This window comes from Perognathus longimembris, chromosome 24, assembly GCF_023159225.1.
Source record: "Perognathus longimembris pacificus isolate PPM17 chromosome 24, ASM2315922v1, whole genome shotgun sequence".
NCBI classification, from domain to species: Eukaryota; Metazoa; Chordata; class Mammalia; order Rodentia; family Heteromyidae; genus Perognathus; species Perognathus longimembris.
Window position 1 is genome coordinate 8,819,768 of NC_063184.1, and position 288,358 is coordinate 9,108,125.

The window sequence follows — 288,358 nt, forward strand, 5'->3', positions numbered from 1 at the left end:
AGACTCTCATTTCCAATTAACAAGCCAAAAACCAGAAGTGGAGGTGTGATTTACAAGAGCCTAATAGCTATACCCCTATGAATGCATAGGATGATGCTAAGTGAAATGAACTCCATGTTATGGAAATGAGTGTTATAGTACTGTTGTAATTACTTTCAAGATACCATGCGAAACCATAGCTTCTTTTGTTGGTGATCCTCTTGTATTCCTTTCCTGTGGTTGCACCCATGCTATCACTGTATCTCATTTGAATACACTGGATACTGTATATACTGGCATTAGAACTAGGCAAGTGAAAGGGAATATCAAAATCTAGAGACAAAGGATAAAAAGACAAACGATTCCAAAAGCAATACTTGCAAAACCATTTGGTGTAAACCAATTGAACAACTCATGGGGGGGAGAGGAAAAACGGGTGGGGGAGGGGAGAATGAGGGAGGAGGTAACAAACAGTACAATGTACCTGAGGCCTAATATATGAAACTGTAACCTCTCTGTGCATCACTTTGACAATAAATAAGTATTAAAAAAGAAAAAAGAAAAATAAAAGAAGAGGAATCCTAGGTAGGAAGAAGAAATCTGAACTGCCCAAGTTCATATTGCTAGTTAGGAGTTGGCAAAGCAATTCTTTGCTCCAAGATAGTGCTGTCTAGAGACCATGAAGGCAATGTCCACTCTCCAGATAACTAAGCACACCTCCTGACCTTCAGTACTGAGTTTGTTGTTGTTGTTTTGTTGGTTGAGTTTTTGATTCAATAGTGGGGCTTGCATTCATGGTCTGGGCATGCTGCCTCTTAGCTGTATCACTCAAGGCTGGTGCTCTCCCATTTGGGTGTTTGTTTTCTATGGAATGTTTACTCTCCTCCCTAATTAGTATTTTAAATGCTTGCTCATGAATATGGAATTGCAAGATCCTGCAGACCTTTAGTAAGAGGACTCCTACTGGAAGCTTTAGGGCATTCCAAGGCCTACCCCTGATGTGTTTGTCTAATCCCAGCCTTCTCTTTTGGTTGTTGTTGGTACTGTGAGCAGATGCCACCAATACACTCCCAGCCACAGCCATTTGGTGCAGCATGTAGAGGAGCTATGCAATTAGTCTACCAGAGCCTCTGAATCCATATGCCACAACAGATGAGGGTGTGAGGAGACCAATCATTGTTATCCATGCATCCTTTACATTTTTATTCTGTATTTACAGCAATAAATTAATAGATTCATATATTAAGGCAGCTCAATATTAGATCATTTACCAGCTCAAGATGTCTCACTTAAGTTCAATAAGTGGAATTCAAGGGGACATTAAAGCAGTACTTGCATGCAGGTATTATACATTTATATATTTTTAAATAACTGATAGTTTATTTACATTGGTATTCTTTGCAGTCACGAGAACATGAATACTCAGAGATGCTTGTGTAATCCTCAGAGCCTCCTAATGTAAATTTCTAGTATGGTTTAGAAGTCATTTCTTCCATCCAAGATGGAGATGTTTTTGCTTGCATTTGAAAGACTTGATAAAGATGTGATTAGTGTGAATAGAGCCCATTAATTAGGTATATACTTCTTGACATTCTTTCTTTAGTATTTGAAGAGATTATGGGCATGGAAGGAGTCAAGAAGCGCAAAGTTTTGATTCATAAAAAATTAATTTTAATGCAGAATTGAGAGTTCAGACTTGTGATGATTTTTTCCCCAGCTGACAATCTGCTTATCCTCAAGGGGTTTGAATAGATCTTTAATTAATTCAATCTGAAAGTGCAGTGACCTCTAATTAAATTTTCTTTCTCCTGGCAGCAAAACAATGAACTTATTTAAATAAGTTTCAGAGCTATGCAAAATTAAAAGCAATTAGGAGCTAGTAATGAAGTGTGTCAATAGCCACATAAACCACAAAAAGTGGGAATTCTAATTTATTTTCGAAAATTATGAGGGTTAAATACTTGAGTATTATAACTGAAGTAATGTGTAAACATGTGTAGAAAATATCAATAACCAGTACATCTTCAATGGTGCATCAGGCAATCACAAAGGGCTCACAATTTCTTAGAGGGCATTCTCTCAGTATTGAGAATTTGCTACTGCTTGAAACTCATTTAGAAGTTCGAAATTTGAATAGCACCATGCTCAATACGAGTCACATTTAAACATGACAGCACTAACATGCTGATTGCATACTCTCTATTACAGAATGAAGCAAATGCACAACATGCAAATAAAACATTATGTTCTATAATTAATCTATTATTCACTACAATTGAATGTGACTTTCAAGAAAAGAATGTATCTAAAAACATCAAAAGAATATGTAAGCTCCCCTTTGATCTGGACTATCAACTTTATACATGCATTTGAATCCATTGCCATACTCACCATATACACAACCATAGGATTCCATATGCTATGCATACATATCATGTGCCTATTCATACATATAGAATTGCACCTTTTCACATATGTCTTATAGATACAGATATACTTCAAACTTTTAATTGCATTACCATATATGTATACAAATGCATGTGGACCATATATGTCTACATATACACATAAGTGTGTGTATATATATATGAATACATATATATGGACATATATATACACTACACACAAAATCGGTATGTATATTCGTGTATATATATTTTCATGTACACACACACACACACACACAAACACATACAAGCAAAATCCATAGCTATTTCCATTCCTTTTTCTTTGTTCCCATTCCTACTTTAACATGCAAATATATTTCAATGCTTTTAACACATTTTTATGTACATAATTTTTTCTGTACATAAACTCCAAAATTATTTCGGTGTGGCAAATTTCACAAAAATAAGAATTTGACTCTTTCCAAGATAAAATGTACATATTAATCTCTTAAATAGATAATGTATTCAAGATGACTGGAGAGTGTTTTATTTCACAAACAAATACACAGAACTGTTCATTTTTCACCCTGTTGACCATGACCACGAGAGTCTGTGAACAAGTAATATCTTGGAAGTTTTTAAAAGCTAATTGTGCAGCAGTGATGATATATCTGTATGTATGCATGCATGTCTGTTGCCATTTTTGGAATTGTCCATACAGTTTTTTTTGTCTGTTTACAGATTATATTACTTGTTTTGATTTTCCAAATTGAATTTATCACACTTCCTTGATTTTAACTACTTGTCAGATGAAGAGCTATTTATCTGCACACATGACAATCCTTGTTATAAAAAATTCTCTATATGATAAAATCCCAATCTTTGGTATATATATATATATATATATATATATATATATATATATAATATATATGGGGTGACTATGTAATAACACATATATATGTAGTATATTATACATAATATGTATCAAGGAATGTCAAATATATCAAGGAATCAAATTTTAATTTTATATGACTTACAATGTATTAAATGTTGTAGGACATTTTATATCATATGGTCGAGATTGTTTTTATGATAGGTGAAATGTGAACATACAATATGGCAACTAAAATGAGTAGCTCTTCAAAAACCTAGCTTATTTTTCAAATAGACATCAGTTGGATGAGGGAAACACTAAAATGAATATCATCCTTAAAGAAAGTAAAGAGCAGAGAGAAAGCAATCGCTTTTCAGCAAAGTGATCACAAAGAAAATGCTGCAGTGAAGAACATGATTTGCCATTGCAATGATTAATTTCTAGTTTATAATGGGTTTTATTTTTACAGTTTGCAGTAATACATTCATTTCATGCCCAATTTATGCCAGAGTCAGGCAGGGAATCTCTTCTACAGATTAGGCAGAGTTATATTTCACCCTATCTTTTGTGCTAAATCAGCATGGCTTTCTCTATAACTGGAAGATATTAATACATTTTTACCAATAAGATGTGAAAATCTCTGTTTAAAGTCACCAATGGGAAAGCCCATTATTGCTGTAAGTGAATGCTGTAAGTGAATGACAACGTCACCTAATAGAGACTCTGGATCATTTTCATCAATTCCCAAGAACTGATATGGCATTAATCTTTGCTTTTTATCATGTATCACTGAAATACTCATAATTGAGAACACAAGGGAGAATCTTTTAAACAGAAAATGCAGCAAATGAGTTCCATTCTTCTTGGTATACATTGTCTGAAGCCAGTTGTTAAATGAACTGTGTGTTTCTTTTTTATTTTTAATTCTATCTATCTATCTATCTATCTATCTATCTATCTATCTATCTATCTATCTATCTATCTTATCTATTTGGTTTTGTGCCCATTCATAGGCATGAACTCAGGACCTGGGCACAGTCCCTGAGATCTTTGCTTAAGGATAGCACTATCATTTGAGCCACAGCTCTACTTTTGGTTTTTGGGTGGTTAATTGGAGATAAGTATGTCACAGACTTTCCTGCCCTGGCTGGATTTTGAACCATGATCCTCAGATCTCAGCCTCCTGAGTAGCTAGGATGACAGCCACAAGCTAATGACTTCCAGTCTGTAGGAGTAGTTTTAAACAATACATTTAAATTTAATTTGGTGGCACATTATAGTAGTTATAGTATGGAAAGGAATTTGATTCTGGGCTTTAGAGTGATAATTGTGTGAAATGTGGTTTAATATTAATTTTTTAATTAATAGAAATGTATAGTCTCCTCAGAATGCAGGCTGAAAAAAATTACATAGCCTAAGTCCTCTGGAATATTTTTTAATATTCTTTAACAGTTTAGAATTCCTCATCTATAGGGCTGTACTACTTATTTAAGCCCCCTCCCTTTTGGCAATAGAGAAACTGCTTTTAAGTTAACTTGTTGGTTACAATATATTGTGTGTGTATGAAGACACCATGACTTTTCTTTTATTTCTGTATCTCTAAAATTTTCTAACTCAGTCATGTGAATTCAAAGCAAATATTTCTTGGGTGAATGAATAAAGAGGTATATACAAACTGATAAACAATAACTTGTAAATCATAATGTATTTTCATTTGTCCACTTAAATGCATGCCAACATTTTCCACTTGATGGTATATATTAGTTGCACAAAGATGGTTCATTATAATATTTCCTCACATGCATGCATGATTACATTCATTCTCTCTATTACTCTTTCTTGTCCTTGGTCCATTTTTTAATCATTTTTAAGAGTTTTAATTGTTTTATTTTCATATATTTCTGTGAAATGCTTCGGTTATGTTCACTTTTTCCTGCTGACCTTGCTTTGCTCTCCAAGGACGGTCCTTTGTTTTCACACATTCTTGGTCGAGTATATGTGTGTGTATGTACATCTAGATGACATATAGGAATGGAATATGTGCTATTTGTCTTTCTCAGTTGGCTTGACATAATATGATGATTTTAGTGTCATCCAGGTTTCTTGAAGTGACATAATTTCATTCTTCTGAGTGGCCTAATAATGCTTCATTGTGTACAAATACATTTTCTTTATCCATTCATGAGTGGTCAGACACTCTGGCTGAACTGTCCATTACAAATCTGCCTGTGACAGGAGTTGTAATACAACAAAGATACTTGGCCAGCTTTTCCCTTCCCCTCCCTTCCATTCCCTCCCCTCCCTCCTCCACCCTCCCTTTGCCTTCCCTTCTTCTTTTTCTTTTGCTTTTTTAAAATTTCCTTTATTTTTACTTTTGATGGTGCTTGGAGATTGAACTCAGGTCCTTTGCACATGCTAGACTGACATACTATGGACAGTGCTGAGTCACACTTCCAAACTCAGATTTTACTGGGGAATTTTAGGATATGATGTCAGTTTTGACCCAGGCACATTCCCAACTTGAGCGCTTTCCATCATCTTTGGGATCACAAGTACAAGGTCATTGAATGCAGTTCAGTTGTTCTTCATGAGAATGGAGTCTAGATTGACCTGGAAGAGTGATCCTCCCAATAATAGCTGTTACATAACTTAAGATAACACGCTATCATTTGAGCAGGTGGTCTCATGAACTTTTGTCCTCAGGTTTGTTTCAAATGACAGTCCCCTGGATTTCTGCCTCCCAAGTAATTGGGGTTACAGGCATGAGCCCTTGGGGCCCAGCTACATACATCGAATCACTACATACCTGGTCTGGAATGACAAACATAACATAGCCTATTAACGACTGGACAGTGTCAAATTCACTGTCTTTCTCCATACCCAATCTAAAGAACACACACGTGCCTCTGAGAACATGGTATTCTACTTCTGCATCATGTCTCTTCTGTACCATGCAATCATTACATCCATTTTCATCTACCTTTACAACATAGTATTTTTGTGCAGTGAAAATTGCCTTTGTAATTTGTGATTGCAATTCTTCTTCCTCCTCTTCTACTTCCTCTTCTTCTCCTTTCCCCTTCCTCTCTCCTTCTTTTCTTTATTCTTTTCACTCTAGCTCTCATGGTTGTTTTCCTACTGCTCTTCTATATTTACATATTCCACATTTATCTTTTTTCTAAACTATACCTTAGTTGGGTTTTTGTTGTCATTGTTGTTCCTCACAATTACTCATCCATTCCACTCTTGTTTGTTTTCTGAATTTCAAGCTATGGTTATGTATTTCATTGCTCCATCACTACCATAAACCATCTGTACAAATCCATCACTATCTAACTTTAGATCTATGTGTGTGTGTGTGTGTGTGTGTGCATTTGTGTGTATAATAGAGTTACACACACACGTATATATGTATACACATATCTTTATTTTCATTTCAGGTTTGCTTGTGAGGCTGGGAATCAAACCTAGGGCCTTACACTTTCTAGACAAGAATACTGCTGAGCTACATTCCCAGTCCCCCAAACTTTGGAGCTCTTGGAGAACGTTATTTTGGGGTTAATTCCAAGTACACTCTCTTTGCTGATTTGAAGCTGCTGAATGCTGCACTGTAAAGTGACCATTTGTACATATTGCTACCATAAAACTCAAGTGTTCACCTTACCTTTGCCCTCAATATTTCAGGGCAACCTTCCATTTTCTTTCTCTGATCTCTTTTTCATTGTTCACAGCAGCTATTTTGATACTTTCCAATCGCTTTAAACTTTTGACCCTACAAACACTTCTCAAACATCAATATACAACTGTACTTTCCACTTACTTTGAAAATAGTCACCAATTTCCTGCCATTAAATAATCTGATGTATTCATAATGACACTTAAATCTAATTACTGTTATTGATCATTCACTGATGTGATAGACTGTTTCCTCCTACTCATTTAGAGAATTTTGATTTCTAACAGTCCTACTTGTTCATTCTGCTTTCCAATAACAACTGTTGTTATGTACTCATGAGTTTGAGTTCAAATTGCTCTCACATCTACAATCCGACTTGAAACAGTGCATGGTTTCAATTACAATCCAAATTAAAAAAATAGTGTAAAAACATTGCGAAAATCAAAAATTTTATAGAGGACCTATGTCTAATTAAGTAACATTTTATCAACAAGTGAATCAGTGGTTTAGACTGACATCAATTATATAGAAAAATACTTCTTGATTAAAATAAGCATAAATATTTGTAGTTGGTAAAATGCCAAGAATAGATGAATCTATATTCTATAGAAATAAAAAAGTCCTATTTCTGCACCAATAATACTCTACATTATTTTTCATCACACACAAAAGTAATTTGCTTGTGTACATTTGATCCGTTACTAGTTTCTTATTTTGTATGTCATTGTAACATAATTTTCACCCAAGAGTGTTCACTGGAGTTTTCAATTCATTTCCTCATCAATACCATTTATTTGAATTTTTTTTCCATCTGTAAGTTGACTGGAAGTACAACATATAGTGGGATTGCTGTTTTCCAGTGTAACTATAAGGATAGTATACTACTTAAATATTTCCCCTGTAAGATATTGTTGAAGAAATCAATATTGTTTATAGCTTTCAGACATAAAGAACCAAAAGGATATGTGTGTGTATGTGTGTACGTGTGCGTGTGCATGCACAAAAAGAAACAGAGACAGCATTTTCTTATAGAATTGTAGACAGATTGGCCAAGAATGAAACATGGAAACTCAGAGTAAAAGTAAATATGTCGTTTCCCTCTCCAAAGTCAATGTTGAGGCAAAATTCTTTATTACTGGGAAGAAGTCACTATCTTTTTTAAGGATTTTTATTCGATTTTCACTTGATTGTAAAGGTAATGTACAGATTGGTTACAGTTCATAAGTCAGATAATGAGTAGGAAGGAAAGGGATGACACCATTCAAAAACCATTCAAAATCGTTCTATAATTTTCTCTGAAGTCCACCAATCTTCGGGTGAGGATAAAGCCCACACATGAAGAAGGGTGATCTTCACTCCCAGGCTCCTGATTTCCTTCATATTACTCACATAAATAAGTCATGCCTTCACAGCACTTTTGAAACAAATGTATCACCAAACACCTGGATATCATACCCTCACCACGTGGACAAATGGACAAATTAACCAGCCTCAGCAGGAAGTGTCTCAAAGAACAGAATGACTGCCTAGAAGGTTCAACCCCTTCAGTTTCATCACCAGAACTTCAAAAAGTAATGCAAAAATCATAAATGTACAATTTTCTGTCATATGGTCTGTGAAAATTATTTTTATATAGGTAAATAGATATGAGTTGAAAGAAGCAATTTTATTGTATATTTATGCTTTGCGGGGCTAGATCTCCAGCAGGAGGTAAGTGTGAACGACGCGCACAGGAACACACGCTGGGAGGACAAGCTTGAAGCAGTTCTCATTTATTGTGGCACAGATCAGGAATTATATAGCCCCCAGCAGCCCCCACCTCCTGAGTCCTCCCCAGCCAATCACCTAGCAGGGAGTTGATGTAAGGCACTAGTGGCTGGCACTTATTGGTCCCCCGGGGGAGTGTGGGGAGCGTGGACAAATCATGGCCGGCATGCCGGGCAGACGTGCCTGTGGGCTATGTCTCCAAGAGCAGAAAGTGTTCTTCTACTGCTACTCCAGCTGACTCAGCCAGACCTGACCAGCTCTACCCACAAATTCCCCCTTTTCTTTTAAAAGGACCATCATTATGGTGACCCATTTTTGGAGGCGTTTGCCAGGAGTGCAGGCACTTTATAATCCCCAGAAGAATAAGCCCTAATAGCACAAGGCCTCCCCAGATAACCAGAGAGGATGGCAAATACCATTAGTGTAGCTTTTTAAGCACATCTTTTAAAAAAGAGGCAGCTGGAATAAGCTGTATAGTGGTCTGATTTAGGCGGGTAATATCATGCAGCAAGCATTGGGTAAAGTTTAAGTACTTAAGGGACCAAGGTCCTTGGATGTATTCACTAAGTTCAGTGACATTGGGCACTGGAGTGGAAAGCTGACAGACAGAAGTAGTCATAGCACTGCACAGTCCTCCTTGTCGCAGCCGAAGAAACATAATCTCTTCTTGGAACAAGTCTATTTGTTGTTGGAGCAAAAGAAGGCCTCCTTTAAGATGATTGGCAACCTGCAGATGCTGCAGCTCTATGGATGACAGCTGAGGGATGAGCTGGTTTATCTGATGCATGGTGGACAGGCTATGGGAGAACGATATAGCGGCGGTGGTAGTGGAAGCCACTGAAGCAATGATTGCTGACATGATTGCAATGATCAGACCTATTGCTCTCCTGGGGCACGGATGAATCAGTTGAACCTGGGAAAACTGACAGTCGTTAGTAGCCAAAACAATAAATGGGGGAACACGTACCAAGCCTGCAAAGGGATATGTGTCATTTGGTTGCCAGTGATTACTGAGGGTGCAGGTGTAAGAAGAGTTGTCTCCTAGACAAAAAAAAGAACGGGGCTCTAACTACCACCATCCCTGATGTTTGGTCACATGCAGAGCGGTTGCAGCAACGAGTGTTGGCCAATAGAAAAGGAGACAGGTCCAGGCAGGAATGTGATGAGCAAATAATTGGCATGGGGAGGTCCTAGGTCCCCCAACCGCCCTCCTGAAGAGTTGTAAAACTCCTTTAGATTTTGAGGTTTGGGATTCTCCTCAGACCTGTTGTATATAGCCGGTCATAGGGACGAAGTGAGGCTTCCAAATACCCTGCCTTGCCAGGAGCTGGCACAAAAACTAATCACTAATTCCTCAAGAGGAGTGGAAACATTTCTAAAACTATTAAACTTTCTACGGGGACATAACTGACTATGGAAAGGTATGTCAGTAGCCTGAGTGCAGTTTTTTCCAGTGGGGCAGTTAAGGTCAATGCTAATGGTTTCAAGCATTTGTTGAGCATACGGGGAATGCAATCCATCCTCCCTGACAGTGGCCCGATACTTATCAAGCACCTTTGGGTCATGGGGGTACCATAAATTAGGCCGGGCAGCAGTTCAGTGAACTTTCACGGGGAATGCGAACTGTGGCTCATCTATGGGCTTGGCTGCCATTGCCACAGTAGCTGGGGGGCCCATAAACAACTGTTGTATTACAGGAGGAACAATAGGTCCTTTCTCCTGGGTAAGATTGGATATGTCTGCCCAAGGATATAAAGTCCCCTGAGGGTGGTTCTCAGGCTGGCCTAAACGGCCAAAAGAAGTGGTTGGGTGGACTTGCTGGGACTGATCGTGGGGGGGAGGCGGCTTGGCAAGCACAGCCGGCCGGCACTCTGAGTCACAAGATGGCGGGAGTTGTCGATCCTCTGCCATCTTGGTGGCATTGTCTGCTGTGCCACAAGAAGACAGAAGTGCCTGAGCAGCTCCGCCATCTTCTGCTTGTTCTGCCTCCTCTCGCAGTGAGGCATTGAATGCCTGCAAAGTTTCTCCCTCCTCTCTCCCCGATAGACAGGCTTGAATTGCTACTACAATAGGATAAAAAGTCAAGGGCAGCTCAGTGCCTTTGCAGACTTCTTTTTTACAAGCTGCTTAAAGGACACGGGTCCAGCTGTCTGGATCCCAAATGGCCTTGGAGTCAATCCATGGACACAATGCACTATTTCCCATATTAAACAAGCTTCTTTTTCTGATTCTTTTATCCGCTTACTCCTAAGCAAGGCAACAAGTGCTCAAGATTGAGGCTCTTGCGCTGCGGGGGGAAGGTTGCCCATGGAGGCGCTTACCTTGCACTAGACTGTCCATCTGCCAAAAACACTCAAGCCCCACATTGGGTGCCACTTGCAGGGCTAGATCTCCGGCAGGAGGTAAGCCTGAATGAGGCGCACAGGAACACACGCTGGGAGGACAAGCTTGAAGCAGTTCTTGTTTATTGTTGCGCATCACAGATCAGGAATTCTATAGCCCCCAGCAACCCCCACCTCCTGAGTCCTCCCCAGCCAATCACCTAGCAGGGAGTTGATGTAAAGGCACTAGTGGCGGGCACCTATTGGTTGCCCGGGGGAGTGTGGGGAGCGTGGACAAATCATGGCTGGCATGCCAGGTAGACTTGCCTGTGGGCTATGTCTCCAAGAGCAGGAAGTGTTCTTCTACTGCTACTCCAGCTGACTCAGCCAGACCTGACCACTTCTACCCACAATGCTTTAATATACAAAATTGGTTTAGAAGCAAGCTTCTCTCAATCATTTATTCTTTCTTCCAGCCTTATTTGGAGGTATTGATGAATTCAAGAGGATGACTAGTCTTAATGCAACATAAAATTGAACTTGTATAAGTGTAGTAATGGCCCATATAGAAAATTTTATTTTAGGCCTGCGGATGAAGTGAAGCTCATAGCTGTAGCGCGAGCCAGCTAAAACTGATGGAATATTCAATTTACGTTGTTAGTCTAATCAATAAAAGCTCCAGAGAAACACTTCCAATTAGGCTGTTCAAGTAAGTATTTAGTTTGCATGTAAACAGTTAATCTTAGTTAAATTAAATGTCAATTGATTCCTTAGGATAAATTATTGATATTTCTTTTTACTTAGCCCAGAAGAATGTTAGAAGAATTTTTAGTGAAATTTGGTGAGGTGTTAAGATTTATTCAATATAAATAATATTTTTGTTTCATGTACTAAAGAGTGAATCAAACATCAACTCTTTTTGAATTTTAATAAAAAAATTAATTCTACTTTAATATAATTGTGCAAGTGAATAGCAAATGGTATAGAATTTGGAATGAAAGCTACAGTGTAAACGCTGAGAGTAATGTTTACTGTGCTAATTTTCATGTTTACTAAATTCTGTCAAGAATAGTATTATTATTTATTTACTTTGTGGTATTTTCATTTAACAAACATTGTAACTAATAAAATTTTACAACTCTTTTTTGGTACAAAGAAGATGTTGCTATAGAGTCCACACTGGCGGCTCAGAATTCTTCTGCCACTTTCTCTCAAACTCCAGGAATACAGGCAGGCAACATCATGTGTGGCTTTTTTAAAAGTTTTCATTTCATAGGGACAGAAGGTCTATGAGATGTCTAGACAGAAATCTTAAGTTTAAAAAGCAATAAAGATACTGTAAAGCATCTCATTTTTAACATTGTTCAGTCCTCTTAATGATTTTCTTATGTATGTTGGTGTGAGAAATTTCAATAATAGTAATTAATGTTTAAATCAACTTATATTAGGCCAGCCTTAAGAAAAACAAAATGCAACCCAGGTAATAACCTAAAACCCTGAGTTCAAGCCTCAGTTCTGGCACCAAGAAAAAAAAGAAGAAAAAAAAGAAGGACAGAGAGAGAGAGAGAGAGAGACGAAAAAGTAGGAGGAGGAGGAGGAGGAGGAGGAGGAGGAGGAGGAGGAGGAGGAGGAGGAGGAGGAGGAGGGAAAGAGGAAGAAACTGAAGGGGAGAGCAAGGGAGGGAGGGAGGGAGGAAGAGGAGGAGATGAAGAAGAGGAGTAGAGGAGGAGGAAGAGAAAGAGGAGAGGAGTAGGAAGAGGAGAAGGACAGGAGGGAAATAGAAAGAACCAAAGGAGAGAGGGAGGGAGGGTGGGAGAAACAGAAATCTGCCATTGGTAAAACCCCACAGCTGGACTCATTGTTTCATTTGTGCCATGAATGCAAGTGTACTTCCTTTTCTTAGTTTTCCCCACCATTACACTAATAATCTGATGCTAAAAATTAAATAACCAATATATAGTGTATTTCTGGTCCTGCTCCATAAAATGTATGCAAAGTGTCTATCAGTTTATAAGTAGTGAATAGTGGTGAAACAAAAGAAATAAACTACAATGTTTTTACTTAAAATGCAAATAAATAAATTAAATAAATACAATTTTTAAAATGTAAAAATATCAACTTATATTAGAATTTGTGATTTTCTGAGAGTAAGATGTCAAGTTCAATGGCCTAGTATGAGTGAAAAAATCTTATTATTTATGAACTTCAGTTATACTGATATTTATGTCTGTCATATAAATCTCCCTTTAAGTGGAATTACATAACTAGAGGTAATTGGAATTTTATTAATATAGTTCAAATGGAGGACTAAAATAATTTCTTCCTGCAAATAGGTATTTCTGAATATCACATTCAAGCCAACAATTATTTCTTTATACAGTCATGAATTAAATGACTTAAAAATGCATTAAACATAAACTACAAGGAAAGTAGACTGTATCACCTGTTAGTGAAACTGAACTATGTAAATGTTAATGGAATCAAAAGAAACACAGTAAGAATCTATGAAATACTCCTACACTGCTTGATTTTTGCCCTGAACTTCAGTTTGTATCTACAAATTTATGTGAGTATTCATGCAGATATATATGCATATGTGTATATATTTATGTGAATATTCATGTAGGTATTGATAAGATCAAAGGAACTGACCCAATGCTAAAGTATAACAAAGTTTATTTCGAGTCAAGCACACAGTTCACTAGCTGACCGGCCAGGGGGCTCTTTGGAGAGCAACACTTCCCTGATCTCACAGGCTACTTTTAAAGCAAGGTAACTACAAACTGCAATGCCAACAGCTTCCCTTTAACACCATTGGCTCACACTAGGCAATTCCAGTGTGGGTTTTCATGACTGGCCATCTACCCTTTCAGTTACCTATTTTGGCTTTGATATCGAGAAACTGGCCTTGGTATTAGGAACTGACAGCCAATGGTCACATAGCACTGATGCAGGGGGTTAATGCAAGGGGTAGAGCAAGTCACAAATGGGTTGGTTAAGCAAGACATTTACAGAAGCCAAATTTTGTGGTCAGGCTTACCTAGTACCAACTTTACTCTAACAAATGCCACCGTGTTTCCCCATTACCACTAAGCAAGTTTCAGTGGCCTAAAACAATCCAGTACTCAATCATAAGTAACCCAACCCAACAGTTACCATGAAATTTCTACTAATATTATGGTTATTTCTATAGTCTATGATCTTTTTTTTTTAACTGTTTGTTACTATGGTTGCTACCTAGGTACAGAGGAGATCAAGGGCTCCCTATATTTTTAAATGTCAAACTACAAGAAACTAATCTCATGGGTGGGGGTGCAGCTAACATGGAGTCATCACCAGGGCTTAGAAGTTATTATAATTGTAACACTAAAACTTACTATATTTAGTCACTCAGGTCCTCAGGTTAGTCCTTACAGACATATATGCATATCTGTATTAGGAAACGTCCTTTGTTGAAAGACTCTGGAGGGCCGAGAAGTTCACAAATGCAATATTCCAGCATTTGTAGGTGCTAAGAACCTGCAATTTCTAGATCATCAGGAAACTGAATTTGGAGAATCACTTGATTTTAGAAATTCAACTCCCTTCCCCTGGGTGCAGATTGGTTTTCCTCAGGGAAAAAAAAATGTTGCAGTTTGTTATACTAATTTAGCAGTAGCTAAAAAATCCATACCAGCACTAAACGTGGAGGGATAAAAGCAGTTGCTACTACATTTTATAATGTACATATATATATATGAAGCTTAGGATTCATACTATTTTTATTATTTATTTAATAATTTTGATATAAATGTAATAAAATTAATATAAATGTTTTTATAAATTATGCTGCAAGATATAGAAGATGCTTAGAAAATTGTAAAGGAAGGAAGGAAGGAAGGAAGGAAGGAAGGAAGGAAGGAAGGAAGGAAGGAAGGAAGGAAGGAAGGAAGGAAGGAAAGGAAGGAAGGAAGGAAGACAAAAATGGAGCTGTGGCTCTAAGTGGATCAAGACCATTAGCGTTTAGCCCCAAAATACTCATGGACTGCGTGCAGGCCCGAGTTTAAGCTCCAGTACCAACATGCACAGAACACACACAAAAAAAAAACATTCGTTCAAATCACTTTGCGTAATTGAAAATTTTTCATCAAACTTGCAAGGGACTTATGACAACTGTTTCAATTTAAAATACCTCAAGCTAGGTGTGTGTTCACCTTTCCACATGAGTCCTAAAAATAGTCACAAAACTGGCAGTCCTTAGGTGTTGAGTAGGCCAGTCTGGACCCTGGAACAATGCTCTGTAGGGAGGTCAGTATAATCTCAGGCTCTAAAGGACAACATGCATGTGTATCACACATTATTAAGAATATAAAGAAAGCTAATTTGCATGACATGCGTTAAGTAAATTACTGTATCTAACTGTGGGATGTTTTCAGGATAAGTAGATTTAAGGTTAATTTTATGCAGTATTTGAACTCATGAAACACATTTGCCAGAAATTCCACACTTTTTCTGCTCCAAACTTTGATCTTCAAAGCTCAGCATCCCAAGTAGCTGGGATTATAGGTTTCAGCCACCAGTTTCTGGCTAATAGGACATTTTGCATGCTAAACAAACATTGTATATTCCTTGCCAAAAACCAACCAAACAACAAACAAACGAAAAAATCTATTAAAGATTCTATAAATACATTACATCAATATATGCTGGCAATACAGACCACATTTTTCCCATGTGAAAGTGTCTAGGTTAGAAAAAAAAGTGTCTAGGTTAGAAATTACAGACAAAAACATATAACACCTCCCAAGAATACATAAACATCATTTGATAAAAGAGGGGACTTACTGGGACTAACAATCAAATAATTCTGTCATTTTGAAAGGATACTATCCCTTTTTTATATTACTCAGGTCTGTTAGAAAGGTGCAAGCAATGGAGTGTATTTGTTCACAATCAAACAGTGAACTATTAAAAGTGTAATGGAGGAGCATCCCAATTGTATTTACTCCTTCAACCCTCTCAAAGACTATTCCAAAGGTATCTCTGTCCCTACTCTGAAAACTGGTTCCCAGAATTCTTCATCACTCTAAAACTTTTCTTCCTAACCCTGTATTTTCTTAAACCCCTTAACACTCTTCTTCAGTGAACTATTCCCTAATTGTGTTTTCCCATATACATATATATGTAAACATATATACATATAACTGTAACTATAACTATATACACGCACAGTTCAGCCAAACTGCTTCCTAGAGTTTGAGGTATATTTTATATCATTGTATAAAATACGATGTGGCTTCATATCTACATTCTTTCATCAGCATTATCATCTATTAATGTCCCTCATGACCTGTGTTTCTGGTTATGGTAGAGAACAGCAAAGTCTGTGAGTGCTTTCCTAGAAGATTCTGTGATTGGGATACAAAGCATCTATTTATAAATGATGCTTCTTTTATGACCATATCTGGCTCTTTTTCAATGTCATCTTAGGGAGTTTTTGTGTACAATAAGCAAGGCTGAGTCATATCACCCAAACTTACTAAGGACAGCCAACCTGCAATGGAAACATGAAGGCATTCTGATATTCCTTTCTTCGGTATAATTGGCATTATTCCATTCATTGTAACAGAAGCCTAGTGAGGACATCAAAGACTAGAATTAAAGTCAATTATATAGTGTTAGAATTAACATCACCTTCAAGAGTCTTTTGAAGAAGAAGATACTTGCTACATTTGAAATCATATGTTAGAAAAACCTCTGAGGTAAAATCCACTGTTTCACTTATTCTCCCACATTAAATGAATAAATACTGATATTTGTATAAAATATACATATGAGTCGGTACACACAAATCTAAGGTTACAATGAATTTCTACATTATTTTGTGATAGAGTGAGAAAATTTGAAAAAAAAAGTAGCGTTTTTTGGAAAAGAAAAACCTGACCCAGCTATAAAGCTTAACAAAAAGCTATGTTCTTTGCCCTGCAGATGCTCCATATTTTCATGCAGTCCTATTTGTCTATCCTTTCTTTGATTTGTCGCATTTTTGGGTCTTTGTTAAGGAAGTTCCATCCTGTGCCAAGGAGCCCAAGTGTTTCTCCTACTCCTTCCTTTAGTGTTTTCAAGGTATCTGTTTTAATTTCGAGGTCTTTGATCCATTTGGAATTGATTTTGGTGCAGGGTGATATATAAGGATCTAGTTTTAGTTTGTTGCATGTGTTGAGCCAGTTTTGCCAGCATCATTTGTTAAAGAGGCTGTCTTTCTTCCAGACTATTGTTTTAGCTCCTTTATCAAAGATTAAGTAGGCACAGTTCTGTGGATTCATTTCTTGGTCTTCAATTCTGTTCCATTGGTCTTCAGGCCTGTTCCGGTGCCAATACCAAGCTGTTTTTGTTACTATAGCTTTATAATACAGCTTAAAGTTGGTTATTGTCATTCCTCCAGGACTGTTCTTTCTGCTTAGGATTGTTTTTGCTAGTCTAGGTCTTTTATTGTTCCATATAAATTTCTGGATTGCTTCCTCTATTTCATTAACAAATTGTGTTGGGATATTAATGGGTATTTCATTGAATTTGTAGATAGCCCTTGGCAATATTTCCATTTCGATTATATTAATCCACCCAGTCCAGGACGTTGGAAGGTTTATCCATTTCCCTAGTTCTGCCTTAATTTCATTTTTCATGTTTTCTTAAGTATCTACAGTAGGAAAGAAAAAATGTTTTAGCAAAAATGATCAAAGGGTTAAAAAATATCTTTTCTTCACTATGCAGCCACAAGGAGGTAAGTATCCTAGTATTTAGGGTTAGGTTCAAAGTTAATGCAACAATTATGTAGGAAATTGTCTTATTGATAGAAAGCAATGCAGCCAAATGCAGCAGTCTTAAACAGCTCAGGTTACAAGTTAATGATCTCATAATAAGAATGGTAAGCTATTAAATGTTCATAATACTTGATCCCAATAAATATTTTTCAATGAAATGACTAAAATTGACCAAAATCAGAGAGAATAAATTTAGAAAATTAAAACCACATAATATGTTTTATTTAATTATTTTAAATCTTATTAGGATATAGGACATAGAATATATTATTAATTGTGATTATGAAATAAAATCAAAGAGGTTATTCTTTTAGGCTATAAAGACAATATCTGTAGTTTAATCATGAAATAAAGTAGCATCCGAAATATGTTAATTTGACTTTAGTAGGGACAAATAATCAATTTTAAAAAATGAGCTTTGTTACGATAATGCCTTCTAAATATTCTATTTATAGCACTCTTAAAGCAAGCTAGACATTGCATTTATGGAATCAATACAGCAATACAGAAATTGTAAAGCCAGTCCTGTATGGTTCAAATTCTTTGTGTGATGGATAGTTCTTAAATATTTATTCCTTGATGATTTATTTTTTGATTAGTTTGCAGAACTTATTCTACTTTAAAAAAAACAAGCAATCTGGAGTTATTGATTTCCTTTGCATTAGATTGGATATTCATTTTCCAATGCTTAGCAAGTGGAGAGAGAGAGAGAGAGAGAGACAAATAGACAGACAGACAGACAGACAGACAAATACAGAGAGATAAAGAAACAGAGACACAGTCACTGAGAAACAAAAGTACAGAGAGAGACAGAGAGAGAAGAGACCTTATAGAAAAAAGTATGAAGAGAAGTTGAATGCTCAGTTTATACTACATCATAAATTCTGAACTGACATAGATACAGGGTCACACATGAATCACGCTAGTTGACAGTGTTTAAAATGCTGTTTGTTTCATGTATTGGTTAGCATTTCCATCCCCTGTTCTTTGGTCTGATTATCTTTGTGTTTATAATATTTCATTCTGTCATTCCTTAGTGTACTTTTAATTTTGCCATTGTGTTCCACAGAAAAACACACAATGTTTGTTTTCTTTAAAATAGTTAGATATGTGGTGAGATATCTGAGAAAGACAATTTACATTTGTTATAATAAATGTTGAACCTGCCTAAGTCACTGAAATAATAATAGCTGATTATCCTGGACTGTGAAGTAGATAAAAATCATGCAGTGAAGCTCAGCTCTCATGGCTCATGCCTATAATCCTAGCTAGTCTGGAGGCTGAGATCTGAGGATTTTGATTTGAAGTTTTCCCAGGGCAGGTAAATCCTTGAAATTCCTATCTTCATTTAGTCACCAGGAAGCTGGAAGTAGCCCTGTGTCTCAAATGGTAGAGTGCTAGCCTTGAGCAAAAAAGCTGAGGGACAGCACCCAGGGGCAGCACTCCAGAGTTCTGAAGATACAGGACACACACACACACACACACACACACACACACACACACACACACACACACACACACACAGAGTCAGGAGTTGAGGCTCTGGAAGGCACCAGCAGGGAATCCACACTTACTCCCAAGTAAAGAAAGAGAGCACTGAGTCCATTTTTATCATCACTGAATTCCCTCTTGCCCTCAACTCCTGAGGAATTATAGAGGAAGGATAAGGTTTGTAAGAAATACTTTGAATCCTCAGTTTGCAAAAGCATCGATGTGATATGGAAAGGAGAAAAATCATCTTACTTTCCTATCCATGGTAAGCTACTCACTACTCACTACTTCAGGTACCTCAAAAAGCAATCTTTGAAAGACAGAAATACTAATCCCAAGATTCTATTCAAATACTTTTTGTTCCTTGTTTTTACTCAGAAACTATTTTTCCATGAGAAAATGTAAGATGTTTTATTCTATTTTTGAAAAGTTTTCAAATTTCAATGCTGTAACCTTAGGGTTATGAGTATTTTGAACCTGCAGTGCCTGGACAGCCATTGAGCTTGTACCCTGAACCCACAACTGGAAAGATGTGATTCCCCACAGAGCTGTCCTCAATTTTAGAATCTGCAAGTAATCTGAACTTGTAAAAGGCTGTGTAATAAACCCAGACGTTCCCAGGATCCTCTGTTGTTTGCTACTCTATCAGAAAGATATACAGAAAGAAGTACTGACCAATCCTTTGGCTTAAGTGACTCAGGGGAGTGGGCAAGGAAATGGAGATCCCTGGGGCATAAACTGGACCTTTGAAATGGAGAACTTTGGTACCCTCTGCTCAAGGAATTCTCTTGAATCTGACACCACCAGGAACCATGCACCTTTATTTTGGGGTGAGCAGACCAATTACTTACAGTGGGAAAATATTTGTGAGGTAGCTCTTCTCCATGTCATGGGATCCCCACTTCAGACTTCTATTTGCACATAAGTCAGACTAAGTACTCTGTACAATCAATGTATATGAGGTCCTATTTGCTATCACATTTAGTGAAACAAGTGTTTGTTTCTTTCTCAGGTAAAATCAAACCAACACCTCAAGGGTGTATTATGTAATTAAAGGCATATAGAAACCCACATAAATGGAGCTTTGTATTTGTGAACCTGTGTTTTACAATTTACCTCTGAATAGTCACATTCGTATGAAAAATGGGTTTAAGAGTAGAATTAAAAACTAAGTAAACACATTAGATGATAAAAGACAAAATATAAACTTGACATGATAAATTAAACAGGACTCTAGACAATCACACAGACCAAAGGAGGATATTCTTAGGAGAGGATCACAATGGCTTAATAGCTCTGTGCCTATGATTATGTAAAATGATATTTATCAAAATGAACTCCAAGAAATGGAAGCAAGATGTCTTTGTCACTGTTTTTTATTTCTGTAACTTTTGTGTGTAAGTTTATCTGTTTGGGAGAGAGTAAGAGGAAGCTCAGAAATGATGGGGCAAAGGGTGAACACTATGTTGAAAATCAACTAAAAACTTTTAGGCTAGGACAGTTGGGAGGGAAAAGGAAGGAAGAGGTGACACTTTCAACCAGTATCTGACTATAATCCTTTTGTACATCAACTTTACAATAACAATAAAAGAGTAAGAGCATATTTTGATGTGCTGTTCATTTTTAATTCAATCATGGAAAGGGGGGGAGCAGTAATGCAACCCCTGCTCAACAGAGCAAGGAAGTGGGTTTAGTGAACAGTAAACAAGTTCCTGTACATTTGTTATCTGAGCATATGGAACAAAATAATCTCAAATTTACTTGAAAAATATGAACATTTACTGTCTCATACTTTATCAGGGCAGGAATTCAGGACTATGCTAAAGCATCTCAAAGCTACAGTTAAGGTATCAACCAGAACTTGAAACCTTACAAATTACTGAAGGAGAAAGATTCATTTATGAGCTCAAGAATGAAACACAAAAGAATTCTCAAAATAAACCAGGTACTGGTGGCTCATATTTGCAATCCTAGCTACTCAGGAGGCTGAGATCTGAGGAGCATAGTTCAAAACCAGACAGGCCACACAGAAAAGTCCCAGAGACTCATATCTCCAATTAATCATAGAAAAAGCCAGCAGTAGCATTATAGCTAAAATAGTAGAGTTCTAGCCTTGATCAAAAGGAGATTAGGGACAGTGCCTAGGCCCAGAGTTCAAGATCCAGGACTGCCAAAAAAAAAAAAAAAGAAATATCATAATATTAATCCATAGAGAATAATGGTGAGGCCATACATACTCTGATAAGTAACTGAATGATACTAATGAAAAGCACAGGTATAATCATAAAAAAAAAATCAAGATGTCACCTACTGGTGGTTCTCACCTGATTCAATTCCATAAATGGGGCTCTGTATTCAGCTATCTGCATTATGAATCACATCTTATTGATAATCACGTTATGAAAAACTTTGTAATGTTTTCATAAATGGTTATCTTTCTAGTAAACAAAAAAAATTACTCAGGTTGCCATATACTTGTGCAATATTGAATTTGTAAGTATATTCTTAGCAAGAATTCATGCACTTTACCTGATCCTGAAATCAAGAACAGCAGATGTGAGTTAAATTAAGTATCAATATCATCTCAGAATAACTTTCTAGCTAAGCATCTATGTCAAAAGAAGAACAATGAGAATTGAGAAATTTGTGAATATCTGATTTTCTTTATATCTAACTGTAAAACCTGGGAGAAAACAACGCCACACAGTATCTTCCAATTTTGTCAGTGTCCAGCATACCTGCCTAGTGAGCTCAAGGAACCATGAGATGAAAGGTGTAGAAGCTGAATAATTTTTGCATCCTATTTTATCTCTTTGAACCACTTTCTCTGTCCATTGGTAATCACATATTTCATCACTGAAATGGGACTTTGAAACTTTCTAGGCGATAAATTTCATTTTCTCAAGTGTCGTATTCATTAATTCATTCAAGTATATATACTTGACATTGATTTTTCACAACAATGGCTAGACAGCATTCAGTAGAAAGGGACACTGAGCTACTATTTTCACCTACTAATGACTCACATTGTATGAAGAAGCATAGTATAGAATAATTAATAAGGTTAGCTTTAAGTAACACCCTCCCAAATCCACTCACACTGAATATAAATCATCATATTAGCCTGAAACAGTGAAAAGATTTTATTGTAAAATATTCAATGCTTAATAGTATAATGACAATTAGTGATTCATTTAGAGGTTCAAAAGCAAGTCACACTATTTTCTTTTAGGACACGCACTATTATGCAATACAGCACTGAAGGTAGCAAGCTGAAGTTGTTGTATATGCTTTCTATATTTTTCCAGAAATATTTAGGTTCTCTTTATCTAATTTGCCTTTAAAAGTAGATTATAGATCATGATATTGAAAAGGAATCATACAAAAAACACATTTAAAGAAATGACATGACACCATACTTTGGTGGGAACTAGGTTTATTCCATATTATAGCTTACTTTTTAAAGCTTAATCTTGAAGCATAAATAAGTAGATTGCAGTAGTTAACTACTATAATAGACCTGAGGATATTAATTTAATTATTGCAAAGTCTCAAATGTTTTCTATAAATATAAAAAAGGAGCCAAGCGCCAACTGGCTCATATCATATAATCCTAACTACTAAAAATCCTCTGATTTGAGGATTAGAGTTTAAAGGACAAAAAAAATGGACCAAGATATTAGTGCTAAGATTTCATTTCGGTCCTTTTATCTTCAATACGACACTTATCTTAAAGAGACCATTCTAAACTCTCTTATTAGATTGTAATGGGGAATAGCTGGACCTATCTGAATATTGGCTGTATAAAATCAGGCTTGCTTGTCTACCTTGGAATTTATTGGGTTGCCTGAATCTGAGAATTTAGGAACATGATTGAGTCTAATACGGGAAATCAGCCTATCCTGCAACTTAAAGCTCTATCGATCATATCTTCAATTGATTACTATAGAAGACAATTTCAATAGATTTATTCTTAGTCTCTGTCTTATGGGCTGACAAAGCAGTACATTCACTTGAAAATTTAGTATATATCTAGGAAATGCATCATTCAGAGGAGAAGACAAAAGGGAAGAGGTGAGAAGAGGAGAGGAGAAAAGGGAAGGGAATGGAAGGGAGGGGAGGGGAGGGGAGAAATAGAAAAGTATTGGTACTATGAAGCAAATTTTAACATCCCATCAGGCCTCTTATAATAAATTACTGAAGATTGTGTATATGCAAACAGTGATGAGACATACACATTCACTGACAAAGTGGGAGAGACAAACAGAGATAGAGAACCTCAATGTGTCCAGTTTGGTATGATGCGCTACTTTTGCACGGACATTTTGCATAATTTTTCTATTATTGTTTAAGTAACAATTTAAGTAATTAAACAATTTAAATAATTAAACAAGTACATCTTGTTTAAATAGTAATAGTAATTCTAAACAAATTTACTTAGAAAAATATAAGCAATAGGCAATCTTTATTTCAACATCTGGTAGTAATTTTTCACAATTTATATGAACAATATATATGAACACATTTTAATTAGAAACTTATCACTATTCTTTGGATCAGAGTTAACTATTTTGAATTGGAGATACTAATTCCTATATGACTTTCCTTGTTGAAAATTATTACTAAGTAATAATCATATATTTATTTCATGAAACATTCATGTAAGTAATAATTAAATAATGATTTTACAGTATACCAGTTAACATTTTTTAAAGAATGTGATCCACAAATTAATGCTGCTAAGCTGCAAATATTGGAAGTTATATTACTTTTAGATAGGTTTCCTTTAGATGAAGGAATTAAGATGCTAACAGGGAGATCTAGATACAAGTCAAGTGACAGTTCCCACATATGGCTGGTAAATATAAAATCCCTGAATAAAGGTAGGAATGGATGAAGAAGAAACATTTATTTTAGTTAGTGATTTGCTTTGAACTAGTGACTTGATCAGTGACATAATTTGAATTTCAAGAAGATAGCTTGAAGTTTAGATCTTGCAATTATCAATCCTCTAGTAAGCTTGTTTGTATATCAGACCATTGATATTGTGGACTTTTATGGTTGTTAGTTGTTTTTTCGTGTGTGTGTGTGTGTGTGTGTGTGTGTGTGTGTGTGTGTGTGTGTGTGTATGTTGTTCCTGGAGCATAAATTCAGAGCCTGGGCTCTGTCCTTTCTTGCTCATGGATAGTGCTCTATCATTTGATTTGAGTCATATCTCCATTTCTGGTTTTGGTAATTAATTGTACATTTGAATCTCACAGACTTTCCACACTGGGCTGGTTTTAAACCAGGATTCTCAGCCTCCTGGTGAGCTAGGATTTTGGGTGTGAGCCACCAGCATCTTACAGGTCCTTACAGTTGTTCATATCTTTTCTAGTTGTTTACCTATCCTAAGCAAACTGTCAGAAATATTAATGAACATGGTTGCATTTTTCCACAACATCAGAATATATGGCATAGCAACAAATTACCTGTCGATTTTATAGATGCTAATTATCAAGTATTATTGAATTTAACAGTCTAGGCCGTTGGCCACATGAATTCTTTTATTCTAACTTTAATTAACAATATTAACACTCTCATCACATGATACACAATAATATATTGGTTACAGTTTGGCTTGGAAAGGGTCAAAGTGAGTGGATGTTGGCTTCAAAGTGATCTTGCCAAAGAGTCATTGCTGATGGCAAACAAATTGGAGAAATCTTATCTCCAATTAATCAGCCACATTGACAGTTTGCTAATCTTTTGGATTCTTTCTAAAAAAATAAATGTTTCTAAAACTGTAGGGATGAACTAGCAGTTTATTTATTTCAAAGATATAGATAGATAGATAGATAGATAGATAGATAACATTACCTAAAATGGATTATTATGTACTCACTTTTTGTAGCAAAGCTTTGAAAATCAATTAGTGCAGCTGAAAGATTAATTTATTATGGAAAACCTTAGAAGCTTGGCATTAATGAAATATTTGACATATGTACTTAAATTTAAATGGTTCATACTAGTAACAGGGAAGAAATCTATTAATACAGTAGTAGTTAATAATTGTATCATGTACTTAATAATGCTGAAAAACATTAATATTACCTGATTAAATTGTTCGTTAATGTTACACAATCTATCACAAAATAAAATGTAAGATATTTGTGAAAGATAGATTCAGATTTAAGATACAGTCATGTGAAGAGAACTAGTATACTAAAACTATTCTCTAAAATTAGATCAAGTATCCATTAGCATCAAATACTTCATGCTGTTGGCTAGAAGTTTCATTTATTTTGTATATTAGCAATCTGGTCTGTGATTTGAATATATTTTCTACATTCTGTAGGTTGTGATTTTAAAAAGTGTAGTGTTTATTTCCTTTTCTCTGCAGAGGCTTTTTAGTTTTGAGGTAATCCTACTCCTGGTGTGTATTGACTGGTTTTGGTACTATACTTAACAAATCATAGTCAAGATTAATACTGACTAATAGCTACTATATTTTGTTCTGGTTTTTATTTCTGAGTTTCACAGGGTCTGTTTCTCTCTTTCTTGTACATACGTACAAGTGGTTTTGTGGATGTAAGATTTCATTCCTTTCTTTTAAAAGTGGATATACAATTTTGACAATGCCATTTGGTGAACAATTATTCCTTTCCCATTTTGTATTCTTGAAAACCTTACTATAGATCAGTTGTCTTATGTGTAGGTGCTTGTTTTCAATTTCTCAATTCTGTTTCAGTTGGCCATATGCCTGTCCTCAAATAAAGACAGTACCATTTTAATTAGCAATGTACTCTAATTTGAAATCAGGAAGTATGATGCTTCCACACTGATTATTTCTCAAGATTGCTTGGGCTTGAGGGTCTTTTTTTTTTTTTTTTTTTTTGGCCAGTCCTGGGCCTTGGACTCAGGGCCTGAGCACTGTCCCTGGCTTCTTCCCGCTCAAGGCTAGCACTCTGCCACTTGAGCCACAGCGCCGCTTCTGGCCGTTTTTTCTGTATATGTGGTGCTGGGGAATCGAACCTAGTACCTCGTGTATCCGAGGCAGGCACTCTTGCCACTAGGCTATATCCCCAGCCCATTGAGGGTCTTTTTTGAACTCAATTAAGTGCAACATTTCTCCTATGTCTGTAACACAAGTCATTAAGATTTCGGTGAGTGCTAGCATTTTTAGTAAATTACTTTTTTTTAAAAGGAGCATTTTTGCACTATCATGACCACTGAATGTCTTTATATTTAGTTATGTCACCTTTATTTCTTTCACCATTACTTTGTAGTTTTTAGTGGGCATTGTTTTTAAATCTTTGGATAAAAAGTACTCTCAATTTTCTTATGTTTTTGCTGGCATTAAAGTAAGATTTTTCAAAAAATTGCCTGTGAAAACTTACTACTCTATATAAACATAATTCTTTTTGTGCCATTAATGTGGGCTGAACTTTAAACCAGGGTACACTCTATATTTCATTAAGGCTGGTACTCTAAACACTTGAGTCATGCCTCCACTTCCAGCTTTTGGGAGACAAAGTGTTTCAGTATCTTTCCTGCCTGGGCTGCCTTGAATTGCAATCCTCAGATTCCAGCTGCCTGCGTATCCAGTGTTTCAGCCACCAATGCCAGGCTACTGTATACAAATTGAATTAAGATCTAGGCATAGTCATAAAGGCATATGAGACTAACTACTCAGATGGTAGACGCAGGAGTTCATGAGTTTGAGGTCATGCAATTAAAGATAGAGACTCTATTTCTCAAACAAAATGAAACAAAAATTTAGGGTTGTTTCCAGGTGATACAATACTTTTCTAACTTATGAGAAGCCTTGGGTCCAATTCTTAATGCTGTAATATAAAATAAAAATAAAGTCAAAGTAAAGTTTAACATTGTTTGGTCATAACTTTATACCTACCCATATTTATTACATTATACCTACCCATATTTATTGACTTAGCCATTGGCTACTTAAAATTTGAGTTACATATCATTTATAGCTCTAACATTAATCACTCCCTAGAGCTAAATTGTGTGATTGAAGAATTGTACCCTTGGAGAATATAAATAATTCTCTAGAAAAATATTTTAATAAGCAGATGAGTATTAATATAATGTAATTTTGAACATAAGATTATAGAAATACTTCTTTCAAATCAGGTACATGTATTAATTGAAGTACAGTGGCTTTCTATGAGGACAAAATTCATTTCTCATGATTGTCAATGATTTTTTTAAGTGGATGCCATCACTTCTCTTAGGAAAAATAAGCAGGTATAAACTTTACTCATGGAGTGTAATATCATTCTACTGGTTAAATTTCTTGGGATTTTTCTATCATTTTAAATTACTTTTCAGAAGTAAAAGGGATAGTTAATTGTAATGTGATATTTTAGCCTACTCTAAGTAACAATGTGAAATTTCCCAAAAGCTGAAACTTGCATAAAATTTTTGCAAAAAGGACCAGAATAGGGTACGCACCATCATTTATTCTCTTAATGATTTCAGAAGGTAATATAAATAGTTGCATAGCTTAATTAGCCCAACATAGATATTGTTAATTGAAATTAGTACCTTAATCTAATGCAATTATAAATGAGGCCAATACATTGCTTATTGAAACAACTGAAACATATCTAAAATAACATTTTGTGTGTACAGTAATAAAATTTTTCCTCTATATTTGAAAGGTTGGTTGACTTTAGTTTGAAATAAGTTGTCCTTTACTTAAAAAATGAAAATATTACTGTGGAAATACCTTCCTAGTGCTTCCTTTCGATTCTGGGGAAATGTGATGAACACATGGCTTAGTAATAGAGAACCTGTGTGACAAGTTCCAAATCCTGATTTCTAACCCCAGTGTTACCTACCCAAATGAATAAGCAAATAAATTCAATTTAATTTTTTTGCACATATCCTTGCGGTGAGGTTCATAAATCTTAGTTACACTACTTGATGAGTTAGAGCAAATTGAGCATAACTTTATAACCATTGGAGAAATGAAGAGATGCATTCTCCCACCAGAGCCTGGGTGATGAACATCTTTATTTTGCCCCATGCATTCTCCCTTATTTATCCTATAGTCTCTGCCCCAATGCCCATTCCTGTGTGGCCATTCACACATTTGTGTCCCCATGTGTGGGTGTTTTATTGTTTTTGTTTTGCATGATGATGATACTTTTAAACAGCTTACTCCAAAATTGTATTGTTCATAATCAATCAAAACTCTATATCCACTAACAATACTGTCATTGCATTCAGTATGTATATACATGGTATATTTTGGTCAGGAATCACGGGACTTTCTAATCCATTGTCATATTTGATATCTATCATTTACCTTCTAAGGAAAAACAAAAGTGAGTAATAATAAAGGCACATTCTAAGTGGATTGTTTCAATCACAGCTTGCCTGCTCAGATTCTCAACACTAACCTAAATTTATTAACAGGCAGGAAAGTATGATTCCCTTTTGATAATAAGAAAACATAGACTGGATAAATATTGGAAAATACATACTCATGATCACATGACTGAGCAAATTAACTATAGAAGAAATATACTTCAACGTAGCAAAGAGCATTTTTTAATGTAATTAGAATCACACACACACATGTACACACACACACGAAACAATTTAGTCACTTACTACATGGTATTGAAGTTCTAGTCAGGCTAATCAGAAAACATTAGAAATGAAGTGATTAAGAATAAATATTATCAAAAGATAACGAATACTGTAAAACGTGTGGGAAAAATAGATTGGAATACACCTGCTAAATAGAGAAATTCTTCAAAGATTTAAAAATAATGCTGGCATATATATAGAATTACCACTATTAGCATATATCAAAAGGGGCATCTGAAAGAATTAAAGAATTTTCAGGAATCATTCTTCTTCTTTCCATCTTTCCCTTTCTTCCTTTTAGTTTTTCCTTCCTTCCTTCTTTCCTTCCTTCCTTCCTTCCCTCCCTCCCGCCTTTCTTCCTTCCTTCCTCCTTCCTTCCTTGCTTCCTTTCTTCCCTCCCTCTTTCCCTTCCTTCCTTCCTTCCTTCCTTCCTTCCTTCCTTCCTTCCTTCCTTCCTTCCTTCCTTCCTTCCTTCCTTCCTTCCTTCCCCATTCTCTCTATGTGTCTATTTTATGATTTGAAACTCCTCCAACTCAACAATGAAAATATCTCATTATCCGTGTTATGGTTGTATATCATTGTTGTATGCCTGGCTTACTACACTCTAAATTCTACCTTTGCCATTTCTGCACTTTACCATTATTTCCTGCTAAGGTGAAATTTGATGGGAAGGAGACATGTCAAGCATTTTGTTCTTGTCACTTTCAATGATATTCTATCAATGGAAGGTTAGTGTAAACAGGAAAAAGAAATCCCTTTGCACAATTTTGTTCTGTCTGTTCAAACCTCTAACTTCTTTCATAGTGCTTCATTAGTTTCTTTCCTTTGTCGAATGTTTGAAAGATTTTATGATATGATCTTTAATAGCTATGTCTCATAAGCAACTATTTTCCATCTTTTAATCTTTTAGATTATTTCTGTTGCAGGCCACTATTTACAAACACACACATACACACACACACACACACACACGTACATATGCCATGTAAGTTTAGCAGTTGTAGAAAATTCTTAAGGTTATTTTCTATAAATAATATTTAGCTGAGGCTGTTATGCTTTTAAATTATATGATTTAAACAAAAGAGGTTTATTTTTTGTTTTTTGTAATTCTGGATACTTGGAAAACTTAGTTCAAGCAGCAGAACATGCAATACTGTTGACTGTTTCTTCCTGTTCTCACTTGAATTTTAGGCAGGAGGTGGGGAGGACATGAGAGAGAGACAGAAAGAGACAGAGACAGAGAGACAGACAGGGAGAGAGATAGAGAGAGAAGGAAAAGAGATGAAGAGAGATAAAAGGAAAGCGAGAGAGAGAGGGAGGAGGGGAGAAGACTGGAAGAGAGAGAAAAGGAGAGAGACAGAAAGAGAGAGAGGAAGAGAGTGTAGCGTCAGTCCCTGGAGTGTCTCTTATTATAGAACCTTAATTCCATAAAAAATTAACATTACTATTAAATTTCTTTCCAAAAGCCAAGAAAGATGCGCTGAAGAGCATCATGAATAAGAAACCAAAAAATCTTTTTCTCTCTACCTTTCTTTTCTTATTATTTCCAATTAATGGAAATCAAAACTAAGAAAGAAAGTGTTTATTCTTTATCTTTATTCCATAGAAGACTATGGATTAAAGATGGAGTTAACAATGTTTAACCCAGTTCAAGATCTTTTAAAGATATTTCAATGAAGTCAGGATTCCAATAAGGAAAAAGCAAACAAAAATAAAACAAAAAATAGTCACCAAGTCATTTAATTAGTGTTTCTAGACAATTTCCCATATGTTTTTCTTTGACAACTTTCATTGTCCTGATGTCTTTGAACTGTAGTCCTGAAAAGAGAGTACCCTCAAAGTCTCTAAAAGAAGACATCTTCACCATATCTAGAGAATAATGAATGGTTCCTTTGTTAAAGTTTGCTTGTATGATGGTATTGGTTTGCTCATTCTGGCATTTCTTAAAATATTGCTTCTAAAACAATAACTAGTCAAGTTCCAATATAACCTACATATCCTAAACAAGATAAGAAAGAAAAGCATGTTTTGCCAAAAAGTTGTAGAATCCACTCCACATTCTGACAATAACAAGTAAGACATGCTGGAAAGCAGATTTTGCAGGTATACATGAGTGAGTACAAGTAAGGTTAACTTAATCGTCAGAAATTTTCAATTCATGTTTTTATTCACCATCCACAATTTTAGCATATTTTGTCTATTCAAAGAAGGATTTTTTTTTGTAGAGGAGGGTAGAGGGAAAATAGAACATTATTCCCCCAAACGGTGGGCCTGCTGCTAATTCCAAGGCACATGTGGCAGGCTAAATGTGGATTTTTAAAAGTTGGAAGTCATGATGCCCTGTAATAAAAATGGTCAGAAAATAACTGGATGCAACATGTTCACATTGGATGCAAGGCAGAGAGGACTGCTGAGATGATCAACAAAGCCCAAGCTGATATACCATTGTAGTCTTGGAAGTGAGAAAGACTTGTAAAGTATCAAGAATGCGTGAGCCATCAGTAAATACCTGCTGCTGCTCTGGAAAATCATGATATCCAACTGATCATTCTGATATGAGAAAATTATCAGAATAAGGCTTAATTGCTTGGAGCAAACAGGTATGTTTGAAGTAAGTTCCCTGAAAGACTACAAAGGATATATCTGCTAGTTATTCCACACACACAAAAAACAAAAACCTAGAGTATTGAACATGAGGTTAGTGAATTACCATGGAACTTTCATGAATATCTGAAGGAGCCAATAGCAAATCAACATATCCCAGTTTGAATGTGCAGTTTGTGCATTCAGGTGAGCTGTTTACTACTGCCCTGGGTCTATTTCATAGTGGGTCAACTATTCTTCAAGTTCACCTTGAGGTTAGAACTCAAATCTCTATGTTAGTAATTTGAAAGCATTTACTTAACAGATGGAATATTACCAACATTACTTTCCTTTTATATGGTACAATTGGAAATACATTAGGGGAGATCAAGCAGAATCTTTTGAAATGTCTTTGGTGTCTGAACATAGTGATAAAAGATGTAAAGGACCAAGGATACTCATTTGCCTCTACTGATATAAAGACAAGGGCATTGTAAGAGACAATTAGATAGTTAAAATTGCAGCTGCTTTCCAACTATCTTCTTATCTCACTATGCATTGCTGGTTGACCTTCATCTTGAGATCCTCCTAACTCAGTTTCTGTAGCACTGGGTGATCAGTGTGTATCAGAATGCCTGGCCCTCCCTCCCAATGCCATTGATACATTCATGAAGTTACCACCTTCAAGACATACATAGCCACATACTGATGGCTCCACATCTTAATCTTGTTAGACTGGCATTTAACTTTCAGTAAGTGTTGAAAGGCCCCAAATATATAAACCATACAGTCTTTATAGAGCTATACCTCTGTCAAAATCCAGTGACAAGACAGCTTGCACTAGTGGCACCAAAACACATAGTGGTTATTGCCAGATGAAAGAATCCAATCTGGAAAGGTTATGTATGGTGCACCTGAGAAAGGTGAGTTATACAGACAACAGAGAAAGAAGTGGCTGCCAATGTTTTAGAAGCTGGAGGAGAAGATGGATTGCAGCAGATTTTCAGAGAAGTGACACAGAATGTATTGTGTGTGATATACATTCAGGCATAATAATACACGATACACCAATGGTAGCTGTATAGTATTGTGCAAGGATTAAAATGTACATGATATCATTATTTAGAAATACTAAGAAAAAGACCAACACAATGAGTAGTAAGAAATTGGAGCTTGTGAGGGAGGAGGCCAATAGTAAAGCGATAGAAGAATGAACCAATGAACCAGGGAAATGAGTAAAATGCAGGTAAAAATGCACTGGATATATGCCACAGAGCTGAGAAAAATAAGGCGAGAGGTGGATGGAAGAGAGGCAAACATGTTGAAGGGGTGGCACACATCAAGATGCACTGTATTTACAAATTGCAAAAAGAAATGTCAAATAATTCAATCCATAACTTACACATTAAGAAAAGTGAGGGAAGGGGTGGCATATGAGGGGCGGGCAAGAATGTTGAACAGAGTGACAAGGAGCATTGTAATCATAAACCAGTCTGTCAAATAGTAACTCCTTTGAACTACCGAAAGAAAATGAAAATATATTAAAAAGGCCCTATAGATATTTGCAATAGGGCAAGCATGCCACAATGTGCTGTATGTGTGTTACCTATAATATGTGGATATTTGTTCAATTACTACATATTACTCATTTCAGTTCAAGACATCTGCCTCAGAGAAAGCAAAAGGATGGAGAGAGGGAGGTTACAAGAACCGTTCCATATTTTCTAGGAAGCAAAACATACTCAAACAATGAGTCCCTTAGCTTTCTTTTTTTTTTTTTTTTTCAAATTTTCATTATCAAAGTGATGTACAGAGAGGTTACAATTTCATACGTTAGGTATTGGATACATTTCTTGTACTGTTTGTTACCTTGTCCCTCATACCCCCCTCCCCCCTACCCCTTACCCTTTCCCCCAATGAGGTGTTCAGTTCACTTATACCAAACAGATTTGCAAGTATTGCTTTTGTAGTAGCTTGTCTTTTTTTACCCTGTGTCTCTCAATTTTGGTATTCCCTTTCAATTTCCTAGTTCTAATACCAGTTTACACGGTTTCCAATATACTGAGATAAGATTACAGAGATAGTGTAGGTACAACCACAGGAAGGTGATACAAGAACCTCATCAATACTAGAAGCTACAGATACACATGGGACATTGAAAGTAGTTACAACTGTGATATAACAATTGTCTCCATAACATGGAGTTCATTTCACTTAGCATCATCTTAGGTGTTCATAAGGGTATAGCTATTGGGCCTTGTGATGCTCTCCTTTGACTTGCCTATACCTGTACTAATTATTCCCAATAAGGCAGACCATAGAGTCCATGTTTCTTTGGGTCTGGCTCATTTCACTTAGTATAATTTTTTCCAAGTCCTTCCATTTCCTTACAAATGGGGCAATCTCATTCTTTCTGATAGAGGCATAAAATTCCATTGTGTATATGTACCACATTTTCCTGATCCATTCCTCTACTGAGGGGCATTTCGGTTGGTTCCAGACTCTCGGTATGACAAATTGTGCTGCGATGAACATTGTTGTGCTGGTGGCATTACTGTGATTTTGTTTGCGGTCTTTTGGATAAATACCCAAAAGTGGAGCTGCTGGGTCATAGGGGAGTTCTATATTTAGGCTTCTGAGGAATCTCCATACTGCTTCCAGAGTGACTGAACCAGTTTACATTCCCACCAACAATGAAGTAGGGTTCCCTTTTGGCCACATCCCCTCCAACAATTGTTATTGTTAGTTTTCTTGATATATGACATTCTTACTGGGGTGAGATGGAATCACAATGTTGTTTTGATTAACATTTCTTTTATGGCCAGTGATGTAGAGCATTTTTTCATATTTCTCCTGACCATTCTCATTTCCTCATCAGAGAAGTGTCTTTGTAAGTCTTTAGCCCACTTGATGAGAGGGCTATTGGTTCTTTGCGGTTTTGTTTTGGAAGAGGGTAATTTTTTTAGTTCTGCATATATTTTAGATATGAGGCCTTTGTCCATTGGATGACAGGTAAAGATCTTCTCCCAGTCTGTGGGCTTTCTGTTTATCTTGCCAGCTATGTCCTTTGCCATGCAGAAGCTCTGCAGTTTGATGCAGTGCCATTTGTCCAACCTTTCTTTGATTTGTAGCCTTTCAGGGTCTTTGTTAAGGAAGTTCCGTCCTGCGCCAAGGAGCCCAAGTGTTTCTCCTACTCCTTCCTTTAGTGGTTTCAGGGTGTCTGTTTTGATTTAGAGGTCTTTAATCCATTTGGAATTGATTTTGGTGCAGGGTGATATATAAGGATCTAGTTTCAGTTCGTTGCATGTGTTGAGCCAGTTTTACCAGCACCATTTGTAAAAGAGGCTATCTTTCTTCCATACTATTGTTTTGGCTCCTTTATCAAAGATTAAGTAGGCCTAGTTCTGTGGGTTCATTTATGGGTCTCCATTTCTGTTCCATTGGTCTTCAGGCCTGATCCGGTGCAAATACCAAGCTGTTTTTATTACTATAGCTTTCTTTGATTTTACTACAGCTTGAAGTTGGTTATTGTAATTCCTCCAGCACTGTTCTTTCTTCTTAGGATTGTTTTTGCTATTCTAGGTCTTTTATTGTTTCATATAAATTTCTGGATTGCTTCTTCTATTTCATTAAAAAATGGTGTTGGGATATTGATGGGTATTGCATTGAATTTGTGGATAGCCTTAGGCAATATTGCCATACTGATTACATTAATCCTCCCAATCCAGGAGCATGGGAGGTTTTTAAATTTCCTTTTTTCTGATTTAATTTCGTTTTTCAAGCTTTTAAAGTGTTCATCAAAGAGGTCTTTCACTTCTTTGGTTAAGGTTATTCCTAGGTATTTTATGTTTTGGGGGGGCTATTGCAAAGGGAGTAGCTTTCCTGATTTCAGCCTCGGTCTTCGAGTCGTTAGCATAAAGAAAGGCCATTGATTTTTGAGGGTTTATTTTTATATCCTGAAACTTTGCCAAAGTTTTGGATCAGCTCTAGTAGCTTGGGGGTAGAGCCTATGGGATTCTTAGGTCATGTCATCTGTGAAGAGAGAAAGTTTAACTTCATCTTTTCCTATTTTGATCCCCTTTATATTTTCTTCTTTCCTGATTTCTCTGGCTAGGAATTCTAGTACTATGTTGAAGAGCAGGGGAGAGAGTGGACATCCCTGCCTTGTTCCTGATTTTAAAGGAAATGGCTTTAGTTTTTCCCCATTTAGAGTTATGCTTGCTGTTGGTTTGTCATAAACTGCCTTGATTATATTCAGGAATGTTCCCTGGAATCCCAGTTTTTCCAGGGATTTAAGCATAAATGGGTGCTAGATTTTATCAATCACTTTTTCCGCATCCAGAGATAAAACCATGTGGTTCTTTACCTTGCTCCAGTTGATGTGGTGGTTTACATTAATTGACTTACGTATATTAAACCAATGTTGCATCCCTGGAATGAATCCACTTTGATCGTGGTGTATGATTTTTTTGATAACCTGTTGAAGTCGATTGGCCAGAATTTTGTTGAGAATTTTTGAATCTATGTTCAACAGGGAGATCGGTCTATAGTCCTCTTTCCGTGATGAGTCCCTGCCTGGTTTTGGGATGAGGGTTATACTGGCTTCATAGAATGAGTCTGGAAGTGAACGTTCTCTTTCAATTTCATTGAAGAGTTTGAGAAATATTGGTGTGAGTTCTGTTTTGAAGGCCTTGTAAAATTCTGCAGTGAATCCGTCTGGACCTGGGCTTTTCTTGGATGGGAGATCATATATTGCTGTTTCTATTTCAATACTGGATATGGGTCTGTTTAGAAGGTTTAAATCTTCATGTTTGATATTGGGGATATGAATTTTTTCTAGGAAATCATCCATTTCTTCCAAGTTCTCGAAATTGTTGGCATAAAGTTTTGTAAAATAGTCCCTTATTATTTTCTGAATTTAGGTTATTTCTGTGGTGATGTTACCTGTTTCATCTCTTATCTTGTTTATTTGAGTCTGCTGCCTTCATTTCTTGGTCAGGTTTGCCAGGGGTCTGTCTATCTTGTTGACTTTTTCAAAGAAGCAACTCTTTGTTTTGTCGATTTTTTTGATTTTTTTTTGTCTAATTGATTTAATTCTGATTTGACTTTAATTATTTGCTTCTGTCTATTGACGTGGGGTTTGGCTTGTTGTTCTCTCTCAAGGAAATTAAGATGGTTCTTTAAATTATTGAATTGCTGTTTGTCCAGTTTGTTGAAGTATGCACTCAGAGATATAAATTTTCCTCTGAGTACTGCCTTTGCTGTGTCCCAAAGGAGCTGGTACTTTGTGTCCTCAACTTGGTTGAATTCCTTAAACATTTGAATTTCCGTTTTAATTTCTTCAATGACCCTCTGATGGTTCAGCAGTATGTTGTTTAGTCTCCATGGATTGTAGTATTTTCTGTGGTGGCTGATTGAGTTGAGCTCTAATTTTATTCCATTGTGGTCTGAGAGAATGCAAGGAATGGTTTTGATACTTTTGAATTTGTAGAGATTTTCTTTGTGCCCTATAATGTGATCTATTTTGGAGAATGTTCCATGTGCTGCGGAGAAGAATGTGTATTCTGTTGTTGCTGAGTGGAATATTCTGTAGATGTCGGTTAAGTCTAGTTGGTCTATGCAATTATTAAGATCTGTGGTTTCTTTGTTTAGTTTTTGGCGTGTTGATCTGTCCAGAGGTGATAGTGAGGCGTTAAAGTCCCCAACTATCAATGTGTTTGGGTCTATGAGTGTTTATAGAGTGAGCAGTGTTTGTTTGATGAAGTTGGGTATTCCTGCATTTGGAGTGTAGATATTTAGAATGGTTATATATTCCTGTAGGAGAGATCCCTTTACTAGTTTGTAGTAATTTCTTTGTCTCTTCTTACCTTTTTTAATTTGAAGTCAATTTTGTCTGATACTAGGATTGCAACTCCAGCCTGCTTATGGGGGCCATTTGCTTGATAGATTTGATTCCAGCCTTTCACTTTGAGATGTTTGCTTTTGCTGGATAGATGTGTCTCTTGGAGGCAGCAGAAAGATTGATCTTGATTTTTGATCCAACTTATGAGCCTATGTCGTTTGATTGGAGAATTAAGTCCATTAATGTTGAGAGTTAGGATTGAAAGATGATCATTTATTCCTTTCGTTATCACTGTCTTGCTTAAAGATGTGTCTTCCCATTTCTTGATCTGATGTTTACTATTTAGGGTTCATTTCTATATCTTTATTGGGATCTTGATTATTTTCCCTGTATAGTACATCTTTGAGGATTTTCTGTAAGGCTGGTTTGGTGGAGATATATTGTTTCAGTTTTTCCTTACTGTGGAAGAATTTTATTTGAACTTCGGCTATGAATGAGAGTTTGGCTGGGTACAGAATTCTTGGTTGGTAGTTATTTTTATTTAGTGTTTTGTATACTTCATTCCAGGCGCTCCTTGCTTTCATGGTCTCTGCTGAGAAGTCTGGGGTGATTCTGATTGCTTTTCCTTTAGATGTGATTGTTTTTTTCTCCCTAACAGCTTTAAGGATTCTTTCCTTGTACTCTACTGATCCTGTTTTGATCACAATGTGTCATGGGATGTCCTATTCTGGTTGGTCGGTTTGGGGTTCTAAATGCTTCTTGTATCTGTATAGGCCTTTCCTTCTGGATGTTTGGGAAGTTCTCAGCTAATATTCTGTTAAATTGGTTGCCTATCCCATTAACCTCTTTCTCCAAGTTTTCCTCAATACCTATTATTCTTAAATTGGGCTACCTGATCATGTCTTGAATCTCCTGTAGCGATCTGATTTGTTGATTGGACTGGATTTGTATTGATTTTTGATCTTTCTCCATAGAATCTAAGGAATCTTCAGCTCCTGAGATTCGATCCTTTGCTTCAGTTAGTCGGGACTGTAGGATAGCTACTTGATTTCGAACCTCTTTTCCTTCTGACTGGTCTTTCCTGGTGATTTCCATGTCATCTTTTAGGTCTTGTATTGACTACTTTACTTCATTAACTTCATTACTTTGCTTTTGAGTCTTTTCTCTTAAATCTTTAAGCTGGTTAGCTATCTTTTCATTTGACTCTTGAAGTTCATTTAACTTTCTATTTGTGGATGCCATGAAATTCTCCATTAATTGTTGCTTTGCATCCTCACGTTCTAGAATAATTGACTGAAGAGATTCAAACTTTTCATTTATCATGTTTATCAGTAGACTTTGTAGAGCATTTTGCGCGTTCTCTTCTATTTCTTTGATTGACTGCTCTGCTTCCTGCTTGTTTTGAGTGGGGGATAAGACTTCATTGTTTGCCATCTTCCTTGTGTTCCTTCTGCCCATTTGGACTGGGAATGCCAATCTACAAGCACCTATGAGCACCGTTCAAGACCCAAAGCAGCCCTTACCAAGCACTGTTGTGTAAATTTTACAAGTTCACAGTTATATACAGATACCATGCATACATGTCTATAAAGTTAGATTTGGTGTTCCTAAAGAATACTATTTCAATATAGCAACTGATCCTTGGCCCTGTAATCAGTAGTTACTTATTTTCTGTTACAACCCTATAAGCAATTCTTGTTTTTATATTAAGTTCTTTTAGGCCTGGCTTTCTCTACGAACCCCTTTGATTCACTCAGATTAAGCTGGGATACCCTCTATCCAATAACCAGGAGTCAATGGAAACTGGAGGTCTAGGCAGTAAGTCAGGAGGGTAAGTTGGAGGTCATAAAGAGAATAAAGTAAAATGTATTGGGGAGTGGAGGTGGTGGTTTTGGTTTAGTTTCAGTAACGTGGAAATGTGGAGAAGAGTAGAATCAGTAGAAAGAACAAGGTTAAAATGATTTACAATGCAGAGTTAGGAGAAAAGAGTGGAGGTGTTATTCATAGGAATGTAATTTTTAGAGAATAAGAATGCAAAGAGAGAAATAATGTAAAAATAGTGGAGGACAGATGCACAAAACAGAGAAAAATTATTTTAAAAAGAAAAAAATATAAAAAGGAAAAAAAAACCAGAAAAGGAATAACCCAAACAAACAGCAAAGAAAAAAATCTTGATAAAACAAACAGGTAAAAATGGAAAACAAAACAAACAATCAGACAAAGAAAAGATGACGTTTCAGAAGTGAAAAAAAAAGCAATGGAGTCCTCCTTGTTTGGGTGGTCTTTCCCCAGTCTCTGGTTTCCTCGCGATGGTCTGCAGTCTATTTTGCTGCTTAGCTGTGATTGACTTCATTTCACTTTGCAGGGGGTAGTTCTGTTCTGATCCTTCACCTCTGTTGTTGCAATCCTGGGTCTCTGTGGTTTGCACAGCTTGCTGGCAGTCCTTGGCGTCCTCGGTAGATGGGGACTTGAGGAGTCTCAGGAACCGTAGCTCCTCTGTCTGCTGTGGGGCCGCTGCCTTTAACGCCTGGCTATGAATAGGCTGTGGACTCAGCAGGGCAGGGCGCCTCTGGCCTGATTTATCCATCTAAGAGTTGCTTGCCTGGGGGAGGCTACTCACTCCTGGGCGGGGTGGCCTCCTTGGTGGAGTGCAACTCCGGTTCAGGCTCAAATTTGGCTTCCTCTGTGACGGGACTGTTTAACTTTCTCAGGAACTGTTTGTTCCCCTGTCTGCTGTTTCAGTGCCACCAGGAGCTGCTCTCTGCATTTGCTTTAAATTTAGAAATTCTGGTGGGCAGGACGGGGCACCTCTGGCTGAGCGTGGCCCAGGACACGCCTCCCACCTGGGCAGGGGGCGTTCTCCTGGGTGGACCTGGCTCTCACAGGTCGGTCCCTCTTGCCCTTTTCAAAGATGGCTACTTTGACCTCACTTTCCCCAGGCCCGCTTTAGTCTGGTCTGACCCAATGCCAGTGGCAAAGATGGTGCTTTGCTCTGGTGGTGGGGGAAGAGCTGCCTTCCAGAAGCTGCTCTGTGGGCGTGAGTGGGAATGTCTTTCGTGGGGTACTCACACTTTCTCTGCGATTTCAGGTCGTCTGTGCTCAGCCGTCATCTGGAGTATTTCTCCCTGGTCTACGCTGTGTGCTTTAGCTGTGCAGTTTGCGGGTTGCTGTGCTGGGCGCTGTGCCGGTGCCGGTACTGGCGAGGCAGTGGGACGCTGCCCGGAGCTCAAATCTGTGTTTTCAGACAAGCAAAGTCGATTTTTCCTTCCTGGCCAGAATCCCTGTACTGTTAGAACTTACTCTAGCTGTCTTTCTAGGCGTAAAAGTTTCTATGGGGTGATAAAACTACGGTGTCAGAGGGAGCACAGCTAGTGCTCTGCAGCTCCTCCGCTGTCTTCCTCCAACCAGTCTCTATTAACTTTCTTAAAGTGTGTGAAGAATTTTAGTCAAAAAATGACTTTGTTTCTCCTTGAGTCAAAACCAAGCATTTCAATTTCTTTTTCTTTTATGCTGAACCACATTTTCTTATTTCCTTAACTGATTTTGTCAGAATGTTTGGAGCATCATTTATTTCAAACACTGCAGGGGAAAATAATGAACTCTGTGAAGAAATGCTGTTTGTTATTTTATTTTTAAATATAGTGAAAGCAAATCGCATGTTGGCTTGTGCCCTTGGCAAATGACTGCAATGAGCAGAAGGTTATTCCTTATCTATTGCACAAAAACATGTGGCTGGTGACAGTGAATTTGATATGGATGCCCGCTCATCTGTGAGAGTAATTTCTGAGCTGGTTGGCCAGAGAACATCCTAAATCTTGCCCTGCATCTGTGCCAACATCTGTCCATACCAGCATGCTAATATCTACATGTTTTGCTGTGAAGATGCATTCAGGCTTCTATTTTCCCCAGGGCAAAACCATAAGATTGCAATTTGGAATGTTAAAAATCATTGTGAGAGTTACTCTCTTTTTTACATAAAATGTTAACTCTTGTTTTGCTTTGTTAGCACATGTTTGTAATAATTACCTTGGAATAGGTAATTTCTTCTGAGACACTTTCCAAATTGTTTCCATCCAAAGGCCAGCATTTTTATTTATCTGAACAATGAGTCTTACCCCAAAAAACAAAAAAACCCAAACATCCTCAGTGTATATATAGTACAGTTTCTCACTGTACATAGAAAAAACATGCATCTACAAATCCTCATTGTTATTAATAGATTTTCCCCCCACTTTAGTAGTATTGGACTTTGAACTAAGGGCCTCACATTTGTGAGGAAGTTGCTCTGTGATTTCAGTCATTCCCCCAGATTTCTGCTTTAATGATTATTTTTTCTTTTAGGTAGGTCTCATGTTTTCGCCCAGATCTGCCTAGACCTATCCTATACCATGATTCTCTTCCCTCTCCCAATAAATGCTTTATTTTGATAAATGCTAAGTTGTACAAGTTTTACAACTCAGTAAACTAATTTAACTTAAATAATACATTAAATGTGAGATTTGTTATACAACAGTAGACTCCCTAGTTGATTATTAGCATGTATTCATTCAATTTGTTCTTGTTTTCTTTTTCATTTATGTATTTACATTCCTGGAGGAATAGCTATCAAAGTATTAGGCAGATGACTATAATAAAGTAATTGAAATACTGCAACAACATTCTTGGTGACAGTTACAAGAATTATTTGCCTAAGCCACTGTTCCTTTTTGAATGTAGGCTTCGTTTTATTTCTTTGCCTTTTTTTTGCAATGATTTTTAGTTTTTGCTGGTTTTCAAGACTTCCCTGTTGGCTGCCTAAGTTATGTGTCCTGCAAAGTCTATTTTCCATGTGCATTTTCACAGCCTCACACTGAATGTAAAAAGACTTATGCTCAAGTATGTAGATAATTTCAATTGCATTTGGCATGTGAGTGTCGTTGGTAGTTAGATTAAACAGAAGTAATCTTTTACTTTTTTTCTTTTTGTCCTTGTACTAGGGCTTGAATTTGGGACCTTGTGTCCTTACTTAGCTTTTTGCTCAAGGCTGGTGCTCTGCAATTTGAGCCACCCCATTCACTTTTGATTTCTTGTTGGTTAATTGGAGATATGGGTCTCAACAATATTTCTGGGCTCCTGAGGAAGACGGCGGAGGAGCGGCTGAGCCCTTGCAGAGCTCCCTCCGATATCGTAGTTTTCTCACCCCATAGAAACTGTTTCTCCGAGAAAGACAGCCAAAGTAAGTTCTAACAGTACAGGGATTCTGAACAGGAAGGAAAAATCGACTTTGCTGGTCTGAAAACACAGATTTGAGCTCCGGGCGGCGTCCCGCCACCGCGCCAGAGCCGGCTCCGGCACAGTGCCGGGCACAGCCCCCCTGCACTCCGCACAGCTAAAGCGTTAAATACTCCAGAAGGCAGCTGAGCACGGAGGACCTGACATCGCAGAGACAGCGTGAGTACCCCACAAAAAAATTATTCTCGCTTGTGCCCACAGTCCAGCTTCTGGAAGGCATCCCTGTCCCCACCGCCAGAGCAAAGCGCCATCTTTGCCACTGGCATAGGGTCAGACCAGACTGGAACTGAAGCGGGCCTGGGGAAAACGAGGTCAAAAAAGCCATCTTTGAAAAGGGCAGGAGGGGCAGAATCAGTGAGAACCAGCTCCGCCCAGAAGAACGCCCCCTGCCCTGGCTGGAGGTGAGTCCGGGGCTTAGCCAGAGGTGCCCCGCCCTGCCCGCCGGAATTTCTAAACTTAAAGCAAAAGTTGCGAGCAGCTACCAGGGGCATGGAAACAACAGACGGAGGAACAAACAGTTCCGGGGACAGCTAAACGGTCCCGTCACAGAGGAAGCTAATTCCCAGCCCAAAACGGAGCTGCATTCCATAGCCACCTATGCCAAGGAGGCTGCCTCCCTCAGGCAAGCAACTCTCAGCGGAGCAAAACAGGCCAGAGGCGCCCCGCCCTGCTGAGTCCACAGCCTAGTCAAGACCAGGCATCAAAGGCAGCGGCCCCACAGCAGACAGAGGAGCCACAGTTCCTGAGACTGCTCATGTCCCCATCGACAGAGGACACCCAAGGCCTGCCTGCAAGCTGTGCGAACCTCAGAGACCACAATTGCACCAACAGGGGAGAAGGTCAGAACAGAACCACCCCTTGCCAACTGAAATCAAGTCAAACCAGCCAATCAGGAAAATAGACTGCAGTCCATTGCAGGGAAACCAGAGGCTGGTTTCTTTTTCTTTTCAAACATTTTTTTTAATTTTTTTTAATTTTCTTTTTAATTTTTTCACACCTGAAACATCATTGGTTGTTTTTTTTTTTTTTTTTTTTTGGTTTGTTTGTTTTTGGTTTGTTTGTTTTCCATTTTTACTGGTTTGTTTTATCAAGTTTTTTTGTGTTTGTTTATTTGTTTGGGTTGTTCCGTTTCTGTTATTTTCCTTTTTATTTACTAATGCTTCCATTTTAAATAATTTTTCTCTGTTTTGTGTATCTGTCTTCCAGTATTTTTACTTCATTTCTCTCTTTGCGTCCTCTTCCTTTAAAATTACTTTCCTATAAATAACACCTCCACCCTTTTCTGCTAACTCTCCAGTTTCTGTTATTTTAACATTGTTCTTTCTACTGATTCTACTCTTCTCCACATTTCCACGTCACTGAAACTAAACCAAAATCACCACCCCCCCCAATACATTTTACTCTATTCTCTTAACTACCTCCAACTTACCCTCCTGACTTACTGCCTGGACCTCCAGGTTCCATTGACTCCTGGTTATTGCATAGAGGGTATCCCAGCTTAATACGAGTTAATCAAAGGGGTTCATAGAGAAAGCCAGTCCTAAAAGAACTTAATATAAAAACAAGAATTGCATATAGAGTTGTAACAGTAAATAAGTAACTACTGAATACAGGGCCCAGGATCGGTTGTTATATTGAAATTGTATTCTTTAGGAACACCAAATCTAACTTTATAGACAGGTATACAAGTTATCTATATATAATTGGGAAATTGTAAGATTTACTCAACAGTGCTTGGTAAGGGCTGCTTTGGGTCTGAAACGGTGCTCACAGTTGCTGGTAGGCTGGCATTCCCAATTCAAATGGGCAGAAGAAACACAAGAAAGATGGCAAACAATCAAGTCTTATCCCCCACTCAAAACAAGCAGGAAGCAGAGCAGTCAATCAAAAACATAGAAGAAACCCCCCAAAATGCTCTACAAAGTCTACTGATAAACATGATAAATGAAAAGTTTGAATCTCTTCAGTCAATTATGTTAGAGCGTGAGGAGGCAAAGCAAAAATTAATGGAGAATTTCATGGCATCCACATATAGAAAGATAAATGAGCTTCAAGAGTTAAATGAAAAGATAGCTACCCAGCTTAAAGATTTGAGAGATAACACTCAAAACCAAAGTAATGAAGTTAATGAAGCAAAGAAGTCCATACAGGACCTAAGAAATGACATGGAAACCATCAGGAAAGACCAGTCAGAAGGAAAAGAGATTCGAAATCAAGTAGCTAGCCTAAAGTCCCGACTAACTGAAGCAGAGGATCGAATCTCAGGAGCTGAAGATTCCTTAGATTCTATGGAGAAAGATCAAAAATCAATACAAATCCAGTCCAAGCAACAAAACAGATCGCTACAGGAGATTCAAGACACGATCAGGAAGCCCAATTTAAGGATAATAGGTATTGAGGAAAACTTGGAGAAAGAGGTTAATGGTTTAGGCAACCTATTTAACAGAATATTAGCTGAGAACTTCCCAAACATCCAGAAGGAAAGGCCTATACAGATACAAGAAGCCTTTAGAACCCCAAATCGACCAGACCAGAATAGGACTTCCCACTGACACATTGTGATCAAAACAGCTTCAGCAGAGTGCAAGGAAAAAATACTCAAAGCTGTTAGGGAAAAGAAAAAAATCACATACAAAGGAAAAGCAATCAGAATCACCCCAGACTTCTCAGCAGAGACCATGAAAGCAAGGAGAGCCTGGAATGAAGTATACCAAACTCTAGATAAAAATAACTACCAACCAAGAATTCTGTACCCAGCCAAACTCTCCTTCATAGCCGAAGGTCAAATAAAAGTCTTCCACGATAAGGAAAAACTGAAACAATATATCTCCACCAAACCAGCTTTACACAAAATCCTTAAAGATGTACTATACAGGGAAAATAACCAAGATCCCAACACAGACAGGGAAATGAACCCTAATTAGTAAACACTAGATCAAGAAATGGGAAGATACAGCTTTAAACAAGATAGTGATAATGAAAGGAACAAACAATCTCCTCTCAATCCTAACTCTCAACATTAATGGACTTAATTCTCCAATCAAACGACATAGGCTCATAAGTTGGATCAAAAATCAAAATCCATCTTCCTGCTGCCTCCAAGAGACACATCTATCCAGCAAAAGTAAACATCTTCTAAAAGTGAAAGGCTGGAAACAAATCTATCAAGCAAATGGCCCCCATAAGCAGGCTGGAGTTGCAATCCTAGTATCAGACAAAATTGACTTCAAATTAAAAAAGGTAAGAAGAGACAAAGAAGGTTACTTCATACTAGTAAAAGGATCTCTCCAACAGGAAGAAATAACCATCCTAAATATCTACACACCAAATGCAGGAGCACCCAACTTCATCAAACAAACACTACTGGCTCTAAAAACATTCATAGACCCAAACACAATGATAGTGGGGGACTTTAACACTCCACTATCACCTCTGGACAGATCAACACGCCAAAAACTAAACAAAGAAACCACAGAACTTAACAATTGCATAGACCAACTAGACTTAATCGACATCTACAGAATATTCCACCCAGCAAGGAGAGAATACACATTCTTTTCGGCAGCACATGGAACATTCTCCAAAATAGATCACATCTTAGGGCACAAAGAAAATCTGTACAAATTCAGAAGTATCAAAATCATTCCCTGCATTCTTTCAGACCACAATGCAATAAAATTAGAGCTCAACTCATTCAGCCACCACAGAAAATCCCACAATTCATGGAGACTAAAGAACACACTGCTGAACCATCAGTGGATCATTGAAGAAATTAAAACAGAAATTCAAATGTTTATGGACTTCAACCAAGTTGAGGACACAAAGTACCAGCTCCTTTGGGACACAGCAAAGGCAGTACTCAGAGGAAAATTTATATCTCTGAGTACATACATCAACAAACTGGAAAAACAGCAACTCAGTAATTTAAGGAAGCATCTTAATTTTCTGGAGAGAGAACAGCAAGCCAAACCCCAAGTCAATAGACGGAAGCAAATAATTAAAATCAAATCTGAATTAAATCAATTAGAGACGAAAAAAACCATCGAAAGAATCAACAAAACAAAGAGTTGGTTCTTTGAAAAAATCAACAAGATAGACAGACCCCTGGCAAACCTGACCAAAAAACGAAGGCAGCACACTCAAATAAACAAGATAAGTGATGAAACAGGTAGCATCACCACAGAAATAACCGAAATTCAGAAAATAATAAGGGACTATTTTGCAAACCTTTATGCCAACAAATTCGAGAACTTGGAAGAAATGGATGATTTCCTAGAAAAAATTGATACCCCCAAACTCAACTATGAAGACTTAAACCTTCTAAACAGACCCATATCCAGTATTGAAATAGAAACAGCAATAAATGATCTCCCATCCAAGAAAAGCCCAGGTCCAGACGGATTCACCGCAGAATTCTACAAGGCCATCAAAACAGAACTCACTCCAATATTTCTCAAACTCTTCAATGAAATTGAAAGAGAACGTTCACTACCAGACTCATTTTATGAAGCCAGTATAACCCTCATCCCAAAACCAGGCAGAGACTCATGACGGAAAGAGGACTACAGAACAATCTCCCTGATGAACATAGATGCAAAAATTCTCAACAAAATTCTGGCCAATCGACTTCAACAGGTCATCAAAAAAATCATACACCACGATCAAACTGGATTCATCCCAGGGATGAATATACGCAAGTCAATTAATGTAATCCACCACATCAACCGGAACAAGGTAAAGTACCACATGGTTTTATCGCTGGATGCGGAAAAAAGCGTTTGATAAAATCCAGCACCCATTTATGCTAAAAGCCCTGGAAAAACTGGGATTCCAGGGAACATTCCTGAATATAATCAAGGCAGTTTATGACAAACCAACAGCAAGCATAACTCTAAATGGGGAAAAACTAAAGCCATTTCCTTTAAAATCAGGAACAAGGCAGGGATGTCCACTCTCTCCCCTGCTCTTCAACATAGTACTAGAATTCCTAGCCAGAGCAATTAGGCAAGAAGAGAATATAAAGGGGATCCAAATAGGAAAAGATGAAGTTAAACTTTCTCTCTTCGCAGATGACATGATCCTGTACCTAAAGAATCCCATAGACTCTACCCCCAAGGTACTAGAGCTGATCCAAAACTTTGGCAAAGTTGCAGGATATAAAATAAAACTTCAAAAATCAATAGCCTTTCTCTATGCTAACAACCCTAAGACCGAGGCTGAAATCAGGAAAGCAACTCCTTTTGCAATAGCCCCCCAAAACATAAAATACCTAGGAATAACCTTAAGCAATGAAGTGAAAGATCTCTTTGAACAGAACTTTAAAAGCTTGAAAAATGAAATTAAGTCAGAACTAAGAAAATGGAAAAACCTCCCATGCTCCTTTATTGGGAGGATTAATATAATCAAAATGGCAATATTGCCAAAGGCTATCTACAAATTCAATGCAATACCCATTAATATCCCAACACCATTCTTTAATGAAATAGAGGAAGCAATCCAGAAATTCATATGGAACAATAAAAGACCTAGAATAGCAAAAACACTCCTAAGCAGAAAGAACAGTGCTGGAGGAATTACAATACCCAACTTCAAGCTGTATTATAAAGCTATAGTAATAAAAACATCTTGGTATTGGCACCGGAACAGGCCTGAAGACCAATGGAACAGAATTGAAGACCCAGAATTGAACCCACAGATCTACGCCTACTTAATCTTTGATAAAGGAGCTAAAACAATAGTATGGAAGAAAGATAGTCTCTTTAACAAGTGGTGCTGGCAAAACTGGCTCAACACATGCAACAAACTAAAACTAGATCCTTATATATCACCCTGCACCGAAATAAATTCCAAATGGATTAAAGACCTTGAAATCAAAACAGGCACCCTGAAAACACTAAAGGAAGGAGTAGGAGAAACACTTGGGCTCCTTGGCATAGGACAGAACTTATTTAACAAAGACCTTGAAAGGCTACAAATCAAAGAAAGGTTGGTCAAATGGGACTGCATCAAAATGCAGAGCTTCTGCACGGCAAAGGACATAGCTCTCAAGATAAAACGAAAGCCCACAGACTGGGAGAAGATCTTTACCGGACATTCAACAGACAAAGGCCTCATCTCTAAAATATATGCAGAACTAAAAAAATTACCTTCTTCCAAAACAAAACCGCAAAGAACCAATAGCCCCCTCATCAAGTGGGCTAAAGACTTACAAAGAAACTTCTCTGATGAGGAAATGAGAATGGCCAATAGACATATGAAAAAATGCTCTACATCACTGGCCATAAAGGAAATGCAAATCAAAACAACATTGAGATTCCATCTCACCCCAGCAAGAATGTCATATATCAAGAAAACTAATAATAACAATTGTTGGAGGGGATGTGGCCAAAAGGGAACCTTACTTCATTGTTGGTGGGAATGTAAACTGGTTCAGCCACTGTGGCAAGCAGTATGGAGATTCCTCAGAAGGCTCAATATAGAACTCCCCTATGACCCAGCAGCCCCACTGTTGGGTATCTATCCAAAAGACCACAAACAAAATCACAGTAATGCCACCAGCACAACAATGTTCATCACAGCACAATTTGTCATAGCAAGAATCTGGAACCAACCCAGATGCCCCTCCATAGATGAATGGATCAGGAAAATGTGGTACATATACACAATGGAATTTTATGCCTCTATCAGAAAGAATGACATTGTTCCATTTGTACGGAAATGGAAGGACTTGGAAAAAGTTATACTAAGTGAAGTGAGCCAGACCCAAAGAAACATGGACTCTATGGCCTCCCTTATTGGGAATAATTAGGACAGGTTTAGGCAAGCCATAGCAGAGCATCACAAGGCCCAATAGCTATACCCTTATGAACACAGAAGATGATGCTAAGTGAAATGAACTCCATGTTGTGGAAACAATTGATATATCACAGTTGTAACTACTTTGAACGCCCTATGTGTATGTGTAGTTTCTATTATTGATGATGTTCTTGTATCACCTTCCTATGGTTGTACCTATACTATCTCTGTAATCTTATCTCAGTATATTGGAAACCGTGTTTACTGGTATTGGAAGTAGGAAATTCAAAGGGAATACCAAATTTGAGAGACACAGGGCAAAAAAAGAGAAATAACTACAAAAGCAATACTTGCAAAACTGGTGTAAGTGAACTGAACACCTGGGGGGGAGGGAAAGGGGGGGAGGGCGGGGGGCATGAGGGACAAGGTAACAAACAGTACAAGAAATGTATCCAATGCCCAACGTATGAAACTGTAACCTCTCTGTACATCAGTTTGATAATAAAAATTTGAGAAAAAAAAAAAAGAAAATTTCTGTCCTTCCTGGCTTTAAACAACAATCCTCAGATGTCAGTGTCCTGATTAGGTACGATTTTTACCACCAGTATCTGGCTAAATATAGAAATAAATATAGAAATAGTTATATATGTGTATATATATATATATGTTCTCACCCAAGTTTTTAAAATTATTTTTGTAATTACCTACATTTTGATAGCCTATGCTTTTTGCACATACACATGTTCATATCCAATTACTATGATTACTCAAACAAAAAGAGAGCCAGGTAAATAATGTTTTAACTAGCTTTTGATCAGAGAATAGTCAAGAACTGTTACATCACTCAGTTATCATATAATTCCACAAACAAACTTGTTTCCATGGAAATTAAATCTCCACACATGCCTAGCTGATGACTTTGGAAACACCAGCTTCTAGTTTTACACACACATGTCTGGGACGGGTTGACTACTTGCATGACTCAGCCTTCCTAAAAGCATGAACATGGTGTTTCTACAACTATGCTGTCACAATTCCTGGTGGAGGAGTTAGGCGTGCTTGATCTGAAGCCTGGAGGAGAAATCTGTACACTGCACTGGTTTCTGCAGACTTAAACCCTGCACACATTTTTTTTTGCCAGCTTGGCTTTCCATTGTTATACATCCCAGTAACAGGCATAACCATGTACAGAATCCTATGCATCTACTTTGTTTTACCAATTATCAAGTTGAGATTGTGTCTTGAGGACCAAAAGCACAATTGTCTGATATGTACTAGTTAAATGATGTGACTCATCAATAAATTTGAAAAAAAATAATATAGGCAATCATTATAGTGTATGTCTCTTTTTTCCTGGAATCTTATGAATGTGAGGAGAATAGCAAATATTCAAATATTCATCTATAGATTTTTGCCATAATTCAATCAGTACCATAGTTAGGCACAATGATCGTTGGCTTTAAATTAATAGTAAATTTTATTTGTTAAATTAAACAAAATAATTTTATTTAAAGAACAATATACTTCTCAATAAAATACAAATACAAAGTGGCTAAAGGCTTAGTAATGCAGTTGTTTAGCGTAGCCAAGATTCTGAGTTCAATCCTTAGCTCTGAAAATAAAATTTGGTATATAGCTGATGAATTATAAACATAATTCAGCAAATATTATTGAAATCATAGAAAAATAAGAGGATAATTCCAATATGGTTTCTATCTTTGAGAGGAAAAGAGAATATTACAGAAGATTTGCTAGAAAGGAATATCTGTACCTTATAAAATTTTATTTACCAAATTATTAGACTAGAATATTATTTTTGTATTTTGTAATAAAACTTGTTATATTGTCAAAGTACATTTACTATTATTTTATGTAAAATAAAATGCTTTATTTACTATAAAACTTGTGTATAATCTATCAAAGTAGTTTGGAAGCAATGAATATAATAATTCTTAAACTGGGTCCCTTAAAATGTTGTAAATGGTAGGGAAAGTGTCTATCTGAAGTTATAAACATTTAATTTCTCATTAATACTGATCTGTGCCATTCTAAAGGATAGGAGATCAGAAATCTCTAGCCATTGGAAATAACTGACTGTAAATACCAATTGCAATGCAAATTGCAATGTAAACGTGGAAAATACTGACACATTGAGGTACAGTTCAATTAAAAGAAGAGTCCAAAGAAGGCTAAACATAAAAATTTAGAGATGCTAATCTATTTTTCATTATTCCTGCAAAATATAAATGCGTATTTCAAAGTATACTCCTGTTTTTCAACATTTTGTAAGGATAAGCCTGAGAAAAATACCTTGACCATTAGGATTTCTGTAACAGAGAATAGACCAAATTCTTCCTCATGAACTTAAATCTTCTATACTCAGGTTGCTACAGTATCTGAAAAGGGAGTGTGGAGTTACACCTCAACAAATCTGGCAAACTTTGTCACGAACATTGCACAGAGATCTTTATGGGTAATGATCACATCTCTCCCTGAACACTGTCGACCATCTATACCACTCATAGCATCTGGCAAGATATTGTTGGCCAGATGTGCTTTAACTTCAAACTACATCCCATAGAAACTTTAAGTCTATGAGCAGTGGTTAATTTTCACACTTGTCTCACAAATGACCTGTTTAAAGTAAAGCGGTTGGTCCTCATAACTCTCTGATTAAGTTTAGCAGGCATAATGTATTTCAACTATTAGCACTTAGGAAAACATGAACACAGAAGGTCTTACCTTACCCAGATTCCACATATTTCTGATGATATAAGGCGGACTTTGCTACAGCTAGCAATCCAATTGGGGAGTAAATAAAAAATAAATTACTGAATAAACAACTAAGGAATAAGGTCAGGTGTGGCAAAGGAAAATATTAATTCAATCCCAATTATGTTCTTTATTAAAGGCTGGACATCAATGAAGTGATAGATACCCTCTTGTATTTCATAATCGTCATGGAGAACTCAAGATAATTGGCACATAGAAAACTCACAAACTGCTCCAGGTAAAGCCATTGCAAGCTAGCTAAAGTGGAAACTCAATGAATAGCTTTGGATAGCAGAAGCTTTATGGAGACAAGAGAATTAGTGCAGAATTCAAATTTCTAAGTGAAACATCAATGTTCAGATAGAAAAGAATGAAAAGAGAAAAGAGTGGGAAATTAATTTATATCATATTCATAATGATCCTTACAAGGGAATAAGCATTTAAGCAAGTATTGAAAATGGACCTGAGAATTTGCAAAATAAGTTTAAAAAACTCTTTTTCATTTACTGATATTCGGAAGATTATTTGCATTAGAGGTATAGCTTAAGAACTCACATGGAGCCTATGTTTCTTCGGATCTGGGTTACTTCTCTCAATATATATTTTTCTAAGTCTTTCCATTTCCTTACAAAGAGGGCACTTCCAGTCTTTCTGATGGAAGCATAGAATTCCAAAGTGTATATGTACAACTTTCCTTCATTTGCAATGCTTAGAATGTACCTATAAATCTACAAGTAAATCCAATTATTAGTAAAAGACAAATAATTATATTTGGATATGATTAACTAAACATTCACACAGAGAACAAAGAAGGATATTCTTAGGAGAAGACCACAAGGCTCTATCGCTTTCTGCATATTATATAAAATGATGCTTAGTGATATGAGCTTTAAGAAATGGAAACTAAAGATTTTTTATTGTATTGTTCATGGTTATTTGTTTCCTTGGGTTTATTCCTTTTTGTCACTTTTTCTGATTTCCATAGCCTTTGTTTTGTGTATAAGTTTATTTGATTTGGGGAGGGGAAGGGGAAGCACAGAAATGGTGGGACAAAGGGTGGACCAATTCAACAGTGATACTCACTGAACACTATGTACAAAATGAAGTGTACAACTTGGGGGCTCAGGAGGTTGTGAGGGGGAAATCTGGTAGAGAATGAGGGTGGGGTGACATGGTTCAAAAAGAAATGTACTCATTACCTGATTCATGTAATGGTAACTCCTCTGTAGATCACCTTAACATAAAATTTAAATTTAAAAGAAAAGAATATTAAAAAGTAAAAAAAAAAAAAGAACTTACATGGAATAGTGTTTTTAGTGTGGATTAGTGAAGAGAGACAGAAAACAGGAAATTACCATACTGTAATTTCTATATTTGACCAGGGCACCATGTTCAATGATATTTGGGAGTAAGGAGAGCTGAGAAACATATCATGAAATAGACAAAAAAAGGACCAACACAATGAGGATGAACTGAAGAAAGACACAAATGCCAAGATAATCTTGTGTTGTGAAGTAATAAAAAGAGGGAAATGCTGTTTATAAAGATCCCCCTCTGCCCCCAAGAGTCATTTTCACTGTCAGATAATGAATGAACTCAGGTTTTGCCTGTCAGTGTTGCCATGATAATAAAGCAGATCTCCATCAAGAGTTGGGAAAACCACGGAAGTCAGGTGGACACAGTCAGACAAATTATTTTAACTTAGCATATGTAATGTTATCCCCAACCTAGTCTGTCATTACTTCCTGAGTGTTTTATATACTCTTTGTTAAATGTCTACCTACCTGTCATAATATATTACAGCCATCTACCAGCAGAAGAGAGATAATATTTTCCCCAAGAAAGAGTTGATCCCCATAGATATCCCAGGAAACCTTCCTCCCTCCACCTTACCTATGTTTTCAGTGCCCATAGAAATGGTAGGACAGTGTGTTTAAGACAAGGGATAGTCTTAGATGGGAAGTGAGACAAGTTTTTTTTTTTAAAAAGACAAGAACAAAGTTAAGCGAGGATATGTTCCCAGCCAATATCCAAGGACCCTCTGAACACATATTGATCTCCAGAATTTCTCCTGGAAGGGACAGGCAATTCTCTTTTACCCCATATCTGTTATTGGTTCAGGCCATGCTCTCTCTTTAGACTGAGGAACATATAGACTGCAGTGCTTAGCAGCAATCATCCATTCTCTCAACAAAGGTGGAGGGGAATGACACAAAATAAAAATTCTCAGAACAGGTCCACTCTCATTAAATGGATTTTACTAGATGTCAAAGAGCACTTGCTGCATCACTTGGAAACTGGGTTTTCTAAGAAGAAAAATGATCCAACAGAAATGTTTACTAGTCTCTTCGCCTTCTGTGCAAACTCTATCTTTCAAGGCATGCCTGCCTGGGTCACAAATGGAGAATATTTTATTCTTTAATTTGAAACTTCCATTCTAAAATCATAATGCTCAGTCTTTACAAAGATTTAAGGTAACTGTTTAGACCTGCTTTAAAGTGTTCACAAAGCAGAGAACGTTCTTTGTTTGGTATCATTAAACACCACAGGTGGTGTGTTGTGTGTCTGATTCTTATCTGTGATATGGGTAGTGACTACCACATGGCAGTGTTCATAACGAATTTACACTTTACCTGTCCTTTCTTCCTAGTATATAGCAATTAATTAGCAATAGACTCAAGGACTTTTCTTCCCTGACGCAGTGATCCTGACATCTGACCCTCCTGAGGATTTATACAGGTAAACCATGAGCAAATATTTATAATCTCATATTCTGTGAAGTGATTTCATATTATCTAAATTAGTCAAAGTCTTTACAGTATTTAGAAATACCACAAATTTCTACATCTTAAATTTAATCTTGGAAAATCAAATATATATATAATCATTTTTATTATTTTTTTGTTATTCTCCAAATAGATGAGGTGTTGTTGTTTTTTAAAGTATTTATTATCAAACTGAATTACAGGGAGGTTACAGTTTCATACATTAGGCATTGTACTGTTTGTTACCTCGTCCCTCATTTTCCCTCCCCCCTCCCCTTTCCCTTCCCCCCCATGAGTTGTTCAGTTGATTTACACCAAACAGTTTAGCAAGTATTGCTTTTGTACTCGTTTATCTTTTTTAGCCTGTGACTCTCGACTTTGGTATTCCCTTTCAGTTTCCTAGTTCTAATACCAGTATACACGATTTCCAATATACTCAGATAAGATACAGAGATAGTGTAGGTACAAACACAGGAGGGTTATACAAGAAGGTCATCAATAATAGAAGCTACAGTTACACATGGCACGCTGAAAGTAGTTACAACTGTGATATAACAATCGTTTGTATAACATGGAGTTCATTTCACTTAGCATCACCTTATGTGTTAATAAGGGTATAGCTATTGGGCTCTTGTGATCCTTTGCCTAAACCTGTGCTAATTAATCCCTATAAGGGATACCATAGAGTCCAAGTTTCTTTGTGTCTGGGTCTCTTCACTTACTATAACATTTTCCAAGTCCTTCCATTTCCTTACAAATGGGGCAATGTTATTCTTTCTGATAGAGAAACAAAATACCATTGTGTATATGTGCCACATTTTCCTGATCCATTCGTCTACTGAGGGGCATCTGGGTTGGTTCCAGATTCTCACTATGACAACTTGTGCTGTAATGAACATTGTTGTGCTGGTGGCTTTAGTGTGATTTTGTTTGTGGTCTTTTGGATAGGTACCCAAAAGTGGGGTTGCTGGGTCATAGGGGAGTTCTATGTTTAGCCTTCTGAGGAATCTCCATATCATTTGTAAGAGTGGCTGAACCAGTTTACATTACCACCAGCAATGAAGTAGGGTTCCTTTTTGGCCACAACAACTCCAACAATTGTTACGGTTAGATTTCTTGATATATGACATTCTTACTGGGGTAAGATGGAATCTCAATGTTGTTTAGATTTGAATTTTTTTATGGCCAGTGATGTAGAGCACTTTTTCGTATTTCTCTTGGCCATTCTCATTTCCACATCAGAGCAGTCTCTTTTTAAGTATTTAGCCCACTTGATGAGGGAGTTATTGGTTCTTTGCGGTTTTGTTTTGGAGGAAGGTAATTTTTTTTAGTTCTGCATATATTTTCGATATGAGGCCTTTGTCCACTGAATGGCTGGTAAAGATTTCGCCCAATCTGTGGGCTTTCTGTCTATCTTGTGAGCTATGTCCTTTACCCTGCAGAAGCTCAGCAGCTTGATGCAGTCCCATTTTTCCAACCTTTTTTTTATTTGGAGCCTTTCTGGGTCTTTGTTAAGGAAGTTCCTTCCTGTGCCAAGGAGCCCAAGTGTTTCTCCTGCTCCGTCCTTTAGTGTTTGCACGGTGTCTGTTTTGATTTGTAGGACTTTGATCCATTTCGAATTGATTTTGGTGCAGGGTGATACATAAGGATCTACTTTTAGTTTGTTGCATGTGTTGAACAAGTTTTGCCAGCACCATTTGTTAAAGAGGCTATCTTTCTTCCAAACTCTTGTTTTACCACTTTTATCAAAGATTAAGTAGGCATAGTATTGTGGGTTCATTTCTGGGTCTTCAATTCTGTTCCATTAGTCTTCAGGCCTGTTCCGGTGCCAATACCAAGCTGTTTTTATTGCTATAGCTTTAGAATACAGCGTGAAGTTGGGTATTGTAATTCGTCCAGCACTGTTCTTTCTGCTTAGGATTGTTTTTGCCATTCTGAGTTTCTTATTGTTCCATATGAACTTCTGGATTGATTCTTCTATTTCATTAAAAAATGGTGTTGGGATATTAATGGGTATTGCATCGAATACGTAGATAGCATTTGGCAATATTGCCATTTTGATTATATTAATCCTCCCAATCCAGGAGCATGTGAGGTTTTTCCATTTCCTTAGTTCTGCCTTCATTTCATTTTTCATGTTTATAAAATTCTCATCACAGAAATCTTTCACTTCTTTGGTTAAGGTTATTCCTTGGTATTTTATGCTATTTGAGGGTATTACAAAGGGAATTGCTTTCCTGATTTCAGCCTCGGTCTTTGGGTCATTACCATAGAGAAAGGCCATTGATTTTTGAGGGTTTATTTTATATCCTGCTACTTTGCCAAATTTTTGGATCAGCTCTATTAGCTTGGGGGTAGTATCTATGGGGTTCTTATGTATAGGATAATGTCATCTGCGCAGTGAGAAAGTTTAACTTCATCTTTTCCTATTTGGATCCCCTTTGTATTTCCTTCTTGCCTAATTGCTCTGGCTAGGAATTCCAGTACTATGCTGAAGAGAATGCTAGAGAGGGGACATCCTTGTCTTGTTCCTGATTTTACAGGGACTGGCTTTAGTTTTTCCCCATTTAGAGTTATGCTTGCTGTTGGTTTGTCATAAACTGCCTTGATTATATTCAGAAATGTTCCCTGGAATCCCAGTTTTTCGAGGGTTTTTAGCATAAATGGATGCTGGATTTTATCGAATGCTTTTTCTGCATCAAGTGATATAACCACGTGGTTCTTTACCTTGCTCCAGTTGATGTCGTGGATTACATTAATTGACTTGGGTATATTGAACTAACTTTCCATCCCTGGGATTAATCCAGTTTAATCGCTGTGTATGATTTCTGATGACCTGTTGAAGTCGATTGGCCAGAAATGTGTTTAGTATTATTGCGTCTATATTCATCCGGGAAATTGGTCTATAGTCCTCTTTCTGTGTTGATTACCTGCCTGGTTTTGGGATGAGGGTTATACTGGCTTCAAAGAATGTGTCCGGTAGTGATTGTTCTCTTTCAATTTCAATGACGAGTTTGGGAAATAATGCTGTGAGTTCTGTTTTGAAGGACTTGTAGAATTCTTCTATGAATCCGTCTGGACCTGGGCTTTTCTTGGATGGGAGAGGACTAATTCCCATTTCTATTTCAATACTGGATATGGGTCTGTTTAGAAGGTTTAAATCTTCATGGTTGAGTTTGGGAATTTGAATTTTTTCTAGGAAATCATCCATTTCTTCCAAGTTCTCAAATTTATTGGCATAAAGTTTTGCACAATAGTCCCTTATTATGTTCTGAATTTTGGTTGTTTCTGTCGTGATATTACCTGTTTCATCTCTTATCTTGTTTTTTTTTAGTGTGATGCCTTTGTTTTTTGGTCAGGTTTGCTAGGGGTCTGTCTATCTTGTTGATTTTTTCAGAGAACCAACTCTTTGTTTTCTTGATTCTATCGATGGTGTTTTCCATTTCTAATTGATTTAATTCTGATTTGATTTTAATGATTTGTTTTCATCTATTGGCTTGGGTTTTAGCTTGTTGTGCTCTTTCAAGGAAATTGAGGTGCTTCCTTAAATTATTGAGTGTTGTTTCTACAGTGTGTTGGTGTATGAACAAAGAGATATAGATTTTCCTCTGAGTACTGCCTTTGCTGTGTCCCAAAGGAGCTGGTACTTTGTGTCCTCAACTTGGTTGAATTCGATAAACATTTGAATTTACATTTTAATTTCTTCAATGACCCTCTGATGGTTCAGCAGTATGTTGTTTAGTCTCCATGAATTGTAGGATTTTCTGTGGTGGCTGTTTGAGTTGAGCTCTAATTTTATTCCACTGTGGTCTGAGAGAATGCAGGGAATGGCTTTGATATTTCTGAATTTGTACAGATTTTCTTTGCGCCCTAAGATGTGATCTAATTTGGAGAATGTTCCATGTGCTGCTGAGAAGAATGTGTATTCTATTGTTTCTGGGTGGAATATTCTGTAGATGTCGATTATGTCTAGTTGGTCTATACAATTACCTAGTTCTGTGGTTTCTTTGTTCAGTTTTTGGAGTGTTGATCTGTCCACAGTTGGTAGTGGAGTGTTAAAGTCCCCAACTATCAATGTATTTGTGTCTATGAGTGTTTTTAGATTCAGTAGTGTTTGATTGATGAAGTTGAGTGCTCCTGTATTTGGTATGTAGATATTTAGGATGGTTATATCTTCCTGTAGGAGAGATCCCTTTACTAGTATGTAGTAATTTCTTTGTTTCTTCTTACCTTTTTCAATTTAAGTCAATTTTGTCTAATACTATGATTGCAATTCCGGCCTGCTTATGGGGGCCATTTGCTAGATAGATTTTATTCCAGCCTTTCACTTTGAGAAGATGTTTACTTTTGCTGGATAGATGTGTCTCTTGGAGGCAGCAGAAAGATGGATCTTGATTTTTGATCCAACTTATGAGGTTATGTCATTTGATTGGCGAATTAAGTCTATTAATGTTGAGAGTTAGGATTGATAGCTGATCATTTGTTCCTTTCCTAATCCATATTTGTTAAAGGCTGTGTCTTTGTGTATATGTACCACATTTTCCTGATCCATTTGTCTACTGAGGGACATCTGTATGGTTCCAGATTCTAGCTATGACAAATTGTGCTGCAATGAACATTGTTGTGCCGGTGGCATTACTGTGATTTTGTTTATGGTCTTTTGGAAAGATACCCAAAAGCGGGGCTGCTGGATCACATTGGAGTTCTATATTTAGGCTTCTGAGGAATCTCCATACTGCTTGCCAGAGTGGCTGAACCAGTTTACACTCCCACCAACAATGAAGTAGGGTTCCCTTTTGGCCACATCCCCTCCAACAATTGTTATTGTTAGTTTTCTTGATATATGACATTCTTACTGGTGTGAGATGGAATCTCAATGTTGTTTTGATTTGCATTTCTTTTATGGCCAGTGTGGTAGAGTACTTTTTCATATGTCTCTTGGCCATTCTCATTTCCTCATCAGAGAAGTTTCTTTGTAAGTCTTTAGCCCACTTGATGAGGGGGCTATTGGTGCTTTGCGGTTTTGTTTTGGAAGAAGCTAATTTTTTTTAGTTCTGCATATATTTTAGATATGAGGCCTTTGTCTATTGAATGGCCGGTAAAGATCTTCGCCCAGTCTCTGGGCTTTCTGTTTATCTTGCAAGCTATGTCCTTTGTCATGCAGAAGCTCTGCAGTTTGATGCAGTCCCATGTGTCCAACCTTTCTTTGATTTGGAGCCTTTCTTGGTCTTTGTTTAGGAAGTTCCATCCTGCGCCAAAGAGCCCAAGTGTTTCTCCTACTCCTTCCTTTAGTGTTTTCAGGGTGTCTGTTTTGATTTCGAGGTCTTTAATCAATTTGGAATTGATTTTGGTGCAGGGTGATATATAAGGATCTAGTTTTAGTTTGTTGCATGTGTTGAGCCAGTTTTGCCAGCATCATTTGTTAAAGAGGCTGTCTTTCTTCCAGACTATTGTTTTAGCTCCTTTATTAAAGATTAAGTAGGCATAGTTCTGTGAGTTCATTTACGGGTCTTCAATTCTTTTCCATTGGTCTTCAGCCTGTTCCGGTGCCAATACCAAGCTGTTTTTATTACTATAGTTTTATAATACAGCTTGACGTTGGGAATTGTAATTCCTCCAGCACTGTTCTTTCTGCTTAGGATTGTTTTTGCTATTCTAGGTCTTTTTTTGTTCTATATGAATTTCTGCATTGCTTCCTCTTTCAGAAAGAATGACATTGCCCCCTTTGTAAGGAAATGGAAGGACTTGGAAAAAATTATACTAAGTGAAGTGAGGCAGACCCAAAGATACATGGACTCTATGGTCTCCCTTATTAGGAATAATTAGTACAAGTTTAGGCAAGTCATAGCAGACCATCACAAGAGCCCAAAAGCTATACCCTTATGAACACATAAGATGATGCTAAGTGAAATGAACTCTATGTTATGGAAACAATTGTTATATCACAGTTGTAACTACTTTCAATGTCCCATCTGTATCTGTAGCTTCTATTATTGATGAGGTTCTTGTATCCCCTTCCAGTGGTTGTACCTACACTATCTTTGTAATCTTATCTGAGTATATTGGAAACTGTGTATACTGGTATTAGAACTAGGAAATTGAAAGGGAATACCAAAATTGAGAGACACAGGACAAAAAAAGACAAACAACTACAAAAGCAATACTTGTAAAACTGGTGAAAATGAACTGAACACCTCATGGGGGGAGAGGGATGGGGGAGGGGGTATGAGGGACAAGGTAACAAATAGTACAAGGTAACAAATAGTACAAGAAATGTATCCAATGCCTAACTTATGAAACTGTAACCTCTCTGTACATCAGTTTGATAATAGAAATTTGGAAAAAAAAAGAATAATATTAATGTAATGTAGGAGAAATTATGTATCAGAATTGTTACTGATATGGGTTTAGAGATGAATAAATTGATATGGCTACTTCTACTACCAATTAAAAAAAATAAAGGCTGTGTCTTCCCATTTGTTGTTCTGATATTCTGGTTTACTATTTATGGTTCATTTCTCTGTCTTCTTTGGATCTTGATTATTTTCCCTGTACAGTACATCTTTGATCATTTTCTGTAAAGCTGGTTTGGTGGAGATATATAGTTAAAGTTTTTCCTTACTGTGGAAGACTTTCATTTGACCTTCAGGTATGAATGAGATTTTAGCTGGGCACAGTATTCTTGGTTCATAGTTATTTTTATTTAGAGTTTGGCATACCTCATTCCAGTCTCTCCTTGCTTTCATGGTCTCTGCTGAGAAGTCTGGGGTAATTCTGATTGCTTTTCCTTTATATGTGATAGTTTTCTTCTCCTTAACATCTTTAAGGATTCTTTCCTTGTACTCTACTGATCCTGTTTTTTTCACAATATGTCGATGGGATAACCTATTCTGGTCTGGTCGGTTTGGGGTTCTAAATGCTTCTTGTATCTGTATAAGCCTATCCTTCTGGATATTTGGGAAGTTCTCAGCTAATATTCTGTTAAATAGATTGCCTATTCCATTAACTGCCTTCTCCAGATTTTCCTCAGTACCTATTATCCTCAAATTGGGCTTCCTTATTGCGTCTTGAATCTCTTGAAGCAATCAGTTGGATTGGCTTTGTTTTGCTTTTTGATCTTTCTCCATAGATTCTAGGGAATCTTCAGCTCCTGAGATTTGATCTTCTGTTTCAATTAGTCAGGACTGTAGGCTAGCTACTTGATTTCGAATCTCTTTTCCTTCTGACTGGACTTTCCTGATGATCTCCATGTCCTTGCTATACTTATCTGTTAGGTCCTTCATGGACTTCTTTACTTCATTGATTTGGTTTTGAGTGCCGTCTCTCAAATCTTTTAGCTAGGTAACTATCTTTTAGTTTGGCTCTTGAAGTTCAATTATCTTTCTGTTTGTGGAGGCCCTGAAATTCTCCATTAGTTTTTTTCTTTGCCTCGTCACGCTCTAGAATAGTTGACTGAAGGGATTAAAACTTTTTGTTTAACATTCTTATCAGTAGAGTTTGTAGAACATTTTGAGGGTTCTCTTCTATGTCTTTGATTGACTGCTCTGCTTCCTGCTTGTTTTGAGTGGGAGATGAGCCTTCATTGTTTGCTATCTTTCTTATGTTTCTTCTGCCCATTTGGATTGGGAATGCCAATCTACACGCACTTGTGAGCACCGTTTAAGAACCAAAACCGACTTTACCAAGCACTGTTGTATAAATCTTAGAAGTTCACAATTATATACAGATACCTTGTATACCTGTATATAAAGTTAGATTTGGTGTTCCTAAAGAATAGAATGCTAATATAACAATCACTCCTGAGCCCTGTATTCAGTAGTTATTTATTTACTGTTACACCCCTATGAGCAATTTTTGTTCTTATATTAAGTTCTTTTGGGATGGTATGGCTTTGTCTTTGAACCCCTTTTGTTCACTCTGTTTGAGCAGAGATACCCTCTATCCAATAACCAGGGGTCAATGGAATCTGTAGGTTCTGGAAGTAAGTCAGGAGGGTTAGAGATAGTAAAGAGAATAAAGTGTATGGGGGCATGATGATTTGGTTAAGTTTCAGTGATGTGGAAATGTGGAGAAGAGTAGAATTGGTAGAAAGAACAAGGTTAAAATGATAGTCAATGGAGTGTGAGCAGAGAAGCAGCTAGCAGGTAGGCCTTGGGCATCCACTGTAGATGAGGCACGTGAGCATACTTGAGAACTCTGGCTCCTCCCATCAGCTGTGGGGCTGCTGCCTTTAATGCCTGGCTTTGAATAGGCTGTGGACTCAGATGGGCAGGGCGCCTCTGGCTTTGTTTACCTGGCTGAGAAACACTTGCCTGGGGGAGGTTCCTTCCTCTTGGGCGGGCAGTCTCCTGGGCGGAGCTGGCTATGGAATTTAGCTCTGTTTCGGGCTGGGATTTGGGCTTCTGGTGTGACAGGACCATTTATCAGTCACAGAAACTGTTTGTTCTCCCGTCTGGTTGCTCTTTGCTGCCGGTAGCTGCTCACCACTTTCAGTTTTAATTTAGAAATTCCAGTGGGGAGGGCTGGCACCTCTGGCTGAGTTCACCTAAGTGTGTGAGCCGCAGCCCAGAATAAGCCTCCCGCCAGGGCAGGGGACTTTCTCCTGTGCAGTACTGGCTCTCACTGATTGGTCTCTCTTGTCCTTTTCACAGATGGTCGCTTTTTCCTCGCTCTCCCCAGGCCCTCCTTAGTTTCAGTCTGGTCTGGCCTTATGCCCATGTTAAAGCTGGCACATTGCTCTGGCAGTGGGGGAAGGGCTACCTTCACAGAGCTGCTCTGTGGGCACAAGTGAGTATGTCTTTCGTGGGGTACTCACGTTTTTTCTGCGATTTCGGTCCATCCATGCTTAGCCTGCGATCTGCGTGTGTCTGCTGCCATCTGGAGGATTTCTCCCTGCTCGCCGCTGGTGTGGGATAGGTATGCGGAGTGCGAGGCGCCGTGCCGGAGCCAGCACTGGCATGGCGGCGGGTCGCTGCCCAGAGCTCAAATATGTGTTTTCAGGAAAGCAAAGTCGATTTTTCCTTCCTGGCCAGAATCCCTATACTGTTATAACTTACTTGGGCTGTCTTTCTAGGAGTAAAAGTTGCTCTGGGATGGGAAAACTGCTATGTTGGAGGGAGCTCAGCTAGGGCTCTGCTGTTCCTCCACCATCTTCCCGCAAGTCTGAGGTGAGTTTTTAAATATGTAAGGCTGAGACAAGGCATCTTGATTGTTGATTTTTCAGAAATCAATCTCATCTCCATGAGAACTCTGTCCTCTTCAAGAAGAGAATTGGGTGGCAAGGGAACACAGAATCTAACACTCAAGGATCAGTTCTTTCAGAGAGGACTGGGTAGCAAGGTAGCAGATGTGTAATCTGTGTTTAAAGTCATATCTGTGCCTGAAGTGAAGCTCTGCCCTTGGATTTCCTAACAGAGGCAGCGAGCTTACAGTTGAAGTTAGAATGTTATTCCAAGGATATGTTCTCATCTTTAATTGCTCAAGGAAAGACAGGAGCAGCATCTCTCAAGCTTCTAGTTTAGCCAACAAGAAGCAAATATTTTACTCAATAGTTGAACATTTGGATCTGCCCTTCACAGCCACCTTGACTTATCTCCCGTAGATTGGGGCAGGAAGAGTCTGGAAGGATTTTCATAAATATAACACTTTCATGCATGTCAGCAAACCGAGCAGTTGAAGGTTTGTTGCTGAAATTTCTGTACTTTTTATTCCTTTCACTGTGAACTGTTCAATTTGGTTCCTTTTCCTTTTGAACGGTTTGCAAAAATTCTTTCAAGACCATCTGTAGCCCATCTGTGTGGCGAGAAGTTTCCTGACAAATTGCAGTCACTCCCCAGCGCACCTCTGTACTCACCTGCATTCTTTCACTTCTTATTCAGCCTTTCAAATAATCAAACATCTTTTGAAACTGAGCTCTCGTACTCTGTATCTACCAATTTCAGACAAATGGCTGATTTTTTTCCCTGTGATCTATTGCAATTCCACAGCAGAATGGACTGTAATCAAGATGCTGTTGATAAGATATCATTTATTATAAAAGGTATAACTCAGGAACAAACTTTTGGAAGGGGAAAAATGGGCAAGTATGTGGGCATATGCATAGTGCTTTTAGGACCTTCAATTCTCTGTGGCCATGCCAACCTCCTAGTTACCCACACAACTTCCCCAAGCCAGAAGCTTCTGTCTTAAATACCTAACTATATTATTCATATAAGCAAATCTGGACAATGACAGACAACAATAGCAACTCTCTAGTGGGCACCCATGAATCTGTGTTTACCTAAAACATGACCAGATAAAATGACAAGTTTGCTATACAACATAAAAACGGTGTTGGTTTACCATGGCAGTGGTACCACCTGTAGAAATAAGAAACTTGGTGTTTGAAAAAAAATGTGTGTAAAATGTATTTTGTGTGTGTTTGCTCAGAGTAGGGCTTGAACTCACGGCCTGGGCACTGTCCCTGAGCTTTAATTGGTCAAAACTTGCACTCTACAACTTGAGACAAAGCTCTATTTCTGAAGTTTTGTTTTTGGTGGTCGATTGGATAAGAGATGCACAGACTTTCTTGTCTGGGTTGACTTTGAGTGTCCATCCTAGATCTCAGCCTCCTGAGTAGCTAGTATTACAAGTGTGAGCCACTTGCACCTAGACATTGCAAAAGTATTTTAAGTTCATGTACCCAAAATCTATAAACAGATACAAAACATTGATTTTAGCACAGAACAACATTTTTATGAACTCTGATTACTTAATAGACTACTTAGCTGTAAATTCATAGAAACATTAGACCTTTCTGTTTTATGCATATAAACATAATGTTTTTTGAAATTTTGAAGTACTTTTTTATTTAAATTATACATCTTTGAAGCTTTATGCATTTTCAACCATTCTGAAATGAACATCAATGAAATTCAGAATAGTGAATTTCTGTATGTGTAGAAACATGCCAATAATCTTTCAGGTGAAATAGTTTAAAAAGTTCTTCATTTTTTGTTATTATATTAATGTGCTTTAAGTCTAATGTTACATAGAAAATTCTTAATTATGAGGATGAAGATCAGATGGAGAAATACTTACATTCAGTTACAAAGGTTAGCAAAGTATGTAGAAGTGACTTGCTTTTATAAACAATCAGGAAGTCGAGATCTGGGGATCAAAGTTCAAAATCACATCAGTAAACAAATCTGAGACATTCTTTCTTCCACTAACCATCAAAACACTGGAACTGTGGCTATGGTTCAAGTTGTAGAGTACCAGCCATGAAGGTTTTCTTCATGGCTTGACATAAGACCAATATACCTGAGAGTAATTGAGAAGGTGTTATTCAGGTGAAATTTTACATTATTTATTAGCACCTCAATATGATTATTTTGTTCATATCGTATTGCTTTGATTTTTCATTCATTTGATACAGTTTAATAATGCTGTATTTAAATATTCCATTGTAATTTTGTTTTTTCCTGTAATCCTAAAGATAATAATCTTTCAATAATTTTGAATTACATTCTGTCAATTCATTTTATATTTCTTTAAACTTTTCCCTTTGAATCCTCCTCCTCTCCATTAACTCTTTCTTTCTCTTTCAGTTTCTCTCTTTCTTTCTTTTACCATTCCCTTGCTTCTTTCTTAATTTTTCCTCCCCTCCCCTTCCTTCCTTTCCCCTCATTTCTTCTCCTTTCTTCTTTCTTTCCCTACCTCCTTCCTTACTTTCTCCTTCACTCTTGTTCTTTCTTTCATCATTTAATATACCTTCATTCACCATACAGATAATAACTGCTTATTATGGGTAAGGCACTACATGGTGGATAGACTACACTGAAAAGACAGGAAAGAAAAAGCCTGAAGTCAAATTTGCATTCCAAAAAGAGCTACAAGAAAATGTACCAGTGGCAATGAGGAACAAAACAAAGCATTTTTCAAACTACAGTGAGTGCTGGAGGAAATATAAATAGTGGGAGATATGAAGTACATGAAAGTTTAGGTTTGAGAGATATTTTATTTTAAAAATTGTTTGAATTACTGGAGAAAATATGAGCCATTAAACTTTGCATCACCCAAGTTATTTTTCCTAGTGATGAATCAGGCTGAACATTCAATAATCACAAAAGCAAAGTACTAAAAGTGGCTCCCACATGCACTTTTTATAAGTGTTATGCTTCATACCTATCAAATATTTCCTTTCTATTGTGTATTTTGTTTTAAATTAATTCATACTTTCATTGTTCAAATATGTGTTGACATAAAAATTAAATCAAATTTTCTAAAGAATTATTTTTTTCAAATTTTTATTATCAAACTGATGTACAGAGAGGTTACAGTTTCATACGTTAGGCATTGGATACATTTCTTGTACTGTTTGTTACCTTGTCCCTCATACCCCCCTCCCCCACCCTCCTCCCCCTATCCCTCTCCCCCCATGAGGTGTTCAGTTCATTTTCACCAAACAGTTTTGCAAGTATTGCTTTTGTAGTTGTTTGTCTTTTTTTATCCTGTGTCTCTCAATTTTGGTATTCCCTTTCAATTTCTTAGTTCTAATACCAGTATACACGGTTTCCAATATACTCAGATAAGATTACAGAGATAGTGTAGGTACAACCACAGGAAGGTGATACAAGAACCTCATCAATAATAGAAGCTACAGATACAGATGGGACGTTGAAAGTAGTTACAAGTGTGATATAACAATCATTTCCATAACATGGAGTTCATTTCACTTAGCATCATCTTATGTGTTCATAAGGGTATAGCTATTGGGCTCTTGTGATGGTCTGCTATGACTTGCCTAAACCTGTACTAATTATTTCCAGTAAGGGAGACCATAAAGTCCATGTATCTTTGGGTCTGGCTCACTGCACTTAGTATAATTTTTTCCAAGTCCTTCTATTTCCTTATAAATGGGGCAATCTCATTCTTTCTGACAGAGGCATAAAATTCCATTGTGTATATATACCACATTTTCCTGATCCATTCGTCTACTGAGGGGCATCTGGGTTGGTTCCAGATTCTCCCTATGACAAATTGTGCTGCGATGAACATTGTTGTGCTGGTGGCATTGCTGTGATTTTGTTTGTAGTCTTTTGGATATATACCCAAAAGTGGGGCTGCTAGGTCATAGGGGTGTTCTATATTTAGCCTTCTGAGGACTCTTCATACTGCTTGCCAGAGTGGCTGAACCAGTTTACATTCCCACCAACAATGAAGTAGGATTCCCTTTTGGCCACATCCCCTCCAACAATTGTTATTGTTGGTTTTTTTTTTTTTTTTGGCCAGTCCTGGGCCTTGGACTCAGGGCCTGAGCACTGTCCCTGGCTTCTTCCCGCTCAAGGCTAGCACTCTGCCACTTGAGTCACAGCGCCGCTTCTGGCCGTTTTTCTGTATATGTGGTGCTGGGGAATCGAACCTAGGGCCTCGTGTATCTGAGGCAGGCACTCTTGCCACTAGGCCATATCCCCAGCCCTGGTTTTCTTGATATATGACATTCTTACTGGGGTGAGATGGAATGGCAATGTTGTTTTGATTTGCATTTCTTTTATGGCCAGTGATGTATAGCACTTTTTCATATGTCTCTTGGCCATTCTCATTTTCTCATCAGAGAAGTCTCTTTGTAAGTCTTTAGCCCACTTGATGAGGGGGCTAATGTTTCTTTGCAGTTTTTTTTTTTTTTGGAAGAAGGTAATTCTTTTAGTTCTGCATATATTTTAGAGATGAGCCCTTTGTCCGTTGAATGGCCGGTAAAGATCTTCGCCCAGTCTGTGGGCTTTCTGTTTATCTTGCGAGCCATGTCCTTTGCCTTGCAGAAGCTCTGCAGTTTGATGCATTCCCATGTGTCCAACCTTTTTGATTTGTAGCCTTTCTGGGTCATTGTTAAGGAAGTTCTGTCCTGCGAAGAAAATATAAAGGGGATCAAAATAGGAAAAGATGAAGTTAAACTTTCTCTCTCCTCAGATGTCATGATCCCATACCTAAAGAATCCCATAGACTCTACCCCCAAGCTACTAGAGCTGATCCAAAACTTTGGCAAATTTGCAGGATATAAAAATAAACCCTCAAAAATCAATGGCCTTTCTCTATGCTAACGACCCAAAGACCGAGGCTGAAATCAGGAAAGCAACTCCTTTTGCAATAGCCCCCCAAAACATAAAATACGTAGGAATACCCTTAACTAAAGAAGTGAAAAACCTCTTTGAGGAGAACTTTAAAAGCTTGAAAAATGAAATTATGTCAGAACTAAGGAAATGGAAAAACCTCCCATGCTCCTGGATTGGGAGGATTAATATAATCAAAATGGCAATATTGCCAAATGCTATCTACAAATTCAATGCAATACCCATTAATATCCCAACACCATTTTTTAATGAAATAGAAGAAGCAATCCAGAAATTTTTATGGAACAATAAAAGACCTAGAATAGCAAAAACAATCCTAAGCAGAAAGAACAGTGCTGGAGGAATTACAATACCCAACGTCAAGCCGTATTATAAAGCTATAGTAATAAAAACAGCTTGGTATTGGCACCGGAACAGGCCTGAAGAACAATGGAACAGAATTGAAGACCCAGAAATGATCCCACAGAACTATACCTACTTAATCTTTGATAAAGGAGCTAAAACAATAGTTTGGAAGAAAGATAGCCTCTTTAACAAATGGTGCTGGCAAAGCTGTTTCAACATATGCAACAAACTAAAACTAGATACTTATATATCACCCTGCACCAAAATCAATTCCAAATGGATTAAAGACCTCGAAGTCAAAACTGACACCCTGAAAACACTTCTAAAGAATTCTGTAAAAAATAATCACCAAAATGTGGCTTTGCGGAAAATTTCCAAAATACTAGGTAGACTAAATGATATAGGAACCCATGTTTGAGAGAAAATAGCTGCAATTTTTTCCACCTTTTAGTGGTTGTTATTTTATATTCTCATTGTACTCAGGCACTTTTTGCTAGCTATTAACTCTTGACGTGTCGTTAGGAGCAAACAACTTAGTACTCTTTCTAATAATGTATGGTGTGAATCTAGCAAATGCTTATTTATATACAAAAGGATTTTGAGCCAAGTTACTAATATGACAAGTCTTTGTTCTGTCACAGCAAAGTGTGGTTTTTAGAAAATATTACTTTACACCTTTTTTTATTATTACCCCTGTTTTGTGGATTCTTTTTCTAAGGGTTTAAGAGAACTTAAATGGAAACACTGTGTCTACTACAAAATAAATATATTTCCTATCTGGATAATGGAGAGTGCACAAAAATACAGGAAACAAAGGCATGTCTATGATACCTCTGAACAGAAATAAATAATTTTCTCTTGCTTTCTTCTAGTTTTCTTTCCTTACAATTTTGTAGAAAAAATTCTTACAATATTTGCTTCATATATACTTCAGTTTTAATGAACAAAAATCAGAGTTAAAGACATGTATTTTTTCTTTCTTGTTTTTCCCTAAGATACTTAAGAAAGAATAGATATTTACATGATCCAAACCAAGGATAAGAAGAACATAACTAGAATTCTAGATACCTTCTTTTCTGTCTCTTCTTCCAGACATTAATATCCTAAAACAGTATTACCAATTTTTTACAGCATAGATAAAATACTCCACCTTCTGACATTTATATACATTGAGTCTCATTTTTCCCTGTTGAATGTTTTTTTTTATTTTTTGTTTTGCTTTATCCTACATTGTTTTCAAAATCTGTTCAAGTTAATGCAGTTATGAAGGGGAGATACATCCATTCATTGCAATTTATTGACTTGATTGTTGATATGTTAATTTCTTCTAATTGGGTCTATATCTAATGACCTAATACCACCATTGGTCAGTTATTTGAGCCATTCTGTCTGATAAATATCTGGGCGTAGATCAGCAGTTTAAAATTTACATTGAAATCCGCGTCCTTGACATAGTTTAATACCTGGGAGAAAGTGCCTCACGGTTATAATCCTAGCTATGAAGACAGCTAAGGTATAAGGATTGTACTTTGAAGCCCGGACAGGCAGGAAAGTCTGTGAGACTCTTATTTCCAGTTATCTAGCAAAATGTCAGAGCCATGGCTTACGTGGTAGAGTACCATAGTTGAGAGAAAAAACTAAAGTATAGCACCTAGGTGATGAATTTAAGCTCCAGTACCAGAACACACACACACACACACACACACACACACACTTAATTAATTACTTAATTATGAAAAATAATGGTTTACTGAACAAAATAAAACAAAAATTAAAAGTAATGAGTAGCATAGCAAATAAGCTGGTTGATAAATACAAACACAGATAGCTTGTGACATTAGCTGCTTATGAAGGAAGAAATGATTTTAGTAGTCAGTATAGACTGAATGCAAGGGGTAGGAAAGCAAGACCTTTTCATATAGCCTTGAAAAACATCTGATGCACTACCTTTTCCACATGAATCACTAAATAGTCATGATATGGTAAATGTGCAATAGTTATGAATCACTTGATATTCATGTCAACCGTTTTACTAATGCCACCTGCTATCTCACAATTCTCCTCTGTTATTCAAATACCTGAAGTCCTTATCTGGCTCATTGGTGAGCATCAGAGGTAACTACATATATTTCTCTCAGGGTTTGTAAAAGAGAAAGATTGTCTTGCCTCAAGGTAATTTCTCTCTGCTCATCTCTCTTTGTTTAAACCTTAACTCCAAAACTTTTGTCCTTGTATGCCTATCATTTGTCTAGAGGGGATGCATGTACTTTGTCTGGGTAGAAATGATAACACAAATGCAAGTACTGAGACAAAGTTGATATCTGAATATGAATGGAAAATGATTTAAAATTAAGCAGAAGCAGAGCTCCTATGGTTTATGACTATAGTCATTTCTAGCTACTCAAGAGGCTGAGATCTGAGGATCCTGCTTCAAAGTCAGTCTAGGCAGGAAAGTTGGGGAGACTCTTATCTCCAATTCACCAAAAAAATGCTGGAACTGTAGGTGTGGCTGAAGTGGTAGAGTGCCAGTCTTGAGTGAGAACACGAAGAGACAGTGCCCAGAACCCAAATTCAGGTCACAGGACTTGCACCAAAGAAAAACAACAAGCACAGTGTTATACAGGAATTCTATCATGAGATGTAGAAAAGTAACATTCTGAGAGGTTGAATGGAGAGTCTTTATTAGAAAGCAGGTGACTGTGAGCAGGAACATGTCCTCCCCAAATCTGCAGCTTGCAATGCACTTAATTCTGCTAGGAAAATGAGCCACCGGCGTAGTAAAGACAGAAAGAAGGAAACAATCTCAGAAAAGCAGATGATGAGTTGCAGAGCGAGGCCAGGGTGACCTGAGGAGAGTCAGGGGATGCAAGGCATGGTGCAAGGGCGACCCGGATGGTGGGGATGAAATACGGTCATGGGCAGGGGGCAGGGTCACAGGAACCTCAACAATTCAGACTCTCTCCAGTTCATGGGACAGGTCTGGCAGGTGCAGTAACCTATTTTCCAAGCCCTCGCCCTGTATGATTCTAGGAATTCGGACTCCTGTCATCTGGGGACTTGGCTAGGGAAGTGAATTTAATCTCTTAGAGTTTCCAGAAAGTCCCCATTATCCACCAAGCAGCCATGAAAGCCCCAGATAAACCCAGAGTCCATATGTCAACACACACACACACACAAAAACTAAAACTAAACCACACATCTAATTCATCTATCCTGTCTATGTGAGATAGTATGATTGCATTCCATTTATGGTATGGTTAAATTCCAAAACAAATGTAAGGAAGTGTATATAGACCTGGTAAAGATTTTAAGACTAACATATCCAAATTTTAAAATTATAAAGAAATGAAGGAGATACATCATACATGACCTCTTCAACAGTGCATGGTGATAAAAAGAAAAGTAAACTTTCAGAGTCAAATACTCACCTTAGTGAGTATTGCTCTTTTAGAAAAGAAGTAAGATATTTGACAGAGTCTACTCACTATTTATGCCAAACATTATCTCTATAATTACAATAAAGAAAAAAATTGATCTGGGCATCCATGGCTCACATCTGCCTATTCTTGCTACTCAGGAGGCTGAGGATCACAGTGAAAGCCAGCCAGGCAGAAAATTCTGCCCTTTGAGACTATTATCTCCAATTAACCACTCAAAAGCTGGAAGTGGCACTGTGGCTCACAGTGATGGAGCGCTAGCCTCGAGAAAAAGAAAACTCAAGGACAGTGCCCAGATCCCGAGTTCGAGCACCACAACTGACAAATAATAATAACTCATTCTAAAATACGAACAAGTTTATTGTTGAAGATGGTGAAAGTGAAGGACTGTTGCAAGAGCCCCATCTGCTGGATAACAACCATCAGTCCAGCTCAGGGGATCTATTCACAGATGCATAATTGCCATGGCCTTTATCCAATCTCAATAACAGGCCACTAAAAATGTGTCTAAATGTTTAATGGCCCCTGAGGAAGCAATCATAACATGAATGTTAATCGCATGATAAAATGTATAATAAAAGCCACTATTTAGTTAGCTTGACTTTCATGCTAAATATAAAGTTGCACTTGCATTTTTTTGAAGTGTCCCTTTCACATAAAATAAATATTCATAGGAAGAACATTGATGATAATATCTGATGGGAATGCAGTTTCAAAGATTTGTTCGATAATTACTATGAACTTTGATAACAACATTTAATTTTGATTGCTTAAACAGAATATATTTTCAGTGATATACTTGCACAAATGTACAGCCACAAAACACTTCCTTATAAAATGTAGGCAGAAAGGAATTTCTTCACTACATTTTTCTTTTACTTTTGTCTAACAGCATATTACAAATGTTGATTTTATGTCCTTATGTACCTCCAACCTGATCCATAGCTTTAGTGATATCGATATGCGTATTTTTATCTTCTGTATATTCTGAACTGGACGTCGTCATTTTATTTCTAATAGTATTAGTTTATTTGTTCTATTACTAGGACTTTAACTTGGCTTTTCATGAGATGTTGGCACTCATTCACTTGAGTCACAGCTCCTGCCTTTCAGTGAGTCTCATGGATTTCTCTGCCCTAGCTTATCACAGTTTTGGACCTCTGATCTCTGCCTCCCAAGTGCCCAGATTACAGGCGTGAACCCCTGGCACCCAAGAGGCATTTAGTTTAGATATTCCCCTACTGCTTATATTTTAAATCATGGTTTTAATCATGGCTATTTCCACTCTCTAAAACATCCACTATACTAAGTATTTGATCACATTGTTCCAATCCCTGAGGGAAATGAATTATTTACTAAAATTCCTCCTTAATGAATTATCATTCATATAACATTGAATTAAGTGATAATTTTGGAAGGGAATACACTTTTTATTGGGAATTGTTTATAGGCAAATGTAAATTTGCTGATCAACATGACTAATATTGAAATATGAATTGTCAAGAGAAAGAGGATCAGAGTCTGGCTTATTTTTTCTTAAGGTGCCACTGAATCTTCTCTGAATCTCTTCAAATTTCCCTTTGTAGAGCATTTGTTGTGTAATGTTTTGATGAAAATTCTAAATTAGTCAGTAACTATTTTATATGATAACATTTCTTGAAGAGCTCAATTATTTCCTATTTCTGCACCCAGGTTGTTGTAAGACATTAAATTAAATAAACAAAGAAAATGAAAGTTCTAACAAGCTTCATTTCATGTACTAGAGAATGAACAATATTTGTGCACGAAGTGAGAATCTTCAGGCACATTCCTAGCCAAGCTCAAATAATCTAGTTTTTATTTAATTCATTTTTCTACATACAAACTTTCCTGAGTCAATAAATTTGCTTTACTTTTCTAAAATAAAAATAGCACCAATGTTTCACAAAAATAAATAAAAACCAAAGTGTCTGTTCATCCAGTTTATACTTATTTATTAAATATTATTAACTTTCAGATATTCAATAGGTTCGTAGCTATGATAAAAATGCACTACCCTTCCCCACTGATAAAATTCAGTTAATCATCCATTTATATAGTATGGGACATTGTCATTTGACTAGACATTGAAGTAGCTATTGAATGTAGTATAATGAGCAACTAAACCCCACAGGTTCTAATTTAATTTGAAGATAGTTATCCAGGTAATAAAGATCAAAAAATATATCTATGATGGCGGCTCATATCTGTAATCCCAGCTCTTCAGGAGGCTGAGATCTGAGGATCACAGTTCGAAGCCAACCTAGACAGAGAAGTCCAGGAGACTCTTGCCTCCAGTTAACCACCAAAATAGCTGAAAGTGGAAATTTACCTCTGGTTGTAGTGCACAAGCTTTAAGAAAGCAAAACAAAACAAAACAAAAGCTTATAGAAAGTTCTCAGGCCTTGTGCTCAAAGCCCAAACAAAAAAGAAAAGAAAATTATGAATATGGATTAGAATATGTATATTTTATAGTACAATCAATAACGGGAAGGAAAATGGCTCGATTATATAGGGTAGCAGGACATAGAGACAAAGAATGAACCTCCTCAGGGAAGAGAAACTGAAGTGTTAACAGAAGAATAATGTGGTAGATTATTTTCCAAAACAGCTGTAATAATTCTTCCTATGTCTTTCTGGATGAAATCTTTGCGTTGTAAACTGGTGACAACTTCATTTGAAAACAAGAGTTAATTTCCATATTGGTTGCCATATGGATCTCCTAAGCCAAGCAAAGGTTACCAGGAATTTACAAGCAGTGTTCACCGGGACTTGTGTTATATTAGCTTGCAGTTGGGGACTTCTCCACTCCATGCAGAAAGACTGCAGCCCTGGAAGGATGTTAGAGATGCAGGAGTTGCCTTGATCAAAGGCCAGCAAATGTGAACCCAAGCCCAATAGTGCTAATTGAGATCCAGCCTAGATAATACACACCAAAGTATCTCTTAGCAAATCCAGACTCATGAGAAATAATAAATATGTCTAGCTTTTACCACTATAGCTCAGTCTATTTATGAAAGGATAACCAGTAGCAAGTATATTTGTGTAGAAGCAAGCAAATGAGCTATAATATTTTGGGCTAAAGAGCCAATATAACCAGCATTCATAGCTTATATTTGTAACTTGTAGCTACTCAGGAGGCTGAGATCTTAGAATCAAAGTTCAAAGTCAGCCAAGGGAGAAAAATCTGTAAGATTCTTATTTTACTTCTTCTTCTTCTTCTTCTTTTTTTTTTTTTTTTTTGCCAGTCCTGGGCCTTGGACTCAGGGCCTGAGCACTGTCCTGGCTTCTTTTTGCTCAAGGCTAGTACTCTCTGCCACTTGAGCCACAGCGCCACTTCTGGCCGTTTTCTGTATATGTGGTACTGGGGAATTGAATCGAGGGCTTCCTGTATGTGAGGCAAGCACTCTTGCCACAAGGCCATATTCCCAGCACTGTAAGATTCAGCAAGTCAGCCAGAAAGGTATGCTTCAAGCAGTAGAACACTGTCCTTTAGAGAAAGCTTGAAGCAAGAGTGTGAGGCACTGAATTCAAGCTCAGGTACACACACACACACACACACACACACACACACACACACACACACAGTACCACAAAAAATCTGAGGTATACAATTGGAGCTATTCAACAGTATGACAAATGCTTGATATGGCTTAATACCTAGGAGCAATAAGGTTTGAGAAATTGGCAGAATCTAAGGTAATATCCATCTCAAAGTGATTCTTGGCAGCTAAAGCTTTAAGGAAATTTGAATCAAAATTTTGCATTTGGAAGCTGTACTTCAGTACAATCTGCCAATGCTACAGAGTTCACCAGAATGAAGAGGTAAAAATAGGAGGAGGAACAGAGGAAATAGGTGTATCGACAGCTTGATATGAAATGATATGAAAACAGGCACACTTTGTGCTTTTTTTCCACTGTAAAAGGTCTCAACAATTTTCAATAATCTTCAAGATTGAAGAATATGACTAATCTGTTGTCACTTAAATACGACGGTATTTTCTACTAAATTAATGGTGTTAGCTTTCTAGAATGATAATATTCAGCCACAGTTAAGAAGTTACAGAGTTGTTTATAAATAAACAGGCAGTCGTAAATTATTTTGTTTAATGTACCTATTTGTCAATGCTTTCTTCTGTAATAGGTCAGAATCCCTCAGTACAATCCCTCAGTGTGAAATAGAATAGTAACCACAGAAAAATAACAAATGTTGGAAGCTACATAGCAAAGCAATATTTCCTGAAGCATAATGTACTAAGTGTTTTTATTAGTATGCATGAAGAAAGAGAATGTAAAAACTCAACCTTACCTGGTGTGTACTTCAAATGACAAATATGGGATTGTCCTTTATGTATTTCTGTTCTTAAAAAGCAAAAAGTTGATAAATATATGCTGTTAGATTGCTCTGCATAGGAGTGTTTGATTAATTATTCGCCAAAACTCAATGTGAAACTATGTATATATTGATGTCTTAAGATATATTTCCACAGAAAATGAACACAAATCCATTCAAAATAACTAGACATAAAAGTAACATCTATCTCTATCTACTTATCTATCTGTGTATCTGTCTGTCTGTCTATTGATATACACACATACATGTATATGTTATATATATGATCTTTCTCTCCTCTCTCTCTCTCTCTCTCTCTCTCTCTCTCTCTCTCTCTCTCATCTGTCTATCTACCTAAAACAGATTTGGTGAAGGTGACTCAACACTGTAATTTTAGTTGCTCTGGAGGCAGAAAATCTGAGGATTGCAATTGGAAGTCAGATTAGTAAAGAAAGTACATGAGATTCTTATCGCTAATTAACCACCAAAAATCCTGAAGTGGTGCTGTGGAGCAAATGGTAGAGTGCTAGTTTTGAGTGAAAAAGCTTAAAGTCAGTGTCTTGGCCCTGAGTTCAAGCACTTCAAGTACCAGCAAAGACATGTAAAGACTGACAAACAGAACACACACACACACACACACACACACACACACACACACACACACACACACACACACGAAAATAAATGACTATGAATAGAAGAAAAAAAACCTAAAAATGCAACAAGTTTGTCAGCTCTTAGAAACTGGAAATGTTTATTGGAAAATAAACTAAATTTTCTCTATTGATTTCAAAGGGACAATATCTCTCCTGTGCCTAAGAAAATTAAAAAAATGTATACAACATAAACTTTATTTCTGGAATTTAGCAATTACAAGCATATGAAAGAAATCAGTTAAAGGATATTAAAGCCTTAGGCTACAAAACTACATCACTTGTCTTAGGTGTCTAAATATAGTACTGTAATAGTAAATATAGTACTGTATCCATTATACCTAGATATTAAAAGAATTTTTGAGGTCTACAATATAAAAAACCACAGTGACCTACTAATTAATGTACCTTACCTAATGTCACAGGTGCGCTTTGGGAGATGATTTAGCTAATTTTACGTCCATTCAGTATTATCTGTCATAATGGTCCTTACTCCGTGAAGGCGCAAGAATGAATTAAATGATGATATGACAGTGATTATACGTCACTGAGTTTACTATTAGCCTGGAAATGTTTTCTAGGTTTACACATGGTTATATTTTTATAACCATAATGGTCATTTTTTTCTGCAAGTTAGAACCAAAATATAGATTTTTGACAGCTGTTATATTTCAGTATTTCAGCTCTCAACCACTGCCTTTTGTCTCCTTTGTAAAAGGAAACAAAAAGATTCATGATGATAACTCATAACTGGGAAGGTGTGTGAATTCCTTACAATCTTTCTAGGAGAGAAAACTTTTTTGTTTGAAAAACTATTGTTCACAAGAAGAATAAAAACAAAAGAATGGCAAAAAATCCTTCCTTAGATTTTTGAGTCAATCCCTAATTGTACTTGTCTAAAAATAAAGTGAAAAGACAGTCTAGTAGTTATATAATGAGCAATTGTGAGCTAAGTACACTTTATGCATCCATTTAATCTCCCACTAGTTTGAATGGATATTTGTCTTTAAAAAATACAGGAGAGGCCAGGCTCTGGTGGCACACACCTGTAACCCTAACTATTCAGGAGGCTGAGATCTGAGGATCTAGGTTCAAAGACAGCCCAATCAGGAAATTCTGTAAGACTCTTATACTTATTAACTAGCTAAAAGCTGGGAATGGAGCTGTGATTCAACAAGTAGTGTGCTAGCCTTGAGTGAAAAGCTCAGAGACTGCACCCAGGAATCAAAGTGAGCCACAGAACTGACACCAAAATAAATAAATAATACTATTAATTTAATTAAAGGGAAGCACATGCTAATTACACTAAAAAAGGAGTTTTTTTTTCCAGATTGAATGCATGCTTTAGATAGTTTGGGTGAAAAATGTTTTAATCTAGTACTTGAGATATTTTCCTGTTGGCAAATAAGAAAACAAAACAAAACAAAAAAACCTTGAAAAGCAGGGTGATAGATTGCTAAGTGAACAAGAGAAGAAAAAAAACAAGCGAAGAAAAAAAATACAACAGGTATTGTTCAAGTTAATAACTGTATCCATGTCAATAGAAAAGACAGAATCACTCGAAATCTATTAAAATTTATAAATACATTGTTAGACTTTTATGATTGTTGAAGTTAAGATATCTCACCTTAATAAGAGTTTTCTAAATTTAGAGATGTAAGCTAAGAACTGTTACTCCCAGAGTCAGATCCTGTAGCTTCTGAATGACTAAATCTGTAATCTCGAACTAATTAATTTATCATCATTTATATGAATTGACATTGTTATTGATGTGAGTTTAAAATTATTTTTTACTGTTGGCTAATCTCATTATGGAATATGGAAAAGAATGTTTTACCTAAAGTATTTTACAAAAGTTGTTATGTAGTTAAAATATAAATATGTATGTACTAACACATATTTATATATTCGATCCAATGTTGAATGTTAAAAGAATATTCACTTAAAATATTTCACAAAATATTTATAGCACTTAAAACATAAATATATTATATGTACTTATGTGCATTTATATACTTGAGGCCTGAAATGTGTTTAGCTGAAAATAAAAGATGAACATATTTCAATAAAGAATACATTTTATTTAAAAAACAAAGTTTCAATTAATTACAATAAGCAAATTTTACTCTCCTAACAAAATACCTGTGTTTGTCTTGGAACTCATTAGACTACTATATCCAGTGGAATGCAATTTAAAGTTTAATTAAAAGATCATTATTAGAATTTAACATTTTAATGAGACAGCTGAAATGAACTAATTGCCAAAAAAGAAATATCTGTAATTTACTCTAGTGTATAAATAATTGGGTCATTAGGCCAATATTTCATGTAAACGAATATTCTGTTATTTAAAATTTAACCTGAAGTGACTATTTTACTATGTTACATAGTTACAATAAAATTGTTTTTATATTTCCTGAAATATTAATAGCGTGTTAAAAATTACAGCTAATAGTATAAGCACTTGAAACATAATATTCAGAATGTTCTAGAAGATGAAAGTGGAGCTCTGTTAAGAGTTAAGTATTAATATAGTTCTTAGTAATAACTTCTTATAGAGCACTTTCCTTTTCTAAATTAAACTAAATTAGTTTTGAACTTAAAAAAGTTGTAGAAGGAGGTGGCAATTTAACATGGCCACTTGTGTGTCCATGGCTTCCTGTTCTAAGTCACCCCCTCCATCATTCTCCCCAGTCCCCCAATTCCAATTCCCCATTTCCTTTGTCACATATCTACATGCTGCTTTGTTGCTATCTTTGTCTCTTGTTATCTTTTTTATTCATCTTACCTCCTCAAAGCACCTATGTCTCCCTCACAGTTTCAATTCAGCTTCTTGAATATTCATTTTGCTAAACTTCTGTTAATTGTTCCAGAAGGGGTATTCCATGGAGATTCATTACTATGTTCATTCCAATATTTTATTCTAAAAAAATTGTGTATAGATAAGAAATGTACTCATTGCCATACATATGAAACTGTAACTCCTCTGTACTTCAACAATAAAGAAGAAAAATAAATAAACTAAGCAGGAGAGGCTACATGAAAAAAATGTGTATAAAAAAGCATTTGCGGGACTGGGAATATGGCCTAGTGGCAAGAGTTCTTGCCTCCTACACATGAAGCCGTGGGTTCAATTCCTCATCACCACATATACAGAAAATGGCCAGAAGTGGCGCTGTGGCTCAGGTAGCAGAGTGCTAGCCTTGAGCAAAAAGAAGCCAGGGACAGTGCTCAGGCCCTGAGTTCAAGGCCCATGACTGGCAAAAAAAAAAGCATTTGCTTATAGATGTGCTTATATGGGAAGTTTTATTCCAAGTCTAAGATCCACATTAAGAGAAAACATGTGCCTTTTGTCTTTGAGAAATCAGTATGAAAATTCTACACCAAAAAAATTCTAAACTTAGGTTTTTCTAGGATCCAGGGACATGAAATTTTGATTTTGTTTATAAATGTAAACTTATTTACCTTAAGATGTGATAGGATTCAAAGGATTCATTAGCCCATGAGACTGTTACTTCTAATAAACTACTCAGAAAAAGCCAGAATTGGCACTGTGGCTCTAGTGGTAGAGAGCTAGCTTTGAGCACAAAGATGCCCAGGGAGAGCACTCAGGCTCTGAGTTCAAGTCCCAGGACCAGTGACTAATTAATTAAAATAAATAACTTATTTTGTAATGTACTAAGTTATTTTTCTTTATTGTCAAAGTGTGATACAGTGGGTTACAGATAAAGTGTGTTACAGATTTGTAATGCATTTAATTTAAAATATTGTCTGTGAGATTTTCAGTTTAAGTTTAGTTTTTTTAAGTAACATACTTATAATAATACGTAGAAGTCAATAACACTTTACTAAATATATAACACAATGCAAGTACAAAATAGGGAATGGAATTGCATAAAATGTATTGAGGGGTTTGGCCTTGATATTCTTTGCTTCTTATATATTAATTTACACACATTAAGTTATATTGGATAGTATTAATTTATATTTTCTGCTTGTAAAGGGAAGTTGAAGAATACACCTAAAAGAAATAGTTGCACATTCTGTGTATTTCCTAATAGCTGTATTTTTAAATACAGACATAAACTACCTGATTCATTTTATAGCCATTTAGAATTTCTCCATTAATTCCTTTGAATAAACCCAAAACTTAGTTGAAGGAAATATAAAGTCACTTGAAAGAGACGTCTCATAGTTGTATTAGCAGACACCCACAATTCCCTCTGAAGGAGAAAATCTGATAATGGAATTTATCTAGATTATAAATACTTCATGAAAACAACCCGACACCAAAATTCTGCTTATTCCAGCAGATTTCTCCTTGGAAAATAATCTTCCTTAAGCAGACAGATCAACTCTTTGTCTTAAATGTCCACCAAATATTTCCTGACACGTGTCTTTTTCTCATTATTCATTGGCTAAAAATGTGACATAATACATGAAGATACATATATACAAATACACGTGGATTTAGTTTTGCACAGTATAAATAGAACTTGTTCATATATCTAATCATATGACCAAATTATCTTTTTCTATCTATGTTGTTGTGTTTTACTCAGATATACACGATAACTAAACTGACGATTTGAGTCTAAATTATTTTTGTTACTTTCACAGTGATAGCCTTTGGACTATCCTATTATTGCCTCTCATGTTATAAATATTGTACAAAATATAACCCAGAGTGCTCCCCGCCTTTGTCACAATACAGACATTTGTTCATTCAGGATAGAAGCTTATAATAATATTGTTCCTTGAGTGAGCTTGACAGTATTTTACAGTGTTCTAAACTGAAATGACTTTCCTTTGCCTGTTTAATTAGGCCACCTTTCAAATGCCTTGTTAAAGGCTTATTCATTTACAAAGTCAGTAGAACCAACCGAAATCACAATAGACACTGACAATTTATTGTTAAATTTATCCCTCAATGTAGTCTCTATTTTGAAATATCAAAACTAGCATTCGTATTTCCTAATTTTTAAACTAGACTTTAAAATATACAAAGTTTCTTTTTAAAATAGAAATATTATCAAATTATAATTCTGGTATTGTTGTATACTCTGGACATGGGGGATGCAGAGGCGAGTGGATCAAGGCACATTTTATTTCTGGAAGGCCAGGGCTTATATAGGGTTAGAAATCAATTCACAACTTCAAGAGTAAAATTAATACAGAATGATATCCATATTAATACAAAAATTGCAGATGTGGCTATGCGAGGCTACTACAAAGGGTAACTACTACAAAGGGCTTCGCTATTACAAAGATTGTTGATACTAAAACAAAAGATTAAACCAGTCAAAGCAGAACTCTATCACCTAGCTACTGTTTCCTTTAGACTAATTATCTTTGACCAGGACTTCTCTATTTACTGTGAAGAGACTTCCCTATTTACAGTGAAAAGCTTTCGCTAAAAAGTCTCCCCAGGGAGGCTGTATACAGGGAAAAGGAGAGTCTCATAACAAAAGTGGCTTCCTTTGGCCACCAAACACAGGAGAAGCTTAATGGAGATTTTTTCCCCATAGGACTATTAGTTTGCTAATAGGCATCAGAACTTCTGTGCAGAGGCTAAGTTTCCCACTGGTCAGAGAAGTTATTCTCCCACATGGTACTAAAATAATTGCTTAATAGGCCAAGCACTGGTGGTCCATTAACTGTAATCCTAGCTACTCAGGAGAGTGAGCTCTGACAGTTTAGTTCAAAGCCAGCCTATGTAGAAAAGGCAGATTAAAAAAAAAGACTCTTATCTCCAAATAAGCACCCAAACTCCAAAAGTAGAAATCAACTGAAAAATCAAGTGAAAAAGCTCATGGACAGCACGCATGTCCTGAGTTGAAGTCTCAGTAGTGGTCCAAAAATAAAATATAATATAAAATAAAATATTAAAATAATTGCTTCATAAAATGATCACTTGATACGTATGTTCTGGTGTTATTGTTCTATTTTTCATGAACTTTCTTTTCTAAATTAAGAATATGTATTTGTAGTACAAATAGAGAGGAGCTGGTAATAGAATTCCATCTTTTCCGGTGGTATGGAAGTGCTCTCATTAGAAGCCTATATTCATGTTATAAAATAGGATTAACATAAGCAGCCATTGGTTGGCTCTCAGAGCTGTGACACATACAGAGAACCTACAACCACTCACTAAGGTTCTGAAAAGTCTCAACAAGTTCATTCTTGATACCTGGCAAAAGAGTTTAATCCATGGCAAGCCAATATAATTAGAGATAATTTACAATCTATACATTGTAAATTAACTATGAAATATATTATTTACTTTCTTTTTGGATAATAAGAAATAATTATCTCAATTATATTACTTTGCCAACTTTTGAATTGTGCATTAATGATTTTCAATCACTCGGATTTTATAATATTAATAAATCAAACTTTGGAAGAACTTATTACCTATAATTACTTTACTTGATGATAATTAAAGATATCAGGAATGACTAAGGCCAACGAGTGACATAATTATGCAGTATGGACCATCAGAGGAAAATTATCACAGAATACTAACAAGATAATGAAGAAAATTACTTTTCATTAATTCAATTTTAATTTAAATTCAATTAATTTTAAATTCTGTGACTAACAGAATGCATGGGAACTAAAAAGGTAAAACATACATAAATGATATTTTAAATTGTCATGTAATTACAAATTCAAAATGAAATTCCCATACACATATCCAAGGATAGTACTTTACAATGGTGCCCAAGGATAGCCCTCTTTTATATTATTGTGGTTGGCTGAGTGCTCAGTAACAATGAGTGGGTGAGACTAGGTTATTTGTTTCACATTAGAATGGAGTGAGGCAGAGACTAGCAGGAAAAAGTCCACCCCTCTGCTTCAATTGAATTCAATCCCAGTCACAGTTTGGTAACCACTGGCTTCCTTTAGAACGGACATAATGTCTTACTGGCTAGAACTGGGAGCAAGGGTAGAAGAACATTAACTATTAAATAAATGAATAAAGGTTTGTTTTTTAAATCATTTTTCTCTTCCTAATGGATATATTACTTTGCCATTACTCTATACAAACCATATGATGACCAAGCTGGTGGCACAGGCCTGTCATTCAAGCTTCTCAAAAGCAGAAGTAGGATCAATGTTCAAGGCTACCTATAAGAAAAATTCACCAGACCTTATCTATAGGAAAAATAATAAATAAAAAAAAGTTCTGTAGGCAAAGGTCAAGGGGTATAGTATTTGTGTAGCAGGAGCTAGGCCTGAGTTTCAGGACCTGACACAAGTAAAATACATTCAGATTCACTTCATGCCGGACAGTATACATCTAAGAAACAAACAATAACAAATCATGGCAGGGGTATGGATGAAAGAAACGGTAAAACTGTTGATGATACTCTCATTAGTCCTGACACTTGAAATCAGTATGGAGCTTCCTCAAAAACTGAAAAGGGACCAACCTTAAGGCTCTGCTATTGCTGCATTGGGCATGCATGCAAAGGAATCAATTAGGCTACTTGAATACAGTCGGGTGCTTGTGCTCTTACATCCACAGTTGCTTCTAAGCCTGGACTGTGTGCACTGGTGTGTGTGTGTGTGTGTGTGTGTGTGTGTGTGTGTGTGTGTGTGTGTGTATGCGCCAGCCAGTTCTGGGGCTTGAACACAGGGTCTGTGCTCAGGGCTACTTCTCCACCACTTAAGCCACAGCTCAACTTCTAGACTTTTGCTGAAGTTGGAGATAAGAGTTTACAGATTTTCAACCTTGGTCCTCAGATTTCAGCCCTCTGAGTAGCTACATTCACAGACGTGAACCACTGCTTTTGGCCACTGGCTTCTGTTGACCACTATGATTTTTGAGAAAGGATACCATGTGATAGCTGGACTTTGATATCAAGATGTCTTGCCGCTGTTGCATTCTATGAGAAGTCATCAGTAATAGCAATAATTCTGACTCTGCTGGGGAGCAAGAGCATAGCGGAGAGAACTCACATACAGACTTAACTCAGCGGTTCTAACAGTCTGTTTAAGATGGTAGCCTGTGATTAGGGGATGAAATTTCCATAAAGCATGGAGCACAGTCTATACTTGTCCATCTCATTCAAGAAGAATTCTTAGAAGCTACACAATTTTCTTTGGACTGTTATGAGTAACTTCTTCTTTGTTAGATAACTCAAATAATGACATGATCCTATTTAGATTTACTTATATCAAAATTTTCAACCATTAAATCATTATCTAAGCAATCAACAATGAATGCACATCATTGACTTAAGAAATCAAGACTGGATTCAGAAATATATGAATTGGTAAATATGGTTGGTACATGTTCTTTTTAAATTTGTATTGTCAAGGTAAAATACAGAGCAGATACAGTGGTGAGTATATTTCTTGCCAAACTTGTTACCTCCTCCTTCATTTTTCTCCCACCCTCTTAAGAAATAGATGCACTTCTCAAGAACAAAGATTACAATGTAGTCACAAATCTAATATATCGCAATTAGTATTCTCTTGGAGTAAAAGAAGAATCATATAACCCAGGAATAAGTTACAGATTATAGTTACTGAATTTCCTTGAAAATTATATTCTTCTATAGAAAATTTCAAAAAAAATAATCTTTCTTAACATATGGTAACTGAAAATTCTATTATCATTTATATGACAATGAAAATTGCATATGGTTCTGAACATAGCCTACAAAAATAACACCAAACAACTTTATTCAAACTTTGGTAAGTTATGAAAAGAACATTGAAAGGAAAAATGAATGGGAGAGCACGTATTTTGAAACATGATAAAATGGAAAAACAAACTCTTATCTCCCAAGGAGACACAGGGTTTGCTTGGGAGATCTTGGTCTACAGAAATCTGCTTGTGATCTTCTGCTGATGGAATGTCCCACAGATTTTCTTAGACTCTCACTAGAATCTTCACGCATCTCACTAGTCCTAAGGCAGTTTCCACTTAATATATTTCTATATTATTTTTATTGTCACACTGATAATAGATTAACCTAGATTCTGCTAGAGAATAGGTTGAAGAACTGCCTTATGTGGTGAAGTCATTTACATGGCTTGTTAGCAAATATCTTTCAAGAAATAATTTAGTAAGGCTGTCTTTGAGACATAGCATTTCAGCTACAGTGTTGGGAAAATATTCATCTCCTTGAAGAGGTTATATATGGAAGAATCCTTATTTTAAGATTAAAAAGAGTTAATTTTAGAGACTAAACTTGCCAAGCTAGGATCTAGTTCTGCTCTCATTTAAATATCTCCCCTCATCCTTCCTTTCCCCAACTGACCACTGTCTTCTGTGACCACAGCAGCTCATCAAGTTCAGGTATTTTGCCATTTAGTGTGACAAGCACATCTGTCCCCAATTATTTTCTCCCTATTTTCTTTCCTGCTACCATCAGAATTTTATTTGCATAAAACAATATTATCCCTTCAATTAACATCTTTATTCACAGTGGTAACACACAATATTTTAAGTGCCTATCCTTAACTGAATCCAGGACTCTTTCTTTTGCTCCATAAATTTAAAATCCTAAATCATGTTAAGATAAGAAGAATATGCTTCATTACAACTGTCATTTTTTCAGAAAACATCATTGTGATGTTTTAATAAGCCTCAATCTGTTTTACTACACTGAAACACAAGAGCTCTGTTTTGAAAGGAAAATAAATAAGGTGTGTAAGGGATAGAAAATAAACACAAAACAATACTCCTTCAGAGGGGGATTTACAATTCTTGCAGTGATTGGGAGTATGCCTAACGCTGTTATGGGTTTGGACTTGCAAAATTCAGGGTAAGATTAGTATCTCATAAAAACCAGCCACTTTGAACAGAGAATTCTCCAAAAGAAATATATTTCCTTGTGTTGACCTCACATATCTTTTGCAGGTGATAGAATAGCTGAAAGTTCTCTACTTATTTTGCCCCTGGAAATATCTATGGTATTTGAAATATTTATAGTTTTCTGTTTTCTTGTGTGAAGGACTTCAAGCTCACACTCATCCACAAGTAATTTTTAACTTTTAAAGATTTTTCAGTTCAGACAGGTCCATGCTGGTAAATACATTGGCTGATAACACATAAACATGCAGCTACATACAGCTACCACCTGGTATCCCCACAAACAATTTACTCTACTTGACTTTTTAGATGTGGACATTAAATAAATGGTATAATATATGGAGACAGCTGCAAAAATCTTCTTGGCATTTACTATTATGAGAAAATTCTTCCTGGTCCTATTAGAAACTCAAAGATCATATTTTCATATTTATTCATAATTTAGGGAACAGTTTTGTGGTCAGAACGACTATATGTATATAATATTGTATGCAATTATATATTATTTATTATACATTTTAACTCATAATGTGTATTTCTTTATATATTATAATATATAATGATAAATCCATATAAAATCACTACACAGCATTGTTTTTCTTTCTTTTTGATAGTCATGGTGCTTGAGCAGGTTGTACTCTGGCTTGGGCACTGTTCCTATGCACTTTTTGCTGAGGCTAGTGGCTCTACCATTTCTGATTTTCTGGTAGTTAATTGGAGATAAGAGTTTCATGGGGGCTGGGAATATAACAGTGGTAAAGTGCTTGCCTCATATACATGAAGCCCTGGGTTCAATTCCTCAGCACCACATACACAGAAAAAGCCAGAAGTAGCGCTGTGGCTCAAGTGTTAAAAAAACAAAACAAAACAAAAAAAGAGTCTCATGGACTTTCCTGCAAGGGCTGCCTTTGAACTGCCATCCTCAGATGTCAGTTTCCTGAGCACTTTAGGATTACAGGCGTGAGCCATTAGCACCAGGCTAAAAGCAAATTTTAAACATTTTTTTCAGAAACATACAATACATAGCTAAAATTGTTAAATATTTCCAGAGGCATCTTCTAGGTAGTTCACATAAAAACCAGAACAGAATTTTCTACTGAAGGAAATAAATCTCTTTAAGTATGAAGCATTTGGCTTATTTAATTTCCATCTTATATTTGAATCTTCTAAATCTTAGGAAAACATTAGGCTCATTGCTCTTCAGATTTTCTAATTGTATTTTCTAGGAAAGTTATTAATTTCATCTTTGAGCCTCCAAACTTCTTTTTTTTTTTTTTTGGCCAGTCCTGGGCCTTGGACTCAGGGCCTGAGCACTGTCCCTGGCTTCCTTTTGCTCAAGGCTAGCACTCTGCCACTTGAGCCACAGCGCCACTTCTGGCCATTTTCTGTATATGTGGTGCTGGGGAATCGAACCCAGGGCCTCATGTATATGAGGCAAGCACTCTTGCCACTAGGCCATATCCCCAGCCCCTGCCTCCAAACTTCTGAGAGGAGGAAGTTTTTGTAACTCTCCAGTAACTAATCTGGAAAGCAATTCTGAAGGAATCATTTGAAACACTAAAATGATTTTGTTCTAAACAAAATATAAGAAACTATAAACAGTAGGTGCAGGATAATACTTATCATTAAAATTATGTTTACTCTCTTTTGTTTCCTTACTTTTTGGATTTCAGGGTACAATATTACAAAAATCAAATGATAGTTGTCCTTTTATTCACCTACATTAGCAACACACAGAACTGCTATTAGGAAAAATGCATGCACTTGCATGCGCATGTGTTTGAGTATATGTCTGTGTCTGCTTCTGTGTGTGCATGTGTGTGTGTGTGAATTTTTTTTTTTTTTTTTTTTTTTTTTTTTTTTTTTTTTTGCCAGGCCTGGGGCTTGGACTCAGGGCCTGAGCACTGTCCCTGGCTTCTTTTTGCTCAAGGCTAGCACTCTGCCACTTGAGCCACAGCGCCACTTCTGGCCATTTTCTGTATATGTGGTGCTTGGGAATCGAACCCAGGGCCTCATGTATATGAGGCAGGCACTCTTGCCACTAGGCCATATCCCCAGCCCTGAATTTTTTAATCTATGATATCTTAAAGGATTCTGAAAACTTGGGGAAAGCTATGGCTGGTGGCTCACACCTGTAATCCTAACTACCCAGGAGACTGTGATCTAGGACTATGATTCAAAGCCTTTCTGAGCCCATAAAACAGAGAGACTTATTTCCAATAAGCAAACCAAATAGCCTAAAGTGGAGACATGGCTCAAGAGGTTAAGAACCAGCCTTAAGTAAGGAAAGCCAAGGGACATAAGCAAAGACTAGAAATTTCTTATTTCAAGCCTTAGTGTGGGTATTAAACACACACACACACACACACACACACGTAGAATATAATTGATGCTTCTTACATGACTTTATTTAAAATTAATTTACTGTATAAATTTGAGTCTGAAAAATGCAATGAATATTTTAGAATCAACTATATCCACACATTGTGGTATAATATTTTACGGAAAATCAGATCATATACAACTTTATACTATTTTAGTCAAATGTTTGACCAAGAGTATTGATTTATGACATAGTTATGCTTACTATTGTAAAATTCATGCTGTTAGCTCACCATGGGAAATTTATGCTGCTGAATCCTGGTTATTCTTTCATACAATTTGTTCTCTGCATATTTTGCTGAAGGAAAGATATTGATATGTTGTAAATGTCTTTTTTATTGTCATTCAATAGCTGAGTAATCTCTACTCAATAACTTAACTACACAGAAAATAATTGCCTTTATTCACAGGATAAAAACTATGTTACATACTTTCACAAATCTTTGGAAAATTTACTGAGGGATAAAATCTTCTGAATATATATTGATACATAATAAACAGCAATCAAATATCATCTAGAAACATTTTTATCTACACAATTTATCACTATGATTAGTAATTGAAATCTGAATAATACGATAGTTGTAAACAACTACCTTCTTTATCATATGAGTAACTTATTTTTTATTATCTTTACGTAGTTGTGCAAAGGGTTTTCATTCAACATATCAGTTTATGAGTACACTCCATCTTGATCAATGTCACCCCTTCCAACATTCTGACATAGTGACTCTCACATGGTTTAGTTTCGTGGTATTCATTCTGTTAAACTGTGAGTTAATTGTTTAAAGGAATTTCTCAACTGTGATTTTCCTCAGTGTAAACTCATGTTTGTGTAGAAACAGACCTCTGTATTTTAGCATGGGTTTTAGTTTCAATCTCTACATTGAGTTTACATATATTTTATTTATTATAAAGAAAATTATCATAATTATTTTCTTCACCTATTGTCTGTAATACATCCTCAGCTGAGTTCGCCTTTAAAATGTTGTCATTGTTTTACAGAGCAACATGTTAGTTTTTTGTTGAGGTCATTGCTTCATAAAATTAGGAAGCATATTACTACATATTGTGACATTTTGGATATTTTGTACTTTTGGTTACAGGAAGATATACACTGTCTTCCTTCAGCGCTTTAGGGAGAGTGCATCCAGAAACCTAGAGGAATAATGGAATATGGTTATGTTCAAGTGTGTTAGTATAGTGTTGTAACTCACGCATTTATTCCCATAGACTTAAAACCATTGGTACATCCTACATTAAAAATAATAATAAAATCTATGCAAATATTACTTACAATGTATTTTAAGAAAAACGTCTTTACATTCACACTACACAACATTTTAGAATGATTTTTATCTGCTAGTTTGAATCAGTGTTTAAATTGTTCACTCAACTATGTTTAGTTATAAATGTAAAACAACAGTAAAGGGTGTGTGTATATATACATATACACATATATACATATATAGACAGGTATATATACATACACATATATGTATATACACACATATATTACGTATATATATATATATATGGCAAATGGAAAATGGTGATACATTGAAGGCATTATTCTTTTTTTGTCTATTTATTGTCAAAGAGATGTACAGAGAGGTTACAGTTTCATATGTTAGGCATTGGATACATTTCATGTAGTGTTTGTTACCTCCTCCCTCATTCTCCCCTTCCCCCTTCTCTTTTCCCTCTCCCCCCATGAGTTGTTCAGTTGGTTTACACCAAACAGTTTTGTAAGTATTGCTTTTGTAGTTGTTTGTCTTTTCATCCTGTGTCTGTCCATTTTGGTATTCCCTTTCACTTCCCTAGTTCTAATATCAGTATATACAATTTCCAATGTACTCAAATAAGATGCGGTGATAGTGCAGGTACAACCTCAGAAAGGGGATAGAATAGGATCATCAACAATAGAAGCTACAGTTTCACATGGCATGTTGAAAGTAATTACAACAATGATATATCACTCGTTTCTATAACATGGAGATCATTTCACTTAGCATTATCGTATACATTCATAGGGGCATAGCTATTAGGCTCTTGTGATACACTATACTGTGACTAGCCTAAAAATGTGCTAATTATTTCCTAGGAAGGAGACCATAGAGTCCATGTTTCTTTGTGTCTGGCTCACTTCACTTAGTATAATTTTTTCCAAGTCCTTCCATTTGCTTTCGAATGGGGCAATGTCATTCTTTCTGATAGAGAAATAAAGTTCCATTGTGTATATACCACATTTTCCTGATCCATTCATCTACTGAGGGGCATCTGAGTTGGTTTCATATTTTAGCTATGACAAATTGTGCTGCCATGAACATTGTTGTGCTGGTGGTGGCTTTAGTGTGTTTTTGTTTGCGGTCTTTTGGGTAGATACCCAAAAGTGGGGCTGCTGGGTCATAGGGGAGCTCTATGTTTAGCCTTCTGAGGAATCTCCATACCACTTTCCAGAGTGGCTGAACCAGCTTACATTCCCACCAACAATGAAGTAGGGTTCCCTTTGGCCACATCCCCTCCAACATTTATTATTGTTAGTTTTCTTGATAAAGGACATTCTTACTGGGGTGAGATGAAATCTCAATGTTGTTTTGATTTGCATTTCTTTTATGGCTAGTGATGTAGAGCACTTTTTCACATGTCTCTTGGCCATTCTCATTTCCTCATAGAGAAGTCTATTTTTCAGTCTTTTGCCCACTTGTTGAGGGGGCTGTTGCTTCTTTGTGGTTTTGTTTTGGAGAAATTTAATTTTTTCAGTTCTGCATATATTTTAGATATGAGGCCTTTGTCCATTGTATGGCCAGTAAAGATCTTTTCTCAATCTGTGGGCTTTCTGTTTATCTTCTGTTTATCTTGTGATCTTTGCAGAAGCTTTGCAGTTTGATGCAGTCCCATTTGTCCATCTTTTCCTTCATTTGTAGCATTTCTGGGTCTTTGTTAAGGAAGTTCCATCCAGTGGCAAGGAGCCCATGTGTTTATCTACTCTGAATGCATTATTCTTCTAGGCCTTTGCCTCATTTGTGTTTGTTTACTTTGCACTTACTTATGTATGTATTTATTGTTGGGTAAATACAGGTAAAACTTATGAATTCATATTCTGGATTTGAAACTCCATTCTCAGACCTCAACCTCCTAAGATATTCTAGGATAAAGAAGACGTTTTTATAAGACCACACATGCACAGTATTACTTAACCCTTATTCCTTTAATAATAATGTAATAAGAGTAGGCAATTAATTTATCATGGGTATTAGCCTCAATTTGGCAAGTGAGTGAATGAGAAGCAGGATTCTTATTTTATAAAATTACAATCGAAGTGAACTTGAAAATTTATGACTGTATATAATAAAATTCACTCTAGTGTAATTTTTATTTGATTTGAAATGTAGTATTTATACAGGACTATCTATGACAGGTTAGTAACTTTTACTTGTAAACTAAAATTGTTTTCAATAATGTAAAATTGTTAAAAATATGGTCTCAGTGGGCTGGGGATATGGCCTAGTGGCAAGAGTGCTTGCCTCGTATACATGAGGCCCTGGGTTCAATTCCCTAGCACCACCTATACAGAAAATGGCCAGAAGTGGCGCTGTGGCTCAAGTGGCAGAGTGCTAGCCTTGAGCAAGAAGAAGCCAGGGACAGTGCTCAGGCCCTGAGTCCAAGCCCCAGGACTGGCCAAAAACAAACAAACAAACAAACAAAAAATATATGGTCTCAATATGTTTAAGGATAGTAAATATCTACTTAAATGCAAAATCCAGACTAATTCACACTTACTTTGTTGAGTTTAAATTTTCATACTACAACTTTTTATACAATGATAGTTCACATAATATCTGATAATATTAAACATTTTAATTACTAAAACAATTTGAGCTTAATGTTTTAAGTCAATATGTTGTTTTCTATACACAAGAAGCATGTGTTATTTTTAGTAATTTAGATATGAAAGATTCTCTTTTATTGCTAATTTAAATAATTATATTATGCTTTCGATTATGCTTCCCTACATTGTTTCCTTAATTATGTATAGACATGTTTTGTGCAAGGAAATCTACCTATTTTAGGTTTGAGTAAACAAACCGGCTTTCAGCTGTCTGAATTACATCTAACAATCAAGAAGGGTCTGGCAACCATTTCTGCTTGTAAATCACCAAGATGCTTGCCAACTGTAGAAAAGTAAAGTACAACTCTGCAACAAAAGACTGTGATCCTATCCAGTGGGCAAAGTAATACTACAGGTACATCTAATTGGGTAAGGCACCAGGCACTTGTCATGATATTTTAGTTTCTTTCACAAATTCATAGACCTTAAAATTCTATTTCACCGCATATGGGAGCCACACATTTCAAAGGTTGAAATTCATTTTAAACTTTAAACTATATTTAGAGTACTGGAGTGAACTTAAAGTGAAACCATATATACTAGATTAAAAAAAAAAAAGATTCTTTGAGAGGATCTTGAACCAAGTGAGCTACAAGGCAACCCTTGACACCATGTGGATAATGGAAGGCTGAAAGGAGACACATGTTGTAATTATATGAGCTTAGTAATCTAATTTTACTCAAATATACATATCTAAGATAATGAGGATATTAAAAAGTGAAGTCTTAAGAGTTTATACCTTTAATTGTTTCTCTAGTAATAGGAACACAGACAGAAACCAATTTTATAGTGAGGCTTTTAATGATAAGGGGGTCATTGCAATTCAGATTCCCACTTCACAGGTGCATGTGAAAGGTTTGTCTTGGATCTACAGTGTAAGCCAGAAAGATGAGAATGCCTGCTGGCTAAATCTTTATTACTATCCCCAAATTATTCAGTTTTATCTGATAACATGCAGGGGAAAAGTGTAGAAATACACTGCTTAGGATTGTACCTTTTTTTTTGTAATTCTTTTTTTTACGAACAGTGAAAATTAAGCCTATTTCTGTGACTATTAGAAAATTAAATGAAAGTCACTCTTTCTTTTCTGTATCTCCACATTATAGCCCACTATAAGAAAGTTTGGAATAAAATGAAAGCCAAATTAAATGTATAAATTAATCCAATTAAAATATTCATAGAAAATTATATCTTGCTTGCACTATAGTGACATCTTGTGGCTCAAATGCTTTTTTATTCCATGTGTTAATCATTGCTTGTATTTTCTACTTCTAATGGGTTCCTAGATTTAAGGCAGGTTTTTCTTGTTTTCATTAAAAAATAAAAGTCATCCACACAAACTCTGATTAAATTTAGTAAACATTAACGAAAAATATGATAAGAACAATCGGACAATAAACATCTCTCATGGCCATGGCATATCTGATTGCTTTCTGATAAGTGTGTGCAACATGAAATATGTTTTAGTTATAAATATTTGAAGGACATGTAGAAAATACATTGTTACTTTAATTCTGAGAGCAAGCAGTTCAAGGATTTTGTTTTGTTTCAGTGTGATTAAAATGCAATCAGTAAGAATTTTAAAAAAATCTGTAGGTGATCATTTTATCTGAATTCTAAACTCTTAAAATTCTGTGACACATATACACAAATGCACACAGTGCAACTTTTAGATTGATGCTGTGGTACATTCAATTTATTTTTTTACATGTTAAAGTTGTAATTTTGACTCGTTTCAGCAATTATTTTTATATTCTTATTTTTACACACTTTGAAATGTGGATCCACAAACCTCACACACTATGTGTATTCAAACACCCATATACACACTTGAGAGAGCAAAAATACTAAAACATAGGACAGTATAAAATAAATTCCCAAATAGGGGAATACAGTTAGAAAGTGATGGCTTTATGTATATGGAAAAGTTTCATTGCTGGATAGAAAAAAATTGGGCCCAATGTAGTGCTAAAACTTGTAATCCAGCTACTCAGGAGACTGACAAAGGAAGAATGAGATTTAAGAATAAATTGCAAGAACCCATCTCAAATGCTATGTGGCCTTGGAACACAGCCCAAATACCACTACTTGCAAGGTGGAGGCTAGAGGCTCATGGTATGAGGCTACCTGGATCAGAGCCCAAGACACTATCTAAAAAGCAAACTAAAAGCAAAAGAGCTGAAGTCTTGGGTAAAGTGGCAAAGCACTAACAATTGCATGTTCTCAAATTCAAACCCAGCACCTCCTGTGCAAAAGCAGAAAAATGTTTGTCCATGTGGTAAAATAATTGCATTTTAAATTTTATGTCTAAATTCTTTACAGGATAATATATTTACAATTGACGACTTATTTCTATATCAATGACTTCAATCATAAACAAAATGAAATGTAAGTATTTTTAATGGAATAACAAATGAATTTGGGTGAAAAATAAAGACCTAAGGCCAGGCTTCATTCTGTATGCTTTTCTTCCCACAGAAGTAAAAAGGAAGATCTCCACTAGAGAGCAGGTGTGTCAAACTTTGCATGCAAATAACAAAGGAAGAATGAGCAGAGGAAATATATCTGCAAATTTATTTTACGGTCCAAACACAGTGATTCAGGGCCAAGATTTCTTTTTTTCTTGTAGCATCAGGGTATTTTAGGCAAAAGCTTTAAGTAGCAGCTTCAGAATTGGTATTACCTTGTTCAATGAATATTGATATAAAATAAAATTATTACATTTATTTTTATGAATCCACATAAATTGATTTAGGCCTAGATATTTCACTTTAAATTTAAATTGATTGACATGTGACAATCGTTTAAAATAAGTTGAGTTTGGTTATAAGTATATTCCCATGGAAGGTTACGTTCATCAGTTATATAAATGGATACACTACCAACAGATTTCTCTCACATTTTTATTGGTAGTAGTAAATAAGTAGTAAGTAGTAAATAGTAGTAAGTAGTAAATAAGTAAATGGGATCAATTCACTTAGCAATGTTTTTGTCATATACTGTAATGTTTTTAACTTTATGTACCATGCAGTAAAATAGAGGTCCAGAAATTATCTATGAAACTAAAAATGTATACCATCACTAGTAACTCCCCATTTCTCCCCTGAGCCCTCAGAAATCATGTATATACTGAGAATTTCAGATTCTTCTCATATGCATGAGATCAGGTTAATATTTTTCTGTGTTGGTTACATATCACTTAGTAGAAGGTTCTTTGGATTGATTCACATTATAGCATATATCAGAATTTTTTAAATGATGAATGATATTCTAGAATTTATATGTATCTCATTTTCTTTGTCCATCCATCCATCCATTGGCATTTATGTTCATTTCATACCTTGGCTACTATTAATAATTTTCTTATAAACATGCAAATGCAAGTTTTGTAATCCCAATTTCAATTTCTTGGGCATATACCTGTCAGTGGGACTTTTTAGTCATATGACAGTTATGTTTTTATTTTTTGCAGAACCTCCCAACTACTTCTCATAGGTGTGCACCATTCTGCATACACTCTAACAGTGTATTAATATTCCTAATCACATCTTCACCAGTTTTTGTTACCTTTTGTATTTTGTTCCTTACCACACCCAAAACACATTTTAATACTAAGATTCAGTTTTGGGCTGGGGATATGGCCTAGTGGCAAGAGAGCTTGCCTCCTATACATGAGGCCCTGGTTCGATTCCCCAGCACCACATATACAGAAAACGGCCAGAAGTGGCGCTGTGGCTCAAGTGGCAGAGTGCTAGCCTTGAGCAAAAGGAAGCCAGGGACAGTGCTCAGGCCCTGAGTCCAAGGCCCAGGACTGGCCAAAAAAAAAAAAGATTCAGTTCTGAAAACATTTACTCCTAGAAAACTAATAAGAAAATGCTTCCTGCCAATAATTTTAAGGAATTATTTTGTGACACAAAATGTTAAAAGAGATATGTATAACTAGATAAAACTAAAATCTTTAATACAAGGGAAGAACTCCAACCAATCAAAAGACAACCTAGGGAGCCTCTGGGAATAGTTGAAGTTGGAAAATGTTTGCCTAGAAAGTACGAGGCCCAGTTCAAATTATAGTACCACATAGAAAAAGAGACAAATTATGGAGTGAAAGAACATTAGTAAACTATGTATATCTTATGAGAATAAGACAAGAAAATACAAATGAGCCAAGATATCGTTGTTGGGGTTTCTGCCCCCAGCGCTCTCCTGACCTGTGGGAGAGACGGGGAAGCTTGCCCCAGCCAAGGCCTGCCAAGAAAGGAGAAGGGTCAACGGACCTCCTGCACCCAGCCCTCCCTCGCCAGAGGGCACTCAGATGGAGTCTGGGAGAGATGTCTGTGCACATCTTGCTTTATTAAAATAAGCTCCGCTTTTAAATAGGTCAGAGAGTGGCAGGAAAGGGAGAGGTGTATGCGTACCTATCTAGGGACTGTGAAGGGAGGCCTGAGCTGTCTGTCAAGGGTGGAGGGCTGAGGGACCCATCCTAAGAGGCAGCCTAATTCCACGTCATAGCACACTGGACGGCCTCCATGTTCACTACCAGGCGCCATCTTGGCCACACGTGGTCCCAAGGCTGGGAGGCAGGGCCAGCTAGAACCTCGTTTCCAGGTTCTGCTTAATAGCCCCACGTGACCCCAGGGCTGGGAAACAGGTGGGGACAGCTAATTGCCTCTTAATGATGCAAGGCATTAGGGCATGCCCCACATATGGTGACTCATGCTTGTAATCCTAGCTTTTCAGGAGACAGATCTGAGGATAGTGGTTCAGAGCCTGCCCAAGCAGAAAAGTCCTCATGAGACTCTTATCTCCAATTAAGCTCGCACAAACCAAAAGTTGAGTTGTGTCTTAAAGTTGAGGGGCACTACCATTGAGGAAAAAAAAGCTCAGGGGAAATGCCCTGGTGATGAATTCAAGCCCCACAACCTGCCTCCTCTCCCCCCACACCCCCCACACAAATAAAAGAACAATTCAACAGGCCCCAACCAAACATCCCAATTTGGTGCTGGGGATATGGCCTAGTGGCAAGAGTGCTTGTCTCATATACATGAGGCCCTGGGTTCAATCCCCCAGCACCACATATACAGAAAATGGCCAAAGTGGTGCTGTGGCTCAAGTGGCAGAGTGCTAGCCTTGAGCAAAAAGAAGCCAGGGACAGTGCTCAGGCCCTGAGTCCAAGCCCCAGGACTGGCCAAAAATAAAAAATTTAAAAAAAAAAATTAAATGGGCAAGGAAATGAAAAGACATTTTCCAAAGGATATGCAATGGTCAAATGTTCTATGAACAGGTGCTCAAAATTACTAAACATCAGGGAAATGCAAAGAAATATCATCATAAAATATGCCATCACATCATATACTGTAAAGTAATAATGCATCTGTAATAATTTCTATTTTAAGGGTTACTAAAAGCTATTAATTACATTCACTTTCCTATACTATATGTTGTAATAGGGTAAGGAATAGCATAAGTTAATGGATGCATGTTGTTACATAAATGGACTTTTCAGTGTCCTCTGTATATGATCATATGGGGTTATCTGAGAAAAAGTTAAAGAAATGGCTTATTTTGTATAGGTAAAAATAAAAGAAGGTAGGAGAAGAAAAAACAAAACATATTTTGATTTAGATCTCAACTTTCTTGAATCCAAATGCCAAATGAAGATATATTTTGTTAGAATATTGTGGGTGTTTTGGCAGTTGAGAGTATAAAAACAAATGGCTATTTTTAAAATTTCAAAATATTGCAAGTTCTAAGTAAAATATCTATGAGAACATGAGCATAACTAAATTGGAAATAAAGATACACACAATAAATTTACAGAACAAAATAGCTCCATGTTGGAAGTAAGTCTGACACAGACAAAATGGTAAATATTATCAGGATATAAGGTAGGTGCTGATGAAGTTTACTAGACACCGGATTTCTTTGGAAAGACAACATTAATCATTAATTAGCATTAATACATTTAGTTAATAAGTATTGATTTGACTAAAAATAAAACTACTGTGTTTGGTTACATAAAATGTCTTCAACCTCATCTTCAAATTTATAAAACATTAATAAAGGAATTCTCAGAATTTCTTCTAATGAAGATTATGTGATATTATATCAAGAGCAAGTTTATTATTATCATGTGAGATAAGGTTAAGGGGATAATTATACAGGGAAGTGCGTTGTAATATGAAAGTACTATAATGATTTCAATTAATTCTATAAAGTCTGACATTTAAAGATTAAAGTGTTAAGTGCTTTGCCTGCCAAATTAATTAGGACAAAGAATGTATTTTCTATAATGGTTGAACAATTTTTCTTTAAGAATACTCATTTGCAATATAGAAAATATTTTCTTTCATTTTTAAAGACATGCAAATTATAATGCTTTATAGTTTAAATGAAATGGAACCATATTTTGCTAGAAACTTGATTAAATTTTATAGGTTATATTACATACAAAAAATTATTACTTCTGTAATAGAATAAATGTCCACTACAATGAGGAGATACAATGTTAAAGTTTCTTTATCTGTTTCTTGAAAATCTTCTGTCCCCTAACCAAGAGAAATATGAAATATTATGTATGTTGAAGTTTTATTTCTCTAATATAATAAGATGAAAATGATTAAGTAATTGACATCTATTTTAATTCATTGAAACACCAATTTAAAATAAAATTAATAAGCATAAAATATTACTGCAGTCTCCTGAGTACTCTGATAATTATTAATGTAAACATTAGTTTAAATATTATTTTTCTTAAAATAATTCCCAAAGACTGTTAATAAAATTTCTAATACTTACTAATCATAACACATACATATGAGTGTGCATTCAATTATAGAGAGTAAAACATGTTACAAGGTACATTAATAAATTACAACCATTAATGCTTTCTCATTTTCCAAGTTCTTAGCTTTAGGACATTAGCAGCCTCTTGGTAGTTGAAAATAAAATTCATCTATCTTTAGGTTTTAGAAATGCTTCCAGCAAAGAGCAGTAGCATCCAGCTCATGTATTTATGTCACATTTGTTTTAACCACATATTCTCTTTAAGAATAGATAGAATTTTCAATTTTCCCTATCAATAGAATGACAGTGAAAAGATTATCTGAGTAATAGACCATGTTTAGTTTTATAAACCATATTTCTTACCCAGAGCCATTGCATTATTATTTTGTTTTTATAATCTGTGTGTGTGTGTGTGTGTGTGTGTGTGTGTGTGTGTGTGTGTGTGTGTTGGAATTGAAGCTAGAATGCAGACACTAAGTGCTTTTGTTGAAAGATGATGCTATACTACTTGAGTCACAGCCCCAATTCTGGCTTTTTGGTGGTTAATTGGAGAAAAGATTCTCAAGGACTTTCTTGCCAGGACTGGCTTCAAACTACAATTCTCCTTCAGATCTCAGCCTCCAGAGTTGTGATGATTACATGTGTGAACCACCTGCACATGGCCATGTACTAATTATTATGAGCAAACATTTATGAGACAAAATGTTTTTTTTTACTGGGTTAGTTCCTTACATGGTCCTATTAAATTCCTTTATTTCTTTTTGTAAGTTCTTTACACCACATATTTATACAGTTTTAATGAGCTCAATTATTGTATTTTCAAACACACAGATTATAAACTTTTTGACCATATTTACCTTGTTTACCCTCTTTCAACATTTCTTCTTCCCAGCAGTTACTGCTTTTCAAAACTGTCCCTTAACACTTATGCCATTCATTTATTTTTAGGTCTAGAATTGGCATATGAAAGAAAGAGCATGCAGTATTTGTCTTTATCAATTGGGCTAACTTCCTTTAATGTAACTTTCTTTAATACTTTTCTGCAAATAATATATTTTCTCTGTATGGATATAGACCCTTCTATTTTGAATATATACCATGTTAGATTCATTTATTCATCAGCTGGTGTATATGTAGGCTGCTTTCATTGTTTGGCTTTTGTGAATAGTGCTGGAGGTAGATAATTTACATTCCTTCAAATATGGTTCCAGGAGAAGTTTAGCAATGTTATAAGGTAATTTTATCTTTAGAACTGTGAGGGATCTCCATGTGACATTTTATTGTGTGAACTGAGTTCTCTTCATACCAAAAGAACCTAAGAACCCTACCTCACAGCCTCACCAGAGTTTGTTTTATTCCCCCTTCTTCTTGATAATTACTATTATTACTTAGGTGACAATGGAATCCACTTTTATAGCTAATGATGTTGAAAATTTCTTGATGAATTCAATGTCCATATGTAGTTCCCTTTTCAAAACTATTTTTGTACTAATTTGCCTATTGAGTAATTGGATTATTTGTTTTAGAGATTATGAATGATACTGTGTTCCTGTTTCTTTTTTAGTCTATTAAGGATTTGTAAAGCTATTGTTATACATGTGTCTCATAGCATGCCATTTCACTGAGAGTGTTTGCTCGATCTAAGAGGTCTTTTTGTTTTTCTGTTTGTTTGTTTTGAGGCTTTCCAGAGTAGGACCATATCATCTGCAATTAGGAATAGTTTGACTTCTTTCTTTCTTAATTGCATCTTTTCTATTTCTTTGTGTTTCAGTATAGATCTGAATAATAGTGAAACAGTCTAGACATATTTGTCCTGTTTATGAATTTAGATGAAGTTGTTATGTTTTCCAATTTATGTGATGGTAGCTATAACTTCTTTTTTTAAACCACACATGGCTCTAATTATTTTGAGGTATATTGTTGGTATTTCTCATTTGTTCAGAACTTTGATCAGGTTTCTGCCTTGTGTAAAAGGCTGCTTCCGAATCAATCTATTTAGATGATTATGTGATTTTTGGTCTTTATTCTGTTTAGGTTCTCTGATATGTTTACTGATTTGCCTATATTCAACCATAGAAACCCTGAAACAAAACCACCATATTCAAGGACTATGATCTTTTTAACTTATTTTGAATTGGTTTACTTGTGTTTTATTGAGAATCTCTTTGTCTATGTTTCTGAAGGAAATTAGTCTATAATTTTCTTTTTCATGTATATCTTTATATAGTTTTGGTATGGAATATATTTGGTAGTGCCCCCTCCCTTTCATTTTAGGGAAGAATTGTAGCAAATAGGTCTTTATAAATCTGGTAGCTTCAGCAGTATTTTTTTTTAAACTTCCAGATTGGTTATTGGGACTTCAATGTCTGTTTTGGTGAGATTAGCTAAGGATTTGTCAATCTTGTTTCAGTGAATCAACTCTTCCTTTTATTGTTTTTGCATTATTAGTTTAGTGTCTGTGTCATTGCTTTCTGTCTTTATCATTGTTTTCCTTTCCTTCCACTGCCTTTGGGTTTAACTCTTGTTGTTGCTAAGAGCTTACAACAAATAACTAATTTACGTTAGTTCTCTCTCTCTTTAATTTGTGAGCTCATAGCTGAAAACTTCCTACTAGATCTTAATCTGAATTTTCTGGCTGCAAAAGTTTCTAGTAAGTTTCATTTTCATATTTAAAAAACATTCCCCTCTCATTTGTTTCATAATCCACTGATAAGCAAAAAGTGAAATTTTCAACCTTCATGTGCTTATATACTGACAGCTTCCTGATGCTTTTATACTCTTCCTGTGAGTGCACCTAACCGTTGGGTGAGGAGGCAGAACTTTGAGGTTCAAAATGTTTTGGCTTCAGTTCTTAGTTGCTTGAGCAAGCCTTTACTATCTTCCTAGATGATTTTGAAGAGGTAGCATTTACATATAAAAAATGTCTTGGAGAGAGGCTTTTAAGAACATGTACAACTTTAGGGGGTAGTTAATTAATCTTATATTTTATATATTCATTTATTGAAGCAAATACTTTAAAGAGTACCGTGGTCAGGGTCCTAGAGTTAGAAGCCTGTGTGTGGATTAAACAAATGGGAATTGTGAGGCAAACTTCTGCACTGTCTTTGCTGACTTCTGTCACTCTGCCAGGGGTTTAGCTGTGTATACTTGGCCCTATATTCATTTCTCTGGCTTCATCTTGACCATTTGACCTAATGATTATGAAAACATGATGTCAAACACTGAAAACAGTGAACTCACACACATATATACACACACATTCACATATGGATATATAGAGAAATAATATTAACATAGTTAAGATATACATATCTTTTATATTTTTTCTATGCAAAATGATTTGTCTAAAAGTTATTATATATGTAAATCTTAAAATGTATTTCAGAACATCAGAGGCTAATATAAGTTAATGATTATTAATTTCATATTACTATTAAATGCAGATAATTATGTCCAGAAAGGAAAACTACACTTCAAATAATCTATGTGTGTGTGTGTATATATATATATATATATATATATATATATATATATATATATTTATAATATTCATGTCAAGCATGATGAAATGTATTTCTATAAACATCCCACAACTGACAGGGCATAATTTATAGCCTATTGCTGTGTTTTACAGAGTTGCAATCCCAAACATAATGAAAGTAAATATCTTTCACAAGGTTACCAAACATCTTTGAAGACATAGATTGTTTGAGTGACCTGATCTGCTAAGAAATGCATATTAAAGTCAGTGTTCGTTATAATTCAATTCAGTGCTAACATTGTATAAACATCTTGGATAAACTCAAACTACTGCAAAGGATCTCAGAAAATATGTCTCTTGTTAAGGAGAGAGAGAACTTCTCAGAAGCCATAAGTTGGCCCCTTCAACCTAACCATATGTACCACTGTTCACCTTGCCTGCCTTATACTCTAGTAACAGAACAAGACCAATGTCATTCTGTGATGTTTCCATATATAATACACGTGGTTTCATGTCTTCACTTCCAATGTTCTGTTCTACAATGTTCTACTGACTCAAATCCTTTTCAATCAGAATAATTGTTTTAATCAATAAAACACATTCTTAGGGCTAGGAATGTGACCTAGTGGTGAATGCTTGCCTCACATATGTGAAGCCCTGGGTTTGAATCCTCAGCACCATATATATAGAAAACATAAATTAATAAACATTCCTAAGATTGGGAAAGTTCACTTTTCCCAAGAAAGTTTACCTTTTACGTTCTTCTCTGAGACCCAGTTTGCAAGAGAGTGTATATTATGATTAAACCTCTATACCATGTCTTGAAGGAATGAATATAGCTAGAAAAAAATAAGTTAATTTTTAAAAAACATGAAATTGTTAGTCTTATAATGGAATGACCTTGAACATGTTAGGAGCCAAGTATTTGGTAAAAAGAGAACCTATAAACTATTAGTCATTTTTGTGTAACTAAAAGAGTTTGCCAAATAAAAATAGTAATATTTCAAATAGGCATCTGGCACTTCTGATCTTTTTTTAATTCTATATTTTAATGTGAGTGTGTGTGTGTGTGTGTGTGTGTGTGTGTGTGTGTGTGTGTGTGTGTGTGTGTATGCCTGTTCTAGGCTTGAATTCAGGGCCTGGGCATTTTCCTTGAACTCATTTTTTTCAAGGCTAGCACTGTAACAGTTGAGCCACAGTGCCACTTCCTACTTTTTGGCGGTTAATATGGAATAAGAGTTTCCTGCACTTTCCTCCCTGGGCTGGTATCAAAGCACAGTGTTCAGATCTCACCCTCCCAAAGAGGTAAAATGACAAGTGTGAGCAATTAGTGCCCAGTTTCACTTGAATTATTTTTGTTTTCGCTTTTTTCTTTTTTAAAATAAATATTTATTGTTTTGTTTTGGAGGAAAGTAAGTTTTTCAGATTTGCATATATTTTAGATATGAGGCCTTTGTCCATTGAATGGCCAGTAAAGATCTTTTCCCAATCTTTGTGTTTCGTATTCCTTCCTTTAGTGTTTTCATGGTGTCTGTTTTGATATCTTGGTCTTTGACCCATTTGGAATTATTTTTGGTGCAGTGTGATATATAAGGATCTAGTTTTAGTTTGTTGCATGTGTTGAACCACCTTTGCCGGCACCATTTGTTAAAGAGGCTATCTTTCTTCCATACTATTGTTTTAGCTCCTTTATCAAAGATTAAGTAGGCATAGTTCTGTGGATTCATTTCTGGGTCTTCAATTCTGTTCCACTGGTCTTCAGGCCTGTTCCAGTGCCAATACCAAGATGTTTTTATTACTATAGCTTTATAATACAGCTTGAAGTTGGGTATTGTAATTCCTCCAGCACTGTTTTTTCTGCTTAGGATTGTTTTTGCTATTTTAGGTTTTTTATTGTTCCATAAGAATTTCTGGATTGCTTCCTCTATTTCATTAAAAATGGTGTTGGGATATTAATGGGTATTGCATTGAATTTGTAGATAACCTATGGCAGTATTGCCATTTTGATTATATTAATCGTCCCAATCCAGGAGCATGGGAGGCTTTTCCATTTCCTTAGTTCTGCCTTAATTTCATTTTTCATGTTTTTAAAGGTCTCATCATAGAGATCTTTCACTTCTTTGGTTAAGGTTATTCCTAGGTACTTTATGTTTTTTGAGGTTATTGCAAAAGGCGTTGCTTTCCTGATTTCAGCCTATGTCTTTGGGTTGTTAGCACAGAGAAAGTCCACTAATTTTTGAGGATTTATTTTATATCCTGCAACTTTGCCAAAGTTTTGGATCAGCTCTAATAGCTTGGGGGAACAGTCTATGGGGTTCTTTAGGTATAGGATCATGTCATCTGCAAAGAGAGAAAGTTTAACTACATCTTTTCGTATTTGGATCCCCTTTACATTTTCTTCTTGCCTAATTGCTCTGGCTAGGAATTCTATTACTATAAGAATGCCCAAGAGACATATGAAAAACTTCTCTACATCACTGGCCATAAAAGAAATGCAAATCAAAACAACATTGAGATTCCATCTCAATCCAGTAAGAATGTCATACATCAAGAAAACTAACAATACCAATTGTTGGAGGGGATGTGGCCAAAAGGGAACCCTACTCCATTGTTGGTGGGAATGTAAACTGGTTCAGCCACTCTGGAAAGTGGTATGGAGTTTCCTCAGAAGGCTAAACATAGAACTCCCCTATGACCCAGCAGCCCCACTTTTGGGTAGCTATCCAAAAGACCACAAACATAATCACACTAAAGCCACCAGCACAACAATGTTCATTGCAGCACAATTTGTCATAGCTAGAATCTGGAAGCAACCCAGATGCCCCACAGTAGAAGAATGAAATAGGAAAATGTGGTACATATACACAATGGAATTTTTAGCCTCTATCAGAAAGAATGACATTGCTCCATTTGTAAGGAAATGGAAGGACCTGGAAAAAGTTATACTAAGTGAAGTGAGCCAGACCCAAAGAAACATGGACTCTATGGTCTATCTTAAAGGGAATAATTAGCACAGGTTTAGGCAAATCACAGCATAGGATCACAGGAGTCCAATAGCTATACCCTTACGAACACATAAGATAATACTAAGTGAAATGAACTACATATTATGGAAACCATTGTTGTAACTACTTTCAACGTGCCATATGTAATTGTAGCCTCTATTATTGATGATCTTCTTGTATCACCTTCCTGTGGTTGTACCTACACTTTCTTGTATCTTATCTGAGTATATTGGAAACCTGGTATACTGGTATTAGAACTAGGAAATTAGAAGGGAATACCAAAATCGAGAGACACAGGGAAAAAAAAGACAAACAACAACAAAAGCAATACTTGCAAAACTGTTTGGTGTAAATGAACTGAACAACTCATGGGGGGAAAGGAAAAGGGGGAGGGGTAAGGGGAGAATGTGGGAGGAGGTAACAAACAGTACAAGAAATGTATCCAATGCCTAATGTATGAAACTGTAACCTCTCTGTAATTCAGTTTGATAATAATATATATAATTAATTATTTACTTATTGTCAAAGTGATCTACAGAAAAGGTTACAGTTTCATATGTAGGCCCATGGGTACATTTCTTGTACTATTCAATTTTATACCTTTCATATAAGTGGTTTTCAAGTTACTCAATGTATCAAAATTGTCTGGGAAACATGTAAAAGTTACTTGTGTAAGGGAACCATCTATAAGGATTTAGGTTTAGTTTAAGTAAAGCACAACAGGAATTTTACCTTAATTCCTCCATTTATCCAATTATAACTCAGTTATTCATACTTCAGCTACATTGTTTCTTTTCAAACTGTCTAACTATTCTAACTATCCTTAAATTATGCTTCTGCATTATCTTGTCACTTCACTGATCACACTACCTATAAAGTTTTATTAAAAGACATATTTAGTACATATTATCTCTATCAGAAGTCCTTGAAAGTACAAAGAATTGCTCTTTTCATTTTGGGGTTAGTGTTTTTCCACCTGAGGCAAATAGTGTGGGACATTTCTTTTATTACTATAAAAGAAGGCTTAGTATTAATAGTTAACTGCATAAATTCTGATACAGTGAGTAACTTTGACATAACAGAATTTTTTTCAAAATTTGATTATCAAACTGATGTACAGAGAGGTTACAGTTTCATACGTTAGGCATTGGATACATTTATTGTACTGTTTGTTACCTTGTCCCTCATACCCTCCTCCCTCCACCCCCTTTCTCTTTCCCCCCATGAGGTGTTCAGTTCATATACACCAAACAGTTTTGCAAGCATTGCTTTTGTAGTTGTTTGTCTTTTTTTCCCTGTGTCTTTCAATTTTGGTATTCCATTTCAATTTCCTAGTTCTAATACCAGTATACATGGTTTCCAATATACTGAGATAAGATTACAGAGATAGTGTAGGTACAACCACAGGAAGGTGATACAAGAACATCATCAATAATAAAAGCTGCAGATGCACATGGGACGTTGAAAGTAGTTACAACTGTGATATAACAATCATTTCCATAACATGGAGTTTATTTCACTTAGCATCATCTTATGTGTTCATAAGGGTATAGCTATTGGGCTCTTGTGATCCTCTGCTATGACTTGCCTGAACCTGTACTAATTATTCCCAGTAAGGGAGACCATAGAGTCCATGTTTCTTTGGGTCTGGCTCACTTCACTTAGTATAATTTTTTCCAAGTCCTTCCATTTCCTTACAAATGGGGCAATGTCATTCTTTCTGATAGAGGCATAAAATTCCATTGTGTATATGTACCACATTTTCCTGTTCCATTCGTCTACTGAGGGGCATCTGGGTTGGTTCCAGATTCTAGCTATGACAAATTGTGCTGCGATGAACATTGTTGTGCTGGTGGCTTTACTGTGATTTTGTTTGTGGTCTATTGGATATATACCCAAAAGTGGGGCTGCTGGATCATAGGAGAGTTCTATATTTAGGCTTCTGAGGACTCTCTGTACTGCTTGCCAGAGTGGCTGAACCAGTTTACATTCCCACCAACAATGGAGTAGGGTTCCCTTTTGGCCACATCCCATCCAACAATTGTTATTGTTAATTTTCTTGATATATGACATTCTTACTGGGGTGAGATGGAATCTCAATGTTGTTTTGATTTGCATTTCTTTTATGGCAAGTGATGTAGAGCATTTATTCGTATGTCTCTTGCCCATTCTCATTTCCTCATCAGAGAAGTCTCTTTGTAAATCTTTAGCCCACTTAATGTGGGGGCTATTGGTTCTTTGCGGTTTTGTTTCTGAGGAAGGTAATTTTTTTAGTTCTGCATATATTTTAGATATGAGGCCTTTGTCCATTGAATGGCTGGTAAAGATCTTCTTCCAGTCTGTGGGCTTTCTGTTTATTTTGCGAGCTATGTCCTTTGCCCTACAGAAGCTCTTCAATTTAAGGCAATTCCATTTGTCCAACCTTTCTTTGATTGTAGCCTTTCTGGGTCTTTGTTAAGGAAGTTCTGTCCTGTGCCAAGGAGCCCAAGGGTTTCTCCTACTCTTTCCTTTAGTGTTTTCAGGGTGTCTGTTTTGATTTCGAGGTCTTTAATCCATTTGGAATTGATTTTGGTGCAGGGTGATATATAAAGATCTAGTTTTAGTTTGTTGCATGTGTTGAACCAGCTTTGCCAGCACCATTTGTTAAGGAGGCTATCTTTCTTCCAGACTATTGCTTTAGCTCCTTTATCAAAGATTAAGTAGGCATAGTTCCGTGTGTTCATTTCTGGGTCTTCAATTCTGTTCCATTGGTCTTCAGGCCTGTTCCAGTGCAAATACCAAGCTGTTTTTATTACTATAGCTTTATAATACAGCTTGAAGTTGGGTATTGTAATTCCGCCAGCAGTGTTCTTTCTGCTTAGGATTGTTTTTGCTATTTTAGGTCTTTTATTGTTCCATATGAATTTCTGGATTGCTTCCTCTATTTCATTAAAAATGGTGTTGGGATATTAATGGGTATTGCTTTGAATTTGTAGATAACCTTTGGCAATATTGCCATTTTGATTATTTTAATCCTCCCAATCCAGGAGCATGAAAGGTTTTTCCATTTCTTTAGTTCTGACTTAATTTCGTTTTGCAAGCTCTTAAAGTTCTCATCAAAGAGATCTTTCACTTCTTTGCTTAAGGTTATTCCTAGGTATTTTATGTTTTGTGGGGTATTGCAAAAGGAGTTGCTTTCCTGATTTCAGCCTCGGTCTTTGGGTTATTAGCATAGAGAAAGGCCGTTCATTTTTGAGGGTTTACTTTATATCCTGCAACTTTGCCAAAGTTTTGGATCAGCTCTAGTAGCTTGGGGGTAGAGTCTATGGGATTCGTTAGGTATAGGATCATGTCATCTGTGAAGAGAGAAATTTTCACTTCATCTTTTCCTATTTGGATCCCCTTTATATTTTCTTCTTGCCTAATTGCTCTGTTTAGGAATTCTAGTACTATGTTGAAGAGCAGGGGAGACAGTGGACATCCCTCCCTTGTTCCTGATTTTAAAGGGAATGGCTTTAGTTTTTCCCCATTTAGAGTTATGCTTGCTGTTAGTTTGTCATAAACTGCCTTGATTATATTCAGGAATGTTCCCTGGAATCGACATCACAGAATTGTTAGCATTAATTCTAACTGTCAATAATCTCGGTAGATGTGATACAAACATCACATTATAATAAACAAAGCAGGAAAATAAAATTCCTCAAGGTACTTCATAGGAAAGCCCAATGAAAGCCAGAGTCAGTTTGACACCAATACTTGTGTGTTTCATCACACCGAGTTGCAATAACATGAATTAAATATTCTCAAGTCATTACCACTACCAAAAATACATTAATTCATAATGGAAACTATAAGACTGCTGATCTTGGAAGTCCTGAATGAATACTTTACAACTCAATTATTTATCATTATCTGAGTTGTCATTTTTCAAAATTTCAACAAAAAGTAGTATAAGCCACCCTATGATCATGAATTGCAATTATTGTTTTTATATTATCTCTGATCTATCTATAGAAAAGGTGGCAGTTTGTAATTTATAAAGACATTTATTAAGGATATTCAATATGAGATATTCGTTTTAATGTGTACAAATTTCCATTTAGAATAGCATGGAGCTGTTTTTTAACTTTGTTTCTGAAGTATCAATATCAATATTTCATTGCTTGTGAGAAAAAGGTGTTGTAGGTAGATTTGAATGTTTAAAATACAACATAACCACATACATCTTGCCTACATTAATTCAATATTAAATTTCTAAAAAAAATATTTTTATGAATGCCAGTACTATAAAATTCAGATTAATTTAAAACATTGTTTAAAATATTTTTAGCTGAATTACAGGGTAGATTATGAATGCAAGTATAGTAATTCTCTTTAGAAATGTCATTCTAGTGGCTGGAAACAAGGCCTTGTGGCAAGAGTGCTTGCCTCATATACATGAAGTCCTGGGTTTGATTCCTCAGCACCACATATATAGACAAGGCCAGAAGTGGCTCTATGGCTCAAGTGGTAGAGTGCTAGCATTGAGCAAAAATAAGCCAGGTACAGTGCTCAGGCCCTGAGTCCAAGCCCCAGGACTGGCAAAAAAAAAAAATGTCATTCTAAGCAATTATTTGAAAAACTGAAAACATAGTATTTGTATTGCTCAAATTGAAGAATTCATTTAAACTCATTAAAATCTGAGCATTGGGTTCATCACTAGCTCTGGCCTGTAATGCTAGCTGAGGATCACAGTACCAAGTCAGCTGGGGCTTCTGGGGTTTCCTGCTGTACCTGGCCTGGAACAGTTTATCCACAATTAATTGTCAAAATATGATGAAGCATATCAAAATAAACTACAAGCATTGGAAACAAGAGGTTTTTGTTATGTACTATTTGCAGTCCTTCCTTCTTTCCTTCCTTCCTTCCTTCCTTCCTTCCTTCCTTCCTTCCTTCCTTCCTTCCTTCCTTCCTTCCTTTTTTCCTTCCTTCCTTTTTTCCTTCCTTCCTTCCTTCTGTCCTTCTTCCTTCCTTCCATCCTTCCTTCTGTCCTTCCTTCCTTTTTCTTTCCTTTTTCAGTTTTCTGTAGAATTTGTCTTGTATCTATGGAAAGGAATGCGAATCACAGAAACAGCTGGACAAAGGCTGATCTAAACCAACAATGATCACTAGACATTATGTTGGAAATGAACTTTACTACTTCGGGATGGGAGTAGGGAGGTCAATCGGGAGAAAATGTGGGAGAGATTAACAGAGTTTAAAAATAAATGTACTCCTAACCTTAATTAGGGAACTGTAGCCCCCCCTTTTTTATCACATTTAACATAAAAAATAAAAATAATTTTTAAAAAAATCCAGAAGTGGATTTGTGACTCTCATGGTAGAAAAGGAGCTTTGTGAAAAAGAGTTATGGCACAAACAAGCAAAACACAACATAACCTAGGGACTACAATTATTCAATATTATCATTTTTCTTCTGCAGTGAGTATTTACCCAGTAAAATTGTCTGGCTGTTTAGAAAAGTGCTCTCAACTTGTTTCTTAAAAATTCAGGTTTGGAAAGTTTCTAGCACATAATTATTATACATATTTTTAGTTTAAATCTGAGTGTAATTATTGAGGTATTGTTTTTTTCTTTCCTTTTGGAACATGCTGATTCAGTGCCAGTTATGTACAGGTCAATTTTATTAAAGAAGAGATTATTGAGAATAGTGGATTTACACAGTTTGCAAAAGATTGGGCCCAATGGAGACTGTGCCATTATACTGCCTGGTCTATATCTAAGCGTCAGTGGTTGTTGCCATTGCATCATAAAGGCATGTTGGAGATTTGGGCTGGTCAAGATTTTTGTTGTTGCTGTTTCGACATTCACATTATTTATATGAAGAAGAAAATAGAAATTATAACCTAGATATTCAATATTCAACCTTGTGAATGTTAGAAAAACTTTTATGAGAGTATTTGTTTTGTTTCTGGAGACAGAAAAAGGGGCATAAATGGTGATCTCAGGGACCTTTTATTCTACAGAGAATAAGAACAATGTACTCTGATTTAGGAAATCACTTCTAATTGTAATCTGCTGTTGATGGGAAACATGATTTTAGCAAGATTTCTTCTTTACTATCAAACATATTGACTTCTTGTTTCTGGAATTAAAAATGTAAATGTAGTGTAACTGACTCTTTTAGAACTACCTAGAAATTTATTGAACAAATAATTACTCCCAATATTTGAAATGAGGCATTGAATTTTATGTGATTATATTTGATTGGCTATGTATGACAACATAGTTCAGTATCTGTTCTGTTTGAATTAGAGGAACTTAGTTGGAACTTTTTGAGTATGCTTAAGTAATTGTGAAAAAACAAACATAATTAAGAATAAGAATGTGGAAACTGATCTAGGAACAGGTGACTCACACATGTAATCCTAGTTACTGATAAGGTGAGATCTGAGGATCACAGTTGGAAGCCAGCCCCAGCAGGAAAGTCTGTGAGAATCTTATATCATATATGAACATACATGTCAAATCTCTTATCTCATACACATATATCTTATGTATAAGAAATATATATCTTATTTCACATATACGTATATACATATATATGTATTTCGTGTGTGTGTGTGTGTGTGTGTGTGTGTGTGTGTGTGTGTAACTGTGGCTCAAATAGCAGAGCTCTAGCCTTGAGCACAAAGAGGCTCAGGGACAGCACCAAGGCCTGGAGTTCAAGCCTTGGGACAGCAAAATTTTTTAAAAAGGTAGAAACTGAGATTGCAAGTTTGCTTTTCAATAGCTAGGAAAACACTTCAATTCTTATTAGTTTTATAATTAAAAATTTCTACAGAACCAATTATCTATCCTCATTAAAATAGATATCATACAGCATATTAATTAGCATGTTTTCATACTTGGATTTGTTTTCCTACAAAAGTTGACAAACATTTAATATGCTGTTGAGTTTATTGTATCTCTTCTTATATATTTTCCTTTGACTAACTCAAAAGTAGTATTCTAGTCTATATCTCTTCTTTTCTCCTGTCTCAGACTCTGTCTTTCCCTCTGTCTCTCTTTTTCTGTTCTTCTCTGTCTCTCTCCTCTCTCCTCATATCTCTTCCCTCTCCCCTCTTCCCTCTCCCCTCTCCCCTCTCCCCTTCCTCTCCCCTCCCTCTTCTTCTTCTTCTTCTTCTTCTTCTTCTTCTTCTTCTTCTTCTTCTTCTTCTTCTTCTTCTTCTTCTTCTTCTTCCTCCTCTCCTCCTCCTCCTTCTTTTTCCTCTCTCTCTCTCTCTCTCTCTCTCTCTCTCTCTCTCTCTCTCCTGGATTGAACTTAGGGTCTCATGCTTGCTAGTGTGTACTCTACTGTTGAGGCACACTCTCAAATATGCTATTCTAGTTTAAATTAATAGGTTTCATCATAATTTATTAGAGGTATCACTCTTTAGCTTTACTGAGAAATGTATGTCAATAAATATTGCTTTGAGCTCCTCTAGTAGATCTTAAAGTAGGACTTATTGGAGCTATGTGTCAAATATGTATTTTTTCAATAAGCTGAAGCATGAAATTTGGAATTCTGTCTTAGATGAAAAAATTCTTTGAGTTTCTTTGTTATGTAGTTCTGTTATGAATTTCTAGATTCATCTCCATTTGATTTTCTTCTGCTTTATACTATCTAGAATGTATCCACAGGTTTTAATGATTTTTTAATGTTTATGCAAGTATGCTGGTTTACTTATTTAACCAAATCCAGGCTACTTGGTCTTTATTGATATTCTGAATGAAATAAGGTAAGTGATATCTAGAAAAGAGATCAGTATGAATTTCTTTCTTATGTTTTCTCAAATTCATTTATGTCACTGTCCCTTCCCTGTTATGATTGCCATGTCAATGGTTCATAGATTATATTTGCATTCTTCAATGTAACATTAATTCAGATATGACCATTGCTTTGAAATAGTCATTTCTACACTGTGCAATAGCAATTGCTTGCGAAATTGAAAATGTACTAGCATAATCTCTAAGACATTTTATGTAGCAATATAATCTGCACTATATGTCTATATCACCCAAGTTTGATGTCAATCATTATTGTAGGAAAGGAAATAGTTTGCAGTTTTCTCACATTTATTATTAAGAATTTTTGTTTTGCCTGGCACTGGTGACATTTGAAATTTTTCCGGCCAATTTGTTTTTAAATTATCACCTTTGAATTTTGTTCAAATGATCTTGAAATAGGAATTCCTAATTTCATATTTGGGAAAAATTATTATTATTTTTTGCCAGTCCTGGGGTTTGAACTCAAGGCCTGAGCCCTGTCCCTGGCTTATTTTTGCTCAAGGCTAGCACTCTGCCTCTTGAGCCACAGTGCCACTTCTGGCCTTTTCTGTATATGTGGTGCTGAGGAATCAAAGCCAGGGCTTCATGTATACAAGACGAGCACTTTACCACTAGGCCATATTCCCAGCCCGGGGAAAATTTTTTTTAAGTGAGTAATTTTAATAGCAAATTTTAAATTACTCATTTAAAAATATTAACCTTAAATTTGAAGTTCTGGAAATTTCTGTGATGTTCATCATCATCCATTACTATGGGAAAATCATTTGTAGAATGATCAAGAAATTTTATCATGAAAAAGTTCTGGTTACAATCTTAGTGAAGACATTTAATATCATTGACCATCAGAGAACTCCAAATCAAAATTACTATGAAATATTACGCCATGTCTTCTAAGATGGCTAGGAATCCAGCTCCAGTGTTAAGTACATTTGTTTCTCTCTGTTATTTATTTTATATTTCTTTCCCTCCCTCTGCCATCACAATTCTGCCTAACCCATCTACAATACTTTTGTTTGTCCACTTCTCAATATTTTATTCTTTAACTAGATGGGTTCTGATCTTTTTTAATGTTAAGATTCAATAGCTTCTGGATCCCATTTGTGTCTTACTTCAAGGTGATTTTGATGTGATGCCTTACTTTATTTATTTTAATACCTTGGCAAAATGCAAGCTGTGCTATTTAAATGAATTCGCCTGTGTTTATTTGATGATTTTTACTTTCACACCTTTGTTACTTCAACGTTCTTAATGTATGGCTTACTTTAAAAGCCTGTAGAGCATCCGATATTAATGTTTCAATGGTTGTTTCCTCTCTTATTCCTAACCTGAACTCAATTCTACTCAAAATTACTATCTTCAGCTAAGAGATAGCACCTCTTTGACAGTATTAGATAGATTCTTCCTTCGTTTTCAATTAAACTGTCCATGAAACCATATCTCAAGTTCAAACATTCAATACCATTGGAGTTTAAGAGTTAGAAGAACTTTTATAACAGCTCTAGAATTGAAGACATGTGCCAATTATTGTCACTTTTTGGCCAATGGGGCTTTCAGAGTATGCTAGGAAAAGGAAGTGGGCTTTTCTATAAAGATAGCTTCATTTTGGCCTCCTCTGTTTACCTAATGAATGACAAGTAAAAGCAATTGTAAAGGTGCTAAGGAGAAATAAATGTGGTATTTTATTTTCATTTTTACCTTGATTGGGTTAATTAATTCCATATTCCTGCACGTGTCTGTGATTAAATTTGGAGAGATAATTAGATCAAAAGTTTTCTGACCCAATGAATGGGTTAATTCTTTAATAGCTTCATAACATGTTTTCCTTATTTGAACTATTTACTCTGTGATATTTGGGTCACAGCTCTGCAAAAATATCTAACAGAAATGGAAATAAGAAAGAAAACAAAACAAACAAATAATAGCAGAAAAAAATAATGGCAATCATTATTTTGTGCTTTGTAGAAATCACCAGAAAAATCACCTTTGGAAATTTAAAATTACCAAATTTCAAATAGGCTAAGTAAGGATAGATATTCATCTCAGTGGCCTCCTAATAAAATCTGCTATAACCCCATGAAAAATAAGTTAGGAATAAGGCATCTATTTCAATTTTCCTGACTGTAGGTAGGAAATCGCTTATAAAAAGAAATCCTGTTTTACACATAAAAGAAGTTTCAAGGTATGCAACATCTGATGTCTAAAATACAGACTAATAAAGGATGTTGAGATCAAGAGCCTGAGACCATCTGGGCCATTGTTTGGGAGGGTGACATCCAAACCATTAGTTGGGTACAGTGGCCCATGTCTGACATGCAGATGGTAGAGGTCAGGAAGACTGCAGTGTCGCTCTATGCTAGATAACCTTAAAATATGTTTGAGAGACCCTATCTCACATAGTGCAAGCCTGTCATCCAAACCATGAAAATCTAAATAAGAACACCACAGGCCAGGCTAGCCCAAACAAACACCTTTCTCAAAAATTTAAAAATAAAAAAAAATCATAAAATGCTGGAGACCAATTTGGAGAGTTTATTCAGAGATTTTGCTGATTAATTTGAGATGAAATCAAATGGACATTTCGTCAGGGATGACTTTGAGCTATGATTCTCTGTATCTTAGCCACCTGAGGACCTAAGCTTGAAAGTATTAGCCACTCATTTAGCTCTACTACCTTTCTTCTCCTTCATCATCTATCTCCCTTTACGCTTTTAACATCCCTATTACTGTTATGTCTTCCCTCTCAACTTCAAATCAACACATGAGAAAGAACCTGAGAATGCTTGTCATTCTGCAACTGGATTATTTTGTTGAACGTAATGACCTCTACTTTGAGTCAATTTCCTGAAAAGAGACACTAATGACACTGGAGATAAAAACATCCAAATTTATTTTTGCATATTCTTTTGTCTTGGTAGATTTCAGAGGCTGAACAAGGATATATTTCTTGATAATCTTATAATATCATTTTATTTTAGTCATTTAGTATTTTCACAGTTGTAAAAATATGCTTATAGTTGTGAACATTGGTGCTGGATTTATTGTGTCATGTTTTCTTTGCTAATATACTTTTCCTAGTGTTGAATTAACTTACATGGACTAAAGACTTTCCACTGTACCTAGACACTAAAATCAGTTCTATTGATGATGGGGATTCAGCTTGGCCTTGAAGGGGGAAGGGCGATGAGAGTGCTCCCGAGATGCCGCCCTTCTCCCAGCTCTGGGACATTGTGGAAGTAAGCCACACCTATCTCCTTCTCGGTCCAGAATTAGAAGGGGTAGCTTTGAGACCATCCCTCCCTTTTTGCGGGCTTTGCCCAGAGGGCGGGGTACTATGGGAAATGACGTTAGCCCATGAGGGAGGTCCTCAGGAGCTGCTCTTAGAAGGACAAGCTCGCCAGCCTATCACCAGCTCATGCTCAATCCTCATCATCATCACTATATTACTGTGAGCCCCTCCTTAATAAACCAGATTGCTCTCTGAAGCGTCTCTGAGATTCGTGTGCGCCTGGCTTCCTTGGTGGGTAAGGAGGGAGGAAAAGGGGGATCTCGTTTGGCCATGTTCACTTTAGGCTTGCCCGTGTCCCTTCGCTCCACCTTGGCCTCCCACGGTTCAGGTGCCCAGGGGAGAGGGTGAAAAGGGGAGCACTGATAAGGGAGTAAGCTTAGCTTCCCCCTCACCAGGGGAGGTGAATCTAGCCCGGCAATTGGTGCCTGAAACATGGGGCCCACAGCTCGCGGGAGTGAGTCTGGCAGCTACTGGCAAGCCCTAAGGTAATTGGAGTAGAGTCCTCTGGGACACGTGGTTCTCCCATCAGGTCAGCAAAGCAGATGGGACAAAATCAGAGTAGGTGGAATAATTAGCCTCTTAAAATCCTGAGGTTCACCCTCCAAAACACGGGGATGAGTATTTCGGAACCCTGTGCTATACGAATTTGGGAGGAGTTGACCCATAGGGTCCTGTGGTTTGCTGGAGCCAATCCACTCTTGTGGGAAACTTGGGATCGATTAGGGCGAGAATTGGAAGGCAAGGAAGCAGAGTTAGGAGAGGAGCTCCCACTCGCGACCTTCCAAGCTATTAAGACCCTTAAAGCCTGCTTTTCCTCGGACCCAGGGGAGAGTCCCTGGACTCAGGAGAGGGCAGCTGGGGGGAATTTTGATCTGAAGAGGGTGATGCCCCGCTCTGAGGGGCCCAGGGATGAGCGTGAGCCCAATCTCCAGGACCCCAGACTAGGTGCTGCGGCCCCAAGATATGTGGCAGGAGAACAATATGCGCATCGGCCCCTGCCATCTTGCTACCCCTCCCCCACTGGACGCTCGGCTTGGCTCAATGCAGATCTAAGGAGCCCCGCTAAGCAGCAGCAGCAGCACAGTGGCTGCAGCAGTGCACATTCACTGAGTGCAGATGAATCTGTGAAACTCAACCTGGTCGCCATCTCAGCCTCCTGGTGGCCCCAGGAGATACAAGATTTCAGAGAATTCAGGAGAATAGTCCTCTAGGGAGGGGTACCGAACACCCCGCTGGGGGAAGAGCTATTCGAGGGCGTGGCCCACGGTTTTCTACCGCTCAGAAGTGGAGAAGCCTGGGCCTGTCACTGCTTGATAGAACAATGTATGAGGAGTGGTGCTCCCTTTTCAGATATGAGTGCTATGCTCAGGCGAAGAGAAATCAGGCCACTGATCCGCCAATCCCCATAACCTTTGGCATGCTGTTTGGATCCACCCGTCCCCAATGGGCTGCCTTCCCTGCCCCCTACTGGGAGCAGATACAGGCTGTGTGACTGGCTGCATGGCATGGCTTGGGAGAGGGGTCCCTAGAGACCCCAGCAGTAAAAGCTACACAAGGGACCAATGAGAGTCTTGCTGCCTTTGTTGGCCAAGTGAGGGACAATCTCCACCGACAGTTTCCTGGGTCCAGGTAAATCCATTTCTAAGGACCCTGGTGTGGGAAGGGATGACATCAGAATGCAGATTGGCTTGTACAAGAGTAAAGGAGAAATCTGTGGACAGCTGGATTTATGCTTGTCGGGGCATCAGTGTGGGAGCCCGCCAGGTATAGCCGCTGACCACTCTGCTTACTGAGGAGCTTGCCCCTGCCCCACCAGTGAGGTAAGCAGGGAGCGCTGTTACCAATATGGTGGCTGGGGCCACTTCAAGAGGGAGTGTTCTTCTAGTCTTGTAATATCTGGCACCTCGAGAGGACAGCCCTCAGGCTGGACAAAGGAGCTACCCACAAAACCTTGCCCCCGCTGCAAAAAGGAATTTCATTGGCGAAAGGATTGTAAGTCCAAATTTATGCTAAGGGGAGGCCTTTAAACTAGTAGTGGGGCGCCCTCCAGGCCCATCACCCAAAGGAGGCGATCAGTCCAGTGATCAGCCCAGTGACAGGTCTAATGACCAGCCTGAGGCCCTCTGGGCATTCCCAGTAGTCCCAGAAATGAGGCCAAAGATATAAATTATTATATCTTGAAAGTGGTTCCAATTCTTAATCGATACAGGAGCAGATCGAACTATATTATAAAAGGAGGGGGTGCCTCCGTGGTGGGACTTAATCCCCAGACCCCGATCTCGGGAGTGGGAGGCATAGCTGAGAGTGAGACAACCAGGGACTGGCTTCCGTGGGATGACATGAATGGTGGTAAGGGAATAGTGCATCCCCTAATAATGACAGGCTTACCAGTTAACATGCTAGGACAGGATATCTTGGGAAAAGTTGAGGCCTCGATCATCACAGGCCAGGGCCTGTCAGGTGGACCTACTGACTATCAGAGACTGCCTCCTTCCGAGGCCTCGGGGCAGAAGGCTCCTGTTTCTTCTACAGGGCCTCACCCCCAATTCTAAGGGCCACTGTTTCTACTGTCCCTGCCATTCAACGGCTTCCAGGTCCCCTGGTGTGGATGGAACAGTGGGCACTTCCCTCAAACAAGCTAGAAAGATGAAAGGAAGTAATATCAGAACTACTGTCCCTAGGGCATATTAGACCTTCGCTGAGCCCATGGAACAGCCCTGTATTTGTTGTACAAAAGGCCTCAGGTAAATGGATGATGGTACAGGACCTAAGAAAAATTAATGAGCAGCTAATCCCCGCCAGCACCCCTCCATGGAACCCCTCCATTCCTCGGGATCGGAATTTCATTATAATTGACATCAAGGACTGTTTCTTTTCCATTCCCCTTGACCCCCAGGACTGTGAAAAGTTTGCTTTCTCCAGGCTCTCGGTTAACTACCAGGGGCCAGACCAGAGGTATGAGTGGGTAGTCTTACCTCAGGGCATGGCTAATAGTCCTGCCTTCTGCCAACATTATGTGTCACAAGTTCTTCAACCTCTTAGGAGCCAGTCAGATATTATTTTATATGTCTATATGGATGACATCATTATTGGAGCAGCAGATGTCCAAGTGCTAGACTATGCCTATAGCAAGCTACAAACACTCCTACAAAGAGGAGGACTGCGTATAGCCTGTGACAAGATTCAGAAAGTATACCCCTTTAAGATCTTGGGGGCAGAATTTAAACTAGACTCTGTGTGCCCCCTTAAGCCTCAGTTATCCTTCCAGTCATCTTACACTCTGGTGGAGATGCAAAGACTGTTGGGTGAGATTAACTGGTTAAGACCCTGGCTTCACCTTTCTACAGAGGAGCGGCTTCTGCTCCATGACTTTTTGAAGGGCAAAGCGTCCACTGATGTTATTACAATAACTCCATCACTTCAAACAGCCTTCCAGAAAATCCAAATGTCCCTAAATATGGCACGGATGGCCTGCTACAAGCCTGAGCACCCACTTTGCCTTTGGATCCTCCCTGGGTCTGAGCTCTCCTCAGCCGCTATTACCCAGTCAGGCGAGCCTCTTCAATGGGTGCATGCATCAGTGGGAGGAGCTCCCAGGGTAGCTAGACCATCTAGCTGACTTGGTAATCAAGGGCAGCAATACTTCCCTGAGACATAATGGGTGAGATCCCGATGTGCTAACCGTTCCCTACTGGCTGTCAGATTTTGAATGGCTCAGAAGGAATAATGAACAGGTATCCAGTGCCCTGGAGGGTTTTATGGGAAAGGGAGATTGCCATTATGGCACCTCGAGGTGGTGACCTCATTTTCCAGGCTACAATGGACCCCTCCTGTACTTTTCTCTACCAGGCCTCTTGTAATGGCTGCCAATGTTTTTACAGATGGGGGAAGAGTGGGGTCTGCCGTGGTGGTACGCTCCGCCTCCCCTCCTGCAGATGGGAAAGGAAACACCCATTACTTTGAAGCAGTTACTGGATCTTCACAGTTTAAGGAACTGTACGCAGTTGCCCTGGCACTGACCCATGTCAAACAGCCAATGAACCTGTTTTCTGACAGTTTGTATGTGGTTAATTTGCTACCAAACCTGGTGTTCTCATATATTAAATTAGATGAAAACCCAATCACCCCTCTGATGATCCAAGTCAGGTCTCTGTTAAAAGAGTGGGCTGAGCCTATATTCTTACAGCACCTTCTCGGACACTAAGGACTCCCTGGGGACCTGACACAAGGTAATCATGGCTGACCAGCTGGCCACTAATGGGACTATTGTACCTATGGTTATTGTACAACCTCAAAACCTTCAAATGGCCCAAGAACTCCATGAGCGCACACATTTAAACTGGAGAGGGTTACATCAGAGATTTTCTTCAATTCCTATAAAAGACTTTAAAAAGATTATAAGGACTTGCAAGTCATGTATGCCCTTTCTGCAAGTCTCTCCTCTGCAAACTCCTGGGGTCAACCCCAGATGCCTAAAGCCTAATGTTATCTGGCAAACTGATGTAACCCACTACATTCCTTTTGGAAGGTTGAAATATATATTTATGTCCATAGATACTCATTCACATGCGGGCTGGGCCACTGCACATTCGGGTGAAAGGGTATGGCATGCTGAGAGCCACTTTCTACAATGTTTTGCTATCCTAGGGCTCCCCTTACAGGTAAAGACAGATAATGGACCTTGTTTCATCAGCAAGCCTTTACAGGCCTTTTTCCAAACACCTTACTTAATGTGGAAGTCCATTGGAAGGAGCATGGCAAGGCCCAGACCCACTTATCAGTGCGGGAAGGGGCTTTGCATGCATTTTCCCAACTGGGGAACTGAGTCCAATCTGGATACCAGCTAGACACTTAAAATATTGTTCATCTGAATGACCACCCAAGGGCACCTGCCCTTGAGGGATGTCTCTCCTTGTTTTCTCTTCAGGAAAACAAAGACCATGGTGGATTTTTCCATGGAGAAATGGGAAAGCCTGCCTGTACCAGCGATGGACCCAGTGTTGGCCCTGTTCCCTCCCTGGACCTTACCTGGTGCCTTTTGGCATAATGTTTGCTGTGGCAGCATGGCCCACTGCGTTGCACAAGAACTAAATGGATATTTTGCACACTGTTATTTCTTCTTTTGCCCTCCCCTTGCTGCTTATCTTAGGGGCTCCAGTTGGAGGTAAATAGGAGCTGAGGGTTTAGACACTTTATCTCAATCTTTCATGATAAATATGTTTTAAAAAGTAAGCACAAGGGTTTAGCACCTTCGCCTCAATGTTTATAAAAAAAGAATGTTTTACTAACTATATGTTAAGTTGTCACCTACAGTGGACTACCAGAGCCAGAGTTGCCAGAACTTAAACCTGCTTCTACCTCACCACCAAAATAGGAATGATGTCTGCACATCCTGAGTGGCACGGAAACAGTCTAAAGACTCCAACTTCTCTGGACTGAGCCAAATGAATGGCCTTTTACCTACCCCTTCCTTTTGTGGAAGAGGCCCCATATGAGTCTTGTCAACATTTGCCTTATGCCTACATATGCCATATGTTTACAGCATCCCCTGCTAATTTTAAAAAAAAGGGGGGGGCAGATGTTGGGGATTCAGCTTGGCCTTGAAGGTGGAAGGGCGATGAGAGTGCTCCAGAGATGCCGCCCTTCCCCCAGCTCTGGGGCAGTGTGGAAGTAAGCCACACCTATCTCCTTCTGGGTCTGGAGCTAGAAGGGGTAGCTTTGAGACCATCCCCCACCTTGTGCCAGCGAACACATGTGCTCCCTTTTTTGCAGGCTTTGCCCAGAGGGCGGTACTATGGGAAGTGACATTAGCCCATGAGGGAGGTCCTTGGGAGCTGCTCTTAGAAGGACAAGCTCGCCAGCCTATCACCAGCTCATGCTCAATCCTCATCATCATCACTATATTACTGTGAGCCCCTCCTTAATAAACCAGATTGCTCTCTGAAGCGTCTCTGAGATTCATGTGCGCCTGGCTTCCTTGGTGGGTAAGGAGGGAGGAAAAGGGGATCTCGTTTGGCCACGTTCACTTTAGGCTTGCCCGTGTCCCTTCGCTCCACCTTGGCCTCCCGCGGGTCGGGTGCCCAGGGGAGAGGGTGAAAAGGGGAGCACTGACAAGGGAGTAAGCTTAGTATCCCCACACCAGAGGAGGTGAATCTAGCCCAGCATATTGAAAAGGGTGAAACCTGGATTTCTGCTTCATTGCTTATGCTAGCTGGGTTTCTTGTACAATGCCCATGCATTTGGAGTTATTGGTATCTATGATTTTCTTCTATGGCTTTTTCATTTCTGTGACTTCCCTGCTTTTCTTTTCCTGCTTTTTTGCTTTCTGAAATTTACTTTTCAGTTTCTCCATGTCTCTGAAATTGTAGCTATTCAATTAAATTGTAGTTTTCAGACATAGCCATGATTGAGACATGTCCACTGGCAAAATTCATCACTTAGCGTTCGAAGAAGTCCTATTTTCCAAGGGCATTCTCCTTCATGTTCCTCTTTTCATTATAGAAACCTCAAGTTGAAAATTGTATATCTGACACCTGTTTCAGAAGAGCTGTTTCATTCAGTATTGCAGCTTTATTGCCAGAGAAAATTTTTTTTACATTTCTAAGAAACAAAAATAGAAAATATATTCCAGCAAACTAATTTGGGAAATAAAAAATCAATAAAATATAGCTCTGTTATTATAAACGCACAAGATTTTGCTGTTAAGTGCACATAAAATATATGTGTTGGAAGTCTCTATTAAGGTAACATACATAAAGCAGATTGAAAAAATATACTGAAATATAGCTAAATAAATCTTAAATGAAAAGTCAATGGTGGCAATTATAAGGTATTGAAACCAGGGCCTTGTGTATAGTAATTGTATATTCAAGAATGGAACTATATACTCGTTCTGAAAAGAGCATTTGGAGAAATTATAGTATTGTTGAAAAAAATAATTCAAGTAAAGCAAATTTAATTTTATACCATACTATCTGTTATAAAGTACTTTATTCTGTTTTATGGAAAAATCTTTTTAAAAATAAATATATTTTAAAATTATTATTATTTTTCCAGTTCTGGGGCTTGAACTCAGAGCCTGGGCACTTCTCTGTACTTCTTTTGCTCAAGGTTTGTGCTCTACCAATAGAGCCACAGCACCACATCCAGCTTTCTCTTTCTTATTGGACATAAGAGTTTCATGGAACTTTCTTGCCTGGGATGCCTTCAACCTCTGTGATCCTCAGATCTCAGCATCCTAAGTGACTAGAATTACAGAAGTGAGCCACTGAAGCCAGTTTTTTTTTTTTTTTTTTTTTTTTGGCCAGTCCTGGGCCTTGGACTCAGGGCCTGAGCACTGTCCCTGGCTTCTTCCCGCTCAAGGCTAGCACTCTGCCACTTGAGCCACAGCGCCGCTTCTGGCCGTTTTCTGTATATGTGGTGCTGGGGAATCGAACCTAGGGCCTCGTGTATCCGAGGCAGGCACTCTTGCCACTAGGCTATATCCCCAGCCTGAAGCCAGTTTTAAGTTGATATAATTTGTATCTTAATTATTTCGTGAAATTTGAGCACAATTTACTGGATTGAAAGTATTACTTGTGAAATATTTTGACTAATCACCATATATTTATACAGCCTTAAGACTTGAGAATTTGATTTGTCTTTAGTTTTCTGAATTTGTTATAGGTGTAGAGAAATTTTTCCAAAAACATTTCCTTTATTGTTCTAATAATTCCAATACCTCTGAAATATACTAAATATTCCATTAGAACATTCTTATCCACAGACTGTCTAATTTTTAATTTGATTTTAAACTGATTAAATAGTAAATTAATTGACATTAGAAATGCTTGATTCTGATTATTTCTGCTGGTGTTGAGATTGTTTCTCTAAGTGCATGAATTAATACAAATCATTAATTTCAGTATTATTTAATATGTTCTAAATTTCATAATCACTTAGGATTGTCACCTATAAAATTAGATTAGCTTGAGAGATTGTTTTTCTACTTCTCCATTTTTTTATCTTCAAGGGTAGAATGCAAGTTCCATGTCAAAAAATCATCTAGTTAGGTGAAGCTTTCTAATTCTTCATGTGTTATGTATCATGACAATGAATACCTTTTGAATTATGAAGTTTTGTAGACTTTGTTCATGGTTTCTGAAAGAAGAGTATGACCAAGAGGCTAAAACTGTCCATGTTTGAAATAAATCCTTTGAAGCCTAACTGTATGTGAATCTTTGACTTGGAACTGAAGTAGACCATTTTCTTTTAAAACATATTATTCACAAACTGTTATTAGGCTTTATGTTTACCAGAAAGATATGTGTTCTATTCTTCTTTTAAAAAATTACTGGGTTGGAAGCATGTCTTAAGTGGTAGAGTTCTAGCCAATGAGTGAAAGTGTTATATATGGAGTTTGAGTCCTGGTCTCAGACTAAAACAAAATAAACAAACCATCAAGAACAACAAAAACAAAACAAAAATGTACTGGATACAAATGGACAATCATATTAACCTAAAATTATTTCATAATCCTTAAGTTGTCCCTTGTGGAACATAGGGGAGGTGAAGTTAAGAGGATCATAGACCAAAAAAAAAAATCCCTTTTTAGAAATAATTAAAGCAAAAAAGGAAATGGGGTCATGACCAAATGGTAGAAAGCTTGCCAATTAAGTTCATGACCTCGAGTTCATACCCCACCCAGTACATGAGCACAAAGTGATTTTAGAAAGCATAACTTAAAGAAAAACTGTTATAATTAATCGCCCATATGTATATGGTAGCTCCCTCTTTAGGAGTACTTTTCCATAATACCAAGGAACATGTCAACTCCAAAACCATGGCCCAAAGAAGACTAAGGGAATCTTAAGACAAACTCAGGCTCAGGACATTTACAATCTCCTATCATTTGATATTTGTGTATGATTTACTATAGGAAATACATTTATCCTACTTTCTTGGAAATGCAGAGTGAAAAGTCTATCACATTCAAATATTTGTTAAATGTAATAAAATGTATAAAGCTGGGATTTGAAGTTGTTAATTTCCAATTTTTAAAAGGGCTTTCAGGATGTTTCTTTGCCTCAATTCACTAGAATATGCCCACATTTATATTGTTTCTCACCATAGGATTCACTGTAATTTAAATACAATTGTTGTCATAGCGAGAATCTGGAACCAACCCAGATGCCCCCCCGTAGACGAATGGATCAGGAAAATGTGGTACATATGCACAATGGAATTTTATGCCTCTATCAGAAAGAATGACATTGCCCCATTTGTAAGGAAATGGAAGGACTTGGAAAAAATTATACTAAGTGAAGTGAGCCAGACCCAAAGAAACATGGACTCTATGGTCTCCTTTATTGGGAATAATTAGCACAGGATTAGGCAGCCACAGCAGAGGATCACAAAAGCCCAATAGCAATACCCATATGATCACATAAGATGATGCTAAGTGAAATGAACTCCATGTTATGGAGACAATTGTTATATCACAGCTGTAACTACTTTCAACATCCCATGTGTATCTGTAGTTTATACCGTTGATGATGTTCTTGTATCACCTTCTTGGATTGTATCTACACTATCTCTGTAATCTTACCTGAGTATATTGGAAACCGTGTATACTGGTATTAGAATTAGGAAATTGAGAGGGAATACCAAAATTGAGAGACAAAGGGTAAATTAAGAGAAACAACAACAAAAGCAATACTTCCAAAACTGTATGGTATAAGTGAACTGAACACCTCAGGGGGGGAAAGGGGGAGGGGGGAGGGCGTTATGAGGGACAAGGTAACAAACAGTACAAGAAATGTATCCAATGCCTAACGTATGAAACTGTAACCTCTCTGTACATCAGTTTTATAATAAAAACTTAAAAAAAATAAATACAATTGTTTGTCTATTAAAGGATTCATATAAGGACACAATTTTGTTGTTATCTGAGTAAACAGAGAAAAATGTTTCCTTTTACCTTTTTTATTTCTATCATAACACCAATACATACACTATCCAGTGAATGCTGCATATTTAATTCTAATTGTAGCATAGTTTGACCTTTGATTTTGACATTCAGCCAGTTGTTATTGAAGAAATTTTGCTGGAAGATTGCTGTACCAAGAATGCACTTCAGAGATTTCCAGATCATTTTTAATGTGGTGTTAGTCTCTACTTAATCATTTCAAATTTATTGAAGTACCAGCATTGTTTCTTAGATTGTCATTAAAAGACTTTAAAATAGCTCTCATTATTGCAGTTTCTGCACATTGAACAACATGAGGAAACCATTACATTAAGTTTTTTCCATTAGATGAATGAGAATTCATTTCAAAGACATAATTTATCTGTTCAATGTAGCTCAGTTAAATCCTTGCTTTAACTTTTAAATTTGCTCCATCTTCTTTGTACCAATTCATGGACCAATTTTTGCTCATAGTGACATTTCTTACTTGATGACTAAAAATAAGAGGATATCCAGTTCATTTCCACCTTTTATGTGCCCTCCCTTGCCTTCTCAAATATGAACAAACACACAAGACAAAAGGAAAAGGATATGAGTAGAATCTGGAGGAAAAGACATCTGGAAAAAAGAATCTGGAAAGAATCTGGAGGAGAGAGCTAAGGAAAGGGAGAGATGATTCCAAAGAATTGTGCTGATTGTATCTGACTCATGTCACAGTAACCCCTCTGTATATCAAATATAATAGAAGTAAAGTAATTGAGTTACATTCATGGCAAAAAGGAGGAAATAGAAAAAGCATGGTCTTATCTTTTAAAAATTTTAAGGTGAGCATTGCTAAGAAATATGTATACATTTCTAGGAAACCTTTACTCTTCACCAAATTTGATCAAATATTCTTAAACACCAGATAAACTGTGGAATTATTTTAGTTCCAGTTAGAATGAAGACATTGTGTCTTCTAGATATGCAGAAACTGACCTTCTCCTCTCCCCGTATATATATATATATATATATATATATATATATATATATATATATATGTAATTTACATATATGCATGCATGTTTGTATGCATATGGATGTACCCCTACATGTATTTTTGCACATGTGTATACAAATATGTGTATATGCATATATGTGTGTATATATGCTATTCATGATAACGGTTAACTCTAGAGAGTTATCTTTACCATTAGTGATCTATGAACTCCTTTTCCTCAGAGAGTTTACTTATGAAACCATATTATTAAATTATGTTTGTGTGTGTGTGACAGAGAAGTCAATATCCTCCCAGCCTTATATTAGATTTGAAATCAGGGATAGTTTTCGTGAAGGACCTGACAGTCAACATTTTGAAATGTAGTCGGAGGAGACAGTGCCAACTCACACATCCAACATGGGACACAGGAACCTAGATTTAATACATGACAATTAGCAATACTATGATTATTATGGGCACAATCATTAATGAACTAATCATGTTGACGGGTTTCTTTCTGATTGTCTACAAGACCTTTCTACTAGTTCACTGCTGCATAAAATTCTCACTCCATATGCTTACAGCTCAGAAGGTTTCAGTCTGTCTTCCTCACTGCTCTGGCTTTGAATACACCTTCCCTTTATTGAACGATGTAATTTTTTTCTTTCATGGGAATTATATTTATTCCTGACAAAATAAAGTACATGAGCTAAAATTAATATCCACTTGGTATGGGAGCCCAGTAACAAACATAAAAACATCAATGAAGTAGTGGATACTTGTATTACATACTTGCTTTGTGAGAGATACTTTATAATTAATCACATTATTGAGTCACTAAAACCAAAATACACATGTATCAATATTACAATTAATATTGTTATTAATACACAAATTACAATTAATTATATAAATTACAATTAATATATTCAATAAAATTAATATATAAGACAAAGACACTGGCATATGGTTTGGGTATTTGGGTACTATGTATTATAACTACTATATCCTATGTCCATATCTGATAAACAAAATGAGAAATGTGGGATGAAAACAAGAGAGAGATCACAGTGGATGGGGGAGAATGATGAAACGAATGACTGCCAAGAAGTAGGGGGCATTAAGAAGACATGTCAAATTTAACCTTCAGAAAAAAAATAAAGACTTTCCCATATATTCTCTACATTTATCCAATTACATCATTGACATTTTTACGCAATTCACATGACACATGTTAATAAAACTCTATACGGATGTACATTTTTTTTTTTTTTTTTGGCCAGTCCTGGGCCTTGGACTCAGGGCCTGAGCACTGTCCCTGGCTTCTTCCCGCTCAAGGCTAGCACTCTGCCACTTGAGCCACAGCGCCGCTTCTGGCCGTTTTCTGTATATGTGGTGCTGGGGAATCGAACCTAGGGCCTCGTGTATCCGAGGCAGGCACTCTTGCCACTAGGCTATATCCCCAGCCCCTATACGGATGTACATTTTTGAATTTCAATCATGCAAACATGATAATTAGATGAAGCCTGCAGTATTCCTGCTCCATGATGAATGACTGATAAATAGGATGCTGAGATCCACCAGGTCTTTCTTATGTCAACCAAGGTAACTGGCTTCTGTCACTTAAATAAAACTTTATTGCTAAATCACAGAAGATGTAGCTCTTTGTGCTATTTGATCATTTTGTTTGTGAGTGTACAAAACTGGTTTTGTTCATAGTCATGCACTTGCTTTTAGACACGAGGGTTCACTATTAACTTACACTGCTTTAACTTGAACACCCCTTTTTTCTCAGTGCCAAAATAAAAGGTTACAGCCTTTTATATTGTGTAACATACTTCGTCATTATATTTTTTTAAAGTTACCTTTTCTTGAAGAAAAGAAATCTTAAATATTCTCTTCAGTAAGGTGAAAAGACCTAGATTTAGTTTTCTTTAATCAATGAAATCAATGAAGAGAAAAATTGATGGTTTCAAACATGATCATGTTTACAAAATGCAGTGTGAGAACATTTTCTGTTGAACAGATGGAGACATAATATTTAATACTTAAATCCCAAGGTAGTTTGTAGCATCTTATCTTTTTCTTTCCTTAAATAAGATTAACATGTAAATAATTGTTCAATATTTATGAAGTTACTAACTCATAAAATATTAAAGACATTGTACATTTAGGGTACTTAGTAACTCATGGATTCTTTTATTCATTATTCACATTAAATAATTTTTTTCAAGTATAACCATTATTATTTAAAATATACAGAAACATATTCATAACATCCACCTGGACTGGCTTTGTACTGCAATCCTCAGCCTCCTGAGGAGTTAGTTACAGGCATGATACACCAGCAGCCCAGATAGCAATTTTTTAATTAAATAACTTCTAATTGCAACATTAAATATTAAAAACGCGGCATTATTTATAAGAAAGAGCAAATATTAAAAACTGAGGTTAGATACAATATTTTTACTGACATTGTTCTTAATTTTATCCCCTTTTAATCAAGGTCATCGTGAATATTACTTCTTAATCCTTCCTAAGTCATCAATGAAGAAGAGAAATTATGATTATTTTTAATCTGGTTTCTGCAAATACAATTTAGGAACGTTTTAATCACTTTTATCAACCACGGACTTACTCATTGAGCTATTTTCCCCCTACCTATACATATAAATTCAATCCTATAAAACATTGAATTACTGGAATAAAATATTAGGCATCTGCTTTTGCAACAATGGCATCCAAAGTTCATGAATGAATGAAAGGGGGATGTATAAGAAATGAATGCATTTCTAGAAATTTCCATTTAATTATAAATGTAATATGCATAATTTTGGCAACTAGTAGGTGATTGTTGAGTGGCACTGAACTTCTTGTCATTTCCAAAGATCTTGCAAACCACAAGAAAAAAATTGCCATAGGAAACGGCTTTCTTTAACATCTGCTGCCAGGGAAGTTTGTTTGGAGCTCGTGATGATGGATGAATTTTTGACAGGTAATTGCAATTCAGATCAGATGCAGACAGATTTAGTACCTAAAAGCTTCTAGTTTATTAAAATCAGCACTGATTTATTTTGCACCTCTCCTTCCCTCCAAACTGTCTTGCATTTTAACACACTTTGGAAATTTATAATTTAGTTAGGAGACCTATAATTTATATAATTGTATGAAATATATTATCATTTCCTCAATTCTGCAAACCAAGCCTTAAATAAGGAGGTATTTTTCCAAAACTAAGCAAAATTCTGGTGGGATGAATATTACAAATTCTTAGGATATTTTACAGTTGTGTTTAGCAATAATTAGTCATTAACAGTTTGCAATTCAATGTTTCATTGGTCAATTGGTCATGTTTTTGTGAATACTTAATGCAAGACTGCTTTTCCTTCCTTCAGTGGTTTTTCAGGAAAACTTACTTGGAAATAACAAATTGCACGTAGGAATACAGTTGGGAGTATCTAGGGAATTAACACTTAAGGGAAAAGAAAGAAATAAAATGAAGCAGAGGAAAGAGGTGATTAGAATTCAGGTACAACCAAGTGTTCACCGAAGCAAGAGAGCAGTAATGGGGTTGAGAGGAAAGATATGCTTGCCAATATCTCTATATACTTCATATTATTTAATAAGTATTATGTTGTTCTCAAATATGAATGACATAATTATATGATTTGTAATATTACCATGTGCATTTAATGAGAGAATGGTTGAAAATCACTGTGCTTAGTACTTGGCAGAGAGCAAATGAACGCAATACAAATGACTCTGTTTGGAATAGCCATGTGAAATATGACTGGATAGCTCCATTTCCAGGAGTAAGTGTGACATTTGAGTTTGCATAATACATTGAATTTCTTTTTTTTTCTGTGCTATGGATGTCATGAGCTAAAACCAAAACCAATAAACTTATGAGGAAAGAGAGTCATTTTTAAAAAGAATCGTGTGTCACTATTCTTTCTCCTATAGGGAACATTTTGAGGTCATGCGTGGGGAAGATTATGACTTATGTGAGACAACTATGTGCAATGACCAGCTCTCAGCTGATAGCCATCCATCCCACACCCATCCTGCGCATGCCCAAAAGAGCAGGCGTTTAAAGAGATCTCTAAATCTAGGGACTGTAATAATGCAGACATGCTGGCAAGATCCTCAGTGGACATCTTGGGCCATAGGACATTCTATGTTTTTGCGTGTGTGTGTGTGTGTGTGTGTGCGTGTGTGCAAATTGAATGTATAAGGGGCACTTGAGGAATCCTCAGACTAAATGTATGGCTTTGATTTCCAAGTCTTCCTTATCCAGGGTTGAACTTCATGATTAATTTCTTCACTAAATATCATAAGTGAAACTCAAATTGTTAGTACTTGTATTGTTAGACCTTGTTTCCTTTTTATTGTAAATTGAAATGCCTATATTTAATATTTCCTTTGCCTTCACTGTAGCAATTTATACTGCAAAGTAATTGCTTATACTAACTTAAAATTCAGAGGAAAATGTATGTATCATATATAACATGCATGCACATATGGTAAATCTAGTAATTAACAAGAACATTACTTTACATATTTTTTTCTGGACATTAGTTATTAGGAGAAGAAGAGAGGAGGAGATAATGGATTTTGGGTACATGATTATTATTGTAAGGGAAGAAGAAGAAATTCATGAGATCAATTGCACAGTAAATTCATGACCACATATGTAATTCTAAAAAAAGGCATAGAAAAACTTGGTTTTCTCTCCATGCACTTAAACTATTTCCTATACATATTAATATTTCCTTCTCATTATTCACCTTCCTTTAATTCTGGTACCATTGATAGACCATTACATCAAAGTCATCTCAGTGATTTTTACTTGAAGTTTCCTTACTTAATGTCTTCATGCTAATTTTAGTGTATGCCTTAGGTCCAACACATCTTAAATATTTGAGTCCTGAAACATTTTCTGATATTCTAATGGAAATCTTTCAAATAACTACACTTATTACATTGGCCCTATGGAATTAAAATATTTTTCTTATTTCATACACCTTACATATTTTTCCCTCCTCATTCATTAAGAACATGGGCCTACATAGACCCTTAACAGTCCTTTCTACCTAGGGAGTGCCCTTGGTTTAGGCTTTCCACTGGGTCTGGACAGCGTCACATTCCCAGAGAAGCCTGATTTAGAATGGGAGACAGATGTCCCAGCACCACACGTGGAAGCCTCACAGCATATTTCTAATGAGTGACAACTTTTCTTCCTGCATTGCTGGGACTCTGACAGTTATGAGTTGGTGAAATATGGAAATTCCCAAAATGCATACAAATAACTAATGCTTATTTTTCTCACCTACAGTACTTCTTTCTTCTTTTATATAGTAAGAGTTTCATTGAAGCTTTAACTTCGTACATCCTCTGGTCTAATTGCTTTACATATCTTACTGCATTTCTATCATTTCTATTTGAATATGCATGATTCTACAAATGATATATTTTCTTAGTGATAGCAAGGTATTACATTTTGGTGTGTATGTACACATGGGTATTTTATACTATTCTATAGCTATCTTTCAGCCATATTGCTTTTCTGCTTCCTATAGCCATTTGGAATGAATCAAGGTTAGTATAGTAGAATTTCATTCATTCCAAATACTACAGAAATACTACTGCACAAATACATCAGTTTGTTTTTACTCTGTACAGCTAATTTTCATAAAAGCCTAATGAGTGATTTATAGGAAAGATGGGCAGGTTTACACATTTTTGGTACAGTTCATTTGATGGACAACTTTAAGCAAGTCATAAGTATTTTAAAACAGTTGTGAAAATTGTGTATAAAACACCACAGAGAGTTTTGTAATGAATAACAACTAACATGTAAAATGCTCTGAGGACACTAGATTTTAACACATATTTTGATATTATAAAATGCTAATATGTAGACGTGCCTATAAAAGTACATTTATAGAATTTCTTTTTGCATGTATATTGTAATCTTTTTGTAAATTCTTTTATGTAACTTCTGTGTTTTAGGATTTGCTGGGATTAGAATTCAAGATATCTTCCAAGCAATATATCATTCCATAACACCAAACCATCACAACCATTCTGATTTAGTTTATTTTTTCAAATATAGTTTGAGCTTCTCTTGGGCTAGTCTTAGACTTCAGTGCTCTTAATTCCACATATCAAGTATCTGGCCCTGGTCTTTCTTAGTGTAAATAAAGACTCTAAACAAATATTTACCATACTGGTGAAGGATACCTAATAATTGTCTTAGAAGTTATAGGCATTATTAACAATGACTTTGAAGATATATATATGTGTGTGTGTGCATGTGTGTATATATGTATATACATACACATATATTTATACATACTTGTACGCACACATATGGGCGATCTGTGAGTGGCTAAAGGAAGAATTATTTTCTTATACATTTATTTATTGGCATTTACACATTTACTTATTTTTTTAATATAGTTTTATTGCCAAGGTGGTATACAGCAGGGTTAAAATTACATATGTAAGGTAGTGAGTACATTTCTTCTCAAACTTTTACCTCCTCCCTCATTGGACATAGGACAAACCAATGCACAGCATACTTACAAGACAATAACATGTTGGAGAAAAATATGGGTGGATGGGCTGGGGATATAGCCTAGTGGCAAGAGTGCCTGCCTCGGATACACGAGGCCCTAGGTTCGATTCCCCAGCACCACATATACAGAAAACGGCCAGAAGCGGCGCTGTGGCTCAAGTGGCAGAGTGCTAGCCTTGAGCGGGAAGAAGCCAGGGACAGTGCTCAGGCCCTGAGTCCAAGGCCCAGAACTGGCAAAAAAAAAAAAAAAAAAAAAAAAAAAAAAAAAAAATATGGGTGGAAAACTTCTAAAGGCTGCTTCTGTGCTGGCTTTTTAACATCAATCCTATGGCCTACACTGCCATGATACACATTATTCCTATTTTTGTCAAGCTGATTAATTTGCACTTTGGTATCCACTATTAGTGTGACACTGATTTCTACACTGACTGTAGCACATACAGCTTCAGTGGTATTAAATAACTATGGATGATAGGTTGTGCATGTTGTTGGACCCACGTATGATTCTGGGTTCTGTGCTTTAGTGCAGTAAGTCAGTGTGAATAGCTGTACTACACCGACCAAGATGCTTCAGTAGATAGAGCTACCAATTCTGATTGTACCAAACTCATTTTGAATTTAATTCTTGTAAGTGAGTACTCATTCCTGGTGTGCACTGACATGACAAACAACAATCCCAAACCACACTTTTGGAAATATTTGATGTTATTATTAATTGTGCAAACGGATTTCAATTGAAGTTGTCATTTTATGTGTTCAATGCATCTTGATCAGTGTCACCCCTTCCATCATTCTCCCCCATCTCTCCCAACCCCACCCCATCTATAAAGTGACCCATTTTCTTTTTCCCTTTATGTATATTGAGCATTAAAACTGTACTTGTCAACTCTTGCTTTCTCTATTCAGCTTCCCTCCCTTCTTTTGACCTCCCTCCCTCCTGACAACATATATTCAAGCTTCCTGTGACACTGATTTTGGCCTCCACTCAAGGAAGAAAGAAGGAAAGCATAGTGCATATTGAGAATACTGTTTTCCTTTTATTACATGCAAATGGTACTTGATTCATTTAACCAAAATATGCTGAGCTTTTGAATGATACCTGAACTGTTTTTCCAAATGAGTAGATCCTTTCATAAAAAACTAAGTTAAAAGACATATGTATAAAAATATACTCTATAGATTACATTTATACTAACATTCAACATATGTACACTTATATACACATATAACATATGTATACTTATACGTATAACATATATACTATGTATACATATATGTTATATGTACATATAACATATAACATATATACTAATATATGAAAAACAAACTATATTATATAGAGATGTTATATTTAAAATATATTAGTATATATGTAATCATGTATATAACTATATATACAATGTGTTATATCTACCAAATACCTATTTTATATATAATTATATTATATACTATATATGCCATATATGACCTATAGTTTATATACTATACATATCATATAATATATACTAGTATACAGATACATATGCCAGTTATATATATACTAATATATAACCTGTATACCAAATATCATAAATATACTAGTTACATGTATACCATACATGTATACATGTATATCATACCTAAAATATAACATATATTATATATTATATGTACTAGTATATATAAAACACATAGTATATATAATGCATATATTACATGCATATATAGTACTACATAGAAAGATGCATATGTATATAATATTTATGTATATATAAATATAAATAAAATACCTTCTTTCCAAGCATGTACACTAAGAACACTCTATAGTGAAGTCCTCTCCATTTTCAGAAAATTATTATTATGTATAATAATAATGTATTGTTATATATATTGCACACACACACACAACACACACAAAAACATTTAGAGTCCTGCTGGTGACATAAGTGACCCATTGTCAGATGCTGAGTGTGGAATATGGGGTTCATGGACTCTCTGCCTTCAGAACCTTGGTTTGCTCCTGACTATAAGCTCTGCTGTGCTGAACTTTAGATCACTTCCAAGTTAAGACAGGGTGACTTTCCTGTTTCAGATTGTCCAAAATTGCTCATTTTCTTGGCCAAGAACCAAAACATAATTTCTTCATTTTCTCATAAAATCTCCAATGCCTTTTTTGGCCTGAGTGTCGTTGAGTATATTAACAATCATAGCTATCTCATTTGTAGCTTAGTTTCTACATTTACCATCCCTTTACAATCACTATTTGTAAGATGACTTCATTGTGAGTATAGAAAATAGATCCTTAAGGAACATAAACAAAAAAAGTTATTGGTGTCAAACAAGAGTGTTAGTGTGAATGTGATCACAGTAAGTTAAATCTATGCATAGAATTTTCATCATAAAAGTCATTTGTAAACTTGGAACATGCTAACAGAAATTGCCAGCCAAGGATACAGTCAATGTTCTGATTTTTAAGTATGGAATTTTTGCAGCTGCAAACCCTGTAGTGGTCCCCATGGACAGGGTCACATGAGGGACACTATCTTAAAGCAGATGACACAATCTGTCTTGGCAGAGGAAAGTGCTCTTTAGGGAAAAAAAATAGGTTCCATTTCAACACTCCACAAGTGATAAGTGAAGCAGTTCAAAAATAGAAGCTTCTAGATGTGTTGATGAGACAATATGTCATTGCTTCAGAAAAAAAAAAATCAACTTGAAAAGACTAAATTTCACCATATTCCCACATGTCAGTTACTGCAATTGTTCCAGCTGTGAAGAGCTAACATTCCTTATGGTTCAGGAAATGGAGGAAGAGATGTTCATTTTCATTCCAGTTCTGCTTAGCAAAAAGATTGAGTTCTTTCCCACAAAAATATGTTCAATTAAATTATTCTTTTAATAGAAGATTAAACTTCCCGAAAGGGCTTTTGTGTCCAAATTGATAAGAAAGTAAGCAATTCTGAAGTTGCCTGAGGTCAACACTTGGCTAGCCTGACTGAGGCCTTGCTGCCATCTTCAGAAGCACACATTTTAAAAAGGAAAAGAAGAAAGCAGCCTGTGGTACCGAGAAGATCAAAGCCGATGGTATTTGTTAATCTTCAATTTGATGAGATTATAAAACATTGCAAGCAGGGCCCCTGTGGTTCACACTTGTAATCAAAGCTACTTAGCAGGCTGAGATCTGCTGATCATGGCTTACAGCCAAGCTAGGCATGAAACCCTGCCTGCAACTAACCATTAACAAGCTGGATGTAGAGCCATGTCCCAAGAGATAGAGTGTCAGTCTTCAACATAAGAAGCTAAGGGGTAGTGCCTAGACCCTGAGTTCAAGCTCCAGTACCAGCCTATGTCCTGAGTTCAAGCCCCAGTACCACCACCACAAAACACATCCATATTGCCCACCCACATAAACACACCTACATACACACACATTGGCCTTGGAATCAAGCAACATGACTGGTAGTTGTTCTACTGTTTCATATTTTTTTTAAATCTGTTTGGATGCTTAATTATCTGCTTGTCACTTCTTTTTCCATTTAGGAAATATAGGACGTTATTATAAGTTGTCTTAAATAATTCTCTTCCAAAAATTATCTTCTAATTAATTGCTTGAATCTCTCTCTCTCTCTCTCTTTCTCTCTCTCTCTCTCTCTCTCTCTCTCTCTCTTTGATATGACCCATCACAACTTACTTTCTGTATAAGAAAATACACTAGTTACAGTTTCTTTATTCACATTGTTCTGGGCTTTATTTTATTCTTTTATGATCTTGATTTAATTAGTGTTTAATCCTCTTTCTAGAAAAATGAATGTCACCTTCCTACAGAATTAGTGGCTAGATAATAGTCATCTCTTACTAACAGTTGTTTTTATCTTGGCCTGTGTAACAACATGAGAAAAATAAGGCAGCTCCAAAGTTGAAGTGTTGAGGAAAGGACAGGACCTAGGACTGGTCCATGTCAGGTAAATGCTTCCGGACACAGGATTCTGGAGTGATGAGAAATCTTCTCTTCAGTTGCTCTTCCTTTGGTCTAGGGTCAGAGGTCAATCTGGACTGTCACTCAACTGATGTCTAAAAGGAAGGATTGGAATTCAGTAGCATTGTCATAACTTTTTTTATTCCTTTTCAGCTAGAAATGTTTGCCATCTTTCCATTTGTACATGTTTAATATTGATTCAATGAAACTTTGTTCACAATATCATTTATACTCTCTAGAATGTTGTATACCTGGGTGCTCATGGGAACATCCAAACTTATATATGGTATTTTATCATAACCTTGGTTACTCTAGAGAAAAAAAATTATCATGACTTCTCCACGCTTTCCAGATTTACTTGCCTATGTTTAATTTTGTGAAACTGACTTTATTTGTTCTCTCTTCAGCTCTCTGCTTTGTCTTTCTATTTTAATTTTAATGTCATGAAATTTCCTCTGCTCCTTTACCTGAAAGCTCACCTCAAATTGTCTTTTTGTACCATTAATTAGTTTCTAATTCCAAATAAATATATGACACTTCACTGAAATATTTAGACATGATAATTCTATATTCAATTATTACTCCCCCATACCAAGATGTAATCATCTGTATTTGATGCTGTTTCTTCGTTCTTTTAGTTATTTTGGTGGAACTGGTATTTGAACTCAGGACATAAATATTACTAGGCTAATGTTCTGACACTTCAGCCTCTATTCTACTTTCTGTTAGTCTGACCTCAAATCACCATCGTCAAGACCTTCAACTCTGTGCAGATAGGATTCCAAGTTTGGGCTCCCTGCAGCGAAATTTTGTTCTTTCTACATAAGATCACACGATGTAACATTCATCTTGAACAGAATTCCTCATTTGTACTTTAAAATCTCACATGTAAGAATTCAAACATGGCCTGTAAATGGCATACAAATCCTAAAGAGTGCCAGCTTTGAAATAAACATGTCTCGTTCTTTAGAAGAACAATGTTTCTTTCTTGATTTTAAAGATGGTGTAAAATCAATAGCTCTCTTATTTTTACTGTCATCTGAAGGTGACATTAATATTGCTGTCATTGTTTTTACTTGTCCAGATATCTCAATGCTAATGCAGAAAAACAACCCAAGTCTTGTCTAACACATTACATGTAATCACCATTGGGAATCAGTACACTGGTAGCAACAACGTCTTCATTTATCCTGCTGTGTAGCTATGCATAAACATGTGTTGCAGGTATAAAAGCCAATTAAATATATTTATATACATATAAAAATGAATAATCTTTAAAACATGTCTTATATGTGACAAGTTCCCAAATAAATGTATATCATATATTTTATTATATAATAAACACATATTATATACTATATAATTTTAACATATTATATAATATAATTACATACTATTATATAACATATAATACACAACATATTATATAACCTATTAACATCATAAAATCCTTTGTGATGTTAAATAATTTAATATGCTACCATATCAGTTCCTTCATCTGTCCCTTACTACATAAATAAACCTACATTCTAGGTTTTTTGTTTTGTTTTGTTTTTTGTGTTTTTTTTGCCAGTCCTGGGCCTTGGACTCAGAGCCTGAGCACTGTACCTGGCTTCTTTTTGCTCAAGGGTAGCACTCTGCCACTTGAGCCACAGCGCCACTTCTGGCAGTTTTCTGTATATGTGGTGCTGGCGAATCGAACCCAGGGCTTCATGTATTAGAGGCAAGCACTCTTGCCACTAGGCCATATCCCTAGCCCACATTCTCGGTTTTCATTCCCATAATAAGACACCAATTGTCATATGCTTTATCAAAGTTTAAAATCCAGTCATTCAGTATGACATCAAATAATTACAGAATTAAAGGAATTTTAAAGAATGCACACTAATTACAGTTATTAAATCAGTCTCCTTTTACATGTGCTTAATTGACTCTTTATGAACTGTTCAGCTATGTGGTTTTCATGTTTTACTTAAACATTGGGCTCAGATACAATTTACATGTGATTCTATATATTTGTTTAAAATGTGAGTGATAAGAGAACCTGTTATTATTAATTTGATTATTTATTTTATGGTGGTGCTTAGATTTAAACTCAGTTTTCAAGGTCTTGTTTTGCATGCTCTGTCTTGGCCAGAGCCGTAATCCTCCATTTTGGCTTTCTACTGGTTATTTTGTAGATGGAGGTCTCCTGGATTTTCTAGCAGTGATGTTCGAACTGCAATTCTCCAAGATCTCAGATTTCTGAGTAGCTAGGTTACTCCCCTTGTCTGTTTTAATTATTTAGATTTAGTACCAAATGGCAATATTTAAATTTGTCGGTAATAAGAAGAGTATAAAATGGAAATAGCTCATTAACCATAACATATTTTGTTTCCAATTAAAATGGAGAATTTTCAGTATAAAAGTACCACCTTGCAGACATATACTTGACATATTTCAGAGCTGATAATTGAAAATGTGGCTTTTTAAACTGTAAGTCAGTCAATGGATTATAGAAACCAGTGGAAAATACCTTGGCTTCTCCTGCCTCAATCAGACATTCTTTCAGTAAATTTATAGAAGGTCCTGTTTAGTGACCACGAATATTCATTCATCAAATTTTCTTTTCAATAATTACTTACCATTATCATCTTTAATCTATAACAATGTCTTCTTCATTTTAATTTATGCTTGGAAACTATCATTGTATATGTACATATAGCAAATGGTTGCTATATGATGAGTATTTATATAGATTATATATCTGTTTATGATGATTATACCTCTATTGAAGGAAATGAGGTTGAATTGATAAAATAAAGACATCATGTTACACAATTGTAGAACAATAATATGAATGAAATAGAGTGACTTATTCAATTTACTTGATGGGATGTTAAAGAGTTTGATAAGCCATATCCAACATTTTCTATCTTTTAACATCTGGTGGTACATACTCTAACAGGAATGAAATAACATTTTTATTGTGATTTTTGAATTGCATTACCTGATAAAAAGTAACACAGTCTTTTATTCCCCTGTTGTTACTTGTATGTCTGATTTGAAATAATATCTATTGAAGCCTTTTGCATTATTTTATTGAAACAGATTATTCAGCCCAAAGTTTTAGCAGATTATTGGGTTTTTAAGATTAAATTCTGTAAATTGATTATGTATTTCAGATATTACTACCTTAAGGCATATGTACTTTGCAAATATTATCTTTCATTCTTTATAATCAGGAGGTCACATTTCCAGGTCTGCATGAAATAAATGGAGGCCTCAGCTCAACAGAAACAACAACGCATGGTAGCATACACTATTCATCCAGCTCCACAGGAAATCTAAATAGGAGAAATCTACTTTGAGGCCTTGTGTCAAATACAAATGGATCCATTTGTCACTATCATAGTCAGTGCCTCATACCTTTAACTCCTACAAGCTCAGGAAGTTGAAACTTGGTGGATTTTATTTTACCAGAAGCAAGTAGAAAAGTCCACAAGACTTTACTTCCAGAATAACCAGAAGAAAAGTCTGGGCTGCAGGTATGTCTCGAGTGGTGGAACACAAACTGTTGGAGCAAACTTGGCAAGCATGAAGGCCAGAGTACTGGCAAAATAAATTATTAACAGGAACAAAAATGGTTGTGGTCATGGCTCAAGTGGAGGAGCAACTGATAGGAAAATATGAGGCCCTAAATTCAAGTTCCAACTTTGCAAAAGTAAAAGTAAAAACATAAAAGGTGTGTGTGTGTGTGTGTGTGTGTGTGTGTGTTATAAAAGGGTTATTTTTTTCCTGTGAAATTTGAGGATCTAGATGCAAATGCAGTCTAAAAGCATCTAGTAGTCTGACATAAACCATTAAGCTTACAGCTAAGTATCCCCCATGTTAGCTTGGCAGAACCCCATAAACCACATTCCAGTCTTCAAGTAAGCCCATTATGAAGCCATGCTGCCAGCATGACACATTTTCCTATGTACAACAAAAGTCAGATTAATTCTGCTTTCAGAAGAAAACCTAAAGAGTCCTTAGTTGATGTTGTTTACTATTTTCCCTTATTTATCATGAAATGAATATACATAATATAAAATTAACAATTTTTAAATGCTGTGGTATACAGTCAATGTATGTTTTTGTCAGTTGTGGGGCTTGAACTCAGAGTCTGGGCGTCATCCTGGACTCTTTTGTTGAAAGCTCTCTTTCTACCACAACTCTACTTCTAGTTTCCTGTTGGTTAATTTGTGATAACAGTCACATAGACTTTCCTGCTTGGGCTGGTTTTGAAATATGATCCACAGATCTCATTCTTCTGAGTAACCAGCCTAAGTCAATATATCTTATGTTATATAAAATGATAAGGGAAGAAAGAAATCTGTGGCATATGCATACACAGAGATCATACACACACAGAGACATATATACAAACACATCTAGATATACACACAAACACACAGATATATATGCCTTAACAAAATAAGAAAAAAAATCTGAAAACATTATAGAACTATTTTTTTTAATTGACCACATGGTCATGGCTAATGTTTATACCTTAAACACATTTTGTGTTCTTTTTTCCTTAAGCAAATATTTCAGTGGATTTCTATTCCTTATCTGGTGAGATGAAACATACTTTAATTCATGAAGGGTAAGAACCATTAGTAGTCCTGACTGAATTTGGTTCTAGTTCATTTATTTCAAGCACAAGGCTTGGAGAAGGAAATTCCTCAAGGACCACCTGTATCCTATCTCCATTAGAGATTAACAGGCCGAATTCCATCTTGTAGTCGTGATTGAAGACCATAGTCAGCACAGTAATTCCATTTTTAGCCCATCAATTCAGAGGCCAAAATGTATGAATGATCTCTAAACCCCAATTCAACAGAAAAAAAAACTTTGTGTCTCCTGCTGAAAGTTTCTCTTTAGAAGTAATCTCTCTCAAGTATCAGATAATAAGATTGTGGAGAAGGGAAGGAGGAAAATAATAGAAGTGAGCAGTGTCACTTCTACTGTTCCTTTTGGGGATTTATTCATCCCATTTATGAAGGAAATCAAGCTATATTAGATGCTAATTCACAGCATATAAAATGTCTCAGATAACCCATCTCAAAGTTGCAAGGCATTGCAACACAATGCAACAGGGACTTCCAAAATCTTCTCTACTAAGCAATGGTTTCAGCATGGTGGAAAACCCAATATAACCACCTAGTTGCATGATCATAGCCCATCAGCACAAATGCATTTATGCTGAAGTAATTTACTTCATTAGAAACTTTGCCATTAAAATAGCCCATGTATGTGTGAATATGACACTCTGTTTACAGATGGTAACTATATTAGAAGCATACAGAGACAACAAATAAGTAGCTTCTCACAGTGAGTTTCTACACTGGGAAGAACAAACAACTGCCCCTTCCACAATAGTGTATTTTATTAGTGTATCCAAAGGTTGGCACCACACAATATGGCACACCAGGGAAAGGTGGAACACTGTAAATGCAGTTTACTCTCAGTTGCTGGCAGAACGTACACACAGCAGCTGTCTAGCCAGGTCAGTTGTGGCTGAATAGAGTGTACCTCTTAATTCTATAACTGAGATCATGGACCAACCATGTGGGACCTCAATGGGAAATGATTGCCTTCTTCAGCCTAAGGCTAGCTGGTGTGCATAGACAATGGACATTGTCCACTGATGACTCACATTTTCTCTGATGAATTCTCCTGTTTTCCTTCAATGATGTCTACCCTAATGGCAACTCTCCAAATGTCTTTGTCACCAATTTTCCACATGAGCTCCTTTGTAGGCCTAATTCAGAAAAAAAGGATAGCTGGGCACTGCTGGCTCACACCTGTAATTGTCATAGCTACCCAGGAGGCTGAGATCTGAAGATTGTGCTTCAAAGCCAGCCTAGGCAGGAAAGTCCATGAAACTCTTATCTCCAATTATCCACCAGAAAACTGGAAGTAGCACTGAGGCTAAAAGCGGTAGAGAGCTACCCTTAAGCAAAATAGCTCAGAGATATTGCCCAGGACCAGAATTCAAACCCCACTGTTGCCAAAACAATAAAAAAGATATACAACTGCAGATGGAGCTGTATGGAACAACTTATACACTGCTTGAATGCAGAAAGAGGCCTTGATAGTTTAGCTAGATGCTTCTGGGTATGTTCTGTAACCATGTGAGACATATGAAAACCACACTAGGAGATTTTTTTGGAGGGTATGAAAATGGGCCTGGGGCTTGAACTCAGGGTCTGGACGCTATCCTTGAGCTTTTGTGCTCAAGGTAGTGCCCTACCACTAGAGCCACACAGCTCTACTTTAGGCTTTTGGGGGATTAATTGGAGATATGACTTTCATAGACTTTCTGTGTCAGGCTGGCATTGAACTGAGATCCTTGGGTCTCAGCCTCCTGAATACTTAGAATTACTGAGCAGTTTCATTTTGGTTTTATCTTTGAGCCCTCCAATGAAGCTTCAGTAACAGTCTAGAAGCCAGAATATAGTGAGACTGGACTAAGGATCCAGTTACAATTGGGAAATTTTATTTAAAGTATTTGTAACTTCAGGATTGATTTGGCCAAATATTTTATGCACGGCTTTTAATTGATGTTATTGTGTAGGGTGTTTTTGACTTAATGTTTTGATTATCTAGTTCCTGATGGACAGGTAAGAGTTCATGATAACTCTGTGTCCCATGCTTCATCATTCAGTGTGTGGTCATCATAGAGACAGGCCAAAAACTTATCTTCAAAAGGCCGTTATCAAAACCTGGGGCTAGTGGCTCATGCCTGTAATCTCAGCAATTCAGAGAGTTGAGATATGAGGATCATGGTTCAAAGCTATCTGGGACAGGAAAGTCCATGAGACTCTCTCCAATTAATCAACAAAAAGCCAGAAGTGGAGGTAGAATGAAGTAAAATGGTGAAGTGGTAGCACACCATCTTTGAGCAGAACGACGCTAAAGAAGAATACAGAGAGTGCAGCTTAAGCCCCCTTACGAGCATAAAAAGAGATAGGTAAGTAGGTAAACAGATAGGTAGGTAGGTAAGTAGATCGATTGATAGATGATAGATAAGCAGTCATTTACTAAGGCCAGCAGAACTTTACCCAAGGGACTGTTCTGGGACATTATAGAGGTTTGCTGACAGCTTTAAGTTATATCTCTGCTACTGACCCTTGAAACAGCACTGAATTTTCTGAATCCTGTGGCACAAATGACCAAGGAGTTCTCTGGCAGCGTGACCTACTGCAGAGCCTTCTCATGTTTTCAACCCCACTCTAAGCCAGAAGCTGTTCTGGAAGCTTCACAAATGGATTAGAAAAGTATAATTGTGCTATTTTTAAAATCCTCCCTAGTCCTTTAACATGCATCTCTAATTTCATTAAAGGAATGATCATATCAAACAATTTTTTCTTTCATTTTAGAAGGAATATCTCAGTAGGATCCAAACCATTGACCCTCTAGAAATATTACTGAGGTAGATGAGGAGGTAAAAATATTCTATGTAGCAATTATTTCTCAAATATATATATATAAATATATTACTTCCTTTTATTTTAACTACAAAGCAAGCCCAAGATTGAATTGCAACTGCATTTTGAGATTCAATTCACAGTTTATAACTTTTCTAGTATTCAGGAGACTTCTACAATAAATAAAAGGATGGGTTATGAATCTTACATTATGGCTGTAAATTCTCAAAACAGGCAACATTTTACTGTGTTATGTGCTGAATCCCAGAACGGTTTCTCTGTGATAAATTTATCAATGTCTAAACCTTCTGATAAAATATGGCTTCTTTTGCTCTTAAAAATGTTGATCAATCAATGTTATTGAAGACTTTTCATCACTGAATATTTTTATTAATATTTGAGACTTTCATAAAGTTTCAAATGATTTAGTCTTTGCAGATTATCATAGTCAGATTCCTAAATTTGAGAAAAAAGAATTTAGCAGCTATATGTGGATTTGGTATATTATTTTAGCCTTATTGCCTTCTGTATAAGACTTAGTAACAAAGAATCATTTCAGTAAATTCAAACAATAATTGTTAAGTAAACAGTACATGATAAATATTCCAAGTACGTTCGGGTATGTGCAATCAATGCTAAAATATAAATTACATGAGTAGGATGTGTAAAACAATTTACTGCCTAAAGAGTTTAATCTTATTCAGAAAACTAACATAAATGGATTAGAGAGGGTAAGAGACTATAGAGTCCGATGTTTTGTTAGTTCTCATTCGAATAAAACTACATATTGTGGAATTAGGAACCTTTTGAGGTTAAACATATTATGTCTACCTTCAAAAAAATGGAGGGGAATGAGTTTTGTGAATTCTATCCCCGAGAGTCATCTGAACAGACTTATTTGTTGATGTGCAATTCAAGTAGCAAAGATTAGGAATCAGCCTACATGCCTAAATATAGTTGCTTAAAACAAGAGATAGTACATATGATTTTAAGTATAATTGTTGTTAAAATTATTTTATATTGAATGAAAAATGTCTTGAAATCTTAATTTTTGCATATAGATGTTTTAAAATATTACAAGTAATCTCCTGAAGTTAAGACAATACAGGGAATGAGTATTTTTTTTTACAAGATCCATTATCTGTAGGCTTTGTAAAAGACAATTTCAAAGTAATATAAAGGTAAAAGAGCTCCAAACAAAAATAAACTTGTAATTTATGATTAGATCATTCCCATTTATACTGACAGAAAGAATTTTAGTAATATTACTATATATAAAATACATTATATTATATCTATCTATTTATATATCTATCTTTCATTTCTCTCTGTAGTACAGCTATCTCAATTTAAAGTAAGCTATAGCTATTTTTTACACAAAGGTTACAAAATTAATATATAAGAAATATATATCTATAAATGAAAGTATGGTAGTTGGGTTGATAGTTTTTGGACTGTCGTAACAAAGACACAAAGTTTTGTCCATCATTTCTGGTGGTAAATAAGTTCAATGTGTCTTAAGTTTTCTCTGTATTTTCCGTATGGGATGAAATTGTGGGGCAGGAAATATTGTGCTAGTATTATTTACATAAATAATAATAAAGATCTCTTCTAGTTTAAAATTTTCATGTGAGCACTCACAAAACCGTGAATAACTTTAGGTCTCAAAAGTTAGTATAGTAAACATTGAATGCAGTTATTAGTAGACTTGAAACTAAGTTGGAATCACTCAACAAATAGTTAGGAATTTGCACACCCCTGGAACACATACTGGCAGCTTGAGGCAATGAATATGAAACCACGTGGAAAGACAGAGAATTTTTAAAGTAGACAAGCCCAAAGTGTCCCAAATCAAATTAAAATGTTTTTTTCATGATTCTGTTCAAATCTGGGGAGAGATGCAAGCCATAACAATACATTGATCATTATTTTGACACTAAAACATGTTACTCTGAGCCAGGGCCCATTTGATTTGCAGCAGAAAACTTACTGTAGTGAAATACTTGTACCACCTCTAGTATAGTGAGTAATATTTCAATGTTATTAATATCTTGGTGATGATAAGGATCAGATTACTATAAATTAACTAACAGCAGAGGAAACTAGCTAAAGATTGAATGCAATTACCCTATTTTCCTACACTTAAACAACTCCACTCTAAATTTAATAATATTTCAAAAAATAAAATGAAAAATAAAGATACTAAAAATTGTATAAGTGACACCAGGCTTAATTCTTTGTTATGGAGGGACAAATGAGTCCTTTGTTATTTTGTGGATGTTAGGAAACTACTTTAGTTAGGAAAGTAATTTTTCTCACACTGTACCCAACTTAAAGTAAGACATTGTAAGCTGGAGTTGGTTTTTATGTGTTTGTCATTCCTTATTAATTGATTTAATACTGAAAGAATGGATGAGACAGTTTTATAAATTGTAACATTCAGTGTCTGATGCACAAATCATAATGGCACAATCGATCAATCTCTCCAAAACAAGGACAAACATCATTAATTTTAAAGATGCGTGGGTAAAAAGTCAAAGATTTGTGTAGACAACAAAATATCATGAGATTTAACTACAAACATATGTTATAGATGGCTGTCATATGATTATAAAACTTTAGAAATAAATATATCAGTCTTAGCCAATATAATTTATGTCATATTTTGCACTCTAATTTTAAAGTAGTTTCATTTTCTTACTGGTGATAAGGCTAGTTTTACTCTGATTCATGACTTTAGATGATCTGCATTTCCATTAATCTTATCTGCTCACCACAGTATGATATTTACTATCTGATTATTATAATCACCTAATGAAATGACCACGCAGCAGTAATAGTAACTGTGTATAATGAAAAAATGAACTAATAATACACTAATAATATATCTACCTTCCAGCTGTTACCATAATAGAAGCTGCAACTTACTGCAAATTTGGACAATTGCATCTATACTGAATATATGAAGAGTTTACAGCTATAATACCCTGAACACACCCGACCTCATCTGAATATATGAAGAATTTATCCTTGTTACTATTTTTTACAAAGAATAAAATATAACAACCATTCACATGGCCCTTATATAGAATTACTTAGTAAGTAATCTAGACAGTATCTGAAACAATTCTGTTAATGGAGTTAATGTATGGAGGGGGTTCAATGAATGAAAAGGGGAACAGGGCTCAAATACAGCCAGGCTCCTCAAGGTTCATATGTGCTAGAAGATGTGGGAAGTGGAAATGAGGTTAGGAAAGGGAAAAAATAAGAGGGAGAATATTGGAAGTGACTCTGATCAAAAAGCACTGGACATTTAGATGGATATGTAAAATCTTTTCTGGTTTATGTAATTAAGAAAAAAATGCAATTATTTAAAATAATAAAAATGACTAGAATGATCAAAATAATAAAAAGTAGGAAAAACATGGGCTGGGAATATGGCCTAGTGGCAAGAGTGCTTGCCTCATATACATGAAGCCCTGGGTTCAATTCCCCAGCACCACATATACAGAAAATGGCCAGAAGTGGTGCTGTGACTCAAGTGGCAGAGTGCTATCTGAGCAAAAAGAAGCCAGGGACAGTGTTCAGGCCCTGAGTCCAAGGCCCAGGACTGACAAAAAAAAAAAAAAAAGTAGGAAAAACAATGAGAATTCTTGAAAAATCTTCAAATTCATAAGTAAAAAATAAACTGGGTAAATATAAACAAAGCCAATAAAATATATGGGAGGATTTATAAAGTTTTAATTTCAACTGCATATTATTTCATCAGCTGGATTTGGGAATGGAAGTCATTCACAGGAAAAGTCCCCCATGGATACCGATAAACAAATGCATTATTATTGGGACAAGTCCAACTAATTCAACAAGGAAAACTTGGCAAACTAGGCTTATTATACATTTTGAACTGAATAAATCTCCAACAAACCATGTAGAAATTGTAACATCCAACATGAATGTAGTAGATGTTTGGCCTTTGGGAGACAACTGGGGCCTGAGGTCAGAGAACTTCTATGCATGGATTATTGTGAATTTATAAATAGATAAACAAAGTTGACATTCCCTATTGCTTCTCTCCATCTGACAACCTGGGAGAGTGAATTCACTCAAGCATGGGTTGGACAACACCTTGGCTTTTAACTTTGTGCCCTCCACAACTGTTGGAAACAAATGTGCCTTCCACATTATGCCTCTGAACTTTTGGACTAAGTATTGTGTTTCAGGGCACATTGATAAGATCTGACTAAAGCATGTTAGTATTTATTTATCAAACATCATATGTATTTATCAAACATCAAAATAATAAGATTGAGGTGGTTGTATTCTGAATATATTTCTTAGCTGAAGAAAGCTTAATTTGAATAATTTAACTTGTGAACTGTTTGCTATATTCTGGATTTGCAGTGTTAATGGAGAGAAAGAAGCAGAGAAAACCCATTCAAGCATAAGCTTACTTTTAGAGGAGATGAGCAACAAATAAGAAAATTAGATGTCAATTTTTCATCACAATCCTCTTCTCTCTAGAAAAAAAATGAGAAAGGAAAGCAAAATAAGATACTTGTGAAAAATGGAACTGTGCATTGTCCTCTTATTTTAGGCCATGAAAAATTGGTGAGCATATATTTTCAATTAGTTATGTTGAATTAATTTTACATTTCTGACATACTAGATAATGTAAGGGCTATTCCTATACCCTTCAGCCAGTAATTTGTAATTTTCACATTTATATCCATATATGAAAGTTATAAACCATATGGAACTAACATAATTCCAATACTGTTAAATCAACCTGAAGCACCTTGATTATATTTTCCTAGTTTTTTCCACTAATATCCCTGTCTGACCCTCTGTCTCACAGACCAACCCACCTTGCATTTAGTCTGCTTGACTAAGAAAGTGTCTTTCAGTGTGTTCTCATTCATAGGATCCACAGTTTGAAGGCGTTGGGCTAGTAATACAATGGTCGGGAGATGAAACTGTATGCTTGGGTTCATGACAAGAAATTTCAAGACTACAGTGAGAGAAAGTAATATAAAAATATTTTTACCTGGCAGAATCATTTTCACTCTTTGGAAAGATTTTATTTCACTACTCCTGACTCCTTAAATATTCTATCTGTTTATCTATCTATCTATCTATCTATCTATCTATCACCATATGTGTGTGTGATATAACAATATAGTTCAGTAAGTTAGAATGGGATGTATTTTTTCACTATGAAGTTCAAGGAATCACATCTTCAAATATTACTTTTACTTTGCATACCAGTAGGTTTAATAATACTCTGAAAGCACTCACAGATTTGTCTGAAGGTTGTTATATTCATGATTACAGTTTACTTTTAAGAATGATCATACAGATTATTGTCAGTCCAGGGAAGGAAGAGAAACACAAAGATGAATGTAGGATAGACTAAGGGACAGATCTCCTGGGTGTCACCTCATAGGGTCATAGGTGACAATTTTAAGCAGGCTTGGAGATATTCCTCACTATGTGCCATGCCTCTACTTTTCCTTTATTTTGACAGTGTCCTTGAACTAATATATTTGAAATAAATAACCATATCAAGAGAATAATAGTTTTCTAGCCAGGCGCTGTTGAGTCATACTGGTAATCCTAACTACCCAGGAGACTGAGATCTGAGGATCACAGTTAAAAGCCAGTCCAGGCAGGAAAGTATGTGTTACTCTTATTTCCAATGAACCACCAGAATACTGGAACTGGCTGTATGGCGCAGAATGGTTGAAGCGCTAGCCTTGAGCAAAAGAGCTCAGGGATATATGTCCTCTAATTTGGGCTACGAAAAGTCAAATTAAAAATTCTAGATTGTCTTGTGTGAACTTTTAAGAAGTGACATAATTTGGAATTCCATATTTTTATTAACTGAAAACAGTAGAAAAATCTGTCTAGTTATGTGTTCTTATGAAAAACTGAAGGATGGGAAAAGGTATACTGATTAGAGAATGTGAAGCCTGTGTTCAATTCTGACATTGTTCTGCTTTTCTGAAATTTGTGCGGTAGTTGTAGCTATCTATGAAGTAAGAATATATTCTATTAGTGGATAGTGATGTCTCAGAAAAACATAGGAGAAATTACACAATCAGTGCATGTTTTCTAAGAAAAGAAAGTCTGCAATAGAGATTGTGTTAAATGGAAAATTCACATGATATTTTGAGATACAATATGAATCATTCAAAGAAAACGAAAAGTTTACACAGTTTGAAATACAAAGCACATGCAAGCAGATGAGGAGAAAGAGAGCCCAGCAGGGAAGTTAGTAAAATGTATAATTGAAGAAAACCCATTTCCCCCCTGAAATTTGAAAATATATGTTAGATTACAACGAATCTAATAATATACATTTCGGGTAAGTATGGTGAAGATGAGGGCAACAATGGCTAGATGTAGCATGCTATGAAATTATTAGGGTTTAATTTGGCAACATATAAAAGAGCACTGATACACATGTACTTAAATTTCGCATTTTTATTATTGAGACTGGCACTCATAAAAGCCATGAACAAAGGAAATACATAAAGAGCAGTACTCTATATTATTTATAAATAAGTTATTGAATATAGTTGTATAGTCAGTTAACATGAACAATTATTAAATAAGTGTAGAAATCTTTTATTGACAGAAACTTTAACACCACATAGTAGAAAGAAAGTATCATTTTCTTTCAATATCTATATGTGTATATGTTCTGTGTATGTTTTTTAACCAGGTTTTCTGTTTTGTTGTTATATTTTTGAAGTAGATTCTCACTACACAGACTGGGATTAAAGGCTTGCCTGACCAAAACTGGATAGATATATATGTTATTTTGTGTTTTGCAAAAGAAAAAAGTGACATATCTAAAGCATGGTAAAGAGTTGCTTCTGGGGCTGGGAATATGGCCTAGTGGTAAAAGTGCTTGTCTCGTATACATGAAGCCCTGGGTTCAATTTCTCAGTACCACATATATAGAAAAAGCTGTGGCTCAAGTGGCAGAGTGCTAGCCTTAAGCAAAAAGAGGCCAAGGATAGTGCTCAGGCCCTGTTTCAAGCCCCATTACTGGCAAAAAAAAAAAAAAAAAAAAAAGAGTTTGCTTCTGACATTGAATCATGCTATTTATTTCCTTTATTATATTGGTACTGTTGAATTTTATTTTTTGAGTGCTTTCAAAATGACCTTAAGGACTTCTGGGAAGACAGCGGAGGAGCTGCAGAGCACTAGCTGAGCTCCCTCCAACATTGCAGTTTTCTCACCCCATAGAAACTTTTACTCCTAGAAAGACAGCCAGAGTAAGTTCTAACAGTACAGGGATTCTGGTCAGGAAGGAAAAATCAACTTAGCTCGTCTGAAAACACAGATTTGAGCTCTGGGCAGCGTCCCACTGCCGCGCCAGTGCCAGCGCCAGCACAGCGCCCAGCACAGCAACCGCTCTCCGTGCAGCTAAAGCACACAGCATAGACCAGGGAGAAACCCTCCAGATGGCAGATGAGCATGGACGACCTGAAATCACAGAGAAAGCGTGAGTACCCCACGAAAGAAATTCTCACTCATGCCCACAGAGCAGCATCTGGAAGGCAGCCCTTCCCCCACCTCCAGAACAAAGCGCCATCTTTGCCACTGGCATAGGGTCAGACCAGATTGGAACTAAAGCAAGCCTGAGGAAAGCGAGGCCAAAGGAGCCATCTTTGAAAAGGGCAAGAGGGTCCGACCGGTGAGAGCCAGCTCTGCCCAGGCGGGAGGCGTGTTCTGGGCCTCGGCTTAGACAGAGGTGCCTCGCCCTGCCCACCAGAATTTATAAATTTAAAGTGAAAGCAGTGAGCAGCTCCCGGCGGCACGGAAACACCAGACAGGGGAACAAACAGTTCCTGAAAAAGTTAAAAGGTCCCGTCACAGAGGAAGCCCAATTCCCAGCCCGAAATGGAGCTGCATTCCATAGCCACCTCCATCAAGGAGGATGCCCCACCCAGGAGGGAGAAGCCTACCCCAGGCAAGCAACTCTCAGCCGAGTAAACCAGGCCAGAGGCCCCCCTCCCTGCTGAGTCCACAGCCTATTCAAAGCCAGGTGTTAAAGGCAGCGGCCCCACAGCAGACAGAGGAGCCACTATACCCCAGACTGCTCAACTCCCCATCTAAAGAGGACGCCCAAGGCCTATCTGCAAGCTGTGCAAACCACAGAGACCCAGGATTACACCAACAGGTGAGAAGGGTCAGAAAAGAACAACCCCCGGCAAACAGAAATCAAGTCAAACCCAGCCAATCAGGAAAATAGACTGCAGACCATCGCAAGGAAACCGGAGACTGGGGAAAAAAAACCCAAACAAGGAGGAATCCATTTTTTTTCTTTTCAAACATTTTTTAAACTTTAAAAAAAATTTTTTTTTCACTTCTGAAATGTCATCGTTTTTTGTTTGTTTTTTTTTTTTTTTGTATTTTTACCTGTTTGTTTCATCGAGTTTTTTTCTTTTCTGTTTGTCTGGGTTGTTCTTTTTCTGGTTTTATTTTTCTTTTTATTTATTTTTTCTTTTTTAAATAATTTAACTCTGTTTTGTGCATCTGTCTTCCACTATTTTTACTTTATTTCCCTCTTTGTGTTCTCTTTCTTTAAAAATTACTTTCGTATAAATAACAGCCCCACTCTTTTCTGCTAACTCTCCATTGACTATCATTATAACCTTATTCTTTCTACTGATTCTACTCTTCTCCAAATTTCCACGTCACTGAAACTAAACCAAAATCACCATCCCCCCCTCCCCAATACATTTTAATCTATTCTCTTTACAACCTCCAACTTACCCTCCTGATTACTGCCAGGACCTCCAGTTTCCATTGACTCCTGGTTATTGGATAGAGGGTATCCCAGCGTAAACCGAGTGAATCAAAGGGGTTCATAGAGAAAGCCAGTCATAAAAGAACTTAATATAAAAACAAGAATTGCTTATAGGGTTGTAACAGTAAATAAGTAACTACAGAATACAGGGCCCAGGATCGGTTGTTATATTGAAATTGTATTCTTTAGGAACACCAAATCTAATTTTATGGACAGGTATTCTGGGTATGTGTATATAATTGTGAACTTGTAAGATTTACACAATAGTGCTTGGTAAGGGCTGCTTTGGGTCTTAAACGGTGCTCACAGGTGCTGGTAGACTGGCATTCCCAATTCAAATGGGCAGAAGAAACACAAGAAAGATGGCAAACAATGAAGTCTTTTCCCCAACTCAAAACAAGCAGGAAGTAGAGCAGTCAATCAAAGACATAGAAGAGAACCCCCAAAATGCTCTACAAAGTCTACTGATAAACATGATAAATGAAAAGTTTGAATCTCTACAGTCAATTATTCTACAGCATGAGGAGGCAAAGCAAAAATTAATGGAGAATTTCATGGCATCCTCAAATAGAAAGATAAACGACCTTCAAGAGTCAAATGAAAAGATAGCTACCCAGCTTAAAGATTTGAGACAACACTCAAAACCAAAGTAATGAAGTTAATGAAGTAAAGAAGTCCATACAAGACCTAAGAAATGACATGGAAATCACCAGAAAAAAACCAGTCAGAAGGAAAAGAGATTCGAAATCAAGTAGCTAGCCTACAGTCCCGACTAAATGAAGCAGAGGATCGAATTTCAGGAGCTGAAGATTCCTTAGATTCTATGGAGAAAGATCAAAAATCAATACAAATTCAGTTCAATCAACAAAACAGATCGCTACAGGAGATTCAAGACACGATCAGGAAACCCAATTTAAAGATAATAAGTATTGAGCAAAACTTGGAGAAACAGGTTAATGGGATAGGCAACCTATTTAACAGAATATTAGCTGAGAACTTCCAAATATCCAGCAGGAAAGGCCTATACAGATACAAGATGCATTTAGATCCTCAAACCGACCAGACCAGAATAGGACATCCCACCGACACATTGTGATCAAAACAGGATCAGTAGAGTACAAGGAAAGAATCCACAAAACTGTTACAGAGAAGAAAACAATCACATCTAAAGGAAAAGCAATCAGAATTACCCCAGACTTCTCAGCAGAGACCATGAAAAGAAGGAGATCCTGGAATTAAGTATACCAAACACTAAATAAAAATAACTACCAACCAAGAATTCTATACCCAGCCAAACTCTCATTCATAGCCGAAGTTCAAATAAAAGTCTTCTACAGTAAGGAAAAACTGAAACAATATATCTCCACCAAACCAGCTTTACAGAAAATCTTCAAACATGTACTATACAGGGAAAATAATCAATACAGACAGAGAAATGAACCCTAATTAGTTAACATCAGATCAAGAAATGGGAAGACACAGTTTTAAACAAGATAGTGATAATGAAAGCAACAAACGATAATCTCTCAATCCTAACTCTCAACATTAATGGACTTATTTCTCCAATCAAACGAAATAGGCTCATAAGTTGGATTAAAAATCAAGATCCATCTTTCTACTGCATTCAAGAGACACATCTATCCAGCAAAAGTAAACATCTTCTAAAAGTGAGAGGCTGGATTCAAATCTGTCAAGCAAATGGCCCCCATAAGCAGGCTGGAGTTGCAATCCTAGTATCAGACAAAATTGACTTCAAATTAAAAAAGGTAAGAAGTGACAAAGAATGTTACTACATATTAGTAATGGGATCTCTCCTACAGGAAGATATAACCATTCTAAATATCTACACACCAAATGCGGGAGCACCCAACTTCATCAAACAAACACTAGTGACTTTAAAAACACTCATAGTCCCAAACACATTGATATTTGGGGACTTTAACACTCCACTATCACCTCTGGACAGATCAACATGCCAAAAACTGGATGAAGAAACCACAGAACTAATTAATTGCATAGACCAACTAGACTTAACCGACATCTACAGAATATTCCACCCAGCAACAACAAAATACACATTCTTCTCCGCAGCACATGGAACATTCTCCAAAATAGATCACATCTTAGGGCACAAAGAAAATCTTTACAAATTCAGAAGTATCAAAACCATCCGTGCATTCTCCCAGACCACAATGGAATAAAATTAGAGCTCAACTCAAACAGCCACCACAGAAAATCCTACAATTTATGGAGACTAAACAACACACTACTGAACCATAAATGGGTCATTGAAGAAATTAAAACGAATATTCAAATGTTTATGGAATTCAACCAAGGTTAGGACACAAAGCACCAGCTCCTCTGGGACACAGCAAAGGCAGTACTCAGAGAAAAATTTATATATCAGAGTGCATACATCAACAAACTGGAGAAACAGCAACTCAATAACTTAAGGAAGCACCTTAATTTCCTTGAGAGAGAACAAGCCAAACCCCAAGTCGATAGACGGAAGGAAATAATTAAAATCCAATCAGAATTAAATCAATTAGAGACAAAAAAAATCGAAAGAATCAACAAAACAAAGAGTTGGTTCTTTGAAAAAATCAACAAGATAGACCCCTGGCAAACCTGACCAAAAAACGAAGGCAGCACACTCAAATAAACAAGATAAGAGATGAAACAGGTAACATCACCACAGAAATAACTGAAATTCAAAAAATAATAAGGGACTATTTTGCACACCTTTATGCTTTATGGAAGAAATGGATGATTTTCTAGAAAAAATTCATATCACCAAAATCAAACATGAAGATTTAACCTTCTAAACAGACCCATATCCAGTATTGAAATAGAAACCGCTATAAATGATCTCCCATCCAAGAAAAGCCCAGGTCCAGACGGATTCACTGCAGAATTGTACAAGGCCTTCACAACAGAAGTCACTCCAATATTTCTCAAACTTTTTAATGAAATTGAAAGAGAACATTCAATACCAGACTTGTTCGATGAAGCCAGTATAACCCTCATCCCAAAACCAGGCAGGGACTCATCACGGAAAGAGGACTATAAACCAATTCCCCTGATGAACATAGATGCAAAAATTCTCAACAAAATTCTGGCCAATCGACTTCAACAAGTAATCAAAAAAGTAATACATCACGATCAAACTGGATTAATCCCAGGGATGCAAAGTTGGTTTAATATATGCAAGTCAATTAATGTAATCCACCACATCAACCGGAGGAAGGTAAAGAACCACATGGTTTTATCTCTGGATGCAGAAAAAGCGTTCGATAAATTCCAGAAAACATTTATGCTAAAAGCCCTGGAAAAACTGGGATTCCAGGGAACATTCCTGTATATAATCAAGGCAGTTTATGACAAACTAACAGCAAGCATAACTGTAAATGGTGAAAAAATAAAGCCATTCCCTTTAAAATCAGGAACAAGGGAGGGTGGTGCTCTCTTTCCCCTGCACTTCAACATAGTACTGGAATTCTTAGCCAGAGCCATTAGGCAAGAAGAAAATATAAAGGGGATCCAAATAGGAAAATATGAAGTTATACTATCTCTCTTCGCAGATGACATGATCCTATACCTAAAGAATCCCGTAGACTCTACCCCCACTACTAGAGCTGATCCATAACTTTGGCAAAGTTGCAGAATATAAAATAAACCCTCAGAAATCAACGGCCTTTCTCTATGCTAATGACCTGAAGACGGAGGCTGAAATCAGGAAAGCTACTCCTTTTGCAATAGCCCCCCCAAAACATAAAATACCTAGGAATAACCTGAACTTAAGAAGTGAAAGACCTCTTTGAGGAGAACTTTAAAAGCTTGAAAAATGAAATTATGTCAGAACTAAGGAAATGGAAAAATCTCCCATGCTCTTGGATTGAGAGGATTAATATAATCAAAATGGCAATATTGCCAAAGGCTATCTACAAATTCAATGCAATACCCATTAATATCCCAACACCATTTTTTAATGACATAGAGGAAGCAATCCAGAATTTCATATAGAACAATAAAAGACCTAGAATAGCAAAAACAATCCTAAGCAGAAAGAACAGTGCTGGAGGAATTACAATTCCCAACATCAAGCTGTATTATAAAGCTATAGTAATAAAAACAGCTTGGTATTGGCACCAGAACAGGCCTGAAGACCAATGGAACAGAATTGAAGACCCGGAAATGAACCCACAGAACTACGCCTACTTAATCTTTGATAAAGGAGCTAAAACAATAGTTTGGAAGAAAGATAGCCTCTTTAACAAATGGTGCTGGCAAAACTGGCTCAATACATGCAACAAACTAAAACTACATCCTTATATATCACCCTGCACCAAAATCAATTCCAAATTGATTAAAGACCTTGAAATCAAAACAGACACTCTGAAAACACTAAAGGAAAGAGTAGGAGCAACACTTGGGCTCCTTGGCGCACGACGGAACTTCCTTAACAATGACCCAGAAAGGGTACAAATCAAAGAAAGGTTGGACAAACAGGACTGCATCAAACTGCAGAGTTTCTGCACGGCAAAGGACATAGCTCCTAAGATAAACAGAAAGCCCACAGACTCGGAGAAGACCTTTACCGGCCATTTAATGGACAAAGGCCTCATCTCTAAAATATATGCAGATCTATAAAAATTACCTTCTTCCAAAACAAGTCCGCAAAGAACCAATAGCCCCCTCATCAATTGGGCTTACAAAAAGACTTACAAAGAGACTTCTCTGATGAGGAAATGAGAATGGCCAAGAGACATATGAAAAAATGCTCTACATCACTGGCCATAAAAGAAATGCAAACCAAAACAACATTGAGATTCCATCTCACCCCAGTAAGAATGTCCTATATCAAGAAAACTAACAATAACAATTGTTGGAGGGGATGTCGCCAAAAGGGAACCCTACTTCATTGTTGGTGGGAATGTAAAGTGGTTCAGCCACTCTGGCAAGCAGTATGGAGATTCCTCAGAAGGCTAAATATAGAACTCCCCTATGACCCAGCAGCCCCACTTTTGGGTATCTATCCAAAAGACCACAAACAAAATCACAGTAATGCCACCAGCACAACAATGTTCATCGCAGTACAATTTGTCATAGCTAGATTCTGGAACCAACTGAGATGCCCCTCAGTAGATGAATGGATCAGGAAAATGTGGTACATATACACAATGGAATTTTATGCCTCTATCAGAAAGAATGGCATTGCCCCTTTTGTATGGAAATGGAAGGACTTGGAAAATATTATACTAAGTGAAGTGAGCCAGACCCAAAGAAACATGGACTCTATGTTCTCCCTTATTTGGAATAATTAGTACAGGTTTAGGCAAGTCATAGCAGACCATCACAAGAGCCCAATAGCTATACCCTTATGATCACATAAGATGATGCTAAGTGAAATGAACTCCATGTTATGGACACGATTGTTATATCACAGTTGTAACTACTTTCAACATCCCATCTGTATCTGTAGCTTCTATTATTGATAAGGTTCTTGTACCACCTTCCTGTGGTTGTACCTACACTATCTCTGTAATCTTATCTGAGTACATTGGAAACCGGGTATACTGGTATTAGAAGTAGGAAATTGAATGGGAATACCAAAATTGAGAGACACAGGTGTAAAAATGCCAAACAACTCCAAAAGCAATACTTGCAAAACTGTTTGGTGTAAGGGAACTGAACATCTCAGGGGGGGAAAGGAAAAGTGGGAAGAGGGAGGGGGGTATGAGGGACAAGGTAACAAACAGTATAAGAAATGTATCCAATGCCTAACGTATGAAACGGTACCGTCTCTGTACACCAGTTTGATAATAAAAATTTGAAAATAATAAAAATAAAAAAATTAAAAAAGAATAAACAAAAAATAAGATCTGGATTGAATTTTCATCTTCGGATAAATGCACTAAAGGTTACTTGATTGAGGAAGTACAGATGGCAATTATACTTCAATTGTTCATATAAAAATTAATTGAGTCTGTGAATAGTCTTAGCGGTAGAGTGCTTTCCTAGAATTCATGAATCCCTGGGTTCAATTCCTCAGTACCACATAAACAGACAGCTGGAAGTGTGCTGTGGCTCAAGCAGTAGAGTGCTAGAGTGTTGAGCAAAAGAACCTCAAGGACAGTGCCCAGGCCCTGAGTTCAAACCCCAGTACTGGCAAAAAAATTTAATTGAACTATCTTCTCTAATGTCTCTTTTATGCAAAATTAAAAATCACTATACCTACTGGCTTAACTTTTCTCTACCAGTATTTTAGACATTGCAACCTTCACCTATCAAAGCCATGACTGTAAATAACTTTTATGTTATTAGATAAACACTAAATTATGTGAAAAAAACAAAAATATTTGTCAGATATTTAAATTAACTTTAATGAATTTTAATAAATAAAAATATTGATAAATAGATAAAATATGAAAGAACAGATTGTATATTTGGATTTATGGACATGCCCTTCTTTCTTTCATGAAAATGTCTGATTTGGAAAATTGGTTCTTAGGGATATTTTATCTAATATTTGACATCTTCAGATAAATCTTCTCCATGGACTACATTTCTCATCCTGGAAAAGTCCTCATGGCAGACAATAAAACACTTAATTAACTTGGAGAAACCTATAATAAACAAAAGATATTACTGAATCCAATATTTTTTAAAGTGTCAATGACAGAACTTTATGTAACATAAAAAATAGTCTGTGATAAATGCCAAACTGGATGAAATAATGAAAATAACACAGGAGCCTGCTGTAAAATAATCTTGTTGCATGGTTTGTATTTAAGTTCTGTATTCCTAGCTCTTATCGCTTTGCTCACATATAAAACTTCACAATATGTTCATTCTATCAACAACCCAAGTTTCTTCATCTTTATTTATCAGTCAGCTATAACATATTTCATACATCTTGTGATTTAGTATCACACCAAGCTATATGTTCAAACTGGAAAGCTGTTGGAAATTTTAGAAACATCAACAGTCAAATGCCAAGTGACGATTTCTTGCTCTATAAAATGCTTTTGCCACCAAGCTGAGTGTTCAATGCATTTTTTTGTGAAAGAGTTTGTCTTTTCAGATAGACAATTTTTCTTACTTAACTCAAAATATCTACAATAATTTCCATTTATGATGGAGTAGATATTTGGATAGCAATTCCAATTTCACCCAAAGTCCATTGGATGAGATTGGAGCAAACCCAAGCCTAACATAAGGGCATATTAATGCACATATGCATAGGATTCCAAGGCAGAGCCATCTACCCATTTAAATTAGCCTATGAAATCATTGTACACACAATAAATCCAATGAAATAGCAACAGCACACAGAATGAATAGCATTTAATGATTTCACAAAATCTGTTCCTCCATAAATTTTAATGTGGATTCTTGGCAGGTTATCACACTCCTTGCAGTATTAATCTATTCAGACTGGGTACTTCAGAACTCATGTTATTTCTTAAGGTTTATGGAAATATCCTGTAACTAATTGCCATGTTTTACTTTATTATTTGGTAGATAAACTTATATATTCTAGTCCTACCTCATTTTTCAGTGCCAAAACTCAATCCATTTGTTCAAAATCTATGGAAATATATTTATGATTTTATGTTATTATGCTGTTTATGATTTGAACTATTACTACAATCATTACCCCATCATACTAGCATAGAATTGCTGAAAATTATTAACTTATTATAAAAAATAAAAAATACATTTGCTATTCAGATGAGTACATCAATTCTTGTGTGTGTAGTTTGCTTAGGGCTAGATTGCCTGGTGAGTAGCCAATAGTCAATTCTTTTGAGACACTTTACAGAAAGATTTAAAACTTAGAATGTAGCAACATGCTATTACAAAGGCCATGGAATATCTATATCTATAATGATCTAATATTGTATTAACAGGAATGAATGCTAAGCACTTTTAAATGATGTTGGGATGCTAAGTGAATAAGGGTAATGTTTACTTAGTTTTGCCTTGGGGGCCATATCAGAAGGTATTTATTTGGAAATGATAGATAACGGTTACTAATTTGGTATATGAGTGAAATGAATGAATTTAAGTTTTTGGTAAATCCCAGTACAGGCTTTAAATTTATATAGTATGTCTTTCTCTAAGTTTGACTCTCCTCTCCTCTATGTTTAGAAAATTGCTTAAATCTTAGATGAAAAAGAGTAAAAGCTCTTGAGGTTTATAAATCACAGTGACCCACAGATATAAATAAATGAGGACTATAGGCTTTTCCAAATTATTTTGTTAGTTAAATTATGTTATTGAAATCTAAATAGTGTTCTGTGTCAAATGGATTTGAGACATTTAGAAGACATTGTTGCATCATTTTGTATTATGCTACTTTGCCAAAGTGGTTGTTCAGCTGTAGGAGCTTAAGGATGAAGACTTTTGTTTCCTTTACATATAAGATCCTGTCATCTGCAAGAAAGGATGGTTTGAATTCACAGGGCAATGGACGAAACCAGAACAATTCATGTTAAGTGCGGTAACCCAAGCTCAGAGAAACAAATAGCACATGGTCACTCTGATATGCAGATCTAAAATACACAGGGATATGATAAATCACATAAGATTCTAGATACTCACATACAATGAGACCAAAAGAAGATACTCTTTTTTTTTTTTTTTTGGCCAGTCCTGGGCCTTGGACTCAGGGCCTGAGCACTGTCCCTGGCTTCTTCCCGCTCAAGGCTAGCACTCTGCCACTTGAGCCACAGCGCCGCTTCTGGCCGTTTTCTGTATATGTGGTGCTGGGGAATCGAACCTAGGGCCTCATGTGTATGAGGCAGGCACTCTTGCCACTAGGCTATATCCCCAGCCCCAAAAGAAGATACTCTTAGGAGAGGAACACAAAGGCACAACGCTTAAGTCCCTCTTCATATTTATATAAAATAGCATACATATTGAAATAAACCCCAATATATGATTTTTTAGCTTTTAGTTATTGGTGATTCTCTCTTATTTGACTTCCATATTTGAGAGTAGATCATGGGAAGAGTTGGGAGGAGGTTACAGAACTCTAGAAGAAAAGGGTGAAAAAATACAACAACGGAGCTCACTGGACGCTGAGGAAAGTGAAGTATACATTTCATGGATGGAGACATGAGGAAAGGACTGGGAAAGAATGAGGGAACAGAAGACACAGTATGAAAGGAAATGGACTCATTACCTGACTCATGTCATTGTAATACCTCTTTACAGCACCTCTAAAATAACACTAAAATAAATTTATGGTAATAATAATAATGATAATGATAAAGTGATTGTTCAAAAAGTTAGGCAGGCACTCACTGTAAGAATCCTACCTAATCAAGAGGATGAGAGTAAAAGGATTGAAGTTTGAAGCTAGCATGAGCAAAATGATCATGATCATCTACAAAGAAACCAGCAAAACAAGACTGGAGGATGGGTCCAATGGCAGAGTATCACGCACTGGCACAAGCTAAGCAAGTGTAAGGCTGTGAGTATAAAGACCAGTTAGAAAAAAGAAAGAAAAGGAAACAAGTGACTAGAGCAAGAAGAATTTCATGGACCTGAATTGCAGTAATTTATTCAAAGTTGTCATAATTAGTAAAATTCTATAATTTCATCTTTTCTTTACCAACTACTTTTTAGCTTTAACCTCTTTAATCTTAGACATGTAGAATGCAAGATGTTTTAAATTCATATTGGTTTAACTACCAATCCAAAAATAATTCAAGAGAATGAACTTTGTATTAAAAAACATAAGGGTAGTTAATGATATGTTCTATGTTACATATAGAAATAAATTGAAAATACATAATATACGATGTTAATTATAATGTAATACAATCTTCAACATATGCCGTGCCACATTATTAGCCTCACATCTCAATTTCATACAGATTAAAGTTTGACTTAAGAAGTTATGGGTGAAGTTATCTTCTTATTGAATATAAAAATGTACTTAGATTTTAAATGTAAGTACTTAAGATGACTGACTCTAAGATTGCTCTTGATCTCTTAAATAATGATGATTAATTGAATAATTGTTGAAAGCAAATAATTGCAGTATTTAAATATCATTTTTGAATACGTAAGCTTAACTCTTCAGTTTCATCGTATACCGCACAATGGGGACAGGGTTAATACTATGTACAATATTAATACTACATAGTAAATGTCACAATTCTCAAATGGAAAAATTTATAGCTGGTGGCTCATGCCTGGATTCCTAGCTACTCAGGAGGTTGAGACCTGAAAATCAGGGTCCAAAGTCAGTGAGGGCAGTAAAGGGTGTGAGACTCCTATTTCTAATTATTCAGTAAAAAGCCAGAAGCAGAGCTGTGATGCAAATGGTAGAGATCTATCCTTGAGCAATTTTGCTCAAAGATGGCATTCAGATCTTGAGTTTAAGGCCCAGGATAAGCATAAATAAATAAACAGATATGACCTTGTTTTAAAACACATTTTTCTAAAATTTTTATTACATTTAAGTAGCTGTACAAGGGAGGTGTCAGTTATGAAAGCAGTATATGAATGCAATGCATCTTGATCTATGTCACCTCCTAAAAAAATCGCATCTTCCTTTCACCCACCCCTTCCCTTACACTTCTTAATTTTATGACATATATAATGAATTCTTAATTCTCCCTCACTTCCTCCCTCTAGAGCCAACTCCTCTCCCTTTGGCTCTACTCCTACCCCCAACACACACACACAATTGCAAGTACACATTTCTTGGTACTTATTTTGTTGAGCTTTGAGTTAGTCCTTCTCAAAATTTGTACTATTTGATCTCTCTATACCATTTATTATAATTCAGTTTAATTCCTTTAGAACTGTTCACATACCACCCAATGTGTTTACTTATAGACACATTCTAGACACATTCTATCTACTACTAATGAGAGAAACCATGCAACCTTTGTTTGTCTGGATTTGGATTACTTTAGTTAATATAATTACCTCTTCCCACATTTAAAAAAAATTTCTACCATAAAACTGACTCAGAAATCTATACTGCCTGAGTGCCTATTCTCTTTCATGGCACTTTAAAAAAATAAAGTAACTTGGAAATTGATATGTGACTCTAGCTCATTTGTTTATTTTTAGTATTGTTCACACAGTGAGACTAAAGGAGGATATTCTTAGGAGATGATCATATAGGCACAAAAGCTATGTGTGTCTGACAATATAAAATAATATTTATGGAAATGAACTCCAGGAAATAGAAACAAGAGGCTCCTTTCTCTTTGTTATTGCTTTGTTTTAATTTCCTTTTGTTGTGTTTATTTGTTTATCTGTCTTCGGGAGGGTAAGGGGAGCACAGAAATGGAGGTACAAAAGGTGAACAAATGCAGTAGTGGTACTCACTAGACACCATGTGGAAAATGAACTGTTCGACTTGTGGATGGGAATGGGAGGGAAAAACTGGGAAAGAACAAAGGAAGCGATGGCATTGTTTAAAAGAAATATATTCTTTATCTAACTTATGTAACTGTGTATCATCTTTGAATAAAAATAAAATATTTTAAAAGTCCTCAAACAATACTTAGTATAATACCTTCCAACTCATTTCATTACCTTTTGAATGGTATGAGTCTTCATAATGGATAAGTAAAATTCTATTGTGTATAACTAGTCCATTGGTCAGTTGTGGGCCATCCGGGCTAATTTCATATGTTGGCTATGGTGAATAGTGCTTCAGTGAACAAGGTTGTGCTGGTAGTTTTTACTGTAGCATTATTAGTGTTGTAGTGCATAGATACCCAGGAGTAGGATATTTTAACACTTTTAGCAAATGTATTGACATTATTAATTTCTAACAAGTTTTAGTCATGTTCCCTCAATTTAAATTCTTTTCATGAAAATTGTCACATAGTTATAACTAAAATAAGAAACCATTCATGTGATTTTAAAGTGTAGTTGTATTTACACGACATTTTTATAGATAAAATCATGGTCATTTATATACTTGACATTTTCAGGAAAATCATCTCCTATCTTTATATATTTTCATTATTTTTTAAATCAAAGCCCTCAATCTGATAAATTGCAAAATAAGAAAAAAGTCATACTCACATCAAGATAGTTTATCTGCGTTGTGTCCATAAAGGCATTTTGACTTTAATTGTATTGTGAGTTATTAAGAATTTAGTAACCTTAATGATATTTCAGGGGCAATCAGTATGTGAGCAGTCAAAGAGTCATACATTTGCCAAACTGTCAGTTTATGTAACACCATCCTAGCAAAACCAATATTAATGACTGAGAGTTCTCAATGCCCTAGGGCTCTCTTCATTTGTGAAGACATGCTAATCAGCCATGCCAAGCAATATATTCTCACCTCTGCCAACTCATGAATATATCCTTTAAATGAGTATCAGAAACAGACAGAAGTGTAAGTTGCTTTGGTCTTTGGAGCCTTCTGTCAAGAATTAGAAGCTAGATTCTTCTTGAGAAGAGAAAGTTTAATCAAAGCTTTAAGCGGAAATTTTGAATTAATGGCAATCATTAATTGTTAGAGAAACAACAACGGATCAACGGATCTTAATATATGAAAATAAACTCGTATCTTCTAATAAAAAATTCCCTAAACTTAAATCATTTATTGGTGACACATGTTCAAATCAATACAATTCAAGGGAAAGTAAATCTACTGTCTTCCTGTAACAAGGTGAGATTTTTTTTTTCAGCTTATTTTATCTTATATCCTCCCACTTTGTAATTTACAAGTGTTTTGGTGATTATAGTTCTGTTTTGTAGGCAAAAGTACATTTATATCTCAATAATGTAACAAATCAATTTTAATATCGCTACAACAAAATCATTATACCTCTTTATTAATCTCAAGACTGAAATTTTCAAATATATAATTTCAGTGAATTTGAAAAAATTAAACCAAGAAACTCAGCTAATTGTTAAATATACTTTTTTGGACACATTTCAGAGTTGCATCCCTTCTCCTCTTGCAAGATTTTAATTTCCTTTCACATTAAAGATACTACATGGCAAGGAGCTAGTGGCTCAGGCTTGTAATCATAGAAGTTTAGGAAGCTAAAATCAGAGTATCAGAGTTGGAAGCCAGCCTAGGCAGGCATATCTTTGGAACAGCCAAATGCCAGTCCAGAGTGGTGAGTCAGTTGAAGTATCAACTGAACGAGGAAGGCAAAGCAGATTTGATATCCTGAACTCACTTTGCTACTGACAAGAAAGAAGGGAAGAGGGAAAGATGAGAAGGAGGGAAGAGAGAGAGAATGAATGAAACAAAGAGAAAAAATACAAATATATCACGCTAGGAAATTTTATGTTGCTTTCACAAATGCTTTGTAAAATTATACAATATTAATGCCTTTTATAATTTGCTGTTTCTTTCAAACCAAACCATACTATTTTCCACTAGTTCATGAGGTATGTGGTTATTCATTTTTGTGTATTTTTGAACAATTAACTAGATTCAAAGGAAAAAAAATCTATAATATGAAAGTAACATGCTTACTTTATAAATCAGTGATGTTTAGTTATATTTATGTAAACAATGTATAATATGAACATGGACAGAATATAAATAAGGCTGAAAATATTTTTTAAACTTCCATTTTTAATCCATTATTCCAGAGGATATTGAAGAGTTTTTAAAGTATTGTTTGATTTGAAGTGATTACTTCCATGAATAGCAAGTTTCATGGCCAAGTCCTTAACTATGAAATCAAATGGACCATTGTTCTCTGACAAAGAATTAATTTTGCAGCATTGTTACATCATACATAAGATTCTAATGTATTATTACTACTCTCCTGAGCTTACTAACTTACTGATATCTCCCCTCAAGTTACATGAATTGGCTTACTATATTTACATAATATTATAGTCATTTAAAAATTGAATTTTCATAGTAATGCATACACTGAATAAGAACAAGTGCTTGTCATTGGTTTATAGCAAAAATTTAAAGATCCTATCAATCTTCTCATCCTAGAAATAAAGATTGAAAAGTTCTGTTTTAGTTTTGCAAATTTTATTTAGTTATTTTTTCTGGTTAAAAGTGGAATTTTCATGCTTTCCACATTTAGACATTTTTCTCAGTTCTGCATGAATTCAAAGCAGATATTTTTGCATAAAAATACACATATTAAAATGATGGACTTGTCACACTTTAGAACTGTGTAAAACAAATGAACTGATGTTCAAATGGCTTAACTCCAAGAATTCTAATTCTTTCCCTTGTATGTGCTCTAATTCTGGTAACAGTCCCAGCACAGACACCTCTGGAGTAGCTCCAGAGTTAAAGACCATTTTGTTGCATCTATACAAATTATTAACCTAGTTATTCATAGTAATATAAGTTTCTTGTAGGAATCCCAAATATTTCCTAATTTATGAGTAAGAATAGCCTATCATTATAGGGATGTGTGTGTATGCAACATTGCAAAGTAGTGTCTTGCTCAGTATCAGTAAACACATACAATATTTGCACCCTCAGAGAAAAATAATGACATTTTGTCTATTAGTTGGTGATTTTTTCTTTTTAAATGTATTTTATTGTTATGCAGAGGTGATACACAGAGGACTTACAGTTATATAAGTCAGATAATGAGTGCATTTTTTTCACAAATGTCACTCCTTTCTTCACTCTTTCAGTTTTTCCCTCTCATCCCTACTGACAAGTTGTTGTTTTTTTAATGGAAAAAAAATGTTTTATTACACACCAGCAAAAAACCCAGGAATGGAACAATTAGAAACTGCAACCTTGTTTAAAAATTAAATATGATCATTTAGAGAATACAATACCAGAGAAGCAGCACTTGTTCTTTCATAATCATATTGGAGGGACATTAACTATGCGCAAAAACAGTAGCAGTAGCAGTAATGTTGGCCGAGGGAGGAGGCCAGGAGACACTGGAACCAAGGAGCTGGTAAGGCTGGTGAACTTACCTCTTTGTGTGCAGTACGTTGACACATAACAATGAGTAGGCTTTCCAATTGCACAAATCTTTCCTTGTTAGAGGCATGAGCACCTTCCCCTGTATTAAAACCTAATGAAATGCCAGCCTTTTTCAGACCAGGAGCAGATAATTCATTTCAGAATGAAATGTAGGCCACAACTGAATGGGAACATTACAGTAGCACTTAGAAAGTAATTTTGGTGTCTTCTCACATAGAAATTTAGTAAATTTAAAATACCACTTTCAATTTTTAAGTACCATTTGCTAGAAAAAGGGCTAACTTTAACCTTTATGTCTACCGTTTGATAGAACAAATATATCCCATTTTAAGTTATTTTTTAAGATAATTTTGTTTCTAAGATAAAATCAAACTATATAAAGGACATGTAAGCAAATAAGAAGTTAGGATAGCAGGAATGCATCTGACCAAGTACAACATGCCTTGGGCCAGGTGAGAGGACCCCAAACTGCAAATGTCCATGAAAATCGTGGCATAGAAATGTTTTCTTTAAAAAAGTACCTCCAAATTTTATTTTACTCGAAGAGCTACTTTAAAAAAATATGCAACTTTTCCCAATTTTTAAAATAAAATGCCACAATATATTGTCATTACCTCTAACATACATGTATTTAAGTTTCATTTCTAAAAAGACTGGTGCTATGCAAACTTTCCTACAAAAACACTATCTGAAGAAGATTCTAACATGGTGTCATGGGACAGATATAAGCGATGTATTGCTTCGAGGAAGAACCAACTGCGACGCCGTGAATCCCATCACCTTCAGCAGCTGATCCCTACAGAGGTGGGAATTCAGAACTCATGATGTGACTACGTCAGTTAAGGGAGTTGGGTGGGATTTTCATAAAGCTACTCACTGATCTAGTGCTCATATGAAAATAGGTGTGTCTACTCACAAGTTGTATAGTTCATTTTCCACATAGTGTCCAATGAGTTATCACTGCTGCCTTTTTCAGCTTTTGTCTAATTTTTCTGTGTTCCTCCTTACTCTCCCAAAGACAAAGTACAAATTAGACTAAATGAAATACAACAAAAAAGCAGCAACAACAAATCCATTGTTACCATTTCTTGGAGTCCATTTCAATAAGTAATATTTTATGTGATCATATACAGATAGTTATTGAATCTTTGTGATCCACTCCTAAGAATGTCCTCCTTTGGTTTCACTGTGTCAATGTCTAGAAACCTGTATGATGTCAAAATGTGTTTTTTTTTTCCTTTAAACCATCCAGTGTGTTTACTTGTGGATATATGGGAACATTCTAGTCACTATAGGAGGGTAGCCATACAATCTATATTTCTTTGGGTCTTGCTTACTTGGCTTAATATAATTTTCTCCAAGTCTTTACATTTCCTTATGAATGGTATAATACCATTCTTTCTGGTAATTGTTTCATTGAGCAAAAACATCTCCAACAACTAGAGTGGAAAGAATAAAATAATTTTGTATCCTAACAAAAAGAATGATGATATTTTAGTATGTTTTTCTAAAAAGAGAAGTGGTAAAATGAAAGAAAGAGTTAAATACTGGTTGTGATAAGCTAAAATCACTCTCAAAATAATCACAGAGAGTAATTAAGGAATAAAGTAATGCAGTAAGATTTCTTACTCTCTTCTCTATATCTAGAGTAGGAAAAACTTATTTCCTTTTAACTTCCATTGAAAAAGTTACCTTCATGCTTTCATAAGTACTTTTTCCATTTTTTAGTGGGGAAATTTCTAACTTAATCAAGGTAAATTTGGGTAAAAGACCCTTTTCTATGTTATAAAAATATAACCCAAATTTGAAAAAGGAAGTTTATGTTTAATTTAGTAATATTTGAAATATCCTCACGTATTATTCAAAATACTTTACTAATGTAAGTTCTTGTAGTTGTGGCTCAACTGTGCTAGTTATGGTACACATTACAATATTCTCCAGGCAATGTTTCAATAATTCCACTCACAGAGGAGTTACAAAATAAAGATGCTTAACTAATATAAAACTTGTTGATTTCTATAGAAAATGAGCAATGTCAAATGTGTAAAAATTACTAAGAAAACTGTCAATTCTGTAGCCTTGTGAAGTAGATCTTTTTATGTAGATTCTTTTGTGGTTGCCACTGTTTTTGCTTTCTCAATCTCTCTTCTCTCTCTCTCTCTCTCTCTCTCTCTCTCTCTGTTATTGTGTGTGTGTTAATGATCTAGATTGTTTTCCTGCCTATTTTCAATCAGTTCAATATTAGTATGCAGAAATGCTACTGATTTTTAGATATTAATTTTTGAATCCTGTTACCTTGATGAAAATTTATCAGTTTGTTAAGTCTTCTGATACAATATCTAGAACTTTTTATTTAAGTATAAGATTATGATATCTACAAAAAAGTTTTTTTTTCTTTTTCCTACTTTCATATCTTCTCCTCCTTCACATTATTGCCTCTCAATGTCAAGCACTATATTGAATAAGAGTAGCATGACTATATGCACACATTTACCTTCTGATTTTAGATGAAATGAGTATTTATTTATTTTTTTATTGCCAGTCCTGGAACTTGAATTCAGGGCCTGGGCACTGTCCCAAAGCTTCTTTTGCTCAAGGCTACCACTCTACCACTTGAGCTACAGTGTCACTTCCAGCTTTTTCTGTATATGTGGCACTGAGGAATCGAACCCAAGCTTCATGCATGCTAGCCAAGCATTCTACCACTAAGCCACATTCCCAGCCAAGGAAATAATTTGAACATTTTCCCCATTTAGTGTAATGTTGACAGCTGATTTGTTTTTTATATCTTTATTATGTTCAAGTATTGTCCTATATGTAGTTTCATCAAGAATTTTTAATATAAACGATGTTGTATTTGAATATATTAAGATGATGTCTTGATTTTGATTCTAATTATGTTCTAGATTACATTAATTGATCCACATGTGAGTGACAATTCCTCAGATAGGGCCTGGATAAATCCATTGCATCTGTGATTTAGGCTAGCTTCTTTGTTATTGTTCTCTTGGCACGATCTATATATTGATTGATTAGCATGGAGGTTTGAAAGATTTGTATTGAAATATTCTACTGATAAAATTTCTGAACAAATTTTTCTCTTTTTTTAGTTTTTGAAAATGTTAAGAAATAGAAACACCTACTGCAGAAATAGCACTAGTAATACGGATGATTGTATTTAAGTAAGAATTAGTTTTGAAAAAGTAAGAGAGAGAAAGAGCATAGTTGTAATGAGGTCAAATATAGAACCTAGGTCATCAAGAAGAAAGTTTTTAGAAGATATTATAGTAGTCCAAGAGTTTTGCATAAATAAAATAATAAAATATCCTGCTACAAATGATATATTTACCAAGAGCATGAATGCAATAATGACAGTGAGTAAAATGTGGCCTCATATCAGATTTCCTAATGTACTTGGTACATTCAGCAAAATCAGAAATTGGAGTTCTCGCCAGGGAAAAGGTTATAGAAAATAACTTTCAGTAGTTTGTTCTTAGTTTCTCTTTCTTTATTCTTTCTTTACTCTCTCTCTTTCCTCCCTCACTTCCTCCCTCCCTCCTTTCTCTTTTCCTCCCCGCCCTTCCCCTCCCCTTCCCTTTCCTTTTTCTTTTCCTTCCACTTTCCTGAGCACTACCCTTTAACTTCTTTGGCCAACAGACACCTAGGGCTGGCTTTTTGTAGGTTACATAGAGATGAATCTTACAGACTATCCAGTCTGACGGTGATGGGCCTCAGTTCTCATATCTCAACCTCCTGAGTAGCTAGGAAGACAAACATGAGACACCAGCAGCTGGCTGCAAGTTTGCTATTGATGCTCAACCACAAATATTTACAAACTTTCAGAAGAGTGACACATCATTTATGTCAATTAAGCATCAATATAACATGGAAAGCTACTATGTAACTATAAGGAGATAGATACATGCATATTATATAAAGGATCTCACAGCATGCAAATTAGTATCTTCATGGGGGAAAAAAAAGCTGAGCACTGATGTTTCATGCCTGTCCTTCTAGGTACTCAGGATGTTGTGATCTGAAGATCACAGTTGGAAGCCGGCATGGCCAGAAAAGTCATTGAGACTCTTTTTTTTTTTTTTTTTTTTTTTTTTTTTTGGCCAGTCCTGGGCCTTGGACTCAGGGCCTGAGCACTGTCCCTGGCTTCTTCCCGCTCAAGGCTAGCACTCTGCCACGTGAGCCACAGCGCAGCTTCTGGCCGTTTTTTCTGTATATGTGGTGCTGGGGAATCGAACCTAGGGCCTCGTGTATCCGAGGCAGGCACTCTTGCCACTAGGCTATATCCCCAGCCCCGCGACTCTTATCTCCAATAAATTACTGAGGAAAAGACAAGTGTGGTGCTGTAAATTCAAGCCCAAGGACTGGCAAAAGAAAACAAACAAATGAATAAAATCAATTAACCAAGAAACTGGTGCAAATAAATAAAGTACTTGGAAAAACATATTTTTCTTTGAGAAATTAGTTTAAATATATTATTCATTAAATAAGATAAAATATTACAAAATTAACAGGTATTTGGTTATCAAAAATAGTGGAAAAGCAGGACATTTGCTATAATCTAAGTCCCAGAAACATAGAAAAGTCACATAGGAAGAAAATTTTTATAAATTTAATTTTTTATTAATTACCAGTTAATTATAACTGTATTTTATTTATTTGCTTATAAGATTCAAGGTTATGTTTGTTGTAGAGGAACATAGCACCAAATTAATAAATCAAGTCTCTCTCTCTCTCTCTCTGCACACACACACACACACACACACACACACCAACACATCTATGTATTTGTTGTGATGAAAGAAGTTATATTAGTTTTCAAATACGTAGTATCTTCAGTTTGATCATTACTTTGGTGAATAATAGATCTTTAAAATGACTCTGCTATTTAAACTTTGTACTCTAATGAATGAGAGAATACATGAAAAATTTCCATAACTGATGAATTTCAATGATTTTAAAGTGAATATGTGTCCTGTCAAAAATAGGACAAATATATTTACATAAAAATTGTGTATGCACGTACATATACACATATATGTGAATGGGGACTATTATTACATAGATATACATAATTAGGTATGTTCGTATACATACATTTTTATTTATGTACTATACATAAGTTGATGTACATAAATTTAAGATCTGTTATTCATAAATTACTTGTGTTATATTTAATGAATGTTATGTTCTATGTGAAATTTCTCTCAAGATATTTTATAAATTTTTTCAATTTTAGTATTTTCAAAATATTTGTTGAGAAGCACTATCTTGTTAAATAAATGAGATTTTTAGTATATTTTTGTGGATGTCCATAATGGAATAAATTATCTTTACCATATTGTCCATAGAGTACAAGATGTATGCTAAAACATGATAATTATACCATGTTTTGGAAAATGTTGAAAGCTATTTAGGATGCCGTGGAAACAGCAAGTGGGAGCAGATGGCTGAGAGCTGATCATCCATCTCAGTTAGTTAGTCTGCAAGAAACTTCCAAAGTAAAGAAGAGCAATTCATCAGGGTACAGAAATATTTTAGAACACGGTGATCTCCTCAAACTGATTTTCCTTTCTGAAACAAAACAGTAAATGCCAGTTTGCTCACTGTATGCCCTTGCTCCCAGACACAGAATGCCTACAGAGCATGCGTTCTGGACTTTTCAGACATATATAAATGTTTTGGTTTTTCTTTTATTAACATGCATATCACCCAAGAACAGAAATATGTAAAATTAGGTAGCCAAATTTACTAAATAACTTAAAGTAAGAATGCTTTTTAAAACATTTCAACTAATAAGAATTTTTATAGGTGCTTGGTACATATCAAAACAAAACTCTCAACTACTATGTGTATTTTTTTCCAAATTTACTTTACTTTTCCTAGAATTACACATGCATAGAAATATTCATGCATAATGAGTATGGAAAATATATTGGAGGAAAATGTGCATATCTATATGGGAGACCGAGAATGGTAAAAGTAGAATTGTGCTGTGAATGCTCACATTCTTATTTTTCAGAACATAAGAACAATTGGTATTTTCTAAGTCGAAATGTCTCAACTTGAATTCACATAGGTTCCACCCACACATATATGATATGATATGATATGATATACCCACGTTTATATATGTATGTATAAAATATAATGCATATATATATATATCAGTAGTCACATATATAGTATACAATGAATATATTGTCCTATATCCTTTGACTAAGATTCATTTTCAGGGATCATTGCCTATAATGGGAATCATTTGTCTTCTTACTTACAATTATTTATGTAATTATTTTAATACAACTATGCAGAAAATTTTCATGGAAGATTTCTCTTATTGAAGACACTTTTTTTCAAAAATGTACATATTATCTTAAGATTAGTTGTGCTATTGTTTTTCCAGTCGATTGGGTCAAAACATATAAATTTTTATAAAACCTTCACAAATAATTTTTCCTTACCTACTCTTAGTAACTATTAGGAAACAGTGTGTCTCCAGTGGATTCTAAAAACTTACAGAAGCTTTATGAAAAATTGACTTGTCTCTTGCCTTTTTCTGTTAAAAAAAAAACTATGTTCTATTAGCATTAATTAATTGCACATATTTGTTCCTCCCCACTTCTTTATTGCATAATTTAAGTATGAACAATGAAGACTTACATGTATGTAGGGAAAAATACAAACAAACAAGACATGAACTTTTCAGGCAGGATACTATGTATTTATGTATTTATGTACTATGTATGTATGTACTATGTATTTATGTATTTATACTATGTATTTAATTAAATGTTTTTGCTACCCAGGTGAAAGTCAGCTTTAAATAACATATGCAAATGCATTCAATGATTACTGAGCTTGAGAATAGTAGTTGATATTTTAAATCTTTTCACATATTAGTTTTTGTATATACTTCTCTCCCTTTGTGTGTGTGTGTGTGTGTGTGTGTGTGTGTGTGTGTATGCATGTGTGTGCCAGTCGTAGGGCTTGAACTTAGAGCCTGGCTTTGGCCGCTGAGCTTTTGTGCTCAAGGCTAGCATTGTACTACTTGAGCCATAGCTCAATTTTTGCCTTTTTGATGAGTAACTAAAGATGTGTCTCATAGACTTTCCTGCCTGGGCTGTCTTTGAATCACAATCCTCAGACCAGAGAAGGAATGGTTTCCTATATCCTTTGTTGAGTGGTTTATGTATTTTGAGATATCCTTCTAGGAGAGAAACTAGTTAACAATGAGTAAAAATATAGATTCATAACTGAACTGTTCCTTACCAAGTTGGTAAAAGAATATATTCAGGAGCTAAAATTGATGATGGAAATAAAAGTGTTTCTCGAAGACATATGGCATTATTCTATGTTGAAAACACGTATTTGGCAAGGAATTTGACATGATAATTATGATAAACCCTTATCATGGTTATACATTTATATACTTCTATAAACATAATATAGAATATGTTATCAATTATGAGAAGATATTGAAGAGATAGGCAGGAATCAGATCAGTAAACACTCATGTGCACATATGAATGTGTGAATATATTATTATAATTATATCTAATAACACTAAAGAGCTTTTTGAGGTTTGAACTTGTGTCAAAATATTACTTTTACTTCAGGAGAATGAGGGAGAGTAGGCTGGAAGAGCAAAAGTAGTTTGAGGAAAAACTGTAAAATGGCAGAAGATAGTGACAACCTGATAATCTGAATTATGGTGCATGTATTTATGAGTGAAAGAGAAAATGGGAAGTATTTCAATGGAGATAAGAAGAGAAAAAAGAAGCAATAAGACAGTACTTCCTAAATTTCTTGCCTACATATTGTAGGGAGCCAACAGCAAAGTTCATCCTGACCTCTGGCTATGTTGTTATCTCAAGAAATGTGCAAGGATATGGCTTACTTAAAAGACAACACAAGAGTGTGATTTATATTAACTAGTCAACCTTATTTTGTCTTTACTGCAACCTGTTATTGCCAACTTCAAGGCTTTCTTGTTTTCTTGAACTTTAGTAACCCTATGCTATTCCCTGGTTCCTAAACTACATATAAGCTGAAAGTTAAAAATAAACGGGGCTGCAGTCTTGAGTTATGGTCTTGAGCTGCAGACCTCCGAACCCCATCTTTTGTCTTTTGTCTTTTTTCTCTTGTCTTGTATTTTCCTTTTTCTTTAATCCTCGCCCCCTCAATCAGGATTCCCTTTCATTGCCAGCCGGCTCTGGCAACATATATTGGAAGATATCTTAATGTTAAGTAGCATTGCTAGGAGTTTATATGGAAAGTGCAGCTTAAGCCAATCCTTTGAAATGTCAATGAAGAACTCTGCTTAAGTTACATAAACAGAGATTCTCAACAGGAATATTTTTTTCAGGAAAACTGAGGGGATGTCTGAATTGAAGCTGGACATTTTTATGGCTTCTTTCTGTAAAGTTAGATTGACATTTGTTATTTGGCCATAAAGGAATTAGGTGAACATGGAAGAATGCAGCCCTTCTAGGCCCAAACCTGGGCGCATCTTTTTATGATAGAATTATATTATGGTAGAATTATGGACAGAATCTCCAGTGAGAATTATAAATAGGCAGTTATTGATGAAGAAAGAAAATGGTGAGAATATTGTGAAAGGGGAGACAATAGAGAACTGGAATAGATTGGAGAGGGAGGGTCAAGAGATTTGGGTAGAATAAGAGTTGGGTTTCTTGGCATAGGGATGAGGGTCCCCCGCAGGAAGGATGGCCGTTTGGATCCTTGACTGAGCCAGAGCTAATTGTAGCCAATTGTCAGACATGTAAATTGCAAAATGAAAACAGCAAGGGTAGGCATGCTTTGATATCATTGATTATGAAGGAAATATTATAATTAGTGAGGGGAAGGAGAAGTACAATTCTGAGAACTATTCCCCACCCCTACCCCGGCTATGGCTACTGCTCCTGTTACTGGATTTGGAGATGAAACATCATGAGAACATGCTTTAAAAAAGAAGAATCAAACTGTGAGGATCTGATTGCATATTGAAGAAGAAGAATAGATAACAAGCTGTGGAAAGAAGATAGCCAGAAAGTGATGAGAAACAGATTGCCACATTCTCCTTTCAAAGAGCAAGGCTCTTTTATGTTAGAGCAGGTGGTTGGATTCTGATCAATGGGTTTTTAAATTGAAAAAATAAACACTTCTATTCAAATATCTGGTATGGAAATGAATTGTAAATTATGTCACTTTTAATATCAAATTTTTATGCAAAGTTTAAAATACTAGAAAAAGAAGTATCTATGTGTAGTTATAATCAACACAGTGTACATATATGTTAATATATGTCATATGTCTATACTAATAAATGTAATCTAATGATAGTATTGATATATCAACATATTGATTACATATTATAGATATAGATATAAAATACATATCAATACCTATAGATGCTTCTCAAATAGTATTAAAATAAACAAAATGCTTTATAATTAATATTTACCACATTAATACATGACATTTTTAAAGTATCATTGATGTTATCATTTAATTGAGTCAGTTTATATTCATAGTAATGAAACAGTTATTTGTTAGTTGCTACACAAGAATTTTTGTGGGTTTTTTTTGTTTTCCTTATTTATTGTCAAAGTGATGTACAGAAGTTACAATTTCATACGTTAGGCATTGGCTACATTTCTTGCACTGTTTGTTACCTCCTCCCTCATTTCCCCCTCCCCCAGACAAGAACTTTTTGGAAAAATGTTTCACACACAGTTGCAGCAAAAGAAACTGCTGCCCTTTTAAATAATGGTAAACTTTCCACCAAGTTAATCTTCTATTTTGGATGTGTCATTTTGAAACAAACTATCAGGATTTAGCCTTGAGTTCATGTGGATTCGTTTTTCTAGGTAATACAAAGTTTTTCACTGCAATCTTATTATAAGACTAAATTATCCTCCCAGGATTCAATGCCATCTGCCCTGTGGAACATGTGAAGCCTGATCATGCACAGAACATACCCAGGAATGAACTCACCTCTGTGTGTCTTTTCAGGAACACTCCTCAGACACTGTTTAATAATAAACAGATTCCAACTGGAATTGTAGATCAGTGGTAGATGGTTACCTTGCTTGAACAACACCTTGAGTTCAAAAACTGAAAGTTCGGGCTGGGGATATAGCCTAGTGGCAAGAGTGCCTGCCTCGGATACACGAGGCCCTAGGTTCGATTCCCCAGCACTACATATACAGAAAATGGCCAGAAGCGGCGCTGTGGCTCAAGTGGCAGAGTGCTAGCCTTGAGCGGGAAGAAGCCAGGGACAGTGCTCAGGCCCTGAGTCCAAGGCCCAGGACTGGCCAAAAAAAAAAAAAAAAAAAACCAAAAACTGAAAGTTCATGTTGATGTTTTCCTAAACAACACTTCTACTCTTAAATATTTCTCTATTTCCACATGCAGCTAGTTGATGGATTATTAATATTATAAATCTAATATATATATATATATATATATATATATATAAAACACAAATTTGGGACCTATTTATTTATTTTAGAGGTGATGTTCACATGTGTTATAATTACATAAATAAGGTATGAGAACATATCATGTTAAATATAGTTATCCCCTTCCTTGTAGTCTCCCATTTCTCTCCCCCATCCCTTCACCCCTGAGTTGTAAAGTTCATTTCCAGTATAGTACTTGTGAGTATAGGTGTTGCATTGGTTCACCCTTTATTCTACCATTTCTGTGATTCCCTTTTTCTTGCCAAATCAGATAAACTTGTATATAAGACAAAGGGTACTGAAATCAATACAATGACAACAGAGAATAAACCAAAGAAAAACAAAAAGAAAGAAAAAAGGAAGAACTGCAAACAGTAGAACACCCTCACCACCACTACCAACAACAACATCCAACCTCTTCTTACGATTAGCATTTCTGTGTAATCAAATGTACATAGCTATTGAGCTATTGTGATTTTCTGCTAGAACTATCATAGACGTATTCTAGTTATTACAAATGAGGAAAACCATGGAACCTGGGTCTGGTTTACTTCACTTAATTGATATTTTCCAAATCATTCCATTTTCTTACAAATGGGGTGATGTTGTTCTTTCTTATAGACACACACACACACACACACACACACACACACACACACACACACATTCTTCACCCATTTATCTATTGAGAGGCATCTGTGTTGGTTCCATATTTTAGCTATGGTAAATAATGCTGCAATGTTTGTGCTGGTAGCTTTAGTGTGGCCTTGCTTGTGGTCATTTGGGTAAATGCCCAGAAGTGGAATTGCTGGGTCATAGGGGAGTTCTATGTTTAGTCTTTTGAGGAGCCTTCATATTGCTTTCCAGAGTGATTACACAGTTTTACATTCCTACCAACAGTGTCCATTTTGGCCAATCCCCACCATAGTCTGTAATTATTTGTTGTTGTTTTTTTATAATGGCCATTTTAACTGGGGCAAGGTGGAATCTCAATATTGTTTTGATTTGCATTTCTTTTATGACCAGAGATAGTGAAGATTTCTTCATGTGTCTAGAGTCTATCTTATTTCCTCTTTTCATAAGTCTCTTTTTAAGCCTTTAGCCCACTTGATAATGGAGTGATTTTTATTTGTTTGTTTGTATTGTTTGTTTGTTTTGAGGATTTGTTTTCTGAGGATTTACCTTTTTTACTTCTCTATATTTTAGATATGAGGCTCTTTTCTGTTGTATGACTAGAGAAGATCTTCTCTCAATCTGTGGGCTTTCTATTTATCTTGTTAGCTTTGTCCTTCATGATGCAGAAGCTCTGCAGTTTAATGCAATCCCATCTATCCAGCCTTTATTAGATTTGTTGTATTTTTATCTTCATTTAGGAAGTTTCAACCTGTCCCAAGGAGCCCTAATGTTTCCCCTTTCCCTTCCTCTAATATTTTCAGGGTATTTGCTTTTATTTGAGGTCTTTGATCTATTTGGAATTGATTCTGGTGCAGTGTGGTATATAAGGATCTAACTTCAGTTTTCTACATGTGAATATCCAATTCTGCCAGCTCCATTTGTTGTAGAGGCTGTCTTTCTTCCACCTACTGTTTTCAGCTCCCTTATCAAAGACCATGTAACCATAGATCTCTAGGTACATTTATGGGTCTTCCATTCTATTCCTCAGGACTGTTCATGTGGCACAGTTTTTTAAATTAATGATGCTATATTCAACAGGAAAAGCACTTGAGATGACTTTGTTTAATCTGTATCTGTAGCCTGTCATTAGAGAATTATAATGACACTATATTTTCTCACAATATTACTGCTAGTCAGTGTTATTTGATAAAGAAAAATGAGTATCAACCTAATTATTTTTATAATATATTGTAAATTTGGAAATAAAACTAATATTTGGCAACATTAATTTTGTATTATCATAGAATTCTGTGTTGAATTGCCCAAGGTGATAAAACATATGCATACCTTAACACATTGATACTAAAAGACATTTGTATTAAAATTACATGCAATGTTGTGAACTATTGCTCACCACAAATCATTTCTATCAAAATTAATAAAAACCATGTGAAGGAGCCCAAGTGGTGAGAACAGGTTTTGGTTAAATATATGATAAAGTCACAAAATGAGATGGAATTTCATATAGCACCAAGAAATTAATTTGTTAATTTTACTTATTTTTATAGCATTTGCTCTCAAATTTATTACATGTATAAAGGAACATAAAGAAGAATTTTAAAGTAAGGAGTCTTAAACTAGTTTCTTTAATTTGTTCAGAATTTATGGATGTAAACTCCAGGAATTTCATAATTCTAAATATTCATTCATCTTTCCATAAAAGAAAAAAAGAGGTGATAACATTTTAAATATGGTATTTAAAATAATGAGATTTTTTTACATTCACATAATTTAGTATTTGTTGTAAATGTCACTGGGAAGATGTTAATTTTGATCTTTTACTTATTATCTGCAATCTCTTGCAATAGTTTTGGTAGTAGAAGGTTAAAAATCCATGAATAAGTTCCTACTCTTTCAACTTTTTAGTTGAAACTCCAAAATGTTTTCGGGGGCTAATCCTCAAATTAGCATATTTTGTGGCTGCGGTAAAATCAGAATGTACTGTGTCTCTAATAAACGGCACTCTCACCAGTGCTTTTCATAATGTTCTTGATGTTCAAAAAAGTGTACAATATATTGACAAATCATGAACCATTATGCAGTTGCACATGAAAGTACAAAAAAAATAAAGATTTTATATTTTATTCCAAGCCTCCCATCTGGTGACAAACATTCATCTCAAACTTGAAATGTGTGGTAATTACAACTCATAACTATAGCCAGCACTCAGAAAACAAAGGCAGAAAGATGGTTCTTTGAGTTCAGCCTTTTCCACAGCGTGAGATCCTGTATTTAGAAGAAAAAATAAATTAAATAAAGCTTAAAAATTACAATTTTGGGGGCTGGGGATATGGCCTAGTGGCAAGAGTGCTTGCCTCTTATACATGAGGCCCTGGGTTCAATTCCCCAGCACCACATATACAGAAAATGGCCAGAAGTTGTTGGGGTTTTTTTCTTGCCCCTCCCGGCTCGGACTCTTCCTTCTCTCTTCCTGCCCTCCGTAACGTCCTCTCCCCCTACTCCCGACCAGCAGGTAAATTAGAGTGAGACGTGGGGGTTCGGTCCGGCCTGGCGCGCGCGTGACCTACGTGGTAATGTGACCGCTATCCTTCCCTGGGAGCTAGCGTACATAGACCACGGAGTTGGCTTCTGAGAGCGAACTGACTTTATTGACAGAAGGACAAGGGGAGATGATTCCGAAGGAAGGGGATTGGCCAGGATTCCGATAGGCCAAGAGCTGTCACCTGACCCCCAAGGGCTAGCATCACTCTGAGCGCGCCGAGCCAGGGCGGGGTTGGTAGGCGCCGGGCTGGCTGGCAACCGGTTGGTCCAACTGGTTTCTCTGGATTCCAATCCAGAGGGGGTAGCAGGGCTGCATTCCCCAGGGCTGGGGGAGGTGCATCAAGCCCCTTCCATCAAGGCGAGAAAGATGGACCCCAACAAGAAGTGGTGCTGTGGCTTAAGTGGCAGAGTGCTAGCCTTGAGCAAAAAGAAGCCAGGGACAGTGCTCAGGCCCTGAGTCCAAGCCCCTGGACTGGAAAATAAACAAATAAATAAATAAAATTGCAATTTGATGGAAATCTCTTCCTAAATATCATATATTTTGTAGAAAGGCCAAATTAAAAAAAAATCCATCAAGAGTCTAATGATCCCCTCCACCCCAAGATTATACTCACTGCTTTTACTTAACTTCCATTTTTCCTACCATGGCATGGACACAATATTTGACTTAATTTCTTTGTTTTATTCAATTTCCCATATTACAATTTTATTTCCTGTGTGTGCATGTCCTGGGGCTTAACTCGGGGCCTGGCTCTCTATCTTGGCTTTATTCAATCAAGGCCAGCATGCTTTCACTCAAGCCACAACCTCACTTTCAATTTTTCCTGTTTAACTGGAGATAAGAGTCTTGCTGACTCTTTTGATTTGACTGGCTTCATACCTCAATCCTCAGATTTCATCCTTCTAGTAGAATGTAGAAATTATTGAACCTAACTCAAATGTGTCATGATGTGAATGTATCGCAGAGCTGATTTTTATGCTGGTAATTAAGTCAGTATTCATTGTTTTACCTTTATCTTTTAATATTTTTTTCTTGACCAAAAAGGTAAACATAATGTTATGAATCTAAGGTTCCAGAGGGGAAAATGGTAATATGTCACAGGAATAGTAAGAGAGCTGATTTTGGTAAGGACCTTCTTAATACTTTGTAAAAATATTTTCAGTACATCCATACAAATGTTATTCTTCTTAGGCTCTAATCACACTGGCATTTTGTAATCTAGAATGCTCCTGTCAGCTATCAGACTCTTTGTGTTCAGAATATATTTCCATGAGAGGAAGTAAGAGAAACAATATAAATATATCTACAAAGAACACTAAAACAGCATAAGCCATAAAATATTTTCTCTACTTTCCATTACTAAATGATCATTAGAAGGAACTTTACAACCTGGTAGGAAAACTGTAATCAAATCACAGTGTGACTTCTAATAAAATTATTCTTACCTCACATCTGCTCTTACACTGCATGCACTCCTTGAGGTTTGGTCATAAATGGTGATTGACAACAGAACAACAACAAAAAGTCAGTTTGAGTTAATGAATATTAATGAGATACTATTAAGTCAAAGTACTACTAGTTCATATAAGCATGTTGATTACAAATTTGTAGTTACAACTCTATCTTGGGTAGAACAGATAAAGTATTTTTGGATGATGGTAAAATAGAAGACAAATCTGTCTCCCACTTTCACATCTGGGAGATTTTCTCTGATATAATTCTATTGGGAGACTGTGGTATAACTATGTGTGGAGTTTGTAACTATGTTGCAACTCAAGCAATTAGAGACTTCAATATTCAGATAAAGGCTTGGATGATAAATTATGACTCAGTTAAGTTCAGCCAGTAGCGCCATGTCAGTTGGCCATCCCACAGCCTCAACATCACAGGAAGCCAACACAGCTTGTATGATACAAGCTGGATATTGTTCTACAAATAGAAAATGCATAAAAGTTCTATAAAATATTATTTCCAATAACACCAGTATAGATGTTTTCCTCAAGTATACAAGAGACGTTTACTAGGCAGATATAACACTACAATTACAATGTAATTTCTATAGTGTTAGAAATATAATCTTAAGTGTGTCACATTTGCAAATGTATGATGTCAGATTAAAGTGTTTACGTCTTCCTAGTAAACTGCATTGGATTCTGATCCAGGGTTCCAGGAACAGACTACCTGCAGAGCCTGGTAGGTTAAGGGCAACAAAATTAGTGCCTTTATGTTTCAGCACCAGCACCAAAAATTAAATTCTCTAACATATTCTTGTTGGCTCATTGTCAAATGACATACTGCAATAGGAACAAGTTAATAGTTTTCTTATATTGTTGCTTCTATTTTCAAGTAAATTTTATTATATTTCCCTCTGTGTTCAGGAAATAGGGTTGTTGGGTCTTTATGTATCTTGACATTTATTGAAAAGGGGAAATTAAAGTAACTTTTTACTTGAATTACTAGTATGGTTTTTATTATTTTTTTTATTTTATTTATTTATTTTTTGGCTAGTCCTGGGGCTTGGACTCAGGGCCTGAGCACTGTCCCTGGCTTCTTCTTGCTCAAGGCTAACACTTTGCCACTTGAGCCACAGTGCCACTTGTGGCCATTTTTTGTATATGTGGTGCTGGGGAATCGAACCCAGGGCCTCATGTATACAAGGCAAGCACTCTTGCCACTAGGCCATATCCCCAGCCCTTATTTTATTTATTCTTCAAAGGTGCATGTATCAATTCAGGCTTGCTGGCAGCCTGTGGCATTATGGGAATTGTAGAGCCTGACTTTGGTGATGCTTCATGTAAGAAGTCATTGAGAGTGTGAGCTTGAAAGAGCAATTGGGATGCTAGCCACTTTCACCTCCCAGCTACCTGAGCTAAGTAGTTCCTCCTTCATGTTCTCTACACTAGAACATTGTAACATAATAGAGCCCATGAGCCATATATCAAAACATCAAAACCATGAGCCAAAATCAACCATGGGACTGTCCCATGAAGTAGATTTGAGGGACGAATAAAAGTGGCAGTGACATCCATCAAAGTTCATTGTACTCATAAACTGATGTGTTAAATTGAAACTTCTTTGTACAACTACAGAAAGACAAACAATATATAAAAGGGGCAGCATAAGACATCATTTATACTTTGAGCATAATGACAGGCAAAGTGAAAAAGTATTACATGGAAATGAATTTGATGTAACTTTCTTTCATTAATTCAGGAATGTGCCTCTGAAAAATATAAATACTGAAAATATGTACTGAGGGAAAGAGGAGATGGAATTTTCGGGGATCAGTGAAGGAAGAAAGTGAAAGAGTTTTCTAGTTTTAACATTATTTAGATATTTGGGAGGGTAGATTGAAATGCATTTTGAAATGATTCTTTGGTATGTTGATCAATTTTACAGTTATTTCTAGAGTCATTATTGAATGACTACATAAGGAAAGAAATAAGTATGTACAGAACAAAAGGGGAAAAAATGACTCCTCTGTGAATTTCCTTCACTTGCAGCAGTGATTAAATCCTAATATTGCAACACATTTATTCCTGTGAATCAGCTCCGTGAAAGGGATCCTTCACCAGGTGGCATGAAATAATTGTGAAATGATTGCAGGTTTTCCTGAAACGTTTCCAGCAACCTTTTGCAGGTGTTTTTAATAGAGAAAATGTTCCCATCTGTGCATGTTTACACACAAAGAACATATCATCAAATCCATAGATGCAAAAGTGTCCAATTTCCAGCAGTCCTTTATTGTGTTCATAAGCATATGTGATGCATTTTATTTATGTCAGTGCTCTACTGTATGTATCTAACTGCTCATGAATGAAACAATGAGGCTGATACAGATGCAGCTGTCTTAGTGTAAGATTCAAGTTGTTTGGGCCAAATGATTAAGTTATTACATAGATTTTAAAAGCATTTACAAAAAATTACTCAACATACTTATGAACATGTTATGGATTGACTTTTGTCTGGAATTTCCCATTCATGAAAAGTGTTGCCAAATTCTATGATAGTTACAGCAATTTCTTACTGAAATATTCCAGTGATACTGTTCAAAGACCAGAGGTGAATCTCTAGTTTATACAAAGGCTAAAAAGGAGGAGGGAGCAGTAAGCTCTGAGGAGAGATTTCATTTACATGATTCTTATCCCTGTCTTCACATTTAAAGAGTTAATGGAGATATTCACATCTGCTAGGACTGAGATGAACAAATAATCAAATATCTGACACACGGAGAGAATATTAATATTTATTAGAATATCAGTATTTCATATTTCTTAGAATATCAGAAATTTTTTGAATGTAAAAATTTTCACTAGTAGGTCAGAATTAGTGTTCTCTCTATAAAATATATAAATTAAGCGAGATGTCAGTGTCTCATATCTTTAGTCCTAGCTACTTAGGAAGATGAGATCTGCAGATAAAGGGTTCACAGCCAGCCTAAGCATGAAAGACCATGGGACTTTTATCTCCAATTAAATACTCAAAAGCCGGAAATGGTGCTTGCTGTGGATCAAAGTGGTAGAGCACCATCCTTAAGAACAAAAACTCTGGGAAAATGCTTAGGCCCCAAGTTCAAGCCTCAGAAGAAGTTCTCTCTCTCTCTCTCTCTCTCTCTCTCTCTCTCTCACACACACACACACACACACACACACACACACACACACAAAACCACACAGATCATTTTGAAAGAAATATAATACCACTGAATGACAAGTATTACTATTTTAAGGGAAATGCAAGTGATCAAACTAATGCATTAAAACACTATTCTAGGAAGATGATAAATTATATCATCCCTTGGATATTATCAATATTAATATTATTTAGTGTATAAAAGGTTACTATTTCTTCACATAAGACATTTTTTTCTACCTACAGAACATGCATCTTTACTTCCCCAAAGCAAGCCAGGGTTAGATGCAGAAACTGCAAGTGAAATGTTAAAAGAGAAAAAATTGAAGATAATATTTGTATGTTAGTTAAAGTTATAATGATAAACTAACAAGTATCAAGAAAATAAAAGGTTTAGTGACATTGCTTCTGTTTCTTTCTCCAGTGTAGCCTCTAAGCTAATCAATGGGAGTTGATTAAAGGCTCTTTATCCAAATGAAATGCACTTGCTGTATGAATTACATTTCCATTTATACAATGCCTCCTGCCTTCTATACAGCTCTGTGCACATGAACTCACACACACACACTCACATTCAGAGAGCATGAGGCCCTCTTTCCCATACCCCCACATCTCTAGAGCTGTTCCTCTCTATATTGGCAGTGACATCCCACAAGTCCACATATAAGCCCTACCTCCTTCTTTCCTTACTTAACCCACTGTTAATGTAATCACCACATTAATTCTCACACATTCCCAACCTGTGCGTGTGGTTTTTTATAAATCCCACTTGTAGAGTATAGGCCATGCAGACTTCTGGAGCTCAAGAGTTTGTCTCAAAGAACAAGCTTCATTCTATTTTGTGTTCTTTTTAAAGTCATAGATTGAATAATTCAAAACAAAATGGTATTTATTTCACATTGTCTGGGAAGACAAAAGCTTAGGGTCTTGTGTCAGACAACGCTCTTCCCACTTCATACCTTTACGGAAGGCTCAAGAAAGATAAACAAGTGAAATCAGTAAGAGGGAGGGCAGGGCTAAGTTTACTTGTAAAGAATACACATTTCAGACAGTTGACACACTTCCATAAAAAAAGCATCCATCCATTCATGGAGATGGAACTTTGGAGACCTTATGACTTATAAAGGCATCACTTCTCACCAGTCTTTGCTTTGGTTGTCAAGCTTCTGACACAGGACCTCAGAGTATCTGTTGAACTCTAGCACCCAGCCACTGCTCTAACCCATTTATTCACATGGAATCTACACTTGTTCCCACCTCCACAGCCCCAGAATTGGACATGTAGAAATACCAAACCCAAAACTCCAAAGTCCAGCACTCTATGTGAGTCCTATCTAAGTGAGATTCAAGATAGGAACAGGCCCAGGACAAATTTTTCTCTAGCTGTGAGCTAACACATAAGGCAGAGGAAGACATAAAACGGATTGCTTTCACTCAGAAAGAGAAAAGTTAGCAAGAAAGGAGGGTAAATATCTAAGAAGGTACAAATCCCAAAAGGAATACCAGCCTTAGATTTTTCCATTTTTATTCTTCATTTCTGTCTCTCTATCCTTTAGGAATGTTACCATAATACATAGCCATCAGTGAGAACGCAAAATTAAAAGGGCATTTTTCTTTTTACTTTATTAATTCAATTTTGCTGACAAAATGTTGTGCAAAAGGGGTACAATTACATAATAAGGCAGTGAGTACATTTCTTCTGATATCTTACACCCTCATTTTTCTTTCCCTTCCCTAGATCAGGTAGACATATATATATATATGTATATGTATATATGTATATGTATATATGTATATATGTATATGTATGTATATATATATACACATATGTGTATATATATGTGTATATATATATATATATACAATACCTAGTGTACCAAATCATATACAGTAACCTCGTAGCATACACCAAAGGTACTTCACCTAGAACTTTAAATGTAACGTCAAAAATAGAGTCCACCTGTACCCTTCCCTTGGAGTTGTTTCTGCTTATCCTTGTCTTATATGATCATATGTACATAGCTGTTGAGCTATTGTGATCCACTAATAGGTATATTCTAGACCTTTTTATGTTTAGTAGTTCTTTAGTTTTAGATAAATAATGTAAGGTCGCTGACCCAGACCTGTGGAAATACCATTTGACAAGAAGATTTTTTGGACTTCCGGAAGACAGCGGAGGAGCTGCAGTGCACTAGCTGAGCTCCCTCCGACATCACAGTTTTCTCACCCCATAGAAACTTTTACTACTAGAAAGACAACCAGAGTAAGTTGTAACAGTACAGGGATTCTGGCCATGAAGGAAAAATCGACTTTGCTCGTCTGAAAACACAGATTCAAGCTCTGGGTGGCATCCCACCGCCATGCCAGTGCCATCACCGGCACAGCAACCTGCACTCCATGCAGCTAAAGCACTGAGCATGGATGACCTGAAATCGCAGAGAAAGAGTGAGTACCCCACGAAAGATATTCTCACTCGCGCCCACAGAGCAGCTTCTAGAAGGCAGCCCTTCTCCCACCGCCAGAGCAAAACACCATCTTTGCCACTGGCATAGGGTCAGACCAGATTGGAACTAAAGCGGGCCTGGGGAAAACAAGGTCAAAGGAGCCATCTTTGAAAAGGGCAAAAGAGACCAACCAGTGAGAGCCAGCTCCGCCCAGGAGAATGCCCCCTGCCCAGGCGGGAGGCATGTCCTGGGCCACGGCTTAGCCAGAGGTGCTCCTCCCTGCCCGCCGGAATTTCTAAATTTAAAGCGAAAGCAGCGAGCAGCTCCCGGCGGACCAGAAACACCAGATGGGGGAATGAATAGTTCCTGAGACAGTTAAACGGTCCCATCACAGAGGAAGCCCAATTCCCAGCCCGAAACAGAGCTGCTTTCCACAGCCACCTCTGCCAAGGAGGCCGCCCCGCCCAGGAGGGAAAAGCCTCACCCAGGAAAGCAACTCTCAGCCGGGTAAAACAGGCCAGAGGTGCCCCGCCCTGCTGAGTCCACAGCCTATTCAAAGCCAGGCATTAAAAGCCATGGCCCCACACCAAACAGAGGAGCAAACTGAAATCAAGCCAAACCCAGCCAATAAGGAATATAGACTGCAGACCATCACAAGGAAACCAGAGACTGGGGAAAGACCACCCAAACAAGGAGGACTCCATTTGTTTTTTCTTTTCAACATTTTTTAAACTTTAAAAAAAAAAAATTTTCACTTCGGAAACAACGTCAGTTTTTTTTTTTTCTTTTCATGTTTTCTATTTTTACCTGTTTGTTTTATCGAGTTTTTTTCTTTTCTGTTTGGGTTGTTCCTTTTCTGATATTCTCCTTTTGATTTTTTTCTTTTTTAAATAACTTTTTTCTGTTTTGTGCATCTCTCTTCCACTATTTTAATTTATTTCTCTCTTTGCATTCTCTTTCTTTAAAAATTACTTTCCAATGAATAACACCTCCACTATTTTCTGCTAACTCTTCATTATCTATCATTTCAACCTTGTTCTTTCTACGGACTCTACTGTTCTCCACATTTCCAAGTCACAGAAATTAAACCAAAATCACCCCCCCTCCCCAATACATTTTACTCTATTCTCTTTACTACCTCCAACTTACCCTCCTGACTTACTGCCTGGACCTCCAGTCTCCATTGACTCCTGGATATTGGATAGAGGGTATCCCAGCTTAATCCGAGTGTATCAAAGGGGTTCATAGAGTAAGCCAGTCCTAAAAGAACTTAATATAAAAATAAGAATTGCTTATAGGGTTGTAACAGTAAATAAGTAACTACTGAATACAGGGCCCAGAATCGGTTGTTATACTGAACTTGTATTCTTTAGGAACTCCAAATCTAATTTTATAGACAGGTATACAGGGTATCTGCATATAATTGTGAACTTGTAAGATTTACACAACAGTGCTTGGTAAGGGCTGCTTTGGGAATTAAATGGTGCTCACAGGTGCTGGTAGACTGGCATTCCCTATTCAAATGGGAAGAAGGAACACAAGAAAGATGGCAAACAATGAAGTCTTATAACCTACTCAAAACAAGCAGGAAGCAGAGCAGTCAATCAAAGACATAGAAGAGAACCCCCAAACTGCTCTGCAAAGTCTACTGATAAACATGATAAATGAAAAGCTTGAATCTCTTCAGTCAAGAGTCAAATGAAAAGATAGCTACCCTGCTTAAAGATTTGAGAGACAACACTCAAAACCAAAGTAATGAAATTAATGAAATAAAGAAGTCCATACAAGACCTAAGACATGACATGGAAACCATCAGTAAAGACCAGTCAGAAGGAAAAGAGATTCGAAATCAAGTAGCTAGCCTACAGTCCCGACTAACTGAATCAAAGGATCGAATTTCAGGAGCTGAAGATTCCTTAGATTCTATGGAGAAAGATAAAAAATCAATACAAATCCAGTCCAATCAACAAAACAGATCGCTACAGGAGATTCAAGACACGATCAGGAAGCCCAATTTAAGGATAATAGGTATTGAGGAAAACTTGGAGAAAGAGGTTAATGAGATAGGCAACCTATTTAACAAAATATTAGCTGAGAACTTCCCAAATATCCAGCAGGAAAGGCCTATACAGATACAAGAAGCATTTAGAACCCCAAACCGAACAGACCAGAATAGGACATCACACCGACACATTGTGATCAAAACAGGTTCAGTAGAGTGCAAGGAAAAAATACTCAAAGCTGTACGGGCAAAGAAAACAATCACATATAAAGGAAAAGCAATCAGAATTACCCCATACTTCTCAGCAGAGACCATGAAAGCAAGGAGAGCCTGGAATGAAGTATACCAAACACTAAATAAAAATAACTACCAACCAAGAATTCTGTACCCAGCCAAACGCTCATTCAAAGATGAAGGTCAAATAAGTCTTCCACAGTAAGGAAAAAGTAAAACAATAAATCTCCACCAAACAAGCTTTACAGAAAATCTTCAAAGATGTACTAAACAGGGATAATAATCAAGATCCCAATACAGACAGAGAAATGAACCCTAATTAGTAAACATCAGATCAAGAAATGGGAAGACACAGCTTTAAACAAGATAGTGAAAATGAAGGGAACAAACGTTCATCTCTCAATCCTAATTCTCAACATTAATGGACTTAATTCTCCAATCAAACGACATAGGCTCATAAGTTGGATCAAAAATCAATATCCATCTTTCTGCTGCCTCCAAGAGACACATCTATCCAGCAAAAGTAAACATCTTCTAAAAGTGAAAGGCTGGGGCTGGGGATATGGCCTAGTGGCAAGAGTGCCTGCCTCATATACATGAGGCCCTGGGTTCGATTCCCCAGCACCACATATACAGAAAATGTCCAGAAGTGGCACTGTGGCTCAAGTGGCAGAGTGCTAGCCTTGAGCAAAAAGAAGCCAGGGACAGTGCTCAGGCCCAGAGTCCAAGCCCCAGGACTGGCCAAAAAAAAAAAAAAAAAACCTAAAAGTGAAAGGCTGGAATAAAATCTATCAAGAAAATGGCCCCCATAAGCAGGCTGGAGTTGCAATCCTAGTATCAGACAAAATTGACTTCAAATCTAAAAAGGTAAGAAGTGACAAAGAAGGTTACTACATACTAGTAAAGGAATCTCTCCTACATGAATATATAACAATTCTAAATATCTACACACCAAATGCAGAAGCAACCTACTTCATCAAACAAACACTACTGACTCTAAAAACACTCATAGACCCAAAGACATTGATAGTTGGGGACTTTAACACTCCACTATCACCTCTGGACATATCAACACGCCAAAAGCTGGACAAAGAAACCACAGAACTAAATAATTTAATAGAGCAACTAGACTTAACCGACATCTACAGAATATTCCACCCAGCAACGACAGAATACACATTCTTTTCGGCAGCACATGGAACATTCTCCAAAATAGATCACATGTTAGGGAAAAAAGAAAATCTGTACAAATTCAGAAGTATCAAAACCATTCCCTGCATTCTCTCAGACCACAATGGAATAAAATTAGAGCTCAACTCAAACAGCCACCACAGAAAATCCTACAATTCATGGAGACTAAACAACACACTGCTGAACCATCAGAGGGTCATTGAAGAAATTAAAACGGAAATTCAAACGTTTATGGAATTCTACCAAGTTGAGGACACAAAGCACCAGCTCCTTTGGGACACACAAAGGCAGTACTCAGAGGAAAATTTATATATATGACTGCATACACCAACAAACTGGAGAAACAGCAACTCAATAACTTAAGGAAGCACCTTAATTTCCTTGAGAGAGAACAACAAGCCAAACCCCAAGTCAATAGACAGAAGCAAATAATTAAAATCAAATCAGAATTAAATCAATTAGAGACAAAAAAAAAAACAAACATCGAAAAGATCAACAAAACGAAGAGTTGGTTCTATGAAAAAATCAACAAGATAGACAGACCCCTGGCAAAGCTGACCAAAAAACGAAGGCAGCACACTCAAATAAACAAGATAAGAGATGAAACAGGTAACATCACCACAGAAATAACCGAAATTCAGAAAATAATAGGGGACTATTTTGCAAAACTTTATGCCAACAAATTCGAGAACTTGGAAGAAGTAGATGATTTCCTAGAAAAAATTCATATCCCCAAACTGAACCATGAAGAGTTAAACCTTCTAAACAGACCGATATCCAGTATAGAAATAGAAATGGCAATAAATGATCTACCATCCAAGAAAAGGCCAGGTCCAGATGGATTCAATGCAGAATTCTACAAGGCCTTCAAAACAGAACTCACACCAATATTTCTCAAACTTTACAATGAAATTGAAAGAGAACATTGACTTCCAGACTTATTCTATGATGCCAGTATAACCCTCATCCCAAAACCAGGCAGGGACTCATCACGGAAAGAGGACTATAGACCGATCTCCCTGATGAACATAGACGCAAATATTCTCAACAAAATTCTGGCCAATCGACTTCAACAGGGTTTTAAAAAAATCCTACACCATGATCAAACTGGATTCATCCCAAGGATGCAAAGTTGGTTTAATATATGCAAGTCAATTAACGTAATCCACCACATCAACTGGAGCATGGTAAAGAACCACATGGTTTTATCTCTGGATGCGGGAAAAGCATTCAATAAAATCCAGCACCCATTTGTGCTTAAAATCATGGAAAAACTGGGATTCCAGGGAACAGTCCTGAATATAATTAAGGCAGATTATGACAAACCAACAGCAAGCATAACTCTAAATGGTGAAAAACTAATGCCATTCCCTTTAAAATCAGGAACAAGGCAGGGATGTCCACTCTCTCCCCTGCTCTTCAACATAGTACTAGAATTCCTAGCTAGAGCAATCAGGCAAGAAGAAAATATAAAGGGGTTCCAAGTAGGAAAAGTTGAAGTTAAACTTTCTCTCTTCACAGATGACATGATCCTATACCTAAAGAATCCCATAGACACTACCCCCAAGCTACTAGAGCTGATCCAAAACTTTGGCAAAGTTGCAGGATATAAAATAAACCTTCAAAATTCAATGGCCTTTCTCTATGCTAACGACCCGAAGACTGAGGCTGAAATCAGGAAAGCAACTCCTTTTGCAATAGCCCCCCAAAACATAAAATACCTAGGAAAAACCTTAACTTAAGAAGTGAAAGACCTCTTTGAGGAGAACTTTAAAAGCTTGAAAAACAAAATTAAGTCACAACTAAGGAAATGGAAAAACCTTTCATGCTCCTGGATTGGGAGGATTAATATAATCAAAATGGCAATATTGCCAAAGGCTATCTACAAATTCAATGCAATACCCATCAATATTCCAACACCATTTTTTAATCAAATAGAGGAAGCAATCCAGAAATTCATATGGAACAATAAAAGACCTAGAATAGCAAAAACAATCCTAAGCAGAAAGAACAGTGCTGGAGGAATTACAATACCCAACTTTAAGCTGTATTATAAAGCTATAGTAATAAAAACAGCTTGGTATTGGCACCGGAAAAGTCCTGAAGACCAATGGAACAGAATTGAAGACCCAGAAATGATCCCACAGAACTATGCCCACTTAATCTTTCATAAATGAGCTAAAACAATAGTTTGGAAGAAAGACAGCCTCTTTAACATATTGTGCTGGAAAAACTGGCTCAACACATGCAACAAACTAAAACTAGATCCTTGTATATCACCCTGCACCAAAATCAATTCCAAATGGATTAAAGACCTCGAAATCAAAACAGACACCCTGAAAACACTAAAGAAAGGAGTAGGAGAAACACTTGGGCTCCTTGGCGCAGGACGGAACTTCCTTAACAAGGACCAAGAAAGGCTACAAATCAAAGAAAGGTTGGACAAATGGGACTGCATCAAACTGCAGAGCTTCTGCACAAGAAAGGACATAGCTCACAAGATAAACAGAAAGCCCGTAGACTGGGAGATCTTTACCGGCCATTTAACGGACAAAGGCCTCATGTCTAAAATATATGCAGAACTAAAAAAATTACCTTCTTCCAAAACAAAACCGCAAAGAACCAATAGCCCCCTCATCAAGTGGGCTAAAGACTTACAAAGAGACTTCTCTGATGAGGAATTGAGAATGGCCAAGAGACACATGAAAAAATGCTCTACATCACTGGCCATAAAGGAAATGCAAATCAAAACAACATTGAGATTCCATCTCACCCCAGTAAGAATGTCATATATCAAGACAACTAACAATAACAATTGTTGGATGGGATTTGGCCAAAAGGGAACCCTACTTCACTGTTGGTGGGAATGTAAACTGGTTCATCCACCAGGGCAAACTGTATAGAGATTCCTCAGAAGGCTAAATATCGAACTCCCCCATGACCCAGCAGCCCCACTCTTGGGTGTCTATCCAAAAGACCATAAATAAAATCACAGTAATGCCACCAGCACAACAATGTTCATCGCAGCACAATTTGTCATAGCGAGAATCTGGAACCAACCCAGATAACCCTCAGTAGACGAATGGATCAGGAAAATGTGGTATATATACACAATTGAATTTTATGCCTCTATCAGAAAGAATGACATTGTCCCATTTGTAAGGAAATGGAAAGTCTTGGAAAAAATTATACTAAGTGAAGTGAGCCAGACATGGACTCTATGGTCTCCCTTATTGGGAATAATTAGTACAGGTTTAGGCACATCATAGCAGACCATCACAAGGCCCAATAGCTATATCCTTATGAACACATAAGATGATGCTAAGTGAAATGAACTCCATGTTATGTAGACAATTGCTATATCACAGTTGTAACTACTTTCAACATCCCATGTGTATCTGTAGCTTCTATTATTGATGATGTTCTTGTATCACCTTCCTGTGGTTGTAGCTACACTATCTCTGTAATCTTATCTGTGTATATTGGAAACCATGTATACTGGTATTGGAACTAGGAAATTGAAAGGGAATACCAAAATTGAGAGACACAGGGTAAAAAAAGACAAACAACTCCAAAAGCAATACGTGCAAAACTGTTTGGTGTAAGTGAACTGAACACCTCAGGGGGGAAAAGGAAAGGGGGAGGGAGGAAGGGGGTATGAGGGACAAGGTAACAAACAGTACAAGTAATGTATCCCATGCCTAACGTATAAAACTGTAACCTCTCTGTACATCAATTTGATAATAAAAATTAGAAAAAAAAATAAAGAAGTTTTTTTGTTTCTCAGACCTGGTCTCTACTGTCCTTCCCCCCCCTCCCCTCCCCCCGCAACAGTCATATATCAAGGAGATCATGCCCCTTTGTTCTCTGTGTTCTATGCTTCTCTCGCTCAACATTATTTATTCAAGTTCTGACTATTTCCCGGCAAATACTAACATTATATCATTTCTAATTGCTCTGTAGTATTCCATTGTGTATAGGTAACACATTTTTGGAACCGTTCATCTGTACTGGGGCATCTGGGTTGTTTCCATATTTTGGCTATTGTGAATTGTGCAACTATAAAATGGATGTGCACATGTCCTCATGATATCCTGAGATCTGTTGTTCCGCATAGATGCCTAGGAGTGGTCTGGCTGGGTCATAGAGTATGGCTATTCTGAGCTTTTTGAGGAACCTCCATACTGTTCTCCAAAGTGGTTGTACTAATTGGCACTCCCACCAACATTGGAGAAGCGTTCCTCTTTTCCTGCATCCCCTCCAGCATTTGTTGTTGGCTGAGTTCAGAGTATAGGGCATTCTAACTGGAGTGAGGTGGTATCTCATGGTTGCTTTTATTTGCATTTCCTTTACTACCAGGGATGTTGAACATTTCCTCATGTTTCTTTGCCATTTTTATTTCTTCTCTTGTGAAGTCTCTCTTTAGCTCCTTTGCCCATTTCCTAATTGGTTTATTGGGCTTGGAGGGGCTTAGTTTTTTGAGTTCTCTGTAGATGACGAATATTAGGCCTTTGTCTGTTGCTGTGCTGGTGAAGATCCTTTCCCAAAATGTTGGCTGTCTTTCTAGTTTGGTGGCTATGTCTTTAGCTGTGCAGAAACTTTTTATTTTGTAGTAGTCCCATTTGGGACTCTCCCCTATCTGTTGTGCTCCTGAGACTATATTCAGGAAGTTCCTTCCTGTGCCTATAAGTTCTAGCATCTCTCCTACTCTGTCCTTCAGTAGTTTCAAGGATTCAGGTCTGATGTTGAGGTCCTTAATATATTTTGAGTTTTTCTTGGTGCATGGTGATAGGCTAGGGTCTACTTTGAATTTTCTACATGTGGCTGCCCAGTTTTCCCAGCACCATTAGCTGAAGAGGCTATGCTTTTTCCATTTAGGTCCTTTGGTCTTAGGTCTTTATGTCCTTTGTCAAATATCGGCTGACTTCAGGAATGCGGCTTTATTTCTGGGTCTTCTATTCTATTCCATTGGTATTCAGGTCTGTTTTCATACCAATACCAAACTGTTTTTGTTATGATGGCTCTGTAATAGAGCTTGAAGTCTGGTATTGTGATTCCTCCTGCGCTGCTTCCTTTGCCAAGAATTGCTTTAGCTATTCCTGGTCTTTTGCTGTTCCATTTGAATTTATGGGTAGTTTTCTCTATTTCAGTGAAGAATGTAGCAGGGGTCTTGATGGGGATTGCATTGAATTTGTATAACATTTTGGACAATATGGCCATATTCACTATATTGATTCTGCCTACCCGTGAGCATGGGAGGTCTTTCTATCTCCTGGTGTCCTCTTTAATTTCCCTTTTTAGATTTTTATAGTTCTCATTAAAAAGATCATTCATGTCTTTAGTTAGGTTAAACCCTAGGTAATTTATTCTTTTTTTGGCTATTGTAAATGGTATTATTTCCATAATTTCCTTTTCTCCTTGTACATTGCCGGTGTACAGAAAAGCTGCTTTTTGTGGGTTGATTTTGTGTCCTGCTACTTTGCCAAAATGGTTTATTAGGTCTAGGAGTTTGGGGACTGAGTTTTTGGGTTCTTCAGATATAAGATTATGTCATCTGCGAATAGAGATAGATTGATTTCTTCTTTGCCAATGTGGATCCCTTTGATGCCCTCTTCTTGCCTTATTGCTATGGCTAGGGATTCCAGCACTATGTTGAATAGAAGTGGGCATCCTTGTCTTTTTCTTGAGTTTAGCGGAAATGGTTTTAGTTTCTCCCCATTTCATATGATATTAGCAGTTGGTCTGTTGTATATGGCTTTTATTGTTTTAAAGAACGTTCCCTCTATTCCTGTCTCTCCAGGGGTTTTAACATGTATGGGTATGGTATTTTGTCAAAGGCTTTTTGGGAATCCGCTGAGATGATGATGTGGTTCTTGGTCTTAGCTCTGTTGATGTGGTGAATTATGTTTATTGATTTGAGGATGTTGAACCATCCTTGAGTCTGTGGGATGAAGCCTACTTTATCTTGTACCTTTTGATGAGCTCTATATCAGGTTTTCGGTCTCTGCCAGAGCTAATCTCCCATTTGGGGGGGGGAGGCGGGGGCAATGGTGAACTTACTGGTTCTGGATTGTGTTTGTGTGTCCCGCAATTCTGTGGTCTTTCCCAGGCTGGGATGTGGCAATTGATCGTTTGGCAGTGGCAGCAGCAGCAGCCTAGGCTCTCCACACACATGGCACCCTGTTCCCTTGTTGTGGTCTGGTCCCTGCCATTTGGTCCCACACTGCTGGTCCTGTGCCACCGTCTGGCAGTCTGGGGCCATGGAACTCCTCCTGTCTGGTTTCTGCACTCGTGGTGGGACTTTTCCACTGTTGCTTTTGTGGTCGCTGATGATCTCATTCCGGTTCACCAGCACTGGGGCTGCTTTCCCAGCCAGGCCCTGTTCGGACCAGAGTCGGGGGTCTACCATGAAGATTTTCTGGCTCTGTGCAGATTATAGGCTTTTCTTTCTTTGTTCTTTTTTGTTTCCTGTGTTTCTCTGTTTGTTCTGGTTGTTGGGTTTGCTGGTCTCTTGATGGGACAGTGGGTGTTGGAATTCCCAGCTCACTATTTGGTTGGAGTGAGTTGGGGTGCCTCCCTATTGTGATGGCGCCATTTACCTCTTGGACATGTTTCTTGTCCAGTATAATTGATTCTATTTTCTAAATAGGATTAATAAACACATATTAAAAAATTTGGGCCCAGAGCATTACTGATCCTCTGCTCTACATATGTTTGATTTGCAGACTTTCTGTTTTAGTACGATTACCAATCTATAGATCATAATAATAACAATAAATAGATATTTAGAAATATTATATTAAAATCGCCTTTTCCCCAGGGTTTTGGTTCGTGTCTCACTACACCTCTGTAAGCTTGCACTAATTTCAGTTTATACTCAATTTATTAATTAAACATATCGCTTAAGAGAATACAGATATATGTATTTTTAGTTTTCATCTCTTTTATATTCTTATCTACCAACCAACTGTATCTCAAAATGAAAAGTAGCAAGATTTGTCATAGAATAAGAAATAAATATTCACCTGAACTACAGTCAGGTAGAGAAAAGGAAGAGTAAAAGTGTCTCCAAATATGGGCATCTGCATTGAAAAAGAATAAAAATAATTATGGAGATAGAATCAGGTAGAAAATACTTGTTGAGTATATCCAAAATAATAGTAATAAAAGAATATACAACTTTAATAGGACATATATCTAGCAATGTATCTCCATACCATATCCATTACTGAAGTTGCCAATCATTTGCCAGATCAGTATAGATTATGGTACTGTCAGACATGTGTTTTGAGTAGGATAAAAATGCCTTTACATAAAATTAGTGATAAAATTTTAAATAGAAATATAATCATTATTCCTATATTTGTGGTATATGAGTATGAAGATAGATAAATAAGTATATCAGCAGTTCATTTGCAGAAATAAGATACTTATGGTTATGTATTTGCTATCATACCAACCAAAGCTCATTACACACAGGGGTGGGGATTATCACTTTAAAAAGTCATTTTATTTATCAGGTTTTGTTGCTACTGCTTATTTTCATGTCACCTTAGTTAATCCAGAACACTAGACTTAAATGACAAATGTATGTTAATTTCTAATATCCTGTGCAATATTTAAAGAACTTATAGTATTATGAATCATGATTTCATAATTGACTTTAAGCTATAAAATGTTTCTAAATAATTATATATTATCTATAATACTCAACATCATGTATATATTTAAAATAATTAAGATAGAGGCTCATTTTAAATGTTCAAAATAATATGTGTTTATGACATAATATGTACTCATATACATATATACATGTAAATTATATATTACATAAGTCATACATATCTATGATCTATATGTAATATATATATATATATACACACACAGAGAGGGGGGGAGAGAGAGAGAGAGAGAGAGAGAGAGAGAGAGAGAGACCCTCACCCTATTGAAAAATCACCTCTGTATGGATTTGAGTTCTTACTTAAGAACTGAAGGTTTGAATCAGGAGCCAGTAACTCACTCCTAGCTGCTCAGGAGACTGAGATCTGAGGATCATGTTACAAATCCAGCTTGGGCAGGAAGGTCTGTGAGTCTCTTATCTCCATTTTACCACTGAAAAACCAGAAGTGGTGTTGTGGCTCAAGTGGTAGAGCACTATCCTTGAGAACAAACAGACTCAGGGGCTCAGGGACAGTGTCCAGGGCCTGAGTTCAAGGCCAGGACTGGAAAAAAGTTTAAAGGTTTGATGTCATAGAAGAAACATGTGTGTGTGTGTGTGTGTATGTATGTGTGTGTATGTATGTGTGTGTGTGAGAACACACGAGATTACATCAGATTAAAATGTTTCAGTATGGCAGAGGTAGCCACCATTAGACTGAAGATGAATAAGAAGGCATTGTCAAAAGGCAAAGCTGAAGTAAGAAGGCACCCCAAAGCTGTTGAGCCTCAGGTCATGGCTGATATAGGTAGTGATGTCATGCAAAGACAACTTAAATGGCCACAGTACAAGTTCCACTAAAAGTACATCAAACTTTGGCTCTCACAGAAACAAATTCCTCCTCTAATACAAATGCTATAAAATATATCATGGAAAAAAACTTTGTTGTACAGAAAAAGACCAATTCAGTAAATCTTAGGAATCACATACACAAAACATTATCTCTCTCTCTCTCTCCCCCCTCCCTATATATCTATGTAGACAGAGAACATTTGGGTGCATTATTGTGTATGGTATATGTAAAAGTATTGTGACTCTTTTGTCCTGCATCTTTTGGTTCTTATGAACTGAGGAATGGAAGAAATGTTCAAAATAAATGGCCAGATAGATAGAGAGATTGGGTGACCATTTAGTGGGGAATTTTTTTATTTTGTATCAGAAAAAAATCATTTTATTATAACAATAGACATAAACCATTGACATTCTCTCCTCTGTTCCAAAACAGAGTATGAAAATTACTACTTCATCCCTATTTCTGTAATGCTTTTCTCTACTTGGGAAATTTTAACTATAAAGTTATCTGTCTAATGTCTCTATAAATGCTAACCATTTTCTTAATAGCTGTAAGTACTTGAAATTATATATGTAATGTAACAACAGGCTTTATATATTTAGAGGAACTGCCAGTGTTTATCATAACAATAACTATTTTGAGACCTAGAAAATGAAAGGACTCATCCTTTTTTTGCAAACAAAACAAAATTGAAAATGTATTGCATCATTAAATTTTGATTTTATGCTGATGTTGAATGTAAATATATAAGACAATTTAGAATGATTCATGTAATCAGTTTGCAGTTGTGTTACAGTAGTTTTGTGTAAGACACTAATCGTGTTTTTTTACACAGCAGAGTTAAGTGTGAAATAATTTTCTTTTCCTCATTCTTAGGTAAAAACACTACAGTGACTCATTGTAAAGAAAATGAACACATTAACTTTATTGTTTATATTTTCTAATACGCACTTAACGATTTTGAAATTTAAATGCATATATATATATAATATATTCTTCACATATCAGTTGATCACTATGGTGCATGCCTGTAATCATAGCTCCTTAAGAGGCTGAGATCTGAAGGACATGGGTTCAAAGTCAATCTGGGCAGAAATTTCATGAGACTTCATCACCAAGTAACTATCAAGAATCTGAGCTGGAGAAATGTTTCAATTGGCAGAACACCAGCTGACCAAGAATGAAGTAAAGAAGAAACTTGATAAAATTTATCTTTACAGTGTTTTGCATTGAAAGCAGGTGTACAAATACAGCCAGTGAGATAACCCATTTATTGAAATTTTTTTAAGAACTGACAACTCAGAACCTGAAAAAAAATCCTCATAGGAGGAATCTCTCTTATGAAGGAAAGGCTATTATGGTAAGAAATTTCAAGTAGTAGATACTAGTGTTCCACTCTCTGACAAAAAAATAGCAAATCAATATCAATGCAGCACACCTGAGAAGTTGCAAAATTTTTCTTCTACCAAAGAAACCTCGATAAATTCACAGGGCTCAATTTCAATCAAAGATCTCTTCAGACTTTCCATTTTGCAAGCGCAGGAACTTATATATTTTGAAGAACTGCATACAAGTGTTTACAAATGATAAATCCAGGTGTATCTGCTATACCTCATGTGGGCTCCTTGCCAGGAAAATCAATATAAATTCTGGCTCCTTGACTGGTCCAACATTAATTTTTTCTCACATTTGCTAAACAGAGAGTATTCATATATAGTAATAGTTTAAAAACATTATTCTAGACGTTTGGAAAAATAAGCTAAATGTAATTGAAATTGCAGAACATTATTGTGATTTTCAAATTGCAAATGACATGTGGGTAAAATACAGTAAGATTAACAATAAATCATCTAGAATGAAATATTCTCATGTTGCTCAGGCATAAGATGATATTTAGAGCTCAGGGGTGTGCTAAATGTATGGACAAAGAGATAAATACAAATGTGAATGTGTTTTGTGTGTGTACTTCTTGTGTAAACAAACTTTCAAGTTCACAAAATAAAAATTTTAAAAACCTGCAATTTTTAAAAAAATAATACTTCAAGATTTCCTGGTCTATTTAGGAAATATAGTGATATCAATTCCTATAATGCTAATGTCTCTATGGAAAGTTTAATGAGCTATATGTACAGCAGAATACACAATAAACACAAGGATGATGAGAGTGGTGCAGGGGTTGAAGATACAATCATACTGAGTACAGTTACTGTTCCCTGGGGTGCCTCAATCGTACAGCAGAGTGCAAGGACCAAGACAGAACCTTGTACTGCAACACAGTCTTAGGCTTTTTGCAGGCATCAACATGATGAAAGACAACTCCAGACCTACTCCTTCTCACAGCCAGACTGCAAACCCCCTATCTCAATCTCTTTCAAAGCTGAGATGACATGTGAGTATCTCCATATCCACTTGTTTTCCTTTGGACTTCTCTTAAGTATGCTTTCAAATCACAGAGTCTAGCGTTATGAAAGTTTTGAGTTCCTTAGAACTCAGGGACAGTTATTAGAAAGGGCTATGCCTGTTTTTGCTCCTAAGACGAAGAGAAATGCAGAGCAGGGCAGTGGCTGACATGCAGATGGGATTCTACAAGGATAAGATGAGTTATTGCTTTGAATGAAGTAAAAGAAGAAAGAATGAAAGTTGGAATGACAAAACAGAAATGCATGAAAGTCTGCTTTAAAATGTTTCAAAGTTAAGAAAAATAAGACATTTACAGAGTTTACTAACTCATCTAATGCTGTTTCATTATTTATACTATGAGAAAACATTTGGTATGAAGGGATCTTAAAGCCTCCTCATTTAAGAAGATAAGGATTTATTTTCATATAAATGTATAAATATGACATATGTCTGATACGAAGATACATATATGATATATACATTTGATATGAAGATATATATGATATGAAGATCTATATACAATATAAAGATATATATATAATATATGAAGATCATATATAAATATATATATATATATCCCAAAACAGACAACCCATAATTGGCATAACTCATGATAGACAACAGGTGGCCCATCTTATTGCTTTTTCTCCCATCATGCCTTGTGTTCTGCTCCACCAGGGTGGCCCATGCACAGCCAAACAAGCATTCACCACACATCCCAGGTAAGGAATCACCACAAGGACTATTTTCACAGATTCCAATTGGACTCCAATCTTTGGGACCTTCTATAGAGATTTTTCTCTGCTACGTCCCTTTTGCTTTTCATTAAACCTGCTTTGTCTTCTTTAAACACTTTCCTGCTATTTATTTCTTTCACTGGTGGAGAAAAAAAATCTGTACTCCTCCATATCACCACAGCGAGAAACTGCAAGTAGTTGTTGTGTAAGGGTGATGGTGTTGGTTGGTGCTCTTGTGAGAATAATGGCAATTCTCTTTTCAGTTTCATTCATGTCCCACATTTTTGGTTTTGTTCCACAGTGTTTATAACTTTTAAATTTATGATATGTTTATGTATTCCCTACTTTTCCTCACTGTTTGCTACCACTATAATATAAGCTCATGAATGAGGCTTTGAATTGGTTGTTCATGTATGTAAATTATCTCAAATGGAAAATGGAATTTTCTATTTGCTCAAGATATAGTTGTTCAAGGAACTGAAAAAAAAACTAAATATGAGACCAATGAGCGGTAAATAATAAAAAGTCAGCTAAGAGAGAAGGAAAAGGATGCATGACAGGTAGCAGTGATGAGTATAGAAAATTTTAAGTCAAGAAAGCAGAAAAATCCAGTCCTTTCCTGTAGGCATTGTAAACAACACTTAAAGGGAAATGAATTTATTTCAAGATGAAGGAATATGGATTTCAATATTTTTATTATTCACAATTTTTAAGTACATTTACTTGAATTTTCTTGCAAGTCCTGGATGGATTATCATCCATGAACATGAATTTGATATGTAATGTAATCAATTATAAATATGGGTTGCAGTGTAATCATTAACAAGTCTTCACTATTATAAATCATTGCCATGGCAGTGCTACTTAGTCATAAGTACATTAATTTGCTTCAATCTAATATTTACCACGGTAGGTATTTGCATTTTATACACTGGAATATAGTTCAACTCAGTTGTCTTACAGTTGGAATTTATTTGATGACTTCTAAATAGTTCTCCACAGTAGAAGTTTTTCCTATTTAATTTTTCCTCTCAGCACATTTCTTTCTGACTGCAAACACTTGAGAGATGCAGCCTAACATCTGTCCCACTTTTCCTTAATGTTTTGTTTCATGGCTGGTGTTCCATATCTTGCTGTCATTTAAATTATTTTCCTCTTCTTTGAGAACATCTGGTGTTCTTTTTTTTCATGTTCTAAAATGTATTAATTTTTCTGAGAAATAGTTCTGGCAGGTTTGGAACACAGTCAAGTCTGAAGTTTATTTTAATTTGAAAACACTGATTTGAGAACTGTGCTTGCTTATGATTAAATGTACTTTTGTAAGTTACCTTACATTCTAGATTGCTAGCAGTATGATTGTGTCCAAGTATAAAATCTCATCAAGATATGATAGAATACAATTCTCTTAAATTTATCTCTTTGTCATCTTTGAGAATGTACTTTTGATATAATGTGAACTTTCACTTATTATTATATATTATATTACATATTACTATTAATTATATCTATAATTTCAATTATATTTTCATGTTGTAAATATATGTAGATTATACTTATAAGGACTAAATATATACTGAAGTATATACAAGGTATATATATTCTTAAATTCTATTTTATTCAAAATATACTTCAAAATTAACCTTTCTCTTAATTTTGTTTGTATTTATCAATATAAAAAGTGATCGAAGGGATGACTTTATCCTACAATTAGTAATTGGTCATCAAGTATTTTTGACATGACTAAAAGTACATTATCTTTATAATAAGTAGAAAATAGAAAGTACATTTTCTTACTATCTTTGATGTTATAATCTATCTGAAGACAGATCTACTGTAGAATATAATTGGTAATACATTTTAAAATAAGTAGAAAATAAAGGAATAAATTGGTATAAATTTAAACAGATCATAAAACATGAAAATTGGATTTGGGAATCTAGGTTATATTAAAACATAAAGTGTAAAGCCTGAAAGCAGGGAAGATTGATTTGTTTTATTCACCTTCAGTTCAAATTGCTACTTCAATATTCCAAAAGAAAGTCCTGCTTTAGATATAACAGAGAGGAGATATAACAGAAGATATAACAGAGGAGAATATCATAAATATTGAAATGCATACATGTTTAACATAGTATGTTTTTCCTGATAATTTGTTCTTAAAAATAAAATTTATAAATTTGCCTAATTCTTGTTTCTTTTTTTTCTTCATTTATTTGGTTTCTCTATTTTTCTTAATAAAATGTTACAGTTAAAAGCATGAAACTGGAAATGGTGCTATAGCTCAAGTGGTAGAGCACTAGCCCAGAGCTGAAGAACTCAGGAACAGTTCTCAGGCCCAGAGTTCAAGCCCTGTGACTGACAAAAAAAAGTATGAAACTGTAACCCCTCTGTACTTCACTTTGACAATAAAGAGAAAAAAATAAAAGTATGATTTCTGACTTAATTCTGTAACCAAACGAGTTGTAACCAAAACAGTTTTGTAACTAAAGTATACATATTGGATCAAATTACACTTACAAAAGAATTTATAGCTCCAGAGGCCAAGATAATTTTGGTATTATTAGTATAGCTTATTTTTATTTTGCATTAATGTTAGCTCACATTAATGTTAGTGTATCAATTAATATTGATGATTTTAAACTTCATTTTATCTACTAAAAATTCAATGTTTTAAGTCTTTATACATAATATATTCTAAAATATTTTTAAGGAAGGGAGTAATAGATATATGTTTTGATAAACTAGACAAAATAGATGGTTGGTGGTCTTTAGTGTTTTAACTATACTTAACTTTCCTATTCTATAAGTAGCTATTATTTTAACATAGAGTAATTCAATAGTTCATGATTGTAGTTCCAGCTACTTGGGGGTTGGTGTTTGGGAGGATTGTAAACTAAGGCCAGGCTGAACTATGAGCTCCACATAGCAACAAATATGTTGGGAACACATATGTGATTTGCCAGCTATGAACAAGACCATAGTAAGGAGAATCATTGGCCCAATCTGAACCAGTCATAAAATGATATCCTATCTAAACAATAACTTAAACTCAAAAGGGTGGGAACACAGCTAGCAAAAAGCAAGTCCCTGAGTTCCAACACCAGTATAAGAAAGGAAAGGAGAGCAAGGGAAAGAGAAAGAAAGGGAAGAAAGAAGAAAACATTAGATTCTCTAGAAAACAGCTTTAAAAACTTAAAGTCAGTATGTGGGAAATATAACTATTATCTAGAGAACTGTGTAACAGGCTTTGATGCCTATTGTATTCCTTAGACTAAATGTCTTAATTGAATGGAAAGCATATTGAACAAAAAGGTAATTATCTGGGTCTTTTTTTTTCATTTTATCATTGCTGCACTATCTTACATAAAGATACTTTAAACATTTTGATATCTGCTAGAATTAGTTTATGCACAACATTGTTCAAATGATTCCTCAATCTTTGTTTGTGACTACAATGAGCCTGCCTAGCATTTGGGAAAGAATTATTGTTTTACTGTATGTTAAATGAGAAATTTGAAGATGTAGTACATTATACTTATTTAGGTATTTATTAAATATATCTTAATAAGTTTTCTTATTTCAATATAAACTTGCAAACTTTGCTAAATTCATGCTATTTATTTATATCCTGATAATATAAAAATTATCAACAATTTCTAGTTAATCTTTTCTGTCTTAAAATCAACTGTCCTGTCCATATTGCTTTTACATATAAATAGCATACTAAAGTTTGTAATTTTTGTCTAATAACTGTGAAAAATACATCCACACTACTTTATTTCCACTTAGGCTTATTTAAATACCTTTCCTTTAAGATAGATTGTGTCAAACAATATTCAGAGCTTGAGCCCCACAAATATTTCTCACCCATATTTAGGGAAATAAAAATATTGATGAAATGGAAGAAAAACGTGAGAATAATTTTATAATTGAAAAGGCACAAGATTGAAATGGGGAAATCTATTCCTATGGATCTTAATATTCAGTATTTCTTCTAAATTGGCACTATCTGCCTTGCCTGGCACCTTATCAAAATACAGAATGAAATCTGCCAGAAACTAAGTACTCAACTCCAGTCAAATCTGCCCATTCTCCTAAGAGGGTGAACATTTAAGAAACACTTACTTACAAAGTTCATAGCATAGAAGTATAGATTCACAAAATATCTAAGATAAGACAAAATATCTCGAATAGGGGACACTTACCCTTTTCCTGCACATTACCAACACATTAAAAAACGTGTTACTTACAATAGTTTTTCTTTTTTTCTCTTTCTGTTTATGGGGAACTGAGGAATTGAACCCAGGGCTTCATGCATGCTAGGCAATCATTCTATCGCTAAGCCACATTCCCAGACTGGTAGTTTTTCTTTTAATCAATACATCAGACCAGTCTATGAAAGAAAAGTTACAAGGCATAGTAAGAGGAGAAAAACAAATTTGAGGTGAAAAATAAATGTCCGAAGTTAAACTTAGCAGAGATATTGGAACACAAGACCAGAAACTTAAAATTGCTATAATTAATGTGCTCATGATTCTATTGGACAAAGTAGATAATATTAAAGAATAGGCAGACAGTGGAAACTGAGGTATGGAAAATATGGAGCATAGATAGTGACACTAACAAAAAAAGGTATGTGATAACCACCCATCTTTTACGCATCCACAATTGTTCCTTACTTTCATGTTTGCTAAAGGAGAGTAATTCCATCTTATGTGACAGAATGTAGAAGAGCAAAAGAGAATGGATTCTGTGTCCTTCTGTCCATTTATGATGCAAGAACAGGAGAGAGAAAAGTTTCTCTTTCATAACCCATCCACTAGAGATCAGACCTCATGAATTAATCACAGCTTAATCATAGCATATTTCTTATTAAGTTTCAACAAATTACTTCTGCAGGGAGACTTTTGGTGATAGCCATTAATATAGAAAATCACTGTCATGGATACCAGAGATGAGTAAGTTTAATTTGAAATGAAAACCCGTATTTTTTCTGTTGGTCCTCCAACACCATCCAATTACAAAATGCCAATAAAAAACATATATGAAAGCACGAATGTGGAAACACATAATGTAGTCAAGGCTCAAAATTATCTAAGGCTATTTTAAGCCCTTCAATAACTAGTAACCTTAATTTTCTATCTGGGCACAATATTCCTGAAATTAATAAACTTCTTGGAATATTTCATAAAACACACACAACTTGCATGAACAACGCTAAAACTAAGAGTCATACTATAAAACTATGGAACAATTTTTGTCCACTCTGTTGTAACTGATGATCTACCAGTATAAGAGAATCATGTATTGACATAAGACCTGTGAATAGAAAAATTGATGCAATATTTTTTGCAGTGGAATATGTTATTTGGGATGATTTAAATCCATATTTCTGAGTCATAATATTATGTACATATATACATAATTCTCTTATTTCTTTTATTCATCTTTGTGGTTTACCTCCATGTAAAGTAACAAACTAATGGATTTAAAATTTTGGACTATATCCTCAGATCATTTTATCCTAAACTGGCTGCTTTCTACTTTGTCTTTGTTCCTAAATTCCTAGGAAAGATATACCCAAATACAGACTTGTCATCAGCAGTGCTTTTCTGGCTAAAGAAGAAAAAAAAAAAGAAAGGTTGGAGTTTTCTCAAATCTTTCTTTGCAGTACAAATTGGCACTATTATTTTATTAGTAAGGTTATTACAAAAAGTAACTGAAATAAGAAATAAGTAATTGACATATATCTTTTCACTTTTACTTTGTTGATGCATTAAAGTGATCTTCCGGGTTGAAGTGCTCATGAATGACTGTCAAAGAAAAGTTTAAAATTTTCCAATTATAAATATGTATTTAACAATCTCATTTTACATGTCCTGGAACCACATACTAGAAACAATGTGATGATGTCAATAATATGAAAGCTATTAATTGGTTAGGGACTACAATTTAGCAGTGAGTAAATCATCAATGAATGTTACTTTGTTTCTAATTACTTCCCTTTGCTTCCCTTCATTTTCTTGCTGTATCATTTTATTTTACTACGAAGACAATACTTTCAGTAGTCAAAATATACAAATTCAAAAACATTTAGCATTATGAAAAGTGAATGCTTGAAGCATAAGAAAACTGGAAACTAAACTCTCAGAGGTTTATAAAATGATTTAAGGGAGGTTGGCATACAGTTATCACAGGGAAAACTAAACTACTCTACTGGCCTAGGATGTTTATAATATTCAGAATTGCCATTTTTAAAATCCACTCCCTGTGTTCTTTTTGTCTCTTCTTATCTCCCTCCCTATATATCTCCCTGATCTCTTTCTTTTTCTACAGTCTTTCTCCTCCTTGCTCTCTCTATATTCCCCTTTGTATTTCATTTCATTCTCTGTCATTCCTTTTTAGGAGAAAAGTGACGGACAAAGGAAGATTCCTATCAGACAACCTTTCTTTGCTATTAGGGAAGGGTGTTTGAAGCCATCAGTATGCATACAAAAGTGTTCTATTAGTGTAGCAATTAATGGCAATGGACTTCAGTTATACTAAATGACTTTCTAATTAGCAATAAAGAACACAGCTTCAGTGGCATTCTAATGACACCTTCAAGACTTCACAATATCAGGTCACCTTGTCAAGCAAGAAAAGAATGGCTGGATTATAATGTAAATAAGCCTCCACTCCTGATTTATTTAAACAAGCATACTTCTATAAAATCCTTATCTCAAAGTTCAATACAACTATAATAGCATTTACTGTCATTTGATAGACTAGAATTAATCACTAGCGAAAAAGACAACACTGTAAATCAATGGAATACAGAATAAATACATCTTAAAATACATACAAGCTTATTCCTTTCTTTTTCTGGTCTATAAAAATACGGAGGTTATTGCATTTTGGAGAACTGTGTCATACGATAAGCTTCTATGTCATTTGGTCTTAGCATCTAGTTCTGTATCTCCTTCAAATTTCTTGAAGGGACTTAAGACCTGAAAAATATTTAGGGCACTTATCTCTATGCTAGATAGCCTGAGCTGTAATAAAATGCCACAATCTAAGTCCATGATGAAGGTACCAGCAAATTCAACTTTTGATTCAAGGACATTTAACGTCTCTATGCCTTTTCACCCAAAACAACACAGAGAAAGAGAAGGACCTCTCTGAGATCTTTTTATTCAGGCATTGATCCCATCATCAGAGTCCTACCATCTGACTTTATTGAAGCAGAATATGAACCTTGCAAAATCTGCACTCCCCTCACACCTCCACTGGGAGGTGAGGAATTCAGCATGAATGTTGAGTTCACACAACTATGCCCGGTCCTGATTGAAAGACTAATTCAAGGACATGAATGTAAGCTGCTTACAGGTTTGCCACCAATAAGTAGTTTTAATGATCTTGTTAATAGTAATTGCAAGATTGACCCCACTCTATTTTCCCAGGTACAGACAGATGTCAGACAAGCCACCAATGGTAAGTGCAGACTGCCTTATTCAGGCCGGGCTGAAAACATTCCGTTGTGGGCCCAACCGAAAAGCATCCCACTTGCCTAGACCTAATGGCCTTTAAATTACCTTATGTCTCCTTGCTGAGACCTCATAAAAACCCAACTCTTGTCCCCACCTCTTTGCACAGTCTCAAAGCTATATGTCAATAAACAGTCCTCTGTGGAAGATCGAGTCCAGCCTGTTTTCCTCTATTCTCCTCCATTTTCCTAAGAGGACCAGAGACATGTAAAAAACAAGATGTTATTAAAACAATAGTACTATTCTGAATGCAGAAACTCATAAAAAGGTATCTGTACGTCTATGTCTACTCAGGCTCATAGAGCACAGAAAAGGGAAACTATGAATGCAAACATTTGTAAGAGCAGGAAATAGGTCTCAACCTCAAATTCTGGCTACTACAAGAGATTGGGTTGGAACGATAGCAGACTACAAGCCTGAGTTGGTCCCATGTCCAGGAAAGGTTCCCATGAGTGATGTTTCAGCTCTGCCTTGGTGGTCCTGTTCCCTCTGACCTTCTGGCAAAAATCAGTGCTGCAGAAAGTCTCTAACTGCAAGGGAGCCCCGTTCAAGATCCACACATGCTTTGCTGTAGTCCTCATATACCGATCTAGAGCTCTGATCTACTGACCCTCACTGTCTGCCTGTGCAAGAGGTGGTCTGGTCCTCTTTGTTGCAAGAATTCCTGTGCATCAGACAACTTTGCAGCTCTCACGGATCCCGCAAGCTCATGACCCCAACACTCAAGTACTTCCGGGGCATCAATTGTAGCCCCACTGCAGCTTAAACTAACTACAAAATTCTGCCCAATTCTTCAGGCCAAGGCACCAAACCACACCTCTTCCCCTGAAGCATGAAGCTTTAGGAAATGTACCTCTTTCCAAGATTGTCCTCTTTATTAGACTCTTTCATTCTGTCATAGGGAAAACATAAATGGTTACTTTAGTGGCAAGATGCTCCTATTATTTTAATATTTTATTGACTGAATTATTGCTATGCATATAGAAGGATAAATATATGTAGCTCACAGCAAAATGAGTTTTAATAACAAATCTTCAAAAACTTTCTAATAGAAACTACAAAATTGGCCTAGTAATTTAAAATCAAAGAAAGACCATTCTTAATGTTCACTTCAAAGTTAGCAATTCTTAAAGTGGAATTTACTTATAATTACAGTGTTCATAAAAATCTGTATTACAATTATTTACAATAAAAAAGTAGAAGGGAATAATCAACTGGTAAATTGTAAGGACAATAACGTGTCTGTAGCTTACCAGTTCACTTGAGGTCCAACACTGGAAGAAAGAGGACTAAATATTAATTGTCAAATAAGTCTTCAAATTTTGTTTTTATTGATATTTAAGTAGGTTTGCTATGACAGTGAAAGTTTAGGAAAATGACCAAACCAATGGTAAAAAATTGAGTACCAAAAGCCACATTGATAGCATATTATGAAATATAATTACCTGCCCAGGCATCTATGGCACCCACCTGTATTTCTAGCTACTCAGGAGGCTAAGACTCTGTCTCCACCTAACCAGCAAAATGCTGCAGTAGAGACAACTCAAGAGATAGAGAGCCAGCCATGAGTAAACAAGAGTTTTTGCCTGTGAGTTCAAGTGCCAGAAAAAAAAGGAGGTGGGGGGGAATGAATCTGTTTTCATTGGTATAACGTAATGGCAACATAAATATACAAGTCATGTAATTATAATAATAATAACCTCAATTTGTTTCTAACATATTTGAAATTATCAAAAATTAACACATATTGTTTTTGTTAAAATGTAAGCAAAAGGTAAATACTTATTCCTAAGTTCCTGACAAATACATTAATTAGGATTAACCTTCTTTAATTGTTAAAAATCAGCAATATTGGCAATATCTACAGAGAATAAAATGTTAATGCCAAATGGAAAAGCATCCCAGTGAATAAAGCATGGGGTTCACAAAGCAGGACTAGGATAGCAATTCAAAATGGCCAACATGGTACCAGGACAAGACCATGGCAAGGTCATTGTTTTTATCTGCAGTTGTCTGAATAACCATGGAATCAGTGAGTGCATTAAATATTGACTACATTTGAGCGTTCAAAAGTAACATACAGTACATTTTATCAGATATGGATGGTGATTTGCTTTGGAAAATATTTGCACATTAAGTATGAATAAAGTATGCAACAAAAAGAATGTCACCTATAGCAAAAATGTATGCAAAGTACCAGCTTACCAATAAAAGCAGGGAGTCTCTCAATGCATAAAGAGAAATCACATTAACAAATTATCCATATGGAGGAAAACATGCCAACATTTTCCTTGAGGCTCCTGACCTTACCACTTAAATCTAATTATTTCAATACTGAATCCACATTTTCCTGATGACTCTAATGGATTTTCCTGACAACTTTCTTCCTAACAGTTTATGTGATGTTTGTACTATGGAAATTAAATATGAAGAATATGCAATACAAATATCAATATTAAAGGAAGGTATTTTTGTTTGTTTTGTTTTGCAAACACTAGGGTTTAAATGAAGGGCTTACCACTTGATGAACAAGTGTTCTATTGAGGCAAGCCTCCAGCCCTTTGCTGTTTGGTTTTGTTTTGTTTACAAAAGGATCTTGCTCCCTCCCCCCCTCCACCCCAGAGCTGGCTGAGTACTGTAACCCTCTTACCTATGTATAGCTGCCACACCGGTTGTTGTTATTTTCCTTTATTTTTGGGAAAGGGTCTTGTTATCATTTTGCCCCAACTAGCCTAGGACCTTAATCTTCTTAATGTTTGCCACTAGAGAAGCCGTGACAGAAAGACAACTCTAACATCACACTGAAAAGCATTAGAGATGGCACCTGAAGTCTAGGCCATAGTTGATCATGTATATCAAGATTAAGATAACTTTAAATGCCAGAAAGGAAATTTTGCAGCACCTGAAGTTTGAGTGCAGGGACTGGTGTTTGCTCAGCTTGCTCACTCTGTTGGTGCTCTACCATCTGAGTCACACCACCAGCTTAGTGTCCTTTTGCCATTATCCTCTGGATGTCACCCTTCTAAATAGCTAAGATTATAGGCAGAAACCATCAGAACCAGAAGGAAGAAAACTTCTTTTAAAAAATTAAACATTTCAGAAAGGGAGATGCACAAAAGAAAATCTCATTATAACTGTAATATATTTATAATATAAAGCATTATAAAGATAAGACTGTAAGCAGAAGCTGGGTTACTAGGCTTTACAAAACTGTAATTGAGGGTTGGGAATATGGCCTAGTGGTAACGTGCTTGCCTCATATACATGAAGCCCTAGGTTAGATTCCTCAGCAACATATATATGCGCCGGAAGTGGTGCTGTGGCTCAAGTGGTAGAGTGTTTGCCTTGAGCAAAAAGAAGCCAGGGACAGTGCTCAGGCCCTGAATTCAAGCCCTAGGACTGGCAAAAACAAACAAACAAAAAGAAAGTTATGAGATTTACGAAGCTATGAATAAAATCAGACTGCATTTCAAGTTCAGGTAAGAACCTGTTTCCTCCTCACCGTTCAGGCTGGTGCTATATTCCAAAATTACAGAGCAGAATATGCAAGTAGAATTTATAAAAGAGTTGGCTTATCTATTGTCCAAAGGAGAAATGTATGCATTACCTGAATAGTGAAATGGTAAATCCTCTAAACAACACCTTGACATTAATAAAATAATAATTATTACTATATTTGCTTCTTGTGGGGCTTGAACTCAGAGCCTGGGCATTTGTGCCTGGTGCCTTTTGCTCAAGGCTAGTGCTCCACCACTTTGAACCACAGAACCGCTTTCAGTTTTCTGGTGATTAATTGGAGATGAGTCTCATGGTGTTTCCTGCTATGACTGGCTTGGAACCATGATCCACAGATCTCAGCCTCCTGACTAGCTAGGATTATGGGTGTCAGTCACCAGTGCCTGGCTTAAATTTTATTTTATAAAAAGAGTAGGTAAAATTTCCAAAAAAACTAATTTCCAGAGAAACTAATGAAGTCATGCTAGAATTAAATTCCAGAAATAATCAACTTTTATAGAATAATCAGAATGGAGGAATTGACAAAGAAAAAAACAACACTGAAGCCTAAGAGATTTAGATCGAAATTTAAGTCATTTAGAATAAAATAAAAATATAAAGCTGAATGTATTTGGCAATAACATGGTATCATTAGCATAAAATACAAGAAATTGTAAGCATATTAAATTCAATATGCCTGTATGATATATAAGAATTATGGTGCAGGGCTCCCGGTCCTTTATAAATATTAGTTCCCTGGTTCTAACATAACCAGTCTCTTAGTGATTTGACAACACAGCAAATGACACAGAAAGTTTGAACAGTTCCAACTTAATTTATATGGTAAACCAACTGAACTGAAACTACAGAAAGAAAAAACTGAGCAAAATTATATACATGTAGCAATACTATTCACCTTTCTTATTTTATTTTTAGATTTTTAGTTTAATCTTTGAGTATACATTTTTGTCCATGAGGTCAGAGATATTTTTGTCTGAACTAATTTTAGTAGGGTTCTTAACATTAACTTGGAGTGATAAACATCCGTAATGAAAAGCATGAGAAAGCAGTTCTCATGTCTTTAGGCAAGATTCACTTAAAAAAACATAAAGCACTTTTTTGTCCTAGATTTATGCATAGAACTTTCTGTTCTTGTAATACACTTTAATTTTCTGAAATTTAATTTTTGCAAATTTAATTTTACTCTGTTCTTTTACATTGTTCAATGGAACCTTTATCTTTCCATTGCACTCAGAGATTCTGGGCTAAGAAGGCATGGAGGAGAATTGTTTGTTAAATTGAATGCAGTGCAATGCATATTTGAACAGTAACATAGAATTAGAATTATAAGTCAGAATTAATATTAAATTTATAGAAAAAACAAACCATTTGCAAGATAGTCATAGATATATTACAAAGCTGGAGGTCCTGTCAGAATTAACAGGGGACCTATAACAAAAAGTATTAGCAGGGCTGGGGATATGGCCTAGTGGCAAGAGTGCTTGCCCCGTATACATGAGGCCCTGGGTTCAATTCCCCAGCACCACATATATATAAAATGGCCAGAAGCGGCACTGTGACTCAAGTGGCAAAGTGCTAGCCTTGAGCAAAAAGAAACCAGGGACAGTGCTCAGGCCCTGAGTCCAAGTCCCAGGACTGGCCAAAAAAAAAAAAAAAAAGTATTAGCAAAGAATTCAGAAAGAACAGCATCTAAAAGCTATCAGAGGACAGGTCAGAAACTCCATAAAAATAAATATCAATGACATAAAATAGAAAGTCAACCAACAATGCAATACAATGTAGTCTTTCAGATATATAGTAAAGGCTGCTCTTCATCATAGTGTGTTTGTATGATCCTACAGACATATTTTATATTTCATAATGAAACACTATCAGAATCTCACAATGGGAAAACTCTGGTTATAAATTTGTCATGGTATGATAAATCTAAGGAGAGTGAATCAAGATACAAATACAAAACTGAAATTTTCATCAACTTTGGCTCTTAGAGAGACTTGACTGGACTGGCAATGTCAATATAATAAACTACAGTGAAGGGCTCAGTGGTTTTTCTTTTTTCAGTAGAAAAATATTGTAGGAAAAGCAAGGTCATTCTCTTGTTCCATAAGAGTTTTAAGCATTAAACTTGGAAATAAAACATTTATATAGCATATAATAAAATAGATCCTTTAAGTTTCTTGATTTTTTTCTCTTGGATTTCCAATGGAATACTTATTTAATTAAAAACAACTGTATCATCAACATGTTACAATTCAAACATTGCTCCTAAAGTATATTAGATTCCTATCTATCAATCAGTTTATCTATCTATCTATCTATCTATCTGTCTGTCTGTCTGTCTGTCTATCTATCTATATCTTGGCTAGCAAGCATGAAGCTTGGAGTCCAGCCCCCAGTTCTGCTGCTCAATAAATAAACTGATAAATAAATAAAAACATACCCTGTATTGGGTATGGAAAATCATTATGTGATGCAGAATAGAATATTATAAACTATGATGGACTTATTTTGTATCTGAAAGACACGAATGATTTCAGGAGTTAGGGTCTGCAGTTCCAAAGCTCTTAGAAGCTAAGTTTGCTTAGAATTAACATCTACATCTATGGTAGTTCATGAGGCCAAATAGGCACTCCACTATGGTCTGTATTATATTCAGATTTTCTGAGCTTTCCCCTGGTGTATTTTGTTTTGCTTTCTCATAGAATCCCTGGTGAATTATCACACTAATTCAGTGCCCTTAGGCACTTTTTCACTCTCAGAGTTGGCATTCATTTTGAATCCCTGAAACCCAAGCAAGCAAACAAAGTAACAGATACATTTCTTTAGTCTGTCCAATGGTTTCTAAGAACAGTAAAACAGTGCAAAGGTATAAAATCAATTAAAAGAGGGAAATGATATGCACATCTCAGGAGTGCACTTTATTTTTGAGGCGTTTCTAATCAACAATTTCCTTACATTGAATCTTTACATGTTTAGCTACATAGGGAGTTTTAATCATTTGCTATTCTTTTGGTGCCAAAGAATTATAATATAAAGGTTCTTGGTGGAAGAAAGTTTAAATGAATAATAGTTTAACATAACTTGATTAATTAATGTATTTGTAGCTAAATTTTAAGGAATTTTCCTATATTCTAACATTGCTGTTATAAACAACTTGGGACATTTATCCAATAAGCAATGGGGCCACATTTACAAAAAAAAACAATAATTTTATAAATATACATTACTTTAATCAGTGACTAAGTAGTTTGTTCATCAGTCCCTCTTTTCTCAGCCAAAATGTGAGTTTAAAAATATGAATTGTAAACTTTGAAGTTGATCTAAACGTTCTAAATTAATTGTGCAGTTTTGTCTAATTTTCAATTAATGTAGACCAATGACAAATATTGATTTCCTTTAATAACATTTTATTTCACCTGTACCAGTAACTGTACTGCATTAAATATTAAGTAAAAGTTGTTCAGGAAAAAAAAATTAAAAATCTCAGCATCCTTCTCAAAGATCCTCTTTCTCTCATGCTGTTCACCAAGCTCATCTGCATAGTACTGTAGCTTCCATTTTCAAAATTTCTCTCACTTGGAAACACTCTCTCTCACTGTCTTTATCTTGCTTTAATACTCTAGTCAGCCTCTCTACTTCAAGGAGAAACTCAGTAATCACCCTAATGGTCATCCAGATCAGGTATTTGACTCTATTTTATATTCTTACAATTACAGTGTATTTATTTTGTGCGTAAATCCTGTAAGCCACAGATGCAAGTAATCACATAAAAAATCATGTAAAAAAATTTTCCAATATTCATGCTGCATATGCTTGTCTCCATACCTCTGCATTCCCTTTTGAACTCTTTTAATATTGCAAACTCCTTTGTCTTTGAAAAAGTGTTCTCTTTAAAATATTTTTCTAACAACCTTTTTGTTTTGCTATAGTTTTGTATATGTATGCAAACATATATATATATATACATATATGTATATAAGTAAATATGTAATGCTGGATTTCTACAATTAATTTTTGTTAACATTAGTTTTTATTAACATTTTTTGTTAACATTATCTTCAATGTGTGTCTGAAATATTATGGTTATATTTCTTATCATCTTTATACCCAGCCCTTACGTTAGAGCAACGTAAAATAAGTCTGATAGAAAAAAGTTCTGCTTTGATAAAACTTGTGGAAAACTCCACAAGTCAAGACTAGAGAAAAATGAGTACTTTCTGCTGATATACAGAAGAAAAAGGCAGCACTTTCTACCTATATTCACTAAAAGAAAGAGGAAAATAAATCACCTTCACAGATTTTTAAAATATAGTTTCTGGAATCTTGAACTTTTAAATTAGAAACACCTCTTTCAGGATAAAGTAAGCCCTGGAGTTACTACATGGCACAAATCAAGGGTCGTTTTCCCCTGAATGCAAAAACACTTCCCTCAGGTGTTAGAAGCTCTCTAGCTGTGCAGTTGCCCCACCGTCTGTAAAATTAATCCCCCCAGGCTTGCTCTGGGCCAAGCTTCCCAAGTATTTGGAAACCCACAACTCTTGCAGAAGTACAAAAATATTCTTTTTTCAACCCACACACCTTTAAATAATAGCTTTGGTCTTTTCTTTTTTCTTCATATTTCTACTCATTTTAAGAAAAAAATCATACCCACCTGATTTAAACAACCATATAAACCACATATAAACTACACCGTAGAAAGCTTTTCCTAACTTCTTTCTTGCTCTTCATTCATTCTGAATTCAACTAACAAACCTGCAGGTAAATACTTGTTTAGCTTGTATGGAAAAGTTGAGGGCCTCTTCATGTAATTTCTGACATGCTCATGTTCTGTGAAATTCTTAAGTTTATAGACAACAACCTTCATATTTTCATTTATTTGGGACGATCTGTATCATCTTTTCTTTGACTGGAATTTATACAAACATTAGCCAGTTTTATGTATCTGGAAGAAAAACTACCATATACATGCATTTTCTCCAAAATTACCAATGCTATTCATAATTATTTAAGTCCATGACCTTTAACTATCAGTTCTGATAACACAGGATGCTAATAGATGGCACTGAGTTATTTGGCATGCAATAAAAATGGTCCAATTTAATTAAAATATAAGTTATTGTTAGAAAGAAAGGTCATACTTAGAAAATGTCATCTCAGAAGTGTATTAGCAAGCACCCTCCAGTGTTTGTTACATGTAAAATATACAGTCAGAACATGACATTTAGAGAAGAAATTGGAGTTACTCATGATATTAGCTTGAACATTTTTGTGTTCTCATGTTAAATTCACCCACATATCTTTTATAAAAAATCAGCTAAATGTTAAATTTAACACTGTGTACTTCTATCTTGGTATTCCAAATACAATTTACTTACAAAACTTAAAAGCAAAACAGATGATTTGGTAATTTTTTTGTAAAATAATAATTTTGAACCCAGCATACAATTGGTTTTTTCAATTAGTTTTTATAAAATTGTGTAATGTACATGAGTTATAGACATTTAAGATATACATTTCATGATACAACATATATTTCATAATATTTTTAGAATCAAAAGTTTTCATTATTCTCATGGGAAAAAATAATGTATTTTAAGATACAATATGTTTTAAGTGACACAGGTAAGTTGGAAATGGGATTATGATTCAAGTTGTAGGCTCCTTTAATTTAAGTAATCATTCAGTGTCCTGGTGTCTGCGAATATCAATAATAATACATCTGAGAATGAAGACAAGTTAATACATTTGATGCAGTTGAGAGTGCAACTTGTTCCTCTAAACTGCATACTTTCACAGAAGAAAATATTCATGCCTTCACTTAATATTGACAAATAGGAACATTAAGTTGGTGGCTGGCTGGTTACAGATGGTACAACCTTTTGCTCAATTTTTCAATATATGGCATATGATTAGTTATGCAGTTCAGATATCACTGTAAAAGTACCAATCTCTAATTTTCTAAATTCCACTCATTGTCATGTGAATTTACAAAATATGTTATCTCAGGCCATCCATTGGTTCTACTGAAAAGACGAGATTGGTCCTCATATGCCTGCTCTTTTGCAAATTTAACTAGTAAAGTCCAAGAAAATATTTATAACCAATGTGTTTTTATATAGTTTAGAAATGATTTTAAAAACACTATGCATTTCACCATGTAGATTCCTCTCAAAATAGAAAAAAATGAGACATTTAATATTCTGTTTTAAAACAAGAAAAATATGACTTCTTATTTCAAAATAATATTAATTTTTCTTTTGTAAATCTTGCAAATTTATATTTCTATTGGTAAGGGTCATTAAGAGCCTTATGATTCTAATTTATGAGCTTTGTGTATTTTCACTGCATGTCACTGACTTGAATTCATAATCTCCTGTTTGCAATTTTGTTCACACGTTTATGTTGTTTATAAACTATGATGTACTAAATACCATCATATAATTTTGACAATATGTTATGTTGTTATTGACATATTCTAACACTTTATAAACAAAAATTCAGAATTCTTGGAAAAGGTGTGCATATTATACCACATATGGCCGTAATGCTTTCCTGATTTGCAGGAAATATCACATGTCATTGTTACTGACATAGGCTTTTCTGTCTTTCTGTCTGTCTGTCTATAAGTTGCAGCTCTGAAGAAGAAACCTAGGGATATACACATGAATGTGCTGGACTGAGTTTCACTGCTACTCATTATAGAAATAAGCTTTTGAAATAAAACCATTTATTGGTCTTATAGTTAAAACACATTTTCTTTGGTCTAGAATACAAGTCTGTGTGTTTTCTAGAAAAAGCATTTAGAGACGTGTGGGACTTGGCCAACTGTATTACAATAAACCAAACCTAATAAGAAAAAGAATAACAAGAAATGGCTGCCTAAGGCTACTACTCATGAAGTTTATATGGTATCAATTCTTCCATGTAGAAATAGTACAAAAGTGTAAAGTTATCAGCTATAATGTAATTTTGCATCTCTGCACTTGAATGAAAATAATCAAAACTTTATTTTTAAATGTTCCATTAGAAGCATAATTACACTGGGTACCTATGGCTCACACCTGTCATTCCAGCCCTTGGGAGACTTACATCTGAAGATCGAGTTTTGAAGGCAGCGCTGAAAGAAAGTCAGACAAGCTCTCATTTCCAATTAACTTGCAAAATGACAGAAATGGAGGTTTGGCTCATGTGATAGAGTAGAATAAATACAATAGGCCAATTTCTGAAAATATACTCAAAGGACAAGTATTTTCCCTCAAGAAATTGTTTTGTGAAAAGGACAAAATGGCGGGGGGTGGGGGGAAGTGCTAGGAATGTGGCCTAGTGTTAGAATGCTTGCCTACCATGCACGAACCCCTGGATTCAATTCCTTAGCACCACATATAGAAAAAGCCAGAAGGGGCACTGTGTATCAAGAGGTAGAGTGCTAGCCTTGAGCAAAAAGAAGCCAAGAACAGTGCTCAGGCCCTGAGTTCAAGCCCCAAGACTGGCAAAAAAAAAAAAAAAAGTAAACATGAAGTAAAATATTGAGTTGTTAAACTTCTTTTTGTGTACTTCCTACTTCTTCTTTTTCAGAAAATATATACATGTACTTTTGAATTAAATGTGTAATTTAAATTGTCACTTGTTATGTAATTATTAAAGAGCAAATTATAAGCTGAGAGCACAGGTAATTTTTGTAAACTGTGCCCCTAGACACTGCATTAGCCAATTGTCCAAAATACTTTCTTATGAAATCATATTTCAAAGATAGAAGTTATGCTCAATGTATACATTTGAATGGTAGAACATATTAAAATTAGCCCCTTCCAGTAAAGTTGTGAGAAAGATTTAAGCCTTTAAAAACTGAAGGTATCTTTTGTGAGCAATTAGTTAACTGATTTAACTTCTTCCCTAGAAATCTGCAAAGATACTACTATTCAACAGTCTTGGAATAATTGAGAAAAACTTCACATCATTTGTTATCAACAATTAGAATTATCTTTTACAATTGAAATTCCACTATCTCATAAATGTTAACATGATATCACATGATATTAAAATAATCTTGTAACTTTTTTTTTGACAGTCGTGGGGCTTGGTCTCAGGGCCTGAGCCTGTCTCTGGGTTCTTTTTGCTCAAGGCTAGCACTCTACCACTTGAGCCACAGCTCCACTTCTGGCTTTTTCTATTTATGTGGTGCTGAGTAACTGATCCCAGGGCTTCATGCATGCAAGGCAAGCACTCTACCGGTAAGCCATATTCCCAGCCTTATAACTTATTTTTTACTATCACTTTTAGTAGAATTTTCAAATCAACATAAATACATGAATACAGTGCTTCCTGGCTTTATTTTATTTCATTTTTGTTGCTAGCAGTGCTTGAACTCTAGGCCTATGTGCTGACCATGAGTTCTTCAGCTCCAGGCTAGTGCTCTACCACCTGAGCCACAGTGTCACTTCTAGTTTTCCAGGGGTTATTTGGAGATAAATTTGGATAAGAAATGTAAGTACTGCCTTATATATGAAACTGTAACCCCTCTGTACATCACCTTTTAAATAAATAAGTGGAAAATAAGAAAAAGAGTCTTCTCTGATGAGGAAATGAGAATGGCCAAGAGACATATGAAGAAGTGCTCTACCTCACTGGCCATAAAAGAAATGCAAATCAAAACAACATTGAGATTCCACCTCACCCCAGTAAGAACGTCCTTTATCAAGAAAACTAACAATATTAAATGTTGGTGGGAATATGGCCAAAAGGGACCCCTATTTCATTGTTGGTGGGAATGTAAACTGGTTCAGCCACTCTGAAAAACGGTATGGAGATTCCACAGAAGGATAAATATAGAGCTCCCCTATGACCCAGCAGCCCCACTTTTGGGCATCTACTCAAAAGGCCACAAACAAGAACACACTAAAGCCACCTGCACAACAATGTTCATCACAGCACAATTTGTCATAGCTAAAATGTGGAACCAACCCAGATGCCCCTCAGTAGAAAAATGGATCAGGAAAATGAGGTACATAGACACAATAGAATTTTATGCCTCTATCAGAAAGAATGACATTGCCCCATTCATAAGGAAATGGAAGGACTTGGAAAAAATTATACTAAGTGAAGTGAGCCAGACACAAAGAAACATGAACTCAATGGTCTCCCACATAGGGAATAATTAGCACAGGTTTAGGCTAGTCACAGCAGAGGATCACAAGAGCCTAATAGCTATGCCCTTATGAATGCATAAGATGATGCTAAGTGAAATGAATTTCATGTTATGGAAACGAGTGTTATATCACTGTTGTAATTACTTTCAACATGCCATGTGAAATTGTAGCTTCTATTGTTGATGATCTTTTTGTATCCCCATCCTGTGTTGTACCCACACTATCACTGTATCTTATCTAAGTACATTGGAAACTCTATATACTGGTATTAGAACTAGGAAAGTGAAAGGGAATATCAAAATTGAGAGACAAAGGATAAAAAGACAAATGACTCCAAAAGCAATACTTGCAAAACTATTTGATGTAAACCAACTGAACCACTCATGGGGGAAGAGGGAAACGGGGAAGGGGGAGGGGGGGATGAGGGAGGAGGTAATAAACAATACAAGAAATGTACCCAAGGTCTAACACATGAAACTGTAACCTCTCTGTACATCACTTTGATAATAAATAGATTTTAAAAAAAGAGTATCATGGACTTTCTCACTTGGGCTGGTTGTGAATTGCTGGCCTCAGATCTCAGCCTCCTGAGTAGCTAGGATTATAGGTGTGAGCCACTGACACCTGGATTCTCCTGATTTGATGAATTCTTAATTTTGTCTATGTGATTGTTGTTCTCTGCTTCCTCTCTTCCTCAGTATAACATCATCTAGATCTTTACTACCAAACTTTTTCCCATTAACTCCTTGTATCAAGCTTTACCACCAATCCTTCTTGTGTTATGAAACCACATACCTTGTAATATTTGTAATATTTTCAATTTTGTTTCCTCCCCATTACCTCACATATATGCATAGTATAGGTCACATATTAACTAATGCCCTTTTAAGTCTTATATTTGCTTCTATATTTTTTTAGCTTATTGGAGATATAGCAGTGATTGATCTTTATTAATGATTGTTGTAATCTCAAGCCTGGGTTTAACAACTGTAATTGATTTTGTGTCTAAACTTCCTTATGCTAAGAGCAATAGAAGACCTGACCCCGCTTCCTGAGAATCTAAGGTAAATGTTTTACTACTGAGTCAAGTCTCTGAGTAACAGAGAAATACACTAAATCCAGCCACTAACAAGGCTTATACAAGTGCCTAGAAATCCTCAACTAAAATGACACAGAAGATGTAAATCTCCAACCAAAAATTCATCTCTTGATACATTAATCCTATCATAGAAACACACATTTAATGAGAAATAAAGACAGCATGTATTCTTTCACAAATCACTACTCCATAATAAGGAATTTAAATAAATGTGAAAAGGAAGAAATTTCAAATTCCAAAAAATTGGAAAGATGATCTCTGAAATCAAAGTTAGATCTACAATCAAATGGATAAATTTTAAGTAAGTTACAAACACAAATTAACTAAAGACAAATATAGTTCAAATAGTTGAATGATACAAAGAAGACAATGTGGTATTGAAAGAGGAATTGGATATAACTATATAATTCTTGAAGCAGATCAAATTGAAATGTTGAAATCTGAACTTGATACTGTCAACAGAAAACTCACTTGAAAGCCTCCTAGAAGAAAATAAGAATTGAATGTATATAATACAAAATTAAGAAAATGAAGAAAAGGATAGGTAAGGGATGGATAAGTGAAAATTTTGAAAGGGAAGACTTTAATCAACATGTGTTGTAATTATATATTGAGAACCCCTTTTACAACTACTGAAAGAGAAAAGGAAAAAGTTTTTTTTAAAAAAAGCAAGCAAAATCAATACTATAATTTATATAACAAACAACAGAAAATTGAGCTTCAAGGGAATTAGTGTTGGGATCAGCTGTGCCTTTAAGGGGCCACAGCTGACCTTGGCCTGCCCCTCCCCTTCCTGCCTTTGGCAGGTAGAGAAGGCCCTGCTCCTGGGGCAGCACGTGTGTAATGGAGAACACCCCAAAAACCCCATCCTTAGGGAGCTGGGGCTCCGCCCACAAGGGAGGTCCCCTGACATCACTTGATGGACAGCTCTCATGCCCAATATGTTCTCCCTTTCCTTGTGCCCGCCTTTGGGGTATATCTGGGGGGCTCTTCATTTGAATAAAGTAGAATGTCCCAGAGACTTCTCCAAAACTCCACGCGCCCACGTCTTCCTTGGGCTCGCGGGCATCGGGGTTTCGCGGGCATCGGGGTTTCGCACCCACATGCGCCTCAAGGCTAAACCCGGGACCCCACTCCCATGTCCGTCAACCTACCGGCTGGAGGGGGCATGAGAGAGTTGGTATGGATCCCCCGCCAAATAGATAGGTAAGCCCAGGACCCTTCCTCACGTGTTGGGGAAGGACAAAGCTAAGCCCGGAAAATTTAACAACCCCAACAAATTAGGACAATCAGCCCAGCCACTAAAATATTACTAATAAATATATTAAATTGAACATGCAAGATATCTGGGACATGATCAAAACCAAATCTATGAATTATGGTTATAGAATATGTTAGCACTTCCCTAGCTTCAGGTTCTCAGCTCCTCCCACTAGCCTCAAGATCCACCCATACCTAATGAGCCACTCCTACTCACTACCTACCTACTTCCCCTTTACCCCCAGAAACAGAAGCTGCCACCTAGATAAGGTGTAGACGCCATGTAGCTCCCTTACCTGTGGGAACTATGGCCCCACTAATAAACCTCTTTATGAACCTTCTACTATCTGCGATTATCTCCCCATGGTCCCCTGGGATGGCCGGGACATATCCTTTCATTGGTGCCGAACCCAGAATGGGTTCCCTGGGGGATTTGCTCCCCCATTTCTGGGGGGTCCAAGCTGCCCCCGGACCTATTCTGTTGTCCTAAGCCCACTCAGAGGACCACCGAGGTAACTTCTCCTGACTGAGGACTCTAGTTCTATCCACCATGACAACAACAAATTTGAACCTCCAACCAGGGTGAGTGATCATTTAACCGGGGGCTTGGATCCCATTTTCCAATTTACCGTAGGGCCACAGGACCGTGGCTTCAGAGCCACACCAAAGGCTTCAAAGCCACACAAAGAGAACAGAAAAAGATCTTGGCACCGAGTTCTGAGCCCCACTCCAGGCAACTGTAGCATCCGAGCTCGTTCCAGGACAGAGTATTCAGGGTGATGACCTCATTGCTGATTGTCTCCTACATTTCAGCTGACCAGAATAATACTGAGGATGCTTAGTATTTAACTCCTCAGCTCAGCTAATCACTTACCATGAGAGGGGAACAATCTAACATTCCTTAGGACTCTCAACAGTGGCAAAAAGCTGCTCAAGTTTGAGCCCAATCTTACAAATTTGGAATCTTTTACAGGACTTATAAAATTTCTATGGGCGCTCGGGCAGATGGAATTTTCTCTCTTTCTACCTCTCTCTAAGCTCTGCCTGCTTGCCTGTGACATAGGATGGGTTGGTACTAGCTTCCAAAGGTACCAATATTTGTTTAATATTTGCTTTGAAAGACACAAAGAAAGGTGTTCTGTTCTTGTTAAGCTTGGAGATTTGGTTAAAGTCTGTTTGTTGTTGGCTAAATCCTAAATTTTCTCTAGTACTGACCACGTGGTGGACAATAGAATTGATTTTAGCAAGTGCCATCTGGGTTCCATCAAGGTTCCAGAAAAACTTTTGGAGGTGGAAGCCCACCCATCCCCCAGGTAACGGGCATGCCAAATTCCTTGAGGCTGGGCCAGGATGTGGAGACTCAAGCTCCCAGTAACCCTGCCCTCCACCATGAACTCTGTAACTGCCACCTTGCAATTCAAATGCTGGATGGTGAAGGTGTCTTGCTGTGAGCCTGCTAAGGCTCTGATCAGCTCTACTGCCATTACGCCATGCCATGTGTCTGTGCTATGTTCATGTCCTGTCTCCCATCTCCTGGACCTTCTCTGGTCATACCATCCCATGTCAGTTCCCCATTGGAGCTGAACTGGTTTCTCAAATGTGGCTTCTCCATTTCCTCACCGGATAGTCTGTGAAAATTTTTGTTTGCTGGAAAAGGTTTTGTTTTCTAATTGACCACGTTGTTGTAAAATATGGGCAAAATAATATCATTTTGCCACTGGCATTGTAGAAAACTTACATGGCCAATTAAAAAAATTCTAAGCATGCCCCAAAGCTTGTGCACAACTGTCTGTATGTCTGTCTGTCTGTCTGTTGGTAAAACATGTAAAAACTGGCATCATGGTTTCAAAATTACTTGCTTTTGAATACTATTTTAACTTGCTTTTAAGTCTTGTGTTAAACTGATCTTTGCAACCTGTGGGTGGAGTCACAGTGAACAGCCTGGAGGCAATCCTGACTCTTATCACGAGACTCCAAGCCAAAAGGAAAAAACCCAGGTTTTAAACCCAAACTGATCATGTTTGGGTGCAAGCAAATGTGTCTAAGAAAAACTCCGAAAGGTCCTAATATGAAGCACGTGGTATGAGTACAATGACATAAAACCAGTGAGTTATTCTTTATGTCCATCTATGCTAAAAGTCAAGTGTACATCTGATCCTGACAGTTCTTTGGTATAGACTAAGATTTTGCTTCTCCATTTTTCTCTCCTGTGCTCTCATAAACTCTTTAAAATCAAGGGACCAGAGTCATTTTGGAACAAGTGTGCAAATGTGGCTGCTAACCTCGATTTTCCTGACCCAGGATTGATATTTTGCTTTATATGATGCAGATTGACATGTGTGCTAGCTGTGTGGACTGTGGCAGTCTGAGGCTATAGGAAGCTACCTCCACATTCTGCTCCCAAACTGCCTGGTTTCACTACTAGAGACTCCTTATTCTCTCTCTCTTGCATGGAAAACTGCTCAGGGAATCTAAGAGTCCTGTGAAGATTTTGACAGGTCCAGATTGCTCCTGCCCTGGCTCTGCCCTGCCCCTCCCCCCAAGATTAGAGTTGGGCTTATAGCAGGCCTATCATGACAGAGATTCAACCAAGACTTACTCCAAGGTTAAAAGCATCAGAATTGTGTTTGGGGGCTACAGGGTTGCCTTGAGGTAGCATTGGTGTCTTCCCCCTCCATGTCACAGAAACTGTCATGGCTGCTTCAGAGAGCAGACTTGGTTGGCCGTTGGCCTCTGTGGATTTTGTGACTAGGAAGATGGTTAAAGGTCCAAGTCTTCTAAGATCTTTTTAAAGTTGTCACCCTGCTTAAACCAGTAGGGCACTAGCCTACACAAGCCAGAGTATTCAGAGTAAGCAACCAGGGAATACTGGGAGATTTCAAAGGTCTTTAACCAGTTTGTGCAGAAATTTGCAGGCTACCCAGGAGGAGGTGTGACAATATATCCAAGGGACCCTGAGAGATACCACTACAGCCTTGCCCAGATCCAACCTATCTCTCCTGCCTGCCTCTGTCACACATGACTAATGAGGCCTGCTGATTCGAGATGGAAGACACAGCCACTTCGGATCCACTGAAGCTGAGACTTTTACATTGTCCTGACACTTTTCCCTCTTTATTGTTGTTCATTTGTCTTCACTTCCACCTGCTGGTAAGTGATATGATTTGTTTAGATGGCACATGGATCTCATTCAGTCTGCTGTTCTCTAAGTGTTACAGCAGAACTCTGGCAAGTATTTGTTGGTCAATTCTCAACAAGTTACAGGTAAGCTCTACTCCTATTGTTCTCCTGTTGCTTTAATTGGAAATAAAAAGGGATTTTATGGCTACAACTCCTTGGATTGCAGTTCAAAGCCAGCCTGGACAGAAAAAAATCTCTCTAAAACTCCATCTGCCAACTAACCAGCAAAGAGCCAGACTGGAAGCTTGGCTCAAGAGAACCCCCAAATGCTGAATGCGGCACTGTAGCTCAAGTGGTAGAGCACTAGCCTCGAGCAGAAGTGCTCAGGGACAGTGCCCAGGCCTTGAGTTCAAGCACCATGAATGCCAGCTGGGACAAGCTATCTAAGCAATGAGTACCTAGACCTTCCAGATGAGATCAATCCTGACAACGAGAAACCATGGAGAGGAGTAAGAGGAGATGAAGTCTTATCTTAAATCGAGTCAATTTAAACGTGCCCTTTCAAAATTAATCAGAGAGGGGAGATCAAGAGGAATAGTTGTTTACCCACCTAATGTCCATACCTGTCCATTTTCCATTTGGACAGAAACTTGCATTTTTGCCTTTGTTACTTGCTGTATATATATATGTGCCTCTGACTGGTTACTCCCAGCCAGTGCACTATCCCTAAACACTTCCTTCCTGCCCCCAGTCCAGTTATTCCTCCTTCCTTGTAATGGGCAAAAATTGGGTTTATATTCCAAATGGAACTTTTCTGGCTTGTGCCCAGGTTCTGTTCTCCCTACCATGTCATTCATGTTAACTGGTCCTGTGAACTTGTCAGCCTTTTGCCTGACCTTTTCAAAAGTCTCTTTTAACAGGATAACATTCCTCACCCTGGATGCCCCCTGGGAACTTGCAGTTCAAGGCTTACTACACTGCTCTTCCCAGCACATATCTGGACCCTGAAGACCCTAGCCCCAGTGACTCCTTGATGTGCCCAAGCTGCAGGAGGTAGCCAGAGGAGACCATGACACCCATTGACCCTGATAACCATTCTTGTGGAAATGATGAGGACTTTTCCAACAAAACTGTCAAACAAATACTTCTTGGATGGTACCAGGCCAAATGATAAATCAGGGACTCCTGGAAGTAGCTCCAGAAGAAACAACCTCTACTCATACTCCTGGCCTGGTACCCCTCCTCTGTTATTAATAAACAACAAATGGGGGAATGTTAGCATTTCCCTAGCCTTGGGTCCTCAGCTCCTCCCACTAGCCCCCAGATCCACCCATACCTAATGAGCCACTCCTACTCACTACCTACCTACTTCCCCTTTACCCCCAGAGAGAGAAGCTGCCACCTGGATAAGGTGCTGATGCCATGTTGCTCCCTCTCCCATGGGAACTATGGCCCCACTAATAAACCTCCTTATGAACCTCTTCTCCTGTCTTTGATTATCTCCACATGGTTCTCTGGGGTGGCTGGGACATAACCTTTAAGAATAATATTAAGCAATACAATGTAAGAGTACAAAGAGCCCATTCATTAAAATGATCAAAAACAAACTAGGTACTGGTGGCTCACCCCTGCAATCCTAGCTCCACAGGAAGCTGAGATCTGAGGATCTCTGTTCAAAGCCAGCCCAGGTAGAAAAGCCACCATGAGACTCTTATCTCCAATTAACCACTCAAAAACTGGAAATATACTGTGGCTCAAGAGGTAGAGCACTAGCCTTGAGCACAAAGAGGATCAGGGACAATGCCCAGGTCCTGAGTTCAAGCCTCCCAACACCCCCCCCCTCCGCCCCAATCTATATACTACTACTACCACTACTACTATTCTCAACCTCAAGAAGTGTTGCCTAGGCACTGGGGAATCCACACATACTTGAGATCTCAGTGCATATCCCTGGTGTTTGCTATAACTGCAATGTACACGTGCTTAGTGAGCTCCTTCAGCCAGAATGTCCTTACTCACTGCAGTCTGCATCGAGCTTGAAAACTCCAGTGTAGCTGTCAGAATTCCTAATGTCCAAAAGAAAGGAAAGTTCTCAGGGCAAGGACTGAATAGGTGAAACAGTAAATACGTTTTCCAGAAACATACACACATTTCCTATGTTCATTTTTTTTCTCTGTGGAGATAGAAGCACCATTCGGATTTCACCAAAACTGATTTTGTTGTGTGGGAATCCAGTCCTGAAAAACAGAGAAGGCATATTTGGGGAGGTCAAATTGGGAGTGTTAATTGGAGAGCCTGAGACTGCAAGTGGACTCTTGCCTCAAAGACCTGTGGCCCAGAATCGAGCTTGGATAGAGTTTTTAAAGACCAGGGCTACATGTTGGGGTGGAAGCCCAAACCCAATGGAAAAGACCATATAGGGAAATGCTCAGGTACCAGTAGAAATTTCTGCCTAGGGAAATAGCTCAGGGTTTAGCTTAAACTTTTCGGGGGAGGAGAGGTGGGGGGGGTGGTAATGCCTCAAATCTCCTAAATAGGAAGATAGTTAGAGGTGAATGAATGAAACCATTTAGGGAGATAATCAAGGAGGAGCATGCTCTGTAGCAAGAGCTTTCCTAAGGCATGACATCTGCAATTCTCACCTCTGGGCTTTTCAGAGCTGAGTGAAAGCCCCCTCCACACAGGAAGGCACCAGACTGACTGTGAGAACAAGGCCATGCTGCTTAGACCCAGTCTCCTTATTTCAATTTCAGATCATCAGCTAAATTCCTACCAGTTTCTAACTCAATGAGAAGAAACAGCTATTGGAAAATATAAACCATGTCAGTCTGCAAGTTGTACCAGCCCTAAGGGGGTGCAGTGATAAATTCAAGTTGCCTCTGTTCACTCCAGATTTTTTACAACCAGACTCTCATTTAATAATTCCATACATCATTAGACTTTATTGCACTGTTTTTCCTCTTCATTGGCCTTGTCCTTCTTTCATGGAATAAAATGTACAAATTCCTAAGTTTGTCGTGCTTAATCATTCTGTGTCCTAAAGAACTGTAAAAGCAAAGTGAGAATGAAAGAAAACTATGAAGTGTAAAATTATGCATCGTGGTTGACCTTGCTCCATGAGATTATGTAGAGTGATATCCATTGATGAGACTCGTATGTGTGTCTCTGTGTGTGTGTGTGTCTGTGTGTGTGTAAAATGTCTTCACTAAGCAAGAAACAACATTAGCAACACACACTGGTGGATCCCATCTTCTCAGTGAGCATCTACATGGAATCAATTAAGTAAAAGCACACAAAATTCAAACTTTTCCTGGACCTCTCTCTTTTGAGACAGAGTCTTAATGCACAGTTCTTGCTGAATAACAGCCTAGATGGATATTTAACAATATTCACTGATTACATGGTCTAGTAGTTTTCATTCCCTGTGTTATTATTAATATTCTAACATATAAAGGAGGCTAAATAATGGGCACCTAAGTCACTAACATTTTTGAAAATCTTTGTTATTGCCCACATTTCTATTTTCTTTAATATAATCATACATAATCTCTTGATATTTATATATTATCACACTATATAATTGTTAATGCTATTATTAATAATAATATAATAGCACATTATTATTATTGTTTAACTCTCACAAGCTATACGGACATATTATTTTCTTGAAATACATAAAAAAATTAATCACATAAACAGTTAATCATTCATCCCCAAACACAGGTGTTAAAAGCCTTTCATCCTGGAAGAAGAGATATTGATCAAGGGGCATTGTACTCATAAATTGACATGCTGAATTTAAATCCCTTTGTAACTCATAATAAATAAAATAAACTATATTCCTGCAATCTGGCTCCATTTCTACTCCAAATGATTATCTACCTTCTTTAATCAACAGAAATCCATTGTTTAGGTGAGAGAACTCAGCTTAGTTTTCATAGCCAAAGGGATTTTTATTTTCCTTTTATCATTTCCATATGTGTAACCATCCTCCAAGCCTGTGCTACTTCAACTACAAACACCTCTCTGTCTTGAAAGAGTGAAAGCACCTGGAAAGCAACCTAATTAGTGAGAGCTCCCTACTCTTGTCAAGGTAGAATCATTACCTATATAATTTAAAAAGCAAAGCCCATTTTTACATTCTTTAGTAATTTTTTCCTGGATGAATTGGGAATATTCTGAGTATTGGAGCTAGGGCAGGCCTCCTGAGTCATTTGGACTGGCTTACTTTCCTTTATCAGGTAGGGACATATTCTAATTAATCATCCTTTCTGTTTTAATCAGAATTATCATCCTTAAGGTGATGTTAATTATTTCATGTATGTTATTATGTGAAATACAAATGCTGTGATCATATGTGAAACTATTCTAATCCATTTACAGTACAATTTCAGTGTTTAAAGAAAAGAAAATGGTCATTCACCTGTAAGCTAAGTGACTCAGAAGATTGAGCTCTGAGGATTATGTTTCAATCCCAGCCCAGGCAACAGAATCCTTGAGACACTTACCTCCAATTAATCACAAAAAATAAAAATTAAAAGATGCAAGGAGAGCTGTAGCACAAAGTGGTAGCCTTAAGCAGATAAAAACAAAGCTCAGGAACAGTGCTCAAGCCCTTTGTTCAAGTCCCAAGTTAAACATACACACAGACACAAACACATACATACACACGAAAGAAAAAAGAAAAGAAAACACTATTTTAAACGGTATTTTAAATTATAGACAAAAAGCTAAAATAATGTGTGTTTTTATTTACATGTTTTGACATAAATTTCTAAATCCAGTTCACATGGTTATATTTACAAAGTATAAAATAGTTGCAAATTTTATAGGTAATAAAGTGTACTGTTTGTTTCCTGTTATCAATATTCAGGAGAAAAAGACAATTTTTGATATGTTATTAAATATTTTGAATCTTTGATAAAGATACCCTGAGTCATTTCCAGCTGTAAAGTTATTCAGTGTATTTATTCTAAAAAGTAGTGTAGAGAGTAAAGTTCTATTTGTATAGCTATAATAATCCTTTATATAACACTGGAATGTACATTTCCATGCATAAATGTAGTAAATAAAGATTTTTATGATATTCTGTTTTTAAGCATAGATAACTTCTTTAGTTTTACTGTTAATCCTAGTCATTTGTTCAATATTCTAGGGGCTTTTGTGCTCCTGACACAGGAAATAATGACTTTCAAAAGGAGTTTATCATATTTGTTGTTAAATTTTAGGATGTATTGTGACCTATTTTGGCTATCACCAGTCTAAAATTCCACTAACACAAGAATTAGGACTCAGTAAGGAGAAAACACTAGTATGATTAATTACTACCTTGTCTTGATATCAAGTCCTTTCACAAATGGAATTCAGCTCTCTGGATAATGACTTCCCCACACATTAAAGTCATTGGGCTTGATCTCAATGTTTGAAGTTCCTAAGTTATGATTACAACCTTTCACTGGGCAACTTGTCTCCCTTATGACAAAAACCTTTGTCCTTTCATTTGTCCTCACATTACAGTAATAAATAAACAAAGCAGAAATGGAAGAGAGGTGACTGTATGCATAATTTATGAGGTGTGGAAAGTTGAAACAGCCTACCTACACAGAACCTTCTCAAATATAATTTGTACAAAATGACCTCCACAATGTTCACACATAAACCAAATGTATGCAACACACACAAATACGCTTGCTGCATTGTCAACAAGATAATGTAAAATTATTATTGTTGGCATAGACACTGTTAGATATTAAATATAAGTACATATTGCTGAACGGGATCTGATGCCTATCAGTACATTTATAATGTTTATAGGTACTAAAGGATTTTTAGTTTATGTATTTTTCTTATTATCTTTATATAGTTGTGCAGATATTTCAACTCAACAGATTATTTTATGAGTACAGGGCATCATGATCAGTTTTCCCCCATCTCTCCCAACTCTACCCATCCCCTCAACTCACCTGGGTCCATTTTCACATTTGCAAATGGAACATTATGACTGCAACCACCTGCCCTTCACTCTTCATTTTATTTTTAACTGGGAATTAGAATCGATTTTAAAATTATACTTTCACTTACAATCATTTACATGGTTGTAAACGGAAGGCATCTAGGTTAGGAACAATCTGTCCATGAAAGAGGCAGGCTTCCATCCATCAATCAGTAATAAGAACAATATTGGTGAGCCTCAGTGGTTACACAGAAATATTAAATTTTAGGCACGTTGGAACAATCTTATGTTTACAAAGGGTAAACAACTGCAGCAGTGGTAGTCACGGGATACCATGTTGAAAATGAACTGTAAAATTTGTGGATGGGATGAGAGGGAAAAACTAGGAGAGAGAGAGAGAGGGAGGGAAGAATTGACATTGTTCAAAAGAAAATGTAGTCTTTGCCTGACTTATGTAATAGTAACCTTTAGGTTTAATAAAACTTTTTAACAAAAAAATATTGTCTGCAACATTACTTTTATGTGTGCAGAGAAACATTTATTCAAATCCAATCTCTTCAGCAGTCTTTCCTCTGGTTCTCTGGTAATAGTGGTCAATTCCACAGAACTTCTGAAAAGTTATCATGTATTTGCCCATCGAAAGAAGCAATTTGGTAAATGCAAGAACTTACCAAGGACCAACCTCTCAGCTCCCAAAAGCAACTTTTCTCCTTTCAAAAAATTACTATAGGCCGGACACCTGTAATCCTAGCTACTCTGGAGTCTGAGATCCTAGGATTGCGGTTTGAAGGCAACCTAGGCAGAAAAGTCCCCTTGAGATTCTTATTTCTAATCAAACACCAAAAACTAGGAGTGATGTCATGACTCAAGTGGTAGAGCACTAGCTTTGAGAATAAAAGGGCTCAAGGACAGAGCCCAGACCTGGAGTTAAAACCCTCAAAATGGAAAAAAGAAAAAAGAAAGAAATGAAAGAAGGAAGGAAGGAAGGAAGGAAGGAAGGAAGGAAGGAAGGAAGGAAGGAAGGAAGGAAGGAAGGAAAAGAGGGAGGGAGAGAGGGAGGGAGGGAAGGAGGGAGGGAGGAAAAAAAATCTCCGTAGAACCTGGGTTTAGCACCTGCCAAAAACTTCTTTCTTTTTTTAAAATTTTTATTGTCAACTGATGTACAGAGAGGTTACAGTTTCATATATTAGGCATTGGATACATTTCTTGTACTGTTTGTTACCTCCTCCTTCATTCCCCCCTCCCCTCCCCCTTTCCCTTCCCCCCCATGAGTTGTTCAGTTCATTTATACCAAACAGTTTTGCAAGTATTGCTTTTGTAGTCGTTTGTCTTTTTTACCCTGTGTCTCTCGAATTTGGTATTCCCTTTCAGTTTCCTAGTTTTAATAACCAGTATAAATGGTTTCCAATGTACTCAGATAAGCTACAGAGATAGTGCAGGGGAACAATTAGCACAGGTTTAGGCAAGTCCCAGCAGAGGATCACAAGAGCCCAATAGCTATACCCTTATGAACACATAAGATGATGCTAAGTGAAATGAACTCCATGTTATGGAAACGATTGTTATATCACTGTTGTAACTACTTTCAACATGCTATGTGTAACTGAAGCTTCTGTTATTGATGATCTTCTTGTATCCCCTTCCTGTGGTGTACCTGCACTATCTCCATATCTTATCTGAGTACATTGGAAACCATGTATACTGGTATTAGAACTAGGAAACTGAAAGGGAATACCAGAACTTCTTAAAGTAAGTTTTTCTCAAAAATAGTTAAAAAGCACTGGAAACCAAACTGATCTAACAGGTTATACATACATGGAAATAACTTTCAATAAAACTAACATCATAAAAAGGAAACAAATCCAAAAAGTTTTCTGATATTTTTAGTTTATCTCCCATTTACTGACTGGTTTATATAAAACATCCAACTGCTCTGAGAAATTTTCCATCAGGTTGTGGTGTCAAATTACATGATTATTTAAAATTCATCAAGACTTCTCACATCTATATACACTATTCCAAACTGTACTTCACTTCGTTCAAATTTTAGACATTTAGGGCAAGTAGTTGCAAAACACATTAAAAATTAAGATTTTGCAGCTCCTCTCACTGTGATTCACACCTGCAATCTAGCAACTCAGGAGTATGAAATCTGGAAGATCACATGTAGAAACTAGCCTGGGCAAGAAATTCCATGACACTCTATCTCCAATAAACAAGCAGAAGTATTGTCCTGGAGGTGTAGCTCACATGGTAAGGCTCAGTCAAGTGAACACAAGTCTCTCAGTTCAAACACCAGTACCATCGCAAAACAAAGAGAAATCAATGTATCATAGAAACCTACTCTAATTATACAAAGGATTAGCCTATGTGTTCAGCAGGAATTATGATTTAGCAAGTATTTTATAGTTTTCAAAATGACTTAATGTTTATGTGAAAGTGAGTGCATGTATCTCTATTCTTAGATTTAAGAATTATAATTATAATATATATTTACATATCAGTTCTAAATGAAATTTATAAAATATATATGAGATGATAAAACATGAAATATTAACCTAGAATTATACATGAAACTTTTGGTTACTTGACTGGCCGTGAATAAATGTATGTACACCTAACTGATGGGTGCTTACCAGGAATATTTTATTTTGGTATACACATGTATGTATATGTATATACATATACCTACACATGTATACATACAATGGAATTTTATTCAGCTATTACAAACAATAAAATAATGTCATTTATGTGGGGAATAGATAGATCCGGAACATATTCTGAAAGAAGTCAGTCAGTTCCAGAAAGAGAAAGCTCATGTCTTTTGTCTGTTTGTTTTTGTCTACATGTTAGTTTATTTTGGGACGTTTATGCTCCATATTTCAGTTCACAAATACAAGAAGACATAAGGATGAATATATATATATATATATATATATATATATATATATATAACATACTCACATGTATGTATATATTTGCCACTTAACCCCCAGTTTTTACTACTACACAGTGTTTGATACCATCATACTATGTCAGGTATTAGCATTCTCTTCTTTTATTAATATTCTCTTCTTTTCATTATTTTTCAATTGGTTAATTAGCTTTCTAAATTGTCCCCAGAATTCTATCTTGGTCATAAGTGTTAACTGTCACCTCTACTCTCCAAGGTAAAGTTCATGAGCCGACTTACCTCAGATGCTTCCTTTGTTTGGTTTAGTCCTTTTCTGTTGCATGGCACACAGTAGTGCAGCCTGGGTCAATTGCAGAGGAGAGGGTTGTTTTGAGGATGATTCTAGTCTGAGCCTAAGACTGTATCTAAACATAGCTGTTTTCTGACAGTGTCTCAAGGTGGTTCAATACTTTGCATGGTAGATAAGAGGAAGCACCTATGTCAGAATGTGAGATTATATGTTAAAAAAGGAAGCTACAGCAAATGAGAGGGCTGGACCTGTTCATTCTGTAACAATCCTTTCTGGGGCCTAATCAGTAGTCCCATGCAAAATGATCTCATTCCCTTCCACAGTTTGTCCACAGGGATCCAAGAGCTTCCCAATGGCCATGCGTCTTAAAGGTCCCAGATTCCATTACACCACACTGGGAAATAAACTCCTGTCAGAGTCTCTGAGGACTCCTTCCCCCGCTATCTTCCAGGGGAATGCCTAAACCTCAATTCTATGGGAGAAGCTCCACCCTACCCCTTATACCGGCAGAAGGAGTAAGGTGTGTCCTTACCGGACTGCTCTAAGCTGAAGTGGGATGCTGAAATCCCTTCCTCGGCCCCCCATAATGTGTCAGGAGCTACAGGACAAAGATATCGGGGAGACAGTTGGATGGTTGAATGGGTCTCCAAGGATTTAATTGGGAGGGGGGTTTATATAGTGGTAATGGCGGGAAAGGAGGGGGACTGGCCATTGGCTAAGCCGGTCTGCCCATCAGGTGATGTCATGAAACTTCCTTTGTGGACTGGACAACCCTATCATGGTGGCACACACGTGTTCGCCCCCCAGGGGCAGGGGGCTTCTTTTCCGGTTGAGGATGGAAGGAGGGAGGGTCTCCCTCCCACACTGCCCCAGGGCTGGGGAGGGAAGGGCAGCGTCTGGCTCTTGTCACCCATCCCCCCATTAAGGCCAAACTAAATCCCCAACAAACTCCAACAACCAGAACCTGTTCAAGTCACACTGAAGTTCATACAAATAATAGATAAGTGAACTCATTTTGAAAAATAGCAGCTGACATGGGTTTCAGCTGACTATTCTCAGGGAAGTTCTGATTATATTCTTATTGCCTGCCACAAAATCATATTGCTGGTTTTTGTGAAGAAAGCATGATGCTTACATATCCATACTGTACAAAGTTAACAAATATGTAATTAAAGTATAGTCAATAAGACTCTTCATTTATGAATCCTATGTCTTTAGCTTAGAATGAGTGGGACAAGTGAATACCTAATGAAATACTGCCAAGATAGAATGTCAATTATATTATCACTTTCCTATAAGTTCAATAAAAGATCTCAAAGGAGTTGTAATATCTAAGTAAATAAAGTTGGAACAATATCTGCTTTATATTATTGAAAGGAGAGAAACTTATTCTAAGAAAGTGCCCAGAAAAAAAGCTATTAGCTAAATTTAGTAGAGAAACATTTTGAAATTCTAATATCATATCAGATTTAAAATCCTAGATTAAAAATCTTTTGGGCTGGGGATATAGCCTAGTGGCAAGAGTGCCTGCCTCGGTATACCCGAGGCCCTAGGTTCGATTCCCCAGCACCACATATACAGAAAACGGCCAGAAGCGGCGCTGTGGCTCAAGTGGCAGAGTGCTAGCCTTGAGTGGGAAGAAGCCAGGGACAGTGCTTAGGCCCTGAGTCCAAGGCCCAGGACTGGCCAAAAAAAAAAAAAAAAAAAATCTTTTGATCATAAAACAGACCTTTCAATGATATCAATTTCTATATTTTATGTTTCACCTACAAATCTTTCAGTTTTTTAATATCAATTCTTTCATCTTAACCTATGAGTTCATCTATGATATTTGTAATTAAAGTAAAATTTTCTGAAAGTTAAGTTATTTATTTTCCCATGTTTTCATTATTAGAAATAAACTATAAATTTATTTATATGATTATTATGTATCATTCATATAAATATAGGTGAGATTATAGCCATCATTTGGGCCTGTTTTATAAATGGAGATTTTTGAATCACTTGAGCTAATCACATTGGGTTACCATTATTCAGATATAATATCTTGTGTAGAAGAATGAGGCTGCTAAGCAATTAGAAGTTATGTACATTTTTATTCTGCATGGAATGGGAAAGAGAACCTGGAATTAAGTTGAGTAATAGGACTTAAAGCTCCCACTGCAAATTAAACGTCAGTGCTAATTGTCATAAATATATAATCTGTTGCTGCTTATGTAATAAAAATGGTGACTAAATAAAATGTTGCTTATAGGAAATACCATACTTACAATTAAGTGTCTTGGGGTTTCATGTGTGAAAATACTGTGGAGTTTAATCTAACTATAACTTGATAGCCAAAAAGTTCAGTGATTACACAAAAATAAAATACTCCCAACCCTTTTCATAACTAATAACAAATGCATTTTGTTTTGGACTGGAGTCTATGCATAGCATTTCTTTTTGTTTTGTTTTGGCCTTGGAGGGACTACATGACAGCTTTAATTTATAATTGATATAGATATAAGCCATATTACAATATCATTTTGTTAAATTATTGGACTTGTGATACAACAAATGATTGAAATAACAGATATTAATTTTACTTCCTAAAATTTTTATTTTAAAGATGATATACAGAAAGGGTTAGAGTTATTTGAGTCATGCAATGATTATGTTTCCTTTTGAACAGTGTCACTCCCTCCTCATTCTCTCTCAGTTTTTCCCATCCTAACTGCCCTCCCCACCAAGTTGTATAGTGCATTTCCAACTTTAGTGGTCATCCTTTGCTGAAGGACATTACACTCCCATAGTGATCCTCTGGTAGGACACCAAAAGGCAGTAGCTCTGTTCCAGTTGCTTGCTGCTCCTTCTGCAACCCCATTCACCACCCACCATGATGGAGTTGTCCCCTGGGCTGCTTAACCTTGACTTAACTTTTAATAGTTGCTTCTAAACAAGGAAACCCAAGTGTATCATCTAGATGCAGTTTGCTGTATCGAAACTTTCCTCTCCCTATCTTCCCTCCTTCTACCCTCCCTGCCTCCATCTCTTCCTGTCTTCCTTTTTGTCATCCTTTCTCCTTGCATCACTCCTTCTCCTTCTCCTTTCTTCTCATCATCATCTATTAATATAGTCATAGGCTACATGTGAACACGAGTGCTCACATGAACCCTTTACTTACTCATTCCTTTGATCTGATAAATTGGTACTAGGACTTTATTCTTCTCTCCAGGTTTTTGAAATTTAGTTCATCTCAAAATTTAAGCAAGCAGTCAAGTATACAACACTCTCCCTTAAATTCTCATTGCAACTGATTGCATGGGGAACGATTTCTTTTAAATTACCCTCATGTGCTTTCACTACTTCCTCTCAGAGTTCCTGCCAGCCCTGCTAACTCTCCCCTCAGAGAAGAAAAGTGTTTTCTATTTACTACAGAATTATTTCTTCATCTTATTCTCACAGATGCAATAAAGTCACCCTTAGTTAAGTTCAGATTTGCTTATTTTTTCTCTACTTTAGAGCTGTCATTCAATTGATATAACAAATTTTGTTTCCCAAATTGGAACCTTTAAAAGAATTGACTTTTATTCATTGTTACTAATTTCTTTGAGTTTCCCAGTTTCAGTTTACTCAGACTGCTATTTTGAAGCTCCTAGACGTATGACCCAAGAGGTAAATTTTCATCCTTACCCGATTATCATAGTTAATATTTAACCAATCTTTTCATATGGTATTAATCTGAGCTCTTATCTGTATAATGTTTCCCTTTTTGTGTTGTGGCTATTCTAAAAATACAAAATATAAAATATTAAGACCCACTGTCTTCTTTTACCTCTGTGACTTGAGTGTGTGTGCATGCACATTTGTGCATGCTTGCCTGTGTGTGTGCACATGTGCCTTTGTATGTATTTGCTGGTTCTGGGGCTTGACTTGGTGGTTAGTGGGAGATAAGAATCTCAGGGACTTTTCCTGCTTCAGCTGCCTTCAAACCATGAACTCAGCCTCCTAAGCATCAAGGATCACAGCTATGAGCCATGGGTGCCCAGCATCTGAGTTGTTTCATTTGTTCAAAATTGTTCAACCCATTTAATTTTTACTTATTTTTGCATAAAGCATAGTCCTTCTTCATTGACAGTATATTTTTGTAAACATTTTTTTCTGGAGTGGCCAATTGATACTTGTCATCTTTATAATATTATAGTCTGCTTATTTCCTAGGATGTCAAAGTTTCAATAACTGAAGTCAAAATTTTGCAGAATTAAGTTGACATACCAATTATTGATAAGTTTAAGTAATCTACAGAAAGAAATCACTCAAATCACCTTCTGAAAGCTCCTATTTTTTAACAAGGAGTGATATTCCCTTCTTCAATTTTTTCTTTTTTTTAATTTAATTTATTTATTAATTGAACACAAATTTTTTGACAAGATGTTGTGCAAAAAGGGTACAGTTAAATAGTAGGGCAGTGTGTACATTTCTTGTGATATCTTATGCCCTGTTTTTCTATCCTTTCTCTAGGTCAGGTAGACATATATACAATATACAATGTATCAAGAACATATACAGTAGCCACGTGGCCACGCCCAAGACAGTTCGCCTAGGGCTTTAAATGTAATGTCCATATTAGACAATATGTCGACAGTAGTCTTATGTGAACGTACGTACATAGCTTTGGAGCTATTGTATTCCCCTGAGAGGTCAATGTTTGACCTTTATATGTTGAGTAATTGTTTGGCTTTAGTTACATACTGTTGGGTAGCTGACCCAATCCTGTGGGGAATACTATTTGACAAGCAGTTTTTGGTTTCACAGACTTGGTCTCTACTGTCTCTCCGTCTCCCTTTGTTAACATTCACATATCAGGGAGATCATGCCCCTTTGTTTTCTCTGTTCTAGGCTTGTCTCGCTCAACATTATTTGTTCGAGTTCTGACCATTTCCCTGTGAATAGCAATATTTCACCATTTGTAATCGCTATGTAGTATTCCATTGTGTATAAGTACCATATTTTTTGGATCCATTCGTCTGTGGAAGGGCATCTGGATTGTTTCCATATTTTGGCTATTGTGAATTGTGCTATGATAAACATGGAAGCACAAATGTCTGTTTGATATCTTGGGGTTTGCTGTTTAGGATAGATGCCTAGGAGTGGTATGGCTGGGTCATAGGGTAGGTCTATATTGAGCTTTTTGAGAAACCTCCATACTGTCCTCCAAAGTGGTTGTACTAATCTGCACTCCCACCAACAATGGAGAAGGGTTCCTCTTTCCCCGCACCCCCTCCAGCATTTGTTGTTGCCTGAGATCAGAGTATAGGCCATTCTAACTGGAGTGAGGTGGTATCTCAGGGTTGTTTTTATTTGCATTTCCTTTACTACCAGGGATGTTGAGCATTTCCTCATGTGTTTCTTTGCCATTTTTATATCTTCTCTTGTGAAGTCTCTCTTTAGCTCCTTTGCCCATTTCCTAATAGGTTTATTGGGCTTGGAGGGACTTAGTTTTTTGAGTTCTCTGTAGATGACCGATATCAGGCCTTTGTCTGTTGCTGTGCTGGTAAATATCCTTTCCCATATCGTTGGCTGTCTTTCTATTTTGGTAGCTATGTCCTTAGCTGTGCAGAAACTTTTTAATTTGTAGTAGTCCCATTTGTCGAGTCTTTCCCCTATTTGTTGTGCCCCTGGGACTCTATTCAGGAAGTTCCTTTGTGTGCCTATAAGTTCTAGCATCTTTCCTACTCTGTCCTTCAGTCGCTTCAAGGATTCAGGTCTGATATTGAGGTCCTTGATCCATTTTGAGTTGATCTTGGTGCATGGTGATAGGCTTGGGTCTACTTTGAGTTTTCTGCATATGGCTGCCCAGTTCTCCCAGCACCAGTAGTTGAAGAGGCTATGTTTATTCCATTGTATGTCTTCAGCTTCTTTGTCGAATATCAGCTGGCTGTAAGAGTGCGGTTTTATTTCTGGATCTTCAATTCTAATCCATTGGTCTTCCAATCTGTTTTTATACCAATACCAGGCTGTTTTTGTTATGATGGCCCTGTAGTAGAGCTTGAAGTCTGGTATTGTGATACCTCCTGCACTGCTTTTTTTGCCTAGAATTGCTTTGGCTATTCTAGGTTTTTTGCTGTTCCATATGAATTTATGGATTGGTTTCTCTATTTCAGTGAAGAATGTGGCTGGGATTTTGATAGGGATTGCATTGAATTTGTACAACAATTTGGGCAATATGGCCATTTTCACTATATTGATTCTGCCTACCCATGAGCATGGGAGTTCTTTCCGTCTCCTTGTGTCTTCTTTGATTTCCCTTATTAGATTTTTGTAGTTTTCATTGAATAGGTCCATCACGTCCTTGGTTAAGTTGATCCCTACGTACTTTATTCTTTTTTTGGCTACTGTAAATGAAATTGTTTCCATAATTCCCTTTTCTGTTTGTATATTGCTGGTGTACAGAAAAGCTGCTGACTTTTGTGGATTGATTTTGTATCCTGCTACTTTGCCAAATTGGTTTATTAGGTGTAGGAGTTTGGGTACTGAGTTTCTTGGGTCCTTCAGATATAAGATAATGTCGTCTGTGAATAGGGATACCTTGATTTCTTCCTTGCCCATGTGAATCCCTTTGATGTCTTCCTCTTGCCTTATTGCTATTCCTAGGGATTCCAGTACTATGTTGAAAAGAAGTGGGGAGAGTGGGCATCCTTGTCTTGTTCCTGAGTTTAGGGGGAATTATTTAAGTTTCTCTCCATTTAGTATGATATTAGCAGTTGGTCTGTTGTATATGGCTTTTATTGTTTTGAGAAATGTTCCATCTATTCCTGTTCTCTCCAAAGCCTTTAATAGGTATGGATGTTGTATTTTGTCAAAGGTTTTTTGGGCATTGACTGAGATAACAGTGTAATTCTTAATTTTAGATCTGTTTATGTGGTGAATTACGTTGATTGATTTACGGATGCTGAACCATCCTTGTGACTGTGGGATGAAGCCTACTTGGTCATGATGTATGATTTTCTTGATCAGCTTCTGGATCCTGTTAGCTAATATTTTATTGAGGAGCTTTGTTTCTGTGTTCATTAGTGATATTGTTCTGTAGTTCTCTTTTTTGGTTGGGTCTTTGCCTGGTTTGGGAATGAGTATGATATTAGCTTCGTAGAATGAGTTTGGGATTTCTCCCTCTGTTTCTATTTCGCGGAAGAGTTTGAGGAGTATTGGTATTAGCTCATCAGTAAAGGTTTTGTAGAATTCGTTGGTGAATGCATCTGAGCCTGGGCTTTTCTTTGTTGGGAGGTTCTTGATTACCTCCTGTATCTCACTGTAAGGTATTGGTTTATTTAGTTAATTTATTTCTTCTTGGTTCAGTGTGGGCAGTTTGTACTTCTCTAATAATTGATCCATTTCTGTAAAATTATTGTTTTTTGCTGAGTAGAGGTTTTGGAAATAGCTCCTTATGATTGTTTGAATATCGTGTGTACTTGTTGTAATTTTTCCGGTGGAGTCCTTGATTTTATGTATATGAGTCTCGTCTCTTCTTTTTTTTGTAAGTCTTGTGAGGGGTCTGTCAATTTTATTTATTTTCTCAAAGAACCAGCTCTTAGTCTTATTTATTTGTTGAATGGTCTTTCTATTTTCAATCAGATTTATCTCTTCTTTAATCTTTTTTATCTCTGTCCTCCTAGTCATTTTAGATTCTGTCATTTCTTGTTTCTCCAGTTGTTTTAGTTTCATTGTGAGGTTATTCACCTGCTCTGCTTCCATTCTTTTAATGTGGGTGCTGAGTGCAATGATCTTGCCCCTCAGTACTGCCTTAGCTGTGTCCCATAGATTTCTTCGTGATGTGTTTTCATTGTCATTGTGTCTTATGAATTCATTGATTTCATCTTTAATTTGGTATGTGGCCCAAGTGTTGGATAACAGTGTGTGGTTTAGCCTCCAAGAATGTGTATAGCCTCTGTGGTAACTGTTGTTATTGAGGGTTACCTTTAATCCACTGTGGTCAGATATAATACATGGGATGACGTCAATACTTTTGTATTTGCTGAGGTTCTTTGTGTGGGCTATGACATGGTCTATTTTGGAATATGATCCATGGGCTGCTGAGAGGAAGGTGTATTGGGTCTCTGTAGGTTGGAAGATTCTGTATAGGTCTGTCAGATCCATTTGGGATATGGTGTTACTTAGGTCCTCAGCTCCCTTGTTGATCCTCTGGGTGTTGGATCTGTCTCTTGGAGAGAGTGGGGTATTAAGGTCATATGCTATGATTGTGTTTGCGTCTATCTTGTTCTGTAATTCTGTGAGAATTTGCTTGACATATGTAGGGCCTCTTTTGTTCGGTGAGTATACATTTATCACCGTGATGTCTTGATTCTGGATTTTTCCTTGTATTAATATGTAATGTCCTTCTTTGTCTTTATGAGTTGATTTTAATGAAAAGTTCAGCTTGTCTGAGATCAGGATGGCTACACCTGCCATTTTGGTAGGTGTGTTTGCTTGGTAGATCTTGCTCCATCCTTTCATTCGGAGCCTGTTTTTGTCTCTTGCTGTAAGGTGGGTCTCTTGTAGGCAGCAGATGTCAACTTTTTGTTTGTGGATCCATCCTGCCAGTCTGCTCCTCTTTATCGGAGAGTTTAAACCATTTATATTTAAAGAGATCAAGGATAAGAGTGTTGTCTCTCCTTCCATTTTCTTGTTAGGCTGTTTTTTCCTCTTTTTTTATTTTTTTCTTGTCTTTAGTGAGCTGTTCTTTCTGTTGGGCTTTGGCTATTGTAGTATCGTTCTGTTTCTGTCTGTGTGACTTGTACGATCTCTGTTGGGTGGGGTTCCCCTCTTAGAATTCGCTGTAGGGCTGGTTTTTTATTCACAACTCCTTTAGCTCCTCTTTGGTGTGGAATGATCTGGTTTTCCCTTCAAATGTGAACTCCAATTTGCTGGATATTTGATCCGAGGTTGCATATTGTTAGCCTGAAGTACTTGGATGATGTTCTTCCACTCACTTCGTGCTTGGTAAGTTTGTGTGGATAGGTCTGCAGTTACTCAAATCCTCTTCCCATTGTAGAAAATTTCTTTCTTCACTTTGGCTGAATTCAGAATTTGCTCTTTAATCTTGAGATATGAAGTCTTGAATATTATTTGCCTTGGGGTGGTTTTTCTGGGGTCTGGCCTGCCAGGTGTCCTCTAGGCTTCGATTACCTGGATGGGGTCCCTTTTGAGATTGGGAAAGTTTTCTCCAAAAACTTTATTGAGAACATGTTTAAGCCCTCTGCTCTGGTATTCGGCTCCTTCTTCTATTCCAATTATGCGCAGATTATATCTCTTGTCTTTGTCCATTAGTTCCTGGATTAGTCTGCCCTGAAGCTTCACCATTTCTTGGAGTGTGATCACTTTCTGGTTGTTGTCGGCTTCTTCATCGAACAGGTGAGAGATTCTGGATTCCATATAGTCAATTGTTTGTGTTGTGGATTCAATTGCGAAGTTTATGGCTGTCAGAGAGCTATTTATGGTTGTCAGAGCAACTCTGATGGTGGAAATTTCTTTCTTTAAAGAGTTGAATTTTTAATCTATTTTTTCATGCATTTCAATTCTCAGGATGTTAAGGCGTTCTTTTTTTTCTTCAAAGTTTTATTATCAAGCTGATGTACAGAGAGGTTACAGTTTTATACGTTATGCATTGGATACATTTCTTGTACTGTTTGTTACGTTGTCCCTCATACCCCCTTCCCCCCTCCCCCTTACCAATTCCCCCCCTGAGGTGTTCAGTTCACTTACACCAAACAGTTTTGCAAGTACTGCTTTTGTAGTTGTTTGTCTTTTTTTACCCTGTGTCTCTCATTTTGCTATTCCCTTTCAATTTCCTAGTTCCAATACCAGTATGCACGGTTTCCAATATATTCAGATAAGATTACAGAGCTAGTGTAGGTACAACCACAGGAAGGTGATACAAGACCATCATCAATAAGAGAAGCTACAGATACACATGGGACTTTGAAAATAGTTACAACTGTGATATAACAATTGTCTCCATAACATGGAGTTCAATTCACTTAGCATCATCTTTGGTGTTCATAAGGGTATAGCTATTGGGCCTTGTGATGCTATTCTATGACTTGCCTAAACCTGTACTAATTATTCCCTATAAAGGAGACCCTAGAGTCCATGTTTCTTTGGGTCTGGCTCACTTCACTTATTATAATTTTTTCCAAGTCCTTCCATTTCCTTACAAATGGGACAATGTCATTCTTTCTGACAGAGGCAAAAAATTCCATTGTGTAGCTGTACCACATTTTCCTGATCCATTCTTCTACTGAGGGACATCTGGGTTGGTTCCAGACTCTCGCTATGACAAATTGTGCTGCGATGAACATTGTTGTGCTGGTGGCATTACTGTGATTTTGTTTGTAGGCTTTTGAATAGATACCCAAAAGTGGGGCTGCTGGGTCATAGGGGAGTTCTATGTTTAGCCTTCTGAGGAATCTCCATACTGCTTGCCAGAGTGGCTGAACCAGTTTACCTTCCTACCAACAATGAAGTAGGGTTCCCTTTTGGCCACATCCCCTCCAAAAATGGTTATTGTTAGTTTTCTTGATATAGGACATTCTTACTGGGGGTGAGAAGGAATCTCAATGTTGTTTTGGTTTGCATTTCTTTTATGGCCAGTGATGTAGAACATTTTTTCATGTGTCTCTTGGCCATTCTCATTTCCTCATCAGAGAAGTCTCTTTGTAAGTCTTTAGCCCACTTGATGAGGGGGCTATTGGTTCTCTGTGGTTTTGTTTTGGAAGAGGGTAATTTTTTTAATTCTGCATATATTTTAGATATGAGGCCTTTTTCCATTGAATGGCCAATAAAGATCTTCTCCCAGTCTGTGGGCTTTCTGTTTATCTTGCGAGCTATGTCCTTGGCCGTGCAGAAGCTCTGCAATTTCATGCAGTCCCATTTGTCCAACCTTTCTTTGATTTGTAGCCTTTCTGGGTCTTTGTTATGGAAGTTCTGTCCTGTGCCAAGGAGCCCAAGTGTTTCTCCTACTCCTTCCTTTAGTGTTTTCAGGGTGTCTGTTTTGATTTCGAGGTCTTTAATCCATTTGGAATTGATTTTGTTGCAGGGTGATATATACGGATCTAGTTATAGTTTGTTGCATGTGTTGAGCCAGTTTTGCCAGCACCATTTGTTAAAGAAGCTATCTTTCTTCCAAACTATTGTTTTAGCTCCTTTATCAAAGATTAAGTAGGCGTAGTTCTGTGGGTTCATTCCCAGGTCTTCAATTCTGTTCCATTGGTCTTCAGGTCTGTTCCGGTGCCAATACCAAGCTGTTTTTATTACTATAGCTTTATAATACAGTTTGACGTTGGGTATTGTAATTCCTCTAACGCTGTTCTTTCTGCTTAGGAGTGTTTTTGCTATTCTAGGTCTTTTAATGTTCCATATGAATTTCTGGATTGCTTCCTCTATTTCATCAAATAATGGTGTTGGGATATTAATGGATATTGCATTGAATTTGTAGATAGCCTTTGTCAATATTGCCATTTTGATTATATTAATCCTTCCAATCCAGGAGCATGGGAGGTTTTTCCATTTCCTTAGTTCTGACATAATTTCTTTTTTCAAGCTTTTAAAGTTCTCCTCAAAGAGGTCTTTCACTGCTTTGGTTAAGGTTATTCCTAGGTATTTTATGTTTTGGGGGGCTATTCCAAAAGGAGTTGCTTTCCTGATTTCAGCCTCGGTCTTTGGGTCATTAGCACAGAGAAAGGGAGTTAATTTTTGAAGGTTTATTTTATATCCTGCAACTTTGCCAAAGTTTTGGATCAGCTCTAGTAGCTTGGTGGTAGAGTCTATGGGATTCTTTAGGTATAGGATCATGTCATCTATGAGGAGAGAAAGTTTAACTTCATCTTTTCCTATTTGGATCCCCTTTATATTTTCTTCTTGCCTAATTGCTCAGGCTAGTAATTCTAGTACTATGTTGAAGAGCAGGGGAGAGAGTGGACATCCCTGCCTTGTTCCTGATTTTAAAGGGAATGGCTTTAGTTTTTCCCCAGTTATGTTTGCTGTTCGTTTGTCATGAACTGCCTTGATTATATTCAGGAATGTTCCCTGGAATCCCAGTTTTTCATGGCTTTAAGCATAAATGGGTGCTGGATTTTATCGGATGCTTTTTCTGCATCCAGAGATAAAACCATGTGGTTCTTTACCTTGCTCCAGTTGATATGGTGGATTACATTAATTGACTTGGGTATATTTAACCTGTAGAGAGCTGCGAACAGCTATGCCCTAAAATGGCGCTGGCCTTCGCCTTCCGCCCTCCCGCCGGCGAGAGCTCTCTGTTGTAAACAACTCCTTAAATGGGCATAGCTTGCTGTCTGGCTCTCTTCCGCGTACCTGGACCTATCGGTGATCGCCATGTGACACACTGGGGTTGCTAACCAGAGGGTATATAGGGCAAAACGGGAAGCTCCCAGAGAGAGAAGATTTTACAAGGTCCTGAATAAACTGCTGAGAGAAGAATCCGGTGTTGTGTCTTCCTTGCTGGCCGAGGTGGACGCGACAAGTGGTGGCCCGTACGGGGAACCTTATCAACCTCCCCCACAACGATTCAGAACTCTCCGCAGTCAGGGTGGTGCACCAGTAAGTCCCCCAAGGACAAGGGTGGGGGATCCGCGATAAGAGCGGGAAAAGAAAATAGGCTCCTCACTGTAGATAAAGGAGGAGCAGGAACCCTCGGGTGGAGGGACAGAGGTATTAAAAGAAACAAACTGAAGCGAAAGTAAAAGTGTGTAGTTATGGGTGCTTCCTCTTCGCACCCAATTTTTTTGGCTCTTAATGAGCTCTTGCGTTCAAAGAAGCTGAAAATCAACAGAAGTATTTTAGAGAAAATTTTAGCTGAATGCGACACAGCCGCCCCCTGGTTCGCAGTTTCCGGGAGCCTTACTGTGGCTTCCTGGGAGAAACTAGGGAGGGACCTGGATTTTGCCCACGAGCATGGAACTTTAAAAGGTGGGGTTAGACCCATATGGAAACTAGTAAGAAGCTGCCTTGACGATCAACGCTGCAGTGAAGCGGTAGAAAATGGGCAGGCAGCTTTGGAGAAGTTGCAGGAAGAAAGATCAGAGAAGGCCGTGAGTGAAGGCCAAGGCACTAAGAGGGGACTATATCCTGATCTGATGGAGTTAGATTTTCCTGAGTCTACGGATTCGGAGGAAGTGGAATCCATTTTAGAACAACTGGAGGAGATGAGAGTAAGAGGAAGAAAGGCCCAGAAAGAAAAGAAGAAGCGGGAACGAGACAAAGGTCCGCCCTATGACGGTGCTCCCACTCTTTCCGCACCTCCGCCATATTTGGGAGGATCCGGAAGTAGAAGCTCTGGCAGCACTTTTAATCCAGAAGTGTGGAGGACAGTTAGAACGGAACTGGATTTAGCTTGCCCAATATTTCAAGACCCACAAGGACAGAGATACCATGAGCCCTTGGATTTTAAAGTTATTAAATCCCTGGCTGAGTCTGTGCAGTGCTTATGGGATAAATGCAGCCTTTACTGTAACCCAAGTGGAGGTGTTGCGCAGACACTGCATGACTCCCAGTGATTGGAGTGGACTTGTGTGCGCTTGCCTTAGCCCTGGACAGTATTTAGACTGGAGGGCCTTTTTGCTTGAGTTTGCAAATGAACAAGCTGCCGCTACACCCCCATTTTTGTTATAAAAAAGAAGTCAGGGAAATGGCGGCTATTACATGACCTATGCGCCATTAATAATCAGATGCAAATTATGGGCCCAGTACAAAGGGGCCTGCCTTTGCTGTCGTCTTTGCCTTCTTCTTGGCCAATTATTGCTATTGTCATTAAGGATTGCTTTTTTTACATCCCTTTGTATCCTCAGGATCGTGTTAGGTTTGCATTTACTGTCCCCTCATGTAATCATGAGGAACCCGATAAGAGATATGAGTGGGTGGTTTTGCCTCAAGGCATGGCTAACAGCCCTACCATGTGTCAACTGTATGTTGACATGGCACTTCGCCCTTTGAGAGACAAATACCCTCAGTTGAGGTGTGTGCATTATATGGATGACATCTTGCTTTCAGCAAAGAGTGGACAACTGTTGCATTCGGCATATGGGGACTTGGTTAAATTATTACAACAAAAAGGTCTTTATATTGCCCCTGAAAAGGTACAGCAGGACCAAGTAATTAGCTACTTGGGTGCAAAAATAACCCCTTTAAGTGTTTTGCCACAAAAATTGGAGATACGCAAAGATGGTTTGAAAACATTAAATGATTTTCAAAAGTTGCTGGGTGATATTAACTGGATACGTTCCTACTTGCAGTTGCCTAATTACGAATTGAAGCCCCTTTATGCTGTTTTGCAAGGGGATACAGCTTTAGACTCTCCTAGACAATTAACTAAGGAAGCTAGAATAGCCTTAGAGAAGGTTGAAAAGAGACTCCAACAAGCTTGCTTAAAACGAGTTCAAGAAGGCATGGATATTTTTTTGTGTGTCCTTCCAACCGTGTCACAGCCTACTGGCTTGCTGTGGCAAGAAGGCCCACTGTTGTGGATTCACCCACGAATATCTCCAGGAAAATCCATAGAACACTACCCAACTTCAGTGGCTTCCATTGCTTTGTCTGGAATTCAACAATGTGTGCAGTTTTTTGGCAATGTTCCAGCTACCATTATAATCCCCTATACTAGTCATCAGGTTAAGACATTATGTGCCACTGTTGATGAATGGGCCATTTTGTTATGTAGTTTTCCCGGGAATATAGATAATCACTTTCCGAAGCATCCATTGTTAGGGTTCTTTAGGGAACACCCCGTTGTATTTCCAAGAGTGACCTCCTCCCAGCCATTGCAGGGAGCCCCCAATATATTTACAGATGGATCCAAAACGGGAGTGGGGGTCTATATGGTTGAGACCCAGCAACCTGTACAACATCAGTTTTGCCCGGGCACGCCTCAAATGGTGGAACTACAGATTGTTATAAAGGTTTTTGAGGCTTGTCCATTCCCATTCAATTTACTTTCTGATTCGGCCTATGTTGTTAATGCCCTTAAAGGGTTGGAGGTCGCTGGACCCATTAAGTCCTCCAGCCCAGTGGGTCTATTTTTCCAACAGTTACAATGATTAATATGGCAGAGAAGAGCAGGCTTTCATCCTGTGCACATTCATGCCCATACAGGCCTGCCAGGACCCTTAAGTGCGGGAAATGATGTAGTTGACCGATGGACCAGACACGAGTGGGCCTTTTTGGCTTCCACGGTAGACAGAGCTAAAGCCTTCCATAAAAATTTCCATGTTAATGCAAGGGCGCTTCAACAGAAGTTTCGGCTTTCTCGAGCGGATGCATGACAGGTGGTCCTAGACTGCCCTCAGTGCATCGTTCATCAACATCCACCCAGTGTTGGGGTTAATCCCCGTGGTTTGTCGCCACTTAAGATCTGGCAAATGGATGTGACTCATGTTCCTGAATTCAGACATCAAAAATATGTGCATGTGTCCTTGGACACCTGTTCAGGCGTCATGCACGCCACACCCCTGGCAGGAGAAAAGGCTCATAACGTTGTTACCCATTGCCTGGAGGCGTGGGCAGCTTGGGGAAAGCCTCAACAGCTCAAGACTGATAATGGACCTGCTTATACGGGACGCCAATTTCCCTCCTTTTGCAATTCCATGGAGGTACAACTTGTACACAGCCTGCCCTAAAACCCCCAGGGCCAGGGCATTGTGGAGCGTGCACACCGCACGCTTAAGGAATGTTTACAAAAACCAAAAGGGGGAATCGGCTATGGCCGCACCCCGAAAGAGAGACTTTCCCTTGCTCTTTTTACCATCAATTTTTTAAATCTGGATGTTAATGGTCAGTCTGCAGCAGATAGGCATAATGAGCCTCATAGTCCAATGAAAGGACTAGTAAAATGGAAAGTTGTGTTAACAGGGACCTGGAGAGGCCCTGATCCCGTGCTGTCATGGGCGCGAGGTTCGGTTTGTGTTTTTCCGCAGGATCAACAAGACCCGGTGTGGGTGCCTGAACGTCTGGTGAGAAGAGTGCAACATGAAGAAATCCAGGATACGGTTGACGATGATCCTCCTGATGCTGCTTGCCTTGGAACAACAGGGAGCGGCAGTACTGAGATGGGGGATACTTTCAGTCTTCCCGAAACCAATGCCAGTGCAGCACAACTCCCGGACCTTCCCTCGCCTATTTAGCAGTAATCAGACTATGGAGGTTCCCTATCTGCCCTTGGATAAGGATGTTGCCCCCTTATGAGAAAGTAGAAATTTTACCCTGATGGGAAGCCTTTGTTTTGAGATTGTTAATAACCGCTCCGACGAGAGCCCATGCATAGGATTATACAACCAAACAGCGGGATGGTTCGACCTAGGTTATTTGGACCCCCCCCTGCTTGCGTGCCAAGGTGACACTGCTGTCGGGACGATGGCCGGGAAATAGAGGCCGCTCTGAGTGCCCCACACAGCCTAAATGGGCCCCCTATTGTTGGGGGGCCAATTGGGGAAATCTGTGGCCTTGGACAGGATGTCAATCACACACCACTATTTGGGCAGATAAGGAAGAAAAGTTTACCTTTTCCCCTGGTATTGGAACAAAATTTAATGCCACCTACGAGGGTGAAAATTTTACTGACCAAAACCCTTATCAAACATATGCCTCCAATCCGTTTGATAATTGGCTTTTGTGTGGAGTCAATGGAAGCTGTATGAATTTGGAGCCTATTGTCATGGTAACGGGGGGAAGACATGGACAAGGGCATGCTGTTTGGTCTACGTCCCAAAAATGGGGTTTTAGCAAGGCAGCTATGTCTGTAGATGTTAAGACAGTAACAACACAGGATGGAGTGACCGGAGTATACGCTTCAAATACTCCATGTACCCTGATTAATGCATCTGGGGCCCCTATCCCGGATCAAGGAGTTGTTTATAATAATAGCCTTTTTTACAAACCCGCGCCAGTGTGTATTTACCCCCCTTTTCTATTTGTAGTAAGTGACACTAATCCTTCCATGTGTACTAACGATACCTGCTTTTATGCCCAATGTTGGAATGCTTCTAGCTATAAATTTGCTGTGATTACTCGCATGCCCCGTTGGGTGCCTGTACCTGTGGATGCACCAAACGTGATGGTGCAGTTTAGACAAAAGCGAGATTTTGGCATTACGGCCGCTGTCGTCACCGCCATATCCTTGGCTGGGGTCGGAGCCACCACCGCGGCTGTTGCCATGAGCCATACGGTGCAGACGGCCCAAACTTTAAATACTCTTTCTGCCAATGTAGCACAAGCCTTGGATGTGCAAAAGGGGATAAGTGCCCAGTTAAAAGGAGGCTTGATGGTCCTCAACCAACGGGTGGATCTTGTACAGGAACAGCTTGATACGCTTTGGCAGCTTGCCCAGCTTGGCTGCCAGTGGAAGTATGCTGGACTCTGTGTAACAAGTATACAGTATGAAAATTATACCCGTGCGGCAAATTTATCTAAACAATTGTCTAGTTATCTTTTAGGAAATTGGACAGGAGGATTTGATGTGCTGATGGAGCAGTTGAGGATTGCCATTACCACCGTGAACTTGACCCGTGTGGATGCCGGATTGGCGGACGGGTTGTCTTCCTGGATCTCAAACACCATGAACCACCTGAAGGAGTGGGAAGGGTTGGGGGCCCTGATCGGCCTTCTGGCTATGGTCATCCTGGTGTGCCTGTGGTGTATTTGCCGTATTAGAGGTTTCCAGCGTCACAATGCAGCCATGATAGTTCAAGCTTTCACTGCCATTGAGGCTGGACAGTCCCCCCATGCGTGGCTTGCCACACTCAAGGAATAGCGCAGGATGCAAGGCTAGCACACTGCACTTGGGAGACGCATCCCGGTGCTTGCCCCAAGAAGAGCATGTCAGATTGCATGTGGGTTGATTCCCTGGGCCCCACCTCTGTAAAAAAGGCATCGGACGGATCTGGTAGTCCTTAGGAAGGCGCCTCCTAAGTGAAGACCAGTATTATGTCCTCAAAGTAATTTTTCACAGAGATCTGACCTCTACTCTTGCCTGCAGCTAATAAAACAAAAGGGGGGAACGGTAGAGAGCTGCAAACGGCTACGCCCTAAAATGGCGCTGGCCTCCGCCTTCCGCGCTCCCGCCGGCAAGTGCTCTCTGTTGTAAACAACTCCTTAAATGGGCATAGCTTGCTGTCTGGCTCTCTTCCGCGTACCTGGACCTATCGGTGATCGCCACGTGACACACTGGGGTTGGCTAACCAGAGGGTATATAGGGCAAAATGGGAAGCTCCCAGAGAGAGAAGATTTTACAAGGTCCTGAATAAACTGCTGAGAGAAGAATCCGGTGTTGTGTCTTCCTTGCTGGCCAAGGTGGACGCGACATTAACCAACTTTGCATCCCTGGAATGAATCCAGTTTGATCGTGGTGTATGATTTTTTTGATAACCTGTTGAAGTCGATTGGCCAGAATTTTGTTGAGAATTTTTGCGTCTATGTTCATCAGGGAAATCGATCTGTAGTCCTCTTTCCATGATGAGTCCCTGCCTGGTTTTGGGATGAGGGTTATACTGGCTTCCTAGAATGAGTCTGGTAGTGTACGTTCTCTTTCAATTTCATTGAAGAGTTTGAGAAATATTGGTGTGAGTTCTGTCATGAAGGCCTTGTAGAATTCTGCAGTGAATCTGTCTGGACCTGGGCTTTTCTTGGATGGGAGATCATTTATTGCCGTTTCTATTTCAATACTGGATATGGGTCTGTTTAGAAGGTTTAAATGTTCATGGTTCAGTTTGGGGATATGAATTTTTTCTAGAAAATCATCCATTTCTTCCAAGTTCTCGTATTTGTTGGCATAAAGGTGTGCAAAATAGTCCCTTATTATTTTCTGAATTTCGGTTATTTCTGTGGTGATGTTACCTGTTTCATCTCTTATCTTGTTTATTTGAGTCTGCTGCCTTTGTTTCTTGGTCAGGTTTGCCAGGGGTCTGTCTATCTTGTTGACTTTTTCAAAGAACCAACTCTTTGTTTTGTTGATTTTTTCGATATTTTTCTTCGTCTCTAATTGACTGAATTCTGATTTGATTTTAATTATTTGCTTCCGTCTATTGATGGGGTTGGCTTGTTGTTCTCTCTCAAGGAAATTAAGGTGCTTTTTTAAATTATTGAGTTGCTGTTTCTCCAGTTTGTTGAGGTATGCACTCAGAGATACAAATTTTCCTCTGACTACTGCCTTTGCTGTGTCCCAAAGGAGCTGGAACTTTGTGTTCTCAACTTGGTTGAATTCCATAAACATTTGAATTACTGTTTTAATTTCTTCAATGACCCTCTGATGGTTCAGCAGTGTGTTGTTTAGTATCCATGTGTTGTAGTATTTTCTGTGGTGGCTGATTGAGTTAAGCTCTAATTTTATTCCATTGTGGTCTGAGATAATGCAGGGAATGGTTTTGATACTTCTGAATTTGTACAGATTTTCTTTGTGTCCTAAGATGTGATCTATGAAGGTCTTCTTTAAAGAAGGCTTGCATTGTATCCATTTTTGCTTCCATTTCTTTCTTGGCTTCCTGGGTGTCTTTCAAGATTTCCACTCTAAACTCCTGGAATTGTTTCCTGATTTCATTTCTAATGCTTTCCATCATTCCTGTTACCATGGCCTCATTTGCTTTTTTATTCGCCATTTCCTCTTCAGTCGTGCTGCTTTTTGGAGCTGGCATATTGGCTTGCTCTTTGATGAACTGTGTTATGTTTATCTGTGATTTGCGCATCTGGAGATCTGTGGATGGCTTCTCAGGTTTGGTTTATAGCTCTGCCTCCTTCCTGGTAGGTACGTCTACCAGAGCAGGTGCTGCCTCTGTGGCCCCGCCCACCTGTGTGCTATGCGCCCACTACAACAGGCGCTGTTGCTGTGTCCCCATTCACTTTAACGGGGTACCCCTCCCAGAGTGAGCCTCGGGTTGTTGGGTTGTGTTTGCGCCCTCCCATGAGTCTGTTGTGGGGGCGGTATGTGTAGGGCTCAGTGGGATCAACTGTCCCTGTGCGGGTTAGGGCCCTCAGACCTCACCTCCGCTGCGAGGGGGGAGGTGTGATCAGGCCCAGGTGTCCCTGCTGTGCTGGTATTGCCCACCAGCGCCTGTGATTTTAGTTGCAAGAGTCAGCTTGGTTCTGGTGCCTCAGGTGGGGCTTGCACTGCTGGCCGTCCCCCGGCCCCTGTGGGAAGGGGGCAGGGCCGATTCGGCCAGATCAGGATCCTCTGCGCCCTTGGGGCTGCTCCGTCCTTCCCCTGCTAAACTGACTTCCCAGCGCCTGATGGGAGCTTCCCACCTGATTTGGGGGCTCTTTGTTCCCTCGGGGTGGGGAGGGGGAGGGAGGGAGATCTAGCTTCTTTGTAAGGCTTGGGTCTCTGATAGTTGGTCTCTCATTGGGGGAGTGGGGTAATGGGGGACTCACTCATCCTGAATAGTGTGTGTGTCCCGCGCAGCGGTTGGTCCTTCAGGGGGTGGCGAAGTGTCGTGGTGGCGACCCCAGCTCCCCCCTTCTGCCGCGCTGGGTTCCCCAGCTGCCATCTGTCCAATCCCGGTGTGGTCCCGAACTTCTCATCGCCTCCCCGCCATCGTATGTCTTGTTCCACACCCTCCCTAGTGCCCGTGGAGTCCCGCTGTCTGGATTCTGCACTCCTGGCAGCCTGTCTGCCGATTGCCAGGTTCCCCTTTCCCAGCCTGGCCCTGTTCTGGCCAGGATTGGCTGGTGAGGGGAGGGTGCCCTGGAGAGTCTCTGGCTCTGTGTAGGTTTTTGGCTCTTCTTTTTTTTTTTTTTTTTTGGCCAGTCCTGGGCCTTGGACTCAGGGCCTGAGCACTGTCCCTGGCTTCTTCCCGCTCAAGGCTAGCACTCTGCCACTTGAGCCACAGTGCCGCTCCTGGCCGTTTTCTGTATATGTGGTGCTGGGGAATCGAACCTAGGGCCTCGTGTATCCGAGGCAGGCACTCTTTTCACTAGGCTATATCCCCAGCCCCATCGGCTCTTCTTTTTTACACCTTTGTGTTTTCCTGCATATCTCCACTGCTTCTGGCTGCTGGTTTTGCTGGGTTCTTGATGGGGTGTTGGGTGTTGGAGTTCCCAGCTCACTATTCAGTTGGAGCGAGTCGGGGTGCCTCCCTTCTGTGACGGTGCCATCTTTCCCCCCTTCTTCAATTTTTTCTATTACAAACTATAGATTTTATAATTTTTTTCACTTTTTTAGGTATGAGTGTGATTGTGGCCATTTGGTACAGATTATTTTCTCCAATGTGACTTGTAAATGTTATCCTCTTTGTAGCTTGCCTTCAGATGAAAATAAATTCTGTAGAATAATGTATTTCTTCCTTCAGTAATTTTGTGGGTTATAAATTTTAAATGTTGGCAGGTTGTGACTCATTTCCATACCAGAACATGTATGAAAATACTTGCAATTCAGTTTGAGGGAGGCATTGCAGAGCAGTAGCTGCTTCCTCGCCACTCCCCAGCATCGCGTTGCAAATGCCAATCTTCTGACCATTTGTGTGAGCGTCACATAGGAAGTGCTTGAAGGAGTGAGCTTATATGCATTCATGTGTGTATATGTGCATGCATGTGTTTGTGTGTGTGTTTATGTGTGTGTGTGCATCAGACACATTACTTTTGGTATATGACCAGATCAATTGCACACTGAAGACATAAATAGGTTGCGATTTATTACAGTATCACAATATCTACCACAATTCTCTGAATTTAGCCTGTGACTAAAGAAAAAAGGTATTGTACAATTAAGACAGGTAAATTCAGGAAACTAAAATGTGTGATGCTTTTGTTCTTGCAATGTGCTCATGTGAATGTAAGTAAGCATTCTTGTATGTAATCAGAAATTAGTGGATAAATAAAGTTATTGTAAGCCCTTGAGAAAATGTCTATCTCATGTGCTTTGATAAATATCCTGTTTTTGGTGCATACCTTTTGTATTTTTCAAGTTCACTGATATTATACTCTAATGAACTGCATTGAATGGTTACAACAAGCCTAAGGAAGTCCACTAACCTGTGAGGGTCAGAACCATTTCCTTACTCAGAAATACCTCAATATACATCCCCAAATAATCATGTCATGAAGTGTTTGTGGAAGTAATCAAGAAAACTTGCACAATTATTCTGATTCTTTTATGAGTTTTACTTTCCTTTGATGAAGTACATAATTTCATGCCAAGACATCTATTTTGCTTATGGTCCTGTTTATAATAGTTGATGAAACATATGCAAGCCCCTCTTCCAGCCCATTGGCCATTATTTGCAGAATGCTTGATTACTATCCAGCTACCCATTTACTGAGCTTACTGCCTGTGCCCCCGAAAGCTCAGGATGACTTTCATCCCAGTGGGAGCAAGGAGGTTGCCTCTAATCTTCTTAGCAAGGAAAGTTTTGCCAATGCGTGCTCTTCCTTCTCTTGGGGTACGTTTATCCTCCCTGGTGATCTGTCTTGGTTATGAGGGCCCGAGGTGGCGGAAGGCACAGCCACTCTGTTCTGTTCTGTACTCTCACAGGAAGCAGCAGGGCGCTCTGCATATGGTCCTTTTAAAGATTTAACGATTAGGATTTAGGTTGAGTCTGAGGGAAATCTGGATTGATTTTTAGCATATTGGTGAGCTCTGGCTTCAGGCAAGGAATAAAAACCATAATTTTCAAGTCTGACATTATTACTTTTCATTGATTAGCTGTCACTGATAGGATCTTGCCTCTCAAAATGAGACAGGTGCTAGTGGCCATTTTTCCTTTTTTTTTTTTTAACCTTTTGTAGCAGAAACTTAAAGGAAATAGAAATAAAGGAGGTAGAAATGAGAACAAATACTCGTGCCATTTTTTTGAAATAGAAGTTAAGTATAAAATATTGAAATATTAGGATTCTACTGACTCGGCAAGATCAATTTAAGGGAAAATGATGAAGCTGCTTTTCATGGATAACCCACATGTTTTTATCTCATGTAAATACATGCATATATATTGAAGAAAATATATTATGAACAATATATAGAGAAACAGAATGTATTCAATTATTCTTACCCCATAGCTGTATTTCTTAGGGGAAAAAAAAAGGGCAGAGTAGTTGACGCTTTTTAGTTGAGAGCTTTTATTAATAGTCATCAAAAAGGTAAATAACAATAGACAATTTTTATTCAACCTGATGTAAGTAATTATGAATGTAAAATAAAAAGTATAAAGCATATATGCCTAAATATTACATATTTACATTCTTTTACAGGCTAAAGGAAAGAGAATGGGAAGAAGGACATTGTTGTAAGGCTTTAGGAAGGAAAAAGAGATTAATAGCAAATGTCAAAAATCAAAAGGGGACAATATTCTGAGAAGTTGTTCCTAGGATGCAATCTTTGCATTTCTTTTAAATAGACTTTTTGGAACCTCATCCAAATATTTTAATCATTACTTGGACAAAGTCTAATGGCAAGACTATGAAAAAGTTTAGCTTGGCATTTCCTGGCTAAACTCTACTGGTTTTCAGCTACTGTAGGAGGATGAAGATGTGGGTCCACATGATACCAAAAAGGAAATTGCATTGTGTGTGCTCCTGTGTCCAAAGATTATCTTTTCTTAAGTACAAATTTGGGAACTGGGACTAAATTAAGTTTCCACATTGTAATTAAGGACCTAATGAAGTATTAGTCATTACCTGATATATTTTTCATAATATTAAAACGAGATGCCTTAAAATCAAGCATATGCATTATGCAATATGTAATTCAACACATCGTTGGAAGAAAATGTACATATATATGTTTACATAATAGTTTGTATTTTGAGAAAATATAACTGTTGAAATTTAAAACTTTATTTTCAATCCTAGTCAAAATCAAGATTTTGAAATGTTTAAAGAACTAAAAGAAGTGGATTAGAATATTTGTAAAGCACATTTGCTTATCCACAGTTATTGAGATAAGAAAGCCTAGCATTGTGCAGAAATATGTAAATATTTTTCTTCTATTTGTATATATATTAGACTAGTTTTATAAACAAATGCACATATTCCTTATCATAATCTTCACAACAGCCTGAGAGTTACCTAATAATGGTTTAGTATATATTCACTACTGAATTTAAAGTTCTTATATTGAAACATGATTGCCCATTATGTAAAGGTCAAGCCAAAGACTTTCTCATGCTCTTGTCTGAATGACTTTCAATCCTGACTGTGCCATTGGTAAATCCATGTACACGCTTAGTTAGGCTCTTATTTATTGCCTTGTTACATCACTCTTGGGGTTTACTGCTGCCACAACGCCTATTTCAATTTAGAATAATGCATCTGTAGTAGAGCCATGTAAACATTAGAGACAGGAAAGGGCTATTTTACCACAGTAAACGAAGGCATAAGGAGAAATAATGGGATGGAATTAAAAGAATGGCAAGTGTCAAGAGAAATGCTCGAAGTCATTCATTTTTTTAAACATTAAAAATAAACTTCCAAAAGAAACAAGGGCAAAAGCTTCTCTTGAAATATTTAACCAAGACTGAGTAAAACACACTTAAGAATAAACTATGGAAAGTTAACTCAGTAGAAGTTACAGGATTAAAATATAATTTCTACTCTCTTGATCCGAAGTCTGATTCATTTGATATCATCTGTAATAACTGTCATCTGTAATAATTGAGTTTAAAAGCAGATGCACGCCTCTGAGCAAGGAACTCCCAGTAAAAATACAATTTATGATTTTATATTTTAAGAAGGAATTAAACTTGCTTCTTTAAGTGTTATTATGATTGTTGTACTTTTGTTGTCTTTCATTCTATAAAAATAGTAGACTTCGTTTACTATTTTATCTAAAATTTGTTCACCTAAGCTCATTTATGATGGAAAAAATATGGACATGAAGTAAGCATTTATGCAAAGTGAACCATTAAATTTCCTCAAACCAGCTGCTGTCTGTGGACCTAGTAAACTGATATATCTGAAAACTATGCTGAATATGCTGTCACACACCCAAGGAAGTTCAGTATAACCTATCACTAATGACTTCATAAGATCTACTGCATTTAGAGTATCAAGTAGGAAAATTAAACTTTGATACATTCATTTTCACATTTATATGTTATTAATGTATACACACTATGTTGTGATGTATAAAATTTTATGAGTGAGTATACATGTGCAATGTATTTTGGTATATCTGTGATATAGATCACAGTACTCAGTTTATATATCAATGTAAAATGTACATATATATATATGGCACACACATATCTATGTATACCATGTTGCAGGAATTTTGAAACATATATGCAATAAGAAATTCTTTTAATTTATTTAAGTACAAGTATTTGTACTGAACATTACCGAATTTGTTAAGTACTAAGTTCTATTTATATTTTAGACTATAGTCAACTTGAAAACAATATTTCTTAATAGAATATGTTTTTACATACCCAAGCATACTGATCTTTCCTCTTGATACTACAGATATGAACAGAACTAGAGGGAAAAGGGTGAGGTGCAGTAGCAGACCTCACTGGACACTGATGAATGTGAGCTATTCAACTCATGGGGTGGAGACAGGAGGGAGGGACTGGGAGAGAGTGTGGGAACAGGAGATACTGCCCTCATTATCTGACTCATGACAGAACCTCTATAAAATTAATAAAGTAAGTTAAAACAAAACATATACATCTAAACCCTATGTGGCATATGTAAAGTAATTTATGTTGTATATCTCTGTGATTGGATAATGAAGTGAAGCCTATTTATAGTGGGTCTCAATGCTAAAGTTGTTAAATGAATGCTTTTACTCAGCTTCCTGCAATGTTAATAACCACTTTGGAGAGAAAAGCGATATTAATTTTGCCATCTAAATTTCAAGCCAGAAGGAATGTAGTGCTCAACTAAGATAAAAGTTAAAATCTCTTTGTTCCAGTCTCTTAGGAATTACTAAGCCAATCTTAAATTAAAAAAGTAAATTTATTCATCTTCTCATTTAGTCCCCTAACTGGCTATGCCAGTGGAGGAGACACAATACTAACCGATTATCTTTTCTTATTACTCAAAAAATGTCATTATCATATATTATATTTTAGTAGAGTATAACACATTTTGGAATAGTAGTATACCTATTACATATAATAAGTATATGTAATATATACTGTGCATTACATATTTATACATATTTGAATGTATATATACAGTATATATTATATATTAATCTACACTTATGTATTCTAAAACATGTATACAGATATAAATACATACATATATTTAAAATATGTTTTAAAATAGTTTTAAAGAAATAATGGACAAAGATAATTTTTAACACTACATAAAAAGCAAATCATGGATGAGATTATGAACCATATTCTCTGAGGAGAATTGATACAAAAATATTACCCTTAGCAGGAATAATTTATAAACAATATTCAAATTAAAACGTAAAAAATTCTAATCTTTCCTCTAGATTCTTCAGTTACAAAGGGAATTTATTGACAAGTTTTAAAACATTACAAATGTTTTAAAATTAGCCACCAAGTAGCTCCTGTCTGTAATCCTAGCTACTTAGGAGGCTGATATCTAAGGACTGCTGGCAAGAAAGCCCATGAGACTTATCTCTAGCAAACTACTCGATAAAAGCCAGATTTGGAGCTGTGGCTCAAGTTGTAAAGCGCTAGCCTTGAGCTCAAAGATGCTCAAGAATAGCAACTAGGCCCTGAATTTTAAAACAAAACCACATAGGCAGATATCAGTGGAGAAGCAGAGAAATTTTCATATGTAAATACCATGCTTTTCCACTGCATGTAGATACTCAACGTCCAATAAAGCAGTTTACCTGTTTGCTCCCAGTCAAAGCAAAAAACTGTCACCTGCTTCGAGTGACATACAAGGAGCACGTGCGATGACTTCCCCTTCAGCTCCACAAACAAAGCCTCAGCGCAAGGATCTGCAAGCCATAGGTCCTTTGCAAGGGAAGGTGTATGAAGACCCCTTCCTCACAATGGAAATGCCTAAAAGAATATTGGCACCCGCACACTGAGAAGTCGCTGAGAGCCTCTCGAAGAGGAACATTAGTTATAGAGAACATGAAAAAGTGCTGTCTCTGTCCTACGTAGAAACAGGGCCAAGGAATGAGATTATATGATTCCACTCAGGAATCTATCTTTTCTGTGCCCTTCCTTTATTATCCCAAAGGAAAAGAAAACAAAAACAGCCAAAAAAAGTAGTTACATACTTAATTTTGTAAGTCTCTGATTTGTATTATGAATGAGAAACTGTTATAGGGAGACATTCTATTCCTGTGTTTCATTTATCATAATCTATGTGAAAATATATAGAATAGTGTTACAGTTAAGACTTTCATCTTCCTTTGGGCACCTATTCCTGAATAACTAATCAGAATCTAGAAGGACTTTGGTGTGATATGTGTACTAAATTAGTAGATTCTCTGATTTCTTAAGCCTCTTTATATCTAGTCAATAGTAGAAAAGTAAACACTAGGTAAATTTTCTCTAACACTGTCCAAAGAGCAGATGTTTATCTGCAATCGATCTAAAAGAATTAAAATAAATTGAGATAGATGGGTTACTGAGAACAAACCAAATTAAGGTACTTATGGGAGAGTTAATTACCTTAGAGATGGTGGCTTTCTATACATGAGGGTGATCTAACTTTGCAAACTCTTATCTTCTGAAGATCACAATCTTTGAAAAGTTTTATACAATATTCAATTATAACTAGGTAACTTCCAAAATAAAATAATAAAGTGTATTAGCCGGTGCTGGTGACTCACGCCTTTAATTATAGCTACACAGGAGTCTAAGATCTGAGGATAGCTATTCACTGCCAGCCTGGGCAGAAAAGTCCTTGGGACTCTTATCTCCAAATAACTACTCAGAAAAAGCAGAAGTAACACTGTGGCTCAAATGGTAGAGCACTATCCTTGAGCACATAGAGGGTCACGGACAGTGCCCAGGGGCCCTGAGCTCAAGCCCCAGGATCTGCCAAAAAAAAAAATTTTAAATATTTGATTACTTGTAGCTGTTTATATTTTTAAAAGACTATGAATACCCTGTCTTTACATCTTATTATGTGATTATGAATTATGTGTTCCTTTAAATAGTTATAATTATTTTTTAATCTATAGTTATATTTTTACACAAACCTAAACTATCTATTTAGCTAGCTGCTTTCATTTTATTTGTTGCTGTCACTGTCTTAAATTTTCTTGTTTTATTTAACACATTTTCAATGAGATTATCTTCTTTTTCCTTTTCTTTTTTTCTTCTTTGTTTTTATTTATATATATGTATGTGTGTGTGTGTGTGTGTGTGTGTGTGTGTGTGTGTGTGTGTACACTGTACTCCATCCAAGGAACCCAGAGCCACTAAAATGAATGTTAGTGATTACTGACCCTCTGCAATAAGTGATTTCACACAACTTGAAATCAGTAGTTTCTTTCATGGTCAACCCCTCAGATTATCAGAATCTCTCAGTCTTTAATGTGTAATTAACTCCTGAGTTGATGTCATCTAAAAATAAGAGTAGTCAATAGAGTTACGACTCTCTAGCTACTATGTGTAATATGAACACTACACATGAGAAAATTCTTATTTTTGCACATAAACCTCAAGGAATTCCATTGCTATCCCATTGTGCTGGTAAGACAGTAAAGAGTAATCCTGCTGGAAAAATGTTCATTCTTATGAATTTTTGACATGTTAAATTTTTCTATATTTTCTGAAATACAATTACATGCGAATTTTCACAGAAAACCAATAAAATTTATTTTTTAAAAAAAGGAAGAGATGAGTGGCAATAATAAAATTTTGGCAAATTAAGTTTAATGAATCCAGAAAATCATCAAATAAGAATATATATGAGAAAGTGAAGCCAGCTAATTTCCAGAACAAATTAAGAGTATAAGCAGACAGAAGATGCATTTTCTAATGGCTTGCTTGGCAACATAACCCCAATTACAAAATTGCAGAAGATGCTGTAAAGCAAATCAGCATCTTAAAAATTTAGCCTAAAATGTTGGCAGTGATGAACATTTGGAATGACCTACAACATTCACCTAAAGGGTAATACAAACACAACAGAATATAATTTATTTTGTTATTACTAATATTAACCATCATCATGCAGGTGAGAAAAAAAAACACAAAATTATTCTATCAATTATAAAGTATTCACAGCTTAAATAAAAACAGGTATGGGAAGCTTTATACTTGATTTTATGCCAGTGGGCATAAAAATGAAATTCAACATTTTTTATCATCTCTGAGTTATTGTGTAGCTTTTCTAAAACCTTCACTTGGTTTTTCTATTCTTCTTATCTATCTAATAAAAAGGTTGAGATATTTTTTAAATTAATTCATCATCATACATGTACAGAGGGCTTCTAGTTCAATATGCCAATTGATAAATGCAATGCTGTAGCAGGTCATTTATGGGATTCAGAATAAAAACCAGCAGTGTGAACAACAGAAAGAGTAGATTTATAGACTATATATTAATTCTTTTTTTCCTTCATCCTCTTTATTGTCACAGTGTAGTACAGAGGGGTTACAGTTTCATAAGGCATTGAGTACATTTCTTAAGCCTCCATATAGGACAATGAGATAAGGCATGTGTAGAAACTGAGAAGATGGGAACAATGTCCAATGTCCAAGAACATTTTCCCTGTTTGCCTCCTTTTCCTTTTTAATGCTTTCATGAAACAACAATAATAATAAAAACATCACAAAACAAACAAGTAAAATCCATTTTGAGAAACCAAGTGTAAAATATCATATGCAATCTAACAATTCTCCAAATAATGTTTTAAGAATGTATTTTTGTAGATGACATTTTTATGGACTTGGTTCTAAAATTATGAGTAAGTGAAATGTATCCATTCACCCTGTGGGTTCATATTTGAGTGAAATCTAACCAATATAGAGTCTTCTTTTTCTACAAGAACTGTTCATAAGGTAGTGAATACATTCTCTATTCATCTCTTGGACTTTTAACCATTTACAACTCAATGTCTATGCATTTAAGTCTTAGTGTTTTATTGTATTATTAAATCTGAAATACTGCCACTTGTTTTTTTCCTCATCATAATAGTAGCTAATTCATTTTTCTCAAGATCCTGGCAAACATAGAATGATGAACTCCCTCCCCTTAGAGTCTGCGATCATGGGGTTACTAGAATGGTGGCGATCATAGCACATTCAGCCATGTGGAGTGAGGATTCCCAAAAGAGGCATATTCATAGCATTTAAGGGCAATTCTGCAGTGTAATTCTGGTGCATGAGCCCTCATATATTCCACTGCTTGAATAATAATAAAAAAAAAAGATTTGCTACATTTAAACTATATGTGGCATGTACTGGGGGAAGTCAAGTTCATTGAAGGATAAGGACAACGATATTTTCATTTATCCCACATATGTTTATTAGTTCATAAAGAAAATGTGTCACAAGGTGGTTCAGTGAGCTACTCCTATGCTAGTGGAAGGACACATTTCTTCGTAGATATTTTATCAAATTTCTATTAGGAAAAGTATTCACATCTGTTATAATTCTGTTGAAAATGAATCAACTATTCTTATGTTTGTTCCTTATTATGTCTTACTGATAATCACTCATTGTTTTCCTTTGAAGATTTAAAGCCAATCATCATTTTTGAAGCCTCAAAGCCCATCCTTTGAATAACATGTCTCAGAAGCTTCTTTTGGGAAGCTTCTTTGTTTTGCAAACTATGTTCTTCACTTTGGTAGACTCCAAAATTCGTTCACTCCATGTAAACTTGAGGTACTTTAATAATACCTTGCTTATCTCTCAAAAGAGTTTTAGACTCAACTGCAAGTTTCTTTCTCATCCTAAGGTGTAATTCACAGAGATCAAGAGATTTACTTTCATTTAGAGCATCTATCTTCCTTTCAAAAATCTCATTTACTTTGAGCCTCAATTTTCTATATCAAATATTTGTCCTGTACTATAAGACATCTTCAGCACTGCTAAAAATACATTTATCATCTTCACAACTTCTTCCCCATATGCAAAGGAATAGCACATCACCTACTCTCCAGCAATTAGCCAGTATATTATTTTATAACATAATGATAAAATACTTAGAATGTGTTTAATTCTTTTCATATGTATATTTTCAGGGAAAATTCATACCTATAATAATTATAAAAATCAAGTTAAAAGCAACTAAAATATAACTGCAAATATTTTTATAAAAGTCACATAAACTAATTATTTACCTTAAAAATAAAATACTAGGTATTAAACATTCACAGGTAAGCAGAAAATAATTGATGAAGAGTTATTAGGGCAATATTCAGGGAAAAAGACAGTAAAAAATAAGACATTTCAATAACTTGCATTTTTAACAATGATTAATTTTAGTAGAAAAGGACAAAGTGAGGAGAAATAGAAAAAAAAAAGAACTATTTCCTGCTACACATGAATTAAATTTGAGCACACACATTCTAGCTTGTCATTCTTGATTCCTCTAAGCACACTTGATTAATATTGAATTGTGACCCCCTTTTCTTGAAAAGAATGTCAAAACGGGAAGACTCTCTGAGTACCTTGTATAATTCCTGGAAGCAGCCCTCCACACACAGGCAGAGACCAATAACAGGAAGTGAGAACAGTGGATATTCTTGTTCTTTGGTTAGAAGGCCTCACTTTTAGCTCAATGAGATGCTCAATGTGGTAGTTGTGTCTGCAGCCTCCTATATAGTTACAGTATTGGAGGTACAGATTCCAGGGGCACTTACATAAAAGCGAAGCTGCAACTTCTGTGTTTTCTTTCTTGCACCTTCTGTTTCACAAAGCACATATGTAATAGTTCATACCACTATTAGAAACAAGACAAAGTGCAGACCCCAGGAATGCCAGTGCAGGGAGTCTCCAAGAGCCTTGAAGACTTTAGAGAACTTGTTCCAAACTTGTTCTACCAACATCGTGTCAGTTCCTATTTTCTTAATTCTTACATTAGTTACTCTATATTGTTAATGGGTACCCAGGATTTGTTATACTCTCTTAAAACTATCCTAATTTATGCACAACATCTGAAAAGCCCACTTCCATGAGAGGTACTGATAAATGAGACAGTATTTAACAATTTGAACTTCATCTTTCCTATTTAAAATAAATCAATTTTTTTTACTAAGTTACACAAAAGCAAAAGTACAAGTTCATCTCCCAGTTGAATTCATGTAAATGTGATTGTGTAAGAATGGCTTAAATTTTGGTGTTGATTCAAAATGTAGTGAAAATGAAGATATAGTCTGGATAATTTCAAATGTTTTCTTGAAGGAAGGAAGTGGGGAGAGATATACAGTTTTTCTTTAAACAGTCTCAGAAGCCATAACATAAAACTGTATTTAGCACTGAGTAAGAAATATATTCTAAATAAAACAGGGCAGCAATTTGTAATTAAAATATATTCAAACCAAGAAATATGCAATAACAGCAAACAAATGTGTATGTGCGCGCGCGCGCACACACACACACACACACACACACACACACACACACACACACACACACACACCAGAGGAAATAATCAAATTTCTGCTATTTGTCCCTTAGGAACAAATTTTATTTTAAAATTAGAGTGGAATCAGCAATTCCATTTGTTTTTAAAATATTGAATACGGATACTCACTTTGAAGAGTAAGTAAATGTTAAAAACTGAAATTAGAACAAAATCCCTTGACACTCATTTATAAATAACTTACTAGGAAAAATATTTTGTGATACTTCTTTTGAGGTTGTTTTATACCTTTGGCATAAAGAGTATTTAATGTTGTTTTCTCTTAGGGATGATTAGATGTTTCATGAGCATGTAGTTGCTAAAAGCCTAATTCATCCCTTTAAGCATCTTTTTGGATTTTGGTTAAGACTGAATTGAAAGGAAGAAATTTTGCCTGTATTTCATATGTGAATCTGATAAGTTGCATAACCTAAGGTAAATATGCAAACAAATATTTCTGCTACTAAGTAAAAGTATGTTTAAAAATATTGTGGTCTTTCATGAATTGCTTATTGTCAAATTAAAATGTTTGAAGCTATGTGTACTAAAGACTTTGCTCTAATAAATTACTTAAGCATTCTGCTGAATATTTTGTGTTTGACATTTTCTGATAAACTTTCAGCAACAATACATTTACATAGGTGCCAAGATGAATATATTTTCTTTAGACTATTACACTTTAAGTAATTAACAACGTATACTTACTCAAGAAATCATTCTTGAGAAAACAATTGTGTAAAGCTGATATTTAACTAAACCTTATATAATGAGACCAATGTGTGTAAGTACTTAGACATTCATGTAAACAAGTCAGTCTATAATATGGTCTAGAAAAGTGATGGGGTTAAGAAAAAAGAAAAAAGTAAAAGAATAACAAAGCATCGTAGCAGATCCCTATACTCTTAACACTCAGGAGGCAGAGGCAGGAAAACCATGAATTTGAAGCTATCTTGACATTTCCCTTTATGTTAAGATGATATAGTAGCAAAAAATTTAATGATTTATTAATGGTGTGCCCTTGGTTAGAGATCTTAGCCAGTTATCTTTCAGGAATAATTTTAAGAATACACGCACAAAATTCAAATGGAGCTGAGAGAAGTCTAGAATGACAAGGATGGTTCTCTAAATCCTTCCGTTTGGGACATGGTGATCTAAGATTTATAATTTTTATGTGCAAAGAATCTTTTAACCAAGGATTGTCTCCAAAGGGCAAGTAATTGGCAAATCTCTTCTAGTGTGTTCTAGAAGTTATCATTAAACCACATGCCTGGCGAGTTGGTTGAAGGAAGCTTACTTTTTCAAGTTGTGGGCAGTGAGATGTAAAGGGAAATGACTGGGAAAGAAACCAGTAACTTTCCCTGGTTCTACAGAAATAAGGTAGAAGTATGGATTAATTTAACAACTAAAAAGTAAAGAGTATGTGAACAAAGTGATAGTACACACATACACATACACACATGCACACACGCACACACACATATGCTGAGAGAGGCGGAAGAGATCAGTGTGATTTTTTTAGCGATCTCCTCATGGACAAATTCACTTTAACAGATATTCATGTACAAAACTATATTTACAAGAGCTAAGAAAACCAGATAAAAGACCCATTGTTCCTGGGCATTGGTGGCCCATCCTTGTAATTCTAGCTTCTCAGGAGGCTGAGATCTGAGGATCATGGTTCAAAGCCAGCCTGGGCAGGAGACTCTTTTATTTATTTATTTTTGTCAAAGTGATGTACAGAGAGGATACAGTTTCTTATGTTAGGCCTTGGGTACATTTCTTGTACTGTTTGTTAACTCCTCCCTCATTCCCCCCTCCCCCCTCCCCTTTTCCCTCTTCCCCCATGAGTTGTTCAGTTGGTTTATACCAAGTAGTTTTGCAAGAATTGCTTTTGTAGTACTTTGTCTTTTTGTCCTTTGTCTCTCGATTTTGGTATTCTCTTTCACTTCCCTAGTTCTAATAGCAGTATATACAGTTCCCAATGTACTCAGATAAGATACAGTGATAGTGCAGGTACAACCACAGGAAGGGGATACAAGAGCATCATCAACAATGGAAGCCACAGTTTCACATGGCATTACAACAATGATATAACAGTCGTTTCCATAACATGGAGTTCATTTCACTTAGCATCATTTTATGCATTTATAAGGGCAAAGCTATTAGGCTCTTGTGATCCTCTGCTGTGACTAGCCTAAACCGATGCTCTGGAAAACGGTATGGAGATTCCTCAGAAGGCTAAATATAGAGCTCCCCTATGACCCAGCAGCCTCACTTTTGGGCATCTACCCAAAAGACCACAAACAAGAACACACTAAAGCCACCAGCACAACAATGTTCATCGCAGCACAATTTGTCATAGCTAAAATATGGAACCAACCCAGATGACCATCAGTCAATGAATGGATTAGGAAAATGTGGCACATATACACAATGGAATTCTATGCCTCTATCAGAAAGAATGACATTGCCTCATTCTGTAAGAAAATGGAAGAACTTGGAAAACATTATATTAAGTGAAGTGAGACAGACCTAAAGAAACATGGACTCTATAGTTTCCCTCATAGGGAATAATTAGCTCAGGAGACTCTTGTCTCCAATTAACCACCAGGACACTGGACATGGAGCTGTGGCTCAAAGTGGTAGAGATGATAGAGCATTAACCTATGGTTAAGGTACAGGGAGCACCTAGATACTGAGTTCAAGCCCCATGACTGACTTGTATGAGTCTGGTGGGCAGAGTGCAGCCCTTAAACGGCCCTCTCCCGACTTTGTACAGCCCTAAGCAAGGTAAGCTTCCATTCACTGAGCATGAAATCATGGAATAGCAGACAGGAATATTCCTTTGAACTAAGTGCTGGGTCCCCCAGAGTACAAGCCAACACCAATCAGGACCCACTGGCCCCTTCTCTCAAGCTATACTCTTGAGTAGGGGCTCTAGACTTGCTCCAGAATCACATCAATCTCTACCCTGGAGCTAAATGAATTTTTACAGGCACAGTGGCCACTTACATTGTGGGCCTGGATCATATTCCCAAAGCTGTGCAGGTTCTTGCACCCAAACGACTCATTGTGACTCCAACCTTAGATAACTGCAAACTCACCTGCTCTGCCCAAGCACCAGGCAGCACAGTGTATCAAAAGGCTCTATGTGATGCATCAATATACAGCAGAATAAATGCAGTACTTGATCTTGGAACTCAGTGCCCATCTGGTGCAATCCAATACTAGGTAGGTGCCAATCGCACCTATCCGAGGACAATGCCCATGGATAAAGCCTCTAGAGCTGCTGCCCTGCCCAGGGAAGGCAGACAGCTCCTGGTGGATGGTCTGCAAGACCAGCAGTGCTTTCGTTGATTGCACTGATCTCAGGGCGCACATATACCGCAGCAGCTGTCAGATCATAAAAGCTAGGGAGTTTGATTCTGTCTCTGGGCTAACCTGGTGTAAGTAGTAGGCTCTGAGATTGACCCACTGAGGTAGTATTACATGCCAGGGAACTGGTCAACATATTCTTTCTGAAACATCAAATATTCCTCTTTATACAGCAAAGAATAGAGAGAGCAATTGTCCATGTGGGAAAAGAACAAGAAAATTGACAAAACACTTGATATCTGAGAAATACCCCGGAGAGTAGAGATTATTGTGAAGAATTAACTATGCATCAATAAATGTGTTCACAGAGAAGAAAGAGATAAATTCTTTGACACATACAACTTAACATACTTTGATCCTGAGCAAAGAAAAGAAAATGTGGTACCTATACACAATGGAATTTTAAACAGCCACTAGAAAGAATATTATGTCATTGGTATGGAAATGAATTCATCTATAACAAACCATGTTAAGTGAGGTAAACCAAGCTCAAATAGACACATGGCACATATTGGCTCTCATATGTAGAAGCTACATCTAAAATACACCAGGTCATGATATATTATACATAACTATAGGCATTCATACACAGTGAAACAAAAGGAGAATAGCCCTAGGAGAGGAACACAAAGGTGCAATGCCGATGTGCAGCATATGACAAAATAATATTTATCAAAATGAACTCTAGGAAATGGCAACAAGAGTGTTGTTCTTTGTTGTTGTTTTCTTCTCATTCATTTATCTGTCTTTGGGAGGGTAAGGAGGGCACAGAAATGGTTGCCCAAAGGGTGAACGAATGCAGCAGTGGTACTCACTAGAAACTATGTTGAAAATGAACTATACAACTAGTGGGTGGACATGAGAAGGAAAATCTGGGAGAGAAGGGAGACATTGTCCAAAAGGAAATGTATTCTTTACCTGTCTATGTAACATTGACCCCTCTGTACATCACCTTTATAACAACAAAAAAGTGAATAAATACAAGAAATGTAAATGGTCAGCAGATGCAAAATTAACAGACGTGAGAAATTATGTTCCAGGGGAAAATAGAATGTGAAATTATAATAAAAATTTGGATAGTGGCACATGATATCATTATATACTACCATTTATCTAATATTTAATAGTATAAATGATTTTAAAATATGTTACATGTTCATGCACATACTTCAGTATGTGGAGTACTATTTTTCTATATGTCTTGTGGTTACAACTGTCTACAACATAAAGAAACAAGAAAATAAAACAATGTCATATCCACATACTGTATTATGAGTAAGGTATTGTAACCACTAAATACGTACTGTAACTAACAGAGAAATATAAAGCTTTTGTTCAGTATTTAAGAACTAAAAATTATATAACTTTGTGGGTATGACAATTTTATTACATTATTTTCTGTGTGAGTGTACCTATCCAGGAACTTGAACTCAAGGCCTAGGAGTTGTCCATGAGCATTTGTTTTCAAGGCTACTGCTCTATGTCTTGAGCCACAGCCCCACTTTCAGCTTAGATAAAGTATTACGTAGTTATACAAAGAGGTTTCAAATCTATAACTCAATCATAAATACTCTTGACCTGGCTTTTTGATGGTGAACTAGAAATAAGATTCTCACAGACTTTCCTTCTGGAGCTGGCTTTGCACTAGGATCCTCAGAACTCAGTCTCCTGAGAATCTAAGATTACAGGTATAAGCAAAACATCTTCAATTTAAAAAAATTTTAGTTCAATCTGGAATGACAAACATCCAAAATATAGTTTCAATAGTTCTATCAAAGTTCTACTAAGTATTTTAGAATTTATACAAGTTATTATTTGCCTGAAGATTATTCTATCTCTCTACTTTTCCACTTTTCAATAATGCTAATTTTAGGTGTGTCATTATTCCGACGAATATATGTTTCTAGATTTTCCCCCTCTTGCATAGTATATATTACTAAGGTGAAAATACCCTTTACATGTTAAAACAACTTAATAACTTGGAACACGTAAACCATGAACATTTGATAGGGTTATTTATGTAATTCGTATATAAATATTATCTGTGGCTCCTGTCACTTGACAAGTATAGAGCTTCAAATAGAAGGCAATAAAATATTACTAAGCTGAATGTAATATTTAAATTCTGGCATTCATTGAAAAAGATTGAACCGTTTCACTTTCTTTTCTAACTTTAAATTTAACCAATTTACTTTCCAAAAAATAAAAAGTACAAGTGCAAAGGGATAAAAATTTGAATTCCATGGCCAATTTATATATATATATATATACATATATATGTAAATAATACATATGCACATATATTCGACATATATGCTTGATTACTTATAGATGTCAGATGTTGCTAATGTATGCCACTAGATTGTAAATAGTTATTTAATGTTGCTGATTAGGGCTTCATTAGCCATCAAGATACATCAGTTACCATTTTTATTGGTATTAAAAACCTTCTACTTGACATCTTGTCACACATGGTGATGACGAGAAAAGGCAATTGCATGGTAATCAACTAATGAGTGAGGAATTGCAAATAAAATTTAAGGGGGCGTATAAACACTTATGCTTATTTAAATAGAAGTCAAGTGCATGGAGACCCACAAAGACAAATATATAAGCTTCCAAGTGTTTAAGAAAACTATGTGTAAAGCAAATATATTTGTTTTATTGAGAATAATATAACAAAATTTATCTTACTTCCAATTTTCCAAAGGTTATTTTGAATATAATAAGCATTTTATATTTCATGATGACACTGTGAAGGCCATATTATTTCTCTTTTTTATGGCTGAAACATATACTTTTCTTTATAGATAGCACATGAGGAGCAGAGCCATTATTCCACCCTTGAGAATCTTGTTCAATAGGCTGTGCCCTTAGCCACCACATCACACTGCTTTTCTGCATGATCCATCAGGTGCACTTTGAAGAAAAGGAAGAAGACAGAAGGCAATTTTGGGAAGAATGTAGTGTGCCATTTGTCAAATGGCCTCACAACACACATCTTTTAAAAGTATAAGCAAGAAACCTGTAATGAGCAAGACAGAGTTGTAATTCTTAATACTAAGCATTAGGAAATAAATTAAAACAGGAATTTCTAAAGGTTGAATTATAGATTTTATGTATAGGAGCTGACAGTAAGGCCAAATGGAGAACAGAAAGATTTTTGTAAATCTAGGTAAAGATTTATTGATATGTGAATCCACAGCAAAAATAAATAGTTGTTCACAAATTATCTAATGGAAAAGATCATCAGAGATTTCCATTAGAATGGAAAATGACCAGAAATATTGACAATCTTTGATATGTATAGAAAATAATTCAAAGGTGCTCTCGATGGTTTTCTTCAGTGTGTTATGTTTTGTTAAAACAACTCAAAACTAAAAGTAAATAAAAAGAAAAAAGGAGAGAGGAAGAGAGAGAAGAGGGAGAAAGAAAGTAAGCCTATGATAACAATGCATCAGCTGTCATCTGTCAATCCCAGTGCTCTTTTCATGCTATATAGCTATTGATCTCATCTCTCAAACTCATATCTATCCAGTTTAACAGGATTTTGCTTAAATGACTCTTCTCCCTCCACCACCAGCACATAACATTTTTGGATATCTCTAAACACATTGATCAGGTACACTGGTTACCATTTCTTACATTATTCTGTCATCTATGTATTAGGTATTTGATATTCCAAATGATGTTCCAACTTCAAAGATAAGTGAAGCTCTCAAATATATTCACACCTGTTGGGGTCCAGCTTTATGGACTTGACGGGGGACTTGACGCCCTTCCCCTCAGCCCTAGGAGAATGCGGAAGCAGGCTACGGTTCTCTGGGTCCGGAACCAGAAGAACCGGCTTTGCACCCATCCCCCAACTCTCTCGCCAGCCTAGGCGCCTCCCAGTCTCGCCCTGGCTCGGCGCTTTCGAGCAACGTTAGCTCAAGAGGGGATCATGTGATAGCTCTCAGCCTATGGGCGTCCTGGCCGATTGCCTTCTCTCGCTCTCATTTTCCTTTACCCCCACCTTAATAAATCAGATAGCTCTTGAAGCTTCTTCGATACTCACGTATGCCTGGCTTTCTTTACCGGTAAGGAGGTGGGTAAGGGTTCTCCTTAGGCCGTGCCCACGTGCGGTCAGTCCTGACTCCCCTGCCCCATCCTGGCTACCTGCCGGCCAGGTGACCAGGAGAGAGGATGAGAAAGGGGGTGGTGAGAAATGTAGCTGAGCCTTGATCCTCACGCCGGGAGAGGCAACTCAAGCCCGACACACACCCATGGGAAAGACAGGGAAATAACTGAGGAAAGTCAATTAGATTACAGTGTACAAGTGGTTTTGTAGACCCAATGAATGTGAAAGCATGTATGTCAAAAGCTTTTCAAATCCATCAAGTCTAGAAACAATGCTCTGATATAAGCAGGGTTTGAACTGAGAAAGAATGAGCCAAGGAATATACAGAATTGAGAAATTGCAGCATTAACTTAGTAGATTGCATATCAGCATTGCCTAGAAGATTGTTTGCAAGTGAAAATTTCATTTAAGAAGAGAAAATGAGAGAGATTTATATGCTAAGTTATTTGAACTTTAAATGGAGAGCTTTGGGGAAGCACTCAGGGATGTTGAGGAAGAGAGTGTCTTGATCAAAATCTGCTGTGTAGAAAGGTCACACTTGAATTAATGTGGAAAATAGATCTTACAGGATGCAGTGAGGTAGGAAAAGTAGTTAGGAAGCTCTTGGTATGTAATTCATCTGAGAAGAGATTCACAATTAAGATGAGAGGAGTGGTTAACAAAAAAATAATTTGTGAGACAGTGACAGAACCTTTGATTTAAGAACAGAATCGCACATATAATTAAGAGATTTTTCAATTAAGATTTTAATTTTTGAGTCAATGGCAAATTGGTTGGTACAACAGACAAAATATTAGAAAAAAATTCAGGGTAAATGGCAAAATCTAATTTGTAGCATAATAAGTTTGAGATAGTAATAGGAATTCAAATTGGTTATGATCAGGAATTTTATACTCTTTATTGTGCAGTCAGAGCCAAGGCAGTGTAGCACCTGGATAAAAATGCTACCAACCCTGCCTTTGGCTCACACATGTAATCCTAACTCTTCTGCAGGCTGCCAACTGAGGCTCTGAGTTCAAAGACAGTGTGGGCAGGAAAGTCTGTGAGACACATCTCCAAATAATCAACAAAAAGCCAAAAGTGAACCTGTGGCTCAATGGTAGAGGACTAGCCTTGAGCAAAACAACCCAGGGAAGGTTTCAAGGCCCTGATGATTCAAATCCTAGGATCAGCACACTGTGCACGCGCGCACACACACACACACACACACACACACACTATACTAATAATAACCAAAATCCAAAATGTTCCAAGTTGAGGTAAGGCAGATATTGTGATCAAATATGATGTGCGTGGCCGAAAGTTACAGATTGTTTGGGAGTTTTAAAAACCTCAATTTAATTTCAATCTGTTTATTTTTCAACTGGGCAAACTTGCATAACTCTGAGTTTTCCTCTTTAGTGAAATTGTTGAAAATTACTTGCTCCTGGATAAGTTCTAGCCTCTAATTAGATAACTAATATAGAGCACCCAGACCGTGTTTGAAACAACAGATGCTGCATAAAAAGCACTTTTTTTTTCTTTTTGTCCCTCTGGGTTAAGACCTTTCTATATACATTCAGTAAGAATTAAATCTGAATTCTGATCTGTTTTCCATGGATTCTGATGACCTGATCTTGTGTTCCTGGAGATAAATAAAAGAAATAGTAGCACAGACTTTGAATTAAAAGAACAAATAACAAAAACACATAGTGCATGACATTATTAATTACAGCCTCACAACATGAGTAAAGAGTTGGGCACTGGAGGCTCATGCCTGTAATCCTAGCTATTCAGGAGACTGAAATCTGACAATTGCCATTTAAAGTCTGTCAGGGCAGGAAAGTTGGTAAGACTCTTATCTCCAAATAACGACCAGAAAACCAGAAGTGGAGCTATGGCTCAAAGTAGCAGAGCAGGGCTGTGAGATAATAAACTCATGGACAATGCCCTGCCAAATAACAACAACAAAAGTGTGTGCAAATAACAACCAAATATCAACCCAAAAGAAGGAAACTTTTTCGATATGCAATTCTGATCACACCCAGTATTTATAGTTTGGAATCTAGATGTGGACTAGTAGATAAAATTTCTCCCTCCCTGATTTCTCTCCTTCTTTCATTGATCTCTTTTGGCCCTTTGTAAATTGTTGGTAGAGCTATTAGTAACTACCATGTCTTCTTACCTCCCTTTGATCTCTACCTTGTCTACACTCAGGTTGTTCCTTTCATTCCTGCACTGCAGTCAGCTCTTTTCTTCAAGTGCATTTGGAATTAATCTCCTGTGAGACAAAAGCATGGTTAATTTCTTCACCTCTACTTTTTAAGTTTATTTATATTAAAAGATCCTCTTCAATGGGGTTTAGTGAAAATCAACACCAAAGTAAAACCGACAGAAATATCATTGTGCAAACAAGCAAAAAAAAATTAAGCAAATGAAAACCATCTTGTGAAAATCGCAGGAACTCTTACTTTAGAATATTTCAGTTGTTTTTGCTACATCAACTTAAACAAATATTACCTTAGAGTTAGTTTAAAATAATTCTATACACAAACTGTAATTTCCTTTGAAGATCTTCTTTAAAAAAAACTTAGAAATAATAGATCTAAACACATATATTAATCCATTTAAGTTCAGGTTGCTTTTTATGGTTGGCTGACATCAGAGAGATGCCATTTTATCTTAATCCTGGTGGCTGGGTGTGGTATTATTAAGTTCAAATCTTTTCTTCTATTTGTAAAAAAAAAAATTCTATCAGTATTTGTTTGTTAGGAAGATCAAAGATCATATTGAACACAGCTACTTTCAAATGTCTTTCTAAGTCATTTTACTTACTCTTCTATATTCTGCAAAAGCCCTGGAGCTCAGTATGCTATAACACAGAAGAACTTTCTCTAGAGATTATCCAAAAAGCTCTGTTTAGTCACCTAAACATTGTGGCTTCATGACCCAGCTTCTCCGATTTTTTTTTTTTTTTTTTTACCATGCAGAGGCACTGGAAAATGTTTTATCTGCCTTTCCTTATATATCTTCTTGGTTTGGAGATGAGCTGAAAATGGTCTTGGCATTTGGGCAGAAATATGGAAAAAGCATCACTCTTATATAGCACTTTCAGGTTCCTCCTGGGGTTTCTAGAGATGAATGGGTTTCTGCTCAGCTATTCTTTTTTTTTTTTATTGTCAAAGTGATATACAGTGGAGTGACTGTTTCATATGTTAGGCCTTGGGTACATTTCTTGTACTGTTTGTTACCTCCTCCCTCATTTCCCCTCCCCCTCCCCTTTTTCCTCTCCCTCATGAGTTGTTCAGTTGGTTTACACCAAATGGTTTTACAAGTATTGCTTTTGGAGTTGTTTGTCTTTTTATCCTTTGTCTCTTGATTTTGATATTCCCTTTCACTTCCTTAGTTCTAATACCAGTATATACAGTATCCAGTGTATTCAGATGAGATACAGTGATATCTGCTCAGCTATTTTTAACACAGTATTAAATGTAGAAAATAATGCAAAAATAATTTTAAACACAGGCCAGTCTGGAGCAATTGTAAATGAAATACAGTATACAAACTAATCTGACATTTCAACATTACAAGATGTATTTTAAGTATTTGTTCACTAAGATGGTGTGATTATTTTTTACAGATGGCTTAACAAAAATCATTAAGTATGATGTCTAACCTAAGATAGGATATAATTGATGTGATTTACCTGTGTTAAGATAGAAGCAAAACTATACATGGTGTCATACCAAAGCTGAAATAAACTTAACTTGCAATCACTTCAGGATGTCGCTTCCTCCTGTACAAGTGCCAGAAGCCCAACATAGAATGGATACCATTGGACTTGGGTAATGCCATTGTTTCCCATCTGCTTTCTCTACTTGGCATATTTTTTAAAATTTTCCTATGGTTCATTTATGTTGATTGTTCCAATGATTTTAATCGTGTATTTTAACAGTTTGTATTTAATTGAAATCAAACTCAACTTCATCCATAATGAAACTATTAAACACGGTCAAATTTAGATGATGTAAAATTTGACTTTAAACAAAGAGAGTTTATTGCCAGTCACAGCAATCTGGTACCCAATGATCTCTACACATTGCACATTTAATTAGAGTGAAAACTCATTAAAGTATCTAGGAATATTAAGATGATGTTATGGTTCTCTATTGCTGTTTTCAGCCTTTTGAAGAACAGTTGGCGGTGAGTTCCAGCATCTGCTTCAACTCTGTCTCTTTCCCCAACACCCAGAAATATTTGGAAATACACTTGTGTGGCACACATAATGTAAAAAGCCCTGGGTAAGAAAAGCCATAAAGTACTAAGCCTTGTTCACAACAGCATGTTACAGAACTGAAATAGACAAAGCAATAAAGGTTTCTGCTAAGCTACTACAACAGAAACATCACAAATAAATGGTACTAATGCTAATTGTTTTTGAGTTTTCCTCTCTCTTCATGCTTCATGTTCTAACTCTTCACAATTTCATATGGAAAATTCCTAGTACATAGCATGGAAAATGTATCAAAAAACAGAATTCCAAATGTTGATCTGAAAAATAAATACACTATTTTCCTCACAAATGTTTAAAAACATATATTTTGTTTTAGTGTTTTTTTTCTGCTGTCATTCCAATTTGGATTTGAAGAGTTTGGGAGATAAAAGAGAAAGCTGAAAGAGAATGAAACATGTCCTCCAGATATAATTTGTGTTTCAGAACAGATACCAGAAAAAGATGTTTAATAATGTCACTACCCATTTGAATATATTTCAGTGAATAACACTTTCAGCATAACAATCACTGACAGATGACAAAGATGAGATAAGGTGACATGTAATACACTTGGCCTAGTGATGTTAAGCTCCAATGTGTTTTGGCTCTGAAGTAAATTTGCATATTCATTTTCTAATGAAATGCTAAAACACACATGTGCATAAATGAATGGAAATAGCTTTTCATTAATGTAAGAGATCACTGAACCAGACATAAGAAATGCCTACTAAAATACTTACAAAACCATTTGGCATAAACAACTGTACAACACATGGGGGGAGAGAGAAAGGGGGAGGGATGAGGTGGGGGAACATGAGGGAGGAGGTAACAAGTTGGATAAGAAATGTACTCACTGCCTTACACATGAAACTGTAACCCCTCTGTACTTCACTTTGACAATAAAAAAAAATTTCTGAAGGCTATAAAAAAATGAAAAAAGAGAAAATAAATGCCTGCTTACGCTTCTTAATTCAATTATTATTATTATTATTATTATTATTATTATTATTATTATTATTGTGTTTGTTTTCTTTTTTGCCAGTCCTGGGGCCTGAAATAAGAAACTGTCCCTGACTTAATTTGCTCAAGGCTAGCACTTTACCAACTTGAGCCACAGCACCACTTCTGGCTTTTTCTATATATGAGGAATCAAACCTAGGGCTTCATGTATAGGAGGAAAGCACTCTACCACTAGGCCACATTCCCAGTCCTCAGTTACTTTTTTGATGGTAATGGAATTTGAACTCAAGACCTTCTTATTTCTACTACTTAATCATTACAACTTATATCCACTACTTTAATGTTTAAAATTCTCCAGGAAATTTTACACTGAAGCAATTTTAGAAAAATATTTGCCACTGATTTGGTTAATAAATATTGACTTTCAAATCTGCATACTAAGAGCTCTTATCTAAATGACTGTTATCTAGAATGAGCATATAATCTACAATGAGCATATAACCAGAGTATCCGGACTTTATTATAACTTTTTGACCTTTGCATAATTTAAAGGCACACTCTAAAGGATACCTTTTGGGTTCTCCTGTTATAAATTAAGAAAAAAAGTAAATGGAGAAACAGGAATGTTAACTTTATAGAGTTAGAGAAATCATTCAGGACGCAAGGTGATGTTTATTTTCCAAAGTAAGAAAGCACCCTAATGCAAAGAGTCTACTTAATTATTCTTGATTTAAAAGTAATGAGGCAGCAGATACATGGTGACTATCATATTTACTCTACAATATATAGAGGGCACATTGCTCTCAGAATTAGAGTATTTATTCATTGGGTGCTTTGAGACGATCCCATGACCAGTGCTTACCAGGAAAGGGTAAATTCCCCTGAGAACACTTATCAAAGGAATGTTGGATTTTGAAGAGATTGCTTTTGGAACTTTCCTCATTTTTAAGGTCAAGGAACCTTTACACCCAATGGTGAACATATAGTGACCCCAGGGGATTTACCAATATTCATTGGAAAAATCTCAGATGCCAGCCCCAAATTTGGGACATTTGGGGATCTGTCTCTTTGAAAAGACTGGTGATCAAACTTAGTCAATACTTAGTAAATTAGAACAGAAAGGAAGGGAATGATATGTGTATTTCTATAGACCTCATCCTATAACCACATAGAAAGAGTAATATTGTACTTCCTAGGCAGGTGCTCTACTACATGAGCCATAACCCCCCCCCCCGCCCCCGCAAACAAATGAATGTGAAAAGTGGGCAGGAATATGATATTGCCAACTTAAGCAATAAAGAAGATAACATAACTAATAAACAAATAAAATGAACATCTTTGAAGACATTTTGCACATGTTTTGTTCTTATACAAAAAGTAGGGAAAATTATTAAGACATTTAGCTTAGAAGAGCCTGTGGCCACTGGTCCTTATCACAGTAGTGTGTAACAGATCATTAAAAAAAGATTAAACACACGATGCAAAAGGTAAGAAACTTTTGACAAGTATAAGGGCAATGAAGCATGATTTAGATATAAGCAAAAGCAACCCATTTTCTTTCACTTACACTTGAATAGCAGAAACATTTGAAGACAC

General features: G+C 36.6%; 1 pseudogene across 1 annotated transcript in view; it reads right to left on the reverse strand.

Annotated features, from left to right (window-relative positions):
- The window catches only part of LOC125341364, a 14,030-nt pseudogene extending 7,909 nt beyond the window's left edge, over positions 1-6,121 (reverse strand). The window contains exon 1 of the transcript XR_007208959.1: positions 6,050-6,121. The product of XR_007208959.1 is annotated as an ADP-ribosylation factor-binding protein GGA2-like (transcript). The remainder of the gene's footprint in view (positions 1-6,049) is intronic.
- Between the last annotated feature and the right edge of the window lie 282,237 nt (positions 6,122-288,358).